This window comes from Clytia hemisphaerica, unplaced genomic scaffold (assembly GCF_902728285.1).
Source record: "Clytia hemisphaerica strain Z4C2 unplaced genomic scaffold, Clytia hemisphaerica genome assembly, whole genome shotgun sequence".
Taxonomy (NCBI): domain Eukaryota; kingdom Metazoa; phylum Cnidaria; class Hydrozoa; order Leptothecata; family Clytiidae; genus Clytia; species Clytia hemisphaerica.
In genome coordinates this window covers 111,912-397,288 of record NW_027103342.1, presented here as the reverse complement: position 1 = coordinate 397,288, position 285,377 = coordinate 111,912, and the positions used below count along the sequence as shown (strand labels likewise).

General features: G+C 35.1%; 19 protein-coding genes and 1 long non-coding RNA gene across 25 annotated transcripts; 12 read left to right on the top strand and 8 right to left on the bottom strand.

Moving 5' to 3' along the window:
• Positions 1-2,075: 2,075 nt before the first annotated feature.
• On the top strand, positions 2,076-12,309 carry LOC136818736 (crystallin J1A-like; the record flags this gene model as incomplete). The annotated part of the gene is given in 6 exon segments (XM_067074977.1): positions 2,076-2,170; positions 10,197-10,373; positions 10,559-10,663; positions 10,775-10,968; positions 11,085-11,268; positions 11,955-12,309. Coding segments are annotated over 6 exon segments (969 nt in total). The 3' UTR covers positions 12,191-12,309.
• A 2,477-nt stretch (positions 12,310-14,786) lies between these two features.
• LOC136818726 (uncharacterized) lies at positions 14,787-16,744 on the bottom strand. Its single transcript, XM_067074965.1, has one exon. The coding sequence runs from the start codon at positions 16,386-16,388 to the stop codon at positions 14,820-14,822; it is 1,569 nt and encodes a 522-aa protein (XP_066931066.1). The 5' UTR covers positions 16,389-16,744; the 3' UTR covers positions 14,787-14,819.
• Positions 16,745-22,929: 6,185 nt separating this feature from the next.
• On the bottom strand, positions 22,930-25,757 carry LOC136818719 (uncharacterized). The gene is made up of 3 exons (XR_010848354.1): positions 25,568-25,757; positions 23,355-23,507; positions 22,930-23,062 (listed from the first exon to the last, which is right to left on the bottom strand). It is a non-coding gene; the product is annotated as an uncharacterized lncRNA (long non-coding RNA).
• A 10,042-nt stretch (positions 25,758-35,799) lies between these two features.
• LOC136818704 (glycogen [starch] synthase, muscle-like) lies at positions 35,800-53,695 on the top strand. The gene is made up of 21 exons (XM_067074951.1): positions 35,800-35,910; positions 36,374-36,481; positions 45,499-45,572; positions 45,775-45,813; positions 46,047-46,199; positions 46,398-46,583; positions 47,532-47,546; positions 47,739-47,868; positions 48,077-48,116; positions 48,213-48,290; positions 50,068-50,118; positions 50,236-50,305; positions 50,484-50,590; positions 50,694-50,753; positions 51,106-51,184; positions 51,358-51,471; positions 51,582-51,708; positions 52,465-52,622; positions 52,789-52,890; positions 53,183-53,266; positions 53,380-53,695. The coding sequence occupies exons 1-21, from the start codon at positions 35,835-35,837 to the stop codon at positions 53,545-53,547; spliced, it is 2,019 nt and encodes a 672-aa protein (XP_066931052.1). The 5' UTR covers positions 35,800-35,834; the 3' UTR covers positions 53,548-53,695.
• A 496-nt stretch (positions 53,696-54,191) lies between these two features.
• On the top strand, positions 54,192-69,988 carry LOC136818688 (uncharacterized). The gene is made up of 27 exons (XM_067074950.1): positions 54,192-54,278; positions 54,441-54,500; positions 54,685-55,027; positions 55,482-55,642; positions 55,761-55,922; positions 56,165-56,306; positions 57,535-57,698; positions 58,120-58,413; positions 58,756-59,064; positions 62,524-62,715; positions 63,252-63,356; positions 63,594-63,893; positions 63,990-64,292; positions 64,515-64,610; positions 64,707-64,913; positions 65,033-65,139; positions 65,233-65,458; positions 65,595-65,778; positions 65,885-66,168; positions 66,285-66,454; positions 66,643-66,781; positions 67,240-67,685; positions 67,805-67,917; positions 68,076-68,302; positions 68,484-68,752; positions 68,985-69,147; positions 69,646-69,988. Exons 1-27 carry the CDS (start codon positions 54,266-54,268, stop codon positions 69,846-69,848), a joined length of 5,382 nt encoding a protein of 1,793 aa, XP_066931051.1. The 5' UTR covers positions 54,192-54,265; the 3' UTR covers positions 69,849-69,988.
• An 8,355-nt stretch (positions 69,989-78,343) lies between these two features.
• LOC136818672 (uncharacterized) lies at positions 78,344-92,864 on the top strand. The gene is made up of 4 exons (XM_067074949.1): positions 78,344-78,436; positions 87,271-90,510; positions 91,219-91,276; positions 92,672-92,864. Exons 1-3 carry the CDS (start codon positions 78,430-78,432, stop codon positions 91,221-91,223), a joined length of 3,252 nt encoding a protein of 1,083 aa, XP_066931050.1. The 5' UTR covers positions 78,344-78,429; the 3' UTR covers positions 91,224-91,276; positions 92,672-92,864.
• Positions 92,865-93,760: 896 nt separating this feature from the next.
• On the bottom strand, positions 93,761-94,506 carry LOC136818467 (tRNA (guanine(6)-N2)-methyltransferase THUMP3-like). The gene has a single exon (XM_067074804.1). The coding sequence runs from the start codon at positions 94,484-94,486 to the stop codon at positions 93,761-93,763; it is 726 nt and encodes a 241-aa protein (XP_066930905.1). The 5' UTR covers positions 94,487-94,506.
• A 13,057-nt stretch (positions 94,507-107,563) lies between these two features.
• LOC136818630 (spermatogenesis-associated protein 7 homolog) lies at positions 107,564-112,192 on the top strand. Its single transcript, XM_067074945.1, has 8 exons — positions 107,564-108,101; positions 108,619-108,708; positions 108,914-108,961; positions 109,189-109,280; positions 109,460-109,995; positions 110,436-110,513; positions 110,818-110,875; positions 111,326-112,192. The coding sequence occupies exons 1-8, from the start codon at positions 108,047-108,049 to the stop codon at positions 111,734-111,736; spliced, it is 1,368 nt and encodes a 455-aa protein (XP_066931046.1). The 5' UTR covers positions 107,564-108,046; the 3' UTR covers positions 111,737-112,192.
• A 160-nt stretch (positions 112,193-112,352) lies between these two features.
• LOC136818591 (COA8 family protein CBG23705, mitochondrial-like) lies at positions 112,353-115,738 on the top strand. The gene is made up of 5 exons (XM_067074925.1): positions 112,353-112,504; positions 112,766-112,960; positions 113,813-113,858; positions 114,261-114,342; positions 115,566-115,738. Exons 1-5 carry the CDS (start codon positions 112,412-112,414, stop codon positions 115,681-115,683), a joined length of 534 nt encoding a protein of 177 aa, XP_066931026.1. The 5' UTR covers positions 112,353-112,411; the 3' UTR covers positions 115,684-115,738.
• Positions 115,739-120,659: 4,921 nt separating this feature from the next.
• LOC136818582 (uncharacterized protein DDB_G0275275-like) lies at positions 120,660-150,467 on the bottom strand. Its single transcript, XM_067074914.1, has 7 exons — positions 150,009-150,467; positions 137,418-137,522; positions 136,738-137,061; positions 133,936-134,490; positions 124,928-125,014; positions 124,656-124,751; positions 120,660-121,956 (listed from the first exon to the last, which is right to left on the bottom strand). The coding sequence occupies exons 1-7, from the start codon at positions 150,433-150,435 to the stop codon at positions 121,760-121,762; spliced, it is 1,791 nt and encodes a 596-aa protein (XP_066931015.1). The 5' UTR covers positions 150,436-150,467; the 3' UTR covers positions 120,660-121,759.
• A 20,661-nt stretch (positions 150,468-171,128) lies between these two features.
• LOC136818601 (protein dispatched homolog 1-like) lies at positions 171,129-205,726 on the bottom strand. 3 transcript variants are annotated; one of them, XM_067074944.1, is made up of 10 exons: positions 205,708-205,726; positions 182,803-183,044; positions 179,475-180,671; positions 178,718-179,088; positions 178,230-178,457; positions 177,569-177,694; positions 174,801-175,113; positions 174,133-174,260; positions 173,669-173,752; positions 171,129-172,852 (listed from the first exon to the last, which is right to left on the bottom strand). In XM_067074944.1, exons 2-10 carry the CDS (start codon positions 182,906-182,908, stop codon positions 172,145-172,147), a joined length of 3,261 nt encoding a protein of 1,086 aa, XP_066931045.1. In that variant the 5' UTR covers positions 182,909-183,044; positions 205,708-205,726; the 3' UTR covers positions 171,129-172,144. The 3 variants fall into 3 exon arrangements, with proteins under 3 accessions (XP_066931045.1, XP_066931043.1, XP_066931036.1); XM_067074942.1 differs by lacking the exon at positions 205,708-205,726 and adding an exon at positions 184,860-184,921; XM_067074935.1 differs by lacking the exon at positions 205,708-205,726 and adding an exon at positions 183,664-183,777.
• LOC136818453 (angiopoietin-related protein 7-like) lies at positions 195,564-197,074 on the bottom strand. The gene has a single exon (XM_067074796.1). It carries the CDS (start codon positions 197,031-197,033, stop codon positions 196,068-196,070), a length of 966 nt encoding a protein of 321 aa, XP_066930897.1. The 5' UTR covers positions 197,034-197,074; the 3' UTR covers positions 195,564-196,067.
• LOC136818413 (fibrinogen C domain-containing protein 1-A-like) lies at positions 203,515-204,255 on the top strand. Its single transcript, XM_067074750.1, has one exon. The coding sequence runs from the start codon at positions 203,515-203,517 to the stop codon at positions 204,253-204,255; it is 741 nt and encodes a 246-aa protein (XP_066930851.1).
• A 4,445-nt stretch (positions 205,727-210,171) lies between the features above and the next one.
• LOC136818402 (anaphase-promoting complex subunit 1-like) lies at positions 210,172-270,304 on the bottom strand. Its single transcript, XM_067074741.1, has 37 exons — positions 269,601-270,304; positions 264,216-264,307; positions 263,656-263,762; positions 255,591-255,629; positions 255,031-255,116; positions 254,669-254,715; positions 249,759-249,881; positions 249,384-249,463; positions 248,393-248,431; positions 247,824-247,930; positions 247,224-247,301; positions 246,632-246,721; positions 246,343-246,451; positions 245,669-245,809; positions 245,306-245,355; positions 244,706-244,982; positions 244,457-244,543; positions 243,687-243,737; positions 243,161-243,243; positions 242,796-242,874; positions 242,319-242,393; positions 241,782-241,846; positions 241,331-241,421; positions 240,527-240,580; positions 239,850-239,909; positions 239,212-239,345; positions 238,541-238,627; positions 237,696-237,813; positions 237,392-237,469; positions 236,929-236,987; positions 236,582-236,660; positions 235,996-236,043; positions 213,066-213,149; positions 212,430-212,519; positions 212,047-212,166; positions 211,431-211,509; positions 210,172-210,396 (listed from the first exon to the last, which is right to left on the bottom strand). The coding sequence occupies exons 1-37, from the start codon at positions 270,302-270,304 to the stop codon at positions 210,335-210,337; spliced, it is 3,852 nt and encodes a 1,283-aa protein (XP_066930842.1). The 3' UTR covers positions 210,172-210,334.
• On the top strand, positions 216,293-220,300 carry LOC136818747 (uncharacterized). The gene is made up of 9 exons (XM_067074988.1): positions 216,293-216,555; positions 216,792-216,884; positions 217,274-217,449; positions 217,990-218,045; positions 218,270-218,420; positions 218,613-218,689; positions 218,860-219,125; positions 219,719-219,766; positions 220,097-220,300. The coding sequence occupies exons 1-9, from the start codon at positions 216,388-216,390 to the stop codon at positions 220,298-220,300; spliced, it is 1,239 nt and encodes a 412-aa protein (XP_066931089.1). The 5' UTR covers positions 216,293-216,387.
• On the top strand, positions 222,650-228,444 carry LOC136818431 (uncharacterized). 3 transcript variants are annotated; one of them, XM_067074781.1, is made up of 9 exons: positions 222,650-222,858; positions 224,868-224,960; positions 225,340-225,515; positions 225,861-225,916; positions 226,140-226,290; positions 226,593-226,669; positions 226,840-227,105; positions 227,705-227,752; positions 228,080-228,444. In XM_067074781.1, exons 1-9 carry the CDS (start codon positions 222,694-222,696, stop codon positions 228,302-228,304), a joined length of 1,257 nt encoding a protein of 418 aa, XP_066930882.1. In that variant the 5' UTR covers positions 222,650-222,693; the 3' UTR covers positions 228,305-228,444. The 3 variants fall into 3 exon arrangements, with proteins under 3 accessions (XP_066930882.1, XP_066930874.1, XP_066930889.1); XM_067074773.1 differs by lacking the exon at positions 222,650-222,858 and adding an exon at positions 224,370-224,630; XM_067074788.1 differs by lacking the exons at positions 222,650-222,858; positions 227,705-227,752 and adding an exon at positions 224,370-224,630 and having other exon boundaries at positions 228,080-228,443.
• LOC136818646 (testis-specific serine/threonine-protein kinase 5-like) lies at positions 229,923-235,543 on the top strand. Of its 2 annotated transcripts, none has more exons than XM_067074946.1 (9): positions 229,923-230,182; positions 232,190-232,282; positions 232,663-232,838; positions 233,187-233,242; positions 233,466-233,616; positions 233,802-233,878; positions 234,041-234,306; positions 234,948-234,995; positions 235,314-235,543. In XM_067074946.1, the coding sequence occupies exons 1-9, from the start codon at positions 230,018-230,020 to the stop codon at positions 235,536-235,538; spliced, it is 1,257 nt and encodes a 418-aa protein (XP_066931047.1). In that variant the 5' UTR covers positions 229,923-230,017; the 3' UTR covers positions 235,539-235,543. The 2 variants fall into 2 exon arrangements, with proteins under 2 accessions (XP_066931047.1, XP_066931048.1); XM_067074947.1 differs by lacking the exon at positions 229,923-230,182 and adding an exon at positions 231,830-231,952.
• Positions 259,782-263,301, top strand: LOC136818572 (uncharacterized). Its single transcript, XM_067074902.1, has 2 exons — positions 259,782-260,464; positions 261,398-263,301. The coding sequence occupies exons 1-2, from the start codon at positions 260,322-260,324 to the stop codon at positions 262,665-262,667; spliced, it is 1,413 nt and encodes a 470-aa protein (XP_066931003.1). The 5' UTR covers positions 259,782-260,321; the 3' UTR covers positions 262,668-263,301.
• A 3,315-nt stretch (positions 270,305-273,619) lies between the features above and the next one.
• LOC136818394 (anaphase-promoting complex subunit 1-like) lies at positions 273,620-275,748 on the bottom strand. The gene is made up of 6 exons (XM_067074732.1): positions 275,739-275,748; positions 275,310-275,491; positions 274,763-274,834; positions 274,469-274,560; positions 274,052-274,121; positions 273,620-273,691 (listed from the first exon to the last, which is right to left on the bottom strand). Exons 1-6 carry the CDS (start codon positions 275,746-275,748, stop codon positions 273,620-273,622), a joined length of 498 nt encoding a protein of 165 aa, XP_066930833.1.
• A 3,286-nt stretch (positions 275,749-279,034) lies between these two features.
• On the top strand, positions 279,035-280,629 carry LOC136818563 (adenosine receptor A3-like). Its single transcript, XM_067074891.1, has 2 exons — positions 279,035-279,269; positions 279,819-280,629. Exons 1-2 carry the CDS (start codon positions 279,097-279,099, stop codon positions 280,564-280,566), a joined length of 921 nt encoding a protein of 306 aa, XP_066930992.1. The 5' UTR covers positions 279,035-279,096; the 3' UTR covers positions 280,567-280,629.
• The last annotated feature ends 4,748 nt before the right edge of the window (positions 280,630-285,377 follow it).

The following is a 285,377-nucleotide window of genomic DNA, read 5'->3' as shown; positions in this document are numbered from 1 at the left end:
CCCCCCCTTAAAAAAAATCAGCCGACTAATGGAAGTTTCAATATTTTGACCAGTGATGCTTTCTAACTAGCTAATGTGACAAATTCAATTTCATTGGCTGAGCCATCTTCCTCAAAGTATTTTTTGACTAAAGTGTCATAACCTGGGGACAATATTTTTTACAACCATGTTTAACGGTTTTTTAGAAACTGATAAAAATCACATTGCTTCGGAATCATTGGAATAGCTCCAGAACTTTCGGGGAGAGAAAAATAGTGTTCTTTAGCTGCTCCGGAAAAACTCCAGAGTTTCCGGAGTGCCAGGAGGGCCCTGTCTGTATTGACATCGTCTGACTTTTTCCCTAATCGGAAAAATTTTTTGACAATTAATTTTCAGTGGTCAAAGCAGTTTTTTTCTGTGAGATGGAAATTTTTTTTGATAGAGATAATTCGGTATACAGTGACACCTGCAGGCCCCACCATGGTTGGGACCGAGGGTCAGAAAATTTTCAGATTTTTTAACCCCTAGATTGGCTAAAAAGGCACTAAATTTATTAATTGAAACAACTCAGAATGTTCTTAAAATGCCTATTATACAGCGAAAATATATATCTATCTAAAATAGGTTGAAAAATAAAAATATATGAACGTCATACTATGTATATACAGTCGAGGATTATGCCCTAAATAAGAGATATACTCTATTTAAGAGAAGGTCTCTTAAGTAGGAGATTTCTTTCTCTTAACTAGGAGACTTTTCTTTCTTCGTTAATTTTTGGCCTTCTCATCATTTTGCGCAAGTTTTGAACTTCATAGATCGACTCAGCACGTTTTTTTCTCCCTTCTAGCAAAATTTGGTTGAGTTCTGCTTTTGTTTAGTGGACCTAGGACGGTTAGGGTCTATCAATCTAAAGACCGATCTACATCATGAGAATTTTGTGAAAAGTAATAATATAGATCGAGCCATATTTAAGAAACGCGTTTAAGCGCGGTCAAAACGAGGGTCAAAAGAAAGTGGTCGCTCTTGTCTCTCCTAAATAAAGGGGGTTGAGAAAAAAAACGCGTTTGAAGGTCGAGGGGGTTGTTTCTTCAATTTTAAAAATCGTCAACACATGCAAATGAGGCTATTTATGGTTTTTTCGAAGTTTAAAAAAGAATGAAAAGGTATTTTTATTTGGTTTTTGGGTCCATCGGAATCACGGACGTGATCTTTCCCGATCTTATTTTCATATTGCGCAAAATAGTCTGCTCTGAAGTAATTTGTAAACGTACAGAATTCTCCTAGTTTAGGTAACGTTCTCTTAAATAAGAGACTGAAAATCTCCTAAATAAGGTAATCCTCTAACTTGGGTATTCTCTTATTTAGGGCATAATCCTCGACTGATATACAAGGTATATACAAAACATGCTTGAAATCCAATTTTTAAAACTTTGATGGAATTATTCTAGAGAACAAAATCACTATTTCTCGCTAAATAACCATTTCTGACTGAGATGGAAAAATTTGCCAAAAATTTCTGTGAGACGGAAATCCGTATGAGACGGAAGAACTTTGATCACTGATTTCCCAAAGCAGAAAAACTATTTCAGAAAAGGGATGTTCGGAAATGCAAGAGTACTCTTGCCTGCACAGCTGACAGCTAAGTTAAGACCATTTATTAATTGACAAATTTATCACACACTGAAAAGACAATTTCACAAAACAAGACACCACTGCTGGATACTAAGTTAATTGTGGCTTCAACAAGTATACATCAAGACAAGTAACCAACCAACAATGCCTTAGTATATACCAGTTGAAGTTGTGAATTGTTGAGGAAAACAAACGTGATAAAAATAAATTCTTTAAATGTAAAAGTTTACCTCTCCCTTTTGATAAATCCAACGTGCTCACGTTTATTTCGAAAGAATAAAAAAATGTGCGTGATATTATATAAACCGTGGTAGGAGTTTCCCGCCTTCTTGCTACACTCCTTCATTGAGCTTCCAAATAAGGATAAAAAGCTACGGTATCGATATCGTTGATGTAATCTTTCACCCGAAAACGAAAGCGAAAGTCCGTTCTGAAGTAGAGCTTACTGCTCACTGCACCCACTGCTGCACCTGACAGTCTAAAAATATGGCGCCTTCCCAACAACAAGCAAAACGCTCAGCTCAAACAATAATTGGTGCTTTGGTAGCCGACGCTGCAGGTATAAAAACTATTTCTTTTGCAAAACTATAACTCGAATAGTAATGTTTTTTTAAAGCTTCCGAAAAATGAAAAAACCACAGACAGTAGTGCCTATAGTGGGCCATTCCAGAATTTGTCTGTATAAACCAGCCAGGCCAGGGGGCGAACGACACAGGATTTCCGAGGACAAAAGTTTTCACCAAAGTTCGAAATTTCCAAGGCGAGAGAAGAAAATGTATAGATTTCCAAGGTAATTGAATTAAAAAAGGCAAAAAAGAGTGGAATTTCCGACACATTTTGCAAAAGTGCATGGATTTTTATCGGAATTTCCGATCACCACTGGCACTGGAAAAGAAAAATTATTTCCGAGGCTAGAAAAATTATGGATTTCATGTAACTTACACCCAAAGATCTTCGGTGTCTGTATTTTCACTTCCTGTGAAATCGAAAGAGAAATCGTGTATTTTTAATACGCAGTTCATTAAACTCAAATCAAATGACTGTGGAGGTTCGGTGAAATGGTGGTGGAATGTCCCATGTTGCGTAAGATAGTCCCAAGTTGGAGCAGTTGACGGTACATTGACAAATAATCCCTGAGAGAAGTTTTTATAGAAATCTGCCACAAAAACGAAAGTGGTCTCTTCAACTGATTACTTCCCAGCGCACCTTCGCAGCTGTTTATCAAATTTCCACCAATGAGGTTGCCACATTTCAAACGACCCTTCTTTTTGGCACCCGTGGCCTTTCAGTGCCTTGCACGACAGGCGGCTGTAAAATCCCACCCTTCATATATTTGTTTCAATCCGTGATCCGTGGCTTAGGTTTTTTCTCATCTTCAATTTACTGAAGAAAGCGGGAATTTGATACAAGAGTTAGATTGTCAACAAAGTGCCACAAAAAACTCATTGAAAAAAAGAAGAACTTAAAATCTTAAATATTTTCATTTTGAAGAATAGGTGCAAAAAAGTGAAACATAGAAAAGTTTCATTTTTCATTGCATTAAATAGAAATGGGGGATTTGGAAAATTTTCTATGTTTGTTTTTTTGCACAATTCCCTGTAACTATAGGCAAGCACCCGGTTGCTAAGATGTTAGCTTGAAATCAAAAGTGAAACCACTGAAATCAAAAGTAAAAGCGGTCCGTACTCGAAATCCTGTAATCTTGATATACAAGTTTATGTCTCCATAACCAGCCGATAATTTTAAAAACCACAAAACAAAAGAAAGTCCGAAAAGATTCATTCTGACATAAAAAATCTTGAAGTAACAGACGAAGTGATCTCAAGTAGAATATGCTATATTTCGTATTCTATCTAATACATCATTCAGGCAAAAAGTAAGTATATACAAAGAATAAAAGCTACTATTTATAAAAGTCATGGTAAAAAATCTTAAACAATGTTATCAAAAAAAGGCAATTAAAATGTAAAATTAGCTAAGTATAAATGATCCCAAGTGACTAATGATGAAAAGAAACTGATCTTGAGAGAAACTAAACAAAGAAAAGAGGGCTATGAAAACAAATATAACTCTCTCGAGGCTTTCAGGCCACTATTTAAAATTGGTGTAAAAAAAATATTTTTCACATGAAAATTTACTGTATTCTAATGCTAATATAATCTAGATAGGAAACAAATATTAAATTTGACTCTTTTTTGTTCGTATTTTCAAATTTCACAATAAAAAGAACTTTTTACAAATGATTTTCTTTAATGGGCATTGAATTGATATTGACATATTTAATGATGTCATAATCAATGCTGTGCATATTTTCATTGGCTAAATTTAAATACCACTAAAATATACAAGATAAGTAAACATAAATTTACCGCCCGCGAGCACGACTAAGCTTACCGCACCTCTCTTATTCATTATCTAAGAATTGAAGCAGAAAAATCAGACAGACAGATAAAAAAATTCACTCCATTAAGAATTAGTGAATAAGAATCAAAACCTAAAATAAAGGGTGTGGTGGTAAGCCTACACTAAAGAGAGGTCCACCACACCCAAGAAGAACAAAAATCACATTCACAATGACGATGGAGTGTTGATCGTGTTGGAGTGGTTTGCCATCGGAGATCAATTGTCAGCATTGGACCGATCCTTTCCACAACTGATGATGGTGGACCTTGAAGCTCCGGATGTGGACGTGTCGCGAACGGCCACATTGACACACACACGAAAAGCGTTAAAAAGGAACATTGTGCAAATTCAAAGGATTGCTAAAGGTTCTTCCAAAGAAAGGAGACCTTAGTATGCCCAGGAACTATCGTGGCATTATGCTACTTGAAACGTGTTATAAAATTGTAGCTATAATATTGCATGACAGGCTCCGCCCTGTTGCCGAATCCCTAGACAACGAAGCCCAATGTGGTTTTCGATCAGGGAGAGGATGTGCGGATGGAGTTTTTACCGTCAAAATGGCTACAAAGAAGAGAAAAGAGCACGGCCTTGAATCTTGGGTCCTATTTTTGGATCTAGTTAAGGCATTCGATCGTGTCCCTCGTGAACTGTTGTGGCAGGTCTTAGAAATTTTTGGCATACCTGCTAAATTGATTCGCCTTTTAAAATCGCTACATGTCGTGTCGAGGTGAAATTTGTTATTAATGATGTCACAAAGTCAATTGAAAGTATTATTGGAGTCAAACAGGGGGATATTTTGGGTCCTCTGTTGTTCATATTTTATCTTGCAGCCGTAATGATATCATGGCGTAATGCGTATGATAGACCGGTCTGTATTTTCCATACGAAGCTCGATGATGTATTAACTGGTCGTAGATACAACACAAAGAGAAATATCGAGGAATTCTCTTTACCAGATTCGGAATATGCTGATGACACAGCTGTTTTATTCACATTGCGTGAATCGACTGAAACGTACGTACCCCTCCTCTTCAATCATTTTAATAGATACGGTCTCGAAAACCATGCTGGCACCGACGAAAAACCCTCCAAATCAGAAATCCTTTTCGTTGCAGCACCAAAACGCATCTATGCAAATCCTTCTACATACGATGGCTGCAATCTGTCAAATATTGTTCTACCAGGTGGCGCACATTTACCAATAGTGGATCGCTTTTGTTATTTGGGCTCTTTTCTGACGAGAGATTGTAATGATAATGTTGATGTTGATGCCCGAATCAATTCGGCAAGTCGGGCATTTGGTAAATTGAGAAATTGTTTATTTTCGTCAACCAGTATTTCATACAAAGCTAAGAAATTTGTATACGAATGCATTATCTCGGCTATTCTCTTACACGGTGCTGAACACTGGTGTTTAACCGAAAATCTTTTCCGAAAATTACGTTTATTCCATGCTAGATGTGTACGTGCAATGTGTCGTGTGAACCGGCTCCACACCCGTGTGTATAGAATCAGAACGTCTGATCTGTTAAATCGTTTATCTCTGAAATCCGTTGATTCGTACGTGAATCGCCGTCAACTTCATTGGCTGGGTCATGTCGCTCGTATGGATCAACAGCGACTACCCAGAAAAATGCTAACTTCGTGGGTGCCATCGAAACGCCCTCGTGGAGCACCAAACTTCACATATGGAAGAGGAATTTATAAGTGCTTGAAAAAGGTTGGTTTGTCAAAAAATGACTGGTATCAAAAAGCTTTGAATCGTCTGGATTGGCGTAAAATTATTAATTCCAAGTAGCATATTTTTTTGATAGTTTTATCTAGTTACTTATTTGCATAATTTTTCCTTTTTTCGCTTTTTATTTTATCCACCTAGCGCTGTGATCTCTATCTTAGGATAGGGCCTATTCCCTGTGCCAAGGGAAGGTTTATCTCTCTATCTCTATCTCTGAAGCAGAAAAATATTACCGCGCGAGCTGATGGCAGACAAAGGTTGTTTGAAGATATTTTCAGTTATAATCCAAGGTAGAACAAACTAAACATAGAAAGGGTGTATTTTTTAGTGCTCTATACAATGATCGGTATTTTTTTTAGATTCTATGTTTAGATTTTTCTACCCAGCCCTGTTGCTATGTATGTGCGTCGTGTTGCTAAGACATTTGCTTGAAATCGAAAGTGAAACCAAAATAATTTAGCGCATACTGCCGTTTGCGTAATATTGATAAATTGAAAGAAAGTCCTGACTGACCCATAAAAAAATTTATATTTTTATCACATCATTTTTTGATATAGCAAACATAGTAAGTATAAGCAGGCTCTGCCTTTAAAATTGGCTGTAAAAAAATTCTGCAACAGTAGAAATTTCTCCAAGTTAGTCACACTAGGAAATCAAGGTTTCAGAAATAACAGCATCACATCAGTCATCTACAGGATGTATTTGAAACAACGAGGGTGAGAGTTACCCAAATTTGGCTACTTATTTGGGTATCTAAAAAATTTGCATACCAGAGTGGAGGGCTGAAAAATTGCTGTCATAGCCTGATTTTAAGCTGCCAAACCGTTACAGAAGGAAATAAACAGTCAAGATAAGCGCAAAAAACAACTGGATATTTACGCGTCAGGTTGCTATGACATAATTATAGAGGTTTAAAATTTGAACAAACATTGGTTTTGAAAAAAAATAGAAAAGGCACCTAAAGGGTTAGTTACAGCCTAATTGACCCCGATTCTTTAAATTAAGTCATATTTACCATGGTTTCTGCCCCCCCCCCCTTAAAATAAGGGGGGGTCAAAAAAATTGCCTTTTAAAAAAGGGGGGATTTTTGTCATTTTTTTTAAATAAGGGGGGATTCTTTATCAAGGGCTGGAAGAATCTATCAAAATAAGAAAAAAGGGGGGACTAAAATATTGGTTTATTGATTATAATTTTCTTTGTCTAATAATATCTTCTATCCCGTTTTCGTGCTCACAATCTCATACCCACTATTTTGCAGACCATGCTATATTGAAAGTTATGTACATTAGAATGACCTTTAACAGACCAAATCAAACCATAAAAACTATTATTCTCCTCAATTAGATAACGTTTTAAGCTGTTTTGAGGGTGTAAAAAGTGAAAAATTTTCTTTATCGCCCAACCATGGTGGGCGACATTTTTATCCTAATCTTGCCCCCCCCTCAAATGGCTCGCCGGTCCCCATGAATCTGCATACTCACTTCTCTCTCTCTCTATCTATTGTAAAAATTGTTTGCTGAAGGGTACAAAGATTTTCTTGAAATAGTTGGTCGACACAATGATCTTTGACATTTTCAGCTCTGTCACATCCAAAATCAATGTCATAAGCATGAAATCTTACTTGTGTTATACTGCCTAAATTCTCTACTTGGGAAGACCACTTACTCGACCTAACTTTAACTAGGACTACAATCAGAAAACATTCCCAGTTCAAATCTAATGATAAAGATAATTTACAAGGCCTAAGATATGAACAAAACACAACTGTTGTACCAGGTACTGCATCTTTTGTTTGGTTTTATTCATAAAAAGTTTTATTTGTATCATTTGATTATAGGATCCAGTTTATTTTCAATGATTTCTTTTTATTGAATTTTATTTAGTTAGATATCATTATGTATCTAATATAATGTTGATGGCATTGATATCAAACCAATCGTTGTACTTTGTTATTGTCAAAGTCTAAAAATAAAAATCTGAGGGGGGATTCCTCTTTTTTTTTCATTTTAAGGGGGGACATTCTAACAAGGGGTACCGGTAATTTTTGTTCGATTTAAGGGGGGAGTTTTCTTTAAGGGCAAAATTGCATTTTAAGGGGGGACTGAAAAAGTAGGCAGAAACCATGTTTACTCTTAAAGTTGTATTTTAGTACCCATGTACTCAAGTATTCCTTTTATTTAATTGCAAAAATTGATACTAAATAGTAGGATTTGACGTCAAATCACAGTAGAGCTGACAGTTAGTTGATCTTAAAAAGCGGCTGTATTTTTCTTTGTGTGTTTTAGTCAGAGAGTTGTTGTAATACATTTATTTGCTCAGAATTTCATACTCTTTCAGATGGTACCAATCATTTTCGTTATTTTGAAAATCAGTTATTTTCCAAACCTCTTATTTTCCCTTGCAGTTTTTCCTATGGCATCACTATTTTGGTCATAAAAGATTTTCCCGGGCCTATTTCGCGTCCTCCCTCTCAAAAATATCTTGTAATATACTGTTCTTTGGAATAGATTAAAAATGGCTAGATCGTAAAAAAGATGTCACAGGACCCCAGGCTTGGCCCCCAACTATAAACAATGCTGCTTAATGAATTGAACAAATTTTAAAGACATTTGACTGAAGATGATAATCAAAAATAGTGTGACATTGTAAAAAATGCTCTAAATCAACTCTTCATATTTTTTGAGTCAGCCATAGAGATTTCACAGGGTAATAAACCTCAACGTGGAGATATGATAAAAAAAATTTTGTTATTTGAGTCAAAATTGTGGCTGCAGTTCAAAAATTCTAGTTTTTTTTAAGTGTAAGCCATACGATATTGAAAAGTGATCTCTGAATGGGACCTTCTAGACTTGACCTTCAAGCCTTTCTGGCTGAATTTTCCAAATAGTGTTAAATGTACATACTTTTGCGTTGTTAAATGTACTTTTTTGTGGCTTTTTTGTCAGCCACATATTTTACTCACACTTCATGCTTTAATATATTTAAGTTGAGTAAGCCACAGGTAGATAAATTATTCAGCTCAACCATGGATGTATTTTGACATGTAAGCCACATGATGGCCTCATTCTATGAGCAAAATAGTGGATGACATAAAAAATGTCACAAAACAGGGGTTAATTTTTTATTAGCATCTGAATGCAAAAATAATTGAACTTGCCAAATTTTCTTTAAATGAGAAAAATTTTATGTTATTTTTTAATTTCAAAAATTCTGAAAAAATCACGAAAATTTTTGAAAAAAAATTCAAAAACTGATAAAAATCAATAACTAATTTTAGTAGCAATTTACTAAAAAAATGCTCAAATGTTAGTCTAGATGCCACCTATTTGGTACTTTAGTACCCCATGGTACTAAAAGGATTTTAAATTTTTTGGGGTATTGTATTTTTGTCTGTTTACTACATATAAAATACTACTGGGGGGTTGATTTGCAAAGTAACAGTCTGGAAATGGTGCACAGTACGATAAAAATAAGATATTGGCGTAAGTCAAAGCTTTTCAAGACAATAGGAGCACCGCCATTCTAACGCCCAACTTGATTGCTAGGTTTGAAGCACATCCATTTACATCCACCTCGTTTTCTGCCTCTCCCTCAGCAGCCATATAAAAACGTATAGTGTAAATACATGGCTCCGACTGGGGTAAATAGAATATAAAGCTTATTTTAGCAAATTTTTGGTGTCAGAAGATCAAATACTTTCAGTCTTAAATTTCAATTTTGGACCTGTTTAGGGGGGGGGCTACAGTGCCCCCAAAAAACACCCTGCTTAAGTAGTCTATCATTTAAAAAACTTAATCTGCTTCATATTGTTTGGATTAATTTTCAAAAATTATTGTAGAAAATAATCCTGTAAAAAACTTTAGCCTGTTTGTTGACCATGCATGTGACTGAATTTGAAAACCTGAACCCTACTTGTTATTAAGCAATCTTAACCAGGGCGTGATACGGGTGTGAATTGTAACTGTGCAATTTTGTGCTTGCGTCCTCGAAACTGATAGATACTCTTCGAATAAAGAACGCCACAAAAAATGTATATTATTGAAATGATTGATCCTCCTGAATATTTTCAATGTAAAGTTCAAACACAGAAGCGTTTTCATTTATTTCAATAAAATTTAAAACATATATTTAGACGTTTCGGTGTCATCCGACCACCATCATCAGTAAAAATTGAAAATAAATATATTGTGGTCGAGAATTGTTCCTGTGAGTGTGGGTAACATTAATGAACATTATTGATATAATCCCTATGTTTTGTTTTGATAAGAATAAATGCTATGTCTCCTTTTATTATCCCCTGATAAGATGTCAACATTGCACAACAAAAATGAATACTGTCACACAGCTGAGCAGTTGCACAAGGCCATGTCATTATATGAATGTTTTGGTCCATGACATCTGACTCAAAATTCAAATTGTACGTTATTAAAATTTCTTGCCTTTCTAGTCAATCCACTCCATTGGAATTACAACATTGAAAAGCTAGATGAACATTTAAAAGAAGCCAATGGAAGCCCCGAATTTTCCAAATGGAATGTTTCTTTTTACGAATGTGAGGTTGGAGCACTTTCATGTTATGGTGATCAAGCATTCACTATGCTCAAACATCTTGTCTCTAACAAAGGTTTGCAAATTGTTGCAAGTTCAATAAATGTATCATTTATAAATCACTTTTATCAGCCACTTTTTAGTTCTATTTTATTCATTTTTACTTTAAAAAATACTCTATTTCCATGATTGAAGCTTGATTAAAGGATGAATAGGATGTTTGATTTTTTATTCATTGTTACACCAATTATTACTCTATAGGTTTTGATGTCGAAGCTTACAGTAAGTTAATATGTGAAGATTTTGGTCCAAACTCTGCGTACAAAGATCCAAACCCAAGTAACAGAGAAGATTATCCTAAAAAAGGTATACTTTTTAATAAATTTCTTTTTCATCAAACTTTGTAAATTCGATAACATATTTTTCAAGACTTTATTTTCTGATACTTATTTTCTTTTATGCTTTTTGTTCCAACAGGGCCCTGGTTGAATTCTAGCGTTGGACAATCGTTACAAAATTTGAAAGATGGCAAGTATCAGGAAGGGGCAGATCAAAATGAATCGGATGCACATACCAAGATCATCCCTCTTGTTGCTATGTATGCTGGAAATCCTGACTTGAAGAAGTTTGTTGAGCAAGCTGTTCGAACGACATTGAATAATGACCGTGCTGTATGTCTTATTGTTCTCTTTTGACAATTTTGTCACCTTTACTTTTTTTTAATTGGAGTTGTTTCCTCTAATATGGTTCAATTCCTATGTTTTATATAATATTTTCATTCTGGTAGGTAAATGCTGCAGTTGCATACAGTGAGCTGTTGGAGAGTGTTATTCTGACAGGCCAGTTGGATATCAGTGCTTGGATTGGCAAGTTACCAGATAATCATATCAAAGAAGAAATGAATGCCGTGCTTCAAAAGAAAGATGATTCCAACCATAGGGATGTGGTCAAAGGATTTGGGATCGCTTGTTGTAAGTGTTCTTATCTCCCTGATTGATTTCTCAAAAAGATATGGTCAGTAGTCTACAGTTATTTAATGGTTTAAGTCCATTCTCATCAGGGTCACATCATAAGAAACCTGTTTCTTTAACTTTTACGCAAAGGCGGAGATTGTTAATGTTAATCTTTCCTTGGGTTTTTCTCTCAGGTTTGATTCCTTTTTTGTTATTCCTTATTGCTGACTGTCAAGTAGTGTGTACCAGCTTTATTTGGTTTGCTTGGATCACCTTACAGCCTTACTAAATTGAGTGAGGAAAACTTCATTGGGTGACCAACCATATGACTTGTTTTAGATAATTATTTGATACTAACTGGGATTCCAGAAAATGCTTAATAGTTCTGCGATATCAAGATATTAGGCCATGATTTAAGATTTCGATAGTTTTTATAAAATTGAGCTGTTATAATTTAGCATTCTGTTATCAATCTAGATAGTTCTTTTGTAGTGCCTGTTATCCAATGAGTTTACGTTACGTAGCAGGTTAGAATGAATGAAAAGCATAAATAGTCTAAAACAATAGATGTCAATCAGGAAGAGGTTAGAGTTGTATGGATGGTTACGCTCAAAGAAACAAGAACAAAGAAGATTTTCAAAATACAGTCGTCGATTAGATTAAATTGCTTTTAATTAGACGGACATTATCAATCCATTTTTAAGCTTTACCGGGAAACATGCAAGGTTCGATTCACTGTCTGCTTCAAGGAAAGGATTACGTGGAGAGTATTCGTATGACACTGGCAGCCGGAGGCGGTAATTGCGCCCGTTCAATGGCTGTTGCCGCTTTGTTATCTGCTCGAGATAATGTGGACGTTCCTGAAGCGTGGATAAAACGTACCAAGCGAGGCCAAGAAGTTCTTGATTTGGCAAAGTCTTTATCAGAACTAACAAAATAATTTTTTTTGAATATTTTTCATATTGTACAATCTATACATTTACAAAGCAGGATTTTGTATGTTTTTTTTAATTAGAAAATTTGACAGAAAAAAGAAACATGAACAAACTAAAAAATTCATGGAATTGATATCTAATCTTTGATAACCCAATTCTAGATATTTTCACCCATTTTCGTTGATTTTGGGAAATCCTTTAAAAAGTTTTGTAACCTTTTTGATCATACTAGTAAAACATGTAATCAGTTTCCCTAAAATTTCAATATTTTACCTTATTTTATTTTGATGATTGCATTTAACATCTTTTCAGGAAGAGGGTTTCTACTATTTTAAAACTACCGGGGGGGGGACTACCCTTGTCGACCGACGGGGGTGCTCCGCTGACGTTCGAAAAATGGACCCTACGTGGGACTCGAAATTTGCGAAAAAAGTGACCCTGAATGGGACTGAAATTCCAAAATTTTCTCAAATTTTCTACTTTTTCCCCAAATTTTCCAAAAATAGGCACCCTACGGGGGGACTGATTTTTCTATTTTGGTGTTTTTGCGACCCTACCTGGGACTCGTGGAGGTCAAAAAAGGTACCCTGACCAGCGGAGCATCCCCGTAACCCATCTTGCCCTAGTACCCCCCCCCCCCCCCCGGGAAACTACTACCCCCTTTTATTTTAAACCACATTTTATCCATAAATAGTTTAAAATCACCAGATAATTCGAGATGTTGTATATCTTAAGTGCTGGCATTACATTATTTTTTCTCATACCACTAGCTTGCAGGCCCAGAAAACCCGAGTTACAAAAACTCGAGTTACAAAAACCCGAGTTATAAAAACCCGAGTTACGACGAATGTAACGTCACAAGTCTCAAATTATGACGTCATAAGTCGGCTTTTTAACTCGAAAAAGTTTTTTATTGTTGTTTTGTAACTCGAAATATTTTTTTTTTAATTTTGTTTTCGAGTTACGTAACTCGAAAATAGATTTGAAATTTCATTTTTCGAGTTACGTAACTTGAAATTGTAGTACATTTTTTAAACTTTCGAGTTATCTTCAGGTCAAACCAAGTCGGCCAAAAATTCTAGAATTCATATTATTAATAAAATATTATACACCATTTCTTTCGAGGAGAATCAATAGATCCGATTAGAATAGAAACTTATTTTAAAACTTATTTTAAAAATGATAGAAACAGCGTCAAAAGATCTAATTTATAAAACAATAATTATAATAAAATAAAAGAACAGACATCATAAACATGATTTTGAACAATCAGAAGAATATTTTAAGCAATTATTTTAACGATTACAATTTATTATATTATTTTGTACATTGTGCAATCGAGAATCTTTTCAACGAAATATGTGTTGTGTTTTTTATAAAAACATCTAAAAATTCGAAGCCTTCGGGTCTTTAGCTTTTTTAGTCGAGCCTTAAAATTCTCTTAAAATGTTCCTATTTCACTATTAGCATTAGGTGAGTATTTTCTGCAATTTTCTAAGAAATTAGGTGTTTTTGAGTCCATAAGGCCTTAGAATGTCAAGAAATGTTCTTAACTTATTGTTATAATATTAGCCCTCGAAACCGTCCGTTCTCGTATGGTTTGTTCTTAAAAAATGTGTGAAAAACCTAAAGAAACTACAAGTTCTACCGAAGACTTTTTAGTTTGTAGCGAAAGGACAATGAATTTAAATTTAACAAATATAGGTTGTGGAATACAAAATGTATTTCGAGTAATCGAATCTTTTAGATTTTAAGTCTACTTCACCAAACAAAACCTTCAGAAATTCCCATCAAAATAGAAGATTGTTAAATGTCCCTTGCCTTTCATTTTTATTCCTTTCCTCTCTTCTTTTAGTTTTATAGATCAAAAACCCCATTCGTAAACTAAAAGATAAAAAGCGCTTTTCAGAATTTTTGGCCAACTTGGTTGCGCTTCAACATAACTCGAAATATATTTTTTTAATTTTGGTTTAGAGTTACGTAACTCGAAAAATGAAATTTAAAATTTATTTTCGAGTTTATACGTAACTCTAAAACAAAATTTTTAAAAAATATTTCGAGTTAAATAAACAACAGTAAAAAAATTTTTCGAGTTAAGAAGTTCCCTTATGATGTCATAATTTGAGACTTATGACGTCACATTCGTCGTAACTCGGGTTTTTGTAACTCGGGTTTTTGTAACTCGGGTTTTTGTAACTCGGGTTTTTGTAACTCGAGTTTTTGTAACTCGGGTTTTCCGGGCCTCACTAGCTTGGACTATGGGAAGATTTAGGGATTGGCACTCCAATTTCACTGACCAAAATTCTATCAAAGCTATCGTTTAAACACAATTTCCAATACAAACAAAAAGTATTTTTCTTACTTCAATGTTTTGAAGTGATTTGTATTTGAGACCACAAGAATGTTTGATCCTTTCGATTTGAAAGGTTGCGTCATCGAGTGTGTAGAGAATCCTCAGGACATTATAAATGTACCCTACTTTTCGTATGAACATAATATGCTATCTTGAGAATTACAACTATTCTTTTGGAATTCGGTGAGGTCACCCAGGTCTATGTTGAATCTCTGACAGCTAAATTGTTGTGATAGCAACAAATAGTGTTCTTATGTTATCTACATTATTTATATTATCAATTATAATATGATACCAAAAACTATGTGTATATGCACTAATAAAAACAATAGTATATTATATTTTATGCAAAAACCTCTAGACGAGGTGTTGTTATCTGTTGTCATTTTGTATGCAGTTCTTTTCGGCGTCGACGAAGCTCTTCTTGCGGAGGTTAATAATGAGTTCGTTCTTTTACTAGTCAGTTTTGGGGTATTCGTGAAAGGTTTTCTTGTCTTGTCAGAAATATTTTGTTGGCTAGACGTTGATATACCGACCGATGTTCCAGTCGGATTAGTTGTCTTAGATTCATCGGATGGAGAATATGACGGTGTATGAATCGCCGTCGTTAGTGTCTTAGAATGGTTTTTTGAGTTTGATAGAGATGTTGTCTGGTTAGTAGTCAAGTCTTTAAAGTGTGTATTTGGTGTGGTTATCATCGAAAGATTGGTGGTGGTTCCATTGACGAGGTGATAAATATCACCATCTGTTGTATTACCTATGAAAGGACGGCCTGTTTCCGTTATCGGTATATCTGTTTCGTTCAGAGCCTCTTTTTTATGATCTGTTTGCTTTGAATTTGTTGTCATAACTTCCTTTATATAACTAGTTGTTGTTGTGTTCATATTTTTCTTTGTTATATTATTCTCCAACGTCCGTGGGTTTGTTGGTTTCAAAGGGCTGTCTGTTGAGTGGTCAGTACTGTTACTGCTGTTCTCCGTCATATTATTCCCTGAATGGCCAGTAGTAGTCGATGCCAAAAAGCTTGTCTCAGTATTATGACTTGGTGTATGTGTAGTATTGGGATGAAGAGTATTGTTATTGACCTCCCCACTTTTTTTTGTTGTTGAAGAGTTGCTACTTTTCCATTTTTCAAACGTTCGATTGCTGTTCATGATTTCACACAACTCTGCATCTTTGCACTCTCGCCTACAATTTTCTCCTAAACAAGTGATCTGACAACTGCTGTTCATTTCACACGTTTGCTCACAAACTTTAGTGTGTGGACCACACGTCATTTGGCATTGACTTCCAACCGAGCACCTTTGTTTGCACTCCTTCGAATTACAATACATCATTTGACACCTTCCAATTACACAGACTTGGTCGCAAACTGTCGTATTCACACACTGCATTAGATCGGTCTGTACTGCCAGTTGTCGAGTATAATCGACATTAGATAGTATCTTATTACAGCGACCATTGCATACTTGCAACGCTTTGGAAATTTGTCCGTCTACTTTTAGAGCTGTCATGTTATCACAAATGCCGAGTGAACAAGATTGTTCAATGTTAGGTGCACGTGCTATCAAGCTTTGGATATGAACTGTTACCAATGGTTTTCCATTGTTGCTATTAGTTGGCGGGATGACAGACTGTCTGCAAACTTTGTGTGAGGAGCAGGTGAGTTCAGAACATTGTTCAGTAGTACAAGCTTGTTTGCATACGGGTTTGTTCAGACATTTACATCCTGTGGAACACTGCGATTGTTCACACCATTTGCGTGCTTCTTCATCACATCCTGTGTAGATGCAATTAATATGTTGCCAAAGCAAAGCCAAGAAAATCAATTTGTTCAATAACTTCTTCATTTTGCAGGCATTGACCTTCTCTTTGTTGCAAAATGTCCTTCTGGTTTTCTGGAACCAAGTGACTAATTAAAGTTGGTTGATCTTTCCTTTTGATGATAGTTTACCGCACCTCTCCCTGAATTAAACTTTTTTTACCGCTGGAAAAATAAATGTCTTGATCCGAACAATCTTCATAAACAAACAGTCTAACGAGCGACTAATGAGTGAGGGGCGGGAAAAGTCTTTCAACTGATCAAAACGAATCCCTTTCCTCTGCTTTGTTATAACCGAAACAGTCTTTTCCTCTTTCCTTTCTTGTCCTTCAAAGAGTTTTTTTTCTCACCAGGATTACGTACTTTGACGATGAAGCGAGCTAAAAATCTCTAAATCTGACTTAAAACAAATTTGTTGGTGTTTTTATTACTATTTTGCTCTCCCCCATTTTCTTCTCCAACGTTGTTGTTGTTGAAGCGGCGTTTTGTTTTGCATGACGTAATCCTATAAAAACACTACTGGTGGTTTTACATGGAAGATATTTTTTTTCATCACACTATATAAATGTCGATCCTCTTGACTATACTTCGCAATTCAGGGTTTGTTCATGCCCATCTCTTGGTCTTCATACTCCTAACAAAAATGATATTTCACTTTGTTCTTTTTAAGTATAGAGATACTAAACAGCTTTAACCTTCGAGCATCTTCCTATCTTTTTACTAGGGGAAGCATCTTGCAGCGGGGTGGGGGCTGGAGGCCTCCCTTGAAATGGCAAAAAAGGGCAATTTTGGGCTGGTCTGTAAAATACACGATACCAACAGTTGGCAAGAAAATCACCCTCTGCCCCAAAAATACATGTCACGTGGGGTTGCCTCACAAAATTTGAGTGAGAAAAAGTTGGAGATGGTTCTTTTATCGGTATTTTTAAAGAATGATGACGTCATCAAGGATGCGTCAAAGATGCCAATATTCATATTTGGTACACACTTGCAAAATTTCAAGTCAATTGGATAAATATTTCATAAGTTGCTCCCCCCCCAGCTGCTCGAAAGGTTAAGCGTAGCACACACTAAAACTGATAAAATGGTTAAAATGGTACCTCAAACAGGGTCTAGCGCCCTTTTTTTTCTGCCTTCTTTCAGGGAAAAAGTTTTTGCTCTTGCCTTACACAAATATTTTTAAACATCGAAGAAGGCCCTGGTGTCAAGTTGCAAAAATACTTTATTCTTTGATTCTTCAGCAGCAGCCTTTGACCAGCATCAACGTTTGGCTTTCTTCATCTTCCTTCTTTGGTCATCATGCTGACCTCATTCCCTCATTGAAATATGACCTCCAATCCTTTTCAGGTAGATTGTTTCCGGTGACGAGTTTTGCCAAAAAAGTAGACTGGAGTCGTTTATAATGCATGTAATACTAATAATAAACACAAATAATGACACGGGATTTAGTTTGTATAAACGACTGGAAGAATCCGGTGTTCCAGCCTTATAGATACCGGGCCTAGCTACGCAGAAACTTGCGTAGCGAAAAAACAATTTATCAAGCAACAACAAACTCTCAAAATAAAATCAACTCAAATGAAACATTTTTAACACACAAATCCACGCACATTTTATTTTCAAGAACTTTTTTTGAGCGGGAAAAAAATTTAATTGCGATATTGACACTTTTTTTTTGTTTGGAGTTAGTGCACAAAGGTTTCTAGACGACTAAAATTTACTTTTTTGCTTTATTTCTAATATATCTGAATTAGTCGTCTAGCTTGCTAGACTACCAAAAAAGTCAACATTCTTCTCTTCCGTGTTACTCTTAGGTTCCAAATAAACGGGGGGGTTCGAATAAACGGGGGGGTTGGAAAATTTTCTACATTTTAATAAACGGGGGGGACCTAATTGCCGGGGGGTTGGAAATTGTACTTTTGAAACCCAAAAATAAGGTAAAAATAGGCTATAATCAGGCTAATTAGAGCAAAATAAGGGGCCTTCACTTTGACAGCTGAATATATTCTTAGAGATTAATAAACGGGGGGGTCCTAATAAGGTCCGGGGGGGTTGGAAAATTTTCGAAAAATTAACAAGCGGGGGGGGGGCCGTTTATTTGGAACCTAAGAGTAACTGTGATCAGTAGAAAGATATATCTGCTTCAACCCGGTGGCGTTGAGGGAAGGTCAATGAAATTAACTAAATGGTGATATCAGTAATTTTCTTAGATTTCTTCTTCCTAAGAGGAGATTTGTTCTAAAGGAAAATTCCTTTCCGATATTTGCTTTTCAAATTCACATCAGCTTTTTTATTTGCGAATATTGCACTACCAAAAATCATAAACAGCTGCTTTGAATCTCAACAAATTGTTAAAATATTCTTTTTCTAGTCTTTTTCACTAAGAGTTGGCTATATTATATTGCTTGTTATGATTGTGTTTCTGTTGAACACATCATAACCAAAAATGATTGAGATTTTGTGGATGCATATTGATAAGGGATGATAACCAGTGATAAAGGGCTCAGACGACGGAAATCCTTTTCTTAGCTATTGAACAAGTTCTTCATTTTTATATAGTTCGATGTGCACGAGAAGAATCTGATTGGGCAACATGTTTTATGTGTACATTCGAAGGTGGTGTTATAGGAGCATAACTCAAGGGATCGGACCTTCATTCTCCGTCCAATGTAATACGCCGCTGTCATATACTAATCTTTCCATCGGAATTTTTTAGCCGTTCTCTTTTCTAAAAAACTATGCATCAGTGCAAAAAAGGAAGTATTTTAACGTCCATCAGCTAATGACCCTTCACCTTATGTCTTTTATAATTTCTCTTTATTAGATTCAATTAAAAAAATTACTATTGTCCAATGAAGGAGAGTTCCTTAGATGATAAGAGATCTTTTTAATTAATGGTTAACTTGTGCTAATTCTTGTGTTTTTGACAAAAGAAATAAATGGCATGACGTTGTGTAGAAAATTTAATAAAAATTGCTTGATGTGATTTTTTGTTTTGAGTAGACGATGTACTGTGATATGGAGAGAGATATAAAAAGTGCAGTGATCTAGTTGTTTTTGGTGCATAGAAATGATTACATCGCTCGGCCATCCCAAGTCTCTCACATTGTTTACTAAAGAGGACAAGGAGAGCAAAATGGAGGAGACTTTGGGTCCGCTGAAGCAATCCTCATGGGTTGTGACACCTTATTTCATGTTGTATTTCACCACATACATCATCAACTCTCTTGTTTGGCCACTCTTCGTTATGGAGCGTCTTTGCATACAAACATACACACCGCACAAAGTGAAATTCGATTTGTTTCACATGCAAAATACTACTCGCGGATCTTGCATCAATTTATATATGACTAACACTTTGAAAAATCAAACTCATATGGATTTTGTGTCGCAGGTCAACAAAGATACGTTGAATTACATGATCGTGGGGTCAATTGTTGGTGCCATCATCTCACTTCTTTCCTACTTTCTCATCTGGAAACCAGTGCTTAGGAAATGTAAACCCTTGGCTGTTCTTTTACCACCCATATGTATCTTGTGTCAATGCGTTTTGTTCTCTTATTCTCTGAGCATCGAAGACACCAAAACATTTAAATATGTTATTTTATCTGGAGTTGTGTTACCATGTTTACATAGTAATTTCCAGGGGATGTTTCTGTTGATGTTTGAACTGACCAAAGAGCGAGAAGCAGATGTCATTCAAGTTCGACAGCGGGAAATTACCACAGTGAAAATCGAAGGTTCATATGCAACTATTTTTCTCTCAATGGTGGTCAGCGGTATGATGATTGCTTTTTGTTTTGACATGGCTTATTCAGTGTTGTTCGTGCTGCAGTTCACCATGGGTTTGTTGACCACATTGTATGGTGCTATGTTGATCCCTTTCAAAGAGATTTCATGTAGCAAAGACACGAATGATGAGAAGGAATCGAACGAGAATGACGATGATGAAGATGAGCATCTTCTTGATTCGTCAGACGAAGAAGAAATCTTTCTTATGAGACGCTCGCAAGGAAAAACAGAGACCGGCCTTTTTTCGATCGAAAGTAATATTTTCAGTGAAGCACCTATGATTTTCTCGGAAACGTCTTATCGTAAAGAATTAATGATTATTGTGGAGATTTCAATTTTCACTATCGCACTAATCTCAGATTCAATGATCAGTGGGCCGTACCTTCTTCAGGCCCCCTTCAACCTTTCTGTATCCCAATACGGCTATTGTATAAGTGCCCAGGGTGTTGCCAAGATATTTGGTATACTGGTTGTGCAAACGGTGGCTTACTTCAAACCATGCAAACATGGTGGACTTATCGTTCTTGGCGGATTGAATATCATACTTTATTACACATTATTAGGCGTTGTTCAAGACAGTTTATCTTTATTTGGTGTTATGGTGATCAATATCTTTGGAGGAGCTGTCTTTCCTACAATCTCATCCTTCATGAAGATCAATTTCACCAAGACCTTAGGAACTGTACTCGAGATTGCCATCATTAGCAGTTTGATCGTCACTGTTGGTTTCCACGGTTTTGAATACTTTATTTATTCCATCACTAGGAATATTTTCCCTGGCACAGTTTTCCTTCTGACGGCCGGTCTTATCTTGTTGGGATTCATGATTGCAAGTGTCACTTATTTCACAACCACAGTCCGAAATCGCCGTAAAACCAAAGAAATCACCGATAAACTTCTGAACGATTATCAATAATGTTAATGTGGCTCTGTATTCTTCATCAAGATGTTTGCTGCCATTGATGAGCAGTGAGAATACAAAAGATATTTTACATTGATGGTTTTGAAACATCCAGCAACATGCCTATAGATGTTATTACGTGGGTTCTAATTCAACGCTAGGTAACCAACTAAAATAACCACACGACGTAATTATTTAGTAAGGGGGTCTTGTAACTATTTTTAATTGTATATTTTTAAATTTAATCTTCTTTTTGAGGTATTGCAAATTTATTCTTTTAAGATATTTTATACAGGAAATCTTCCCGTCGTGAAATATTTGATACCAACATCCTCCTTTCAAGCGTTTTTCTTTGGGTCCGAAATTCATTCATTTATTCCACATTATTAGGGACATTCAAAAATCAAAAAGTTCTTTCGTTTAGAATGAAACCCATCAAACAAGCAATCTTACTGACTGGCTCTGGCATTTTTACTGGCCACCTGCCTTTTACCCTCCCGCAGGCAACTTTTTGAATACCCCCTTATTCATCAGCAAATGGACAAAGAAACGACTTCAAAAAATAAAAGGAAAAGACTCGTTAGAGTAAATGTTTAAAATAATCATTTTTTGTCCAAGGTAGCCAAACACACTCTGATTTGTAAAGTCTGTCGTAGATATAATCTTCAGCGGAGCAAAAGAGGCTATAACTTTGATAGAAATCGAATTGAATCATATGCGCACTTTTTTATAAGAACAGGTAAATTTTGGCTCAAATTTTTACTTCGAAGTCTATCAAAAGCTATAGCCTTTTTTCTCTCCGCTACAGACTTTAGGTATACATATTATGTAAATGATGTTTGAAGTAATTATTCCATTTGAAAACCGAGGCCTGCAACGATTTTTGACATATCTTGACAAAAGTGGTGTATTTCAATTTTGAAGACCTTATTAACTAGGAAAAAAATACATCTTGAAAATAAATTGGATATCTTTAGCCAAAAAAGACTTGGATGTAAGTTTGATTTTGCCAAATCTTTCATTCGAATTTTTCGTACAACAAGAACATTTATAACTTTTGATACGTAACCGATCCTCTAACCTTTACTTCGACCATGGAGGTATAAAGAAACAGGAGAAGTATGCTATTGTAACCATGCTTGCCCTACGATTAAAAATATTACGAGGTATGCATGCTCATAATTTCATATATCGTGCATTTTTAATGAGCTCTTTTGTTGATAGGTAAAATCTTATTGGCTAACTTAAGTGTTGGAAATAAGATGGGACGAGATTCATTGTTTCTGACATTGGTGTAAGAAAATATTTGGATTAAAAAAGGGCCTGTAAACTTTGCAATCCTTCATCAAATGACAAGATTTTTCTATCAACATTTTCTTCAAGGTGAACTCTATTGCTTAATACTTTCCTCCAAAATTCTCCAGCGACTTTTTGTCTACAAATTGGGTCTGAAATTGTGTGTGCTTATAAAGAACTTTTCATTTTCTGGCTTGAGAAAATGTTTTCTGGCTTGAGAAAATATCTTTTCAAAACAAAATTTAATGGATGACAAAATTGAACGCAAACTTATTTCGTGGAGCTAAATTTTATTTTATTCTCGTATATTAGAAGGCTGGAAATCTTATATGCTGATAATAAGAATGTTCAGAGCAAACTTGAGTTCTACTAAAAAGTCGTATTTCATCGGGCGAGCCTAGAATTTCTTTTGATTTATTACATAAAAGAAATCAAAAGACTTTAACGACCAATTACCGACAAATTCATCTTCTGTCTTTCTTTATACCTCTATGCTTCGACATTCTAGAAGGACATTCAGGAAGAATTTCCCATTCCGGAATCAACTGCCCCTTTCATTAGTAACTGCACCACGAATCTATCAGTTTGAAAGTCAAATTTATAAAATATATGATTACAAAATTACTGCCTTTAAAACCATCCACTGAAGAAATTTTTAACTCTTTGGGTAAAACTTTCAGTCGGTGATGCTTCGTCAATGATCAATCTTGGTACTGAAATGAAATGAGATTAAGGTTAAGTTCTCTCTTGACCGAAAACAATTTCAAATAAATATAGGCTGTACAATTTAGTTTTGCTATCAAAGACTCCATGTTGGTTATTGTGACGTCATAGAGCAAGCAGATACCCAATCTTGATTTACATTTAACGAACTTGAAGGTTTTAGGGTTATTAGTTATTTAATTGGTTTTATATTGTATGTATGCAGCACAGAATATCCTATTCTTTACTTCAAGTTATGATAATCATTTCCAAACGTATTGTGTGAAGTATTGTAAAACTTACGGGGTGTACAATGTTTATTGAGGGGCGTTCTTGGGCCTTCTTTAAAGGTACATTTTGAGATGTCAGGATTGCATCTAGCCATGCCGTAATCATTGCATGAGTGGTTGATACCTTGATAACATCGCATGCACCCACAGCTGTCTTCATAATCGTCTAAAGAAAAGTGAAAATTAGTATTTCCCTTGGCATCTTAGAAACCTATCATCCTTCCCAGCATCGATGTTCTCAGACAACACCCCCTTCTCACAGACCCGGTAGAATTTTTTCAGCCAGTGGGGATAAAAATAACTGACTGAAATTCGATAGGGATTAATATTCCCATATTTTTTATGGCTAATGATTTCAATTCTTTTGTTTTCAAGTCAGAAATTTCAGTGAGGATGGGAAAAATAGCATAATGTTTTGCAGTGGGGATTGGTTTATTTGATTATTTTCAGTGAGGATAAAAATTAGAGGATGATTTTCCACTGGGGACGATATTTTGGCCAATTTTTCCAGTGGGAAGGGGTGCCAGTTACCGTGAAAAGCGAGGGGTAAATCACTTCGAAAAAAGCGTACGAAATGATTTTTGATTTTTTTGTGATTTTTTGATTTTTTCTGTGATTTTTTGATTTTTTCTGTGATTTTTTGATTTTTTTGTGATTTCTTTTTGATTTTTTGATTTTTTTCTGTGATTTTTTGATTTTTTTCTGTGATTTTTTTGTGATTTTTTTGTGATTTTTTGTGATTTTTTTGTGATTTTTTGTGATTTTTTTTGTGATTTTTTTTTTGTGATTTTTTTGTGATTTTTTTGATTTTTTGTTGATTTTTTTTGTTTTTTTCTGTGATTCTTTGATTTTTCTGTGATTTTTGATTTTTTCTGTGATTTTTTGATTTTTGTGATATTTTATTTATTCTCTTGATTTTTTTGTGATTTTTTTTTTTTTTGTGATTTTGTTTTATTTTGTTTTTTTGTTTTTTTGTGATTTCTTTTTGATTTTTTGATTTTTTTGTGATTTTTTTGTGATTTTTTGATTTTTTTGTGATTTGTTTGTGATTTTTGATTTTTTGCATGATTTTTTTGTGATTTTTCTAAGAAGTGTACGAGATTTTTTTCGAGTAATTTACCCCTCGGTGAAAAGCACAGACCAAAATCATATATTGACCTGTGCCGACCAATCGAGATTCTATTCAGCGCACAAGCAACGCAAAGAAAAGTAACCATGACGACCATCAAAGATCTTGGACAGTCGATATTTTTATTCCCGTCGTTGAAAACACAACTTAAGAATGTCATCAACGCTTTTTAAAAAGAGTCAGCTCTTCATCTTTGATTCTTTCTATAGTGATTAGATTGACGCATGTGCGATAAAATTTATATTATTGGTCTTGAGAGGTTGATTATATTCTTTGAAAACTCAACCTCTGATACTCAGGGTAGGTGCCAGTGGGTCTCACTCAGACCTGCCAACTTGAGATGTTCATTTTGCGTGAGATAAAAATTTCGAAGCAAAATCCGAAATCTTAGCCCGATTTTTCCGATTTTCCGATATCGGAAAGCGGAAATTTTTTTTTCAAATATCAAAAATGCGTGAGAAATCAAACTTTTGTTAGATTTTGATTCAGTCCTAAGGAGCCACTCCAATTACAATCTTTTCATTGCGCAACAATATCTGAATAAAGTGAAAATGTTTATCTTTAGAATGGCAAAGATAGGTTTGCCTTTTCCAACTTGCATGGGGTGTAAACCAATATTGCTTTTCATCTAAAGGTAAGTCACTTAAATCTGACTTCGAGTGGAATCATGAAACTATAAAACTAATTATTTTATTACACCCTTGTTAATCACTTTCGTTCAGTTCCATCGGTACAAGATCTTGTACCATTATTTTCCCATGGATACCTTTATTCTTAATGCACGTATTGTTCGAGTTCAAAATGAGCATTTAAAGAGGAGTTACACATTGTCAAAGTTAGGAGCAGGTGGGGATGAAGATCTTCAAAGAGTGTTGTTACGCGCGGATATGTAATTATTTTGCGCATTAATGAGAAACAGAGTATTTCTTTATCAATACTTAAAGTTTCATGCTCTTCACAATCATCAGTTGATATGAAATAATGACAATACGAAACGAAATGATCCAGAATAATCTACAGTAATTTCTGCACAAATATGTAATTAATTTCTGCGCAGATATGTAAAACACGAGTGTTCTATTTCACCGAATACTTACTGCATGTTGCTGAAGGGCATGATGAAGGACATCCAGAGCGCATCGCTTCAATGCTGGAAAGAAGCAACAGAACGACAAACAAAATTGATGATAAAGTAGTAATCGTGAAAGTAGATGCCATTTTATTCATTCAAAACTGCTTGAAAGTATTTCGTGGTTTGTTGAAGTGGAGATTTTTTCTCTTGGAGGATTTTTATACCCTCTTATTTTCACAGTGGGCTTTATAGTAATTTTAATTATTTTGATATATTAAAAATGGCTCTCTGTTTTACTTTTTTGTTAATTTCATTCTTATTATTGTGATATCCAACCTTTTTTTAATAATTACACAATGTACCCACACGCAAAGAAATATTCACCTGTACGCTCGAGAAACAGAAGAGAGAAAAAAGGCAACCCTAAGATTTTCATGAAGCAACTGGGTTAGCTCAAAATTTTCTTGAAATTTTGTTTAGTTAGTAGTAAAATAAACGCAAGATATTCCCATCAAATTTTCCACCTGTTCCATCCCGTGAGGGGCTTCCTTCGAAATACAAGCTGTGATCGTAATCGCAATGAGAATTCTTCGCACTGACTTTTATGAAAATTCTATTAAAGATAGCAAGATTTCGTTCATAACTATTTCATTTCAACATTTGAAAGAAGCACTCGCTCACTTTTGTTCTCCGACGAATGAGCTATGTTTGCTATATCACAATTTATAGTTCGTTACCTGTTTCGAACTTATTGCAATTCGTATAATGGGCTTTTCCAGAAAAAAATCGTGCACCCCCTGTTGAGGAGGTCCATTTCCATTCCAAGGGGGTAAGGTTTGAAATTTAATTCCATAAGGGTAGACGAAAATCCGTCAAAAATAAGTGGAATTCCTAGGGAGTAATGATTGTAAATTAGTAAAAATTCGGAATTCCAGAGGGGTATGATCCCTAAAATTGCCTCGAATTCCAAGGGGGTAGGTCACAAAAGGTTGGACATCCTCAACAGGGGGTGCACGGTTTTTTTCTGGAAAAGCCCATTGTTTTGTTGAATTCAACAAATTTTATACAATTGAATTATAACCTAAAAAGTGGGCAAATTACATAAAAATATTACCTAATTACCTTTAAACCTAGTTCTAGAACGCCTTTCTTTTTTGATTCAGGAGCAGAAACTTCTTTTGATTAGTTAGAACGAGCTACATATATTTATATTAGGTCTCAGTGGAGCTGAACAAAATTCATTTTCAAGAATTGAAATGAAGATGCGACTCGCGGTCAGTTTAGTCACAAACCTATTTCTAGTCTGAATCGGTGACCTCAATATACTACCGACTATTAAGCAGCCACTATGAGAAACTGCTGAAGGTTTTTTTCTACTGTTTTAAAAATTAATACATCAAGCCATTTAGAAAAATTAAACTTTGCTGATTTCAAATCTATGTTCACATTTTTCGTATCTTTCCTATCCTAGATAAAAAGTTACAGCACTGTGAAGTTGGTCATTTTTTCTGTTTGTGGTCATTTTTGGCCGCTTTAGACCTACTTCAAAGGGTTGTACTCGTAGGAATTGGATTTTGCTTCATGGTCAAGCAAAAAAAAAATTCAAAAGTGAGTCTTTCCAGCGAGATTTTAAGCCAAAAGGTCAAAATATTGACAAAAATCCACTTTTTTGACATTTTGACCAATATTTCAATCAAAAATCCAAAGCCCAGATGATTTTCCTGCAGTATTTCCAGAATACTATCACTGCAAGAAAATTCGGGCCCATGTCTATTGTCATTTTAGAGATTTTTTCAGTCCAAATTTGGATTTTGCCTGAAAAATGGCTCTTAGCAGAGATTTTATTTCCATAATGGGGGACATAGACGCATCCCAGACCCAAATGATTTTGATTTCCCTGGAGTATCTCCAGAGTACTATCACTGCAAAAAAAATTTCAATCAGCATTTAAACTCAGTTTGTAGAAGCTTGCCTTAAAAAATGCTATATTTTGATAAATCTGATTTTTTTTGCTAAAAAGCGATTTTTGAAGACGCCATTATGATTTTTTGAAAAAAATGAAAATCTTGAAATTCATTTCGCTTAAAGACTTTACTGAGGACTTCCATCTCTGAAAATTTCAGACGTGTGAATCAATTAGTTTAAAGTTTATGAACTTGCAAAATTGGCCTTAAAAAGCATTTTGCTACCCAAAATCGGCTTAAAACAGCTCGTTTAGGGCTCCAACGGGCACAATTTTCAATCCAATATGATTATTTTGTTGTTTCTTCATAAAATTCAGTACAGCAAGTGAAAAAAATAAGATTTGCAATAGTTTTGACATATTTACAGGTTTGAAAAGGCCAGAAAATGCCATTTTTTCCAATTTTTGCCTGTAGTGCGAATCAGTACCCCCAGGGGGGTTCGGCCAATTTGCATCACAATAGGTTAAATTTTCATAAAAAAACACTACATCTTGAATTTGAGCAAGTTTTGGAAGAGATATGAAGAATAAACCTCAAAAAAGCTGCCCCCCCCGGCAGTTTTTTGGGCTGGAATTCGTCGAAAATGCATAAAATTAAAATTTTTTTTTTTTAAATGTCTTCTATCATTATATGGAACAGAAAAAACACCAGGCGAAGAAGATCTGAAGATACCCCCCCCCAAAAAAAAGTTACTCTACCCCCTACCCCTATTATCAGTTAGGGTTCATTGGAACTTTGCATTTTTAGTGGGTTCGAATCCCACCGTTGGCGGTCCTTTGGAAAATAGACAGTTGAGAAACATAGAAAATAATTCACAAAGTAGTCCCAGAAAGTAAGAAAACTACGAACTAGAGACTGATAAGAACGAGATAAGTCCATATGTGTCTTTCGCTATTACGAAGAAGTCACGACCCATTTGCTCTAACCTGAGACATATAACTTTCAAGCGCCTTTAAAGGTTTACCGTTTACCTTATCTGGTACTCGATGTAGAAATTTTCTTCCGACACGCTAAAGCTCTGAAGGTCGGGAAAATTTTAACATCTGGAACCTTTGGGTTACCATTTTTCTTTTTTTCTGTAAGGTTTCTCAGGCAGCAGAGATTTTCATGCTAAATTCAGTCGGGTGCAACCGATAGTCAAGCAAAAAGTGTAAGGACAGCTAGACACGACTGTGATGCGGTACATCAAACGATGACTACTATAGGTCTCCTTCAGAGCTTTAGCGTGGGCGGCCGCCAATACGCCATCGGAATATCAGATAAGAAGATAAGTGCCAGATAACCGTTTACCGTGCGCGTAAGAAAATTATGAACATCTCTGTTATCAGGTTAATTTGCTCCAGGTCAGGAGAATCAGGTTTAGTGGTTTTGTGCAAGCATGAACGAAAGGAGCCTAACAACAGCACGAAAGAACATGCTTTTAATGCATTGTTCTTGGTTGTTGATGTTGTTGAAGGAGGGATATGGGTAGAAAATAACTTCTTGATGTCTGAATGATGCAAGTTCCATATTTTATGCTTTATTTAAACTTTAAAAAAGACACAATAAACAGGCAGTCAGGCACATCCTGGCAAATGAACGGGGTGAGCATTTGCATGGGGTATTCGTCACCCAGTGTAAATGAGATAGGACGTCTCAGGCTAAAAGCGTGAAAATGAATAAAAATGAACTTCAAACTGAAAAAGAGGAAAAAGGAAGAAAACTGGGAACTTTATTTTTTCATTAAAAGTTTCTTCAATCTTCAAAGACAAAATTGACCCATGGAAGAAAGATTTCATCTATGCAGTTCTTTGAAATGAAGCAAAATATTTCCAACACGGTTCAATTAAACTGGGTATTCGGCGCTATTACGTCACTTTCGTTTTCGACCCCGTTCATATGCCAATGGTCGCAAGTGAAAAATACCCTGTTCATTTGCCAGGATGTGCCTGAACTGACAGGGAAACTTTTATTAGCTGGCTTTATTTGCAGGAAAAGATGATGGTTAGATTGGGTAACTTCCATCAGTACAGTAGAAGCTAACATGCATAGAGTAGAGCTGCGAGCGCAGCTGCTTGTTGGTCCACTGATGCAAGTTACCCCGACTTCACAGTACGTTGGTGTCCAGGGTCATGGTTACACTCTTCAAAAAGCTCAAAAAAGGTGAGGGCTAAAGATGTTTCAAATATTTGGGGAGAGGGCTGATGTTGGATGTACTTGGGGGGAGCTGAAAACTCATCATTATGTGGGGGCTGAACATTCATCTTAATAAGTTTGGATTCAATTTCAGCTAGTTTGAAACACAGGTCATAGGTAGACAGGTCACAGGTCAACAGATCACAGGTCATTGACTAGTCAACTTTAATTATTGTAGAATATAAATTAAAATGTTTGAAAAACACATTTTATTGTCAAAAATATCATACTGAAGATATTTTATTATTATTTAAAAATTTTTTAAAGGTAAAAATCTATCCACATCAATAGACTAAAACGGGATTTGTAGTGTGGAGCCAATTTTATTTTCATTTCAGTGGTTTCATTTTCGATTTCAAGCCAACATCTAAGCGACAGGGTATTCACCCATAGTTACAGGGGTTTATGCAAAAAAACAAACATAGAAAATTTTCCAAATCAAAATCAAACTTTTCCATGTTTCACTTTTTTGCACCAATTCTTCAAAATGGAAATATATATAGTATTTAAGATTTCCAGTTCTTCTTTTATTTAATGATTTCTTATGGCACTTTGTTGAAAATCTGACTCTCACATCAAATTTCTGCTTTTCTACAAAGAATTTGTTGTCCACATGACTAAAGGTTCAATCTCAAAATACGTGTCTTGGAAAATTGGAAATCTTGCAATTCTGTTCTGCCTTGGAGATTGGCCTTTTTGTCATATAAAAACATTGACTTTTCCTCTACATGAAAAAAGGGCAATCTCAATGTCAAAGATGATCACCACAGTAAAATTTTGTAAGGTACTAATTTAGAGATTTAACCTTTCGTCATGTGAACGGCAATATTGAAGATGAGAAATGGTCTACACCTTAAGATCACAGATTGAAACAAATAAAAGCGGACTGCATGTGCTTACCATGTGCTTTTGCATTCTGTGTCGTGTATAACAAGGAGCTGTAATAGTTGTATTATGTATTATATGTTCCTGTATGCGGCCACAATCAAAAAAATCATAACATCACTCATTAAAAAGTGACGTTTGTGTACCTTTTCACACTTTTTTTAGCCTAGACGGTGTAGCAAACATAGTAAGTATAAGCACACTGTGCTTTCAATTGGCTGAAATTTTTTTTGCGTCGGAAAAACTTTTTCAAACTTTCAGAGATGATTGACCAAACTGTTACAATGAAAATTATCCAGCGCATTTTTTATCTTCTTACCTTCTTTATTTTCAATGAAGTTTACTGGAGGTAAGCACATAAGATGTTCTTATGATTAATGATATTCATTGAAACACGCTTTATTGTGCCCTGTGGTGGAGTGTATGATGTAACTCTGGGGCAACTAACTCGCCTTCTGTTGGAAGATCATATTGGGCGTTTTGGCGTTACCACCCTCGAAGTAGCGGGCGCCTTTGTCTTTTTGCAACTCTTTCCACCATTTTATATGGCCTTAACAATAGATCCAAAAGGGCGCCACAATCTTGGAAGATGATTTGTTTTGGTCTCCGGCTTTGGGAAGTATCAATATTTTTAGTTGTTTTCAATGGAAAATGGTAAGAAACTTAAGTTTACAAGTGTCATTTAGTTTTTACTGGCTTATAGAATGGCAGGATCCTGGATGGTTTCCCTAACTGTTTCACACATTTAATAAGAATTGTCTTTTGAATGTTGTTTGTATGTTACATATGTTATATACAAAGTACACTTGTTCAATAAAAAAATATTAGTCTCGACTTTAAACATAGCCCCTTGAGACTGAAATAGCTATTACACAATCGCTTTCCTACATCATTGGGTATAATAAAAGAATTAATGAAAATAGCGCCAAAAGGATTTTATTTTATAAATATTTGAATATTTTTATCCCCCTCATTGTTTTTCTGATAGAAATGACGTCACTATCTTTGTATCTCTAAAACAGCTCTCTCGGAGCACTTAATTTATATATATTCCGCATTGAGCATGACAATTTTTTTTGTTGTAAATTTTGTACACATCTCATATTTTGTGATGGCGTCTTTATTTTCATAATTTAAGTGTCACCACTTTATCAATTTTTTATTGTTGATGATTTGTCTTTTAAAATCCTCTAAATAAGATATTTTGTATACAATATTTCCATTGCATATTATATTTTAAGGAACGTGTTATGAGTTATACGCCAATTTAAAAAGTAGTCTTGTTTCCGGAAATGCGTGTGACGAAAATAAAACTCACCCGGCCGGCCTCAAAATTTTTTTTTACATTTTTAGATTTTTCTTACACTTTAATATATCTGTTCTAGGAGAAAAATACAAAGTAATGTAGACCTTAAATCACTGAGGTGTGTGATTTATCACACACGAAGGTTTTATGCTGATTACTGTTAAAAAATGATATAATTCTCATGTTCAATCTTAGCAAAGTTTTTTTTTTCATAATTGACATAACTTAATCTTTATAAAGGAATTATGCTGATTGGTGAGTGAAATGAAAAGAAACATCCATTACGTGAGACTTGTAACATAAGTGAGATAAAAGGTCAAAATATAGTAAAATGTTTAATTTTTGCTCTTCTTTCGCTACTTATTAAATGAAATAGCTTTTCTGAGTTTACTTTCTCATTTATAAAATATCTGAATAAACTCTCATGAAATAAACAAAAGCATATTAAAAAAACAAGCAACCAAGGATAACAAAAAAGAAAGAATGAATTAATGTTACCTCTCTTTTGAAAAAAATATTTTTCCTCAAATGCTAGGTAAAAAAAATATTTCACCCAGTTGATTTCTGGAAACAAGACCAATTTTTTTTGGCCATTACAAGTACGTTACAGTTTTCTGGCATGTAGTTTGTATGACCTGTGTCTGTAACCTGTTGAGCTGTAACCTGTTGACCTGTGAACTGTATTTCGAACTAGCTGTTTCAATTTACTCCAATTATAGCTCATGAAGCTGAAAAACTTTTGTCTGCAGCACACTAATTTAATATAAAATGAGCAAAATATTTTATCTTAACCTTCAAACTGCAACACAATTTATATTGAATGACCCTTTTTTGTGGAACAAACTTTTAAAAATCGTTTAGCGTGAAACTGACAGTAGTAGTTTCATGAATCTTTGGGGAGACTTTAAAACTCAGGGGAAACCTAATTTTTGCCTGGGACCTAAAGCTAAACCCAGGCTGACGCTATGACCTGAAATTTTAAACCAATGGTATATTGACAATTAAAGGTAGTGTGCAAAATTTCAGTTTGGTCACTTGCGTGGTTGATATTTTACAGACTGGTAATTTTACTTAAATGCTCACTTTAAGTTAAGCAAAATACCCATACCGTCATGTAAATAAATTCATTTTGAAAAACTTTCAAACAGTCCCACCATTAGGGTAGATCGTCAAATGGCAAAGTAAAAAAATTCAAAGTGTAATATTTTTTTGTGAAAATTTAATCTATTGTAAGACATTTTGCGCAATTTTTTACCTCCTAGGTCAAAAATCCAGCATTCCCTAGGGGGGTCTTTGATTCGCACTGAAACAAAAAATGAGTAAAAATGGCATTTTTTGCCCATTTTAAGACTATAAAAGGCCAGGAAAGGGTCAAAATGGTTTCTAAATAGTGTCTTGTACTAATATTCAACACAAAAAGACAAAATAACCCCAGCGAGATCGCTCAATGTTTCAATTTCAGGCTAAAAAGGCTGATTTTCTCCGATTCTGGGTAGCAAAATGCATGAAAGCAGCATTTTTGAGGACCCACAACTTTTAAAATTTTTAAGGTACACACTTGAAATTTTCAGCAATGAAACACTTCAGAGAAAGCTCCAGGAAAAATCAAACTTGAGTTTTCAAAAATTTCCTATAAATCCATAATGGCGCCCTAGAAATTGAGTTTTCATGCTAAATGCCAATATTTCAAGCTAAAACTTGGTTTTCTTGGGCTAAAATCTCTAAAATGATTTCAAATGATGTCCTGAAATCTTTTGATCTTGGAAGTATTCTGAAAATACTCATGGGAGAATCAAAATGGTTTGGGTCAGAAATTTGCCCAAGTCTGCCATTATAGTATTGCATTTCCCACTAAAACGCGATATTTAGAGTTAAAGTCTAATTTTCTCAGGCTAAAATCTCAAAAATGGTTTTAAATGGTGTCCTGAAATTTTTTGGTGTTGAAAGTATTCTGAAAATACTCTGGGAGAATCTAAATGGTTTGGGTCAGAAATTTGCCCTAGTCTGCCATTATGGCATTGCATTTCCAACTAAAACGCGATATTTAGAGTTTAAAGTTTAATTTTCTCAGGCTAAAATCTCAAAAATGGTTTCAAATGGTGTCCTGAAATTATTTGGTTTTGAAAGTATTCTGGAAATACTCTGGGAAAACCAAAATGGTTTGGGTCAGAAATTTGCCAAAGTCTGCCATTATGGAATTGTATTTCATTCTAAAACACAATGTTTTGAGTAAGCTTGAGTATTCTTCCTAAAGAAATAAAATTCATAATGGAAGACTTTGGCATATATATGTCCATTGTGAACCACTGTGATTTTCCTTGATTTTTCCAAGAATACTTTCAACACCAAAAGATTTCAGGACCCTATTTGAAACCATTTTTGAGATTTAAGCCTGAGAAAATTAGACTTTAACTCTAAATATCACGTTTTAGTAGGAAAAGCAATACCATATTGGCAGACTTAGGCAAATTTCAAACCCAAACCATTTTGGTTCTCCCAGAGTATATCCAGAAAACTTTCAAGACCAAAAAATTTCAGGACCCTATTTGAAACCATTTTTGAGATTTTAGCCTGAGAAAATCAGACTTTAACTCTAAATATCGCGTTTTAGTGGGAAATGCAATACCATAATGGCAGACTTGGGCAAATTTCTGACCCAAACCATTTTGTTTCTCCCTGAGTATTTTCAGAATACTTTCAACACCAAAAAATTTCAGGACACCATTTGAAACCATTTTTGAGATTTTAGCCTGAGAAAACCAAGTTTTAGCTTGAAATATTGGCATTTAGCATCAAAACTCAATTTCTAGGGCGCCATTATGGATTTATAGGAATTTTCCTGGAGCTTTCTCTGAAGTGTTTAATTTACTGAAAATTTCAAGTGTGTACCTTAAAAAGTTTAAAAGTCGCGGGTCCTCAAAAATGCTGCTTTCATGTATTTTGCTACCCAGAATCGGAGAAAATCAGCCTTTTTAGCTTGAAATTGAAACATTGAGCGATCTCACTGGGGTTATTTTGTCTTTTTATGTTGAATATTAGTACAAGACACCATTCAGAAACCATTTTGACCCTTTACTGGGCTTTCATAGTCTTAAAATGGGCAAAAAATGCCATTTTACTCATTTTTCGCTTTAGTGCGAATCAAAGACCCCCCTGGAGAATGCTGGATTTTTGACCTAGGAGGTAAAAAATTGGGCAAAATGTCTTACAATAAATTAAATTTTCACAAAAAAACATTACACTTTGAATTTTTTGACATCATGCTAAAAATGGTAGTTGACGATCTACCCTACCACCATACTCAAAATAGTATTCTTATTTTCATCCACATTATTCATGACAATGATATATCTAATTGATTTGTCTTAAACAACACAGCTGTTGCTAGGACAGGAAAGAAAATAACTCATCCTGTTTGTACTGACTGAGTGCAATCGAATATCATTAGAGTATTACTGTAATTTTTATATTCCATTGAGATTCCACTGCATAGCGAAATCTAATAAACAACAACCCCTAATAAATCTCAGAAATGGCATAATCTGCAGTTACAAGGGATTTCACTTATGTTCTTGTGAAATCTTTAATGTCTTTTTGATTTCAACTAGGCCATTTCATGAAACTTTAGAACTAAAACCAAGTGTGTAGATCAATGCCTTTATGCCTTATATCTTACCTACCATGCGCTTTGAAAGCTCCAAAAGAGTGTTTTATTTTACACACTGGATGGTTTTTAGCTTATTTATACAGGATCAAAATTTGACATTGTGGTGTCATTTAGTAGTAAAAATCTTCGGGACTACCAAAACAGAATGTCAACGCAAACTGTTAACTCTCCTGTTTGTATTTGTGTCAGAAACCATAATGTCCACACAAATTAGAAAGGCATATACATTGGTGCTAAGGGGGTTTGAAAAAATTATTTGTTCTTGATATTATTTTAGTTTTGTTAGTTAAAGAATATGGCACAGTCACATGAACCTGGATCATCTGATTTTGGATTTGTTTTTGAGGTAGCTTGGGAAGTTGTGAACAAAGGTAAAATCAAACAAACCCTTTCTGGGTACACAAAGTTGGACATGAATCTTGTTTTCACTTGAAACTTCAAAAGTTTCTCATGTGCCTTGATTAGTATGATAAACCTTACAAAGACAGCCAAAAACCTTGAAATTCTGTTAAAATTTGGTCCGAAAACTTTTTAAAAACACCATTTGAATTCTCTACCTGACTTTGGAAGCAACAAATTTATAAAAATTCAATATATATTTAGTGATATTATTTTTGAGTTAAAGAAATTATATACTGTAAAGGAACTTCATTAAAGTGGGTATTGAATTATCTGACAGTCTTGGACAGTCTAGAACAAAATAATTTCATTTACTACTTAAATTGCCATTTGTGGTCATGGTGAAAAGATTAGTTGTTTGATCTTAATTCAGGGGTTAGTCTTTCAGGAAACTGTTTCAATAATTTAATGGTAACATTGTTTTATTTCTTTTAGTTGGAGGTATTTACACAGTCATTCGAACAAAAGCTGGAGTTACAGCTGAAGAACTTGGTGGCGATTATTTTTTACTGGGTCCTTACAATCATTCACAATTTCAAACTGGTAAAAATATCACAATAGAATGATCTTAACAGAGTTTTTGATTTTTCTAAAACAATGCATTGTGGGATTGTTTCGGGAGTATTACAATAGAATTCCCTCAAGCAATTCCCAAGAGATTTCTATTGTAATACTCCCAAAACAATCCCACAATGCATCGCTTTTTTAGAAAAATAAAAAACTCCGATTAGGTCTATTCACAATATTTTAAATTAAAATCAGAATTTAATTTTCAGGTTCATTTTTATAAGATCAAATCGTTACATGTTTTTTCTTTTATAAGCATAACGTTTATAAGCATATGCAGGCTCAGTTTTTGGTGCCTAAACAATGGCAGGACAATGGCTCTATTGTTTAAGAACAATAGAATGCTAAGCATAATGCGAGCCTGATATAGGGACAGACACTTGCTTATAAAAAAAAAAACATGTACAATTAGAATAAAAGTACCACAACAAAAAGGTTTTTCTCTCGAAAATGAATTTTCTTGGGATCTAAAGTTGAACCTTTTTGTAATGATGGGTCATTTGGATCAGAAGGTTCACAAATATATACCTCAAAATTGAATCAGTCCAATTCAATCGATTCTCTCAATAAGAGAGAAGGTAAGAGAGTTTGGCTTCCAGGCTTCCACTTCTTCACATACTAACAATTGTCTTGTTTAAGATCAACACTTTCTTGTAGGCAGATTTTTAGACTGATGTTTCTGATATGATTTCAATTCATGTAATGGTGACATAATTGATTTAAAGCGCCAATCAAATATGAATAAAGTATTTCGTGTCAATTTATTCGTAAATATCTTGAAAAAAAGTGTTTTTATCCAACAATTTGAGTGTTTTCATTGTCGTTTTTTTTAATTCGAATTCTAAAACACACACAGAAAATTTCAAATTTACCAGGAAAACTTAACATTTTCTGTGTGTGTTTTATACCCAAACCAATTTGTGAAAAGAAAATACATGTTAACATCCCTCAACAGAAATGCCCTAGAATCCCAATCGTTAAAAAATTGAAACACAAAAAGTTTGATTTGGTTGATTTTTGTAAGTAATTTAATGCTCGTACACACTCCATAAGCTTCTAGCTCGCCCTTTGTGGCTTTGTTTACATTGCATAGATTATTTTCTCGTGAATAAAAAAAGATCAAAGAAAATTTGCAGCAGTATTTCCCAGAATGATTGTATTACGTCCATCAGTAAAATCAAAAAGTGATGCAAGCGGCTCTGGCCGGGTGGGGTGCACTCAAGGTAAATGAGCTACTGTATCAGCGGCCCCCAAAGCTTTCCAAAGTTCACTGTAAGGGTCGATATGAGCAAAGATGAGAACAATTGTTCTCTAAGGGTGTAAAATTTGGAAAATCTAACAGCATTTTGCCTGAACATGGTAATGAAAATGCACCTTAAAGGATCGATTTTTTGCCTACTCAAATTTGTTAAATTTTCTCTGCACTGTAAGGGTTGCTATTTGAAAGGCCTAATTTTGGGCTGCTTGTATGAGTCAAGTGCCCCCCCCCCCTGAGGGCTCTGGGAAAAATAGATATCAGTCAAGAAAAACTTGTAAAGATTTGTAATAAACTTGTTGTTGGTATTTGACAAAGGACATGATAACAATTAAGGCTAAATATTTAAGGGGTAATTTTTTGTCACATTGGGCTCTTCCAGAAAAAGTCCGTACATGGGGGGTGGAGGATATAATGTCCAGGGGGTTCATGACTCGCTTTGTCCATGGGACAGAAAACAATTGTCCAAGGGGTAGATATCATTTGTCCAGGGGGTAAATACCATTTGTCCAAGGGTATATTTTTTGCTGTCCATGGGTTGAATTAGACTAATTTGTCCTAGGGGTGTTGGGTGATATGTCCATGGGGAGAACATGAGGACATGGTTGTCCATGGGGAGACCTCTGGAGACCTTAGACCCGAGGACATGTTGCAGAGGACATGTTGTCCATGGGGGAGACCTGACTGTTGGAGAGAATGTCCATGGGTCGGTCGTGTCATTTGTCCAGGGGTTGGAGAAGGGTCCTTGTTTGTCCATGGGGGAGAAATCAGGATGTTTTGTCCATGGGTATTGATAATATTGATAACGTATTATTATTATTATTTTTACCTTATTACCTTAATGTCAGAAATTTTAGCGACCAGAAAAGTTCGCAAGTTAGACCAGATAATGATACCATAACTTTTTAAATATATTTTTGAGAGGCTTTTCCAGCTTTTCATTAAATTTTATTAAGTAAACAAGCTGCATGAATTCTTCAAGTATGTATTTTTTTATAATGAAATATATATTTTTTTTTCAAGCAAACGCCTCAATCAATCAACCAACCAATCAATCAATCAATCAATAATTAAGAATTAAATCAATCAATTATTCTTGATTATTTTTTAATGTTTAATCTTTAAGGCATTAAAGCCTTATAAGTGCATGACATGATCTTTATGTGGAGGCATTTAGTGGAAGCTATGACTAGTTATCGTTACTCTCGAGTGCCTAATAATTGGGTTAATTTGTTTTGTTGGTTGTTCCCTGGAACTTTTTAGGACCACCCGTTTATGATTTTTTAAAAAATGATTTTGGCTTTTTAGATCCGGAGACTTTCAAGGATGAAAAATGCTTGAAGCATGCTGATTTTGTGGAAATTCTGAAAATCCGTAAAATTTTGGCCAAAAATAGGAAAATTATGCTAAATTTCAGCTAATCGCTTTGTAGGCCTTATCAAAAAATATTACAGCCAAATTTCATGATGGGAATTGGAACTTTCTTACATCTTTCGTTTACTCTTTTTGTCAAGATAGGATTAATTTCAAAAACTAAAAGATGTTTGTTTTGCGTAAAATGTGACCTGCGAAATCTTTATCAGCCGCATTAGAACTTTCAATTTGCACCTATATAATAATATACACCCGGAGTAAAGTCGTCTTCACTAAAGCCTGAAAAAGATATAATTTCAGGCCGAATTATATCTTCGTATGGATTATACTTTAAAGAGTGGGGGGACTTTTGAGAGTGAACATTTTTTGTTGAAATCGTTGCAGAATTTAGAAAAGTGATGCATTTAAAAATCTCGCACAAATCTTCCCTCCAAACTATGAGGACACGAAATGTGGAGATATCGTCTCCACGTCATTAATGTTAATGCGTAAACTCGCTTTATAATTTGAATATAATATTATAACGTGCATAAGCATCATCTTTAAGTTCACTTAAATGTGAATCTATCTTTCCGCTGCGTAAACATCAAGTCTACCATGATATACCTTTTGCGTAAACGCCTCATTTCGTGCAGTGATCCTATTTCTAACAACATATGATAAAGTACAATAAAGGACGTTGAAAATTTTGATTGAGTAGTTAACAACGAAATTGAATTAAAATGTAATAGAAAATTTGAACCTAAACAGACCTGAACAAAAACTTTTCAAACGACTTTGACAGATTTCTTTGTACTCCATTATGCGTAAAATATATACTCGCGATATTAACTCCAATTAAAGTAAAAGACATCGATAGCGAAGTTAAAAGACATTTAAACTGAAATATTTCCAAAAAACGCTATCAGACCCTATCTGAAAAAAGGGGTTGAATATGTACCCAAAGGATACAGATGTAAAGACATAAAGTATGGTTGTATCGACCCATAGATCCACAGATCCAGAAATACAGATATAAAAAACATAGGTCCACAGATCCAGAGATTTAGAAATAAAGGACATATATAGAGGTAGTAATATCACCCTAAAGATCCAGAGATCCAGAGATTTAGAGATAAGGACATATAGAGGATGGTTATATCGCCCTATAGATCCACAGATCCAGAGATTCAGAGATAAAATATACATAGATGATAGTTACATCGCCCTATAGATCCACAGGTCCAGAGATTTAGAATTAAGGACATACATAGAGGATGGTTATATCGCCATATAGATCCACAGATCCAGAGATTCAGAGATAAAGGACATACATAGATAATAGTTATATCGCCCTATAGATCCACAGATCCAGAGATTCAGAGATAAAGGATATACATAGATGATGGTTATATCGCCCTATAGATCCACAGATCCGGAGATTCAGAGATAAAGGACATACATAGAGGATGGTTATATCGCCCTATAGATCCACAGATCCGGAGATTCAGAGATTAAAGGACATACATAGAGTATGGTTATATCGCCCTAAAGATCCACAGATCCAGAGTTTCAGAGATAAAGGACATACATAGATGATAGCTAAATCGCCCTATAGATCCACAGATCCAGAGATTTAGAGATAAGGACATATATAGAGGATAGTAATATCGCCCTATAGATCCACAGATCCAGAGATTCCGAGATAAAATATACATAGATGATAGTTACATCGCCCTATAGATCCACAGGTCCAGAGATTTAGAATTAAGGACATACATAGAGGATGGTTATATCGCCATATAGATCCACAGATCCAGAGATTCAGTGATAAAGGTCATACATAGATGATAGTTATATCGCCCTATAGACCCACAGATCCAGAGATTCAGAGATAAAGGATATACATAGATGATGGTTGAATCGCCCTATAGATCCACAGATCCGGAGATTCAGAGATAAAGGACATACATAGAGGATGGTTATGTCGCCCTAAAGATCCACAGATCCAGAGTTTCAGAGATAAAGGACATACATAGATGATAGCTAAATCGCCCTATAGATCCACAGATCCAGAGATTTAGAGATAAGGACATATATAGAGGATAGTAATATCGCCCTATAGATCCACAGATCCAGAGATTCCGAGATAAAGGATATACATAGATGATGGTTATATCGCCCTATAGATCCACAGATCCGGAGATTCCGAGATAAAGGATATATATAGAGGATAGATATATCGCCCTATAGATCCACAGATCCAGAGATTTAGAGATACAGGACATACATAATTGATAGTTATATCGCCCTATAGATCCACAGATCCAGAGATTCAGAGATAAAGGACATACATAGAGGATAGTAATATCGACCTGTAGATCCACATATCCAGAGATTTAGAGATAAAGGACATAGATAATTGATAGTTATATCGCCCTATAGATCCACAGATCCAGAGATTCAGAGATAAAGGACATACATAGAGGGTGGTTATATCGCCCTATAGATCCACAGATCCAGAGATTCAGAGATAAAGATATATAGGGATATAAGAGACATACAAGAAAATGAAACAAAGACAAGACATAGTTATAAAAACTGGCCACTTAATTATGGATATAAATCTCTCGATGTAGGTCTTGCACAATATAAAGTCAGGGTAGAATATATGTTTTTTTTCAAATCTTATGTGGATAACTAACATATGAGTATGATTATATAATTTTTAGATTATCTTTTAACATTTTATCTGTGTACATAATTGTTCTTTTGTCTAAATGAATTTCTTTTTAGTTTTCTCGATTGGTATTAAATTTTTAATAATAACCGAAGTTTTTGCATCAGTCTTTTGGTTGATGTTTTATTAATATTTTCTCTAGCTGAGAAAATATACAGACAACTCTAATTAGGATTGGGAATAAGCAAAATAAAATAGTAAATAATAATAAAATAAACAATAAAATAAGAAAAAAAATAACAACAATAAAGAAATGTTTTTTCACTCATTAAGAAGCAACCCTTTTTTTTCGAAATATAACCTCAATTTGTTATTGTAATAATGACGTCAGCTGTGATTCTTACACAGGCGATTTACCGTTCATTGGGAGAAAACTAAGACATGTTTTACAGTTCATTTTTTATAAAAATTCTTTTTATAGGAATCATGAGGCTCAAAATCTTAAGAATTAGTCAAGAATCACTCTCAGCCTCAAATAATTTTATAAGAGGATCTATTTTTCAAAGGTACTTACTGAGTGTCAATCAACTAACATGAACTTCACAATTTTTACATAATCCTTAATAACGATAAAAATATTATGTTGTAAGTAAAATCGATGAAAATGTTGGAAAAAATTCAAAAAATTGATCTTGAAAATTTAAGAATCATTTAAGAATATTCTTAGGCTCAAATCAGCGAAAAAATAATTCTTTACGTTTTTTATAAGAACAAACTATTTAAGCACATAAGGCTTCGATGGCAAAAACATTAAGAACATGCTAAGAACATTTTAAGGCTTTGCGGACTCTAAAATACCCAATGTCCAATGTCTAGGAAATTGCACAAAAATACTCACAAAATGGTGAAAATAAGAACATCTTTAGAACATTTTTAGGCTTAAAACGCAAAAAGTTAAGAACATCCGAAGGCTTCAAAAAATTTAAGAAAAGAGAAAAAAGAAAGAAAGAACTCGTGTTATTATTTTTTCTATAAGAATTTTAAAAGTTTCTTCATAAAGATGATAAATCCACTTGAAACAAACATATCATCTTTATAATAATAGCTGTACGTGTCTGAAGCCTTTCCTGCAGCCTTTTTTTGTTTTTGCAATCATTTATCATCGTCAAAAAGACTTTTCTGAAGTTTATATTGATCTGATTAGTGATTACCCATTTTGAAAGCTCAGTTTGTCTTTTTCTCATTCCTAGAAGAGAATTAATGAACCTAAGGAAATTCTCTTTTTTGGGAAATTCCCTTTTCATACCAAAGTAATTCTTAAGCGCTCTTGGAAGGTGAAAAATTACTCTACACAAAGTATTCTAACAGTTATGTTACTAAACGTGTACATTAGCAAAAAAACATACGAGAGCGGTATCTTCAGATATACGATTTTTATAGACGAACCAGTAAATCATGGCTCAGGCTGAGATGTTCTTAATTTTAAGAGTTTTTCAGGCTTAAATGTTCTTACGAGGTTAATGAAAATGGAAATCTGTACTTTCTTAGTAATTTCTGAAATCTGAGGCTCAGATTGTTCATAATTTTGTTCTTAGGTTTTAGCCAAACTTCAGTCTCGTATTTTTATAAAAAAGCGTGTAAGACAAGACACGAATGTCACTCTAAGTAGGCGCCAAAACAAAATGGGCTTTACTTTTGAAACTATAACTGTAAATGATTTGTTAGCATTTGAAGACTGAATTTTGTCTTCAGATGAGAGGTCACTCTTAACAAAAATTACTGTAGGGCTAATAAAATTCCTTTTGAAAGCAAATTTAACTCTATGTGTTCGTTCTGCTGCATGCGGTGGTAATTTAATGAAAGTTATGGCTAGTATAAATAAAAATCCTCAAAATCGTTCATCTTACTGAATTTGAAAATATATCTCTCATACAACCGAACCATAGATAAAAAATCTTCTTACCCCCCGGACATGATATTTTGACACCTACCCCCCCCGGACAAAAGCAAGCAATATCAGATACCCCGGACATAATATCCTCCACCCCTATTTTGAACACTTACCCTTGGTTGGGTACATTAGCTTCAGTTTCAGCCCCCCTCCGACCACCTGCTTCTTTAACCCCCCAGACATTTGCTTTCCGACCCCCTCCCCCCGGACATGAATTTTTTTATCCCCGGACATTAGATTCTGACCCCCCCGGACATGAGTTTCTGACCCCCCCCTGGACATGAGTTTCTAACCCCCCGGACAATAGTCTTTGACCCCCTGGACAACAGGAACTGAAGTCTGAAGTCCGAGAAGTCATATCAGTGTCTAAATATGTAACTTCGACTTTGACAGTGAAAACAGCACCTTCTGCTGCGTGGAGTCTTGAAACAGTGTGCCACTTTTTAGAAAATGAAGGTAGCAATGTTTTTTTAAAAATTTAGCCAGATGTCAATCAAACGAATCGAACGCCGAATCAATTGAACGCAATTGAACACAATCGAATAATTGCAATTCGATTATCGAACGCAATCTAATATTACCCTTGATTTACCGTTCAATTAATCGATTACGTTCGTTTGATTAAATTGTATTAGATTTTATTCGCTCTCGCACGGTACGTAAGCGCTCGGCCGCCCACAAAAAGCTTTAATGGAGTGATCCAATTTAATTTAATCGCAATGAAACTCATCGAACATATCGTAATCGAACAAAACCGAAGATCAATCGAATGTAATTGGTTCTGATAACCCATGATTCATTTCGACCGTGAAATGGCCTATCAATCGATCCAATCTAACCTTATTCAAACGCATCGAATATTACGCTGGAATCGCTGGAATCGGCCGTTTGATTGAGCTTCAATTACGTTCGACAATCGATTCGCAATTATTCGATCGCGTTCTATTACACGTTCGATTGTTTCGTTTGCGATTTTCGTCCGAAGTTGTTCGATTGACACCGTCTGGATTTAAGCTCTTGGCAAAATTTCCTAAAATACTTTCAAACATTATAAATCACAATGTCCATGGGGTAAAGATTACGTGTCCATGGGGTAAATATTGAGTGTCCACGGGGTAAAGATTACGTGTCCATGGGGTAAATATTGAGTGTCCACGGGGTAAAGATTACGTGTCCATGGGGTAAATATTGAGTGTCCATGGGGTAAAGATTGAATGTCCATGGGGTAAATATTGAGTGTCCATGGGGTAAATATTGAGTGTCCACGGGGTAAAGATTGAATGTCCATGGGGTAAATATTGAGTGTCCATGGGGTAAAGATTGAATGCCCAAGGGGTGACTGTCCAGGGGTTGAAACTAAAGAGTATCCAGGGCATTTATTTGTGTGGGTAGTGTTAATCAAGTGATAGTTTGAAGGACTCAATTATTTGAAGGAAAAAATAATTTATGTCTCTTTAAAGGCCAAGAGGGGTTGAGGATGTCTTGTCCATGGGGGGAGATACCGTTGTCCAGGGGGCAAAAATTTAGTATTTTCCATAGGGTAAACAGCATTGTCCAGGGGGCTAGATATAACATGTCCATGGGTAAAAATGCAAATGTCCATGGGGTAAATTTGCACTTTGCCCATGGGGTGAGCAAAAAAAACAATATATCCTCCACCCCCCATGTACGGATTTTTTCTGGAAGAGCCCATTCCAGCTTGTTTATTGTTAAATCTTTCACTGTTTCTTTGTATTACATTATAATGGTCATAGAGGTTGAAATCGTCGAGCCAGAATATGAAATCGTGAAGAATGTCATAAACTCAATGAGAAATGACGGTATCAAGGTTGGTTACATATCTGTTTTTTTAGTTTGATCAAACTCACTTGCTAGCTAGATGTCGGTCACACTTACCCATGTATGAATTTTTAGATCTGGCTGTGAGTGTGAAGCACACTGGTGTTTTCTTACCCAATGGTTGAAATCACAGCGTTCTCTATTATCATTGAAACCCTTATAGAATAAAGAATTTATCTGATCTTGTTTAGGTTGTTTATGGAAGGTGGCTCATAGATGGAAACCCAAAGGTTTGTATTTGTATTAGCTGATACAAGTTGCCACAGTTTCATGTGAATCATCTATTATTGTGTATTTTTATTGGAACAATTCATAACCTGCTTTATTCTACTCTCCTTTGTTTTCTTGGTATCTTTACGACAGTAAGTTTTAAATGCGTAGTATTTCCTCACTTGTACACGTTTATATTATTTATTGGTAGAAATATTAACGATTTAAAAAAGAAAATCAATTCTTGTTTTAGGTCATTCTATTTGATGTAGATTCTGGCAGAAACTTGTTGACTTCCTGGCGAGAAGAGTTGTGGAAATCTTGTAAAATTGGTATTCCTGATGGGGATAGTGAAACACTCAATACATTGATCTTTGGTGGATTGGTGGCATGGTTCCTTGGCAAAGTTAGTTTTACAATATAGAACTCATACAATAGCTTGAGTTTTTAAGCATGGTGATGCCTGCCCTTCTTTCTTTTTTTTCTGGTCATTCAATTCAAGAAGAAACAACTTTTGGAAAATTGTAACTTGTAGAAAATTGTAACTTGCACACTCCGTATAGCCTCATGAATATTTGTTTATGACAAATTTCTTTCACTTTAGTTTCGTCATGAATGTGATAAAGAGAAGTTGATTACTGCACATTTTCATGAGTGGATGGCTGGTTGTGGTTTGGTCTTTTGTAGAACACGCCATCATGACATCTCCACTATTTTCACCACTCATGCAACACTCCTTGGAAGACATTTGTGTGCTGGAAGCACCGACTTTTACAATAATCTTGATAAGGTATATGGTTTGATATATACTTAACCTTTTCGTGCCGGCAGACGTGTATACACGTCGAGCAGACGTTCCGGCAGACGTGTATAGTCGTTTTTTTACATAGCGATCTTCTAAGCTATAATTTCTCCCATTGGCTTCTTTGCTAGCCGTAGAAGTAAAGAGAAACGGAAAGTAGAGGTTCTAAGCTTTCTTTTGATATGGTGATGTAATGTCTTGAATGAAAAAATATTGCGCGCTGACAGCGTGAAAATTTAAGAAGTTGCCCGCTGGAAAGGTTAAAGGGATGACCTGGAGTTTTTATAAGATACTTCACTAATTGGTCATTTGAAATAATAGAGATGACGCGTTCTTTAGAAAAAGCAAGAAAATTCTTTGTCTCATGATTCAACCATCAACCGAATCATCGAAAACCTTGTAAAAACTCCAGCTCGACCCAGGTTAAAGGCCTGTTTCCATCGATCGCGCAAGCGTGCACCTAGCTAGTTAAAATTCTTAAAATAGATTTGGCCGCACACTCCGCGCGATCAATGTTTGATTTCCATCAACAAAGAGGTGGAATCGAACACAATATGTATGTTTACATTTTTTTTTACTCGGCAGTTTTTCTCTTTCTTGATTGGTTGAAAGATTATCGATTGAGATGTGCGCTCCTGTACACTCACAAAAGTTGAAAATTTCCAGCGGAGTAAAGAGCACAAAAGCGTACAAGAGCGTACGCATTTTGTGTACAAGAAAATTTAATTCGTGACGTCAATGTGCTATTTTAGGAAATTTTGGCCAAGCGTACACACTCGCGCGATCGATGGAGTCAGGCCTTTAGAGCATTTTTTTATAGAAAGTAGTGATCAAAACTGATCACCATTAATGTTTTCATTCTCGATAAAGGTTTTCAAACCTTCCATTATGTATCTTAAACCACTTTAAATAACTTAAATTTTCTTTTCGTTTTAGTTCAATATTGACAAGGTATTTTTTTTACGATTTTGAAATTCTTTTGCTTTCTTTTAGTTCGATTAAAAAATGTCTCTTGTAAAATCATGCTAAACACTTGATTTCACCTGAAAGTGGTCCTCAAAAGTGGTTTCAATTTTATAATAGATCACTGAAAAATGAAAATAAATATTAATATTGATCGTTATTGCCTTTCCAATTGACTAGGAGGCAGGTGACCGCAAGATTTACCATCGATACTGTTTAGAACGAGCAGCGACTTCTATAGCACACATCTTCACCACTGTATCACAAATTACTGCTGATGAAGCTGAACATCTGTTGGGAAGGAAACCTGGTAGAGATTAATCAATATTTCTATACTTTCAGTATTAGTCTACTTCTACCCAGACATTTCGGATACACAGTTAATTTTTTGACTGGAAGATTCACTCTAAAGATAACTATTTTGGACTTTTTCGAATGATTTTAAGGTTTTCGTAATGTATATCAACTATGATCTCTGCAGTTTGTAACCTCACTCGTGATTCGATATTTTACTTTAGATATTGTGACTCCCAATGGCCTGAATATTGTCAAATACACGTGAGTATGATTTATTATTTAATTCGTTTTTTTCATTTCAAATTATCTTCTCTGGACAAGATTGGCATTTTACGTTCTATTTATTTTTCATTTCAGAGCTCTTCACGAGTTTCAAAATCTCCACGCCAAGTCAAAGGAAAAGATTCACGATTTTGTACGAGGACACTTTTATGGGTAAATTAATTGCACATATCAATATCTCATAGCGTCATCCCCCCTGACACCCAAAAAATGCAAATGAAAACCGGGAGCTAAAATGCAGCCAAATATTTGGGGGGACCTGATATGTTTGGGGGGGGGCTGGAATTTCAATGGCAAAGCTGGAGGCTGACTATTTCTTCTATTGTTTTTCTTTATGGAACCATGTTTTTATTCAAAAATCCTCCATTTTACAGTCTATTGATTCTGTTTGTTTTCACTTGAAAAACAAAGGGCGGAAAAAGATGCCATTTGATGATTACTAGATATGGCAGTTTTTGGCCAAAAAAGAGAGAAAACACCCCAAAATTTTTGTGCTCGCTTCGGTCGCGTTAAAAGATTTCGAAAATGGCAAAAAAATAGAGATGTGATTTTCCTAAAAACGATATTAAATCAACAAACACAGGAAAAAATCCTAATCGATTCCCAAATTTGGGAATTTCAATTAACGTATCTGGAAATTTTCACATCATGTTTACTTTGTAATTTTTAGTTTGGGATTCTGAGACGTTCAAGATATTCCATTTCATGATTGGCATTTGAGTTTAAGTTAAATTAGGGGATGAGCTGGAGTTTTTATAAGATACTTCACTAATTGGTCATTTGAAGTGATATGACGCGTTCTTTAGAAAAAATAATAAAATTGTTTTATTACTGGTTAACGACCAACCAAATCAAATAAGAGCTTGTAAAAACTCCAGCTTGTCCCTAAATTAGACATGCCTTGGGAAAACCAAAATCAAAATGTGGAAAACTTATATAACAAACTTAAAGCTAAAACAACCAAATCTAGACTTTGTTATAAAATCAAAAACTTGGTGCTGGAAAACTCAAAATTAGATAAGTTTGGGATTCACAATTATTTTTTCATTATTTCACCTAGAAAGTTTAGATTGGGAAGTATCGATTTCACATTTGTGAAAATCAATTTCCCAAACTTGTACCACGCATGCGTAAGAAAAACCACAAGTAGAAATTGGGTCAAAACTGTTCAGATTGTATTCAAATCATAACTTTATAAGGGTGTATTCGATCAGTGTGTAACACAAAGGTGAGGCGCCCCGCAAGGGCGGCCTCGTTCGTTCGCAATGGACTTGCGTCGCAAGGGCTCAGTGGAATCGTCAGTCGCCGTGCGGCCGTTCAATCGGTACCACGTCGTTGTTCCGCTGTTATGACAAAGTGCCGGGATTCTCAAAGTAGCGCAGGCACATGACAGAACGAATGGGAGCTATCGAGCCAAAGCTCACGAATGATCGAATACATTTAAGAATTTAGCAAATACAAATCATATTTGGGTATTTGAGTTTCCCAATTGTGTTATACAGAATCACAAACTCAATCTTTGTGTTTAGCATTGTTAATAGCCATTTTCCGTAATGTGAAATAAACTTTAACAAGTTTGGGAAACCAAGTTACCCAACCCTATTCCTGATCTGGTTTTAAGCTTTGTGATATTGGAATTCACAACCTACGTACAAGCTTTGGGAAATACATCATTTTCCGGATCCGGAAATACGTATTTCCCAAACATTGGGATTTGAAGATTTTTTCCTGTGAAATATTTTATACTAGATATAGAACTGGGGGCTGCTAAAAAAACTTTTAATATTTGGGGGAGGGGAACTATTTTTTTGCCTGGGACCTAGACCTGGACTGGCCCTATGTTATCTCGTTTTCTTTATCATTTACATAATTCGCTTTTATTTTTTATATCAAATAGTATTTATCAGTCAAAATCATTTTTCTTTTTTAGAAATTTGGACTTTGATCTAGACAAGACGTTATATTTCTTCACGGCCGGCAGGTAATTTCACAAACTGAAAATCCATGTATTCAGCTCTTGTCTTTGTCAACCGAATCTAAACCTAAGATATTATCTTGATCTCTATTATTGTCATTTCGTCTTTTTCTTCCTTTTTAGATACGAGTTTCAGAACAAAGGTGCTGATGTGTACTTGGAGTCCTTAGCAAGACTCAACTACTTGCTTAAGGTTAGCTATTCATTTGTACGAGATGACTTACTTTCTACTTTTTTCATAATAGCCAGATACAATTTGACATTGTTATTCATTCCACTTTAAAAGGATGTATTGTCATATTGTAGATTTAGAATTTAGTTTCGCTTGAAAATGTTGAAGGTATTTTAACATGAATGAATTCTCTCTGCAGGCATCGAATAGTGACGTTACAGTGGTTGCATTCTTAATTTTCCCCGCAAAAACCAATAACTACAATGTAGAAGCTTTGCGTGGACAAGCTCATGTTAAACAATTGAGGTTTGAAATACTTTCGTTCTCTGTGACTTTTGTATTCATTTTACAAGTGCTTCTTCTCAAAACTTTTTTCTCTGACTAATTTTGTTATTTTCAATTTTTACAGAACCACAGTCAATGAACTTCACGACATCATCGGAAAACGAATTTTCGACTCTGCCATGAGGTAAAGATTTTTGATAATTTGTTGCAAGATACAAAATGAGATTGAAAAACGTTGCTCATGCACGCCTCCTTAACTTCATTTTGCAGTTGTATTTGCAGGGAATAACGATAACTCATATCGATTGTATATTAATACCTTTGACCTCACCTAAAACCTTTCATTTACGGTAAATACTTTTTATGCATTTTAAGTTTGAAAAGCGTCGGCTCCACCAACGGATGAGTTCCTTTTCCCAATTCTTTTTTTATTTAACAAATATCTTTTAAGATCGATTTGGTTGTTTTTAACATTTCGTTTTCGGTGATGCATTAGTCTTCATTAATGGATCTTTTTCATTGTCTGAATATTTCAGCGGTCGACTGCCAGATACTGAAGAATTATTGAAGCAAACTGATCTTACTGCCTTGAAGCGTTGTCTCCTTGCCACCCAGGTAAAAAAATAATTCCTTTGATTGTCGACATCTTAATATTTTTACTTGTGGGGTTTGATATCGGAGTAGAGCTTACGTACTCCAAAATGGACTTCTTAAAGATGGACAGTTTTCCTAATTCTGACGTTTGTATCATTTAGATGAGAATAATGATTTATAATGATTTCTACTAGAACGGCCGCATGGCGCCTGTAGTGACGCATAACATGATTGACGACCACCTGGACCCTATTCTGAACTGTGTTCGCAAAATGCAGCTTTTTAATTTGAAGACTGATCGAGTGAAGGTTCGTATTTTTTTTCTAAAAGGGTTCATCAATGGTATTCTTTTTTTACATTAACACCATCGTTTAGATATTCGTGGTTAAATTTATTACCTGAATTTTTGTCTCTATAGGTTATCTTCTATCCAGAATTCTTGTCGCGCACCAATCCTCTTTTCCCAATGGATTATGAAGAATTTGTCCGCGGATGTCACTTGGGAGTTTTCCCTTCCTATTATGAACCATGGGGCTATACGCCAGGTTTGTTGATCCAAAGCTCGTAATTCAAATCCTAGTGTTCTAGATTCTTTGGTAGAGTTTCTGACCCTTGATCGTCATGATCAGTTGAATCATTTTGGGTTTTTTAATCACTTCTATAAATGCTTTTACGTTTCTATTCCGTCACATTTCTAATATTATTGATTTTCTCGAGATTAGCTCATTCGATCTTTTTGATTTTTTTTGCTCGAAGATGCATAACTATAAACCCTCAAATGTGACGGAGCCAGGGGGGGGGTCGGTATTAAAATCTCAGACATAATGACGTTTACTACGGTGGTGGTGTGACGAAAAATCTAACTAAATTTAACTACCCAGGTGGAGTGCGATGGTTTGAGTCATTTTTCTGATAGTGTAGCAGAGTGTAGCGTTGCAGAGTGAAGTGTTTGTTGAAAGGAACAGTTTTTAAAGGTCTTATTTAATAACTCCGATAACTTCGATAAAAAACTGATGAATGTAAAGTGTAGAAAATAATCTTTCTAATATTTCTTCTTCTAGTCACTTAATCACTTGAAAAGTGAAATAAAAAAGTTCTTTTTTATCACTTCTGGTCACTCTTCCTTCCGTGATTTCTTAGCTTTTTATCATTTCTTTCGATTCTCGATATTTAGTATATCTAGTAGGTATGCTTTCATTATAATTTCCAAACTATTTTCTCAAAAATGGTTAATTTAACTATCAGTTAAGTCCATAAAGGTATCGCTTTTTGTATTAAATATCAATTGATTTTACTTACAGCGGAATGTACAGTGATGGGTGTACCAAATGTATCGACCAATCTTTCTGGTTTCGGACGTTTCATGGCTGAGCACATCGATTACCCTGAATTCTATGGAATTTACGTCATCGACCGTCGCTTCAAGAACGCGAAAGAATCGATCGAACAACTTTCTGATGTATGGTTGATTATTGTTTTTTAGTTTTCTCTAAAACTTGAGATTCGTGGCTCTTGTTTTAATCGTTTGTCAAAATGTTTAATTAAATACCCGTTTGTCAAATCTCAAAGAACCGAATGAAATTTCTTACCGAATGTTGATAAGGTTCCATCGATCTTTGTTTTAGCATATGAATGATTTTTGTAATCTTTCAAGACGACAAAGAATTATTCTCCGAAATCGAACTGAAAGACTGAGTGAATTACTGGACTGGAAAAACCTCGGAGTGGTGAGATATTTATGATAAAATATATTTTTTTTGTTTTGTAGAGGGTAAAAGAGAATTTCTAAAACTTTTGTTACAGGGTAAAATAATAATAACGTTTTATAATGTGTGTGAAAAAAAAGAAACAAAACGATCTAAAGAAAACCAACACAGTGCTTTTCGGTTACCTTGAAAAAAATCCCCCACGCATAAGTAAGGTTAGTTAATAACGAAACAGTAAAACAAACAATACTTGAGGAATACAAGAGAGCTTCTCAGGCTTTTTAATGACATTTTCTTCTTGTTTCACGTACAGTATTACAAAAGAGCTAGAGCAATGGCAATCAAACAGACACACCCTGAAAAGGCACCAAGATTGAGTTTGAGAACTAATCAATTGGTACGTTTTTTAATGAATTTCTGTATAGAAAAGACTTGGTACATCTGCCAGGGTAAATAATGAAAATAAATAATCAAATGCAAATTCATGTTTTTATTATGATGCATTTTCAGAATCTTCGCTTTCCACGACCGCCCTCCGCGCCTGGTTCACCGGCGCTTTCACGCCAAGTTTCCGATGATGAAGATGAAGAAGACCTTGAGTTTAGATGTGCTCCGGACCCTGAAGACGCCGTTGTCTTTCGTGCCAGGTCCGGTAGTGAAAGCAGTACCACGAATTAAAGAATTCTAGTTGTTTTTTATCACGAATGCAGCCTTAAAAAGGAGAATTTAATTTCTTTATGTTTTTTTTATATATAATTTTTCATTATGATACTTTTCTTGAAGTGTCAAATTGAATTCTGCATCTTCTTAGCTTCAGAGCAGAACAATATCTATAAGCGACTGGAATGGATTGAGATTTATGACATTATGATATATCTGAACTCCGAGTTTGAGACATTGTTGCCACTCAAAGTGATTTGATCTACGATATCCGTTTGTTTGTTTGGTTTGTTTCATTGTTGTATATTTTGCTTTTTCGTTACGTTTTGACAGCTGAATATTTTTTATAGAATTATTATTGTAACACTTTTTTACATACAGAATTATTAGAATTAGGAGTCTTTTTGAACTTTAGAAAAAATATGAGTATACAAATTAGTTAAAATCTGCACAAGTTTGATTGATATAAATGAATGATTGTTAGATCGAGTATTCAAGTTACTTTTTGCCTTTTCTATTTTTATCATGGGAGTATTGATTCTAAATATCTGTTATTGCTGTTTCCATGTTTGGTCATGAATAATTTGTAAATTTTGGTTAACCCGCTCTTCTTCTTGTGGCCGAGTTTCAATTGAGTAATTTCCCATTCAATTTAAGAGGAATACACTATCAATGGAGTATTAATGTAAATAAATTTATTTTTCTTTGCACGATATCGTGATTTGGTGCTGCTGAAATGCTGGGTCAAGGTATGACTAATTTGTAATCTTTCTTAAGGCCCCCTCAAAATAGCTCGATTCAATCTGCCTGGAAATTCATGATGTTCTTCGTACTTCTTCAGAGACATAAGCTATCAAGGTTGTAAAGATAAGACTTTAACCTTTGAACAAAATAAAACATTTCCTTTTTAGTGTTGTTGTTTGTTACCTACTCTCTGGTGGAAGTTAAAGGGACTGCTTTGACGTTTGTCGGTAAGTTACTTCGTCTATTCAGCTCTAAATAGGCTTTCGCCGTGTCTAATTTTCACTTCGGGGATTTCAAAAAGGAAACCGATGCAAAGGTAATGTATTTTGGGTGGCCGGAAGGTATTTTGAAGATTTAAAGAAAGCATAACATGAAATCTCATAGAAATCATATGATTTGATATCGTTTTAGATCCACATGAAGTTTCTTTCAAAGGAGCAATATATGAACTTTACAATGGTTTCAATGACAATGACTTCACCAAGCGGTCCAACCTTGGAATTTACCCATCAGCTCCATATGGAATGGTTGTTGCTTACGATACTTTCGAAACATACACTTCTTGGTGGTTCCACTATCTTTTGAGAGTCAGATCGACATTCAAGGCACCAGAAACAGGGAGATATACTTTCCACGTGGTTTGCAAGGCGCGATGCCAATTCGATATTTCTGATCGTGGATTCGATGTGGAGGACAAATATATTTTAGGCACCAAAACTGTTGGTGCGGATATCCCAACCAATAACTATAAATCGTAAGATTATGACAATCCTTTTCTTACATTTTGTGCGTACCTAAAATAAACTATAATTTTATCTATCATCTTTAATTTTGGTGATTGGATTTAATTGTCCTGTTCTGATCACAGATATCTGTAAAGCCCGAAGGGCTAGATTTGCGGCTTTTATCGAAAAGTGAAGCCTAGGTTTGGAAGGATTTTCTACCAAAGTCACGTGACTAAAATTTGCAATTTCACCGGTTTGAGAGATGTGAAATAGCGTTTGCCGCCTACTTTTTTTGATCTCGTGCTCCGAAAACAATTAAAATGCTAGATCCTATCCATCGGCACGAAATTTAAAAAGTCAAATTTTTGCTTCACTTTTTTTTGCTGGAGAAAGCTTAAAGTTGCCTATCTAGCCCTTTCGGGCTTCACAGATCTGTGGTTCTGATACTTTTTTATCGTAGATCATTTTCATTATTTTTCATAGCACCATGGGTAAATTAGAAGTTGATTTAGTGGAAAGCAGGCGTTACCATCTTACAGTGTATCAACGAGGTAGAAAGAACGTGAATGGTTGGGTTGGTGTTGGCGTCATCTATCCTAACGGTACCGAAGAATTACCGATGACGTCAATGTCCGTCAATCCAGGTATGTACATAAACAACATGGGAGTCTAACATAGTCTTTGCGTTAGAAAATCTTGCTTAGGTCAGCTACATCATAAGGCTCTTGTTTTTTACTACGTCTCATTCATTTTTGCTTCCAGCTCAATGGGAAAACTATCTCCTTCGACGGTTCAGGAAGAACTCACATCAAGTATCGATCGACACTCTCACCGGTGATGCTACTGGTGGTTTTTTCATACCAAGCCTGGTTAATGGAATAATCATGGATTGTACTCGTGATCAAAACAATATGGTGCAAAAACGTAAGTGGCAATTCTTCATATAAATGAAAAAAAATACAATCTAAATGCGAAAAAAATGTCTTCGTGAACAGTTACAATTTACCACTCTGTAATTTTTCCACATTCCCTTACTCATGTTTGATTCCTGTAAAGGAGGGCATGTTAGAGAAAAAGCTATGTATACACTTCATACCACATTTCTCCATAAAGTACTCCATAATGAGTTGATTCCATACATCAGATCATTGTTACTTTTGTTTTAGTGCGAGACAAACACAGCGAATCTTGGAATAGCTATATAACATCCTATTATTCGTTTTGGTACAACCAGCCAGCAAATGTGACCTACAAAACCACCGTGACTAACTTCTTCATCAATGTTTACGTTGGCAAGGAACTTGTCTCGTACGTCGTCAATTTTGTGTTTTTTTTCCTCCCCATTCTCTTTGAGCGTGCTCTACTGTTGTTATTGTTCAATCAAGTTAGATACCAATTTTGATTGACTTTAACAATAAAAGCTACTATTTACAATATATCTCAAAACTCAGATTAGATAAAATTTATTGAAAATTCATATTTAGGAAAATTTAGTCTCATTAGGAACGTTTAAAGTTTTTTTGCGAGAAACCCGATAATATCATCCAATGCTTGAAAATTCAGAACGATTAATAAAATAAAAATAAAGATTTTCCAAATTCGCCTATTTTTCCGAAATTAGTTTTTCACTACCGGGTGCACCAAAAAAAAGTATACAACTTTGTCGAGATATTATGAGCTTCAGGATTTAATTTTTTTGTTCATTCTTTTTTTGCATTAACTTGAATTTTGAGCTATCATACATTAGGTTTGAAAAAGTAATTCGAAAATTATTTCAAAGAAACTGACTTTTTTTTAATGTCGAAATTTCAAAAAATCATCAAAAACAGCGAGCAAACTTTTCTCTTGACACTTTTCTTCTTTACACATACAAATACCAAAAAATGCAATTGTGTTCATCAAAACTCGTTACGGAATTTAAAAATATGTTAAAACAAGCTATTCCCATGTGGAAAAATATTTTTGGTAAAGCTGAAATTTTTTTTTGGAAATCTCCAAGAGAGGTGTGGTGTGTTACGGGAGAAAATTTTTGAAAAAATAAATCACCATTCCTCAACTAGTTGCTCAAAGAACTTGGGTCTGCATTGAGTTTGCTGGTGTTGGAAATATTCATGGTGTTTAAATAAGATGGACAAACCGTTGGCAAAATATAAGATAGGAGAAAAAATAATCAAAAGACAATGAAATTGTGTTTTTGTCATTTTGTCTTATTTATAGCGTGGTTGCTGTTTTTAATGATTTTTTGAAATTTCGACATTGAAAAAAGTTAGTTTTTTGGAACTAACTTTCGAACTACTTTTTCAAATTTAATGTATAATAGCTCAAAATTCAAGTTAGAGCATCCTCTATACAATAAAAAAAGAATGAACAAAAAATATAAATCCTGAAGCTCACAATATCTCGACAAACCTGTATATTTTTTTTTGGTGCACCCGGTATATTAATTGTTAAACGGCCGATTACGTCATAATAAATGACGTCATCTAGATCTCTACTTATATACTTATTTACACCCATTCATGTTCTCAAATTTCAGTGAAGAGGGTGAAGAGTTTACGGTTGTGGATGCAGGTTGGAAGCACTTTCACATCTTCCTCTCTACTAACCATTTTCGTGCTTATGATACATTCAAAATACGACGTAAAGAAGGAAATGATTGGAAGTCCCTGAAAAAAGATCGCATGCGCTATCAACTAGCAAGTACGATAAAATGCAAATTTTTTTCGTTCTTAATAACTTGATGCTTCTTTTGTCCGACTTAGAAAAAAGTCGCCATTTTTCTCTTACCAAAGCCTCACCCTCTTGTATAGATGTATACCCTGGATATTTTAAACCCCCTCCATCGGTTTGTGCGAATGTGTGAATGGGCTTTTTTGTTTGCGTGAATGCATGAAAATTGAAAAATAAATTGCGTGAATTTCTAAACAAAACTGCGCGAATGCGTGAATCGAGGGTTCACTGGGGGCCTCTGTAAAGTATCATCAATATTATAAGCTTTAAGTACTTTTTCAACACCTTGTAGCCTGATCATTAGAAGGAATAATAAAAATGGTTCCGATAAACTTGTATAACTGTTATAGCCTCTACAGGTTGTTTTTTACTGACGTGGTTATTATTTTAGGAGAGCATTTTTATTCACCGACTGGTACAGCAATCAACGCGACTTCCGTAACCTTCACTGTCCGTAATCCACATGTACCGTCTTCTACAATCTTCGGAACATGGCAATCGTTCAAACTTATTGTATGGGGACCGAACCTTGCACCGGTGGAACATACTGGTACAGCTTCTGGAAATAAAGTGTTCTCTTTCCATGGTTTGAACATCTTCACTACTTATTATGGTCACGTGACTTTCTTTGGAACAGATCTTTCGGTCAGAAGTGAGGATGGAACTGCCCTTTCTGGAGAATACTGTAAGTTGATTAGAGCTCACTTTTCAAACATTGAATTGAAAGCATAAAAATAGTCTTCATAAAAGACTTTAGTTTCTTCTATTTAGATAGTTAGATAGCGCATACGTAAATTGATTTGTTTATAACTTAGACCTGCTTAGACCAATCATGAGAAGAGAATTCGGTAATGTTATCAAAGAAAGAAAAATCGCCTTTTACTTGCCTTTTATGTATAACAAGAAAATAAAAAGCTTAGACCAAACAGACATTGTCAGTTCGATTTGTATTAATGCATTATGGCTAAGACGGCTGTTGGGCTGTATAGAAACTATCCTAATCAATTCTCAACCCTTTGTTCTTCAGATCCTTTCGATCCACCCAGTCATTTGAATACAGCAGCTCTCACGTCAACTTCCATCAGAGTGAACGTTGGTCATATCCTTCAGAATCAAAATGGTTATATCGTCAGCTATTCTTTGTATTACGCCAAAGTCGACACTGACGGCAGTACCGTCATTGGGGATTGGACCTTGAAAACTTCTGCCACGCCCCAAATTGATGTTGTGGGATTGGAATTCTGGACGCATTATGCTTTCAAAGCTGGAGGAGCGACTGCTATTGGCGCAGGACCAAACACTACCACACTTCAAATTGAACGAACGCTTGAAGATCGTAAGATGAAATTAATCTTGATAGTTTTATTTCGAATGATTTTTTTTGTAAGGTACTTCTGTATTCATGTTGTTGAATGACCAAAGTTAATACACCTATTTCCTATTAGCAGATTCATGCAAAAGTCACGAAAAAACGTCGAGTAAACAAACTTTTGATTGGCGGAGGCATGCAAATATTACCTCATACTCTGGACATTTTGAAAAATATGGTTGTATATGCAATATTTCAGCCAATCAGAGACTTTCTCGACGTTTTTCGTGACTTTTTTACATGAATCCGTTAATAGGAAATACGTGTATTGAATTATTCTACAACAGATTTCTGTGTTTAAATGCAATCCCGGCCATGAACACAAAGTGACTTTCGCTTCCTCATTTTTAAAGTCTATTCGCTTTAAGTGAGTCATTTTTCAACGAATGCTTCGATTTTAACATATTAAATACACTGTTAACAAGATAAGTCAGAGCACTGTAAATTCTAAGAAAAATAATTACAAAACATTTAGAAAATGGAAATGAGTCATGATTTCGCATAAACTTCTTGCATCGAAAATCTCTAGAAGAAGTTTCATCGTCTCAAAGAACAAAAAGCTCATTTTTGTTCTTCATTTTCGAAAAGTTTCGAAACTGTTTATCTCAAAAAGTATAGGTAGTGCTCTGATTTATCTTTTAAATGGTATACGAAGCATTGGTTAAAAAAAAGAGTTGTTAACCAGTTACTTTTTCAAAGCGGGCTACACGGCTTTTTGCGCAATGCAATTGGTTCTTTTTGCATGACGACGGGCCTACACTGACTAGAGTTGCCCGTCGTTTGGAAAATTCATTGTGACGTCACTTTTTCAAAGGAAAATGAACAATGCGTTGACATCATTTCTCTCATTTTTGGACCTACTTTGGAGGTCCTATAAATTAACCGATGTCCGTCTGTTCGTTCGTCCGTCCGTCCGTCTGTTACCAGCTTTTCTCGAGATTGGCTCATTAGTTTTTTCTGATTTTTGGCACAATGATGCAAAATGGTAATGCCCAAAATGTGACGGAGCCCGATTTTCGAAAAAAATCATTTCCGGCCGAAAATGCCGGAAATATGCCGGAAAAACCGTTTTTTTGGTATTTTCTCGAGATTACATTATTAGTTTTTTCAGATTTTTTGCACAAAGATGCGTATTAGTAATGCCCAAAACATGGCAGAGTCCGATTTTTGAGAAAAATTCTTTTCCGGCCGAAAATGCCGGAAATCGCCGTTTTGAAGATTTTCATCGGGCTTTTTCCTTATAATTGGTTGTTTTTTTCACACAAAAACATTGTTAATAGCAATGCCCACCATCAAACATTTTCAATTTTCAATAGAATTGATTTTTGAAGCCGGAGCTATTTAAAAATCGCCTGAACAACCTATTTTTGCCGGAAAGACAGTATTTCTTGAATTTTTCGAGCCGTACTTTATATTTTTTATGAAATTTTGCACACTGATGCAATATGACAATACCTAAAATGTGACGGAGCCCAATTTTAGAAAAATATTTTTTCCGGCCGAAAATGCCGGAAATATGCCGGAAAAACCGGTTTTTTTACATTTTCTCGAATTTTCATCCTTAGTTTTTTCTGATTTTTTGTAGAGAGATGCGTATTCGCAATGCTCAAAACATGTCTGAGTTCGATTTTTGAGAATTTATTTTTGTCGGTTGAAAATGCCGGCAATTGCCGTTTTTGCAGATTTTCATTAGATTTTTTCCTTGTATTTCTATGTTTGTCACACAAAAACATTATTGATAACAATGTTTACCATCAAGCATAATTCAATTGTCAATAAAACTGATTTTTGCGACCAGAACTTTCTATTTGTTTTTTCCCTACAACCCTTCCCTCTCCCCCCACCATCAATCAATGATGAATTTCTTGCGTTATGCATTTTCGCTAAACGCTATGTTTTTTGACTGATTTTTTTCTCCTCGCATTGCTATCCAACTTTCATCATCAGGTAGGTCCATTCAGCATCTAGCTTGTTTATTTCTGACGTCAGAATTTATAATAATTTTTTACCGAAGCCAAAAAACCGTACGAGAAAGCGTTGAAAGAAAGCGGCTACAACGTCGAACTTTCGTATAAGCCAACCAATCCAAAGAACACGCAGCCAAAAAATCGCAAACGCCACATCACATGGTTCAACCCGCCATATAACAAGAACGTCGAGACGAAAATTGCCAGAAGATTTTTGCAGCTTATTGACAAACACTTCCCGAAACACCATAAATTCAACAAAATCTTCAATCGCAATACCGTTAAAGTAAGCTATAGCTGCACCAAAAACATCAAAAGCATCATCCAGAGCCACAACAAAAGCATCTTGAAACGCGACACTAACGGTAACGAGATCCCACCACAGTGCAACTGCAGGGTGAAAGCATCTTGCCCCCTTAACGGCTCATGTTTGGTGGAGCGTTCAGTTTATCAAGCAACGGTCACCTGCGATGACGAACCAGATTACGGTGAAAAGTTCTACATTGGGTTAGCCGAACCTAAGTTCAAGAAACGATACGCCAACCACAAGTCATCCTTCGCCAACGAAAAGTACGAAAAAGAAACTGAACTTTCCAAGGAGATTTGGAGGTTGAAACGAAAGAATCGTGCCCCAAAGATTACTTGGAAGACAGTCCGTAAATGTCCACCGTTCAATCGTGCTTCGCTGAAATGTTCACTCTGCCTTAGCGAAAAATTAGAAATTGCCACATTCGACCAACCCGAGAAACTGTTAAATTCAAGGAATGAACTGATCTCGAAATGTCGGCATGTGAATAAGTTCACCCTCAAACTCCACGACACCAAAGACTGAAATGACGTCAATTGCTTTGACGAAGACTTTACAGTGCACAGTATATTTTTGTAAACTTGAAACGAATTTTTTGTATAGAATTTTTGACTGAAGATCGTGACGAAAAGTTGCGTGAAACTTTAAGTATCAAACAATTCTTATCTCAACTTCAATTTATTGTGTAATAATTTTTTACAATGTATAGCAATGTGCCCTCCCGGTTATTACCATAGTGGCTTTATGGCAACTCCTGAACTTGGGCACAGGATGTATAATTTTTTATCTATTTTCGCTTGTTTTTTTCGCATTATTTTGCTATTTTTCCTGGATAAAGTGCCTAAAAATCAATCGAAGCTGAAGGAAACGGTTAACAAATACAATGATGACCGGTTTTTTCGGGCTGTACTGAAAATATTGCCCTCGGTTAACGCAACAACCTCGCAAGCTCGGTCGTTACTTGACCTCGGGCAATATTTCTCAGTACAGTCCTCACTAACCGGTCATTATTGTATCATTAGTGCAAACTTTAAGCGAAAGGACTAATAATTCATGCTTTCTAAAAACTACTTTTTTAATTTTTAACATATGAAATGCTTCCATTGCATGCATTTGGTCGGACTAACGTTTTCTCCTTTATTTTGTCTGTAGTACCGACAGGAGGACCTTTGAACATTATTGGGAAAAATTTGACAGAAACTTCCATTGAGATCATTTGGGATGAAATCGCTGAAGCAGATAGAAATGGTATCATCCTCGGATATAAAATTCACTACAAAAATCTTCGGACTAATGCCGTAAATGAAATTGAAGTTGGAACTCATCGCGTGGCAAATATTTCAGGTAATCAATTGTATCATTATCATAGTGTGCACCCCCCCCCCAGAATAGGGGGGGGGGGGTTTGAGGTTTCGGGTTGGAAATTTCCAGGTTGGTGGGATTTGGAAATTTTCAGGTTTTAGGTGGGAGAAACAAGGTAAGGTGGGGATTAATTTCTTTAGGTGGGATTTTTGGTGTTTTGATAAAAGTTAATAATAGTTTTTTCTTATTTCCAATTTAATTATAATTTTTTCTAAATTTCATATTCTACAAATAATTCTTTTACTATACCAAACTTTTCTCCTTTTTATTATTAAACGATAAGAATTTTTAGGTGGGACCTGGAACCCCCTTGCACACTATGTCATTCTTCTGTGCGTTTCTGTAGCTATAGAAGACCGTCATCTCGTTTGGCTAATATTTTGCTAAATCACCTGAAATTACAATTTCCAACCAACGTTGACGATATCGGGAAAATATCATATCAAATCACTCCTCTCGTGATCTTAGTTGAACAATCCAATAAAAAAATTGACACTGATTCGACTGTGATTTTCCAGGCTTGGATTGGTTTCAAGAGTATGAGGTGAAAATGTGTGGCAAAACAAGCGTTGGTTATGGAGTGTGGAGCAATCCTCTCATCACCATCTCCACTGACGAATGGAGTAAGTCACGTCAGTTAGATAAATGAACGAATCCGAAATGCACGTGTGATATACCGACAATCATTCTGCATCCTCTTCTCTATTCAAATGTCTGTTGGACCAAATCGACATTCTTCACCTTTTCAATCACGATTTGTGTGTCAATCAAAATTATTGGATTTTCTTGATTCATTCTTCTATATTTGAAATGGAGTAACATGTCATTTTACTACATTTCAATTTCAACTTATTTTTCAGTTCCGCAATTACCACCGTTGAATGTTCGAAGTGGTAATATCACTGGAACAACCATTCAATTACTTTTCGACAACATTGCTGATCCTTTTTCTAACTTCGGATATCCTATCGCTTCCAAAATCAACGTCACTGCAGTTTCAAACATATTTCAACAACAAGAAATCCAATATGGTGGACCGAACAGCGCAATTATAACAGGACTTAACGAATATACTAATTACAGTTTGAGTGTAGCTGTCGGAACACGACGTGGCTTTTTAGTTTTTGCACAGTCTATTTTGGTCAGAACAGACTTTGGACGTGAGTAGTTTTTGTTTTGATGCGTTGCTTCCTGTGTTTTTTCCTTCATTTTTCTAGAGCATGCCGTAATTGTTATTTCTTTTTTCATTTCTCCAGCACCCTCATTGCCACCTGATGACATCTTTGCACAAAAAATCAACTCCACCGCTTTGAGGTTTCGTTTTGAATTGATTCCACCTGATGATCGAAATGGTCTCATCACAAAATATCTGGTTAACATTCGCCAACTCAATGTTGACACCAGTTGGACCACGTATGAAGTCTTGGAAAACGGTGCGGTAAAAAGCCTGCATATTGGAGGGCTTGAGAAATGGCGCGATTATGAATTTACAGTTGCAGGATGTACAATCGTTTGTGGTGTTGAAAGTGCCATTGCAATTATCAGGACTGATCAAGATTGTAAGTGCTTCCAATGAGATTGTATTTCGCAATTTTATTGGTATTATTCTCAACCACGCCCCTCGATTCATTTAAGCTGATAGTAATAACAATGAACAATGCTAATGATGAACTTTTTTTTTGTTCCAAAAAACACAGCTGAAAATCTTCATCTTTGCCGGACTAGCTTCAAATAGACTTTGCAGTTTTGAATGATTAACAATGAATGTTTTTGTTTTCCAGTGCCCGAGGTGCCACCTGCAAACAGAACTGCTGGTCCAGAAACATCAACTTCCATCAAAGTTCAATGGGATGTTGTTCCTGAAGGCTTCAGGAGAGGTGGGTTTGATTTGCTCCTCTTTCTTTGTCCTTCTTAATAATCTAATTCATTAACTCTACTGACAACTCACAACCTCTCGACTTAATTTTTTGTAGGTATTATAACGGCATACCACGTGATGTACAAAGATGATACGATTGAACCACCTGATTGGAAAGAAACTAGTATCACAGCACCTACACAAGAAGTCGTTTTGTCAACTCTAAAGTTCTTCACAAGTTATTCATTCAAAATTGCAGCTGAAACGGTGAAAGGACGTGGAAACCATTCCATTGAATTCTCGACCAAAACGTTAGAAGATGGTATGTCTTTCAGATTTCTTGTGAATATTGTAATCTGAAAAATGTTACATCATATCGGTTAAAAATTCATGTTTGTAATACAAAAAACTGATACATTGACATCTTTATATTTTTTGTAGTTCCGGAGGTTTTCCCTTCCAACTTGACATGCATCAATGGAAGCTCTTCAACTATCGATTGCGGATGGGATCAAATGTTGCAAGTCCACGGTCAAGTTAATGGCATTGTAAGGACTCTCATTTTAACAATCAAAACATTGTCTAAACATTAACCGCCTAGTTTGAGTACATCACACTCTTGGTCTTTTTTGTTTTTTCAGATTGTGGGATATCGGATATATTACAATGTGTTGGATTGCTCTAAAGCAGAATTAGCAGATTGCAATGAGAACACAACGTTTGTTGATGAAGTGACCGTACCTGATCTCCTCCACACGATCAGCAATTTGAAGAATTATACTGAATATGAGATTCAAATTGAACTGTTCAATTCTCTGGCAACGGGACCAAAATCACCCAAAATCATAATTTCTACTGATGAAGACAGTAAGCTACTAGATCTCACTCACCATTTTTGATAAATGAAAAAATATAATTTTTTGTAAAGTTATCGATGATATCCAGAAGTTTTCTCAGATACTATGTTGCTTGTGCTCTATATTGATTGCCATTCACTTTTCAGTTCCTGAATCGCCTCCCACGAACGTTGAAGGGTTCACGATGTCGACGACAAGTGTTTCAATTTATTGGGATGACGTACCATGGGGAACTTCTCATGGAATTATCACGGGGTATGTTTGTTATTATCGCCGTATGAATGATGGTCCTCCTGCCGACGAATTGAGAATATTGATGCAAGAAAACCAGTAAGTTGAAATTTATATTTTAAATCTCGTACCTTTGTTGTAAACTCTTTTTGAAAGACTCCCATTTCATCAACCATTTTCTTATCAACTATCATCCCATTTTTAGAAAAAGGAAACGTCGTTCCATCGAATCTTTTGAAATGGATGACTATCTTACTAGAAATCAAAACATGTCATCCGAATCAACGCTGACATTGACAAGACAGAGACGCGCCTTACCTAGCGGAGGATATCTTTATCCTGAAGAAGCTCAATATGCGAACGCCAGTGAATCAGGAATGATCATTGAAGATTTAGTTTTGTATCAGTGGTATACGTTAAGGCTGGCTGCGATGACAAGTAAAGGACCTGGACCTACTTTCGATTTGAACGTCTCTTGTGCTCAAGCAGGTATAAACAAATTTTTGATCTCAAACAAACAACTAACAATAAAAACTTATGATTTATTTTAGCAATTTTGCTTTGCCCAAACCTTTTAAATTAAGTTAAGTTCTTTTCTTTTTTAGTTCCTGTTACTGGTCCAAACATAACAATTTATGATAAGTTCTCCTTCACTGAATTAACGTTGAATTGGTCGACTTTATCGTATGCAGATTCACAAGGGACAGTTTTGGATTATAACATCATTTATTATCCAGTCAGAAGGAATGGTATTGATCTAGCTCCAGTTGATCAGGTAAAGGTCTACTATTTCTTTTGACGGTGGCGAATTGTTGTTCTACGGATCAAACTCAATAATAAAAATGGTAGCAATAATGACAAATTTATAGAAACAAGATTATAATAACAAATATTATGGTCGGCCTTAATTGCAACGTCAGAAGGTAGGAATTTTAGTGATGTGAGTTATGTTCTTATTTTTAGGATGTGACAAGCCTTTGGTTCGAATTTCCAACACAAGGTGTCGAGCTTAACAATCTCGAACCTTTCGTTACTTACGCCTTCCAAAGTGCTGCACAGACATTCGCTGGACCCGGAACTTTCTCAAAGCCTTTTTATGCAGGTAATAGTTAAATCCGTCTTTTCCATCCTTATTTTACATACCTTTGTAAAGTTTCAGCTATTCAACACGCCTTATCACAGAAACTAAGGAGCAACTCTATTACTCGAACTCTTTATGGTTCAGTCTTTCAATATTAAATATGCTCGGAGTTACTTCAGGACAAGTACTTTCTAAGGACATTCAAATCACTCTAACTCGGACTTCTATTGCTCGAATCATTCTGTAATCCGAACTAATATATTAGTGCCCTCAGCTGTAAAGTTGTTCAAATTACTCTGTTATACGAATGCTTCTCTAATTCGAAGAACATTTTTTGGTCCCATATGTAACCATCCATATGTTGTCTTCAAAAGTACCCTCTGAGGTTGAGGTCGAGGTTGCCCTACTTTGTGATTTAGAGTTTTTCTGACCTAGACAATATTTTACGTACGTTTTATAATTGTCTGTAATTTTGCCAGAAACCTGCCGTTGCGAAAAAAACTTCAAAGCAGTCTATCGAAATCACATGCCGTACTTTGGAATAGAAAACGGGGAACAAATTGGATTACTGAAGAACCTTGTAACCGCAGCAACCAATCTCTGTTGTGGAAATTGTTCGAATGGGCATGGGGCCACAAATATCATCTGGGAAGGTCCCATGACGAGTGTCAGCGAGTTAAATGATGCCATTTTTGATGATACCGACTTTGTGTTGCCAATAGAAACGGATAAAATAAACACATACTACAAAAGTAGACCGTTTGTCGGGATTTTGGATAGCCCAGGAGTTTCCGTATTTTCGCTGAAAGTTGAATATTTGAATTTGACGAATAATATGATTTTGAATGGAGTGTTGATTTTGTGGTCTTTTGTTGCGATTGTTGCTTTAATAGTGATGGCTCTTGGATTGATCATGTGGATTGTGGTAAGTCGAAGTTTTTGAAAATGTTCTCGTTCTTTGAATTATGTATGATGAGATACTTATTAAATTACTCTCATTGAGCCTGCTTAAACCTGAAATCATTTCATTTTCTCTCTTCGTAGCAATGTCATCCACTTCAACTGAACCGAACGAATCAAGAAGCCTTCCCTGATACTTTTTCCCATGGCGCTGGCGCTGGACTTTGGTGGGCTTTCAATACAGTTCTCCGTATTGGGCAAGTCTTTAAATTACGCTTTTAAAGCCATTTCAAATAAGACGTTTACAAGAAGTTTCTAAACGCCCAATCACGTCACTCTTACCATACAATTTTGAGCTTCGTCAATTGCTAGGGAAATACCAAATGATTAAAAATTGATTTTTCTTCCTATCTAGATACGGGGACATCGTTGCAACTGGAAAACTCGGTCGCATTTTTTCTATTCCAATAATCGCTGTAGGAATTGCAATAAGTGCTACATTAATTGCCGGTGTTTCGTCCATCTTGTTGGCTTATTCTGTTCAAAAAACTGAAGGGAGCATCTTTTCAAAGAAAGTTGTAGCAATGAATGAATCTTATGATCAATTGGTCATCAAACGGATGGCTGGTATCATCTCACAAAGTAAGTTCGTCCTCATGTAGTCTGAATGGCAGACCCCCGGGTAGTAAGAGGCACGATAAGGAGCACCAATGCGTTAGTGGATGTCAGCAGCCTACCTCTTGTGTATTTACAGTTTGTAATCTCCTGCTCTCTTAAAATGTAATTTTGCTAACAATCATCCTTTGAAATTTTCCCTCAATAGCGGCTGGTGACACAGAGGAATTGATTGAAGTTTTACGTAGCAAACGTGTCGATAGAATGGCCGTTGATGCAATTTATGCTGCCTATCATTCCGAAAAGATGTCTGATCCTGACGTCATCTTCAGAGGTATCAAAGAATCAGGCGCTACTCAAGGCATTGTCTTCGGTGGCAGAGCTTTGAGATTGGAGAAATGTTTTAGGAAATATTTTCATGATAAAAAAGTGGAATTAATTGAACGAATAAAAGCTATCATCGATGCGGACAAACGGGTAAGACTCTTTTAATCTCAATAAAAGAATTCTCTTTATTAATAAGCCATGGCACATGGCAGTTTTTTTCGATCAGGAATAATTGGTTGAAATATTTTATCTATCTTATTACATTGAGAAATTGGAACAGCTTGAGTTATTCGTAGACTTTCATTGACTTTGGCTACCGAGAAAGCCGAGAAAGCCCGTGATCAGGTAAATAATTCTCATTTCACAATTTATCTCGCTTCAGAATTATGCGGACAGCGAATTGTTGGACAAACGAAATGCGATGATAAAATATGAATCGGATATTTGGATGTTTCTCATCAAAGTGTTGGGTGGAGCTTTCCTGGGTGCTTTTATCATTGGGTGTATTTATCATTGTCGTCATCATAGAACAAACAGAGTGATGGGTGAGTCTCCATCTCATGCTTGTAAGCTTTTAAGCCAGTCTACCTCTGACTAGGCCATTGAGATTAAAGCCCGAAGGGCTAGAGTAGAATCTCTAACCTTTCTCAGGTAAGAAAAAGTGAAGCCACTTATTTCCCATCAAGAACGCGCCTAGAAAGCATGCTAGAAAAAACTAGATCTTTTGCTTGTTTATTTTTCTTCACAAAGGGACAGGATCTATTTTGATAAGTTTGTTTCGTCCTCAAGTAAAGCCACACAAAGAATGAAGTCTGCCAGTATCTCAAATATCTATAATTTCAATTTCGGAAATTCCCGGTTTATAAGAGGAAATTTCTTACCTTCCGTTTCGATAAAATGTGTAATAGCTGTGCTTTTTTTGGCTTCTAATTCAGGCTTTTAAAGGCTGTTGTAATACTGTATATTAAAAGGAATGATTTTGACGTTTCGCTCGGATGAAAATGGACGAGTTGTTTCATCTGCTTACATATTTTATTTTTCAGCATATGTGATCACACACAAGACATGCGACCATTTCTACGAAAAAGAAGCTCGCCAAATGCTGAAAAAATTCGAAGAACATTTTGAAAAGAAGATTAATAAAATTGAAGTCAAGCACGCTTTTGAGCGTGAATACCTCATCAAAAATATGAGGAAATACGTCGAATGGCTAACTCCTGATCAAGTCAATAAGTATAAATTCTAAAACCATGTAATTTTAATTCTTAATATCTTGAAGTCTATTATTGCTCTCGAGCAAGGTCAGAAGTATTATTTTTTCATATCATAATTGTAAATTTTGTAAATATATTAAGAAAATATATCTGTAAATTTTCCTCAAATTATATATTCATTCTTCGATTACGTTTTGCTAAAGTATCGGTCTTAGTTTTCTTAAAACCTAAAAAAAGAATTGAAAGATATTTTGACGATGCTACTAGGCAGGTTTCAAACTATAGCAACGCCGTTTCCGGTGCCGTACTTTAGATTGTATTTTTCATTTTGGCTGTTTTTGAAAGTCATAGTGATTTCTGGACCCATTTAGAATTTCTATTTCAGTGAATGTTGAATGAACGATAATGAAAGGGTGAGGTTTGATTTGATTTTTCATTGCTTATTCATATTTATGACGAAAGTAAGTGAACTTTCTTGAGTATTCATCTATTTTAGAGATTGTATTGAAGTGAGGAGTTTGGGTAACACAACAAATACAATTCACCGTCAGTATTGTCATGCTTACCAGTTATAAACAATCAGGTTTTATTCGTATCAATTTATTGGACTAAATAAGGATGAAGAAAAAATTCTGAAATCGTTTTTTTTTTTCTTAAGTAATTTTATTTTGATATTTTTTACAGTGAAATCAATAGTCTCAACCTTCAGTTTTAGATGAGGTGTTTCGAGCTACTCCTGGCATACTTGTTAACATTCCAGTCTTACAAATGCCTCTATCTAACTGTTTAATGTCTTTTTTTAGCAGAGATGACTTTCGTGGTAATTGCTTGGTTTCTGCTTATTTCACATTCGTCGGCTACATTCACAGGTAATTTTTGGACCTACCTCTGTTTTGTTTTTAAATAAGAGTGATATCGCTTGCTTACTCATCAATTTTAATTCACATCGGATTGGCAGACGCTGTCCTGATACAAAATATGTGTCTGATATGAAACGGGAACACTTACATGTAAAAATAAAACCTTTAAACATTTAACCGATGTCCGTCCGTTCGTTCATCTGTGACCAGCTTTCCTCGGGAATTGGTTCATTAGTTTTCTCTGATTTTTTACACCGTGATGCCCAAAAAGTGACGATTTTCGAAAAAAATCTTCTCCGGCCGAAAATGCCAAAACCGGTTTTTTGGTATTTTCTCAAGATTTCATCATTAGTTTTTTCTGACTTTTTTAACAAAAATGCATATTAGCAAAGTCCAAAACATGGCCGAGTCTGATTTTTGAGAACGATTTTTTTCCGGCCGAAAATGCCGGAAATCGCTGTTTTGCAGATTTTCATTGGACTTTTTCCTAATATTTCTTTGTTTTTTGACAATGCCCACCATCACGCATGATTTAATTGTCAATAAAACATGACTCTTTTTTCTTTGTTCAATGAATGAAACCATTGATAATTATGAAAACAACAGTGCACAATGACTTCATTTTTTTCTTTCTTTGATTGGATGTGACGAAATTATGTAAATTTATGCAAATTTTGGTTACCCCAAATTTGAGGTAACTCTCGGACGAGAAATTCATACACGATACGCATCCCCTATAACAAAATAAATTCTGGGGATGCGCGCAGCCTAGGGTTACTTAGACTACACAATATATTGACCAACAATATTTGACAATATCGTTTTCGGACCGTAATTTACGAAGTAACTAACAGGTGCTCTATTATAAAAAGAAATTTTCTTCCTGTAAACAATCCCCCTATATTGTTGGAAAATTGCAAATCAAGCTGGCAATATATAGTGGACACCTTTTCAATATATTGCCGGCACTCAGCAATTTATCATCAATATATTGCCTGGCAATATATTGTGTAGTGTATGTAGCCCTTTACATTTTTCCGCTTTTCCAAATCGCTCAAAGAATGCAATTTATGGGTCCTCTATATATTAATAGCCATATAATTTGCTCATTCGAAGCAAAACTTCATTAATTCAAATACATATGAGCTGTGGTTTTTACAATGGATTATAGGGTATAAAGAGATGTAGGAAAATGATAGATTCATTACAAAAGCAGGCCGGAATATTTCAAATACATTTTGAAGCTAACATTGTTTTTTTTTCTGACGAGTTCAGCAACATAAGCTTATACCTGATTTTATTTTCTTGGAAAAATTTCTTTCCATTAAGCAAAAGACTTCCTAGTTTTTTACTTTTTTTGCTTGGCTGATTGAAGCGGCTAAAGCAGCTAAACTAGGTCTTCTCGAGATTTTATGTATATCTGTGAGAGAAGCTAGAAAACAAGCCTCGTTTTCTACACTTTGAACTCGACCAGGTCAGAACTAAAAAAAGCAAGGTAAATTCAATTTAAGATCATTTAAAATTTGCGCAGAAGATTAAAGACAAGCTTATTATTAAATAATTGTCATGCTCATTCAAGGTCAATAGTCATTAGAAATCAATTAGCATTACCTTGACGAGGAGTTAATGAACCTTTGGGTTTTTTGAACTTGTGGAAAGATGATAATTGTACTTTAAAAGACGTTATTGAAAATTTCGGTCGATACAGATGGACAAAAGACGTCAAAAGAGGTCGCAATTCTTTTTAAGGGCAGATGAAAATTTGGGATGGAAATTACACAAATCTTTAGCAAAGACTAGTATTGTGCGAATATTTCTACAATTACGTTTTTCACTCCCACTAATTTTTCACGATACAAGCTTGATAAAATATTCAAAAATATTGCATTGTTTGAATTCTTTCCAGAATGGTAACCATCGCACCACGCAAAATTAAGGCGATTTCCTGTAAAAAAATAGACCTTTTCCTAAATTACGTCACGAACATCACTTGCCTCGTTTTGAAATAATTGCCATGGTGATTAACTCCCAGCAGATTTTATTAAAACTACTTTCTATTCATAGAAAAATCCTTTAATGTATCGCGAAATATAATCACCATTTTTGAACACGAGGCAAGTGATGTTCGTGACGTTATTTTATGTAAGGTCTATTATACCACAAAAAGCTCCTAGATGAGAGAGCCGTAGTTACAGACGATCAAATTCTTATCAAGAGAACTTATTTTCGCGGTGCGGGGTACTAAATTGGCGCATTTTGAGCTACTAATTTTTGCGGTTTACACCCACTGTCTGCCGAAATTACTTCATATTCCTGGGGTTTTTGAATATGTTTAATAAAAATTGCATCGAATGTGTTTTAAAGTGAGAACACACGTCTTTTTTATAAGGAGCACGTTTATAAGGAACTTGAGGCTGAATATGGTATTAAGGAATTACTAAGGAACTGCTCAGGCTGAGAATAAAAAAATAAGTTGAGAAACACTAAAAGTTAAAATTGAACTTGCACACATTACGAAAACCTAAACAGAAAATGATAAATATTGATAAGATAACGTTCAATTGCTCGTTTTTTTTCTGTATTAACAAATAATCAAATCAGTCCAAGCTTTCCAGCTAAATATGTAAGGAACTCAAACTTTGAGGCTGAAATTCTCTGGAAAAATAAGGATTTACAGGCTCGGAGCCAAGTTACGGTAAAACAAGTGATACTTTTATGGACCTACCTGGTTATGCATTTAACACATATACAATTGATATATACGTGGACGTGACCATTAAAAAAATCATTCAGAACACAAATAGTGACGATCTATCAAAATTAGTCATTTGTTTCTTATAAAAAACCGTTTAGAAACAAAAATTTCATGCTCTTGAAATATTCTTTCATATTCAAGACTTCGTGAGCAAAAAACATCTAAATTTGGCTAAGAACATTGAGGCACGCTTATTAATAGTGATTCTTATAGATAAAGATGCGTTTTTTGAGCTGAAAAATTATTTTTTTACAATAATTAGCTTGAGCCATCTTTTACCTACCATAAAAATGCAAAAAATCAGAAAAAAACAATGATCCAATATTCCTAATAATCCAACAATAGTCCTAAAAACCTAAAAAATTTACCCAAAAAATCAAACTCCGTCACATTCAAGGGTTTATAGTTATGCATCTTTGTGCAAAAAAATCATAAAGAATGAAAGAGCCAATCTCGAGAAAAGCTAATACCTAAGTAATTGATAATGTGCTTATAAAAAAATATCGAATTTCGCCAGTTTTTTTATATAAAACAAGCCAAGCAACTAAAATTTCATGTCTAAACACACACATTCTTCAAAAGCAAGCCCTCATGAGCAAAAAAACATCTATCTCATAAAAAAATTGAGTAATTTGACTAAAAACATTGATGTATGCTTATTAATAGTGGTTCTTCTAGATAAACATGTGTTTGTTGAGCCAACAAAATTTTTTTGCAAAAGTCTGCTTGAGCCATCGGTATGATGATGGTACCCTACTTTCTTGCAAAAAATCAGAAAAAATTACCAGTGGATACCCCTTAAAAACCACATACCCCTTAAAACCTACAAAGTTGGGTCTTGGGTTCTCTTAACCACCAAACTTAATTTACTATTGTATAATTCACTTTTTTACAATCTTTAATATAGGTACTTTCATAAAATACCTAATTTCATGAATTTTAATTATCGCAAAGTGTCGGTAAATTCGAAGTCATTGAAATTTTTTTCAAAGATCCTTTCAAAAAATCAAGTTTTCCGGACCTAGAGATTACACAAATGAATTTAAGGTCATAACGCCGTGTCAATTCAAGACAGCCTTAAGTCCATTTTTTCCATTTTGAGATAATTGACTTTAAAGGTTGAGATGTGTTGGACTTAAGGCTACACATTTTATGTCAATGCTTCATAGAAAATAAAATTTGCACTAAAATTTAGGACTTAAGGCTGTTTATGGTTGATATATTATGGAACTTTCTAAATTCTTATTTTTTTTGAATTGCAAAATACACCTCTTTCCCATTAGAATTCTGTGGACTTAAGGCCGTTTTAGGAAAGCGTGCATGCTAAAATAGGGGGTTATGGTCTTAAGTCAATTTTCGAGAAAATGGACTTAAGTCTGTCTTGAATTGACACGGCGATAAGACCTATAATTTTTATGTTGGACGGTGAAAAAGAATGCGGCTATTATATTTTGATTTTTCCCTTGTTTTTGGAATGGATTTCTAGCAAGTATTTTATCAATTGAATCACGGTTCAGCACCTGAATTGCAATTTCACAGTTTCAATAAGTTGTGAGCAAGGGGTCAATGTTTGTAGGTTTTAAGGTGTAATAGTGTAGGTTTTAAGTTGTAATTTGATTTTAATGTACAGTTTTGAAAATATCTAGGTACCAATGATCTCATTATAGCATTACGTAGTAACGTTGCAGTGAATCACTGTTCAAAATTTGAGATCAAAAGGACTATTTTATAAAAAGTTATTCAAGAAAACCATTTTGTAGGTTTTAAGGGGTAAATAGCTAAAATTGCATTTTTTTACGAAGCAATAAAAGTTTTCTTAGCAGCTTTTACAAAAAACCAAAGAACCAAAATTCTAACGTAGCCTATACTCACCAGAAAAAGTTTCAGCCCTTACTGTTCTCTCTATCAGGATATAGGGGGTACCTTTTTTGTTGTAGGTTTTAAGGGGTATCCACTGGTAATGATCCAAAAACCCGTTTTTTAGCCGTTTTTTGGCCCAATTTTGTTTTCGAAAATCGGGCTTTGTCACATTCAAGGGTTTATAGTTACACATCTTTGTGCAAAAAATCAGAAAAAAACTAATGAGCCAATCTCGAGAAATGTTGGTAACGAACGGACGGACGGACAGACGGAGGAACGGACAGAGGTTAACAAAACGTGTAGCTTAACTAATTTTCGCGGAAACTAATATTCGCGGTCGAAAAGAAAAATCGAAAAATTGTATTTTGTGGGTTTTAATTTTCGTGGTTTTGCCCTTTTTTTGGACAATTTTCTTTCATTTTCCTAGGGATTTTTCAAACTTTCGATAAAATTGGAAAAAATTTTATTCTGCGGGTTCAAATTTTCGCGGTTTTGCCAAAAAAACCGCGAAAAAGGCTAAAATTAATTCCCAAGAAAATAAGGTAGGTTATGGAAAGAATTAATTGCATTATGATAAAACACCTATGTTACTGTACTTTTAACATGCACGAGAAAAGCATGCTCAAATCTATAATTTTACATAATATATTGTTTTATACAGTATTATTGCTCCGGCCTAGGAGCCTTTAATTCTCTCTTCCGACAATGGTTAAGACATTTTTTGTCTGTTTATCTAATCCGATGATCTATTCCGATTTAACAAAAGCGGATCACTGATTCCGATAATACTGTGATTTGATTGGCCGAAAAGTATTTAGAAAAAGATGGCTATCGAAAGTGGACTAGCTGACTGTGTAGCAAATACTGGCAAATCTCAGTGAAAAATTGATCATTTTCATCCTTATTCATGATGTTTTGGACATGATTTATGAGAAGTTTGATGGTGCGTTGTACGTTGTACTGTATACTGAATTCAAATACGAGTGTTTCTCATGATTTTATGCTGTAAAAATGATCTATTTTGGACTTTTGGACATTTTTCATGATGATATAATTTAATTGGTGGTTGTCCCTTTTGGATTTTCAAACTTGACAATGAAACTTTCAAACACACAGCCATTGATACACAGTATTTTTTGTGGTGTTATGTATCCATGGCTGAAAATGATCCTGTTTTGGACTTTGTTATTGTCGTATTCATCATCGGCTGGCGACCGTTCCTTTTGATTTTTCAAACCCGACACAGATTTTTTACAAACATATCACTATGAGAATTCAATAAAGGATACTGAAACACAGTTCCTGTGTAAATTTTAACAATATTGGAGAAATTTTCACAGTCAGACAGTGTTATGGCTGAAAATTATCATTTTTGGACTTTGTTGTAATTTCATCGCGGCTGGCGACCGTTCCTTTTGATTTTTCAAACCCGACACAGATTTTTTACAAACATATCACTATGAGAATTCAGTAAAGGATACTAAAACACAATTCCTGTGTAAATCTGAACAAGGTTGGAGAAATTTTCACACTATTATGGCTGAAAATGATCGTTTTTGGACTTTGTCGTATTTTCGTCGCGGCTGGCGACCGTTCCTTTTGATTTTTCAAACCCGACACATATTTTTTACAAACATATCACTATGAGAATTCAGTAAAGGATACTAAAACACAATTCCTGTGTAAATTTGAACAAGATTGGAGAAATTTTCACAGTATTATGGCTGAAAATGATCGCTTTTGGACTTTGTCGTAATTTTGTCGCGGCTGGCGACCGTTTAACTTTTGATTTTTCAAACCCGACACAGATTTTTTACAAACATATCACTATGAGAATTCAGTAAAGGATACTAAAACACAATTCCTGTGTAAATTTGAACAAGATCGGAGAAATTTTCACAGTGTTATAACTGAAAATGATATTTTTTGGACTTTGTCTTAATTTCATTGGCTGGGGCGACCGTTCCTTTTGAACATTTTTCAAACCCGAAACAGGTTTTTTCCAAATATAACACTATTTATTACATACACACTATTGTACCATTTTATTTGGTTTATCCTACTCTTCTCCAAGTATTATCCCAGCAGAAAAAAATAATGCTTAGCTAAAAACCCGTGGCTTAATAGATAAACTTTCGCAGGGATTAAATTTCGCTGATTTCACGGATTTGGGTGTCATCCGCGAAATTAAGTCACAATGGAAATTTGGAAAGGCCTCATCCGCGAAATATTTCTAAAGAAAACTCAAAATTTGTCAAACAAATACTTTTTGAATGTTTACTGGCATCAAAGAAGTGCTAATAATGTGTATTTCAACAACCAAAATGCACGATTTGACAGTTAAGTCACAAAATCGTGAAAATATTGCCACCCAATAATGCCACCCGCGAAATTAAGTCCCCGCAAAATTTTTAAATTTCGCGGGTAGGCCCAATCGCGAAATTAAATCCTCGCAAAGTTTATCCCATATACGAAATTTTATCCGGACAATCAAATCAACGGCGCATCATGGCTTTGCTATTGGCAAGTTTAGAAAAAATTAAATTTATTAGAACTTGGAAATATTGACTTCTAAATGTTTATCTCCTTTAGCTCCAATTTTGAACTTTTTAGTTGAGGATGAGTGGGCGGGGGATGGGCTTGGTTATTTAAGCAAGAAAGTGCATGTGTAATCACTTAAAAGAGCTAAACTTCCAGCTGGTTTATTTATTTGTTAAGATTATTTCTCATACTCGCTCTGCAATAGATTTTTTGCTTTGCTTTCTGATGTTCTGATTAGTAGTTTGTGGGCAACGTTCGAACACAACTAACTCAACAAGCTCATCTTTCACATCTTTTAATCTCTAAAGCCGGAGCTTCCAGCGCAGCTGGTTTATTATTACTCGTTTGTTTTACAAATTTTTCGTGACCTAAGTTGTCACGAAAAAGAAAATGTTTAAATACCGTTGCCAAAATCAGTCAGGCATAAATATTGAAAATAATTTTGAGCATTTTTATCTAAATATGGGCATTACGGATTACATTTTCAAGTGGCAGTTTTATATCAGCCTTTAGATAGATTCATTGTTGAAAATTCAATTTCATTGTCAGCAGATGAACCACCTTGATTACTGCAATCATTAGTGATTGACGCTAAAAATGACAGGTAAAAATTTTTTTTAGTTTTGTTTCATATCACGAAGATTGTTTTTACCTTCTGACACCTTTCCCTTAAAGAAAAACACCTCTCGGGTACCTGATAGCCGGGGGGTTGGAATAAGAATATCCTGGCTTGGAATAAGAATGTCCTGAGATAATTTGAGAGTTCTACATTGTGTTCCTGAAACAAAATACCTTTTTTGAACAGTTAGATACACGTCTTTAATAAGAACGAACTATATAAAAACCAAAATATTAAGAACAAGTTAAGAACATATTAAGACTTGCAGACTCTAAATTACCCGATTTCTTAGGAAATGGGCAAAGATACTCAGAAAATTAGGAAAATCAGAACATGTTAAAAACATTTTTAGACTTAAGGGCTCTGACCATAGTGAATTTTTAATATTTATTTTACAAAATATAAAGTTCTACTTGATGTAGCCCACAAAACTGTGGCATGTTATACATATTCTGTTAGGGCAATTATCCTGTCTGAAAATTTAAGAATCGCAATGAAAAAATTTGATGAAGAAGAAAATGAAGACTTTTGCGAGGAAGAGTATTTCAGCTTTGAAGAGCTTAGTTTCGGCGAAAAAAAAAATTTTGAAAAAATTTTTTGCGGTAGATGGTGTGTCTTTTATCGAACAAAAATATTGTTTTCGGAAAATTTTTCTGAAAGCTTATTTGCTTAAAAATCTTGAAAATAGTGCTTTTTGACCAATTTTCCATCCCAATTTTTCGAAGAAAAACAGCCATAAGTTTTGATGCATTAATTTAGAAAACTTTTCCGAAAAATTTAAAACAGTTCAATTTTTTACGGGCAGTTTGAAAAAACCTCGAAACAAAGAGGTTAATTACCCATTAAAACTTAGCATTTTTTATAAAAGAAGGCGATGCAACATATTATTAACGTCTTTTTTAAGTTCATAACGTCATTTTTACAAAAGAACCTAAAACATAACTTTTATGTTCAAATACTAAAATCAATTTTCCGACTATGTTCAGAGCCCTTAAAACTCAAAAAAAAAAAGAACATCCGAAAGCTTCAAAAATTTTGGATGTTCTTATAAAAAACGTGTACTATTGCAAATTAGGATAAAAGCGCAGGTGTTAAGTCTCAATAGGATAAAATATCTTGACTAGAATGAAATTCAACGTCTAGTTTAAATCCTAACTAAGTAGTCTATAGATTTTATCAAAAAATCAATTTGTTCTTCTATGTATCCTTACTGTTACGATTAAAAATGGCAAGCAAAACAAAAATTAGTGCACACTTAAAACAAACGGACTTTAAGTTTGAGTGAACGTGTTTCGAAAGTATTCATGCTCCTTGACACAATCAAGACGTCATATGGACACTCTCTAGCAAATGGACTTCCATTTTTAATCTTTTATGACAGGAATGCGCGTAAATATTCCTCTTTGTTAGTCAATTCTCACTATGCGCTAATAATAATATTTGGTTACAATTGATCTACTTTTTCAGCATGATTGATTTTGAGAGTAAAATCATTAGGGTCTGTGGGAAGAGGGTGTATATTGTTCAATACTCTCGGGTGCTTTTTCGTGTCAAATTTCCCGCCTGTACGCACCTTATTAGGACATGTACGTTTATTTATTCTGAAGAATTTTCCCGCCTGTACGTTTATTCCCTCCTGTACGTTTATTTATTTAGACCCAATATCGCCCAATTCATACTGCAAAAAATATGTTATTTTTTGTTCAAGTAAGACGTGTAAAAAGGCCTTTAATTACATTCGAACGTATTGTGGGAGATTTGAACTCTACTTTTAAAAAATTGGTAGATTTTTCCCTGTACGTTTATTTTAACCTGTACTTTTATCTATTTTAGCTCTGATTTCTCGCCTGTACGTTTATTAATTAAATTCCAATTTTATTTCCCCCATGTACGTTTATTTTGGTCTGTACGTTTATTAGGCACCCGAGAGTAAGTGTTCAATAGACAGCTCCAGGCTTTTAGGCCTTACGAAAATGTTACGCTGGAAACGAAGGAAAATATGACGAAGTTTTGAGGGTAATTTGGGAAAAATAGCCCGAGGTTTATTTTGACGTTTTTGGAAATTTTCCAAACAAAGTGAATTTTCCGGATGGGCGAGACCAATTTAATTTGTTGTTCTACGGGCAGATCGTTAGCAAAATATGGGTCGGTCGGTCGGTTAAATAAGAATAAATTTTTCATTTATGTAAAGTACCGAAAATGTTTTCCAAAAAATATCTGGATCAAAAATTCACTTTTTTTTTATCTTCGATGAAGATCGTAAAAAAATCTTAGTGTATGGAATGGTTTGATTTTCTAAATTTTTCAATTTCTTGAATTGATTTTCAGCTTTATTCGATTTGATTCTTACAAATAACTAGTGTGTAAAATATATTGTAGTGGAAATTCAATATTTTTTTTTTTAGCAAAAATAGTGTCGATCGGGCCCGTAGAACATCAAATTAAATTACAACTTCGGATTAATCGTACAAAACAGTGCCATCATAAAAGATTTATTATTCAAAAGTTAGATCTATTTATTATTCGCCATTCATTGTATCTTGTATAAGTCAAAACAAAAAATTCGAATTCGTGTTTAATGCATGTTTTTTTTCTGTAATACAGGCTCAGTTTTTGGTACCTAAACAATGGTTCTATTGTTTAAGAACAATAGAATGTTGAGCATAATGCGAGCCTGATATAGGAGCAGACACTTCCTTATAAAAAAACATGTATTTACACATTACAACTGATTACAATACACTATTACGCAAAAGTTGCGTGCCGATTTCAAATGCATGATACATTTGTAAAACAGTGAAAATTTATGCGGTGAAATTTAACGGCGTTACTTTTCCGGAAGCCCCAGTGGGGAAAGGAGGGGTAGAAAGTTTTCTTTCCCCGGATTTGAGTGGACAAATTTTAATTGGCCCAGCGCTAGCGATAGGGTCTTTCATTTGCAACTTTCCGTCCGTCCTTCCGCTGTCTGTCCGTCCGTTTTGGTAGAAACGGCGCTTAAAACCAGTATCACACTTTTTAATTTTGCCGTTTGGAGAGGGAAAAGGTTGCTAAAGTCGGATACTGGCTACAAAAGATATATTTTCTGATTCCGCGCTCTTTCAAAAACAATTTTCAAAACAAAACAAGATGGCGGTCGAAGCGAGGAGGTTGATTCATACTTTCTTGAACATTTTATTTGCTTTAGTGGTCAAGAGACTTTCAAACCAAAGATATTTTGTAATGGCTTTCTTTTATAAACCTTTTTCAACATTCTGCCATATCTTATAGTCTTTGCTCAAGTTTTCATAACGTTTTATGAGTGAAAATTCTACCTTAAATCACTTTTATTTTTAGTTTATTGTTTTCGAAAAGACTTTATTTTTAGGAAATAATGGCTTCTAATATAGAAATAATAATAAATAATAATAATAAATAAACTGAAATGCAGCTCATGTGTAAATTTGAATAAGATTGGAACTTTTTCCTTGATGCTACACAAGAAAACAGTCACTTCTGGATCTGTCGCTAACAACGGTCGGTCATTGGTGGGACGTGGTATGATTTTCAAACTCAACACATGATTATTAAAAGTAAGCTGATTCTGGAATTTGGTAATGGACACTAAAATGGACTTCATGTGTTAATTGGAACAAGATTGGTACTTTTTGCGTGAAAATGGTTATTTCTGGATCTGTCTCGTTTGACGATTGGTGCAGTGGCTTGATGTTTCAAATTCGACACAGAATTTCCAAGCTGATTATGGAATATGTTAGCGGAGACTAAAATGCAGCTCATGTACGTAAATTTGAACAAGATTGGGACTTTTTTCATGATTCTACACATTAAATAAAATGATCAATTCTGGATCTGTCGCATTAAACGGACGGTGGCTTGATTTTTCAAACTCGACTCACATACCGCCAACCGTCTCTAACTTGGGACGATAGGTCGAAACATGGGACTGTTGCATATCTGGTCTGTATTTTCACTTACTGTAAAATCGAAAGAGAAATCGTGTATTTTTAAATATGCCTTTCCTTAACTCAAATCAAATGACTTTGGAAGTTCGGTGAAATGGTGGCCGAATTGCCGTCCCATGTTTTTTCAGATAGTCCCAAGTTGGAGCAGTTGATGGTAATTATTTAAAGTATATAAACTGATTCTGGAATCTGTTGATGGACACTAAAATGCAGCTCATGGGTAAATTCAAACTAGATTGAACATTTCTCATGGTTGCAAGGCATAAACAGTGAAAATGGTCATTTCTGAATCTTCGCATTAACTGTTAACTCACATTAACCACATGAATTTTATTAGCTTGGATATGCAGACCATAAAAACTATTTCGCCGTCTAGTTCTTTAAAGATCATTTTTCTGGTCTATGTGAGTGCACCTACCGGGTGCCTCAGAAAAAACTTTTGACGTTTGGCGAGCCACTGAGGCCGAACAAAGTCTTGTTTAGACTCAAAACCACTTTTATTAGAAAGAGGACATGCTAACTTAAATTTTGCGGTATAACTTTTTAAGTTTGGTCAAGTAGTTGTCAAGTTATAAGCTTTTGAAGTCAAAATTCACTTTTCGAAAAGTGTAAAAACACGTAAAAAAAGGTGTATTAAATTTATGCAAATAATGAAAAAATAGCTCAGTATTTGACTTATTTAACGACTTTTACGACATAATTAATTGTTAAAATACTTTTAAAAGCAGTTTTCGTTTACAACATAGTCAATTTTTAGTAAATAGTCAGTTTTTAGAAATATTTGAAAAAAATTCTTATCGAAAACGCTTAAAAATGCTTAATATAATACCCTTTTAATAAGTCAATAGCAAGACATAGTCGAACGAACTTGACAGGAGTACTGTTAATTTTTATTTTTAAACATGTTTCAATATATTAATATCATCATCAGTAATTATTTAGTGTTCTAAAAATAAATAAAAATTAGGTTATTAAAAGTGCAAGTAAAATGATAAAATGAGACGAAGTATAAGGACAAAATCAAAATAATCAAACTATCAAATTAACTTTTCAACGTTTTCTGGATATTCAGGACACCTCTTAAACGTTCATTCCATAAGTACTCCCTTTCAGACAAAGAGTACTTTCCTCTAGAGTACATGTTTTCAAGGTACTGAACTGAGAAGTCAGTTTTCTCTTTACCAACACTACAAGTTTTTGAGTGTTCCAAAACTGCCGAGGTTCGTGATTTTTGGAAATGTTCCTTAAACCTTTGACCAAATTTTGTGGTAGTTTTACCAACATAGAGTGATAAGCACGAGCACGAATACAATAGATACCACAGTTTGAACACGATAAGAACTGTCAACAGGATAACTACGACCATTGGTTGGTGATTCAATATGACTATTTTCGTTACGAATATCGTTGGAGCAAACAACACAACGCCGAGAACAAGCTTGTGGAAAGTTACTTTTGATATGGTTTTGAAACAAGAGACTACCGATTGAAGAACCGTTACATTTTACAATATCAAGTTTAATTTGATGATGACTGAGGGTTTTGTTGATACGACTAGCAAAGCGTTCAACTGTTTTTTCATATGATGTACCTGAGAGAATGACCCATCTAACAGCATTAACTTCGGTTTCTGAACGTCCAGTAGGGGTAAGGTTTCTCTGGAGGGTATGAGCTTGTTGTAAGATGTTATCCACCATTTGCGGACAATATCCAGAATTGATACATCTTTCTCTCAATTTTTCAACGGCTTGAAGGAAATCACAGTCTCTAGAGCATAGGCGGCGGAGTCTGAGTAGCTGACTTTTTACAATACCTTTAAAGCAGTGGCTAGGGTGCGCTGATCCGAACTTAACAAAGGAGTTGGATGCTGTTTGTTTGCGAAATTCACGGGTATGGAACTGGCCGTTTTTGATGAAAATTTCAATGTCGAGTAGGTGGATAGATTCTGAAGATATTTCATGGGTAAGAAAAAGATCAAATTTGTTGAATTGTCTATTCAAGAGTTCAAAGAATTCACGAAAATCTTCTTTCCCAAGAAAAACTCCTCCACAGTCATCAATGAATCTTTTCCACAATTTCAAATTTTGATCAAACGTTGCTTTAAAGTCTGGGTTGGAATTCAGTAAGTCTCTCATGATATAGCTCAGAAAGATATTTGCCAGTGGACACAATGCTTACCACCGGTAGGGATACCTTTATTCAAAATGTAAAATTTATTGTCCCAAATGATTTGTTGATTTTCAAGGGTGTAAATGATCAAATCTAATAAGCTTGATTTAATTTCAAAGGACCAAGTCGTACATTTATCAAAACAGTCCATTAAGGCGATTCTCAGATATTCAAATTTTACTGAGGGGTACAATGCTTGGACGTCAATTCCAAACAAAATCAAATCTGTAAAATCCCATGACTCATTTCTAGCAACGTTGTTCAATTCATCAAAGTCAATCAAGATAGTGGTCGAGTCTTTTGTGTATTCAAATTTACCATACACTTTCGATAGAGGTGTGAGAAATGCCTCTAGCCAGCATTGGGCACGAGACATCTAACATGATGACATACCTACGACAAGACGGGCAGGAATTCTGAGGCTAACTTCATTCGGTTTGATGTTCCGCAATTCTTCGATATCTAACTTATGAGCTTTAAGTAGGGGGTAGATATATGGTGTAGGCTGTTGAACAAAACATTCATTGGAATCAATTGCACGAGTATCTTTTCTAGTACCGTCCTTGTTTTTCAAATTGCCCTTGGCACCCCCAGGAAGGATACCGGTTACTGCTGTTAATTCATTTCTCGTAATAAAATCAACTTTATAAAGTTCTGTCATTTTTTGGTCAACAAATCTTCTATTTTCTTCCCAGTTGGATGATTGGTTGGGGCATAATTCTGCTATTTTTGTTATGTTCGTTTCTTCAATTATCTTACGCTGCTCAAAATCAATGATGAGTATCAGATTTCCTTTATCAACCTTTCTGATATCAATAATCTTTTGTTTGACTAATAATTTCAGTTCTGAGAGTGCGTTGCGGAGCACTTTCGGTAGATTATCATTTCTTGCTTTCTTTTTTGAACGAGCAAGATTTATACATTTTTGATTCAGTTCATCAATTTCTTTATGAAGCTGCTTTGTGACACCGTTATGCAGGTCTCTCTCTCGAGGTTGTGAATACTTCAAATTACGTGGTATACGTTTATCCCTGGTAAAATTATCATGTGTATCATTTATTCTTGCTCATTCACCGTATTGGTATAGTTGTTGTTACTTTCATCCTGCGTTTCTGTCAATCTCTCGTCAAGGTCGCCTATTCGATCCATAGCACGAAAACCTTCTAAGATAAGGATTTCCTCCTCTTTGATGTTGTTAGTTGATGAAGGAATAAAACCTGATCCTAAGGATAACAAAACCTTTTGATGATACGTTATGTCTGTGCTCGAAAGGTTTATGACAGAATTCAGTCCATCATTCACAAAATACTTTTTAAATTTCCTCATTTTAAAACGTTCTCTTGATTTACGATTTCTTTCTTTCGTTCGATTCACGTTCTGGCTACGGTTAGGTTTCGGTAAATGTTTGTTTCTCAAAAACGATATTTTGCCCTTGAGTCTCGTAGATAAAGTTTTAAAAGTTTGATTGTTTAAGATTTCAAGTCTGGTGATGTTGCGTTCAGCTGAAAGTTCAGATATAGTAATGTCCATTTTACGACGTCTCAAGTTTTGGATAGCCAACAAGCTTCGATGATGAATCATACTTTCATCCGTAATTTCCTTTGGATATGGAGCACCAATAGACGGGCTAACCAGTTGGTAAGTTCCAAGAGTTGCAAGGTATTGGCTGATGGCTGATAGACGTGACACTTCCGATAAATTAGATGTTTCCATACTTTTGTTAATGTTTTGAAGCGACCAATAGGTGAATTCAGTACATGTATTTTGGGGTCAAAGCTTCTCCACGATAAACAGCCAAGTGACTATGGTTCCCAGCGAACTGGTGAATAATAATAAGTCAATAGCAAGACATAGTCGAACGAACTTGACAGGAGTAATGTTAATTTTTATTTTTAAACATGTTTCAATATATTAATATCATCATCAGTAATTATTTAGTGTATAATACCCTTTTATTACGTGTTTTTCACACTTTTCGAAAAGTGAATTTTAACTTCAAAAGCTTATAACTTGACAACTACTTGACCAAACTTAAAAAGTTATACCGCAAAATTTAAGTTAGACTATCCTCTTTCTAATAAAAATGGTTTTGAGTTCAAAAAAAGACTTTGCTTGGCCTCAGCGGCTCGCCAAACGTCCAAAGATTTTTCTGAGGCACCCGGTAATTCCTTAAAAAGTGCCCACTCACTAAGCAGAATATTCAGGGAATTTTTTCATATTTTTCTGTGGGCGCGCATAATTAATGGAAAAAGCTGACCTTGTGAAAAAAGATGAACAAATGAAAATGAAAACACAGGCTCATTTCTAAACAAAATGGCCGCTGGAAAGGAGCCTTTTTAAAATGTGGCTGATGTTTTGATGTAGTTTAGAGTAGTTTTGAAAGTTTTTTGTCTTTTTTTCTGTCTTCATTTTGATCCATGTCAACGGGGTCATACATTTGCTGTTTTGCACGCTTGTTTTCAACACGTTACTTTTCGCTGGGCCTTCACGCCCAACGGGCTTCTGGTGTTTTTAATTAAACATGTTGATATGAACTTACGCCACCTTAAAAAAACTGTTGACACATTCTTCTTTTGAAGGAGAAAAAATATGCACTTAGGATTTTGTCAATGAGAAAGAAATCACCTCATACTGAGTTTGAGTCATAAATACATTTCTGAAGGAAACAATCTTTTTCATTCGACATTTCAGGTGGGATAACCCGGACGATACTTTTGTGTTGCATCATTATCTTATGGTTCTGGCCAAGAATGGAGGTGACAGCTGTCAATAGCGTTTCAATCTCTTGTTACCTTTTTTGCCATGGTAACCCTCCTCATGAATGCAAATGTGACAAATCAATACTAACTCTCTCAGGCACCAACATATTCCGATCAAGTGGAACTCGACTGGTTACAAATTTCCCTGAATTTGAAGATGCCCAACAAATTCACGGATTGATAATAAATGCAGGTTACAATGCATTATGTGTAAAGAGTGACGATCATTCGGCTTGTCAAAAACCCTCCGATAAAAATAAACCATTTATTATTGACCCGACAACTAAATTCTTCAACTATTTTGATGATTTGAAGATCGTTGCTAATCGTGATGGTGTGTTTACAATGGCTTACGTTTCAAATGCATTTCTGGCGAAATTCCAGCTTAAAAGCTTCAAATATTACAATGCCAATGAGAAAGCAGATGCTGTAGAAATTGGTTCTATTTGCCCAACCCCAAGCCACTCGGACATTGACATCTTTATTCGATGTAGATCAAAACGACTCATTTTGAACATGCCAAAAGTTCCCGCAGAAAAAACAATGCAAGGACTCATTGAGGTCGATTATAAGGTACCCAATGGAAACATTGAATGGAAATACTACCATACCATGGGTTCAATACAAACTTGTACGCTATCGATTCAATTGGCGAAGAAATCTGATGACTTCTGGTCATTTGTCCCCACAGAAATGCTCCGGGAAAACAAAATTAAATCGTTTACGATCCAGATCGACTATTTGGACCAATCGTCAACTGAAAAGTTGGTATTTGATGAGGTCGTAGATTTTAAGGGCAAAGCCAACTTGGTATGGCTAGATAGAGCAGAATTTGAAACAATTGAAGGATTTCCTGATATCTTTCCTAGTGAAAAAAAGCAAAACTCGGATGAACATACGATCACTTTAAATTACGTCATTGTCAACTTGAGAGACGCCTTAAATGAAATGGTGTATGAAGCGGTGGAGAATGAGGGAGTCCGTCCAAAGTTCGTCATCAATACTCAAGTCCTTATTTGGAAAGATGTGTTGAAATATAAGATCCATGAACTGCAGATCAACTATCGAGTCTTAATGTACCAAAAAGGTTCCAAGTTATTTGTGGTGAATCCAAAGCCGACAGACACAAATTCTGGAGTGTCTTTCAATGTTTTGCCAATGGACCTGAAGAGCATGTACGAGATCATGTTAGCCATTGCAATGATGGGGAAACCATCTTTTTTCCATAATAGTGCACAAAGGAAAGCAAAGCGGATAATGCTGAAGAAATTCGTCAAAAGTCTCAAGGAGTTCGTACCTTCAGAGTTGGCTATTCAAAATTCAAACTACCAAACGTTTTTCAAGACGGATGCTTTCATGAAGAAAACTCAACTCTTTCAATTCCTGGAGCGTCAAGCACAGAAAACATCTTTAGTGCCAAGACTATCAAAGAGCATATACAAGGAAAAGACTATCTTCTTGCAACAACTTGGAGAAAACCTGGGACAAAAAGATAGATTCAAATACTTTAAGGAAGGTCAAAAATCGCTTATGATGATATCAAAAATGAAAACAACTACTCAACGTCTCATAGTTATAAAAGAATTGGAAGAGTTGCTCACTAATCATGCCAAACAGAAGGAATTGGTCGGCCAGTACCAAAGGAAAAGGAGGCAATACGAAAATGAAGTCAAATCAGAAGAATCAGAATTCAAGAAAGGGGTGAAGAGACGCGAGACCGAGGCTTATGTTGAAGCTGCGTTTACAATACTAGATATAGCTTTTAGTGCGTTTAGTGGAAAATTTGTAGACCCCGGAAAACTCCTAGAAACAATCAGTCGACTACACAAACTCGCAAACACGCTGAAAGCAATCAAGAGAACCATTACAAAGATTAAAGACATGGGGAAAATAACCAATGATCAATTCAAAAACCACTTTGCGGGTTGGCAAAAAACAAGTGAATTTGCAGGCGAATTTCTGAAAACGACTCAATCTGTAAAAGTTGCAAAAGATGGATTCAATCCAGGAGAAATGGATGCTTTGCTTGGCAAAGTATTGGAGGTTGACCCTTCAGATCTACTGGAATGGGATGTTGCAATCAAAGATGTCGAAACTATGATGGACTCAAGCCTAACAGCTGAAGTTTCTGAAACCAATAACTATAAGAAGGCTTTACTGAGAATGATGACTGCTGGAAGAGCAGAAACAGAGGCAATACTCATGAAATCCAAAATTGAAGCAAACATTGTATTGAAAATATTCGAGAAAAAAAATTATGAAAATGAAGAAGCCGAAATTGTTCATCTTTCTGCGAAAATGGATCGAGGAGTTACAAAAGATCTCTTTGATGACAATTATGAGTTGGCAATGCTTCAATACAGATTGGAGATGTTTTTCCACCTGATTGACTACTGCGATGCTTCTTTTTACTATAGTTTGACTCCATGCACAAGCTACACTAATTTCCAATACCATAGCAGCCTGGATGAGATCATTCATTTGACTAACAAGATGCTGGTTGAAGATGTTGACAATCTGAATGATTTGTACCCTCCACCTCAATCGTTCTTCGACAAGAAAATCGAATTCACCTGGTCACATCGACAATGCAGCAAATTCTACCAATTATTCAAGCAACAAAAAACACCTCTTACAGATTTTCAAAAAGGTCTTAGAAATGGTTGTCTAAAATCTAAAATTGCTGAGCTGATGGATGACGAAGAAGATCATTCATTCACTTTCAATGTTCCCTTGCATCACGAACAATTCAACATTTTCGATAGAGTTCGTATTGATGAGGTGAAAATCTTCATGCGTGGTGCTAAAACGAGATCCGGAATGCTGACAGTCAATATAGAGAGTTCTGGCCTTTACCAAGACGTGATGGATGGGCAGAATTTCACATTCTCTGGTGAAATATGGTCACGGACATTTCGTTATAACCTTTCATCAAACACCAATGACCAGTTCGAAATCAAAGGGGATATACATCAAAGTTATAAAGATGTTTTTAGTCGTCCAACTCCGTTTACCCATTGGATGGTTACTGTCCCAAAAATACACAACGAAGGCTTGGATCTTAAGGATGTTACGAAGATTGAAATCTTGTTTTCTGGACAACTGATGGTTTCACGTTCGCCCGCGAGAGAAGCACCCGAAATTCCTAATTTTGAAGAAATATTATCAAAAGGTAATGCAGAATTGTTTTTTGTTTTTAAACATGTGTATTGGTGTAAGCGCCCTTAGCGAGTTTATTGTTTTCAGCTTTTAACACATTTTTATAAGCAGCTCGAATTTTCGGGTCGGCCCGGCGTTCCTTAGCATTCTAGTTTTTTTTTTCTAAATTTTTGAGATCTTTTATTAAAGTCTGTCCAGATATAATTGGCAGTGGAAACAAGAATGCCTGTAACTTTTGATAGTCAAAATATCATTATGGAATTTTTTTGCTTGTTTTAGAGAAGCAAAAGCGCTATATTTGAATGTATTTTTGGTTGAAAAATTCGCGATTTTTAGTGGTTAAATTTGCGATTGCAAAAATTGAGCTTTTTTTCTACTTATGCTATAACGTTCATCTTTACATCAGTGGTAGTTCAACCTTAGGTTAAAAAGTTTGTTAAATTTCAAGGCAAACAGAAAAGTCCTTCGGAAAATATAGGACCCGAAATACCCCTTGGTAGCACTTTTCTGTGAAATATCAAATCTCCAACCTATTACTAAAAGTTACAGGCATTCTTGTTTCCACTGCCAATTATATCTGGACAGACTTTAGGTCAAGTGCTATAATAAAAGAAAAATTAGCCCACCAGAAATAAGTTTAATTAATTAGTACGGGACACTTATAAATACTTGCAAGAAAGTTCGTACTCCTTGTAATATAAAATTATTTTCATTTATTCAGGATGATGATGGACGTAAAAATGACACTGTATCTGCTGCTGCTGCAAAAGCTGAAAATTGTAAGTTCTCAATAAATCTTTTACGGTAATAACCACAGTTATTTTAGGAGAATGGATTTTCAGAAAATAGTATGCTTTAAAGGAGACTATATTAAAAGATTATAGCATTACCGTTTCGTGTCCTCTTACGACTGCAATTTGTATGCTAGCGCTTCGTGGTTATTTGATGTCAGTAAAACTTAAATAGCCGCACATTTGAAAAATATTTTTCAGGCCTTTAAATTTCGGGTTATTTTAAAAAGCATGGTACCCCAATTGGTGCACCAATTGTGGTACTTGTTGGAGTACCACTTTCTGTCCTTAATTTTGTTAAATGACACTTAATTTCATTATAATATGGTGCTACAATCTTTCATTGATGATTTAATAAAGTTAGATTTAAGATTGTCACAAAAATTTTGTCACAATTGCCGTTTTCCGACACGAAGTGAAAATCTACTGCTTTTTAATTAAATCAGCCGCCATCTTGCTTTTCTCCTTTCCTACTTCAAAAATTTACAGACCAGAATAAGTAAGACCAGAATAAATTCAGTAACCAAACCAAACAGTAACCAAACCAAACAGTATTCCAATCCAGTAACCAACATCGTATTATAGCTTAAAATCAGGAGAATTGTAAGGTACTGGCTAGTAACATCTTGTTAATATCTTTTCTTTTTACATGTCATAATGCTGACAAAAAATGACACTTTCTTGCAAAAATATTTTGAAAATATTGAAATATAATAATCGTAAGTCAAATTCCTCCAAAAAGATTTATTATACTGAAAGTGATGCTCATTGTACAAAAGGATACAAATTGACAGTCATTTTAGCCTTGGAAAATCTGTAGAGATGCTTTTAGAGCAAGAAAAGCAGTGACATTTTCTTTTATCATTTTTATCACTAAATTGACACTTTCTACCAAAAATTTTGATGACATCATAAAATACAATAGTTCTAAGGTTGCCTTGATTAAGAATTACATATATACTCAATATGGTGCAGGAAATATAATTGGATATGAATTGACATTAGGAAGAAGTCTTTGATTCTCTAAAACACGTGTTTTAAGGCAAACGAGCATGAACACATATTATATTATTTGTATTACATGTTATTATTACATGTATTAATTATATATATCACTCTAAATTTATTTTTAAAAGCGTATGTTATTCTTTTTCACACGATTTAATTCTGGTCAGTAAATTAAATGGGTACCCCAATGAGTACCCCAATTGTTGCACCAATTGGGGTACCATGCTTTTTAAAATAACCCTTAAATTTCTATTGGGAGTCGATTTCACGTATATAAACCAAATTTGTAAAATCCGAAAAAGTTAATTTTTGTCGAATTCAATATCATTTTTAAACTAACTGAAATAATGAACGATTTTTAATTTTCTGTTATAGGATTAGCGCTGATGATTTTGGAAAGACTTAAAAGTATAGATAAATTTCTCAATGATATTTCAATAGTTTCTTTATAAATAACCTTATTATCTACTTCATCATTATTATCAAACTATATTATCCAGCATTTATTAGATCTTGAAATAATTTATAAAATTATTTAACTATGAAACAAATTCTAATGTATCAATTTATTTCATTTCCTCGGTAAAGTTTTCCTCTACTACTGGTTTCGAAAGTAATTTATCTTCAACCATAAATTCCCTGACCAGGTCATTCGGACCCTCACTTTTTTGGGCGAGAAACTTTTTTTTTGGCGAATGGCAGGGTAAATTGTTCTTTTTTTGACTTGCTATGGGCTTTTTAACCCTTTGCGTGCCGTTACCTTGTTTTTGTACCCCAATCCATTTGCCGAGGGGTAATTTTTTTTAGTAACCTGATTTGCCGATGTCGTATATATACGACATGCAAATTTTAACTCGTGTTGCCGCATGTCGTATATATACGACAAGGATATTTTATTTCTATTTGCCAATGTTTGACATTTGTATTTGACATTTGTTTTATATATATTTTATGATAGACTAAAATAAACCTGAAATAAATCTTTTGAGCACTTATATACTTTCACTACTACTATGGATTTTTTTATGTCGGATATATACGACATTGGCAAATAAGAAAACCATTTTCCTAAAAGCTGATTTCTCGGCAATAGAACTCACTCTTTTTTAAAGGCCTCGGCAATTAGGTAAAAAAAATTGATGTCGGATATATCCGACATTGGCAAGTAGACTGAAAATTTGCATGTCGGATATATACGACATCGGCACGGAAAGGGTTAAACAAGAAATATAATCTTTTCAATATGACTTTTAAATGCAATGACTTGATGTTTTTACAGTATACAGAATGTGCAGATGAGTGATGTTTTCTTTTAATTTATTTTTCGAAACGACAGCAGAGCAGTCAAGTCTACTGATTTCTGTATCTCCAGGCCAATGTCTCTAGAAATTAAAACCAAACGTATGACTTATAGATTTTGCTTCAGACTACTAATTTGGAGCTTTAAACTTATAAAAAGGAGCACTAACCTGGTTTTGCTTGTGAAGACTTCAAGAGACAGTACGAGATGTTTGGCTTTAACGTTGTTGGTCCAAAATGGGTAATATTTCTCAGCGATTGTGATTCTTTTGTCAACTGTATACCGACAGAGATGAAGTTATCAACTATGTAAACAACAACCTCCAAATCGAAATTTTTCAAATCAACTTTCCAATGAAAATGATCATTTACTCCGCCACCAAGGTGACAGGCACTTTCCATAGATGAGAAGACATGGGTTCCAGTGCGAGTAGCCGTAGCCCTAAATCTCAGATTTTCTCTTTCAGTGAGTGGTGTTATAGTGTTGTAGTCTATATTGAGATCATTCTTTGACTCACCATCTGGTTGCTTTCTTTTCCTACTTACAGGGTCCAAACCGCCATTATTTTGTTTGAATAATCTAAAACGCTTCCAAGTTTCCAAAGCTTTAGTCCAATCAATTTCAGCTGGTAATTTTGTAAGTTCAGCAAATATCTCCTCTTTGGATTGGTCAGCTTTGAAAAAATCTTCTAAATCTGCAACCACAACCCAGTAATGGTGCACAGAACGCAATTCAGCAAGATCTTGAACTTTTTCAATTTCAATATTAAATGCAACTCTACCACGTACATCACGCTTAGCATCTAGGTTGAGCTTTTCCTTACATTCATTTAATGCTACAGATTCGAATCCAGGAATTGTTGAACACACTATCTTGACTGTTTCAGCCATGGTTTGCTATTTTTTGTTATCTTCCTAAATGTTAAAACAGTTTATTCAAAAGTTTTTTCCTCATAACAAAAAAAACACTTCATTGTAGTACAGTTAGGATAATCAGTTAAGAGCAAAAAAGGTGATAATTTTGGAAGGAAAATTGATATTACAGTAACAGTTTAAACTGAGAGGAGACAGGGTCTTCAGGGTCTGAAATTTTGATAGTCTCAATCCCAAAATAAGGCGAGTACACTATTGTTGGTAAACCCAGTAGGTTATTCTATATAGTAGATAAAAAACGGGCAGGTCTAAAACGCCTAATACTTACTACCTAATACTTACTACCTAATACTTACTACCTAATACTTAATATTTACTATATGGGCCAAATTGAAAAGTCGTCAACCAAAACACAAAATCAAAAATCTTACAAACAAAATAAGTAACTGTGATTTTTTATTTAAATAACCCTTAAATTTTCCAATTTCAACTTTTAAATCAACCGAGTCGCACTTTTAGACTCTGTAAGCAGGTGATTTTATCGAGACACAACTAGTGAGGTTTGTCACGGAAGGACAAGTGTTAAAATATAATGGACCTTCTTTTGAATAATAAAATGATTAATCAAAAATGAAATGTTGTTTTAAAACAAGTACATACCCTAGTTAGTTTAATAGGTTTATTCATTTTGAAATAAGTCGAACAACAAAAAAGTACTGCAAGCAGAAACTTTTTTTCAAATATCGAATTCCTTCCGTGACAATTTCAAGACAAAAAGTTTTTTCACCAGTTTTGTGCAAGTCCACTATTCTTGATATTATTGCAAGTTCTAACTATTGGTACCCCCTAACAAAAAATGAAATTACATTCCAAAGCAACCTCCTTCATATTCACTTACAAGGTCTGAAATTATTGTCCTTCCGTGACACTTTCACCTTGTCCTTCCGTGACGGATTAAAAATATCTTGTTATTTTTAGAAATCTTGGACTTCAATGGGTCTAATTTATTGCAGGAGAGTGTCCTACAAGGTTTAGAACCATTGGGAACCAGCTCAACCCTGTATGGAGCTCAGAATAAGCTTAACTAAGGCTCCAGTACAGCGCTGTAAGCTTACAGTGTAGGCCCAGGCGGCTCTGGAGGCCTAAAAACCTGTTTTCTAGCAAAACTACTGTTCCCAGCGGGTTCTAAACGCTCAAAATCGCTTCAGCACCATGGAAATATGCTAATTAGAGCCTTTGGAAGTAGCTCACTTGCTTTCAAGGTTGCGTTTTTACGTTTTTTGCTTAAAAAAGCCTTAAAAACGCTTAAATAGAGCTTTTTAAGCGTTTTTAAGCTATTTTAGTGAAAATTTGTCGGTTCTGCCCCCTTCGCTGGACTTCAATGGGTCTAGTCCATTGCAGGGGAGTGTCCTTCAAGGTTTATGACCATTGGGAACCAGCTCAGCCCTGTATGGAGCTCAGAATAAGCTTAAAACTAAGGCTCCAGTACAGCGCTGTAAGCTTACAGCGTAAAGCCCAGGCGGCTCTTGAGGCCTAAAAACCGGTTTTCTGGCAAAACTACTGTTCCTAGCTGGTTCTAAATCCTCTAAATCGCTTCAGCACCATGGAAATATGCTAATTAGAGCCTTTGGAAGTAGCTCACTGGCTTGCAAGGTCGCGTTTTTACGTTTTTTTGCTTAAAAAATATAATCTTTCCTGTAAAATTTCCTAATTATTATTACCATTATAATTGAACAATAAAAATACAGTTCCAAGGTTTTGAAATGAGCTGAATAGTAAAAATGGCTATGATTCATGATATGATGTGTCACTTCACTAGTTTCAGTCTTAACATTTCTTACGGCTATTGCTGATTTTGAAAAATAGGAATTTTTTCCTTCCGTGACGGTGTCCTTCCGTGACACTGACCTTTCTCAGTTGCAAAGGCCTGTAGCCATTGAAATTAATTTTTTTTACTCAGTTCTTTTTTCAATGACAAGCAGATAGACATAAGTTTCTTCTGGTGGTATTTTGGTTTTAAAATTCTCTTTAAATTCACAGGAATCTGAATCAGCATACTTTTGTCTTTTTTAATGTCTTCGCTGCGTTCCTTCCGTGACAGAACCTTCAAAGTTCAATTATTCAACGAGGAAAAGCTTTTATGAAATTTATTTTGCTTTGGAAGTAGTAGTACTATGAAGGCTTTAATTCAGGACTAATACTATTTTCATTCATTTTACCATTTTTCAAAAAAAGACCAAAAAAGGCTCTGATTTCCTTCCGTGACAGGAACGAGACTTTTCAATTTGGCCCATATATACCTCAAATTTGCTCGAAAATACCTTTAAAATAATCAGCATGCCAAATATGACCAAATGTGAAATTTTGGTGTTAAAAAAATTTCAAGTTTTTGTCTTACAGCGTTTTGAAGACATGAAAATATTTCCTCTCTTTTTTTCTCTTCACTTCATTTTCCCTCACTTTTTCTATGAAGTTTACAGACTACACACATTTTGTCGAGACACACTTTTTCGTAGGAGAAAATATTTCGTTTGCTCATTCATATTAGTTTTATTTATAAGAATCAGTTGAGATGTTAAAGATAAAGCCCTTGAAACCAATCTCAAAAAGTAGTATGACACTCCCTGGGGGGGGGATACTTAGGCAAATGGAGGGTACGGTATGTGCCGCCCTTAAGGGTACCTTTTTTGGACTTCCAAAGTCCCGCTAAGGGTCGGAAAAATCTGAAAATCAAATTTCAGTTCCACTAAGGGTCGGAAAAATAGGAAAATTTCAACTTTTTTCCCCTGAATGATCGAAATTTGGTCAAAATTGGTCAAATTTGTCCCGGTAAGGGTCACAAAATTCACAAAATTTTCCTTTGTTTTCTCCTTTTTAGTCCCGATAAGGGTCCAAAGTTCGAAAGTCGGGCGGCACCCCCGTCATCTCGCAACCCTAATACCCCCCCCGGATGACACTTTACTCGATATGATGCAGATAAATACAAAAGGATACAATTAAATGACCTATATATTTAATCTCAAATAACGTTTAAAAAATAACGTTTTAGCCATTTGTATCTTTATAAAGGAGACAGGGGTGTATAAGAATAACTGATTTTAGATATTTGCACATGTGTTCTATAATTAAAATCAAAGTCATAATAGAGAGAGCAGTAAAAGGAAGAAAAACTAGATAAAGATAATAACCTTTTGCTTTGTACTTATACGATGCGAAGAAAATATTTACTTTAATATTCAAATATTCTTTTAGATAACACATTCCACGAAACTAATTTTCTTAGAATATAAATTTCGAACAGGCAAAGAAGAGCCAGATCCTGAAAGTTCTGCTCTGTAAAGTATCCAAGCGGATTAGGTAGTCAGTATTAAGTATTAGGTAGTAAGTATTAAGTAGTAGGTATTAGGCGTTTTAGACCTGCCCGATAAAAAACAAATTACACAGAACATCTCAAAAGGGGACATTGTGAAAAAATTTCATCATAATTATATTATCACAACATGTTAAATTTTTTTAACACCTTTTTAAATGAGGCTAATACTGCAGAATTAAGACAAAAGAGGGAACTTTCAAAAATATAATTAGGGGGAGCTGCTGTTAGGTACTCAAGAGTATATCATAACTGGGAATTTGTTTGTCAATATAGCTATTTCTGTTATTTGGGCCATATTCCATTTCCAGGTGAAAACAATGAAAAAAAGACGACTTGAAGTCGAAAATTTCGCCTAAAGTTTAAACTGCATGGGATAAAACAAGAAGTAGAGATGGAAGCTAATCTGAAATCTACTTTACATCAAGCCTTGATGAAACAATTGTATATGAACAACGAGGCTCAAAATCGCTAAAAAGATAAGATCAATTTAAGAACAATGGTTGTTTAATTCTTAAGAACTAATAATTGAAGGGCATATCACCATATATCAAAATCGCTAAAAAGATAAGATCAATTTAAGAACAATGGTTGTTTAATTCTTAAGAACTAATAATTGAAGGGCATATTAAAGAGTATATGCTTAGAAGAAAAATACCTTATCAGGGAAAACTTCGTCAGGGAAAAAGGAAGAAATTTTGGCCAAGTGACGAATATTTTTCCCCAACGAAAATTTTCCCTGCCCTTAATGCGTTTACCAACTACCCAGCAAGTGACGAATATTCTTCCCCGACGAAATTTTTCCCGCTAAGGTAAATATGTTCATATTGCGCGCCATCCCTTGATTACTTTGTAAGAACTAATTACTGAAGGCTATATCACCTTCTATCGAGAGTTATTGATTTGATTCTTGTAAAGTATATGCTTATAAGAAAAATAAATATGCTCATATTGCCGCCATCTCTTGTTTACTTTGTAAGAACTAATTACCGAAGGCTATATCACCATCTATCAAGAGTTATTGATTTGATTCTTATAAAGTATATGCTTATAAGAAAATAAAGAAAAAATCCAAACTGTGAAGCTAAAGACACAGACAAAGATAGATGATGTAATCCAAAGAAAACCCGCGAAAATCGTCCGTGGTTATACAAGCGTGTAGTTTGTAAATTAAATTTAGTGAGTTCGTCCACCGTATCGAGCACTTTCGTTTTTTTTCGAGGACACCAACACGAAAGGCTATCGTAATATCGCTAGGCGAAATTAATAACTCCAGGAAAAATCCTATCCTCAAAAATTGACACAGCCTTATTGCATGGTAATTTTGGAGATTAGGGCTGCTAGGGGAAAAATGTTAACGTGTCAATGTGAACAAAACTTATTTATAGGTAATATCTAACAGTATAGACTTAAAACTCTTATATATCAAGATTACAGGATTTGGAGTGCGGGCCAATTTTACTTTCGTTGCTAGTGGTTTCATTTTCAAATACAGTACAAGCCAATATCTTAGCAACAGTTATAGGGGTTTGTGCAAAAAACTAAACATAGAAAATTTTCCAAATCCCCCATTTCAAAGCAATAAAAAATGAGTTTTTCCTTATATAACCTCATTTGAAAGGCCAGATTGATGAATAAGATCAAAATTAAGTGTTGATAGGACATCAGATGGAAGATTACCCTGGAGGTATTTTTGAATAAATAAGATATTCATTACTTTCACCTGATCAAAGATTTTGAGTAATTTAAGTTCAGCAAACAGGGGAGTGGCAGAAGTTCTTGGTTCACTAAAGGTCATGAGTCTTAGTGCAGTGTTTTGAAGAGTAAGAATTCTATGTGTGACAGTATTGTCACACAGTCCCCAGAGTTGACTAGCATAGCGAACATGAGAAGCAAAAATTGCATGATAAATGTTTAGAAGGATGTGAATTGGAACATAGTGACGAAGTTTGGATATTGCCCCATTTGCCCTTCTCAATGTAGCAGCAACGAAAGAAGTATGAACCTTCCAGTTTAGATGATTGTCAAGGTGAACACCCAAATACTTCACACTCTTACTTGGTGATAGAATTTTCCCGCAAAGCTTAATTCTTGGAATACAGTCCATCTGTCTCCAAGGGGAACGAAAAATAACAAACTCAGTTTTGCTAGCATTCAAAGAAATTTTGTTGGCATTAAGCCAGCTGACTAAAACTCTGAGATCAGCATTAACCCTCCCACAAAGACTCCATACAGTTTTTGAAAAATTTAGTAAATGAGTATCATCAGCAAAATGATATGTTTCAGAGGTTCTTATACAGCGGTGAAGATCGTTTATATACAACAAGAACAGCAGAGGACCCAAGACTGAACCCTGAGGAACTCCATGATTAATAGATTTTAAAAGGGAATTTGAGCCTGAAAGAGAAACATACTGGGAGCGGTTAGTGAGGTAAGATCGGAACCAGTCATTAACAATGCCTCTGACTCCGTAGTGATCAAGTTTTTCAAGTAAGATTTCGTGATCAACTGTGTCGAAAGCCTTTTGTAGATCGACAAATACACCACAGGCAAACCCACCATTGTCAAGATAGTTTCGGATACGTTCGACAATATTAATGAGTGTATGCTCAGTAGAGTGAGCCTTACGAAAACCAAATTGTCGAGAGTAGATTTGATTATGGTTTTCAAGAAAATCAGAAAGACGTGAGTACATCACTTTCTCAAAAATTTTTTCAATGTTAGATAAGAGTGAAATTGGCCTATAATTAGAAACTTCAAGGGGAGAACCTTTGTGTTTGAAGACAGGCACAACTTTGGATATTTTGAGAGTAGAGGGAAAAATACCACTGAGAAAGGAGTAGTTTATCAGCGCCGATATTGGCACAGAAATATCAAGTCTTAAGAGTTTAAGGATTTTTATAGGAATACTATGAGGACCACTTGCTTTATTTAATGAGAAAGAGCCAATCACCTTCGCAATTTCTTGATTAGTGGTTGGTGCTAAGAGGATGGAATGCAGATTTGGATCTTTCATGAAACTGCTGAAGTGATTGTAAGAAGGCGGCATTTTTTCACGAATAGAATCAGCTATAGTAGTGAAGAAATCATTGAAGGAATTGGCTACTTTCTCAGGATCTGATGTCAAAGAGTCACCTGTGATGATTGAAATGGGTGATTCTGAGTTAGCCCTTGTTGAGATTATATCGCGAACACCAGACCAGACTTTTCTAGAGTTTTTAGAATGGAAATCAAAATATCTGATGTAGTGGTTTTTTTTACTACGTCTAGTCAAAGTGACTATCATATTTCGATACCTACGATATAATTCATAGAGTCGATCTTTGGACTCCTTAGTTTTTAGATGCGTTTAACAACCTAGCGTAATGCATAGTTCGAACCCCCCCCCTTTCTTAAGGGGGGATGACACTTTCCAAAAACGTGAAGAAGGGGGGGGATCAGAAATGTTCATTAAAAATGGGGGATAGCAAGGAGGGGGGGATTGTTTAAGAAGGGGGGGCTTACATATATTGTAGATTATTTTCCAGCACTGTTATGAAATTTGGTCTACATGAAGGAAGTTCTTTATTTTCACTAAAAAGTGGTATTCTATTTGCCAGAATTAATTTTTCTTTACTGTTTCCCCTCCCTTTTTACCATAAAAAATTTCGCCCAAAACCCTTGGGGGATAGGCATTTTCAAAGGTTGGGGGCGATGTCAAGAAGGGGGGATCATTTAAGAAGGGGGGGGGGTCAGACCCCTTTCTGCACTATGTAATGAAATCGGGCGTTTGAATGGCGGTGCTCCTCTTAGTCTTGAAAAGCTTTGAGTTATGCCAATATCTTACTTTATATGCACTCCTTACGCCAATACGCAAAAAGTAATTTCTGACTCACGCCGAATATATTTGGCGTGTTGTTCACAATTCCAGCCTGGGATATCTAAAAGAGGGTAAGGCTACTAGTACTACATGTTTTTTTTTAATAAGCAAGTGTATGTATGTAGCTAGCCCTGGAATAATTTATTTTTTACTTGACCTCTACCAAACCTTTTTAAACAGATAAAAATGGCCAACTTGAAAAATATTTTAGGCTGACATATATGCTCATGTTATGCTTAGGAATTTTGCAAATCTGAGCCTTCATATGCTTTAAGCGTTATGCTTATAAAAAAAAACATGTACTAGCCTAGTTTCTAATCAGTGATATATATGATATATAGGAGTTTAATTCTATACTGTCTAATTTCCCACTTGTTTTACATGCATCCACTTAAATGTGGAGTAATCTGGAGTAATTAGTTATTCAATATACCATCGCGTTCTTCCAAACTACTATCAGCCCAAATAAAAAGTTTTTTTGGACAGTTACATCAAAATGCCTCGAAAATGTCAATATGAAAATTGCGTAATCAGAGAACGTATGTCTCGCTCATTATAAAAGGCCGAGACAAACTTTCAATAATTGGATTGTAACATCGAGTTAAGTCTCTTTTGTTAAGTCACCAGGGGGTAAATAAAACAGACCTTGATACATTTATCGTTCGTTTCAACTTGACCATTTGTTTAAAACTCAGCCTCCTAAATATTTGGGGTAGGTAAAATATGTACAAAGAAATTCATACTTTTCCAACCCGGCCAATCTTTAAAAAAGAAGCGAACAATAAAATGTAATTACCCTTTCCAAATAAACCTCTTCGGTGGCGAGCGTAGTCTACTCTGGCGTAATTGTAAAATTTATGTAATGGGAGTTTGACATAGTAATGTTAATGTTGTTTGGGGAATTATGAAGTTCTCTGGGATTTCGATTGCATTTATTCTTATTCAGGTTGATTTTTTATGACTTCTAATGGTACTTTTTCTAACGAGTTTGATTACTCTGTTCTCACACTTATGTCTTTTTTTTTCGCGTCCTTTTCCGTGATTACTTTTATTTATATTTTTAAAGACAGGTAAGAAGGCATATTGATGTAACTGTTGGAGCATGGAGGACCACCAACCAAGCAAAGCTTGCCTTATAACCTCTGCCATACTAATATGGATATTGTTCAAAAGATGACTGACAACCTGATGGAACAATACTGTCACACTCAAAAGATAATACTCGGTCAGTCAAAAGAAACATGGAAACTAATAAAGATAGGAAACATAATAGAAAAAAAGTGTACAATAATGCTGGCTGGTCACTGCTGCGGTGCTGGTGGAGGTTTTCTCACCGAAAGTGAAAGTGATCGCCACGAGAAAAAAAAGTTAACCTAATTGTTAATCTTGTTTTTACTAGATTACTTCGCGTCTTTTTAATGAAAAAATAGCTCGGAACTTTGTCACGCGCGTTGTTTCGTTACTTATGAGATATTCTTTTAGGTGGTTGAAATTCATAATGGCAGTCTTCAACAACAACAAAAATGTTTGATGCTGATTTTTCTCACTATAGACCTTTTTTCAAAGAGGCCACCCTGTTGAATAATTATGTAGTCCAGCAGAAAAACAATGATAAAACCATGCATAATTATTACAATATGCATGATACAGTAATTATTCATGGCTCTATCATTGTTTTTATGGCTGGACTACATAATTATTCAACAGGACGTCCTCTTTGAAAAAAGGTCTATTACATGTGATGTAATGTATGCACAACAAACACTATCATTGAATTGCAATAGACCTTTTGCTGGTTAGGATATCATGTTGAATAATTAAAACTCCAAGCAGAAGCAGGTTTTTCCAGACAATCTCAATCGAACGGAATCGATGATTGAACCAGTGCAGTCGAACCAAATCAAAACGGAATCGACGATAGAACCAGTCGAACCAAATCGAACGCAATCGACCGTTTGAAATTAGATTGTGGAATGCAATCGAATCTCAATCGAATATTACCGCAATTTTCAGATTCGATTGATATATATTTGATTGCATTCGATTGATGTTCGATTGGATTGTGTTCGATTGGTGGTGAAGGCTTCTTCGTAAAAGCGAAAGACATGTATCTATTTTTCGGATCCGGCATGCGGGAATAGTGTCAGGACCTGCAGGCGACCTGGTAGGGTTGGGTATTGTTACCCAATCTCACGGTACGTATCAGATTATCAGATTGGCTAGGAATTTGGTTATTATCAGTTAGGGTTAGGGTTGGAGCTCGAAACAAGCACTCTTTTGTGATTTTCTCTAAATATAGTCTGGTCTGCAGTTTGTACAATGTAAATAGCCGTCAGAAACATTCTCTCGGCATGAATCCGTGGCGCAGTGGATAAGGCATTGGGTTTCATATCATTGGAACTTTGCATTTAGTGGGTTCGAATCCCACCGGTGGCAATCTGTCGGTAAGTCATTCAGTAAGTTAGAAAACATAGAAAATAACTCACATAGAACCAGAAAGTCAGAAAAACTACGAACAAGAAACTGGAAAGTACGAAATAAGTCCAGATCTGTCTTTCGTCTTTACGAAGAAGCCACGACCTGTTCAATTGCGTTCGATTGAGATCGTCTGGACCTGGAGATCAATACAATCAATACAATCAATACAATAACTAACTAACTTCCTAGAGTACCCTCTGCCCAGTTGGCGATAGCCTGGAGATCCATGCTATGATTTCTTATTCTATAATACTGATGGCGAAATGTATAGCATTGTATGGGCTGACAGTTTAAATTTCCCATATCCTAATAACAGTTGAAAACACAGCCAATCAAATCTAACCTGATAACAGATGTTCATAATTTTCTTACGCGCACGGTAAACCTCTAAAGGCGCTTGAAAATTATACATCTGAGGAAAATAGTCCTCCCGCGGAAAATTCTACAACAAGAATCTTGTGTGTTGTGCGCCAGAAAAATAAAAACTGATACGGCGCCCTATTCATAAACACAATCGCGCAACTTTGTTGTCATTCCTAGTCCTTTTAGACGAACGCGGTCCTTACGATTTCAAGATTGCATATTTACTGTAGCGACTCCAGAAGTTATGCAATTTTCGTTGACGTCAAACCAAATGTTTCATTTTTCCGTGAACTTTGAACCCTTCGAACTTTTTTTCTATGTATGCTAAAGCGTTCCAGTTTTTACTAAATGAAAGCCCATGATCTTAGCTTTCCAGCGGTATATAACACTGTGGACACGGGCTAGACGCCAAATTGGTAAAATGCCAAACGTTTTGCAATATTTTGAAAATTGTTTGCCGACGGGAGAAAAAAAAATTGTAACTATCAATGAACAAATGTGTCTGGAAACGGAGGAAAATGTATTTGAAGGCTGAAACTTTGTATGTTTATCAGAAAAAGGGTGAGGAATTCAAAAACCACATTCGCTAATTTTAGTTCTATCATTTTCATGTAGTTTTTTTCACTTTTTTGCTTCTTTTGCATGGGAATGTCCCAAAAAAAGTTTTTATTTCTGCCGAAATGGATTTTCTTTTCATTTGGGTTTTCTCCTTTCAGAAAAACTTATTCTTTACTCATAAGTTTTTGTTCCTCCATTTCCAGAGGCCCCTTGAAAATGGGTCCTACCACCTTTTTCGACTCATTTCAACCTTTTCCAAGCTACTTTTCTTCAAAAACAAAAATAAAACAATGCAATGTCTTCTTTTTCAAAAAAATAGATATCTTTCGTTATTTTGATAAATATATATACCAAATTAAATATTTTACAAATATTTTTAGATATTAATATTCTAACACCATCAAAGAATTCTCCCTCCAAATTTCAGGTCTCTAGCTACACTAGAAAAAGAGATATGCAAAATTGAAGAAGCATGACTGGAAAATTTCTTTTTTTCTTTTTTGACACATTTTTCGAATTTTTCCAAGCTATATTATTGACATTTTTAGTCAAATTTTTTACACTAAAATTTGAATATCTTTACAACCACTTATCCTCTGGAGGCCTTTGACCCCTCATTTTCTTTCTTTTTCAAAGCTCTACAAGATAGGATAATTTTGAAGAAAAAAAAATAAAATTTGAAAAATCTTCTGGAGTTGCTAGCATACCGGGTGACCCACGAAAAAGTTCGGACGTTTCTCGGCGTCTTGAGGCCGAACAAATGTCCCAAAGTGCTTGGAGTTTTATTATTTAGAAAGTAGATATCCTAACTTAAAATCCGAGCCATTACTTTTTAAGTTTGACGCACAAGTTCCCTAGTTATGAGCTTTTAAACTCAAAATTCACTTTTCGGAAAGTGTAAAAAACAGGTAAAAAAGGGGTATCAAATTAGGTATTTTTAGACGTTTTTGATATACAGTTTTTGAGAAAATTCCTTGAAAGTGCCAATTTTGATAAAAACTAGTCTTGGTTTAAACAAAAACTACTTTAAAAGGTGTTTTTAATAATTATTAATGTCATAAAACTCGTTAAATAAGTCAATTTATAAGAGATTTTCTAATTGATTGCATTAATTTAATACCTTTTTTTTACGTGTTTTTTACACTTTCCGAAAAGTGAATTTTGAGTTTAAAAGGTCATAAGTAGAGAACTAGTTGGTCAAATTTAAAAAGTGATAGCTCAAATTTTAAGTTAGGATATCTACTTTTTAAATACCAAAATTCCGAGCACTTTGGGACATTTGTTCGGCCTCAAGACGCCGAGAAAGGTCCAAACTTTTTCGTGGGTCACCCGGTATTCGTCAGATTGTTTGTTTTCACACATCCCAGCACATCCCTTTAGAGCTTCAGCGTGGTGTGCAGAAAACATTCACAATCTGATCTCAGGTTAATCAAGTCCTGTTATTGTTTCACTGGTCACACTTTCTTAAAGAAAGCGCAAGTACCGAAATTTGGTCTTTATTTTAGTAAGTGACTGAGGACAGCGCTAAATGCGAATTTCCCACTGTAATTTTTTTGAGGCCAAAATCGGACTCTCAGCTCTGACCCGTGAAGTATTCATCAGATTTTAAAAAAATACGCAGACGGGTTCCTGTCTAAGTTGGCGACCGAAATTTTTTATTTAAATTTCTCACTTACTTTTTACTTTTTTGAAAATCCTTTTCGACCAACAGTTAGACGACTTTTAACATGCTCTTCGTGTTTGTTTTGATTTTTTATTTGAGGCGATCTTCTTAGAATAAATAAAAATTTTTTTCTCAGCATCTGGAATGTTTTGATCACAATGTAGATTCTTCTTTTTCTCACTTTCGATTTTGTCGGTCGCAGACTGGGCGTCTAATTTCAAAACTGATTGCATCAACTTTTTTATCAATATTTCAGACGAAGGAAACCCTATCGAGCTGATTTTTATAGAAATGCTTTCTAACATACTCATCGTTTTGGACAAGTATTTTTTGGAGTGACAGTTGAAGTGTTTTTTCTTACGAAGCTTTTTTGTCCAAAGGTAGCCATTTTTTATTTTTTTGGAAAAATCCGGCTTTTTCGTGTGCATCCATGCAAAGTTGGATCTCTCAGATTCTACTCGTTTTTTTCTAGAAATTTTTCTACACAGTATGGGAAATAGTTCAAGACAGATAACCACCAAAAGAATTTCTCCAGAGGTTTGTTTTTGTATGACTTTTCTGGGTTCAAAGACGTTCGCTTGCCAACTAGACCGGTCGCCAACTGGGCAGGGGACTCTAACTAACTAGGACAGGTATTTGTTCCGGGCGGTATAGGTATCTCAATGCTCCGCCTATGAGAAGTCATATTTTTTTACACATAGATCACCAGACGATCTCAATCGAACGGAATCGACAATCGAACCAGTCGAACAACAATCAAACCAATCGAATATTACCCGTTCAATTTGGTTTGACTGGTTTGATCGTCGATTCTGTTCGATTAAGATCGTCTGGGTTTTTGGCTAAATGGCTTGCACCTTTTCAGTCGGGTGTATAAGTGATTGTGTGGTAATATGCTAGGTTTGTGATGATTTTCTCAACTTTTTAGTTCATTTAGGTGTCTTTTTTATTTAGAATTACCTTAATCATACGCTAATGCTTTGTTGCAAATTATCCTTCTTCAGCTTAAATTTAGGATAGAAATACTTCAAACAACAGGTAAAGCAAGAGAGGAGAGTAGTTTCTTCTACTTGACCTGTACCAACACCTTTAATTGGTCATTAGGAACAAGGAAACAGTAAAATTTTGAAAGGAAATAGTGAATTTGTAGATTTAAGGATGTACTTTTTTTCTAGAAAAAGATTTTTTTCATGAAATCATGTATTTCCTGTTGTCCCTAAACTGAGTGGTACTTACTAAGATCATATTGAAAGCTATTCGACACTATGCAATGTTTTGACCTTTGCAATGAGAAAGACAAGATGCAGTTCGGTGAAAGGACATCTTACAAACAAAAGCACAGGTATATAATAAGATCTATTTCTTTGAAAAATGAGTCCACTCCATAAATATTCTAAACAATTTCAATTGACATTAAGGCCGAAAACAGTATTGAAGAATTTAAAAAAAGAGTAACAAAATTGAAAAGGGCAAAATATTAAAGTGCCAACACGTATATCTGTGCGTTCACCTTAGTTTACAGTAGTTTGATAATGAACTGAAGTTTGCCGTCAAACTGAGGGCAATGTAAAGATGTATGGCAAGTGCTTGATGATATTGTCCAAAATATTATTGTTGTTTTGATGTGTGAACAGGGGAGGAAATGATTCTTAAAATGAAAAGTACTAGATAGTCTCTTTAATTTCTAAATTTTCCCTACCCTGTTTCACAAGTGTGATATCATCCCTACCCTACTACATTTGCTAGTTTGATGTGCTAGTTTCATTCTTTCATTATGTAAGCTTCTTTTTAAACACTGTGGCCGACTTTCCGGTCTCAACCAATTTATTTTCAAAACCAATTACTTTATCTTTATCCAGCATTCTCACCAAATGGAGCAAAATTCGGTCAGCAGGCTTTGATTCACGACCATATGATGAATCATTACAGATTGATTGATAAAGCAAAATGTGAGTTTCATATTTTTTTTTCTCCTCACTCATAGATTTAATTGGTCAATTTTGTCATTTGACCCTTTGTTGATTTTATTATGTAGAACAAACTACATGAAACCAATTTAATTATTTTTGAGTGGTTCAATTTTTTGCTCAGGTTTTGCATTTGAGCATTACCTTTTGTCTATTAATTCAGATTTATTTCACTGTTTCTTTTTAGCTTCAATTGACAACAAACCCCCCAAATCAATTAACTTATTCATCAAAGGTAACAAAATGAATTTGGTTGTGTTACAGGCCCAATCGACCATGTCATTCCTGAAATCGAAAATAATAATATTTATCAATAACTCAATTTTATGAAAAACTTTTTTCTAACAATGAATGACCAATTCCCTCTCCCGATTTAATGAGCATTTTTTTGTAGGCCCCTTTGTTATTTGTTGTATTCATAATTCTTCTGTATTTTTACAATGGTTTTTTTTCTACTTACAGCTAAACAAAAGAAAGCTCAATCAAATAAAATTGTATACAGAACAGCTTTTCAAGAAGGCAAACACAATATCAGTACATCTCAAACTAACAAGGTATTAAGATTCAATTTTATGAATAGCTTTCCTATTCAGCTATTAGACGTAGCTTCTGTCATTTTATTTAATGAAAAATTTTATAATTGCCAACTTGTGTATTAGCCAATGGCTATGGTGAAATCTTAATAAATTTACTTAAGCTCAATGGCTAACTTTCACTTTAAATCGATCTTCAGAAAGCTGATCTTTCAAGCCCAAACAATCAATATCATGAAGCAGATGCAAGACAAATTGAAGAAAGCTTTCTACTTGGACAAAGAGAAGATGTTATTTCTCCTATAGAATCCTTTACAAACATTCGCTCAAGAACAGTACCATGTTATAAGAATGACCATGGTAATTTAATAAAAAGATCAAGTACCCCAAAATACAAAATTGAAATGTATGCTCCTGAAACAGGGCCACCATTACTGAAAGGTTCTATGTATAATAAACACATATCTCCAGAAAAGTCTTCACACGATTTGATAGGATATTCAAATGATTTAAAACATGAGAAATCAGCTATATCAAGACCCTTGGATCCTAAAATTGCTTGGAGTAACGGTACAGTTAGTTATAGAGAACCGAGATATACGAAATCAGTTCGTCTTGACATGTCTCTGATGTCGTTGAATGAACAACTTAACCACACTCAATCATTGAACAAATTTACCAATAAAGAAATACCAGAATACGAGGTGGACAGGCTACAAAAACAAGAAGAATTGATGTAAGTTTGTGATTTTTCAATATTATTATAATCTATTTTTATCACCATCTTACAAAGTTTTATTGAAAATTAGCTTTTTGCATAGTGGAATAAAAACCTTTGCGATGAAGAGACTAATGATTATATTGATGGGGATTTGATCAATCTGGGGAGTGATGCAGCCAATTAGATTCCATTGCTATCAATATTCACACTCATTTTAGCAGAAGCATAGCAGGTGTACGGATATGACAGTGTATTAGTGACAAAATAAGGATTTTAGCAATTTCTGCTTTTGTTGCTGACAATGCAGTGAAGGAGAATGTGTTTGTTTAATTCAGTGTTGATGACTCACCCCCTTTACCTGCATAGTCTTGCAGTAGTAATTATTACGTTATTTAAAAACTCTTTAATAAATTTGTGATATAATAGTAAATCTACTCAATTATTTTATATTTCAGTGCAGAGGAGCAGTTATACCTTCAATTCATCGAAGAAGTGACCACAGATATCATCACCAGGGGAATATTCAGTGATCGGTAACTATATTGAAGAATCTGAAAATGCATTTCAGTTTTTGTGATATTATTACTAAATTTCATGTTGTTGATTTTGTTGTTGATATCTTCTCTCGAATCATTCATTTTTTAAATTAAGCAATTTTTTTCCAACTCTCTGTAATTACCCTGCATATATATATTTTTGTACAAATTTTCTTTTTTCCTAATGTGATCTAAAACTTGATAAATCTTCCAGACCTAAAATCCCAGCATAGTAATTGAACTTTTAACTGTTTTGGGTGCGTGCAACATAATACAATGAGCTGTATATCTGTTTTCTCAGGGTGTTGAACCAAGTCTTCGATGCACATCTGGAAAAGCGGAGAGGTTATCTGAATGAGGTATTAGTTTATTTATTTCCCCTTGTTCTTTCAATTCTAATTCTGTTCAACGATAACTTAGAATAAAAAGGAGTTTTTGAGACTCCCTTCCTTCTCCCCTTGCAGGGTATTTTTCAAGCACTTTTTTATCACCGTTATTCGGTGGCAATAACCTCAATTTTAAAATTGACTTTCAAACTCAATTTTGTGTAGAAAAAAATGTGAAAATTAAATAATGCAAAGTAGAAAAATGATGGTATAAAAATTTGAAGGAAAATGAACTTTATGTGTTAATTAATAATGAATTTAACAAGTATCAAAGTTCTCTTCATAACCCAATCATGGTGGGTGAAATAATTCGGGAAATACTTTGAAAAATTTCTTAGAAAAGTATGCAATCCTGACTTCATCGGGCGTCATCTGTTTTATTAATTTGTCTAACTTCATATTCCAATGAATATATTTCCATAGGGTAGGATGCAAGCAATGATCGAAGAATTGAAAAGAGACTTGAATGTAGAAGATGAAGATTCAAGAAATTCTTTACATGACGTCATCAATTACAAAGGAAAAAGTAACAGAACCTCTAATGATAGACATAACAATGCTCTTACTAAGAATCAATATACCAAACGAAAAATTGAAGATTTGGTAGAAGAGTCTTTGTTTGATGAAAAGGACTTTTCAAGAGATGATCGTTCTGGTGTCGAAGATAACAATATACTTGACACTATTTCAAAAGATCAGCTTTCAGGTGCTCAGTTATCTAATTTATCTATTGTTTATGATGACTTTACTGCTGGTGACGAAATGTTCGGGAATGAATTTGATGGTGATCATGACGAAAACGAGGCTGGTGATGAGTATGACGAGGAATTCTAATTATTTTACGCTTAAATTTGAAAAAAGATGAGAAACCCACTTTTCTTCAGTACTCGATATTAATTTTACATTCTATATATAAGAGTATCGATAATGTGAAGCAGAAATCAAAATTTCGCTCCATATGAACAACCTTTCCATGTGTACAAGCAAAAATCTTTTTTACTTGCATTTTGGTTGAGGCAAAATGTTTATCAAATGTGTGGCGTGATAATTATTGTTCGGTGTATTATTTAACTAGTTGTGATGTTTTTTTAGCTTTGTAGAAAAATGTATATAGTATGCTTTTTATAGTGTATTTATTAATTTTTACTGCCATTTGTTGATACTTTAGGAGTACGAGATTTGAATGTTTATTTGTCAATATTAATTTATTTATTCACATCGATGTTTGAACTACGTTTTTTTGTAATTTTTTAGATGCACAAGCATAAAGATAAACATTTTTCAGTTGTTGTCTTATTTTTATTGTTTTTAAATTAGAGAACATTTTCAGGGCATTTTCCTTATCATGCCACATGGCTCAAATCAAATGAAACAGGAAGTCCTTTTCATTTTTTGATACAATTTATTCTGATAACAAGATTTGTTTAAAATTTTTATTTGTTTCTTTCAGTGAGACATGTAAAAACAAGAAAATTTACAAAAACAACGACTGATAAAAAGAAAAGAAAAATGAACAACACAATCAAAAGATGTCCAATTTGCTTACGACTAGTTACCAAGACAATGCGCTCGTTGAACACATCAACAACTGTATTACAAAAGGTACAATCATTTTCTTAGGTCTTACTTTCTATAATGTTATTTAGGCTCTTCCATAAAGTTTCCTTGGATTTTGGAGCAAGTTTGTTTCACGTTGTAAAGAGGATGCAAGTTTTGTCAAGGGGTAATAATATCCAAACTAGGTTTGGCTTGGGGTGAGGTAAAAAATGAAAGTGTTTCGAGATATACTAACTGTTTTAGCTTATGCCTTTTTGAAATTGTTCTATTGGTCTATTTCGTAGATTTAAAGATTCTCATTTTCAGGCTGCACTAAAGGAACACCCAGAACCTCATCAACACTATGATTACGTCAGCAAGCCAAATCCAGACTCCAACATTCGACAGGTGGTATATTCAAAAGCTGCAAATAGTGACGAAGAAATATTGAATACAAAACGTACCATGACTAATCATTGGAATGACGAATTCTGGAAAGTGCATAATCAAAATTTCTTTCAGGTATTCAATACAGGGTCCTTACAGAACTAACTTTTTATTTACAGTGTGTGTCTGAGTGGAGCAGTTTTTCTTTAAAATCATCTTTTAGAATAATTACAATTAGTCCGGAGGCTGGAGGAGGTCCACTTTGTCTGTCAGAGAGCACGTGTAAACTACAAAATTATTGCACAATGTCTGAATTTTGTGAATTTATTTGTTGACTGTCCGAAATTTTCTCGTACAATCATGGTCGAAATATATTGAGAATTAAGCTTATTTCCTCGTTTTTCGTAATTTGGAGTTCGGGCGAGAAAGTCGATTTTGGGCCATCTCTTAAATTTAATCGAATATTTCAATTTGGCTCGGTTTTATAGACTTCCAGGCTATATTATGAGCCTTATTGAACCATTATTGAACTCTTGGATCTTTTTGAGTCTTAAGTCTCATGTTAAAACTCAGAGTTAAAACTCTACCCTTCCAACCTACTTTAGAGCACTTATAAAGCACAAAACTTCCCGGTGAATTTCCCTTTTTCTCAAATATTACGACCATGATTGTAGCAATGTATTGCACAGACTATAATACAAATATAGCGGAAAATTTCGACGTCAATTGTCCCTATTTAACCCCGGGCTATATAATAAAACCTTTGTTCAACCAATGATAACCGTATGAATTCCGTCCCTAGAAGATGGCTTTATTCCTCTCAGATTTGAAGTTTTGAAGCACTAAATGAAGCCTATCGCTGTTATTGTAACTGCGCAATTTATGCTGATTTTCAGTCACTTTAGCGTGTCCCAATTAAGGATTCGTGAGACCATGAGAAAAACACGGCTCGTACTGTAACATGAGTATTTCTATTTCCTTTCATAGGCAAAGAAAGAATTTATCGAGACAGCAAATGCAGCCTCTGGAACAGGTATGAATCGAGATAGCCTTTGCTTAGTCTTAATCCGACGCGCGTACGGTGCAAAATTCGAATTTCTATGATACAGTGCATAGTAGATATTTTTATTCGCAGTGTGAAAAATGACATTAAGAAAAGTGCACTCTTTTCAAATTGTACGTCCCTTTTTTCTTAGGCTTCTTTTCTTCACAAAACTAGCAAGAGTATTCTTACTTCTTCTTATCTATATGTTTTTCTATCCTACCATGTGAAAGTCAAAGTTTGTTTCAATCTTTTTCAAACGTTCGAATAAAGAATTTAACTGCCGATCTTTCGTCGATCTTTTGACTTCTCTCACATCGAAACATCAGACCTAAAGGCAGAGATAAATGTTATGTTAAAATCAAACCAATTTCTTATTTTCGTTCAACATAGGACAAGAAGTGGCAGACAAATTGTCGATTTTCTATAAAGAATTTCTTGAAAAGAATCACGATGTTTACATGGAATATAACAGGTATAAAGATGAAGTACTTTAGGTGTACAAACTTTCGCGGGGACGAAAAATCGCGAAATTCACGACCTTTACTTTCGCGAATTTAACGGAAAAATATTTTTCGCGAGCATAAACTTTCGCAAATTAAGACAAAAAAATGAGAATTTTCACATGAAAAAATGGCTTAGAAGGACAAATACTTCTTGGATTGGCTTGAAACATTTATCCTTTGCATAATTATAATTAGTCTTTTAGCAGGCTAAAAAGTGCCATAAAAGTTACATTTTATTTAAAGTTTGAAGTTTTACAGATTTTCTATTTTGCCAAGAATTTTTCGCGAGCATAAACTTTCGCGAATGGCACTTCCTAGAATTTTTAAAGACATTTGCTTTCGCGAAAATCGCGAAAGTCTGTACGCCTAAAGCAACATTCCTATCGAGATGCATTGAAAGCTTCACTGGCCTCGTTTGTAAAATGTAGTAGCCAAAATACTTAAAAGATAATCGCGTTTGTAAACGCTTACTTTTTTGATGAAGTCGATAACTTACCTACCTTTACGTGATTGTTCTGTTTGCAAACGAGGTTAACAAATCTCGAAAAGATGAAACCACATACCTATTCTTAATTATAGTGTACATGTTTTTTTTATAAGCAAGTATATGCCCCTTGGTCAGGCTCGTGTATGCTTAAGTTCTCAAAGCATCCAGGCATAGTTTATGCTTATTATATGCTTAAGAATCATGCTATGATTCACCCCGAGCCAAGTTTTTAATGAAATTTCAGAAATTTTGTAAAATTTTGTTCAGATTTTGGGAGCAGTGGAATGTTAGCTAGCTGTGGAATGTCTTATTTTTTACTTGAACTCTATCAAACCTTTTTAAACAGATAAAAATGACCACTTGAAAAATATTTTAGGCTGACATACTGTATATGCTCATGTTATGCTTAGGAATTCTGCAAATCTGAGCCTTCATATGCTTATAAGCGTTATGCTTATAAAAAAAACAACATGTAGTGTCAAAAGAAAGGTCTGAATCAGAATAGCACAAAATCGACTTGACTTTATCTTTTGATACTTGGACAACTTAAGATGTGAGAAATTTGTTTATTAGAAAGAAGTATTCGCCTTTCAGAGAAAATTTTTGGGATGGTCTTTTAGATTTTGACTACCTCCGCCATTTTGAAATGTCCACTGTTAAAGGAGGTTACTGACTTTAAAATAACCTTCTACTTTGTATTTCTAGAGAATGGTATCGTCGCAACTTCAGTCTCCTCTGGTTAAACGTTTGTTCATCCTTACGTAAACCCTTTTCACGGCAGCCGAAAAGTGATGACGTCACAAACAAAAAAGATATTTTGTAAAAATAATACTTTCAGAAAACGTGTGAATTGTGAAATATATTTTCTATTAATTAAATTTTGTGTATATCAATTATCTTTCTTTATCTTTTACCTGTATAACTGTTCAAAACCGAGCTTAGGCTACGTGTCGTGTTTAATATTCCCGTCCGAGAGTTATGACCGCCTTTGTGTTTTGAAGTTTAGAAACTTGATTACATAGCTTGTTTAGTAAATTATATATGAGAAATTCTTAAGCTTCATTAAATTTGAATTGCTAGAGGTTAATACACTCTTTTTTATAAGCATAACGTTTATAAGCATACTTGAGCTCAAATTCATCAACAAAAAGCATAATTGCCACCGAGCGGAGCGGAGCGGAGCATAGGTGGCGTAATAGTTTCGCGATGAGTGAGAGGCGAGTGAAAATTTTTGTTTGTTTTTTTTTGTCACTTTTTTTCTCCGTATGTTTAGTATTCCGTAGTTTATCCGGGCAATACTTTTGGGGCGCAAATTATGGCGTGGGTGTTTGGCTGCGGGCGTACTACGGCCAATATTCTAAAGCTGGACTCACTCACAAAGATAAAAAACAGCGCTTTTCTTAATAATTAAAATACACTAGTGTAAGAAGTGTAACCAAGCCTTTGTAAACATTCATCGTGAGAACTTTTTTATTGGCTGCTTGATTTTGATTGCACATGCTTTTGAAACTTGCTGCTGCTGTATACTGCTGTATAAACTTTTATCATGTTTTTTGGTCTTTTGTAGAGTATTTAAAGAGGTTTATTATTCGTTTACTACTAAGTATTTTATGTTTGTGTAGTTAGTGAATGCACCAATAAATTGATAATGCTCAGTAAGTAGTACAAAAAGAGTTAATTTTCCACAACAACAACACTAACAGCAAACTGCAACACATAGCCCTTTTCTTCACTAAAACTACAAATAGCACAGGTATGATCTTCTTTTTTCCTTTTTTCACCAGATAGTTATGTGTTAAATGTTAACCAGTTGTGACAAACAGTCAGTTTTAGCAAGTATTTCCACTTATTTCCTAGCCTAGAAGTCATGTCAATTGAAATTCAGCAATCATTTTTTGTAATCGAACTGTCGAACTATCCAACAAAATCAAACGGTAGCTGTTCGATTACCGCGCCTGATTTGGTAAGAAAATTTGTTGATTACTTTGATTATATAAGTGTGATGCCAATTTTTTATCTGATGAAGTTTGATTGGTTTTCAATGTGTTTAGTTTTAGAAAAAGTTCCAGCTTTTCCCTCTCCCTCCCGATGCCAGCCCAGGCGATGTCAACCGAACCCTATCAAACCGATTTTTGTTATCGAACCATCAAATTTCATCGAATGAAATCGAACGATTAGGTGTTTGATTACAGAACCTGATCGAACAGTAATCGAACTTTACCGGAAAATCTTCAGTTTGATTAAGTTATATCGCAGTTCGATAAAGTTCAATCAATGTTCTTTTGGCTCAAATGGTTCCAGTTATTGCTAGCGCAACAGCTCTAGCCTAAGCGGTCCCTTACAATCATTGGATTAGCAGAAAAGAGTTGTTCATGTGCTCTGAGAATGATTTGTGAACGAAAACCGTAAATCAAACACATCAAACATCAATCAAACTAATTGAGCCTTACCGGAATTTCTTGGTTCGATGACTGTTTGATTTGGTTCGGTAATCAAACAATTCGATTGACATCGCCTGGCCGATGGGATGATAAATATTTGCCTGCTCTTTATGCTTTTTAGTCCCGGGGGGGGGGGCAGCTGGGCAAAAGGACCGACGGGTATGTGCGGGTCCTAAGGGTACCTTTTCCAATATGTTTAAAATGCACTGTAAGGGTCGGAAAAACTAGAGATGCACTGTAAGGGTAGAAACTTCAGAAAATTCTTGAAAATCTAGATATTTTGACCAAAAATGCTTGAATTTGGACCATTTTTTGCACGAAAGGGATCGGAAATTTGGGGGAAAATGCACTCTAAGGGTATGATTTTCACTGCATTGCACTGTAAGGGTGCAATTTTAAAAGCCAATTTTTGGCCCGCACATACCGTCAATCCGCAAACCCAGTGCCCCCCCCCCCGGGTTTTTAGTGTGTGCTAATAAGTTGTCGGAAATGGGCAACAAGGTAATAAATCAAGCTTCAATATCGAACTTCACCGATCTTGATACACCTTTTGCTAATCAGGATTTTCATTTTGAATCATTAAAAACTAAGCAGTTATATAGGAGTCATTGTAGTGATTTGTACTTATGTAGATTTATTGCATATAGAAAAACCGCTTAGCCCATCATTTTTATTTGGATGGATTGTTTATATTGTCATTTTTAAAACTAACCCATCATTGTTATTTATTTAGATAGATTCTTTTGTTATTTTTAGAAACAAAAAAGAAGATCTTCACATTATTTCTTCATGTAACCAAACGTATGCTTATATTTTATTCCCCATGCATGCCGAATTATTGTCTTATAATTGCCACTCTTAGTTAATCTCCTATTACCTTTGCTATTAGAGAACTTTTTTTTTCATCATAAAATCGACTTCCCTAAAATAAAAATAAGGTTCTACCGTCTAGAAATAAAAGGATAAAAATAAGTAAATAAATAAATAAATAAATAAATAATAGTAATAATATTTATTTTATTTGAAAGGGTGGCAGTTAGTGTAAGCTATATCTAGTGCTAAGCATACCTCCAAGCTGAAATGCAAAAATACTTTTTCAGGATTATTTTTCAAGCTGTACGAGCTTTCTTAGTACAAAGATTTTCAGCTGCGGCTAAAAGATAAATTTCATTCTTTGAGCCAAATCAATGTTCCGACTTAAAAGACTTACAATAAATGAATTATTGAGGGTTACCCTAAATTTACAAGATACGCATCCCCTATATCAAAATCATTTCCGTGGATAACAGCGGTAAGATGCCATAATGTACCAGGAATTTAGCTGTTCCTTACGGTCTAATTCTATCACAGGCCTCCCAATTGTCATAAATTACTAAATTTTTACAAATTTTCACCAATTTGGTAAAAATGTCATAAATTGTCATAAATTTCATAAATTTCTTACAAACTTTCCCATCAATCACTCCAGTTTAATTAAGTCATTCTTTAGAAAAGATCAACTTTTTATCGATCTTCAGCCAGCTCTAACCATGATTATAGAATTTTTACATAGATTTCACAACACTTTAACCCATATCTTCTGGAATGCGGCTGAGGCTGAGCCAATATCATGAAAGATTCATTTTGAATTTACTTTTAGGTGCCAAATAAACAGGGGGGTTTCAGGAGGGGTTGGAAATTTTTTTCAAATTGAATAAACGGGGGGACCTAATTACCGGGGGGTTGGAAAATGGACCTAAGAAAAATCCCTAAGAAGGGTCAAAATAGACTAGATCTAGGCTTTTTAGAGTAAAACAAGGAACTTTCCTTTTGGTAGCTGGGAGGGGGGGGTCCTAATAAGGTCCGGGGGGTTTTTTCTTTTTTTTTTATTTCTTTAGTTTTCCCTGTTTGATTACGAAAATTGGTTCGATAATGTTCGGTTGACATCGTCTGGTCTGAACCCAAGTTTTGCATTTTATGCTATTTTTATGTTATTGTTCATTTAGTTATTTTGATTAAACAGATAATGAATACACAGTGATTACAGTGTCACAATTGCCAGAGGGCCTTGATTTACATAATTTCTACTGCTTTTACTGGACTTGAATTCATAGGGCTTAAAACCTGTTAAACAATAATTTGAAAGAGGGCAAGAATTTTTGTCATAAAAATGTCCTAACTTTTGTTGAAATGTCATAAATTGTCATAAATTTTACACCCAAGAATGTCATAAAATGTCCTAAAAAAGCATTAAAAACTGTCATAAATTCATAAAGAAATTAGCTAAATCAAGAGTGGGAGACCTATGCTATCATATAATGTGAACAGTACGAGTGGGTCTCATCAAAATAATCGTTGTTGTATGGGTGTCATATATTGAATTTGATTTTTGTTTGACCCCGGCAGAGATCTTATCATTTTTATTTGGAGAAAACAAACAGAGGAAAATAAATATTTTTTGTACTCTTAGGTGCCAAATAAACGCGGGGGGGGGGGGTGTTGGAAAATTTTGGAGGTTTTAATACTTTAATCGTAGAAATTTTAGCGAGACTAATTCTAGCGTTTTAGCGAGTTTTCCCTATTTTCGCTAAAATAAATCTCGCTAAAACGCACTGAATTGACAGATCGCTAAAAGTTATCCGCGCAAAATTTTTCGAAAAGCTGATTCGCTAAAATAAATCCAGTATGTTTTTTCTTTCATTTTTTATCATTTTCATAATTTTTTCAAAAACTAGTAATGGGGGCGTAAATTTCCAAGTTTTTCTGTTCTTAGTCAAGAATTGTGTTACGAAGACATGTGACTATATTGATTTTTGTATTTATAAACAATATTTTTTTCTTCAAAATCATTGCCCTCGCTAAAATCAATCCACGCGAAATTTTTGTCAGATGAGTATTCGCTAAAATTTATCCACACGAAATTTTTTGAAATCGTGATTCGCTAAAATAAATCTAAAAAAAATCAAGATTTTCCTGACTCGCTTTTATACGCTAAAATTAACCTCGCTAAAATTTCTACGATTAAAGTAAGCGAGGGGACCTAATTGCCGGGGGGGTTGGAAATTGTATTTCTGAAAATACAGGCTAAAATCAGGCTATTTAGACCAAAATAGGGGGCATCTCTTTGACAGCTGGGGGGGGGGGTCCTAATAAAGGCCCGGGGGGGGGGGTGGAAAATTTTCGAAAAATTAATAAGCGGAGGGGCCCGTTTATTTGGCACCTAAGAGTACATTGAATGAATTTTCATTTTGCACAACTTAAGATAACGATACCGTCAACTTATCGGTTTAACTTTGGTTGATCAAATGATCGTCATCTTGATGTAAATGAGGTTCAATTTATATCACTAATCCTCAAAATATAGATAGATTTGGAGAAATTAGAACTTTTCATTCGGCTGTTCAAAGATGGATTAGCGATACAATTACGAAGGTTATTTCTACAAAGTGACTTTATGCGTTATAATGATACAAAACTATTTACAAATATTAACAGAAAGTATGTCAATTCATGACGTAATGTTTTATACGGAAGTACACAAAAAACCAATTGCCACTAATTTTGAATTTTTTTAAACAATAAAAGCTAATGGCAAACGCCCGGGCTATTTTGGGTGCTTCCGTATAAAACATTACGTCATGAATACCATGAAGAGACCACAGCCGGCCAGCGATTGCGGGACATATGACGTCTTTATCACTTGAAGGAGGGACGAGTGCCCCGTTGTATATGTGTAACTAAAAATTTCATCTTTTGATGATAAATGATACAAAAATATACAAAAACTAGTGTATGTGGTTGTTATATTTGCGCCCGTCAAGGGCGCATTAATGAGTAGCAGCTAAGGAAAATCTCAGAAAATCGTCCTCTAAAAACTTGGCTCGATGGTTCGATTTTATTAATCTTACGTTTCTCGGATAGATCCTTCTATACGGCACAGGTGTGTCTTTTATTTTTAATTCGTTTTATAAGAAAACTTCATCATCTAAGAATATCATGAATTCTCTATAAAAGTATAATCAATTTAAAAACATCATCTCAGCTAAATTGGCCTCAATTCTATAAGTCATAATCATCGTACTCTTAGGTGCCAAATAAACGGGGGGGGGGGGGTTCGAATAAACGGGGGGGTTGGAAAACTTTCGAGATCTTAATAAACGGGGGAGACCTAATTGCCGGGGGGGTTGGAAATTTTACTTCTGAAAACCCAAACTAAGGTAAATATAGGCTAAAATCAGGCTATTTAGAGCAAAATAAGGGTCCTTCTTTTTGACAGCTGAAAATATTCTTTAAAATTAATAAACGGGGGGGGGGTCCTAATAAGGTCCGGGGTGGTTGGAAAATTTTCGAAAATTAACAAGCGGGGGGTCCCGTTTATTTGGCACCTAAGAGTAAACGTCAATATTTTGATCCTTTTAACTTTTCAAGCATCGCATCCAAAGTTAAAAAACTACATTAAACAAGGGGACAAATAATATCCTACACTTTCCCCTGGTTCTGTAATGTCCGGTATTTGTCCTTCAGTGAAACATTCGCCCGACATGGATTGAAATGATAATTTTTCAAAATTTTCGCCCAGCAACCAAAACCATATTTCTTGACACCCTCCAAGAGGTTTTCTTCTTCCTTTTTTGTGAAACAGACTCTGCCTTTACGTTTAGTATTGATGGAAGTATCTAAGAAATGAAAAATATATAATTAATGTAAAATTATAAGAAATTCAATGCCTCTTAAAGGCCCCCCCCCAGCGGTTTGCGTGATTGCGTGAATGGGCATTTTCGGTTGCGTGAATGCGTGAAAATTGAAAAAAAAATGCGTGAAGCGTGAATTGAAAAAACTTGCGTGAACGTGAAAATGCACTTTTTGATTGCGTGAAAGCGTGAATCTGGGCTATCTTGTGCGTGAATACGTGAATTTTCCCTTTTTTCCACCGACTATATGCAGTTTTCCCGATTATCCAATGTTTCCCCGATTTTTCCCGAAAAATTTTCCGATTTCTGAAAAGTCGGGTTATTGCGTGAAACTTGAGAAAAATTTGCGTGAATGCGTGAATTTCGAAAAAAAATTGCGTGAATGCGTGAATTGAGGGTCCACTGGGGGGCCTCCTTAAAGGATTTATTTTTTAAAAAGTTGTGACAGATAAGTGTGATATCGTTTGCCTACTCGTTAATTTTGATTTACAAGCTTTTTGATATTGAATAGGCACGGATATGGAGCAAGATTGGTCAGAAAAAGAAAAACTATTTTTTGTTTATTCAGCACATAACAATAGGGAGACGCTGTCCTGATGTGAAATAATTCTTTGAAAACTTAACCTCTGATACTCAGGGTAGTGGAACAGCGTTATATAACCAAACGAAAGATGATCAGCACCAAGCCATCGCAGGAATATCTTTCTGGGTGATGTTCGATTGGCCTGAGATTGGTATCGAAGCTTATGAGAGTTATTTAACCAAAATTGCAAGAGGCCCCCCAAGAGGAATAGGACTCGAGACTGTACACTGCAAAGCCGTTAAAGGACGTGGTAAGTTTACATTTTTTTTACTTTTAAATAACCTTCCCTTCCCTGATTTGATAAAAAACTTTTTGCATTTTCAAGATGGTCGATTTCTTTTTTGAGGGAGGGGGATTGGACCGAGCAAGTGGTTGATTTGATTTTAGTAAAAATTGACTTTTAAACTGATTTTGAAAAAAAAAATTGATATTTAATTTTTTTTCGGAGAAGGGGATTGGGCCGAGCACGTGGTGGACTTGTTTTAGATTTTAGTAGAAATAGAATTCAGAAAGATTTTTTCAAAAGTTTGAGCTTTATTTCATAAGGTCGACATTTAAAATGTTTCTTTTTTTCAAGGAAGGGGCATTGGGGCGAGCACGTGGTAAATGACTTTTTTATCTTAAAAATTGAACCTTGATAGATATTTTGAAAATATTTTTAAGAAAGGGATTGGGTCGAGCACGTGGATTATTCAATTTTTTTCTCCTTTTTTTGAGATTTGATTTTAAGTGTCAATCTTTTTAAAAGAAAATTAATTTTGAGTCTGAAAAAAAAAAACTTATACATCTCAACCTTGGCTTTTACGGTCGTTTTCAGTATTTCTAGGGTTTGTTCTATTTACAGTCGCTTTCAATTTCTTATCCTCCTTGTCACAGGCTTATCACTCGTTATCACTGCTTATCCGCCTTGTCACAGGTTTTTGAAATGACTGAATGAAAGGATTTTTCGGACGTTTTTCTTATTTTTTACGGACACTTCGAGATTTCTTATCCTCCTTGTCACAAGCTTATCACTCGTTATCACTGCTTATCCGCCTTGTCACAGGTTTTTGAAATGAAGTGATTTTTCGGACGTTTTTTTATTTTTTACGGACACTTTGAGATTTCTTATCCTCCTTGTCACAAGCTTATCACTCGTTGTCACTGCTTATCCACCTTGTCACAGGTTTTTGAAATGAAGGGATTTTTCGGACGTTTTTTTATTTTTTATAGACACTTTGAGATTTCTTATCCTCCTTGTCACAAGCTTATCACTCGTTATCACTGCTTATCCGCCTTGTCACAGGTTTTTGAAATGAAAGGATTTTTCGGACGTTTTTTTATTTTTTACGGACACTTTGAGATTTCTTATCCTCCTTGTCACAAGCTTATCACTCGTTATCACTGCTTATCCACCTTGTCACAGGTTTTTGAAATGAAGTGAATTTTCGGACGTTTTTACATTTTTTTACGTACACTACACTACACTATTCTTCCCTGTATTTTTCAATGTTATTTTATGGCCTATAATTCTCTTTCAGGTGTTCGTTCTATCAATGACAGTTTCGTGGCATCACTGTTCATTGTGTTAAAGGACCACAACAATGAAACGCTATTACACCACTTTGCCAAGTCTCAAATGAAGTTTGTGAAAGCTGAAGCTGAACGAGAAGGAATTAATCTGGAGACAGTCGTGATGGGGGAAGGTGTTCGCTACTCATCAAACATCTGACATCATTGTGGCTCACGAAGTCGATGGATTCGCGTTTTGAAACCATTAAAAAGATGATTATATCCTTTAAGTAAATTGCTAATGGGCTCCTCTGAGAATCAATCACCAAAGGAATACTTTGAAAAGGAGGTAAGCGTTGCTTGTGACATAATTTATGAAAAAGGTCTTTTGAATCAATTTCAAACTATGAGAGTAGATGATAATATAGTGGTGTCAAAAATCTCATGTTTAATAGACGCTTTAATATCAAACTTTAGTTTAGGCCATTGCCATTTCAGACAGAATTTGTTATTCCTAACTTTCACAAAAAATATGACTCAACAATCTTAATGAAATGGTAGTACAAGACTCATTATTAATCTTTCTAGGTTTGAAGGAATTATAATTCACCTGTTAGATTCTTTTTTGGAGTCGCACTTCTTGGTTCATTTGCTGAAACATTCTTTTCTTTGGAAGGGCTCTCATTCTCAACTTGCATCGAAATCTCTGAAAGAGTAAATTTAACAGATTTAAATTCTGACTGTAATTTTTTAATCGTTACTAACAAACTCATAGTTAGAAGTTCAAAGACAGCAAAAGAAAGTGGTGTTGGACTTTTGATTAGAGTAATTTTTCATAGTCGCCTTTACTGATAAAGCACTTGTCTAGTTAAACTTACTTACCTTCAAAACTTTTCTTTGTTCTTGTTACATCCTTACCAGTTTTTTGTTTTACCACTACTGGTGAGGTGGTGAAGGATTCTTCAGTATCTAAAAAAGAGGAATCCATCCTTTACTTTACTTCACTACCAATGAAGATGAATAAATTTATCAATCAATAAGCCATGTTAACATATACCTACTTTATAATGTAACTTTGTCATACGAAAAGTTTCGTATTTTACAGAAAATATATGTGTTTTTAAAATTGATACAGTATATGAATAAATTTGTTTTGTTTTGACGAATTTCCTTTATTCGTAACAACACCCCTGTCTCAGTAACCCGGTAGAGTTTAAAAGCTCACCGGGGTGGCTAAGAAAATAACAGGATTTCACCGGGGCAGATTTTTGACTGAATAATGTCGCCGGGTTGGAAAATTTGAGGTAAATTTTCACCGGGTACAGTTTTTTTTATATAAAGACCAGTAAAATCTTTTGATGCTATGACTACTATTTTTATTTTAAGCCTGAAATTGTTCTAATGCTTTTTATACTCCCTGCTTGTAATACTAAACCTCAATTTGGCTAAGATCGCCCCGGTCAAAAAGGGGGTCAAAAATGCTTATCGCCCTGTACCGAAAAATTGAACCTGGATGTTTATTGGTGTTATTTTTTATCAACCTATTTCAATGCTTCCAGTGAGTCTACATTCTAAATACAAGGTCAATCTGAAGAGTAGTTCAGATTCAATGCCCATAATATATGAAAATTTCGAGATTGACAAAGGGTACAAACTATTGGTCACTACAAACCCTGCAAAAAACCCATTTTTGCAAATCTTTGGTCTCAAATTTGAAGGGTTTGCAGCGTTTGAAGGAGATTCAAACACAGTACCTATTGAGCTACTTTGTTTGCAGATATCACAGGAGTTGCAGCTGAATTTCAACCTTTTCTCAGCAAAAAGAAATGTGCAAATCTTTGGGACATTCAAACCCTACAAACGCTACAGAAATTTTTACAAAATCTGCCATATTTGTTTTTATTCTTTAGTTTAATTTACTAATATTAAAAACCGCTATTTGTTAGCAATGTCAAAAAAGGATGACTGACCAAGGATAAACCATGTGACTTCCATTCTCTTTATTATCACAGCGGGCGGACTCACCTTTCAGAGCAATTTTTAGTTATCCTTGAGTCGGTGTTCGTTACAGCGGAGAAAAGAAATTATGAAGGCAATCAATAAATTTCAATCTACAAACCCTGCAGGTTTGCAAATCTTTGGACAAAGTTGCAGGAGTTGAATATCTTGTAGATGTTGTAGCAAATGAAGGTGACCAATAGTTTGTACGATTTTATCTTCTTTAACATGTTTCTCCTTGGCCGATGTAACTTTTATCAACTTGTCCATACAGTCGTTCGCTTTTCTTGCAACATCTTGTGACTTTCGTTGTTAATAGTGCACCTTGGCAACATTTGATGTGTGTTTCTGGTCGAGGCTGACAATACGTTGTTCTTCTAGGGTCACGTTCTCAGCGCTAGCGGTTTCGATGATGCCTATAACGCGTTGGTGTTATATACTTTCCAATCGCTTGATACACCATTCTTCCAAATATATCTCCCAAGTTTTTAAGCTGGTTTCCGTTTTTACAGACCAGTAAGAAATCACATTTTGAATTCAATCGTGGTCTAACATGATCTACGTAATTTTTCAATTTCGAAAGTACGTCATCAGTAAAAACAAGTGAATCAAAACCGTATTGTTCTTCAGTTTTTAATTGTGTTTGATCAATCATTCCTGTTTTCATAGCAGTAAGAACCACTTTCACAGTAAGAAATTGAAATGTCATTGGCCTGCTGCCTTTAACATTTAAAAACAACAAAGAAACTACGAAAGATGACGCGAAAGAAAGATCGCGGGCAATGTGAGCATTGATCTTTGATAAATTTACAACTTGGTTATACCTGTCCTCGTGAAAAGGTATCACTTTTTGTAAATCTGCAAGTGACGCCCAGCAATTGATACTCTCCAAATGCTCGATTGAAAGTAAAGTGTTCCACTCGACCCGCATCTTCTTTCTCAAACATTGTTTGGCACGAGAGAGAAAAACTTCGCTGGTCAGAAATATCGCTATTTTGTCTGCGCGTAATACCCCTGCATCCCAAATAGTCTAGGCAATGACTCAATGACTGTCAGTGATGCTGGAACTTCGATTTTTGAGGATTACGATTTTACCAGTTTTTTAGCGATTTTTGCCTTGCTAACCCAAATCTCACAACCTCTTTACCTTAAGGAAAATCGAAATTAGAGTTTTTCAGCGTTCCGAAAAAAACGCAGAGCAGAAAGTTTTTCATCTTCACAGGATCGATTCTCAATAACAAAATACATCTTTTGGTCTTTGGGTTTGTCTCTGACGTTTTTCCTTCAAAGAATATCGATCACTTTCCTTTTGCCCTTGAGCACGCGAGAAAAAAATGATTAGCTCGCGTTTTTGCGCGGGCGAATAAAGATGAGGCGGCAATCTTACACTGAGGGTGCTACTTAGTTTCCGCCCTATTTTGCACCCTCGATAGAATGGTCCAAACACGGGGGTATTACAAATGATAATGTCGTTCTGTAAGTGTTTATTTCCTGAGAGATACAAATAGTATATTGAATATTATTAACTTATTCATTTAAGTATTTTTGAGCGCAAATTTAAATATATGGTTAAATAAAAAACAAACGATAACAGTTCTGTTTATTCCTCAAACCCCCGGAAAAAGTTTTTTTGCCGACTTAGCTTTTTTACAAATCTCGGAAAAGATCTCCTATGGGAATTCCGATACCTAACCCGATTGGTTAATTTCAGAACGGCTTCAAGAAAGTCATAATGGCAGATAATTTTAAAAGTTTCTGAGGAAAATGTGTGTAATTTATTGATGTTGATGGCTTGTTGATTCTTTGAAGAAAAAAGATAACAGGTATAGCTTTTTCTAATCCTGGAATATCGAGGTTCCAGCTACACTGACTGTAGATAAGATATCATCCCGGGTTTGCCAAGTTTGCATTCATTCTCCAGATATCTCAAAAATCTCTCTATATATTCCGTAGATCCAACACAATATTCCATTAAAGTCAAAGTCAATTCAAAATTTTCTTCCAAATTTTCCAAACAAAATTTACAGAACTTCATTATTTTTCGGCAAATTTGAAGCGCTTGATTTGCATCTTTGCCACCCCCTCTAGCACTGCATATCCAAAATATAAAGTCCTTAGCCAGTTGACATTTGTCCGAGAATGATGAAATGTTCCAAGTTTTATTTCTGATTACTGCTCTTTTTGAAAAATAGATTTTATCTGTGAAAACTTCATCAATATTAGGTTTACTTTCAAAATAAAAGTACCATCCGTGTTTCCTTACAACGTGTTTTCTGCAACCTCTTTGACTGTGGTAGCTATCACTGTCACAATTGGAAACAGGACAAACAAACAAGCCAGCTGCATTTGGAGTCAGCTTGAGCCGTTTAGCCTTGGGACTTGCTCCTTCAACGCCTTCCCAATCTTTCTTGCTGAAAGTTCTCTTCATCGCGTACACACGTCATTTCTCCATATTTTCCAAATAAGCATTTAAAAAGTGAACTTGCCTTTTTGTGAGATCGCATCGATCCTCTCTTAGGCTGCGTTTAGACCAGCCTGGCATTTGTAATTGCTTGCAGTATTCTTTTGAATTCTATTGTTCCGGGCAATTGTTCGGTTTGTCAAATGCCTAATGATGCCAGCGTGTTGGCATTTCGTTGGCATTTGAAATGCCATTTTGAGCAAAGGAATCCCCTTTTCTGGCATTTCAAATCAAACAAAGGAACCAAAACAAAGAGAAAAAATGACATTTTTCATTTTTTAAAGTATTTGCACGTTTTTTATTCAGTTCTTTCTATAGATTGTAAAATTTGCAAGATTTGCCATAGCCTAGCCCTACGGCAAAAAGTTTCAGTCTTAATGACTGCAGTTTTTGAGAAATTCAATGCTTTTAATTGTTTGATCTGTCAAAGTTGAACTTGAGGGAATCACCTTTTCAGTAATGACTCTAAAAAGACGATTCCTTAAATGCCATGACAGAAAATACAATGGAAAAGCTATTAAAATCGAATCCCTCATGAGCAAATGCCAGTTGGTCTAAACGCAGCCTTAAATGAACTAATTATCTAGATAATTTCACGTAATTTCAGAAAAAAGGAATTATCTTACTATTTTAATGAAGTTCCTTTTATCCTTTTAATTTCATTCTGTGAAATACCGTATTCTTTGATTAAAATGATTTTTTAATTTAAATATATAATTAGTTTTTTTAAAAAATAGTTGAAATGACTATTAAAATGAGATCAGAAAGTTCCCAATTGGTTTGGTTCTCTTTACTCTCATTGAATCGTTGTAGAATAGGAACTATCTGTGCATATAGCACCAGCAAGGGAATACTTGTAAATGAACAAAAAGTTCCTTTCAAAACAAATTATGTAACTAATTTGTTCCCTTGATAAAAAAGGATTCTTACAAATTGAAATAGAAACGATGAACTATGAGTTCCCTTGGGAATTGACTTTCGGAATATGGAGATCTTAAACTGTAAACATTTTTTCTTAATGTAATAAAAACGTGTTTTGAACCAATAGTTCATTTTTTTCAATTCCCTTTTGGGATTGTAAAAAAAATGATCTGTTAATAAACTGTAAAACGGACCAATCAGAGCCTTACAACACTGCTTCATGGCAAGGAACAAAAAATCTTTTATGTAGATAAATAGTGATTCTTATAGATAAAGATTCGTTTTTCAGCCAAAGAAATAATAAGTGTTTACAGAAAACTCAAACCATCGCGCTCTAAAGTGACATTAGTGAGGTTAAGTAAATCGGCAAAATCACGACGACGAACGAAATTTTAACAGGCTAGTGAGTTTCAGCCAATCAAATTTCGTATTTTCACTAGCCTATTACATTTTTCGTCCGTCGTCGTGATTATCCTGGTATGCTTAACCTCAGTAATTTCTTTGTTTAGAAAAAATAATAACTAGCAAGTAGCTGTGGCCATGAACATATAAACGACTGGACATCCATCTCCTTTGTCTTTTTGTAGAAAAGGCTGCTAGCTTAGTTGCCGCCTCGTTAAAAGCATAAAATGAAACAATAGATTTTGATGATATACCACTTGGGAATACCTTGCTAAAAACGTCAAAACTTCGACAAAAGTCTCTGTTGTTCTATTCTTCTCAAGTGGTTTATCTATATCATAACAAAGATAACAGAGGCAAAATCATCGTCAGCTTGTCAAAACTCCGACTAATATTTCTAAATTTTGACTTAAGGTATGTGTTCACCTTCCTTGACACATTCCCTTTAATTGATCATATCTTTAGAACAACAAATTTTTATACATCAAAAGTATATATTTTCTGAAAGCCAATAATATTCCCTTTCTAATGGTAAAAGTTTCAGCTGAATTTAAAAAACTGGGCAGGATATAATTAAAATCTTAAGAATTTTAACCTTACCTACTTCAAAGAAGTTAAAGTCACCCATAGCTTTTGAAATTTGAAAAAATAATTTCGATACTATGTTCCCAATAGATCGAACCAAAAAAATGTCTTAGGATTTTTTTTTGGATCGACTTTAACTCGAGAAAACTTAAAAATTGTTAAAATTGGAAAAAAATCATTCATTTCTCGAGTTTTTTCCACTTAACCTGAAATTGTGAGCTTTAACTCCGATTAGAAAAAAAGTCCTAAGACATTTTTTTAGTTCAATTCTTTGCCGAAAATATAAAAAAAATTAAGTTCATAGCTAAATGCTATGGGTGACTTTAACCTCGTTAAAACTAGTATGGTGTGGTAAAAATTTCGTTTTTTTCTACATCAATTTGAAATTTTTAACGAGATGATTGCTGTTAATTTGAGTAATCAGTGAAATGTGTCAAAAATATTACTATTCAATAGAGGTGAGAATAAACATCAGCTGAATTCTCTCTTTTGTCTTTGTTGTTTCCGAAAGAGACAATTATTTGAGTAAATAATCCATCATAAGACGAACTTTGTTTTGAAATTTAAATGGTTATAACTCTGGATCTAAAAAAGATTTTAAGATCGCGATTTTACCAAAATGAAATCCAGTAACTTTTCTTCCACTTTGACTGAAAAAAATTTTTTTGACAAAAAATCGGAAAAAAGGTGTACACATACCTTAAAAGTGTCTAATAATCTTAGAGAGTGTCACATTTTAATTTCGATTTTCTTATGAAACATGCGCTCAACTTTGGCAAGCTATTTTTTTCAAGTCATAAAAAAAATTATTTGAGTGACAAAAGTGATTCAAAAGTATACACGCAGTTGAAATTCTGCATTTTAGAGTTTTAAATGTTGATAAAATATATTGCAAACTTGTGAAAAATATCGAAAATAATTTTTTTGTACATTAGGAGTAATGTTCAAGCTCTATCAATTCTTTTACCTAAATAATTCAAAGAATTAAAATTATGACGGAATATTGTCGGATTTTTCATACCAAACTTTGAAATACAGGCGGCAACGAAGCTCGCTTCAAAGAGACAATAAAAGATAGACGTCCGGTCGTTTATATGTTCATGCTGTGGCTAAGAATGCCCCGCAGCGCTTCTTTTTTCGAAATATCCCTAAGTAAGCAATATAACGCATGTATAGATTTTAAATTCGTCTTATCGATAAAATTTAAGTCGGAGGAGGAAAGCTTGGTTTCAACTTTACTTTTGAGATGACATGCGATAGACTGTCGCTCACATCTCAAAAAGAGAAGTTATCGCTCACATGTTATCACAGTGAAAACGCCAAAAATTCTGAAATTGATTTGATTCTTATAAAGTAGACACTTATAATAAAAATAAATATGCTCATCTTTTTCACCATACTTTTTTTACTTTGTAAGAATTAATTACAGAAAGGCATATTGCCCTCAATCAAACAAAGGTTATTGATTTGATTCTTATAAAGTAGATGCTTATAATAAAAATAAATATGCTCATCTTTTTCGCCATCCTTTGTTTACTTTCTAATAACTAATTACCGAAAGATATATTGCCTTCAATCAAGAGTTATTGATTTGATTCTTATAAAGTAGATGCTTATAATAAAAATAAGTATGCTAATTTTTTTCGCCATCCTTTGTTTACTTTGTAAGAACTAATTACCGAAAGGCATATTGCCTTCAATCAAGAGATATTGATTTGATTCTTATAAAGTAGATGCTTAAAATAAAAATAAATATGCTCAATTTTTTCGCCATCCTTTGTTTACTTTCTAAGAACTAATTACCGAAAAGTATATTGCCTTCAATCTTATAAAGTACCAAGTAGCAACAAAAGAGATATAATATTAGGTGCGCGCAAACATATTTTAAACGCGGCGGCCCGCTCAGAATCGGAAGAAACAACATGAATCTGAACATGAATATTTTTCTGGCGAGCAAGTCCGCTACGTGAAGCAACAAAACCCCTGCGGGGCAATAAAATAATAATTTGGCTAAGAACATTGATCTATACTTATAAATAGTGATTCTTATAGATAAAGATTCGTTTATCAGCCAAAAAAATAATAAGTGTTTACAGAAAACTCAAATCATCGCGCTCTAAGGTGACATTTTCTTTGTTTAGAAAAAATAATAACAAAATAATAATTTGGCTGAGAACATTGATCTATGCTTATAATTAGTGATTCTTATAGATAAAGATTCGTTTTTCAGCCAAAAAAATAATAAGTGTTTCTAGAAAACTCAAATCATTTACCCTCCACCGTGACATTTTTAGGCCGTGGCCAGTGGATTGTTATTGTTTCAAAAATAAAGAAAAAAATTCAAAATGTCTGTGACCAACTTTTTCACATGTTTCTTACTCAATTTGAGGGTGCTGATTCCAAATCTGAATGTTACCAAGCTTGAAAATCCGCAGTTTTTGCGTAATTTGCGATTTTTTGCGGTTTTATGCAAAATTGTAAGCCCTGAAAATTTGTGATTTTTGGGGGGTCTTCAAAATCAAAAAAAACCTATATCACGTGATAGAGCTCTTCAAACTGAGCAAAAAAAATGTATTATATCAAAGTCTCAACTTTTTTAGATCAAAAGTTATAGACGATTTTATGGTCAAAAATTGATTTAAAGAATTTCCCCACAATCTGCATAATTTATGCAAAATTATAGCACTTTTTTACCACAAAAACGCCCATAACTTTTGATTTAGAAAAGTTGAGACTTTGATATAATACATTTTTTTGCTCAGTTTGAAGAGCTCTATCACGTGATATAGGTTTTTTTTGATTTTGAAGACTATGATTGTACCCTACTTTCATGCTAAAAATCAGAAAAAATTAATGATCCAATTTTTCACAAAGTCCAAAAAACCCGTTTTTAAGCCGTTTTTTGGTCCAAATTTACCCAAAAAAATTTTTTTCTCGAAAATCAGGCTCCGTCACATTCGTGCACCTTTGTGCCAAAAATCTGAAAAAACTAATGAGCCAATCTCGAGAAAAGCTGGTAACGAACGCATTAACTAACTAACATGGGTTGGGTTTTTAAATTTGCGAAAGATTTACACTGCAACGACTTCTCCCCCAAAACGCTAATAGATTACCTATATCCATATACTCTTACGGCTATGTGAAGCCCGTGATAGACGGAGATGGCTCTTAATGCTGGGCTAGCGTTACAAAAAATTTTCATAAACTCAATTAGTATAGTAAGAAGATATAACTGTCTCTCAAACCAACTGATGACCAAAGTATCAATTGACGTCAAATGTGCTAGGTAAAGTTCAGGATTGCAGATGTAGAACAATCAACTCGGTATTCATGATGTGCGCCACTGGAGAGTCTTCTAAGAACTTTTAAAATTTTCCACCCAATACGTCATTTAAACAATAGAAAAAGTGACGTGTTGGGTGGAAAATTCTTAAAGTTTTCAGAAGACTCTCCAGTGGTGCATATCATGAATACATCAATTTTAGTTCATATGAGATTGATCAGGAATTGTTTTTGAACTTACATTTATTCAGTGTTGAAGTTGATGTCCTTTTGTTGGTGGAGACATTTTGAGTGGTTTCCAAATTATCCGTTTGCCCAGAAATATCATAAGCCTTTTGTAGTTCTTCATTATTTGAAATCTTTCTACTGGATGGTTCATTGCTTTGTGGTAAAGTAACTGCCTTATTATTTTGTTGATTGCTCTTTGATTTACTATTGGTATTGACGGGGAAAGTTTTGTTGCTTTTATCGATAGTATTATTAGTTTGTGACTCGCTCATTGCTGTGACGTTGAAAACATTTTCTATATTACCCGTCAGGTTAAGCGTTGCCGATAGTTGATTACAGAAAGATGATAATGATAGACTTTTGTTCGATTTTAATCTGGATCTGGTCAGCCTGGTGGAGGTGTTTCGAGTATTGTTCAACTGATTTTCTGAGGAGATGGTTTGGTTGGTTTCTGGTTGTTTTTGAGTAGACTTCGTTGTTGATTTTGAGATATTTAAATCAGCAGTTGATGTAGTTGACTGGTTTTTAGTGTGCTTTACAGTTTTGGTCGGATTTAAAATGGTTTTATCTGAAAGAGAGAAAAAAATACTAGACCAGCGTCCGAGATTCAAAAAAGGCCTTTAAAATGGTTTTCGTAGGGCACCCCTTAGATCAGGGCAAATTATTGATATTATGCTCCTAATAGGGTGTAGAATTGACAAAAAAAATTTGCCCTTCGAATTTCCTGCAGTTTTCGAGTGAATCGATTTTTAGTTAATCGATAGAACTTATCAAGGGTCCCCCCTTTACTAACGGTTTTTTCGAAGTCTGAAAATCAAATATCTGAGAATACCAACGGATTCAGCGTGAAAAGTAGATAAAGAAAATGGGCTTATTTGTTAAGTTTCGACCACCTGGTGCCGAGAAATGGCATTTTTAAGGCGAAAAATCGACGTTTTTGGCGTTTTCCGATGACGTCAGCATTTTCCTATGAGCATTTTCAGAAAAAATCATTCCCACAGCTGGATAGCCCTGAATTAGTAGTATCCAAAAATGGTATGGTTTGTCAACTTTCAATGTATAGTTCTCGAGATAATTCATTTTTAAGGTGGATAAATATGCTGAAAAACTGCTGACTCAGCAAAAAATATCGATAATTTTCAATATTTAAACTAAAATATCTCGAGATCTAGACATCGAAAGTTAACAAACCATACCATTTTTGGATACTACTAATTCAGGGCTATCCAGTTGTGGGAATGATTTTTTCTGAAAATGCTCATAGGAAAATGCTGACGTCATCGGAAAACGCCAAAAACGTCGATTTTTCGCCTTAAAAATGCCATTTCTCGGCACCAGGTGGTCGAAACTTAACAAATAACCCCATTTTCTTTATCTACTTTTCACACTGAATCCGTTGGTATTCTCAGATATTTGATTTTCAGACTTCAAAAAAACCGTTAGTAAAGGGGGGACCCTTGATATGTTCTATCGATTAACTAAAAATCGATTCACTCGAAAACTGCAGGAGATTCGAAGGGCAAATTTTTTTTGTCAATTCTACACCCTATTAGGAGCATAATATCAAAAATTTGCCCTGATCTAAGGAGTGCCCTACGAAGTGACACAATCCACTGCCTCGGCCGCCGGTCTATACGCATAATTTAGTTTTAAAAGGCTTTCTTAATCAATCAAAGATTTAAAAAATCACTGTAAATCCAATAGATGATTATCGAATTCAACTAAAAATGTCAGGTCATCATCAGTCTCAAACGTTTAAAGTTCCCAAAGAAAACTTTCATTATTTAATTTCAGGCAATCAATGTAAAACCTCGAAAAAAAACTTGTAAAGACAGAATAGAAGCTGCTAGAAATTTTTGATCAAACAAGCAACATCAGTCCAAGTTCAAAAAACCCCATTTTTAGGCACTTTTTGGCCCAAATTCTTTCGAAAATCGGGCTCCGTCGCTTTTTGGGAATCACCATTTTGCATTACTGTGCAAAAAATCAGAAATAACTATGAGCCAATCCCGAGAAAAGCTGCTAACAGAGAACGGACGAACGGACGAACGAACGAAAAATTAAAAGGACCTCCGGGGTAGGTCCATAAAACAATTGAAATACCTGTTTTTTCTAAATAGATTTACTTGGTAAGGCTAAGAATGGTTATTAGATAGAACTAAATAATTTTAAAAACGACTTAAACAAACCTTTTTTGGTTAATGGTTCAGAAGGAACAAAATCTTGTTTGCAGATACTTTCTTCATTAAAGGTGATTTTCTTCCTATTGTTTCTCTTGACAATACTTTGATTGTTTTTCTTTGTAATACTTTCATTCTTTTTATTGTTAAAGGTAGTGTTGTTGGTCTTTGCAGAAGCTACAATATTAAGTAGAATATTCACATCAATTAAAGCGTGCTGAAAATCCTAAAACTAGGTGCGTATGAATTTTTGTGTCAATGAAGTCTAATATTTATTAATTAAAGTAATTTGACAGGTTAATTTCAAAATCTCAGTAGCAATTTCTTTTGGTTTTAAAATTAATTTATACACCGTGTCAGCCACTCTTTCAATGACTGCTAATATTATATAGCCTTTTATATACCTAGCCTGTTAAATCCATCTATGTTTCGTCGACATGTAAATACCAAAAAGTGCGCAGATTCTGCTTCTAGAGAACATACCATGATATCAAAGTGAGCCAAAGCAGGCAGTATAAATTATAGTGTAAGACAGTTATAACGAGACGACTCCTAGGCTGCTCAATATAGAATCTAGCATCCTCTGCAAGGAGAAGCTAGTCATCATCATTATATCAAAATCTTGATATGCAAACCTTTTGATATGGGAGATGGATGTTTTTCAACACCAGCATCATACTGGTCAACATCCATTGTTTGGTTGATGGATTTATTGATCATGCGGCAATAAGCTGCCAGCGGAATATCAGTTGTTTTGTTTGACCGCGATCGAGTTCTCATTGAACGATTTGATACAACTTCTTCCAGTATATTGGGTCCCTTGTTGTTATTTTTTAGCCTATACCGTTTTTTCTTGACCACCTTTGCACTACCAGCTTGAGTTTCCATGCTTTGTTTAGACGAGTTTCGACTGAGATTAAAGGATTTCTGATTTTGCGGTGTGGTGAACTTTTGGATTTCTGAAAAAGATGTAGAAAAACATTAATCGAATTCTTGAATTGACATACTTCAGATGAATGTTTTTAATGATTTATGTACGTTCAAATGGTCATTCTTCACATAAATTTTATTTTAAACAATATTTCGACCTCTCACTTTTCATAAAACATAAGACATACATAAAATACATAAAATATAATACATAAAACATTAATCGAAGTGATCAATGAATTACAATATAATATGAAGGAAATACAGTGTTTATTTGCAATATGAAAACAATCATATTGTTAATAAAACAGGACATAACTTTTATAAATTCCTGAATTATGACAATAGCTTAAACTGCAATAATAGATAGTGAAACATCTCAAACCTTTTGAAGTACTATTTCCAACAGACATGCAGATTGCCATTTGGGGTTTTCCAGATTCTATGATGGGTTTCTCTGCAGGTGGAATTGAATACAGTGTTTCTGTAGCTAAAAAAATTTAGAACAAGTGATACTTTTATGGACCTACCAGGTTATGCATTTAACACATATATAATTTATATCTACGTGAGCGTGACCATTAAACAATCATTCAGAACACAAATAGTGACGATCTATTAAAATTAGTCATTTGTTTCTTATAAAAAAACGTTTAGAAACCAAAATTTCATACTCTTGAAATATTCTTTTATATCTAAGACTTTGTGAGCAAAAAAAACATCTATCTCATCAAAAAATTGAGTAAATTAGCTAAGAACATTGATGTATGCTTATTAATAGTGATTCTTATAGATAAACATGCGTTTTTTGAGCCAACAAAACTTTTTTGAAAAAATCTGCTTGAGCCATCTTTTACCTATGATGGTACCCTACTTTCATGCAAAAAATCCAATTTTTCACAAAGTCCAAAAAACCTGTTTTTTAGCTGTTTTTTGGCCCAAATTTGACCCAAATTTTTTTTTTCGAAAGTCGGGCTCCGTCACATTCGAGGATTTATAGTTATGCATCTTTGTGCAAAAAATCATAAAGAATGAAAGAGCCAATCTCGAGGAAAGCTAATACCTAAGTAATTGATAATGTGCTTATAAATAAATATCAAATTTGGCCAGTTTTTCTATAAAAACACGCCAATAAACCAAAATTTCATGTCTAAACACACACATTCTTCTAAAGTAAACCCTCATGAGCAAAAAAACATCTATCTCATAAAAAAATTGAGTAGTTTAACTAAGAACATTGATGTATGCTTATTCAAGCATATTATAATATCAAGCAAGAACACAAAAAATCAAGAACATTCAAATTGCTTAAAATTTTGAAGTTTGTGCCATTATAGTACAAATAACAAAAAAATATGTGAGGTTCCGTTAGGAATGTTAGTGAAAGGTAGAAAGTTCCAGAAACGTTATGCTTCAATCATGACGTTGAGAAAGCCCTGGGAAAAGTGTTTTAGATTGAGTACCTGGCATTTTACCAGCATTTTACTAAGAAGTCGGGTGTTTTAGAGTCCGTAAAGCCTTGATGTTCTTAACTTGTTCTTAATACTTTGGCCATCGAAGCCTTATGTTCTTATATAGTTTATTCTTTTTACGAAAAAACGTATATACCTAATAACCTGTAAAAGTGAATATGCCAAGTGAAGTTGAATGTTTTCTTTTTTCATCATGGTTTTCCTGATCTCAAAAAATATATTGGTTCTTCTTACAAGAAAGTTTTATATATTTTATGTACATGCTTTTTTTGGATAAGAATACCCTCTATAAGAATATCGGGGCGAAAATTGGCCGAGTCGTAAGAATACCCTCTAGGGTGAGTTTCACATATTTTGATAAGAATGCAGTTATTTTGTATTTAGTGAACAGAAAAAACAGGGTATTTTGCTAGACTTAATTTAATACTTTGAGGCAGAAATTTTCATTTTTCAAATAATTTTAGCTCCCAATGAACACTCAAAAGTCTCAAACTCTCAAATTGATAATTCTCGTGCGTTTCACGTGCAAGCTGGCGGGACGGGGGGAGGGATGCCGCCCGACTTTCGACCCTTGGACCCTTACCGGGACTAAAAAGGAGAAAACAAAGGAAAATTCTGTGAATTTTACGACCCCTAATGGGGCAAATTTCACCAAATTTGATCTTTCCAGCAGGGGTAAAAAGTTGAAATTTTCCTATTTCTCTGACCCTTAGTGGGACTGAAATTTGATTTTCTAATTTTTCCGACCTTCGGCCGGACTTTGGAAATCCAAAAAAGGTACCCTTAAGGGTGGCACATACCGTACCCTCCATTTGCCTAAGTACCCCGGATATGCTAGCAAAAGAAATGTTGCCGCGCACTGGAAAGATTGAAGTTTTCTTGAAGTTTTCTAAGTGCCCTCTCTATAATAATTATAGCTTGTCGGTTACATTTTTTATGGGATTTTTATAAATTCTGTCACATCAATGAATTTCAACAGAATATTGGCCAATATTGCTTGAACATTTATTTACCAGTTATAGCGTGGGCGGCCGCAAATACGCCATCAAATATCATAATATAAATTTGGCGCCAAAATCTAACTAAAACAATAAAATAGAGACTGTGGCGGGCCAGTCGGACCAACTTGTAAAATTCTTCCAAGCCTTGCCCATACAAACATATCAACGTTGGGCCCGACACTAACCGGAAAGAAGATGGTTCAACCTCACTGCTGCTGTGTGACATATAATGCTGTTTGGATTCAAGCTTTGATCTTTTTTTCTTAACTCATAAGTTTTAAAAGAGTTTTAAATCTCCTTTTTTTTAAGTATGATCTGTATTTTGTATTTCTATATATTTCTGGTCATGGGAAACTTTTGAATGTACTCTTGTAAAGAATTGAGCTCCGTAAAGCATGTCACTTATTCTAAGGTTTGATTTTTATAATTGTAGATACACCTTTCCCGTAATTCAAACTTCTCAGAAATGGCCTGGGAAAATGTGCGCTCCACCGTTGTGTATAAAATTGTTTGGGAGGTAAAGGAACGCGTTTTTGGCTGCGAGGGGTTAGGGAAAGTGGGTTTTCAGCTTCTAACTTTTGATAGCGATCTTTTTTTGGCAAAAGATTTTCAGGGTGGTATAATATCATGAATAGGTTGAACATTCTAAAATTTGAGGGGATTTTGTTAAACAGAACTTAAGAAAAGCTCAAAAAACCAACTTTCCCTAAGGAAGCGCAGGCAAAAACGGGTTCGTTTACCTCCAGAGACCAAACGTTGGAGGGCATCAAAATAATGTGCGCGCATTAGTTTTACAAATTACGGGAAAGGTGTATTGATACCCCCTAATATGAATAATTTTTAGATTAGATATTTATCTTTTTTATACACAAACTACAGTTCTCTGCTTTTTAGCCAATATTTTGATAGTTGTAGAAAGAATATATTTTGTATTATTTTATATTATGAAAATTATAAAATTTAGAACTTTGCACCTGTCAAAAGACTACTTAAGGCGTACAAACTCACATCATTTACTTTCGCGAATTTAACGGAAAAATATTTTTCGCGAGCATAAACTTTTGCGAATCAAGACGTAAAATAAAGAATTTTCACATGAAAAATGGCATAGAGGAACAATTACTTCTTGGGATTGGCTCGAAACATTTGTCCTTTGACCTATTAGTCTTTTAGCAGGATAAATATTGCCATGAAAGTTACATTTTATTCAAAGCATATGTTCAAAGTTTGAAGTTTTACAGATTTTTTATTTTGTCAAGAATTTTTTGCGAGCATAAACTTTCGCGAATGGCCCTTCCTAGAATTTTTAAAGACATTTACTTTCGCAAAAAGGGCCAAAATTCGCAAAAATCGCGAAAGTTTCTGTTTGCGAAAGTTTGTAGGCCTAAAGTACTCATTAACCCATCACCTTATTTTACGCCCACGATAGAATGGTCCAAATACAGGGGTGTTACAAATGATAGCAATCTTATTTTGTAAATGTTTATTTTCTGAGAGATACAAATATTAAATTGAATATCATTAACTTATTTATTTAAGTATTTTGGAGTGCAAATTTGAATATATGGCTAAAGAAGAAGCAAATGATGGCAGTCCTGTTTTTTCCTTAAACTCCCGGTAAAAGTTTTTTTGCCGACTTAGCTATTTTACAAATCTCGGAAAAGAACTCACATAGGAATTCCGATACCTAACCCGATTGGTTAATTTCAGAACAGCTTCAAGAAAGTCATAATGGCAGATAATTTGTAAAGTTTCTTATGACGAATTGTGTGGAATTTGTTGATGTTAATTGTTGATTCTGTAAAGGAATATCAAAGTTCCAGCTTCACTGCTTTAACAATCGTTTCCTAAACCTCAGTTTATCAACTCGCTTTCTACGTAACTTTAAGTAACTCCGAGACTTAAGATTTTGCGGGAACTTAATATTGCAGATGACTCTATTGTAAGATAATATTTTCAAGATTTTGTGCTTTTACTACCTAACTATGCATCTTTTGATAGCGGTAAACATGCTTAGAGTGTTCTTTTATCATATCTTGGATATGACATTCAAATTTCCTTTGGGACTTGGAAATCTGCGAAATTTAAACTCTGCAAAAATTAATGCTATTAAAGATATTATATTTTTATCAGAAAACAAACATTCATCCTCTTGGAATTTCATTAAAGATTTGACTTTCAGCGGCTCCTGTGGCTTGAGTCTTGCTCAAATGCCTTAATTGTATATATCAATCGACACAGGATTTCACTTTGAAAAGAAAAACAATAAAAAAGATATAAAAATACTAAGTTTTTAAATATTTCCCTACTATAGGGGAATATTTATTAAAACGGCCTTTTTCCGTTTCTTCTTCCATTTTCGATGTTAATGTTTTCTTTATTCGTGCTGCACATTATGACTAGGCTCTTTAGTCACGTGACTAAAAATCGTCGCGAAGATTTAGCGGGGAAAAAAATAGTATCCTTCTATCAAAATATGGCAGCCAGGGGTTTGTTTTTACCAGCTTTTCATAAAACAAATGATTGTGTGTAAAGCTCAGAGGACTGCTTGAGTTTCTCTCATGTGTGCTGAATTTATTGTCTTTCCCATAAGGAGAAGAAGAAGGGTGGAGAAAGAAGCTGAAACACACGGAAATCCAAACCATTCCTATCTTGACTTGAGAAGAAGGTGAGCATAAATTTCTTTCTGATTGATTTCCATCATGTATATATTGTCTAGATATTAATGGTCAAATTAAAACTTGGAAAAGCTTGTACTCTTCTCAGTGCCCCATTTTTAGCCTTGATGCCAGATACTAAAAAGAAAATATATCATAATAGATGCTTTTACTCCCTGTTTACCTTTTTGTATGCTCCCCTCCCTTGTATCTTTTGTGCGCTCTCTGGGATCCTTTGGTACGTTTTCCTTTTTGTACATTACCCATGGTCCTTTTTGAATGCTTTCAGGGTACCTTTTGTACGCTCTCCGTTGGTCCTTTTTGTGTGTTCCTGGGTACCTTTTTGTACGCTCCCTGTGTATCTTATGGTACGTTCCAGTGTATCTTATTGTGCAGTTCCCCGTATAAATTATTGTACGTACCCCATGTACCTTATTGTACGTTCCCCAGTACCTTATTGTATGTTCCCCGTGTATATACCTTATTGTACGTTCCCTGTAGGTTCCCTGTGTACCTTATTCCGCTTATTGTACTATTGAACTAACGCCGAAGTTCTTCGGCGTACAACTGAAACCTTTTTGGCGCATTGGCGTAAGGGCACTTACAAAGATTGTTTGATTTTCAGTTGGCGTAAAGTAATAATTTCAATTGTGAAATCGACAAACATAAAATGCCTGAGTTTCTTGCTAGCAGGGAGCTTTCTAGCTTGATAAATGAACCTACGTGCTTCAAAAACGCAGAAAATCCGAAATGCATTGATCTGATGCTAACGAATTACCAAAGAAGTTTTCAGGGCTCTTCCTCTGTATCTAATAGCCTATCGGACTTTCACAACATCACAATAAGCGTCTTAAAAACCACTTTTGAAAAGTGTCCACCTAAAGCCATTAAATATAGATGCTACAAAAATCTTAACGAAGATCTTTTCAAAAATTATTTAACACAAGTACTAGAGTCGAATCGCAACTTTGAACATAAAATGAAAAGTGTAGTAAATCTTCTAAACGCTGAAGCACCGATAAAAACTAAAATACTAAGAGGTAATGATAAACCTTTCATGACAAAATCACTACGAAAGGCCATGATGCATCGATCTCGACTTAATAACATTAAACGAAAAGACCCCTCTAACATCAACAAATATAATTACAACCAACAGCGAAACCGATGCTTATTAAATATTTCCTTTCCAGAAGGAAATATTTGTTAAAACGGTAATTTTTCTCCTTCTCCTCCTCCTTCTCCTTCTTCAAGTCTAACGCCGGTTTTGGTCAATTTCGTGAGTTTGTACATGAGTCTCATTTTTAAATCAAGCTCCGGCGGTAAAAACAGTATGATGTTCTTTTTTCGAGGCGGAAGACGTCATTTTTTCAAGACACGTCGTAGGAAATATGCGTACGGTGGTCTATTCTCCTTGCCGATCGGAAAACGTCGCCCGGTTCGAAAGCGTATTGTTGATCGGACATTACTGCTTTTTAACAGTCATAAAAGATGGAGGCAAATAATAGACAACAAATGTTGCTCTTTCGCTATTTTTCTTTGGTTTTTATGCTTTCATGAGTTGAATTGGATCATGTTTTTTGTACGATCGTCTGGATTTGATGTTTTGTTTACATACTCTTGGTGTGAGAGATACAATCTCTTATCTTGATGGTCTTGGAAAAACAGGACATTTTGTCAACTTTCATGTTTCACAACAAGCTAACTTCAATTTTGCCTGTATATTTACCTAAAGTGATATTGTGGATAAATCTGACCATGTTATACCTGAAAAAAATACCTGCGACATCAAAAAAGTTTGAACTCACTTTTATGGTATGCACCACCCAATGCGCAACGGTCAGATGGCGATATGGTTGGTGCCCCTTGGTGTTTTTATCTACAACAATGAATTAACTGGTTAGTGACAGTTGGTGAAAACTCTTTTTGTGGGGAAAATTCTGTTGCGGTTCACAGAACTGTAATTTCAAACTTTTTAAGCTGATATAACCGGAACACCTTGGCCAATATGAAGAATGTTAACTCTTAAAATTTTGATTGTATTGAATATGGAATTAAACAATTGGAATCATTGTCTTGAACTTGGTACTTGGAGATTGTCTTCCCCATGCATTTATAATGTGGAAAAATTTGGTTGTGGAGATTTCTTCCACGTGCGTTTTAAACGTGGAAGCTTTTGTTGTGAATTTGGAGATTTTCTTCCCCGTGCATTTAAAATGTGGAAAACTTTGGTTGTGAATTTGTAAAAGGCAAAAGGTTGAAACTTTTGTTATAAATTTGGAGATTTCTTACATGTGCATTTAAACAATGGAAAACTTTTGTTATGAATTTTATTTTCTTCAATACGCGTTGAAAACGTGGAAAACTTTATAAATTTGGAGATTTCTAACACATACATTTAAAAGATGGAAAACATTTGCTATGAATATATATTTTCTTCAATGTGTGTTTAAAACTTGACATTGTCTTCCACATATGCATTTAAAAAATGAAGAAAACTTTGTTCTCAATTGACAATTTTTTCAAGTGATTTCCTGGCCTGGCATGACAACTTTCTTCCTATTTGTCATTCTTTCATTTCAGATATCCCCTTTTTGGCTAAATATTTCTGGCAATAAGCGCTTAAAATAAAATGATATAATTATGCACTATCCCAAGGCCTTTTGATGTGTTCAATAACACAACACTCTACTCAGCAGGTGCGACGCCGGGTGACGGCTAGTACTCTCGTGTACCTAATAGCCGGGGGGTTTGGAATAAGCGGGGGGGGGGGTTTGGAAAAAATCTCAAAACTCTATTAAGCGGGGGGGTTGGAATAAAAATGTCCTGGGTGGAAAATTTTTGAAAAGGAGGCTAATACAGCTGAATTAGGACAAAAGAGGGAACTTTTAAAACATTTTTCCAAAAATTAATAAGCGGGGGGTTTGGAATAAGAATGTCCTGGGTGGAAAATTTTGAAAAATTAATTAGCGGGGGGGGACGGCTATTAGGTACCCGAGAGTATAATACAAAAATCCAACTAAAGTCCACCTACTCTCGGGTACCTAATAGCCGGGGGGATTGGAATAAGCGGGGAGGTTGGAAAAATCTCAAAACTTAATAAGCGGGGGGGGGGGGGAGGGGGTTGGAATAAAAATGTCCTGGGTGGCAAATTTTTTAAAAGGAGGCTAATAGACCTTTTTTCAAAGAGGCCACCCTGTTGAATAATTATCTAGTCCAGCAGAAAAACAATGATAAAACCATGCATAATGTATACAATATACATGATACAGTAATTATGCATGGCTCTATCATTGTTTTTATGGCTGGAATACAAAATTATTCAACAGGACGTCCTCTTTGAAAAAAGGTCTATACAGCAGAATTGGGACAAAAAAGGCAACTTTCAAAAACATTTTCCCAAAAATTAATAAGCGGGGGGGGTTGGAATAAGAATGTCCTGGGTGGAAAATCTTCGAAAAATAAATTAGCGGGGGAGGGGGCGGCCATTAGGTACCAGAGAGTAACAAAAATTAAAGGTTGTCTAGCCAATTTGGTTACTGCATTGCTATTCTCAGTCGAGTTCAGCTTGGATTTACTCCGTAATCCGTAGGTTTGAACCTTCGTCATCTTAGGAATAATCCTGCAAATACTAGCCATTACATAAACGAATTTTGAAATTCTTGGGGACTTGTGTTGCTTGATGTTATCTGAGATAAAGCACTTCGAAATCTTTTGAGGACATCAATAATTATTTTATCATTTGTAAAGGAAATATTTATCCGCATCTTTGCGGCTCTTGTTATCTCCTGAGAAACACTAAAAGAAGATCTTATGAATCTCTGGATGAAAAGCAAATCACTGACAATAAAAGATTTTGGAAAACTGTGCGCCCTTTTTTCTCTAATAAAGGACCAATAAGTGAGAAAATAACCTTAGTCGAAAATGATGAGCTGATTAAAGATGATAAAGAAATTGGAAAAATGTTTAATGAGTTCTTCATAAATATCACTGAAAAATTAGATCTCAATCAACCACCAACAGAACCAGTGCCTCTAAATGAACTTTCTGATAATATTCTTCAAAATGAAATAATGCTTTTTAGAAACCACCCTAGTATACTCAAAATAAAAGAAAAGGTATCAAACAATGAAAACTCCTTCAAGTTTAGAAACACCACCAAAGACGAAGTAGAGAAGATAATTAGTAACCTTAAGACAAATAAGTCTCAAGCGGAAAATGATATACCAGCGAAAATAATTAAAAAATACTCTCACTTATTTGCAAGCTGCTTCTCTATAAGCATAAATGACTCCTTCAGCTCAGGTATTTTTCCCAACATTTCCAAGTTCGCGACAGTCACCCCAGTCTACAAGAAAAATTCTAAAAACGATAAAAGTAACTATAGACCAATAAGTATACTGCCGGTAATATCCAAAATTTACGAAAGAGTATATCACAATCAAATATCAGAATACTTAGAGCACTACTTTGATGAACAACAATGTGGTTTCAGGAAAGGATATTCCACTCAAACCTCTCTTCTCCCAATGGAAGAGCTCTGGAAGCTAGCCAATGACAAAAAAGATGTTTTTGGGGCACTGCTCATCGACCTTTCTAAGGCCTTTGACTGCATGTGCCACAAATTACTTGTAGCAAAGATCAGTGCATATGGGTTCGATGACCTTTCCACTGGGTTAGTCAAGAGTTATCTAGAAAATAGGCAACAAAGGACAAAAGTAGGCAACGAACTGAGTAACTGGATCAAGATCAAGGATGGTGTTCCCCAGGGATCAATCCTTGGCCCTCTGTTTTTCAATATTTATATCTGTGACCTCTTTTTCATCATTGAGGATACTAAGGTTGCGAATTATGCGGACGATACGACACCCTATGTTAGTGCTCCTATCTGGACTGAAGTAAGTGGTAAACTAAGCTCTGTAGCAGAAAAAATCTTCACATGGCTTTCGATTAATCAAATGGTTGGTAATGCTGACAAATGTCAGCTAATAGTTAACATCATTGACGACTCGCTCTATCTAAATATTAGAGAAGAAACTGTTTTCAATACCAAAACGTCAAAGATTCTTGGAGTAACCTTCGATAATCTTTTGACGTTTGAATCGCATATAGAAAATCTTTGCAAGAAAGCTAGTTTGAAAATAACCGCCTTAGCCAGAATGACCACATATCTCACTTTGAAAAAAAAGAAACGCTTGATGAATGCTTTCATTAAATGCCACTTCAATTACTGTCCTCTCATATGGATGTTTCATAGCAGAGCTTTAGAGGATAAAATCAACAATCTACATAAAAGATGCTTGAGAATCGTTTACTCAGACTACAACTCATCATTCGATGATCTGTTGAAACTTGACAACGGTTCCACCTTCCATCAACGAGCAATTCAATCCTTATCCACAGAGCTATTTAAATCAAAACTCAATGAATCAGAAAGTAAAATATTTCTCAAAAACCAATGTAAGATCAAAACGAGAAAAAGGAATTCCTTTCGTAGTAGAGTAGTTGAAAGTGAAATGAATGGGAAATCGTCTTTAGCTTTCCTGGGACCTAAAATCTGGGCTACCCTTCCCGATGACTGTAAAAAACTTAAAAACCTAGATGAATTTAAAAAAGAAATCAAGCAATGGAGGCCCACTACTTGTCCTTGCCGAAACTGTCGCACTTTTATCCATGGCGTTGGTTTCATTGATTGAATTTAAATTAATTTGTAAATAATAGTTGATCTTGAGTATCAACCTTTTAGATAGATTTGTAATTAATAGTTGATATTGATTAGCCTCGAGCTAAGTACACATTGTACTACTTTGCATCAACTTTAAAGAAAAGAAACATAAACATAAACATAAACATAAACATAATTCCAGCTCGGCGTGAATGACTCCATAATCCATCGATTTTTAGCTTCCATTTGGCTAAATTTGCTTTCGCAAATACCATACTGGCTTGTACCTTATTATACGTTCCCCGTGAACCTTATTTTATGTTCTCTTCTACCTTATTGTATGTTCCCAGTGTACCTTATTGTATGTTCCCAGTGTAGGTTCCCAGTGTACCTTATTGTATGTTCCCCGTGAACCTTATTGTATGTTCCCCGTGAACCTTATTGTACGTTCCCAGTGTACCTTATTGTACGTTCCCAGTGTACCTTATTGTACGTTCCTCGTGTACCTTATCGTACGTTCCCCTTGTACCTTATTGTACGTTCCGCTTGTACCTTATAGACCTTTTTTCAAAGAGGACGTCCTGTTGAATAATTATGTACTCCAGCCATAAAAACAATGATAGAGCCATGCATAATTACTGTATCATGCATATTGTAATAATTATGCATGGTTTTATCATTGTTTTTCTGCTGGACTACATAATTATTCAACAGGGTGGGCTCTTTGAAAAAAGGTCTATTGTACGTTCCCCTTGTACCTTATTGTACGTTCCCTGTGAACCTTATTTATGTTCCCCGTGAACCTTATTGTATGTTTCCCGTCAACCTTATTGTATGTTCCCAGTGTACCTTATTGTACGTACCCTGTGGTTCTTTTTGTACGTTCTCGTAAACTTCTTTAATGGCTCAGTATATATGCATGGCAAACATAGCTCAAACCATCAAGCAGAGTCACACTTTTAAAGTCTTTTTTTTTAGAGAGATTTCAGCGAATGACCACACATTTGGCATTGATTACTGTAAAGAGATTATTTCCCATTATGAAATTTTGAATTTTTCTTTCTTTTCACATTCAGGTACCAGGATTACAAATTCAACAACGTTTGACGACCTCTAAAGCTAACAATACAATGTAACTTGCTGGCAATGATGTAATGATAATGTTGCACATAATGAGAATATGAACAAAGATTAACATTCTTGCAATAATTGAACCAAGGAACTCTATTGTTCCAAGATGTGATTTAATGATCAATGATACAAATGTCATGGAGTTGAGTTTATCAAGACACAAATTTCACAAAAAAAGTATGCTGGAAAGTGTTGTAAATATTTAGCAATACTGTAAACTAAATGTGACAATTTCAAGGTTGACAATTTGGTATATTATCACATGAATACTAATGTAACAGATGTTGTGCACTGGAAATCTAAATCTGTAAAGAAGGAGATCCATTTTTAAGTAACTTTTTATTTGTGGATGGTATAATATGGTGCTTTAAAATATTGATGACAAGGAAGTTTTTCATATGAAACTAATGTGTACAACATATTTCGATATCTCCCAAATTCATATTGCCATATTTCCATATTAGTCCCTTAGTAGACAGTCTCAAGATATTTTGGCACTTTCTTACTCAGATGAGTCTTAGAATAATATCAACTTGTAAATCTAAGATTTTATTTCCTTAATGAAGGTAAAAACCAATATTAGTTGAATAAAATACATTTATTTTTGTGTTAAAATGGTTATCATTTGCATGCAATTTTTTAACAAGTTTTTAGACTTATATCATCTGTGGACATGTCTATGAAATAACGACAAATTTTAGCAGGAATATGGTTGTATTTTGTTTTGCATCGGATATTGCTTAATATAAAGGCTTTAATAAATTTAAGTTACTAAGTTGGGGCTTTAGGATAATCTGTGGGGTTCGACTGCGACTACAATCTATGCTCTGAGCTATTGGAGGAAATATTTAACCACATCTTTGTGGCTCTTGTTTTATTGTTCATTAATGATGTAAAACTTATCATTTAGAGTGACGTACTATGATACTATGATCAAAACCTCAGTAAGAAGGATCAAAATATTAAAAAAAAAGAAAACAGAAGGGATCAAGCTATCAAAGCCATAAAAGAAATCAACGAATTTTCAGACAGAGAAAAAAAGCAATATACCTTCTTCCCAATGAACTTCTTCTTTGATATTCTCTAGAAGTGGTGGCTCCTTATTGTCAATAAATTCATCTTCAATTGGTTCCTTTTTAATGACCACTTCATTGTTTTTGTCTGCCGATAAGAATGGATTTGCCACATCATTCACTGATTGACATATTTGTTCATTTATTGAAGAGTCTTGCATTCCCAAACTTGTATCATGGTTTTCTTCTGGCTTTAAAGCTATATCAACGTCAGGTTTCAAATCTAAAGAACTTTTATCCTCCTCATTCTCATCTTTCCTAAAATCATAAAGACTCAAGGGAGGTTCCTTAATTTTGATTTCTTCATTAGAAATATTCAATGTTTCTTCAGCAAATGTTGTGTCTTCATTTTTGATATGACCCTCGAAAACATCATCAAAATTCAACTCAAATTGAAAATCCATTTTTGCATTTATTCTTTAATTAATTTATTCTCTAAAACAAAATGATAAAACAATTAGAAGTAGCACAGATCAATAAGATACAGATAAACATGCCCTCCACAATTGATGAAGGACTACAAAAAGTCAGCTTTTGGGTATGAGGTCAGTGAAGTGAAGTCATAAAACTGTTAAAAACTTTTGCTTTCCAACAATAATGACATACTTTAAAAGTTTCCATAATGGCGGACATACCCTTATCCTAAACCCAAAGGATTTTGATTTCCCTGGAGTATTTCCAGAAGGCTATCACTGCAAAAAGATTTTAAGTTCATGTTTATTGCCATTTTTAAGATTTTTCCAATCAAAAATGGGATTTTTGCTTGAAATATTGCGTTTTAGCAGGAATTTCAATTCCAAAATGGTGGATATACCCAAATCCCAAACCCAGATTATTTTGATTAAATCCTGCAGTATTTCCAGAATACTATCACTGCAAGAAAATTCGGGCCCATGTCTATTGTCATTTTAGAGATTTTTTCAGTTCAAATTTGGGTTTATGCCTGAAAAATGGCTCTTAGCAGGGATTTTATTTCCATAATGGCGGACATAGACGCATCCCAGACCCAAATGATTTTGATTTCCCTGGAGTATCTCCAGAATACTATCACTGCATAAAAAATTTCAGTCAGCATTTAAACTCAGTTTGTAAAAGCTTGCCTTAAAAAATGCTATTTTTTGATAAATATGATTTTTTTTTGCTAAAAAGCAATTTTTGAAGACGCCATTATGAATTTTTGAAAAAAGTGAAAAACTTGAAATTCATTTTGCTTAAAGACTTTATTGAAGACTTCCATCTCTGAAAATTTCAGACATGCGATTTAATCAGTTTAAAGTTTATGAACTTGCAAAATTGGCCTTAAAAAGCATTTTGCTACCCAAAATTGGCTTAAAACGGCTCGTTTAGGGCTCCAATGGGCACAATCTTCAACCCAGCAAATGAAAAAAATAAGATTTGCAATAGTTTCGACATATTTACAGGCCTGAAAAGGCCCGAAAATGCCATTTTTTCCAATTTTTGCCTGTAGTGCGAATCAGTACCCCCAGGGGGGTTCGGCCAATTTTGGGCTTCTTACCTTATAAAAATTGAGCAGAATGCCTCACAATAGGTTAAATTTTCATAAAAAAACACTACATCTTGAATTTTTTGACTTTGCCCCAAAAATGACTGTTGACGCCCTACCCTAACTTTAGAAATGCGAGAACGTGAGCTAATATTTTTTTCTTGCGCGCTCAAGGGGAAAACAAAAGTGATCGATAATCTTTGAAGCGAGAGAATAAACTGAGGTTTAGAGACGTTTGTTAACTGACGATGAAAAGAGTGAGTGGATAAACTGAGGTTTGGAGATGTTTCTTAAAGTGACGAAAAAAGTGAGTGGATAAACAAAAGTTTAGAGATGTTCGTTAAAGTAACAAAAAAGCGCATGGATAAACTGAGGTTTAGAGACCAGGGCAGGGTGTAGAAGTCTTGTCCCCCACATGGTCTGCTGTGGCGCTGTGCGTACGTTTTTTAAAGGGAAAGGACAAGTTCTGCGAAGATAGCCTGGATATCCAAGCTCAAAATTTTAGAAAAAACAAAATTTACTTCAACATACAAAGTTCTAAAATTATAGAGCTTGGTCTCCCTGCTAGAGAATGAAAGTGAAAACCTATGTTTCCAAAACTTTCCTAGCCAACCCAGGGCAGCAAAACAGAACTTAAATAAAAGCAGCCTTACAAGATCTAAAACCATTAAAAACATCCAAAGATTACACCAGAGTCCATATCGTGACCGCAACCATCACCCATCAGACCATGTTTTCTTGGAAAATGAACTTGCCTCTGTTTTCTTCTTTTTCATGTTTTCATGTAACAGAAGACTCTATCTTCACTAGCAAGTGGAGGACTATCCTATTTAGTCAGCCCCGGTGACTCTTCAAATCGGTTCGACGGTGATCCGGTGATCCCGCCACAGTACAGACAGTAAACAGTACGCATCAAGACGAACCGTCTGTTCCATGTGTAAAGTGTGGAAAACTGTTCCATACTGCTAGAGGTACTCTTCAACATCAAAGACAATGCAAAATAGTCGCAGATCGAGTCCAGTTACCACCAGAACCAGAACCAGAACCGCAACCTCAAAACAACATCGAGCGAATCCCAGAGAGATTTTACTGGGGAGATATCAAAGGAACTGACTTTGAGAGACTGATAAACAATAGTTATGAAAAGATAGTTTATTGGCGAAAAAATCTTTTCAAATTACCGAGTGGACGTACAGGCAAATATTTCATCCGAGAAGTGACAAGGCTACTCAATGCATGGACCGAAGATAGTCCTCTCGGAGTTGTATCGATGAAAGCTGTCCATATAATGCCAGCTTTGCTTCTTCAGAAACCAAGCAAAACCTCCAAAGCTCACGATCACGTCGAAGCATTAGAGAGGAGACTGCTCCAATGGCGAAGAGGAGATATCGAAGCCCTTGTCAAAGAGGCCGAGACGCTTCAATCGAGATTGCCAAAGCCGGTCGAAAAGAAAACTATTGAAGCTCTATCGAAGCAATTTAAGATAAAAATGGAAAAGGGCGATGTTAACGGGGCAATCAAACTACTCACCAACAACATGAGTGGAGGCGTGCTACCACTGGACGATCAAACGATCAATCTCCTTCGACAAAAACATCCTGAAGGTCGCGATACCAATGAAAACAACCTGCTCAATGGTCCAATTCAGCATATAGATCCGATTGTTTTTGAGTGTATTGATGACCCTTACGGAACTTCCACGCGTTTTAAATGCATCGAATTCTTCATTGAAATTTGAGTTTAATTGCAATTTAAATGTAGTGAAACCTGGACCTGGACAAAAATGTTAAACGAATTTAAATCGCATTGCTAGAGTAAAAACTTTGTAAATAAAATGCATCATGGAATAGCATACAGTAATATGCATTTTAATTGCATTGAAATAACATTTGAAAAAATAGGATATATAATTCATTAGGATTTCATTTAAAATGCATTTACTTTTTTGAACAATTTTATAATTTTTTGATACTTCACAATTACAAATACATTTTTAACATGAAAAAGAGAATTGAGGAAAATTATAAATACATTTTTAATAATGAACGGCGTCAAAATTAAAATGCACTTTAAATAGCGGACAAGATTTCAAATGAATTGAAAATCCAAATTTAAAATGCCTTTTCAATATCCGAAATTTTTCTTATAGGAAAGATTTTTCATAAGAATTGAGAATTTGTAATGCACTATTTTTCTTTTCTTTGTAAGAATACCACTACCAGTATTCGGGTCCTTATAGGGATTTTATCGGGGCATTTTCTGATTATTTTCCGAGGTTTATCGATGCTTGTAAGGGGTATACATGGTTGAGCTGTATTCGATGGGTTATTGGCTAATATTCACTCAGATTAACTGCATTTTGAGATACAGGATACAAGTCTAATCGTTTGAGTTGCAAATGGAATTTTTTATTTAGTAGAATAAACAGAAGTTAAAGGAAAAATTTACAACGAAAATTCTAATAAAAGATTAAAAATTAAAAAATTGAAAAATAAGATGGCGTCTTCGTCTTTTGTTTGGTATCGTGATTTTAATCATCCTTCAATTGTGTGCCAGTATTCCGTCGGTATATTATGGTTTTACCTGAAAGTTAGAAAGAAAATAAATATTAATAGATAAATTTTGGAAATAACATTGGAGTTGTTAAATTTAAGCCAAGAAGAGAACATCATTTCTAAACTGTGACTGACACAACTGACAACTTGGCTTGTCAAAATAAAAGTTTTAAACATCAATTTTCTCAAATCTTGTGTGTTCTAATTGCTTGTAATTTAATCAAACTAAACCGCCAATACACAAAACAATTTAGCTAACTAATTTGCTACAATTATCAATGGAGCAGAGCAATTTACCCAAATTATTCGAAAAAAATAAATGTATTTTAAACGTATCTAAGAATTTTGAACGTAAAAAGATTGTCACAAATTGTTACAATTTTGGTTAAGTTTCTTCTGCATTGAAGAATAAATCAAACATCAAAAACGATATTTTCTTTTAGATAAAAACAAAATTTCTGTCCTTATTATTGTGAACTAACTCAACTTACAAATCCATGGAAATACTGTGCTAGTCTCGTTTTTACAAGTAAGACGGAAAATTAGACCCTAGATTTTCATTTTTTTTGTCAGACAAAAAACTTATGATTAGAATCAGAAAATAAGTTGCGCCATTATTGTGAAATACTATGATATGTGATAATAATAACATCAAAAACTTTTTTTCATAATTTGCGGAAGAATTCATCCTACTTCAGGATCATGCGCTACTTGCAACTAAAAGCTAACATATTCTGTTATCTTGCGCGTAGAGTTTCAGCAAAATGACTGCTACGCGCTCGCTTTTCCAGGTTTTTTCGAATATTTAAAGTATTTGTTGTTAGACAAATATTCACTTTTTGTTCGATAAAAAACTTTTCGAAAGTTTATATCTGGTTCAGAGAAAAAAAGTTTCGTTATTAATCGTGAGAGCGGCTGGGTCACTAAAATTTCAAAATTTTAAATGATTTCCCGACCCGCCCTGCATTGTGCACAAAAAGCTTTTTTAAACTCGTAACTCGTGCACTGGTCGTGCTCTCAAAAAGACAGAGCTTCTGAAAAGCACTTATCTATTTTCTGACATTATTTAATTTTGAAACCTACCACAATGAACTATAATTTTTAACTCATGAAAAATAGCATATTCAATGACATATAACACTTTATATTATTTTCAGATCCATTTCCTGACACCCCTGTCTCAGTTACCCTGTTAAAGTTATTTAGCCAGTGAAGATAAAATGAGCTATGCCAATGGGAGTGGAAAACCGCTTGTTTTTAAATGAGTGGGGATTTCAAATTCTAATGTTTACAGCTCAAAAATCCAGTGAGGATGGCCTCAGTGTTTCAGTTTTTTTTGCCCCGCGGAAATCCAGTGAGGATGGCCTCAGTGTTTCAGTGTTTTTTGCCCCGCGGCAATGAGAGCTCTTGTAGCTTTTCAATGGGGATGAAATTTCAGGGTATTTTTATCACCTGGACCATTTTTTGGCGGCTTTTTCCAGTGAGGAGGGGTCCCACCGAGTCTGTTTCTAGGGGCTGTTTCCTCTAGCTTGTGAACAGCTGCGAGAGAGTTAATCAAGGAGGAGATTTAACAAAGCATGATAAACATGGATTAAAGATTTAAAATTGATGGCGAAATACTGTACTGTCATCAGCGTGTCTTATTTTTGACGATTACGATCTTCATTGTAAGGGTGCGATTTCGCGATAGCCGCATTCTTTTGTGGTAAATATGGTTTTAAGATTACAAAAACGCTGGGTCTTTCACTTCACCACGGAAAAGGTTAGCTTGAAATAGAATGTTACACTGAAAGAAAGAACATGGGATTTCAATTAAGTTTCAAGAATTTTGGTAACATTTTATTTGAAAGCTTGCGAAAAATCTCCATTCTGCAATGAATTCAAATAGGTGAAAATGTAGTCTAGCAAGCTAGACGACTAATTCAGACATTATTAGAAATAAAGCAAAAAAGTAAATTTTAGTCGTCTAGAAACCTTTGTGCACTAACTCCAAACAAAAAAAAAGTGTCAATATCGCAATTAAAATTTTTTCCCGCTCAAAAAAAATTCTTGAAAATAAAATGTATGTGGATTTGTGTGTTAAAAATGTTTCATTTGAGTTGATTTTATTTTGAGAGTTTGTTGTTGCTTAATAAATTGTTTTCTCGCTACGCAAGTTTCTGTGTAGCTAGGCCCGGTATCTATAAGGCTGGAACACCGGATTCTTCCAGTCGTTTATACAAACTAAATCCCGTATCATTATTTGTGTTTATTATTAGTATTACATCCATTATAAACGACTCCAGTCTAGTGAAAATGGAAATTTTTGGTAATTCCTGTACCATTAATCATTATATCTCTTTTCTGAATATCGAATAGACTGGCTATAGTTTTACTTAAAATATATTAGGTTGCATTTAGTCTCGTGACTATTTACTCTGGTATTAATCTTTACTAATTTATCTTTTTATTTATTTTTTGGTTTTAAATAATTAGAAAAAAATGAATTTCAGCAATAAAAATTAAAACAGCATGGAATGGAAAGTGCATTTTATTTGTAAAACTATTTGAACTGCATTTTATTTTATCAAATTCGTGACCATATCGAAAAATTTAGTTTCAATACGTTTAAATATCGAATGGAAAGTGCATTTTATTTGTAAAACTATTTGAACTGCATTTTACTTTATCGAATTCATGACCATATCGAAAAATTTAGTTTCAATGCGTTTTAAAAAATCGAATGGAAAGTGCATTTTATTTGTTAAAATATTTGAACTGCATTTTTTTTGTCAATTCATCAGCATATCGAAAAATTTAGTTTAAATGCGTTTAAAAAATCGAATAAAAAATGCATTTTATTAGTGAGAGCATTTGAATTGCATTTTATTTTAGTGAATCCGTGGTTCACATTAATAATATAATTTTACTACGTTTAAAAAAGTTAATGGAAAATGAATTTAATTGAAACAACATTTGAATTGTATTTTCTTTGCTCAATTTCAACGTAATCTTTTATTATACATTTATATGTAATTTAAAAGTCTAGATTTTAAATACATTTTGATATCCAATGAATTAGAAATTCATCAAAGTTTTGAACCTAGAATTTTATTCTATTTTAATGCATTATATATTCGTTTTCAAGGGAATACGAGCATTTAGTTTCCGTAAGGGGAAGAGATGGTATCGAAAGCAGCCTTATCGACACAAGGTGGATCGGGACCATCGGGTATGGACGCAGATGGATGGCGTAAACCACTTACATCGAAAGTTTACGGCGATTGTGGAAAGGATCTTCGAAAATCGATCGCAAAGCTAACGCGAAAACTTTGCACCCAAGAAACTAACGATGAATCATTACAGGGTTTCTTAGCTGCACGACTAGTCCCGCTCGATAAACAACCAGGAGTACGACCAATCGGCGTAGGAGAGGTTTTGAGGCGCATCAGTGGGAAGCTCGTAATGGCACAGTCGTTAAAGAGGACGTTATCGTCGGTGGCAGTAGAGTACAGATGTGTTCCGGCCAGAAAGGTGGCAGTGAAGCAGCAATCCACGCGATGCGATCTGTATTTGAAAACGAAGCAGCCGAAGCAGTAATACTAGATGCTGCTAACGCTTTTAATAACATTAACCGGAAAGCTCTACTTCACAACGTCCAGGTGCTATGTCCAATATTTGCTCGCTATGTAAATAACTGCTATCGCTCTCCAGCTAGACTTTTCGTTATCGGTGGTGTCGAGCTTAAGTCAAATGAAGGAACCACTCAAGGAGATCCGATCGGTATGGCAGTGTACGCAATTGGAATAACACCTCTTTTGAATATAATGCTATCAATAATTGCAGATATCCCCGATACAATGGCAGCATTCGCCGACGATATAACTTCTGTTGGAAAGCTTCTCTCGTTAAAACGCTGGTGGTCACGAATTACAACCGTTGGTCCTCACTTCGGCTACTTTCCACAGCCGACTAAATCGTGGCTTATCGTTAAAGAAGAATACCTAGACGAGGCGGAAGAAATTTTCCGGGAAACGAACATCCAGATCTCGAAAGACGGTGAAAGGCATCTCGGTGCAGTTATTGGTAGTATAAACTTCAAAGACCGTTACTGTAAGGAAATTGTTGATAAATGGTGCAAGGAACTTACTCTTCTTTCAGAAATAGCGGTAACTCAACCACAATCAGCATACACGTGTTACACCAGCAGTTACCAGGATCGTTTTTCGTATTTTTTAAGAACAATTCCAGAAATGGAAAACTTCTTAACACCCATCGAAATAATCGTCAGACACCAACTCATTCCAGCCATTACAGGGGGTAAAATTGTAAATGACTTAGAAAGAGACTTGTTATCATTACCACCTACACTGGGAGGCCTCGGTCTCAAAAACGTATGCGATATCGCACCCATCGAACACAAAAACTCGAGACAATTCACCAAACATCTACAAAACCAAATCTTGAACCTCCAACCACCAAATGACAATGAAACAAAAACTAAAGCAGCGATCAAAACTGAGAAAACCCGAAGAAATCAAGACAAACAAGATCGTATCAGGGCGGAAATGACTGATGATCAAAAACGAATCCACGAAGCCAATTGGTATACCGGAGCATCGAACTGGTTGACCAACCTTCCAATCAGAGATCAAGGCTATGATCTTAACAAGGAACAGTTTCACGATGCACTGCGAATTCGTTATGACTGGAGTATCCCTCGTCTACCAAGTGAATGTGTCTGTGTAATCGTTTTGATATCAGCCATGCTCTGTCCTGCAAGAAAGGAGGCTAAGTTACTCTTAGACATAACGAGGTACGAGATATCACTGCTAAACTTTTGGATGAGGTATGCGTCAACGTACGAAACGAGCCGAGACTAATCACCCTTGACGGCGAAGGACTGACGCACAAAACCGCGAATACGTCCGAAGGAGCACGACTTGACGTTAGCGCAACTGGGTTCTGGACACCTGGCCAAAGAGCATTTTTTGATATTAGGGTCTTTTACCTAAGTGCTCGAAGGTACAGGGGTTTGGAGCTCAGCAAGTGCTTCCAAAGAAACGAAAACGAGAAAAAGAGACATTACAATGAACGTGTGAACAGTGTCGAAAATGGTACCTTCACCCCATTAGTATTTTCTACAAACGGAGGTATGGGACGTGAGTGCCAAACATTCTACAAAAGATTGGCCGTGATGCTTGCTGAAAAACGTGGTGTACGTCTCCATGAATCAATTTCGTTTATTCGATCAAAAATATCATTCAGCTAGTTGAGATCGTCTTTGTTATGTATTCGTGGATCCCGTTCCATTTGGAGTAGAGAACTGAATACAAATGATATTGAACTGACTAACTCTCGTTCAAGAGTTAGCAATAATTAATGTTTCTTAATTAATTTTTTTTTTTTTTATAAATTTTATTGAGTTTTTATGAAATTTTCAAGTTTCTGTTTCTTTACAGCCCGGCGCAACTACTTAGTTGTGCTATTACATTCTTTTTCAATCGGTATCATTTTTCCGTTAGACCCTAGGTTAGACTCATTGTCACTTGCTGCTAGCTACAGTCTAGTGCCACTAGCGGTTATTGTTTTCAATTATTTATTTAATTTATTTATAAAACCAAATTTACTCTAATTTTTTGCCCCTATTGTAAGTATATATGAAATATAAAAAGAAGCCTTATATATTTTCTCTTTGAAAACTTGACCTCTGATACTCAGGGTACCCAAAAGTGCGATCGTACTTTTTTGCGTCATATCCAATAGTTAATAAAAGATGCATGCTTTTGCATTGTAAATAAAGAGAGCTAATTGTTAGAGAAAGCATATATGGAGAAAGTGAGTATATCAAAGAATTTTTGAATATTTCCCCGCTATAAGGGGAAATATTAGTTAAAAAGGCATTTCTCCGATCCTTGGCTACTTACGCCCTTTTTGCGCCCTTAAAGGGGCAATCCGCCACCACATTGCGAAGTTTGTTTTTGTTTTCATTTGCCTTAGTTATTCAGACAAAATCGCACGGATTTACCTTGATGTTACGCGCATGTTTTTGAGTAATCAAGACACGAATAATTCAGATCAAAATACAAGATGGACGAAAATTCACTCTTGGCTTTTTAAAAGTTATAACTCTTTTCTGACGAACAAAAAACATACAATTTTCATCTAATTGGCGACCAATAATTACATGAAATGTGAGGCTAACACTTCAACTGTAATCATCAGTAATTTCAAGAGTTTTTCATCATTGATTACAAAGATATCCATGGATTACCTCTTCCGAATACCAAACAGCCAAACCAACCAACTTAAAGATTTCAGAGACATTTGCTTGACATGAAGAAAACGCTACATCCCCATAACTTTGGACATTAAATGGTTGGCAAAATGGTATTAACATTCTATTTAGATGTGAAACTGGTTCAAGTTGAAGAATTGATGAGAAAAATGGGCAGTACGAGAAATATTTTTGCTTTGAAATACAAACTACTCTTTTATGGACGACAATATCTCTGGAACAAGTTATATGAGATTTGTTTACCGAGTGACCCCAAAACAAAGTCTTTAATGCAGGGTTCAGACAGACCCTGGAAAACCTGGAAAACCTGGAAATATGATAAATTTTCGGGAAACTCAGGGAAAAAAACTTTTTTTTTCCAGTCTGCTCAGGGAAACTCAGGGAATTTTATTTTTTGAAGAATGAATGGAAAAAACAGATTTAAAAGTTTTTTTAGTTTTAAAGTGTTTCTTCATATGCAGTATTTGTAGCTTTAATTTTTACCTTAGGTTTACCATTTGATTTGTGTGCCTTTTGTTTAAAGATACATCTCTTTTGACTCTGCTTAGTTTTTATGGTTTGCTTGATACTCAGGGAAAAAATAGGGGAAAAATAGCTAAAATGAGGAATTTCTCAGGGAAAAAACCTTTGAAAATTGATTAAAATTCAGGGAAACTCAGGGAATTTTATTTTCGAAGGTCTGTCTGAACCCTGTAATGCTTGGTTCTTACATTCATGAGGTCAGAGGTTTTGTGGATATTCTACTTTAATCGGATTAATTTTCGCGAGATTAAATTTCGCGAGTTCGCGAATTTTTGTCATTTTCGCGAAATTAAAACTCGCGAACACGCTTGAGATTCCTGATTCGCGAAATTAAATCCACCACAAAACTTTTAAAATTGTATTTTTGGCGGAGAAACTAGTTCCAAGTCTCCATTTATGGCAAAAAATGGCTATTTTCAGCTGTTTTCTGGCTTATTCGCAAAATTAAATTCACGCGAAATATTTCAAAACTCTGACTCGCGAAATTAAATCCAGAAAATTTTGCGATTTTTTTAGCTCGCGAAATTTAATCTCGCGAAATTTAATCCGGTTAAAGTAAACTTTTGAAACTTTGTGTGATTGTTTTGGTTGTTTTCCTGACTAAAGACACTTTTGAATGTGTGATTGTTTTCCCTGACTAGAGATACTGTGAGCGTGTATTTAATAAACATATTGCATCTTGGCTTGGAGATATTTTTGAATGTTTTAACGGCGACGTCATGTCTTGTTTGGATTGTTGAAGTGTTATCTTTTAGTATAGTGCTCCAATGTTTCGTACACGGCAAAAATATAAACCTTGTCTGCTTGAGCAGATTGATTTACATTCTCGACAAAGAAGTCGATAGAAAAACTATAGTCCGATATTTCAGGTTGACATATATTCTTGACAAAGAGGTCGATAGAATAAAGCATCTCCTCTTTTGTGGATTAGATTGGTGTCAAGAAATTCATATATCAACAAACTTCCACATAAATATAAACATGAAGGTAATCCAAGGTAATTTCAACCAAGCACACGAAATGTGTGAAATGTTCGTTTTTAATCTTAGATTTCTGGCCCCCTCCCCCTGTTCGTTCGCTTTTTGGATGGCCCCCCCCCCCTCAGCGACGAACGTACTTTTTGAATGGCCCCTTAAAGAATTCATTGCCAGAAAAAATGACAAAACGGTCACAATGGGCCATTCCAGAAAAAAAGCATTACCCCCTAATGGATGACATCAATTTTTGAAATAAATTTTGGCACGGAATTCCAGGCAAACTTTAAAGAGAAAGTATCGAAATTCCATGAATTTTACATAATTTTGCATTAAAGTATTGGAACTCCATGATTTTTTTAGGTTATAGTAACGGAATTCCACGGATTTGATGGAAGATGATAAAAATTGACCGTCAGTCGAACATGGTTTTTTTTGCTATCTACGATTTTGTATTTCCGGGGGTTTTGTTGTTTCGAATTGATTAACTAACAGTTAGGTAGGGTCAGGGTTGCTAGTAACGGCTTGTCACTGTGCCGGGTGCATACTCGGCGCCTTGGGCCCCGCAGGGTTGCTAGTAACGGCTCGAATTTCAGTCAGGTTAAAAAAGGGGCAATTTTACCCATATTATAATAACATTACCCCCGTCTTTTTAGTCATTCTATAAGTATTTACAAATTTTGTGTTATGCTGTGCGAGTGTGGCTCAGCGGATAGCGCGCTGGGTTTCTGATCAGAGACTCTTTCATTTGGTGGGTTCGAATCCCGGTCGGGTTGATATTTGGAGAAAGTTTGAAAGATCAAATTCATAGAAAAGTTAGTAGAAATCAGAAAACAAGTCTCAGAAAGTCAGAAAATAGAAAAGGAGATAGAGAGATAGGAAGTAGAAAAACAGAAGAGTGATGTTCGATTGACGGTCAATTTCTATCACCTTCCGGATTTGATAGGTATTTTGAAAATTTGTTACGAAAATTCCGGACTTTCTTGAAAGCAATTTGCTACGGAAATTCCATGTCGTCCATTGGGGGGTAGCGAATAAAATTGGAATGGCCCAATGCAATTCCTTGACCTTTGCCTTTATGATTCCAATAAAAACTGCTGATTTGGCCTATCCCATTTGTGCTGGTTTCCTTGATTTTTAACAAACTTAGCTTTACTGTTCTTTTGTTATACACTTTTTAATATACATTATATACATATATATATTAATATACATTTTGTGCTTAATCTGAGGTTTACATTCAGTGTAATTTTTAAAACACATGACTACAATATGCAACGTTCCTCACTTTGACATTTTCTTGTTATGAACCCTCATTACGCTCTTTTTTATAAGAACCATGAAATTTGAGTTAAGCCCAGGCTTGTTCTTATTTCTTCTATTGTCTAGAATAATAGACCTATTGTTTCAGTCTAAGCCTGATTGTTCTTATAAAAAAGAGTGTATGCTGTTAACCCTTTCAGTACCGAGCCCTTTTTTCTTTTTTTTTAGCCTACAATTTTTTATAAGCGTGTCGTAATGCCCGAAGTTTTTATCATCTTATCCTGGGTCTAGCTGGAGTTTTTACAAGTTCTTTGATGACTCTGTTGATCGTTAAATGTTGAGACAAACGATTTTATTACTTTTTCTAAAGAACGCGTTATCCCTATTGTTTGAAAATAACCAATCAGTTAAGCATGTTGTAAAAACTCCAAAGCATCTCCTTATCTTGGAGATGAGCTTACTTTTTTAAATACAGTAGAGTGTCAATAACTCGAACCTCTATTACTCGAACGTCTCCTTAACTCGAACAAATTCGTTGGCAGCATGAAAATCTCCTAATAAACTCTTATAAAAAAACCTCCATATATCTAATGTTCCCCTTTTTTGGCTCCATAACTCGAATTTTGTTTTCCTTTCCTGAACTTGAAAAATATAAGCAATCTGATTGGCTAAGAGACAAACCATATTTCTTTTTTGAAAATTTTGATTTTTGGGCCTGGGGTCGAGTTTTCATTTTTTTCAAAATCTTAAACTGCTACAATCAGACCTTTAAATAATAAATAATTCGAAAGTTACTGAAGTCGAGCCCAGTGCGGTGCGCAAGCCTGGACTGCCTCAAGTTGAAACGTTTTTTTTCTCGATCAGACAGTCCATCTGCAAGTGTAAGAGGAAATATTTAGTCGCATTTGTGCGAATCTTGTTTTTCCTTCGAATAATGTTAAAAGTTATATACTACTTGTAGAATATTTCTTCTATCTGGGTCTTTTATTATTCTCATGGAAAGAGTATAAAAACAACGGAATAAATCTTTTTCACCGACTTCTGCTTTGGATACGGATTCCACTATGCACTGCTCTGTTTTCTTCTGAACGTTTCAAGCAAATAGATACGTTCTTTCAAGCTGCTTAGATTTTAACAAAGCCAGATTTCTTATCTGTACTTCCTATTAATCATTCTAAGCCTTCTAAGCATTTTGGGCTGACTTTCCAGCGGGTGAAGGCTTCTTCGTAAAAGCGAAAGACATGTACCTATTTTTCGGATCCGGCATGCGGGAATAGTGTCAGGACCTGCAGGCGACCTGGTAGGGTTGGGTATGGGTGTGGTTTGGGTGTGGTTACGTATCAAATTGGCTTGGAATTTGGTTATTTTAAGTTAGGGTTAGGGTTGGAGCTCGAAAAAAGCACTCTTTTGTGATTTTCTCTTAATACAGTCTGGTCTGTAGTTTGTACAATATAAATAGCCGTCAGAAACGCTCTTTGGGCATGAATCCGTGGCGCAGTGGATAAGGCATTGGCCCGACCACATTTTTTCAAAGCAAAAAGAAAATTTACTGATTCAGCTAAATTTTGTGTAAAAACCTTGAAAAAGACCTGTTTTAGCCAGTCTAGAAGGGCTAATTTTCAAAAATTTCTCCCGTCCGCGCCAACCATGGTGGCACCTCCTTAGACACTAAACCATGGCCCTACCACTTTCAAAGGAGGCCCGGAATTCCAGAGTTATTTTTTCCGAGTTAAAAAAACCGAGTTAAAAAAAACCGAGTTATCCCGAGTTATGACGTCATTTTTGGAACTTAGTGACGTCATTTTTCATTTCATAACTCGGTTTATTTTGCCTTCTTTAACTTTCCGAGTTATTTTCCATTTTTTAACTCGGGAATTTTTGCTTCCTTTAACATTCCGAGTTATTTTCCATTTTTTAACTCGGGAATTTTTGCTTCCTTTAACTTTCCGAGTTATTTTTCATTTTTTAACTCGGGAATTTTTTCTTCCTTTAGCTTTCCGAGTTATTTTTGAATTTTTAACTCGGGAATTTTTGCTTCCTTTAGCTTTCCGAGTTATTTTCCATTTTTTTGGCTTGTAAAAGCAGCCAAAAGTTCCAATAAGGGTCGAAACCACTTTGAAAAAGTAGCGTATTTGACCCCCGGAATGTTTTTTACCCACAAGTTTAATTAGAGCCTTATGAACAAAAAGATTCGAATTCATAATTCGAATGTTTTGCAAAGGTCACACGCGCGCGGGAAACTTTCGAATCTTTTTCTGTAAGTTGATTTGGTGAGTGTGTGCACTCTGGAGAGTTTTATTTATTTATTTTTTAACATCTCTCATAAAAATCTACGAATAGTCTGTGAAATGATTGATTCAAGAAACGTTTTTGATTCATTCAAAATTTTTACAGCGAAGTGGGAAGGACTCAGTGAATTTTTCTGAGAATCTTGTCATGTCACTTACAGTATTCTTTAATGAAATAAGGGAGGAAATATAAATTTTGAAATAGCTTTATCTCATCACTTACCTGCTGTATTTGTTTATCTAGCAGGTTTTAACTTCAGTTCTTGCTTTTCAATTATTCACTTGTTTGTTGATTATTCATTTTACTAAGCAGGTTAAGGTTTTTCTAGTTGGTAATGGATGGTTATGTCTTTGATTTAGGTATTTGGTATGGGATCAATAGATTAAAACTGGTGTTTTTTTATGAAGAAAAATAACTCGGAAAGCTAAAGGAAGCAAAATTTCTCGAGTTGAAAAATCAAAAATAACTCGGAAAGTTAAAGGAAGCAAAAATTCCCGAGTTAAAAAATAGAAAATAACTCGGAAAGTTAAAGGAAGCAAAAATTCCCGAGTTAAAAAATAGAAAATAACTCGGAAAGTTAAAGGAAGCAAAAATTCCCGAGTTAAAAAATGGAAAATAACTCGGAAAGTTAAAGGAAGCAAAATAAACCGAGTTATGAAATGAAAAATGACGTCACTAAATTCCAAAAATGACGTCATAACTCGAGATAACTCGGGTTTTTTTAACTCGGTTTTGTTAACTCGGAAAAAATAACTCGGGAATTCCGGGCCTCCTTTCAAAGTGGAGCCGCAGCCCCCTGAACAAACTGTCATTGTAGTCATTTATCTATGACGTATATTAAAAAAATTATCTACTATACTAAACTCAACACGAAACCAACAATACACCGTTTAAGAGTTTCGCTATCTCCACGGTGTTCCACCGTAAAGGCGTTTGGTAAAAGATGCGCACTTTAAGTACTGTGGAACAGCTGTGGAAGGTTAAAAGAATGTAAACATTGTCAATTTTTTTCTTTCCTTCAAAGAGAATGATTTAGATATTTGATTTGAACATGATATCAATGATAGATAATCTTATAGATCTCTCCTGAAAATTTAACGGAAATTCATCTAGAGGAAAAGAAGTTATGATTTTAAAAGGAGTTCTTTACCTACACTCCCTTCATACAGTGGATGATCCAATTGGAGCCCACAAACGCATGCGTTCTTTTAAACCGTAAGTAATTAAATAACGTATAGAACTAAGGGGAATGAATCGCGAGGTGTGTGTCGTTTTTTCTTGTTTTTTATTCGTTTCTCCTTTTTTCTTCGTTCTTTCATAGTGTTTTTATGGTGGTCTCCTTTTGGCACTTACACTCCCTGGAACCCCCCCCCCATGGCCTGAGGGGCGGGCTAAATGGTCGAGCAGCAATTGGTACCTGATTTTAGCCTGTGGCTAGGGTGGACTGACCATGTCAATTGACCTGGGGGCTAGATTCTATGTTTGGTGATTTTTTTCTGAACTTGTTTTTCTTTCATCATAAACTTCACTATGCAGGGTTGCTACGTCTGCCTGAAATGTCTGGAATTAAGTTAAAGTCTGGAAAGTCTAGAACAAGTCTGGAATTGGCATACTTGTCCAAAAAAGTCTGGAATTGACATTCATGTCTGGAAAAAATATGGAATTTGAAGGAAATAGTCCTGAATAAAGTCAAGTAAACTTTCAGGAAATGGGAAACTTTCATCCTGGCATTTGAAATTCCCAAAAATTTCTGCTCGCTTTGCTCGCAACCAAAATTTTAAATCATGTTTATTCTGAGATTTGTCATTCTGTCGTATTCATCAATCTGGTCATTCAAATGACCGTTGAGGAAAAACTAAAAATCTTCCTAATAGATAAAACGCCTGGAAAATATTGCGTATTTTGCTAAAATTTTTGGAATTTTTTTGCCATTTTCATGCAACAAATCTGGAAAAATATGGCTTTTGAGACTAAAAGTCTGGAATTTCCAACTTGGTAAGCCTGTAGCAACCCTGCTATGGAATGTCTTCTGTCTAAAAAAGTGTGTTTCTGAGAAAACTGTGTGTGCAATAAGCTAAACTAGCCGTTGTATTTGTTTGATTGTTTGAAAAGGATTTTCGAAAAAAATTGTCATTGGCTTAGGCAGTCTAAACTTAAACTCCTATATCGGGATTAGAGACAAAGCTATACCAACCTCTTCTCTCTCTTCATCAACATTAGGTTTACTTTCAAAATAAAAGTACCATCCGTGTTTAGTTACAACATGTTTTCTTTGACTGTGGTAGCTATCACTGTCACAAAATTGGAAACAGGACAAACAAACAAGCCAGCTGCATTTGGAGTCAGTTTGAGCCGTTTAGCCTTGGGACTTGCTCCTTCATAGCCTGAATATCCAGCCCGTAAACTTTTTTCTTGATTTTGATATTTCTTATGTTTACGGTCTGGTTTACCTAGATCGTCTGCATTCACATCTGAGGATGATTATGCGGATATTCTGATTGGTTGGTCCAAGCGAATCAGAAATCTGAATAGTGGCGCGCGTATAAAAAATTATACGAGCCGACTTGAAGTGTTCGCCTTATCTGGTAACCAGATGTGGAAATTTTTTCCGACACGCTAAAGCTCTGAAGGTCGGGAAAATTTAAAGTTTGGCCCGCTCCTTCAGAGCTTTAGCGTGGGCGGCCGCCAAACCGCCATCGGAATATCAGATAAGTGTTCGCCTGTATTTGGATGGACCGCGCGGGCGATCAGCAAGGCGCGTACGCTGCTTTGCAAATCGCCCTGATTTTTCTTTTTCGAAGCAAATAACAATAGCAGACCTAATTATCTCCCTTGGGTGTTTGACCACGCATCCAAATAAAAATAACAATAATGGTAGGGAAGAAGTGGGAAGATCAAAATATGGGGATTTTTAGATGTTCTGGTTGTTTTCTTTTCAATTACTTGCTTAGATATTCTTGTTTTAATCTTCTTAATGACTTGGTTGCATCGTGTAAAGAACTAAAGGTATATCTTTATTCTGCTTCAATTCTTCTTTTCTGTTTGCCGATTTTATATTGATGTTTTGGGTTGTATTTTGAAAAAAATTGTTCTCCAAAATTCACTTTGCATTTTTTGTCTAACAGACTTTCCACCACACTGTCTATATTTTATGGTCAAGGCTGCCATTCTAAATTGATTTATCACTGCTGGGGTACCATCTTGCAATTATGCATATCATTATGTGCATATATTTATTTGCAGCCATGGGATTCATGCAGGATGGGATTCATGCAGGAAAATCTGTCAACAGGGGTTCACCTGATTTCTAGGTGAACCAAGCTCTATAATTTTAGAACTTTGTCTGGCTGAGGTAAAACTTATTTTTTCTAAAATTTTGAGCTTGGATATCCAGGCTAGCTCCTTCAACGCCTTCCCAATCTTTCTTGCTGAAAGTTCTCTTCATCGCGTACACACGTCATTTCTCCATATTTTCCAAATAAGCATTTAAAAAGTGAACTTGCCTTTTTGAGAGATCGCATCGATCCTCTATCAAATGAACTAATTATCTAGATTAATTTCACGTAATTTCAGAAAAAAAGAATTATCTCACTATTTTAACCCTATTCGAACTAGGGGGGGGAGGCTCTTTCTGTTCGGTGGTCAAACTATTGGTAATAGCTCCTGAAATAATAGAGCTATTGCCTTGAAATTTTCTGTAAACTCCTAACTTTTATTCAGCTTCAAAAAAAAAAAAAATTGACACCTAAAAATTTTCACAGTTTGAGTAAGATGATATTTCTGACAGTAAGGTGTCACAGAAATTGACACTTTTCCAATACAAATTTATTCTTAATGTCAAATATATTGTTTAAACCGTAATTTATTGAATATTTAGGATAAAATAAGCATTTTAAACTCAGACAACTTTTTTCCAAAGCTTTTGTTAGAATACAATAGCTATTTATAAGAACAAAGGAAATTTTCGGTTTTTGCTCACTTTGGGCATGATGAGTGACGTCATCAAAAATTTCTTTTGTCAAAAGTTACCTTACGTGACAAAGATCTTAGTTCCCCCTAGTTCTGAACCGCCCCTAAAAGCCTAGGTTGAATAGGGTTAATGAAGTTTTTATCCTTTTAATTCCATTCTGTGAAATACCGTATTCTTTGATTAAAATGTTTTTTTTAATTTAAATATACAATTAGTTCTTTTAAAAAATAGTTGAAATGACTATTAAAATGAGATCAGAGAGTTCCCAATTGGTTTGGTCCTCTTTACTCTCATTGAATCGTTGTAGAATAGGAACTATCTGTGCATATAGCACCAGCAAGGGAATACTTGTAAATGAACAAAAAGTTCCTTTCAAAACAAATTATGTAACTAATTTGTTCCCTTGATAAAAAAGGAATCTTACAAATTGAAATAGAAACGATGAACTATGAGTTCCCTTAGGAATTGACTTTCGGAATATGGAGATCTTAAACTGTAAACATTTTTTCTTAATGTAATAAAGACGTGTTTTGAGCCAATAGTTCATTTTTTTCGAAAGCAGCCGGCGAGGCGACCTTTTTTTCCGATGTGTTCTGAGAGTATGTTTCATCTAGAAATTTCGATCTGTTCTGATAAGATCTTGAAAATTAATCAGCTAGAAATAATGATATGTTCTGACGAGACAGGGGTATAATCAAGTCATCAAATGTGTTCTTGTTGTCTAGGTAACCCTAGAAAGCTTCAGAACACATCTTTTAAGGAAACAGGGGGTATAATCAAGAGAAAATTGATGTGATATTGTTGCCTAGTAACCCTAGAAAGTTTCAGAATACATCTTCCGTGGAAAAAAAACAAATATCTTACAAGTTTGTCTTGGCAAAATGTTTTTCCTAGATTTTAGAACACATCCAACCATAAAGTAGTAATAAGTTTAGGGAGACACATAGTGCGATTAAGGTTTCCTAGAAATCAGAACACATAATCTGTATAAGAAAATTGAAGGTCATAACATGTGGTCTCCTAGAAGATAAGAACACATATTTCTAAAAAATCTTTCCGCCGGCTGCTTCTGTTTTTTCAATTCCCTTTTGGGATTGTAAAAGATGATTTGTTAATAAACTGTAAAACGGACCAATCAGAGCCTTACAACACTGGCTTCATGGCAAGGAACAAAAAATCTTTTATGTAGATAACCATGATGAAAAAAAAAACATTCAACTTCACTTGGCATATTCACTTTTACAGGTTATTAGGTATATACGTTTTTCATAAAAAGAATAAACTATTATAAGAACATCAGGCTTCGATGGCCAAAGTATTAAGAACAAGTTAAGAACATCAAGGCTTTGCGGACTCTAAAACACCCGACTTCTTAGTAAAATGCTGGTAAAATGCCCACAAGATAAGAATATGTTAAGAATATTTTTAGGCTTAAAACTAAAGAAGTTAAGAACATCCTGAGGCTTCAAAAGTTTTGGGTGTTCATACAAAAGAACGTGTAGGTGCATTTACCGGTATAGACCTTTTCGTAAATTACGTCACGAACATCACTTGCTTCGTATTTAAACAATTACCATGGTGATTATGTCCCTTGAGACATTAAACGATTTTTTTATAAATAGAAAGTAGTTTGAATAAAATCCTCTGTGAGTTAATCACCATGGCAATAGTTTCAAAACGAGGCAAGTGATGTTCGTGACGTAATTTATGAAAAGGTCTATTTTCCAACAACATAAGACGTTATCAACATCGGAGATCCAAAGGAGCAAATATTTCTTTATTGATATTCTCATGAAGAGACAAAACGAAGTTTGTGTTTGATGATATTAATATAATTTCATAAATTCCATATTTACAAGTGCTTAGACTATCTACAGCCTAAAATTAACTCTGAGCATAAAATAACCAGGATAGGGAAATCTTTAAACGGAGCTGACTAAAATTTATAAAGTAAAATAAAGATAATCGAATTTCCATTTAAGTCTCACAATGATAATTGGAACTACAATCCTGGTCGAAATATATTGAGACTTTAGTTTATTTTAACGTTTTTCAGAATTTAAAGTTCGGGCAAGAATTGCTATTTTAGCACTTCCACTTTCTTTCATTGAATATTTCGATTTTAGAAGGGTTTGGTGGCTTCTAGGCTATATTTTACGCCTCATTCGAGCAAATTTGAGCTTTTAAATCCTGAGATCCTAAGGTCTTAAGTCTTAAGTCTCATGTTAAAACTCTACTTTCCAACTGTAGTTTAAGGCTCTTAATAGTCATTTGTGGTGTTTAAAATGTCACCGGGTACTCCCTTTTGTCTCAAATATTTTGTCCATGATTGTACACTTTATCGATTATATTGAAATCATCTCTAAATCAAAATTCTTTTATTCCATTGCATAAAACTCGTTTTAAAATAACCTTCTAACAATTTTTACCGGTTCTCAGGCTAGGCCTGCTTCTTTTCCAAGCCGAAAATATAAATTTTCGAACCGGTATACATTATTTCGGTTTGACTTTTAAACACTTCTTTCAGTGTGACGGACTTGGTATGAGTTTGTTGAAATATCCTGGTGTAATTTATGGGAAATAACTTCGAAATGCAAAAACTTCTAAAAAGTATATAAACTAAAAATGCAACAGAATAAATATTCAACTCTAAAAAATGAATGCCTTCAAAAATGGCAAGGTCAGGGTGGTGATCCTTTTTTAACCTAAAATATAGAAAAAATTTGTAGTCTGTAGAGATGTCACACAAAAATTGTATTCTAACTCTTAATGATTCTTTTATTCTGTTCTTTCGTCGTATCATTTTCATTTTTTTGGTCCATTTTAAGTTCGTCTTCCAAACTAGAAAATCCAGTCTCTTTTAAGGGTGTGGTTGTTAAACTTTCAGTATTATTGATCAACTCAGCACGACTGTTACGACTTTGTGTCGTGTCACGTGAATTTTTCTTCTTGAAGTAATCTACGATGGATAAAACATTCCCTTTGTCTCCTTGTGGTCCGATCAAACCAATAACAATGGTAAAAACCACAAGCGCGTACACGATTGAAAACCCAATAGTGCAAAATATAAAAATACCAAATTGAAAGAAAAACAAGATTTTAGAGCCTAACATAAATGCAGATGCTCCAAGGGTGGTTGACGCCCCTGCTAGAACAGAAACGCCTACGTGTCCCAACATATGTTTGACTCTACGTTTCCGATCACTGAATTCACACCGGACGTATCCATCAGCCAAATGTACGGCATAATCCACCGACAACCCGACGACCAGCGTCAGGTTAATAGATTCCATGACACCGAGGTTCCATCCGACCAAAGGAATCAAGCCAACAACACATATTGTAATGAGAGCAATAGTTAGCGTTGCAAGTAGCCCGATAATCCAATTACAAGTGGTGAAAACCAGAACCGGGAAAGCTAATGTTAATCCGATTAAAATTCCAATCCTTGCACCTTTCAAGAGCTCCTGCAACATAAAAAAATTATAAAAATCATTGAAGTGCTATACATTTATAAATCTTTAAGTCCTATAAGGAAATATAAAAGGTAGTCTACACAATAGACAGCTCCAGGCTTTTAGGCCTTACTCGGACAGGTATGAAGTTTTAATTTATAAGAAGAAAGTAACATTCCCAAATTGAAATCTTCACTAAACTTTTGATTAGCCCACTGTGAAAGAAGACTTAAAACTTTATGAATCCTCATTGGTTATCCATATCCATATCCATTTATATACACTCGTATTATATACATTGTATCCCAGCGTCTAGATTGTACTTATTTCAACTGATATAAAATTTATCCAGTTTAAGTATAGACTAGAGTCTACTTCTGGCTAAACTTTGCTTTTTGATAATTTTTTATAACGCTGAGTCCAGTGAAGTAGACTAGGAGCATTTGGCGAGGTCATCATTTTGGAAAAAAATATTTGAAATCCAAATAATAAAAAAGCTACTCGAAGTTGAAAAATATAATTAAGCTTGAGAAACAAACATCAATAACATATTTTGAATCCCTTATTTTCAAATAAAAACATTGCTTCCTACTGTTTTCACCTTCCAAAAACAACGAAAATCGGGCGTACAGTCCGCCTAGGCAAAAGCATATTACCATATACTACCGGGCCACTTAATCGCGCCATTCAGTCTATAAAAAAGCTTTAAGTGGACCCCGGGCTAGTTTAAGTAATACCAAAAAGCGATCACTGCACCATTCAGGTCTGGTTACTCCTAGCTCTTGGTCTCTTTAACCATAGATGGAATAAATAACTACAAAATATTACCCCTTGGACTCTTAACCAATGCCATTCATTCCACTCAGGGGTGCATTGAAAAGGTTTGTTACACGACGTTGGCATCCGCTTCACCTGCCGTGAAAATGATTGAGAATAGATTTGAATGAATAGTAGGCTTAGTAATTGAATAGTAATCCTCAAAATTTATTGTAGTGATCGGATATTTTTTATTATTATCAAACAAAAATTTACAAGTCGTAGGAGCACAGCGATCATGGATTATATGTTTCTAGAGTCGTATTTCTTCGGGTGATTTTCCCATGCCTGCTTTAGCTTTTCTTTGAAGTCTTTTATTGAATTAGCAGCTATCCCTTATCTTTGCAATTATTGATATATGAAAACAGGGTCCTTATGGGTTGAAAAAGGTATGGCTCACAAGGCTCTTAATATCTTTCTTAAAAGATCTCTACCAATAGAAAATCGCAAATATTCAGAAATTTTATTGTACCGACCTCCTCTTCCATATATTCTTCCCACTTCTTTGAAGCTTCTAGACCTTCGGTATACTTCAATGTGGGTCCAGTTAATGTTGTGTTTACTACTACAGCTACGTAACGAAGAATGTTGCCATAGCGACCACCTAGAAAAAGACAATAAAAGTAACCCTTGACAAACAAAAAAATATCTGGATAGCCAGAAGTAGCGTGGTAGCAGGTGAGGCAGCTCCCCTCCCCCAGCGGCTGATTTTTTTGGGGGCGCCGAAAGACAATGGTCGGAAAAAGGCGCCTCTGATTACTAATTTTGGCGCCTGTTTTCTTTTTTACACCTTAAAATTAGCAGTTTTCAGCCAAAAAGAGAAGAAAATACCCAAATTGTTCACCATTTTTACAGGGATATTTTACTTCTAAAAAGGGGCGCCAAAATCCCAATTTTAGAAATTGCCTCGTCAGCTCGGGTCGACTCAGCAAGCTACTGGTAGCCAGGTAACCATTTTTGATCATTTAATTCGTGCTAAGAAGTTAATAGTTGCGCAGTCTAAATTTATGAACCTTGTACATCGTTTTGAAAATCTTGGAGACTATATTGTTATATATTCTCGTGCGCCAAATGGCAACATACTATTTATAAAATATTAACAATATTAAAAAATATTCTATAATTTTTTGGATCAAGTTATTACCTTGTGCTCGTGCCACAATTGAATCTCGTTGTTCGTTCGTGACACTCGGGTCCAGACTTCCACCCATGTAAGACGAATATTTGAAATAGTCGAATTTGTTTTCAGGCCGCCCTCCGCCTGATAACCAAAAGCCGAGCGCCACCTCAAAGAAGCGCTTGTAGCGAGGTGAAAGAAGCGAGGTGTTGTAAATCTCAGGTAAGGTTTTCATTAAGAGTCTGGTTTTCTGTTCATCCATAGGTATTCCAAATGATATGTTTTCGGCTAACGGCAATTTGTATTTTAACTGCTGACGTAATTTCTCCAAATAGTCAGACTGTGAAAATAGAGGAAAGTAAATTTAGTTGGCTATGAGCTGAGGGCTGATTTTGAGATTTGGACGGATACTAAATTTACCAAATAGTATCTGAAATGTAAATTTCATTGTGAGCAAGGTCGAATCAGTTGATGAAGCGAAATACAGGCCCGAATTGCCAAAATTACGTCAGCGAGGGTTCTGTCCTTTAGAAATTGAATTTTAGAAGTCTAAAAAGGGATGTATATGTTATCATTAGATAAAGTTCGTCGAGCTCATATCTTACAGTGGCGGCCTGGCAGGGGGTGCAGGGTGTGCAGTACACCACCCAGAAAGATTTGAGAGGGGCGCCAAAAGAGCTTTTCAAGGGGGCGCCAAAATTTTGTTAATGTTTAATTGGGCGAATTGGCGCCCTTTGACAAGTTTATAACGCCTTCTATAAGTGCAATGTTGATTTTTTCGCCTGCGGCGCTTCGTTTTATTTTACGCCCTTGCATCCTTTCTCTTGACTTTTTTAAAAACTACTCTCAAAATTGAATCGCGAAATGTCAAAGCAAAAGAAGTGTTGTGAATCCACTAGGGGTTAAGGGCTCTGACCATAGTGAATTTTTCATAATTGCCGTGTTTAAAATGTGTTTTCTGACTGATGTAACCAACAAAACTATGGCATATTATACATTTTCTGTTAGACAAACTATTCCTAAATCTGAAAATTCAAAAAATGCATTGAAATCTTCTTTGTCTCGAAATCTTCAAAATACTTTAATCGTAGAAATTTTAGCGAAACTAATTTTAGCGTATATTAGCGAGTCAGGAAAATCTAGATTTTTTTTGGATTTACTTTAGCGAATCACGATTTCAAAAAATTTCGCGTGGATAAATTTTAGCGAATACTCGTATTACATTATTGACTGAGTTCGTTTTCTAGCATTTCTCTGCACTGAAACCCTTCGTATTGATAAAAATGTATTAAGTCAATATAACCAGAAATTTCGCGTGGATAAATTTTAGCGATCTGTCGATTCGGCGTGTTTTAGCGAGATTTATTTTAGCGAAAGTAGGGAAAACTCGCTAGAACGCTAAAATTAGTCTCGCTAAAATTTCTACGATTAAAGTAGTGGTTTTTCATCAATTTTTCATCTGGATTTTGCTTAAAAAAACAGTCGTAACTTTTGACACATCTTTTTAAAAAAATTTCCGCAAAATTTAAAATAGTTCAATTCTTTGCGGAAAGTTTGAAAAAAGTTCGAAACAAAAAGGTTAATTACCCATTAAAACTAAGCACTTTTTCTAAAGGAGGGTGATGCAACATATTATTAACATCTTTTTAAATTTCATAACGTCATTTTTGCAATTAAATTCTTAATTACGCATAAGGGATTCGATTAAAAAGCAATTTATAAAGGCAATTCTTTGTTAAAAGTGTTAAGGAACCTGAAATATAACTTTTATGTTCAAATACCAAAATCAATTTTTGGACTATGGTCAGAGCCCTTAAAGAGGATGCTCACCTTCAAAATGAGAGATCGAAACTTGATGATTGACTTTCTCCTTTTTAGAAGATCTTTTAAGCTGTTTGACGTTTCTTACATCAAAATTTTTTGCCTGCGGCGCCTAAATTAAAAAGCACCCTTATTCCTGCCAACTTTCACATTTTGGGGGCCTTTTTTAGCCATATTTCTTTAATGGAGAGTAAAGTAAGACCAGCGGTGCAAAAGTTTTAACATTATCAGGTAATTTTTCTGATAAAGTTTTAGAAAACAAAAATATAGACCAAATCGACTTGCTAGGTATAAAATTTCCATTTCAAGTATCAACAGCTCATGTTTTTTATTTGAAGAGCTTTATTTTTGGTGCTAAATATAGGATAAATTGAGGCATTTTTAGACATTTTAAAAGTTGAAAATATAAAATTTTTTCCTTGTTTAGAAAACTATGACATTTAAAATTATAACAAGAAAATAGATATCAAGTTATCATTACCACCACCTTCGTATAAATAAAAGTTTTTTAACTCAAAGATTCTGGGCGTTACTTTCAACCAGTCACTGCTCTTACAGTTTAATATTTCCACTTAATGATGGAGGGCGCAAGTAAGGACAAAAGTACCAGGGGCGATCTAGAGATACTTAAAAACTAAAATCTGTTCAAAAACATCATGGTATCATGGAGGTATAAAGAAACAGGAGAAGTATGCTATTGTAACCAAGCTCACCCTACAATTAAAAAACTTACGATGTATGCATGCTCATAATATCGTGCATTTTTACTAAGCTCTTATATCCTTAGGTGAAAAGCTGATAGTAAGAATGTTCAGAGCAATCTTGAGTTCTACAAAAAAGTCGTATTTTGTCGGACAAGTATTATTTTGATATATTTCACAAAAGAAATCAAAAAACTTTAATGACCAATCACCGACAAATTCAACAGCAGCTTTTCTTTATACCTCCATGATGATATCAAATATTCTTCTTACCTGAAAATATTTATCCATTTCATCAATAAAACAAGAAACTTCAAGTTGACCTGTGGCCACACTTCTTCTGATATGTAATTCCTCGGCTTTCTCCTTCGGTAATGATTTTAATCGGCGACAAAAATCCTGACAGTAAGTAAAAATCAAATAAAATGGTTTAGATTAGCTAATGGAGGTTCTCAAAATTTTCTAGTATAGATTCGACCAACGGTGCTTAGCGTCAAAGAAGCGGCATGTGGACGTTATCAACTCCGACACAGTGTTAAATCAACGCCATTTACATGCAGGATCTCAACTATAGTTGTATAATCATACGTCCTATCATCTCTATCGTTTAACCGTCTTTAAACAAATCTAATAGTTAACCTTAAATGTTGAGCATGTCTGCCATAAAAAAGCCTTACTAGAGGAACACTCTCGCCACTCCTTTAAATGCATTTTTGATTATTAAGAAAATTTCTTGAAATTCGCCAAAACAATTTGATCAATCATGGCCATTTTCTCGCCTCCTCATTTACCACTATGTCAGTTTTTTGTTCTGATTGAAGAAATTTGCCGGTACCGAGATGTGGTCTACTCAGAAAATATAACATAGTTTACTTCAACTGCTGTGGCTATAGCGCGACTAGTGTTTTAAGTATAAGATGTTGTTGGTACTTACCAAAACGGCTACTTGACAACCAGGTTTATTGAGATCGAAATTGTCATCAAAAACTGTACGTCCTTTACATTTGTAATCTGTGAAATGGCAACTAGTGCGATCTTGAAGTTTCAAACCCCAAACAGTATAAATGCGAATGACATTATTTCCTTCTCCAGTTTCTTCAAAAGCTCTTAATTTCAATTGACGAATGTCATACCAATTTGTTCCTTTTGGCCAAACTTGAATCTAGGAAAGAAGAGAATCGTAGATTGTAAAACTTCAATAAAATTCTTTAGCACGGCTTTATCATTTTAATAAATTCAAAGAAAGCAAAGTGCGGATTATGGATTATAATAAAAAATTGTAGCACATAGCCTTCCAAACGCCAAGAAAGCCAAGAAAGCTGCCTCCGAAGGGAGAGATGAACAATGTATCAACTCTTTAAAGGGCGAGGAGACTGGGGCCCAATTTACCAGGAAGGAGGGTTGATAAGAAATATGGTGCACCTGTTTCTCATCAGGTCCGAGATGCATCGCGTAAACAAAAAAGGTGATTGTCAAAGATGCAAACAAAAACATGACAATCCATTTCACTTTAGAATGTAAGACAACTCGGTTCGCATAAGTTGTTTCAAACCAATGAACAATCGCTTTAAACATTTTAGTCATATCGTCTTGCGGTGCGTCGTCATGTTGTATCTCAGATACGTGACCACCAGCGTTGTTTTGATCCATGGCTAATAGTTTCCGGTCTGTAGATTTATCTTTTGACGAGCAACATCGGAATGGGCGATAGTCTTTCCAGAAATAATGATAAGTAACCACGACACTTGGGAAGTAGATACACACGGACATATAATTGACGATAACCAAGATACCTGAATAAAAAAGACATATAATTAATATTCGGTTAAAAAGTGTTCAGTCAACTCTCTTTAATTTGAACTTCTATAATTCATCTCTCTCTCTCTCGCGAACTAAATTATTCTGGTGGGAAGTACAAAATACTCTTTACCTTTCGAATATTTCTATAATTCGAAAAAAGTTCTTGGTCCCTTGAAGATCGAATTAGAGAGAGTCAACTATAGCATGTTCTTACAAGAAAAGATGACATTCAAGCCTACGTTTACAAACTCCCATTTTTTGACTCCCCCCTCCCCCGTTAAAGTTGAACACAACAATATCAGAAGTCCGTAGAAAGAAGCAAGAAAGATAGCTCGAAGCATATCATACTAAAAAGGCTAATGCAGAAAAGCTAACTTACCAGAGAAAACACCAAAGGAGGATACTCCAAGCAAAGGTGAAGCAGCACTTGCCAAGAAAGCGGCAGCTGTTGTTAATGACGTCACAAACATGGCGCCTGCAGCTATGCGGAATGTCTCAGTTAAATGTTCAGTCAGGGTACTGAAATTACGCGCCTCCATCAATTTCCACGTGTTAAAGAAAACAAATACGTCATCAGCTCCAATACCGAGAATCATGAAAACCGATAAAACATGGAAAATCCCGATGAATCGAAAATCTAATACGATTCGGTATACCAAATTAGCGCCGAAGAAATTTGTGATGATCCCGAATACAGCCCAGCCTGTAATCCACAATGAGCCTGTTTGAAACCATACAAAACTAAAAATAAAAATGAGGCTTCCACCTGCCAAGAGTAGATCCCAGACTACCTGAGATTCAACGGCGTTGAAAAACAAATCCATGTTCATATAATATATGTTCATATCCCCGATTCCCGATTCATACTTTTCGGACAACATTTTCCCGAAAGCTTCAACGACGTTAATTTTAAGTGTTTTCATTTGTTCACCTTTCTGATCTTCACCGTGTTTGTAGCCTTTTAAAGGGAGCCCATTAAAAACGATTGACCGTAAATGCTGGGAAAAAACTCGATCAGGTTTGATGATAGACTGTGTATCTAAAGTGTAAGAAATCAACGGTCGTAGATGACTGATGTTCATGGCAAGATTCAAGATCATTGTAATGCGTTCGAATTCCGGATCATGGAAGGGTTGTCCGTATGTTCCGTCGAATAACCGTATTATGGACATGGGTAATGAGCAATTGCTTTTAGCATCTTGTTGGCGACGACTGTTGTTATCGATATGACAAATTCGTTCATAGGAAGGAGCTTGAATTAATTTGTGTTCTAAATCTCGAACCGCTTTTAGATTAGTGGGCGTCAAAATGTTACCGCCCTTGTATTTTGATTGGTAGATGAGCTCTAAGGGTGACGCCTTAATTGTACGCTCAGGTTGCGGGATAGCCGTTGTCGGAAGTAGATTAACTCTAGGATCTTCAGTGACAAAGTTGAAAGCATCGGAACGGAGTTTCGTGGCATCTTTTTCAAGATTGAGAGGTACTTGTGTGAAATCGTACGGGAAGATGTTGTAGTTCATCAAATATAAAGCACCAGTTGCCAATAAAAAACTGACTTGAATGCCAAGTGATATCGCTGTAAAAGAGAAACGAAATAATTTCGGATTTCTTGAAATGCTCTCCCGTGACGTAATCATTTCATGACAATATGTGGTAAATCATGATATAATTTAACTTTCGAATAGCATGAATATAAAGAAACTCATTTAAATCAAAAACAGTAGGCTTTTATTTAGGAGATATACTGTTTGAAAACTGTTTAACATTTTGTGCAAACTAAAAAAGAAGAAGATTGGGTATGATGGATAACGGTCGACCCTGGTCCACTCTTCATTTGCCCCAATTGTGGGAATATTGTTCATTTGAAATGCGTGACTGATTCAGGTCATCAGAATATTACTTTTATAAATAAATCAAAAGAATACAACCCGAGTTTCAATATTTTAAAATATTGATAAGGTTTATAGATAGAGATTTTATAGAAAATGGAGAATGAAGACTTTTGTAAACTACGCTTTGCGGTCAGTAGAATTCAACTTTTGGGTCATGAGAATTTCACACGGTGTTATGTGTGCAAATGGAAAATTATGGGGAAACATGTTGAATGACTCATTGAAATTTTCCATCAAAACTTTTACGTGATCCGGATGTTTTTCAAAGATTAAATTTTCATTTGAATTTCCTTCAATTTGGTTAAAATATCAAAATGAAAATACAGCGTTTTCTCAGTGACGTTTTTGACAAAATAATCTGCAGCTAAGAAGAAAAAGCTGTAACTTGAAATTAAAATTAGAGAGCAGTTTGCGAATTAGAGAGCAGTTTTGTACTTGTTGAAAAGATATTCAGGAGTTGAAAATATAACAAATTAAAGAAATAAAAAAATCGGAAAATGAAGATTAAAAATATGAAATTTCTAACTTCACAGCTTTTGAAAAATCACCCATAAAATCTGCCCGTTTGTTCTGACCGTACAATAGTATGTAGGCGACTTTTAGAAAATAATATTTCTCGGAGGTTATTTTTTTCCAATATTTATCTTAGAAAATATTTAAGTGTTCTCGAGTCGAGTGGGGCTTTTTGTTGAAATTTTAAACAGATAAGGGGGTGGGTGTAAGGGAAAACAACGTTATCGAAAAACCGATTGAAAAAAAAGAAGAAAGTATTGAGAAAGGCGAGATAAAGATAAAAGAATTAAAATATTTTTCTTTCCCGAACATAAAAAAAATCATTTTTATAAATGAAAAATTAAAACCACGAGTGAATAAATTTTGGGAATGAAAAGTTTGTAGAGAGAAGACACAGGGAATTCATGTCATAAATTCCTCCTTCATTTTTTGACGTTGATCTGTACAAAAATAGAAAAGGTTTTTTCAAAATTAAAACTCTAAAGAGGGAAAACAAGTAAATTGGGGGAGGAATACTCAATGAAAAGTCAACCTATTGGAAACTACTTAAAAAATTGAGCAAGTGTTTTCACAGCATGGAATATCTACTATTTTCAAAAACACTTCGTCAATTGTTTCCAGTCTCCTGTTGCTACAAGTCATTATTTTTTCATTAGAATTCTACTCTTATTATTCAAGGTTCAAATGAAGTTTTTTGAGAACTGTCAAAATCAATGAGCATTATACAAAGTGTGGAGGTAGTTTCGAAATCTTTTTTATGAAAGTGGGACCCTAATGGTAGCACTACTCTGCTACCACACTAGCCATTACACCTATCATTATTTGCACTTTCAAAATCACTCCCATCAATCTTGCTTCAAAGAAGAATTTACATAAGCAATATACAATGAACTACAAGATAAATCTGGTAAACCTCTCCTCGAATATAAGAATAAACTAATCTTAACCCCAAGGTTCAAACGATACTTAAATCAACCAAATTTGAATCTCTCCCCTCCTTATATTTAAAATAGCATTTATTTAGGCGAGAGAATCATCGACTAAGAATTTCAGTTTGCAAGACGACTTATGAAGCTGTAGGGTGTTTAGTGCGTCTTTTACCTCTAAAGGAAGATATCCCGGGAAATATATAATTTTGAATTTAAATTACAAGATTTGACACATTCTCAGTACCACATATTTGCCTTTATTCCTGTCTCACTAAAACATACACACTACAGCTAAAAGAATTCCACTGCCGATTCAGTGAGACAGAGGTGTTTGAAAAAAAACAAAAGCATGTCTGGAAAGTAGGAAACTTACCAAAAGCCAACTTAGGTTTCTTGACATAAAATTCACAGAGGCGTTCTGTGTATCCTTTCTTCTTCTCTGGCTCAACAATATTTGCTTTCAATGATCCGTCATGCATATTTGTAGCAGTTGCCAATTCGTTGTAAAGATATTGTTGTTCTTTGATGTTAGTTCATTAGTATGTAAAACCAGGTCTTCGTTTTGAAAACTTCTCTCCAGCCCTCCTCTCGAATCTTCTTCCCCTCTTCTTCAAGCTATAGAACGAAAAAAAAAACATAACAACAATATTATCAAGATATTATTAAAACATGTTTTCGTTGTGTTATATATATAATATTAGAATTATAAACGAAGCAAAGAAGATTTTTCTTCCTAAAGTTATTTGAAGAAAAATTATTTGAAGAAAGATGACTTTTTAACATATCAAATAAGTAAATTCTGTCAAGGTCTTTTTATTCTAGTTTTCGTAGTTTTCCCCATTTTTTGAAAAAGAGGAAGGCCCCTTCCCTGTATAACGTTTAGAACATATTTTAATCTAATAGAAAGTAGGAAACAATGCCAGCTTTTCTTCTTCTTCTTCTTTTAATCTTCTTTTTTGTTTAAAACGAAAAACCTCTAATCCTTCTTAGCTGAAAAGCCTTGAATAATATTCCGTAGAAAAATATATATTTTTTTCAAGTTTTAATGCATTATCTTTAACAGAAGTGAGGAATTTAAATCCCTAACTCCTATCCCCTCCTACCTTCCCTCAATCTTTCCCCCGCTCTTCTTATCACCTCAACTCAACTCGGAATCTTAGCTAGTACACTCCACACAATTTGACAAAAAAGTAGTTCAACAAACTTTTGAGCATCTGCTAAATAAGAAACCTACATTTTTTATCCAACTTCTTCAAAAATATAGACAGTTAAAAAAAACACAACATAAAATTTTCTTCCGACGACTGTTCTCTTCTCTTTAAATTCAAATAAAGTTTATATCTCACACAAGAGGGGTTTTTCAAGGTAGGGTAGATGATATGGTATAGAAATACTTTGAATATTTTTTGTATGAGTTTTAAAATATTTATAAATAAAGAATTCATTCTTCTTTAAGTTTGGATGTGAAAAAGTCATTCATAATAGAAAATCACTCAAAAAAAATTTGAACAAATTTTCAGTACAGAAAAAAGACAACCTACTGTACTTGTCAATAAGTTGACGAAAAACTTTCTCCTCCTTAGAAACGTCCATAGCTTTTTTCCCCTTAAATTCTTTCTATGTTTTTAGCCTATTTCTATAGATTTTTTGAAAAAAGTTCGAATTTTCGAATCTTTTTGCTTTAAATACTCATCTTGAGCATTATTTTTGTTTTGTTTTATTGAAAGCCTCACAAAAAGTTTTCTATGCAAATCCTTATAAAATGAATTTGTGTAATCGAGACAAATTCTGTCGGCATATTATACCGTTGCAAAAGAATTCCTTCAAAATTTAATATTTGAAGCATTCGAAAGTGTTAAGATTTATCATACAGTAGACTCTCGCTTATTCGAACTTCTATTATTCAAATCTTTCTATAATTCGAATATATTACCAGTCTTCACCGTCAAGGAAGAAACTTTCTAAAAATACTTTCTACAATTCGAACCTCTCTGTAATCCGAACAATTGAAATTCCCGGATCGAGTTCGAATTAGCGATAGTCAACTGTATCTGATTTCAAAATTCATTTTCTTCAAGAATATTGTTCGAGCTCGATTGCCACACAGGCCTCACTTTTAAATGGGGTACTGATACGTTACGTTTGAAGTTTGGGAGAAGAGAAACTTGTTTTTTCTTTTACACCTCAAAAGAAATACTCGAGTTACAAACCACTTAGCTTTTCTCTATGGATAGGAAATTTTCCTTTATATCCCAGTTTTTATAGGAAGAGAAAAATAAAAATAAAAATATAGGCTCAATGTTCAGGTGTCGCAACTAGTAGTAACATTCGAGAAAATAAAAATACACCCCTGTGTCACAGACCCATGGACCCTAGCTCTATTGGAAAATCTTATCAAAATTTCGTATCCAGTGGAGGAAAATACCCTACATTTTAAGCCCCACTGGGAAATTAACTTTGATTTCATCCCCATCCGAAATTCAATGTAAAAAATTGCACTCCAAAACCATCCTCACTGGATATTTTTGACTTGCCAGCTTAAAAAAAGGGGGAGAAAATAAATATAGTTGTAGACAAAACAAAGGTTTTTTAAGAAATTATAGTTGGAAAACGTAAGTTACGGAACTTTGGACAGAATTTAAAATTTAATGGCCGCGTTGAATCAAAACCTGCCAAAAAGGAATGAGAAAAGAACAAGATAAATTTGAAAGAGAAAGCATCTCACTGACATATAATACACATCAATTATTGACAACTTTCAAAACTCCAGGTAGAGAAGAATAAAGTTCTTCTAAAAAGACGCTAATAATAATATCTTCAAAGAGAAATTTGCAGCGTATTATGCAGCGTGTCCAAAAAAGCAACATGCTGAATGGACTTACCTGATATAGGTAGTAGGAAACATGCTGAATGAAAATGAAAATGTTTTGAAAGTTGTCAATAATTGATGTGTAATATATGTCAGTGAGATAACAGCAAAGCATAAAGATGTGTAAGCTTGAAAACATGATGCAACTTGTTTCACGTTGGCTTTCCGATTTTTTTAAGTTAAGGAGCCCCAAGGAGTTTTGGGCATAAACAAAAACAATCCTTTCTTTCCTGTAAAGATAACTCTATCTCACTAAAGATAAAATTGAATGAAGCAACTTCAACAAATCCGAAATTTGGCCCAAATTTGATTTAAATTTTTTAAGGATAAACATTTTGCATAGCTGTATAAAAATCAGAAAAAACTAATGAAGCAATTTCACATTAAGTCTAGAAAACCCCATTTTAAGGCACTTTTGGTCCAAATTTGCCCAAAAAATGTATTTTTTCGAAAATCGGTCTCCATCAGAGCTTAAACATTACAATTTTACATCGTTGTCCAAAAGATCAGTAAAAAATTGCAAAGGCAATCGCGAGAAATGTTCATCTCCCCTAAAAATGATAAAAGGGAATTTCCACTTATAGGGAAATCTGATTTTTACGGTCAAAATAAATTTTCCGAAAAAAAACGGCTTCAACCACTTTTTAGAAACCCGTGCATATCCTGTATCTTTATGCACAAAATCAGAAATGGATGATATGTTATGAGATCACACAGCCCAGGTTAATCTTTTTCCCACAGTGGGGATAAAAATTTCTATCCAAATCCCAAAAGGGATAAAAGTTCTATTTTTCCAAACTCAAAAAATCTTTTGGAGTTTTGGAGTGAAATTTTTATATTGAATTTCGAATAGGGATAAAATCAAAGTCAATTAACCAATGGGGCTGAAAATGTAGGGTATTCTTTTCCAGTGGGTACGAAACTTTGATCCAGTGGCTTGAGGCCCTATCGGGTCTGTGACACAGGGGTGTTATTTAAATAAAATCTGTATCCCCCCCCACTTTTTCCCCGATAAGATATTTAGCCAATACATTTCAAATAATAAATGGCTTATCAAATCATATGAGTCTCATTACCGTTGTATATTTCAATTGAAACAGGTTAGTGAAATGAAATGAGTGAAGAAATGGGTGCGATTAAAGTTTTAAAACATTCCATTCGCTAGCCTAGAAAAATCATTGGTGTCAAATTTCGTCTAAACCATATCTGATCCCACAAAATCTTTGAGCTTCTATAATGCCAATGTTTTTCTGTGTATTTGAGTATATAGGCCTTCTTGCAGTATATCTTTGCTGCAGTATCTATTCGATGAAAATGACTTTTTTCTTGTTGAGCTTTTAGAAAAATCACCAATTTGTTTCCCACTAGGGTGGGTGGGTGTTGTAGGAAGAATGAAGGACATTATTGTAACTTTAGACTTTTGAGCATGCAGAAAACTAACAATATTTGACAGGCCTAAGTCGCAGGTCTCCGCTCAAAAAGAGACTCAAATTTCTAGTTAGTAGTTACTTTAAAAAAAACCTTGCGGTCGCGTCCCACGAAAGTTTGCGAATCATAAAAGTTGCTACTCTACTTAGACTATTTATTCGAAGGTTAAACACTCAGCTCTAAACTTTATTCTCGAAACTGACGTCAATTTCGAAGATTAGGTAATAAATAATCGATGATAAACAACTTTCCTTTCAGGTGGAGCCATCTACATTGGGAAGCTATTCTTGGGGACACTCATTGTGCGTACGTAGACTCGCTTCGGCAGCAAAAAAAATCGTTCAAGAAATTTTCCTTGGAAGCTAATTTCGTAAATAGTTATTTGTCTTAGACTAATGCAAATGTTTTATGGTAATACGGGAAGAATATCACTGCATAAAACTAATACTATGTACTAGTTATCGCATGATTTCGAGTGCAATACGAGAAATATTTTACGAGTTCCGAGATTTTTCCGTAATATTTTTCCGAGCCTTTAGGCGAGGAAAAATATCGGTAAAATCTCGGAACGAGTAAAATATCGAGTATTGCACGAGAAGTCATGTGATAACTAATTTATTGCCGACTCAAAAAAATTGCTTCTTCTGCTTCTGTGTAGTTTCGAATGTTTTTATTCGAAAATCTAATTCGAACGTTAGATTCGAACAAAAACATTCGATAACTTCCCGCTGAAAATATTCACACAAAAACAAAACTTTTCCGGCTAGTTCGAAACGCAGGTCACAGGTCACAGGTCAACAGGTCACAGGTCACAGGTCAACAAAGTGCAGACCGAAAAAAAAAAAAGATCATAACATATACATAACATAACATCAAATTACAAAAAAGTAATACATGCTATTTAGATATTATTAAATGACAATTGAATAGAATAACAACCTATTTTGACATAGTGACACTTACTTACAAAAATAATAACAAAATCATAAAATATGATGCCTAACAAGACAAAAGCACGAAAAATATTTATCATACAGAATGTGATGTTGATAGTGTGAATGGATATAAAACGGCACCAATCAGAAGCTTGTGAGGTCCCTAAGAGAGTGGTTTTAGAAGGATGAAACTAATTAATCATTCAATTGTTATTTTAATGACTTAATGACAATTTCGGACAAAAATATTGACAGAATTACAAAATATCATGTCTTACAAGAGAAAAACACCAAAAATATTTAGCATACCGAATGTGATGATAACAATATGGCTGGATATAAAATTACACCAATCAGAAGCTCGTGAGTTCTCTTAGAAGGTAGTTTTAGAGCGATGTGTTTTATTATATGTAACCATCATATAACATTACAAACATTATAATATGTAATATACCTGTTATACGTATAATATGGTTTCAAATATTTTCTGGTCTGCTTTATACACGGCGCAAACTGCGAAAGATCGATAAAAGCACACGGTTAAATTTTGAAATGTTTGAAATGGTTTTATATGGATGAAATTGCTTGAGAATTATGTTTTTAATAATTCTTTGTGTTTTTCAAACATTTTCCTCTGCAATGACATTGATTAGAGTCAACCTGTCATCACTGACCTGTGACCTGTTGACCTGTGACCTGTGACCTGTGACCTGCGTTTCGAACTAGCCGAAACTTTTCGATCATTTTCGATCCAGAAGTTTTGTTTTGAAAAGTTGCAGATTTTTCAGAGATGTATTTGAAAGTTTCTAGATCTGTCTAGATTGATAATTCAAAATGCAGATGATGTACAGTATGGTTTCGATGAAGAAGAAACCCTCCATCATTGGATTAATCAGATTGATAACATTCAGTCTTTTTCTATTTTTTTGTCTCGATGACATATGGCCATGGAAAAGAATAGCAGAGGAAATGAGTCCCACGATGGAAATGTATGCTTGTAAAAATGGTTAAAGAACAACATTTTTTCAACAGCAAAACAATTTGGATACTTTCTTGATTATCGTCAAGGTCTAAATGCCGGGGGGGGGGGCACTCAAGGTAAATGACCTACCAGACGTTCGGCCCTTAAGGGTAGGTTTTTCATAGTTCAGCCAGTGCACTGTAAGGGTAGGAAATTACAAAACTGCACTGAACTGCACTGTAAGGGTAGGAAATTGTGATAAAAGGCCAATTTTTTGGTAAAATTGGCACAAAATTGGTCAATTTTGGAGGAAAAATTCCACATTTTCTTGGAAAATTGCAAAGATTTTCGCCCTTACGGGCGAGAAATTTTGAAAAAGTGCACTGTAAGGGTATGATTTTTCATGGAAATTCACTGCACTGTAAGGGTCCGATTTTAGAAGCCAAATTTTGGGCCGAACGTATGGTCGTTTTCAGATCGGGTGCCCCCCCCGGGTCTAAATGTTTCGAATTTCAGAAGGAAGATGTAATGATTGTTGAGTTGAAAAGTCAAGGACGTACGTTGTTGTCGAGAAAGAGAATTAGGAGAGAACTTTTATAAAAATCACTCGTCATTTGGTTTAATACAAGACATTACACTTCCCTTGTTATGTTATGAGAATTTTTATTGGCAAACATTCAAGAATCTCAAGTTATTTTGTATGCATTGATAAAAAACTGTTTGGTTACCACACGGACAAATTTGCCAAAAGTTGAAAATATTTGGGTGGTGTCAAGTAGTTTTATAATTACTTAGTTCATCAGATTTGATTTTAGTGTCTTTTATGGAAGAACTCGAAAGTAAAAGTTAATCTGAACATATTTTTGTTGCGTTTTTCCCTTTGATTCCCAAGTCAGTTTCTCCGAAGGTCAGTTCTTTTCGGCTGTTTTGTTTTGATTTTTCTCCCGCCGCTTACCCAGTCCCCCAAAAGTCAACCCGGTCATATTTCCAGACTAAAGAAATATAAAATATCGCAAATATCTCGATGCTCTCGACCAATCAAAACGCTGATACTTTTTTGGGTCGGCAATAACAAACACTATTTTATCACTAAAATGATTCCAAATTCCTCTCACAAGGTATGGGTTAACTCCGGAGGAGGTGAACTCGCTTGGCATTTGAATCGAAAATCAAAAATTTCACCACGTCGTTTTGGTGCATTCATGGTGAATTAATAACTGTAATATTTCTTTAATTCACGGCGAAAATTAGATAACATCTTTTCACCGATAAATTGTCAAATTTAATATTTTCATATTTTGTTGAATATGGCGCGATGCTTGTTATCATCAATGATTTATCATAGCCCGGAGGGCTAGATCCGCGGCCTTTATTGAAAAGCGTAGCAAGTTTTGGTAACAAGCAATTTCACTGGTTTGAGAGTGCGAAATAACGTTTGCCGCCTACCCTTTTTGATCTTGCGCTCCGAAAACAATTAAAATGCTAGATGCCAGCGGCACGGAATTTCAAAAGTCAAATTTTTGCTTCACTTATTTTTGCTGCAGAAAGCTTGCCTATCTCGTAGCCCTTCGGGCTTTACAGATCTGCGGTTATCATATCTTACCTAAAATCTTATCTCCTAAAAATGGTTTCCACATTACACATCACACAAAAACGACTGATCAACGGAGTCTTCAACAAGTATGATAAAAAAAGTTAAAAAAAGGAGAAAAGCAGAAGAAAGTTAAGTAAAGAAATTCGTTGGGTAGAAGCAAGCAGAGCTAGAAATAGAAAATTAGAAAATTGTATATGAGTCGTTGGTTGTTGCTTATAAAACTTTTACATGAACTGTATAAATGTAGCAATGGTGACAGACCAAAATATAAAACTATGTATTTTTGATAAAAATGGGCAAACAGAAATCACTGGTGGATTTAAAAAACAAGAGCAAATACGTCGGAAACATAAGTAAGTAAGTTTGTGACCGCAGTCGGAGGCGACCCGAAGGCTCCCCTTTCGCTTTCTACCCGAAGGTAGGGGAGTAGGTAGGGATTTTTGGAAATCTTTGTTGTGACCCGGCTGGGGGTTGAGCCTGCAACCTTGCGCACCATAGCCGGATGCTCTACCACTGCACTACGTTCACATTCAAAGGAGTGAAATACTCGTTAAAAGACAATGAAATTACCATTATAAATCTTTTCCTCTGATAAGTTCGACGTGGTCTAAAACCGCCTATGGAAATAACGCCAAAAGCAAAGTTAGAAATGCTTATAATAAAAGTACGAGCAAAAAAAACGTCCGACTTCGTCTATAAGAGCTGGGCTAAGCTTAAGCAACGCGATTAAGGGTCTAAGAGGGCTCACAACTACTGAAATTGAAATTTATTTCAAAAACCTGTTAAAGCAAAATGTCAACGTCTGTTCATTTTGTGATCATGATCAATGTTATTTAAACGAATTTTAAAAGAAGTAAAATTACAACCCTGACTCAAGAAGAGACCGATTACAATGCTTGTCCCCTGCGTATTATCAGCTTTTTGATGCTTACCCGATACTAGACAATATCCTGGCATTGGCTGGTTTTCGAACGTAAAAGATTACGTAATTCGAAAACAAAATGTCAGATTTCATTCGTTCTTCTTTTTTGAAGCCGTTGCATGTGCAGTCTGAGAGGGGGGACTCGCATCAGCCAACACCAGGGTGTTCTCTGGCGCCAATCAGTGACGTAAATAAAGCCTGGGATACACGGGGACGAGGTTGCGGTTTGCCAATACATCGAAATACCTCTAAATAGAGAAAAGCTCACTTGCGAAATATTGAGGAGGTAAAACTGCAGCGATAAATGTTAATCTAAGTTTTAACTGACATACGCATAAAATTTGAGTAGATACAAGACATCATCGATCCGAAGGAGACTGTGTATCACTAAAATGAATAAAAATACCTGTTTCGCAATTTTTCATATATTTCAAAGACCTACTTGACCTACCCTAGATACGCCTCTGAAGTCTACAATTCAAATTTTCTGTATATTGTTATTAAGATTGAACGCGCTGGTATCAAGGAGGAAACATTTCAATCTCATACTTTATTAGCAAATTGACCGGTTAGAATCACCGTCTTAAATGGAAAAACTCAGTACCGTTACTGACTTTATACTTTAATGTGGTTAATCCTCGCGAAAATTAATCATTCACAATTTGTCCAGGTTCGTCTCCTAAAATCTCAAAAACCCTTAGGAAATTGAAAGAAAATAGTGAAAAAAGGAAATAATCTAGCGAAAATAAGCTAAACTTATTTTGCGAAAAAATTGCTTCGCGAAAATAAATTCCAGCAAAAATTAATCCCCTTAAGGTAGACAAAGTCGAAGGGAATTCACTTTTACATTGGATAATTCAAATGACTGAAATCCTCCGTTCCCCATCGAATTTTCAATGTACATTAACTTGAATTAAGAACACCTTCCCCTACTTATTCAACTCAGAAAAATTATTCTCGTTTATCAGAACTTCCAGATTTTCTCATCTATTCTACACAAAGTGGCAAATGTGTTGATCTGACCTGTTTTTTTGTCAGTCTTCTAATTTGAATCCATGTAAAGGCTTCGACGGTGCTAATGCTTATGTTTATATTCTACATTTCATTCTAAACCCTCACTGTAATACCCATCTGAGATTTGGCGGTAGGGTCCAAGGTTTGAAGCCTCAAATCATTTATGATACATATGCAATATCTGTCATTGTTAACCGGTTACTTTTTCGAAGCGGGCTACATGGCTTTTTGCGCAATGCAATTGGTTCTTTTCGCATGACGACGGGCCTACATTGTCCAGAGTTGCCCGTCGTCAGGAAAATTCATTGTGACGTCACTTTTTCAAAGGAAAATGAACAATGCGTTGACATCATTTCTCTCATTTTTTATTTCTGACGTCAGAAATTATAGCAATTTTCTATCTCTTTTCGCTTGTTTTTTCTGCTTTATTTCGCTATTTTTCCTGGATAAAGCGCTAAAAATCAATCAAAGTTGAAGGAAACGGTTAACAAATACAATAATGACCGGTTCTTTTCGGGGTGTACTGAAAATATTGCCCTCGGTCAACGCAACAACCTCGCAAGCTCGGTCGTTACTTGACCTCGGGCAATATTTCTCAGTACAGCCCTCACTAACCGGTCATTATTGTATTATTGTAGAAAAAGAAAAGTATTGATATAAAAATAACTCTAATACAATAATGACCGGTTAGTGAGGGCTGTACTGAGAAATATTGCCCGAGGTCAAGTAACGACCGAGCTTGCGTCATTATTGTATTTGTTAACCGTTTCCTTCAACTTTGATTGATTTTTAGCGCTTTATCCAGGAAAAATAGCGAAATAAAGCAGAAAAAACAAGCAAAAAGAGATAAAAAATTGCTATAATTTCTGACGTCAGAAATAAAAAATGAGAGAAATGATGTCAACGCATTGTTCATTTTCCTTTGAAAAAGTGACGTCACAATGAATTTTCCTAACGACGGGCAACTCTGGACAATGTAGGCCCGTCGTCATGTGAAAAGAACCAATTGCATTGCGCAAAAAGCCATGTAGCCCGCTTCGAAAAAGTAACCGGTTAACAAAAACTGATAACAACGAAAAAAGTAAAGAATATTTTTGTTAATTATGTATAATTTTACGATTTTTTTGGGTATTTTTAGTTTTTTAATTTTTTAAATTATAAACCATTCCGAAACAGAGGGAAATTTAGCAAAAAGTTAAAGGGAATTTAAATAGTGGTATGTGAAAGAAAAACCTAATCCAAATGAAGATGACTGAAGAAAAGTAATATCTGACAAACACACTTCACAATCATTAATACAAGCTCATCAGAATACATACAAAATGGAGACAAACACAAAACAAATAGAAAAATATATCAAAAAACATGCATACACACAACACAACACAAACCCCAAGTCCCAGACTTGTGACTGGCATAGTGATTTTCCAAGTGTTCAAGGGCCCACACTCAGTCGCCTTCAGAAAACATAACAGAAAAGGGAACCGACCAGCAGCTTTCAAACAAATAACAGACAACAAAAAGACACACTGTAACAACTTAATACACTACAGGTGGAACAAACATTTGTAACAAACAACATCTCACACAAAAATAGAAAAAATCACACAAAAACTGAAAAAAAATAGAATCGTAAGTTGGACGAACCCAGTCCGGCGTGCCGCGACGGGAGGACCGCACGGTGAAAAGAAAAGTAGGAAATGAATAACTCCGATGCTTATGCTAATTCTTTAGACATGAAAAAAAAAAAAAAAAAAAACACACAAAACACAAAAACCAATTTCACAATTTGAAAATATGTAAAAATTCTTTGACGGTTTTCCCATACTTCATAAAACAGTCCGGAAACCTGGAAAAACATTTGACAACTTGCTTCTTCAAGAAAGCATTTGAAGCTCCCTGGTTTCGCATTCGAATGAAAAGCTCAGCGACTCTAGGAGTCAGATCTTCAAACATGAGTGTGCTACGTGCTATCCGTAAAATTTTTGAAAAGATGGATCCATAAAAAATGCACGATGGGATGTTACTGTCGGCATGTGGCATCCTTACAATGAAGAAGGGAAAGGCATCTCTCTTATCAAAAAGTTTATATCTAAAAATATTGTTTTCAACGGTGATATCTAAATCTAAAAACGATGCAAACCATGGTGCTCAACTTTGAGATCTAATTCTTTAGGGTAAATCTGTTTGTAGCAATTATGAAACTCATCTCTGTCATTTAAGGCACACAAATTATCAATAAATCTACCTACAGAGTGGAAGTTATAGGCACTAGGCCAACTAGCAGAAATGAGACCTTTGACATACTCAGATTCAAAATGGTACCAAAACAGATTTGCCCAAAAAGGAGCAGGATCTATTCCCATGGGAATTCCAATGCACTGTTTAAGAATTGAATTGCCAACTTTGAAGCAGCAATTTTTTATCAGAAAGGACACACACTCAGACAGAGAAGTACTAGTAAAGAACCTATCATCCTTCCCTTTTGTAGTCCAGTATGCTGAAGTATTTGAAAAACCAAGTTTATTTCTACAACCTAAATCAAACACAAAGTTAATAATTTTGGTTAAAATTTCAATGAGAAGATCGTGTGGAAGGGTTGTGTACAGTGTTGCAAAATCGAATGTTGAAATACGTTTAGCTTTTTTCTTGGCATTGATTCTGTTAAGATGTCCAATAACAGGCGAAGAATTTTGTACAACCCAGAACTTATTGAAACTAGAAAAGAAACGAGATTTATGATTGAATTGCTCAACATGTTTGAAGACCATGGAGACAGCATGAGACAGTGGTTTGGTACTACATGATTTGGAAGCAATGATGAAGCGGCAACCAATAGGATTCTTATGCATTTTAGGAATCCAATACATAATGGGGAGAGTTTTCATTTTGTCAGATAGTGATATGTAATCCAAATGTTTTACACAAGTTTTCGCTATTTTCTAAAATGGAGTTCAAATGAAGATTAGAAGGCTGATAGGTGTTATTTCCGGACATTTCTAGAAACATAAAACTTTTTACAAATCAAAACAAAGTTCTTACATGCTTTATCGATTGTCACAATGAAAAATCTTTTCTGTAAGGTATATACATAAATTAAATATACATAATTACGTAAATATACATAATTAACAAAAATATTCTTTATTTTTTTCGTTTTTATCATTTTGAGTTATTTTTATATCAATACTTTTCTTTTTCTACAATGACAGATATTACATATCTTCACTATATATATATATCATGGTAAGGTCAGTCTAAAATTTCAGAAAACATCTACTTTCGGTTTCTATAAATATCACTAAATCCAAATCAAAATTTAAAATATGTCGAAAAAAATCATGCAAAAACACAAACTCAATATAGAAGATGGTTGTAGCGTTTCTGGGACTTTCATCAGAGCAGCAAGGATAAGGTCTGATATACATTGCGATATTGTATTCGTCGAAAAAGTATTAGTGAGTGGAATATTTTAAATACAAAAAAAGAAAAATAAATCAAAAAATTAAAAAAGTTAAATTGGAAATAAAAAATTTAGAAGAAAAATTAACTTATAGTTGCATTCCTCCATAGCCCCTTGGGATTGTTTTAAAAGGGGCGCCTAAAAGATCTTTTAAATAGATTTCTAGCAATTAATACACAAGTCTGCTCTGCACCTTGTCATGCCTTGATTAATGTGGGGTGGTGAGGCAAAAATTTTGTATTATGTTGTTGAAACTTTGTCTAATTTTAATCTGACAAATTTACTAGTGTAAAGAAAAAGTAGGTCGGGCGCTTTTGGTGTTTTTACACCCGCATTGAGTAGTAGTACTATTTAATTACAAAAGATTTTAGTTGGGCCACCAGGGTTTATATAAAGTTCAGTGGTGAAGCAAAAGAACACCTTCTTAGTGATCATATGATATCCCTTTATGTTCATATTTTTTTCTTTATCATAATTTGAAAGTTCTTTGTACAAGTTCTACCAGCAGTAGTATAAAGCCCCATACATCTCATAGAATTTGTATCAAGGTAAATGCTCGTTGGTTGAAAACCACCACATGCTCGCCACCAAAATCCCCCTTTTTTAACGTTCCCGCAATTTTTGTTGTTATTTGTATCTCTATCACGGTCTATTGTCGTAAATTGTGTTCCGTCCAAGTGTGTTAACAGGTCTGTTTGTCCTCCTTTGAAGCCACCTATACTTAAACGATAAGAATCTGCTTCATCTGCAACATGGAAATGTTCGTACCAACCATAATACATCGGATCAGCTGGTGGAGAATCAACAGCTCTTAATTCTGTAGTGAAATACATTTGATATTGTCCAGAATCTGTGATTTGATGAATAAGTTCATTTCCAAGATAAAAATCACTAGTCATTTCACCGATACCGTTTTTATATTGATTCCATCCAACATTCCAATTATGTTGACCAGTCATTCGGTAAAGTATCACAATCCAACCACCACCTTCAATTTCCATATCACATCTGATATCTCTTTGACCTTTACCGAGAAAATTAATATAGTAAACACCAGAGTCTTTGTAGCCTGAGTTGTATAGATCCTGGCAGTCTTGGATGTCGGCAGTTGTGAATAACTTCGTATCAGCTGTTGTTATTTGAATATCAGTCAAATTTGTTGAGATGCTATCATAGAAATGACATCGAATCGGCATTGCATTGGAAGTTCTGTTGATGAGAAAGGATAAGCATTTTGTCATATGATGACATTTTGAGAAACAATGTTGCTCAAATTTGACATCAACTGTCGAGTAAGGTGTTTTGTTTGGTATTTTGTTTCGTCCAACAATTTCGAATCTCTTTGAAGCAATGATCATGATTTGGGTTTCAAACCAAAACAAAATTAAAGAAATCCTTATTAAATTTTTCACGTTCATTGTTATACTTCTAGGTTTTTGACCCAGCTAACCGTTTGATATTTTTCTATTTGTCAAATCACTTTATTTTTTTGTAGCAAATAATATTACTTAAACTTTTGATTGATAGGATATTTATAGAACATCATTTTTGACCCAACTGAATCGGTTGAATAGGAAGAAAAAATATTTCAATGCATGAATGGCATGAATGATTTGAGATTATATGAAAAGTTGTTTATTATTCGGAAATAGCGCTCCGTAACACATACGTCATAATTATTACTTTCCGCTTTTTTTGGTATTTGTACGAGTTGCAATCCCACAATTCAATGCGGTTCAATTAAAAATACGTCCAAGTTGTTATATATCTATTGTCAAATGATGTAATTAACGTGCGAAAGAGATTAACGCAAAGGTTGATGGGATTGGAACTCGTACAAACACATCAAGAGTAATGATTATGTCAAAAATATAATCTTTAGATTCAGCGCGGTGCGATATTTTCCCGACCTGATCTATTCAATCTTACAATGTGTGGCTTCTTGTGTGATTATCATTTCTATGGGTACCGAAAGAAAACACTTTTAAATAATGTCGTAAGTTTAAGAAACTTAAAGGTTTTATTTTTACATAAGTGTTCCCGTTTCATATCAGACACATATTTCATATCAGGACAGTGTCTTCCTATTGTTATGTTGTGCTGATATAAGCAAAAAGGTTATCGCCCCGCCTGAGTGACTTAGAAATAGACATATATCACCTTCATTGTATATATTCTTTATATCGTTTTAGTCAAACACTCACTAACGTAAATATTACTAAAGTAGAAAAACCTCCTGGTTATTATTTATGTTTGACTTATAATCAACTGACTTGGAGGAATATCTCAACACAACCTTGTCCGAGAGGCAAGCTCGGCTCGACGATCGGGTCACCAATATACCCAACCAGCTGGCTTCCAACAACACACTGGCTATACACAAGTCTTGCATCTCTGCACTCACTTTTCATTAACTGGCAACTCTGCTACACACTCCAACTAGAACTAGCAACTCTGCTACGTCACATCAACTGGCAACTCTGCTACGTCACATCAACTGGCAACTCTGCTATATCGCATCAACTGGCAACTCTGCTGTTACAACTTTGTGGTTGCATCTACTTGGTCCAGCACAACCGGCTATAACTGCCACCCAAAGCTTCTCCATATCGGGTTAGCCCCGAACTATACAGGTATAACGTTTATTACCATATTTGTTTGTGCAACACCGAGACGTTTCGTTTTCACTCTGGTGTCTGGACCAACATTAGACGCTCACCTGTCAAGAAGAACACATTCACAAATCGGGTTAGCCCCGAACTACACAGGTCAGAGAGTTTTTATCTTACACAATCTGACACCTTGAGTCATGGTTGTGGTCCAATGCCCTTTTCCTGAATGTGACTATGCGACAATAGACACTGAGCCTGATCTTGCAAGCACACTTCTCAAGATTCACGCATCTGGTGTCCACACGCCCCAACAAGGACTCGCTGTTCGAGAAACTGCACGTGTTGAGAAAGTGAAACGTCCTACGATAACAACTGGCGGTTCCAGTGAAGATTGGTCTTACTTCACAGTTCGATGGCAAGACTACGTCACAGCCACCAAGATCACTGGCCCAGAATTGGTCATACAATTACTCGAATGCTGCGATGACGAACTCCGAAAGGATCTCACTCGCCTTTCTGGGGGAACACTCACAACAAAGACACAAGCGGAAGTACTTGCAGCAATCAAAAGCTTAGCTGTCTGCGAAGAAAACACCATGGTTGCAAGAGTGACACTCAATGAGATGAAGCAGGACCGTGACGAACCAATAAGGTCCTTTGCTGCACGTATCAAAGGACAAGCTGGCATATGCAAATACATCCTCACTTGCCAATGCGAGCGTGAAATCAACTACAGTGACCATATACTGCGTGATGTAGTTGTTCAAGGACTATATGACAATGATATCCAACTTGATCTTCTCAGTGACCAAAATCAAGACATGTCACTTGAGGAAGTCCTTCAATTTGTTGAAAAGAAAGAAGCTGGTCGACGCTCCGCCAACAAACTGCATGACTCCCAAGCAGCTGGAATCAGCCAATACAAAAGAAACCAGCGAGAGCAGGTCAAAGAAGGGTCCTGTAACTACTGCGGCAAGAAGGGTCACGGAAAGAACTCATCATCAACCATCAGAAAGATGAAGTGTCCAGCCTTCAACAAAACATGTGATTACTGCCAGAAGAGCCATCACTTGGCAGTGGTTTGTAGACAGAAGAACAAGGCAACCACTGAAGTATCAGCATTGGAATCTTTCCTTTGTTCTACAACCTCCAACACAAACAATGCTCTTTCATCATCCACTGCTCTCGACCACCACTTATACACTGACAGATGGATCAAGAGAGATTCCCAGCCACAGCCATGCATCAAGCTCTCTGTCTCAGTGGCAGCTGAAGATTACTCAAGACTTGGGTACCATCTAGATGAAAAAAAGCACACATCATCAACATTTGAAGCAATGGCTGACACAGGATGCCAGAGTTGTGTCATTAGCATCAAACACCTGCAAAGACTTGGCCTTGGAGAAGAAGACTTGATACCAGCAACAATGAAAATCAAGGCGGCCAACAACAATTCTATGCCAATCCTTGGAGCTGCCATCCTCCTCATCAAGGGACTTTCAGCCAACGGTGACACCAAAGAGACAACAGAGCTGAAATTGGTGTCAAGACAGCAAAACGACTGATCACTGACAACACTGGCCCCAACGGTAGTTTGGACACAGATAAACTACAGAGAGCACTACTACAATATCGCAACTGCCCAGATCCATCAACTGGTCTCTCACCTGCGTTGTGCATCTTCGGAAAACCTGTGAAAGATTTCATCCCAATACACCTTATCGGAAATTCCACAAAAACAATTGCGCTAAAATGGATCCGTTGAAATTGGGAGGTAAACATAAATGGTAGCCCGAGTAGCGACGGTATGGTTAGCAATCCATGGAGTACGCTCGCGTAGTACGGCCCAGCTTCAACACTACATTTCCGTCACGTAAATATACTACATGAATTCTCTGCCTGTATAAAAGTTCCCGCGTAAAACAAGAACTCATTTGCTTATATCTGGCTTGTTTATGTTCCTAAAAATACACTGAATTTGAAAAAAAAACACACAAAACAAAGCTTTCAAGATGCTGCCAGCAGCTATTAGAAGAGAAAGAAAAAACAAAAAACCTCGGTGGTTCTTCAGTTGATTTGGAGGCTCTTTTGGCATCAACATTTTGGGTGTTTTGTAAGGCTTTCTGCCTGAAAACCGCAATATCGAGCTTTGTTTACCTCCCAAAAAGTGTTGCGTAGCAACAACGCGAGGAGGTGGAATTTCCGATAAGGTGTATTCAACCTGGACGCTACAGACCCCACCCCACATGGGTGGACACTTTGAACAAACGAGAAGACGCCTTACGTCATCGCCATATGATTGCTTCTGAACGATGGTCCGAACACACCAAACAACTCCCGCCACTTATAATTGGTGACCATGTTAGGGTCCAGAACCAACGTGGACCCCACCCACACAAATGGGACAAAACAGGCAAAGTGTTTGAAGTTCATCAATTTGACAAATACACAGTTCGAATGGACGGCTCTGGTCTGCCAACAAATCTCAATCGACGGTTCTTACGCAAATTCGTCCCAGCTGTCCAGAAGACTGCACACCGCCATCCAATTCATGACTTCAAATACATCCGACCAGCAAAACTTGATGGCCCAATGGAAAAACCTCGATCCACTCCAGGGGACACCCCATCGACACCCAATGTCAATCCTCCGAGGGATTCCATCGTTCATGACTTGCCCGTACAAACTCCGCCTCCGACTCCGACGTCCGGCAACCCTGGAGACGTTGGTTCAGCCAGAGAACTGTCTTCACCCACAACAGCACAGAAGTTACCTCTGGCCCTGCTGGATCATAATAACAAGGGACTGAAAGAATGATCCAGCCCTGTTTCATTTTTTTTTTCTTTTTCGATGGATCATAACAGAAAGGACTGATAAGATGATCCTATATTTTATCTTTATGTTGGACATTTTGAACCTAGGGGGGGAGATAGACATATATCACCTTCATTGTATATATTCTTTATATCGTTTTAGTCAAACACTCACTAACGTAAATATTACTAAAGTAGAAAAACCTCCTGGTTATTATTTAAGAAACACCCTTTTTGACCTCTTCCGCCCTAGCAAATCGGGATCATATTATTACCGAGTTCAACTTCTCTACAAATTCACGTGTAATGACCTTCAATGACTGCTTATATTTCTGTCCGCCTTTCATTTAGAGATAATATGAAGCCGAGAGACATAGCTAGAAATGGCCGAAAGGTAGCTTATCTCTTTCACAGTTTTTATTGAGAGAAGCTCAGTTTACAGAGCTGATATTGGCTGAAGCGATCCAGTTAACTTTTGAGTTTGATCTGAAATTTTGTGAAAGTCAAAGTGACTTTCACGTCTTAACTGATCTTATAGCTTTACTTCTTGTGGGTCGATTGCTAAGAATTGACCGTCAGGGTATTAGCATCAGCACCAGTTGTCACTGCTTTAAGTTGAACTAATAATGGTTATTTTTTAGCAAAAATGAAGCATTTTTCAAAGTCTTTTAAAACTTTGTTTTTACCTGCTTTTTGGTTGTTGTTGTGAGCGAAAATGAATATCTTTGAAATGATTTGACACCATTTAATTACTTCCTATTCAATTCAAAACATAGAAAATAATTTTAGGGATATATAAGTCATATAAGGCCTATAAACTCAAAACGGGGAAACGGACATTGCTCCACATCAGTATCTATTTTTTTTACCACAAACGGCTAATTAGCGTAAAAAGCTACTGAAAACGTGAGACAGGATATTCGTTGAGTAAAAAATTTCTCTTAATTTGCAAAGTACGAGTGCGATACAACAAAAGTGGAATATTGTATAGAATAACTCAGATAGCGATGAAATGAAAAATGATAAACGCGAACTAAATGCAAGGAAAATAGACTTTCCAAGAACCAGACTTGTAACCACTCGGCTTCAAATTTTTGACCTACTTGGCAAAATTCCTAAATACGCCACTGAGCAAACACTATCACTCTTATTTAAAAAAAAAACCTTTAAGTCAGCATGTTTGAAAAAACACGGTTGGACTCGATTGAAAACGTTATACAGTTGACGCTCTCTAATTCGATCTTCAAGGGGAATTGGATTTTCATCGAATAAGGGAACATATCAAATAATGGAGCGTCGTTTACGAAAGTTTCTTGTTGACGGGGACTTTAAATTTCATCGAATAAAGGAGCCAATCGAATAGTATAACGTCGAATTAGAGAGCGTCAACTGTATTTTGTAAGAATAATTTCATAAGAATCATCAAATGTCACAAAATAATCGAATAATCGAAACCGTTTTTTTTAAGTTGCGTGTGCGACTTATATATTTGCCACGGGGAATAAAGGAACGTTCCACTTATTTTGCGAATGTTGACATCTGTCCACAACAACCCCTTCTGGAAAAAATAGAAAATTATTTTGCAGTGAGGATTGGTTTATTTGATTATTTTAAGTGGGGACAAAAATTGGAAGACAAGTCTCCACTGGGGACGATATTTTAGCCAATTTTTTCAGTGGGTCTGTGAAAAAGGGGTGTTCGACTAAGCACAGCGTGGATCATCATTAAAGCCTTTGTGTGTTCTTGATTTTTTTTAGTTTTTGTCCATTTTCCTAAGAAATAGGCTTTGTAAAATTCTCACTTTTTACATTACTTTTTTCTTATAAATAATTTTCTAATTTTTCTTCATTTTGGCACGCGCCATAAGCGCTCGCTTCGATGTACCTAATTTTTTCATAGTTTAAGTAGTTTATAAGATAAGGTGCCCATCAGGAAATTTATTGAAGATATTGTTTGGAGTTTACGTTCCAAGTAGGGCTTGATCGCGTGAGGCTTGGATGCTTTTCGGGGGGCTTTTCAGAGGGAAATGAACAGCAAATTAGTGTCCATTGCTGAATTCAAATCATTGAAATCATGTTTACAATATTAAACAAGAATAGATAATACTCGTTAATCTATTTATCAACTGATTTGATTCAGAAATCTAATAATAACCTTTTGATAAAAAATAAGCCGAACAATTTTTTTATTTTCAAACGAAGAGGAAATAGCTTGCAGTCTGACAGGAACGTTTGCAATGAAATAGTCGAACAATGAACCTGAAAAATTTAACAACAATTTCTTTAATTTTGTTTTGGTTTGAAACCCAAATCATAATCATTGCTTCAAAGAGATTCGAAATTGTTGGACGAAACAAAATACCAAACAAAACACCTTACTCGACAGTTGATGTCAAATTTGAGCAACATTGTTTCTCAAAATGTCATCATGTGATAACTTGCTTCTCTTTTCTCGTCCAGAGAACAAGCAACGCAATGCCAATTCGTTGTCATTTTTATAACAGCACAACCACTGGTTTGACTGACAGCCAAGCAACAGAAGATAACACAATATTATACACAGCTCAGATTCAGGATTGTCTGGATCTATACAACTCAGGCCACAAGAGCTCTGGTGTTTACTCCATAAATCTTCTTGGTAAAGGTCAAAGAGATATCAGATGTGATATGGAAATTGAAGGTGGTGGTTGGACTGTGATACTTTACCGAACGACTAGTCAACATAATTGGAATGTTGGATGGAATCAATATAAAAACGGTATCGGTGAAATTACTGGTGATTTTTATCTTGGAAATGAACTTGTTCATCAAATCACAGATTCTGGTCAATATGAACTGTATTTCAGAACACAAATAGAAGTTGCTAATTCACCTGCAAACGCAGATAACACATATTTTGGCTGGCACGGAAATTTTCATGTTGCAAATGAAGCAGATTACTATCGCCTGACAGTAGGTGACATCAAACCAGGGTCACAGCCCCAAATCAATGATTTGAACGGGATGCAATTCACAACAAAAGACGTGAAAAGAGATAATCACCACCACAATTGTGCAAGCTTCAAATTATCTGCATTTTGGTGGGATGGTTGTGGTAGAATACAACCATTTGGTCCTTATTTACATTCAGATTCTCAAAAATGTATGGGGATTAATGTTAGTGGTGTAGGAAGGTTATGCACTTTGAACTTTCAAATGCTGGTACGACGAAAATAAAGAGACATAACAGGAATCATTTGTGAATAAAAACTATTGATTACTGACTTGCACCGCAATGACTGTGTTAGGATCCCGAGCACTTACAGACAGGGTGTTAGGGAAGGATTGGTGATAGACTCTCTTCTTTCAGTGAGAAACTAATGGTGTAATGTGTCAATTGATTGAGCCATTCCATCACCCATTTCTTATTCATTTTTTGACTTTTTAGTGTTATTTCAGAGAAATTAATTTTAAACAATTATTTCGGGAAATGCATCCTTGCAATGTATTCTAACATTACGTCAGTTTTACGAAAGCTGATTGGTTGCACGATTGGTGTCGTATTGAGTAGTACATAATTTATAACTTTTGAAGTCATTACAATGGTGAATATCATGAACATGAAGATGAAACATTTGATAAGAATGAAGATTCATTTAACACGGTATATAATTCATTATTTATATTGAATTAAAGTAAAAATTTAAACTTTGTTGATGTTTATCGCAAGTGGTCGTTAACTAGGTGGACATTATTGGTGTAAATTTGTATATAATGAACAATATATGTTAAATTAATAAAATATTTAAAAAATAACGACTATTCATTAATATTAAATTTTTTCATATTCAAAATACTTTACTTTGAATGATAACAAATTCCTGAATTCTTTAAGGGAGGAGGAAGGGTTACGTAAATTAGGTTCTGAAAAATATTTATGACCTAAAGAATGACGCTAGAGGCTAAACAGTGACGAAGAAAAAGTGTGTAAAAATCAAATATTTTTTAAGTTTTCTCTTAAAATAACCATAATGCATAGAAAAGTAAGAGTCTATTTCTTAGGACCCCTGAGAACAATTTCCAGAGTCTAGATTTTGTTTCTTTTTAAGCCTTGAATATCCATTTTTCGACGGTACAACTTTCTGTGTCTTACTTTGTACATACAAACGAGAATTTTTTTCTCAATCAAGTAATATCGAGGAAGTTTCGACATCGCAGTCACGTCGATGACGACCCAAAGTCTCGTTTTCTCTTGACTGTCTACCCGGAGTTAAGGACCTTTTATGGGATCTGCAGTTACCCTGACTCTTCCTTTTAATTGCTTAGTATCAAACAGAGAGACATCAAGTAACCATTATAGATCTGTGGTATGGACCGAACTCGGGGGGGGGGGTTGCATGTGCGGCCCAAAATTCGGGCTTCGAGATCGGACTCTTACATTGCAGAGAAAATTTAGAAAATTGTACAGCCTTGAAGTGTAATTCTTCTCATCTATGATTATTTTGACCCTTACAGTGCACTCAGGAAGCTTGGAAAAATTACCCTAAAGGACCCCACGTACGGAAAGTCATTTACCTCGGGTACCCCCCTCCACGGGGAGCGACTAAAGGTAGAACCGACAACTTTGGCCACCGTAGTCGGTTAGGGTGGCGAGCCAGAGATACAAAGAAACAATAAAATAAAACAAACCTTTAGATGACGTAGCGCTCGAAGACAGAATCTGAAATGAAGAAGAAAGGTTGATCGAAAATACAACGTATTTTAAGAAACACACTAGACTTAAAATTGCTTTTCAAAAACAATAGATTCTAGAAACACCTCTTTTGAGCATGCTACAATAACATAGTACTTTGATCGTGTACAAACCGTGACATAACAAATCAACAATCTATCTTTAGGATTAAAGGTTTTGTTTTGAGTAACATCTTTTTGCTTACTCATCACTTCTAATTCACAAGCTTTTTCACAATGGATTGACACGGATGTGGAGCAAGATTGGTCAGAGAAAATATGACAATAGGCAGACACTGTCCTGATATGAAATATGTGTCTGATATGAAACGGGAACGCTTATGTGAAAAAAACCTTTAGTACTTCACTTGGGATGCAAGGAAGCCAAAGTATGCCTGAAAGAAAGAAAGGCAGCCATAGTTAGTTTAACGTGGTAAAGACATGGGACGAAGAACGTGAGGAATGCATTTTTATGAGACTTATGAGAATGATTTTGAAAACAAGAAAACTTACAATTGGTATAAGTGAGTGTAGCCAGCGAGGCGAACACGAAAGAGCATAATACCAGTGGTAGAAAATTCTTATCTATTATCCCGGGGGGGGCACTCAAGGTAAATGACCTACCAGACGTTCGGCCCTTAAGGGTAGGTTTTTCATAGTTCAGCTAGTGCACTGTAAGGGTAGGAAATTACAAAACTGCACTGAACTGCACTGTAAGGGTAGGAAATTGCGATAAAAGGCCAATTTTTTGGTAAAATTGGCACAAAATTGATCAATTTTGGAGGAAAAATTCCACATTTTCTTGGAAAATTGCAAAAATTTTCGCCCTTACGGGCGAGAAATTTTGAAAAAGTGCACTGTAAGGGTATGTATGATTTTCATGGAAATTCACTGCACTGTAAGGGTCCAATTTTAGAAGCCAAATTTTGGGCCGAACGTATGGTCGTTTTCAGATAGAGTGCCCCCCCGGGATTATATCTAGGGGATTGGTCAGGATTATACACTCGAGGGAGGGAGAAGGTTTAGGATAATAAATATTAAAACGTTTTTTTTTTGGCATTTGTATTTAAAATGTCGAATCTCTATGTTAGTCAAAATTAACGGAGCAATTTTTTGGGGAGAAAATTTCTCAGGGGCAAATCTGGGAGGGGAAGGGGTCAATTTTCAAGGGGCATTTTTCTGGGAGGCAAGTTGAAATAGATTAAAGAGAAAACAGAAAATCCAACTTGAGTTTTCAAAATATATTTCCTTGGTTATTGTACAAATAAAGTTAAATTAAAATACAGTCCAAAGAAAAGATTTACAAATTACCAAAAAAAAGGCGGAAACCGGAAGAAATAACTACAAAATCTTTCAAAAGTTACAAATTCCTTGGAAATTGAAACATTTTATATAAAATCTATCAGACTGTTCAGACTTACTGCTCTTGTTTTCACCACCGCTGAGCAGCTTTTTATCACTAACTATGATAAAAACAATAGTTATGACAGAAAGAATCCGAATCAAGACCGTCGGATACAAAAGCGACACATATCTTGTGAGGGGAGAATTAGGTTTGATCGACCAACGATGTAAAAATAATAGATAACCAACTACCTCTAGAAGGCATTTCTCCCAAGAGAACAACCATTGTTTTCCTATTGAAATGAGCACTCTATTACTTTGTACATACAAACGAGAATTTTTTTCTCAATCAAGTAATATCGAGGAAGTTTCGACATCGCAGTCACGTCGATGACGACCCAAAGTCTCGTTTTCTCTTGACTGTCTACCCGGAGTTAAGGACCTTTTATGGGATCTGCAGTTACCCTGACTCTTCCTTTTATTGCTTAGTATCAAACAGAGAGACATCAAGTAACCATTATAGATCTGTGGTATGGACCGAACTCGGGGGGGGGGGGGTTGCATGTGCGGCCCAAAATTCGGGCTTCGAGATCGGACTCTTACATTGCAGAGAAAATTAGAAAATTGTACAGCCTTGAAGTGTAATTCTTCTCATCTATGATTATTTTGACCCTTACAGTGCACTCAGGAAGCTTGGAAAAATTACCCTTAAGGACCCCACGTACGGAAAGTCATTTACCTCGGGTACCCCCTCCACGGGGAGCGACTAAAGGTAGAACCGAAAACTTTGGCCACCGTAGTCGGTTAGGGTGGCGAGCCAGAGATACAAAGAAACAATAAAATAAAACAAACCTTTAGATGACGTAGCGCTTGAAGACAGAATCTGAAAATGAAGAAAGGTTGATCGAAAATACAACGTATTTTAAGAAACACACTAGACTTAAAATTGCTTTTCAAAAACAATAGATTCTAGAAACACCTCTTTTGAGCATGCTACAATAACATAGTACTTTGATCGTGTACAAACCGTGACATAACAAATCAACAATCTATCTTTAGGATTAAAGGTTTTTTTTTGAGTAACATCTTTTTGCTTACTCATCACTTCTAATTCACAAGCTTTTTCACAATGGATTGACACGGATGTGGAGCAAGATTGGTCAGAAAATATGACAATAGGCAGACACTGTCCTGATATGAAATATGTGTCTGATATGAAACGGGAACGCTTATGTGAAAAAAACCTTTAGTACTTCACTTGGGATGCAAGGAAGCCAAGTATGCCTGAAAGAAAGAAAGGCAGCCATAGTTAGTTTAACGTGGTAAAGACATGGGACGAAGAACGTGAGGAATGCATTTTTATGAGACTTATGAGAATGATTTTGAAAACAAGAAAACTTACAATTGGTATAAGTGAGTGTAGCCAGCGAGGCGAACACGAAAGAGCATAATACCAGTGGTAGAAAATTCTTATCTATTATATCTAGGGGATTGGTCAGGATTATACACTCGAGGGAGAAGGTTTAGGATAATAAATATTAAAACGTTTATTTTTTTGGCATTTGTATTTAAAATGTCGAATCTCTATGTTAGTCAAAATTAACGGAGCAATTTTTTGGGAGAAAATTTCTCAGGGGCAAATCTGGGAGGGGGAGGGGTCAATTTTCAAGGGGCATTTTTCTGGGAGGCAAGTTGAAATAGATTAAAGAGAAAACAGAAAATCCAACTTGAGTTTTCAAAATATATTTCCTTGGTTATTGTACAAATAAAGTTAAATTAAAATACAGTCCAAAGAAAAGATTTACAAATTACCGGTAAAAAGCCGGAAACCGGAAGAAATAACTACAAAATCTTTCAAAAGTTACAAATTCCTTGGAAATTGAAACATTTTATATAAAATCTATCAGACTGTTCAGACTTACTGCTCTTGTTTTTCACCGCTGAGCAGCTTTTTATCACTAACTATGATAAAAAACAATAGTTATGACAGAAAGAATCCGAATCAAGACCGTCGGATACAAAAGCGACACATATCTTGTGAGGGGAGAATTAGGTTTGATCGACCAACGATGTAAAAATAATAGATAACCAACTACCTCTAGAAGGCACTTCTCCCAAGAGAACAACCATTGTTTTCCTATTGAAATGAGCACTCTATTAAAAAGCTCTGTGTGCAGTGCGTGTTATGCTTTTAGCTAGATTTTGACACACTTTTCGACATCCACTGAATTGATAGAAATTTGAATTGTTATTTACTGCAAATTTTGGAATTTTTTTCAAAAGATAAAGGTACCAATCTTTAGACAAATTGACTACGGATCGGCCTGATACCACTTAATCTTCACCTGGATAAATAAACGCTCATAAAATGCTGTTATCTGAAAAATATATGTGTGATTTGAAATGCGATATCTCACGTATGAAAAGTGCATGAAGGTTGCATGATACAAAATAAACAGATGAATGTTTAAGAACAATAATATCTAATTAAAAAATTCCTTCTGTGAGGCTGCCTATAGGAAAATACACTTTTTCTAACCCAAATTTTGGAAAAATATACACCACGTGATCGATTCTGTCCAATAGAAGGTTGCAAATGAAGCAAGCTTTTATTTAATTGCACTTTTTACGATGCAAAATGTCATTAATATTTTTACAACCGTAACACGGATGTTTTTTGAGAATCAAGGCAAGTTGGTTATCTATTATTTTTACATCGTTGGATCGACATTTTAACTAATGAAATGATTCCAATATATTTTGATAATAGCTTTCAAAAAGTATAAAAAAAGAAATTTAAGCTGTAACGTATATAACCGGGATATTTGGCCATTCCATTTTCTATCCATACTAGGGTGTGGATGAACATTATAAATTAATATTTTATTTCTACTATTTACTAGAAGAATTTCCAAGGGGTCTAAGGTCTAAATGAATGTCATTTCGTTTTTCCTAGGGGGTCAAAAGTTAATCAATCAATTTCCAGGGGTGAAGTCTGATTTCAGTTTATGCAATCACTTTATTAAGGTATGAAAAGAATTTTACCACTATCCAGGGGGGTGGGCGTATATAGACATTTCCATGATTTTTGAAAAAATTTCTTCGACCCCCCCCACCCCTGTATGGGTATTTAATGGAATAGCCTATTCATTTTCCTTAAAGCTTTTTCTTAATATCTGCAAAGAGCAGTAGAAGAAGTAGAATTGTTTAGGAAAAGGATTTGTATATTTGAAAAAGCTAGTTACATAGAATTGGACAGTTCTTTGATGATTTCAAAATTTAATGGTCGCGTTGAACCAAAACCTGCCAAAGAAGGAAAGAGAAAACGAGAAAATGATGAATTTGAAAGAGAAAGCACCCCACTGACTAATAATACATGCTTTTTTATAAGAATGGTGTTTTTCCATTTCATCCTGGATATTCTTAACTTCTGGCAATTTACAGGTAAAATTCTTAAAATTGGCATTCTTTGGTTCAATTGATGATGGTATTCTTAGCATATTCTTAATTTTTTGGTCAATTAAATCATTAATATTTTTAAAAGGTATATTCTTATAAAAAAAGGCGTGTACCCATCAATTATTGACAAGTAATCTATTCGAATTCACCCAATTTCAGGTAAGATATGGAAATGCAGAGCGCCTCTAATGCTGACGATGCAGAAATATCAAAAGAATTTATCAAAATTTGTCCTCGTTTTTTTTCTTTTCTTTAAAAAAAATGATGTGTGAGCAAAAGGTTAAATGAAAGGTCTTTGCTTATCTGGCACCCAGATGCAGAAACTTCACCCGACACGCTAAAGCTCTGAAGGTCGGGAAAGTTTTCAATATCTGGAAGGTTTATGTTACGGAATTTTGCAAGAGCGCCTCAAGGATTTTGCAGCGGGAGGTCTGGTAACTCACCCTAGTTTTTGGAGACTGACGGGTCCAACCGAAATATCTTTAGCTTTACGAACAAGGTTAGTTGGACCCGACTGGGGATGCGGCACATCAAGGGCCGACTAAAATTCCTCTCCGATGGGAAATTGACCCACTACTTTAGAGCTTTAGCATGGGCAGCCGCCAATCCACCATATTGGGCCATTCATATATCAGATAATGTATTTGCTTCCCTTTCAAAGATGAATAATTTAGAAAATTGGAGCTTAGTGCTCAACTTTTACTTCTTATCTAGAATCTAGAATCTGAGAGAGGTCTTTTTTTGGTTACCAATAGCAACTGAAGGCTTAACCTTAGTTTAACTCGTCTGAAAGTTACCGAGATTGATTTCCATTTGACAATCAGTTACCATCAAGATTCGAGATCAGAAGTAAAAGTTTGAGAACTAAAGAAACTTACCAAGATTTTCAATCTTTTGGAATTGGTTTTCACATCGGATTCGACATTGCATCATATACAAACCACTGATCAACGGAGTCTTCAAGAAATCATGAAATAAAAAGTTGAAAAATATTAAGAACACAGCATGCCAAAGATTAAAAATACGAAAATAGAAACTTGGATCTTCACTCTCCAGTTTCAAAATGAAATAAGCGATGCCAGTAAAAGGTTCATTCAACTCTGGTATGGTTTCTGACCATTTCAAACAATTTGGAAGTTATAATAGTTTTAGTGAACTCGCCGGTGCAAGCCTTAATTTTACATCACCAATTTAGCTTGTAGATTCTTAGATAGACAATTCCAGCTCAAGAGCCAACATATTATTTTGAATTTTTTTAAATTTCGAAGAAGTTTCCTCCAAGAATTGTCAGTATCTCCCCTTTTAAAGCAATTCCTTGACCAACGAGAACCCTGCATCTAGTTTGGGGCACAAAAAGGTCGCCGACGACGAAATACCTACACATTTTTCTCAAATCACCGTCAAACCCGACAACAAAAATTAATTCGGAGAAAAGGCTAATACCACCACACCGTCAATCCCCATGAATAAAAGTGAAGAGAAACAATAGTATACCTTTGAAACATAGTTCATCTTCAATAGTTTGTGATGAGTATTGTTATAGTAAGAGAAAAGCAGACGGAGTTGTTGGAAATCATACACCGATAGTCTATTGTTTTCAATATCTCGTATGATCTGTAAGAAAAATAGTTTTAAGATAATTGAATCATCAAACGGCCAATCTTTGGTTCATTAAAGGGGTAACCCAAATGGTTTAAAAAATCTTTGGTATGCAACTTTGTTTTCATCGTTCTGAGCAAAAATATCAAAGTTTTTTGTCCAACTAGTTTTTAAAATCGAGTTACGTTCAAGTCTCAAGTTTTAGAATACAGAAGAAAAAACTTTTGTCTTATTATTAACTTCCAATGTAAGATCTTTAAATAATTTTCATCCCAAACCTTTTCGATGGCCAGATATCGATTTAACACATCCAGCTTTTCTTGTCTGACACATTCGTAGAGTATATTGGAAAAGAGCTCAGCATATTTCTGTAGAAACAAAAAGACAATATTGACAAGCCATTATAAATATGCAGAAATACTTTATTACTTATACTTTTAGCTTGGGTACGACAGTAATTGATAATGAATGGCTTCAGATTGAAGGAGATATTAAGTTATTACACGGAATATCCTGCTCGAGTCGAATGCTTCAATTTTCATTGAATCAATGGGACGTTACAAATTTTTTTTGACAAAAGATTTGACAAGTTTAACTGGTATGTTCACCTCTTGGGAGAGGTTGTAAATTAAGAATTACAAGTGTTACCTAATTTTACATATCTGAAGGTTAGAGAGGGATCTCATGCTTTTCCCAGGCAAGAGAAGATGATTAATGTCACGTGTTTCGGATAAGGAATTTCTTTACTTTTGTTTTCGTTTGGAACTTTTTCAAAAATCTGGTTACTTAAATCATATAGCAATTGAATGAAAAAGGCGGCCCACAACTTATGTAAAGAAAGAAGCTTCAAATCATATGTAGGAGATGGTCTTCTAGCCTTCAGTTCGGATATTAGTGTCCATTACTAATGTTACCTTATCGCCATCTTTAGAATGACAAAACATTTCTTCAAACAAAACAACATTGGTGGCCGATGAAAATGCTTTTACGCATTCGAGCTGAAGAAAGAAAAAAGTAATTTTTAGCATTGTAATTTCGAACAAGCTACACCTGAAGATTGATATAATAAGAAAACTGGGAAAAATGGCAACAATAGAAAGAAAACACTGACTAAAAAAAAAACAAGTTCATAGCATTTCTTATCATGATACATCCTTTAAATAATAGTTTGAGAGGTTGATTTTGATATTAATAAGCATTTACACTTAACCCTTTAATAGCTGCTGGTCTGTAAAATACCAGATTACTGGATCAAAACGATAAAGCTTTCAATGGAATTATCATTATTTATCACCGTCTCAAGTCTCAACAGCACTCTCCAAGCAAGTGATACAAATCAGGAAATGTCAACTAATATAGGACATTAAATAAAACATTGTAGCGTAATTTCCCTGTAGACGGTGAAGGGGAATTTCCTTGCAACCCATCTTTGTGCAAATTTTAAGAAAAAACTATGCAGCGATTTCGTACTTAGTCCTAAAAAACCTATTTTTAGGTCCAAATTTGCCCAAAAAGTTTTTTCCTCGAAAATCGGGCTCACATTTTGGGTATCACCATAGTGCAAAAAAAAAACTAATAAGCAAATCGCAAGGAAAGCTGGTATCAGAAAGAGGGACAGACTAACAGAAATGGGGGTAATTTATTTGACCTATTGTATAATTTCCCAAAAATTTAACCCCGGCTGATTTCAAATATTCATTCCAATTTTTCATCTTTTGGATCAAAAGTTATAACCTTGCAATAGTTTTATTTTATCAATTTTATCGCCCGTTTGGAACTTTTTTGTCAAAAGATGATTGATTTTAGAAAATTGACGTCACTTTTTAGAAAATTATTGACGTCAAATAAAGAAAGTGATATAAAAAGACCATTTTCTGCGGAAAGAAAATTATCATTTCGACCCACCTTTGAGAATAGAAGCTCGAAGGATTATTCTCATTATTTTGAGAGAATAGAATTGTTAGTGAAATTTGTTAATTATATTGATATATTGAAATTATCATGATGACTATTGAAGCACAAGAGTGTTTACATTATGGATTTATTCTGGGGCGGAGTCTTGGTGAGGGAGGCTTCGGACAAGTGAAACAGGCGTCGTACGCTAGATTCGATTGCCCGAATGACTCTCTTGCCAATAGGCTCCGTTCCTTGGGACACGGTGACCAAGTAAGTTATTTTGTTTATTCTTCTTTAACCCTATTCAACCAGGCTTTTAGGGGCGGTTCAGAACTAGGGGTGGGGGCTTTTCCTGTACCACCCCTTAACTTTTGATCTAGTGGGTCTTTTTGGATGAAATTTGGCACACAAGATCCTTGTGACGTAAGGTAACTTTTGACAAATTTTTTTTTTGATGACGTCACTCATCATGCCCAAAGTGAGCAAAAACCGAAAATTTCCTTTGTTCTTATAAATAGCTATTGTATTCTAACAAAGGCTTTAGAAAAAAGTTGCCTGAGTTTAAAATTCTTATTTTATCCTAAATATTCAATAAATTACGGTTTAAACAATATATTTGACATTGAAAATAAATTTGTATTGGAAAAGTGTCAATTTTTGTGACACCTTACTGTCAGAAATGTCATCATGTTCAAGGTGTGAAAATATTTAGGTGTCAAATTTTTTTCATTTTAAAGCTAAATAAAAGTTAGGAATTTACAGAAAATTTCACAGCAAAAGCTCTATTTTTTTAGGAGCTATTACCAATAGTTTGACCTCCGAACAGAAAGAGCCCCCCCCCCTAGGCCCAATAGGGTTAACCATATGCTTTATAAAAAAAACAAAAAAGCTTGTCAGGTGCGACATCTCGACGGCGGAAAATATCTAAATAGGTGTTTTAGGATGTAGTCTGAAACAATATAATTTGCACAATGGTGGTATGCAGACATTCAATAAGTTAAGTTTCGGGGGCAAAATAAAAAGACGGATATGAAAACATCGTTTAAATTTCAAGAATAAATGATTTCATTAATAAAAAAGACTTTATCGGCGGGATAGGGAAAATTTTAATTGAAGGATTTCTCAAATGAAATTTTAGGTACATTAATTAAAACGAATCCAGATAATTTATAATTTCAATAAATAAATGAAATGAGCAAATGATACAGTTAAGTACCCAGAAAATTGAACCTCAACCAAATGACTCATGACTGATTCGAAAAGAGTAACATCCCTCAATTTTACTTTCACAATTTGGGCCCAGATTCCCCACAATCGGGAAAGATACCGTTTGCAAACGTTTATATGCCTGCGTTATTTACACGTATATATTGAATGAATACTGATAAAAGTATATCTCTCATTTACTGTTGGGAGGGGTGGTAATTAGGCTAACAAAGGGTTTATGCAAGCCTTTGCGGTTTAGTACCAGTCTCTCTAAAGGGATTCATAGACTATACACAACAGATGGGCGAACAATATTCGTAAATATGGTTTACAGACCGTAATGTTCGAAAACAACAGTAACTTTATTATAAAACTGAGTTTTCTTTCTGTAGACAATTCCCCTATATTTGGCTATTCACGCTTATTTTTGATTGTATACTGCCATTATGGACCAATAGAGGCGGTATAATCAGGCATAGACTTTCTCCAATCGTGGCTAAAAGGTTCAGGGAATGTCCCTATGGTTGGAATCCCCAAAGAAATTTTCAGGACTGGGTCTTTTAAGGTCCGGTAAATGACTCGTCGCTACGAGTTAGTTAATTTAGCGGTCTCTTCGAGGCGTCTATTTCAACAGTTGGACCGATCCCAGAGACCAACTGACAGGTTGACATCCTTACAAAAGAAACTTTTTGATATATTCGCTACTAATAAACACAAACGAGCAAGGAATGGTCTAACGAGCAGTTAGAGAGTCTGCGTACTAAAAATTGCTCGGGAGTCACATACTATAAATCGAATTGGTAATTTATTGTGGCAACCATTGCGTAGCCTTAAAGGGCTACAAAAATAGTCAAATTTAGAAAATAACAAATAATTATAAATACAAGAATCAGAGAAATTTTTTGTAACGAAGAAATTTTTGTGAAAAAGTGTCTCTAAGAAATTGACATCACTAAAAACATTATTTGACGTCAAATAAAAAAATTGCAGATAACTGTTTACAAAAACTTTTATGTTTCATTCTTCGAACCCACCTTCTTGCTTAGACTTGAAGGATTTGTCTCTGCTCATTTTGAGAAGATAGTTGAATATAATTGTGAAAAAAAAGTATATTGAAACGTTTGAATCTTCACTATGGTAGCTCTTACTATAGTCGAAGATTGTCTATTGAATGGATTTGTTCTAGGACGGAGCCTAGGCGAGGGAGGCTTTGGAATGGTTAAACAAGCAAAATACGCTAAGTTTGATCTCCCGAACGATCCTCTCGCGAAAAGGCTCCGATCCTTAGGACACAGCGACCAAGTAAGTTGACCTGGTTTATTCCTGCTTGTTTTCTGTTTAAATGCATTCTTGACTGAATTAATTTTCAAAAATCTAATCAAGTGTTTATTTTGTCGAGGGGCTCTCTGGCTAATTATTTTACAAAAAGAAATCACACTCTTTCCCTAAAATTGCTAACCTCCTTCAGATCAAGTGATAACGGTATCAAATCAAAATAGCTGAAAATATAATACTTTTTCTCTCTTTTTCAATTGCAGGTCGCCATTAAGATCATGCCGAAAAGCATCGGAATGATTACAATTAAAACCGAACTGAATTGCATGATCAGCCTTTCAGGTTCCTCCAACGTTGTAAGTATTTCTTATTTCGAGAAAAAAATGTTTAGTGAATGTACGCATTCATGTTCATACAGGTTCATACTTTTTATGAGACCGAAAAATTGACCAAGCGGCTATTGCCTCTCCTTACTCTTTTAACTAAAAGTAAAAAACTGAGTAACAATTACTGGACCCCTGACTTCAAATGGCTTTTCTTGGCCAATGAAAAGCATTCTAAATTCCGTAGATATTGGTGAGTCTTCAGAAAAGAAAGAATTCACTTTGCGACCTTTTTTTGTGTCACCCGATACAACACGTGTAGCGCCAAAAAAATGCCGCAATCCCGAAAAATGCCTACAGTATAATAATATAACATTATTGTTTTGAAAAATTATGAAGGAATTTAAAACATCTTATTATAGGTTCAACTCCTGAAATTTTTCCAAGGAAAAGAGAACGTGTATTTTGTAATGGAGTTTTGCAACGGTGGAGACCTGGCACATCACATGTTTAACAACAAGAATGTGAACACAACAAAATTTTTTAAAGATATTGTTCTTGGTGTGCAGCAATGCCACCAAAAGAACGTTGCTCATCGGTAAGATATCTTTGTTTGAATCAATTATAATATTTTGCTCGACAAAATGAGTACTATGTATATACAAGTGGAAAGGTTACACAGTTCAGTCGAGCCTATGTAAAGTTCTTGAAATCAAATTTGATGATAAAAATTAGATAAAAACTTGATGGAAATAAACCTTTACTTAAATTACGTTACGAACATCACTTGCCTCGTTTTGAAATAATTGCTATGGTGATTAACTCGACCATTAAAACTACTTTCTACTCATAAAAAAGTCATTTAATGTCTGAAGAGACATAATCATCATGGTAATTATTTGAATACGAGGCAAGTGATGTCCGTGACGTAACCTTATGAAAAGGTCTATGAAAACATTTTGAAAAAGTCCTTCCAAAGGCATTGAAACGTCAAAGACGTCCAATATACTTTCCATAAACATACTCGTCATCCCACAAATCTGTTAGGAAAGCTCTAGAGAGAGTATAGAGTATACTTTATACAACCAGTGACATTTTCTATTTATTAAAAGATTTTTCGTTATTCTTGTTTTTTCAGCGATCTGAAACTGCAAAATGTTTTGATCGATCAAAATGGCATTGCCAAGATTGCTGGTAAGTTTTACACCAAGATTTGTTACCAAAAGAATGAACGTTTGTCAAAACATCGATGGCAGAAATGGAAAGATTTGAGGGTCTATAGGCATGCCTGAGTTTGAATTTTCTGTCAAGTTATATTATGAAGTTAAAACAATAATACGACACTCGTTTAAATATCCGATTTTGCAATTTCGATATAATTGCTTTATCTTTAAAACCTAATTTCCGTTCAATATTAGATTTTGGTCTTGGATTTATCCCTTCCGAACCAGGACAGTTATGCGATGAATACTGTGGTACACCAGGCTACACAGCCCCAGAAGTTGACCGAGGCTATCAGCTTTTAAGTTACGATCCGTATTGTGGCTTTAAAGCTGATGTTTACAGTCTGTAAGTTGATTTTCTTCTCGATTATGTTTACAACTTCTAAGCTGGAACGAAAACATCAAAAACATCGTCCAACAAACGTGGCCTTTGACAATCACTAAATTTCAAATTTACTAATAATAAAAATTTACCAATCTTCAGGTTGCATTTTAGATTCAAGGCATATATCACCTAATTGTTTCTTATTCCTTTTAGTGGAGTCATCTTGTACAGGCTATTGACTGGAAAATATCCACATAAAACATGGTTTAAAGATTCTACTTTCTCTGCAGGTAATATTCTTTCTTCTTGAGTTTGTTCTAGTTGAATTCTTATCATTGTTATGTTATGTTAGGTTGATCCTGCACCATTTCCAACAAATCAAACACAGTCAAAAACCCTTAAAGCAAAAGACGATTCTTTTTTGTCTCTCAATAAAACAATTCTATTTTCTACAATTTAGAATGCCGAAACTTCTTGCTTTCTATGTTGAAATATGACCCACAACATCGTCTATCGATCAACGAAATTGCCAACCACGCTTGGTTTGCATCTCAAGACGAAGAGACTAACAAAGAAAATCAAGAGGCTGAAAAACTTCAAATGATCAACAAACTTGTTGAAAAGATTGACGGTCTAAACGCAAACAAAAAACAACTTGACGAAGCGTTAGTTCAGGCCAAAAACAAAAACAAGGTTTTGAAGCAGAAACTCGGCATTGTACACAAGGTACACGAAGTTGAGTTCATTAAAGCTTAATTTTTTGTAATGTCAGCCATGGACACTTGTCGTTTACATACGATTTAAAATCTATTTCCTTTTAATCTTTTTCAGTCGGGACATCTACATGGAAAAGGCAACTATTGCCTTAACGGGAAAAATTTCGGGAAGGGAAATTGGAAAACTTCCCGAAATAGCTAAACTTTCCAAATCGGAAAGTTAACCAATTACCCGATCGGGAAAGTGGCCTCTGAGCACTGCAGAAATTCCTGTGGAAAGTTTAAAACTTGTCCCTCTTGTAAAGGACGAAAAATAAAGAATATTCACCAAGTAGTTAAGAAATCCACCGGGTAATCGCTTCTTAATTATACTTTCCACAATCCCAATTAAAAGCTTCCCTATTCGGAAACTTTTTCTCGATCGAGAAACAAAAATCTGCTTTGTTTACAAAAATTCTATTTCCCGTTCGGGGACGGTGAAAAGTTCATGACCAAAACGGGAAACAGAAACTGACTGTTTTTTTAGGCATAAAAAGTTGGCGCGGTCTTAAAGCCAAGGAGAAAAAGCAAAATATTAATTACTTGTTTTGGTCTTAATTTCAGGATAAGATCCTTCAACACAACGAAAAATCTATCTCGAAACCAAGCATGGTAAGTGTTATTTTCATAAATAATGCACATTATAAAATACCTTTGTCTTGCTGACCCAGTAAGAATCTTTTTGAAAGTGAAGAAAAAAAAAGGTTACTATGAATGAGAAATCGTTTTTAACGAGTGGACATTTGAAGTTCTAATTTGACTTAATTTCGTATATCCCAGGTGGGACAAGAGTCAGTATATCGCCCTGGTTGATTCTTTTATATTTTCAACAAGATATTCTAAAAGAAGTATGTAACCAGATCTAACAGATCAATAAACAAAATCGATTGCTGACTAGCCTTCGCAACGATGAAGAATATATTTTTCAATTTTTTTCTGCAGGTTCCAAACAACAACAAAAATAAAGATGAAAAACTCATGATGATTGACAATTTGATTGTCAAAATCAATAACCTTAAGAACGCCATCAAAGGCAACAAGCAAATGTTGGTTAAACTACAAAATGAAAACAACAAACTGGCGGAAGACAACAAAAAAATCACCGTTGCTACCGGCTCACGTTTCCCAAACGGACATCATTTCTAACCCCAAGAACTCTGGGAATGAATCGAGCAAAAACAGTTAGTTTTGTAAATAGTATATAAATAAAATCACGGTGTTAAACTAAAATCAAAATGAAATACCAACAAAAACTCTTCAAAACTCAAAAAATAATCTGTCCTGGTTCAATTTACCCCATTATGTTTTCTTTCTAAGCTAGACTTCGCGTATCCCCAAAATTGATTTTGATATAGGGGATACGTATGGTGTATGAAATTCCTGTCTGAGAGTTACCCTAGATTAAGTTGCACGAATTTTATAATTTCGTCGCATCCAATCAAAGAAAGAAAAAGCAGCCTAGTGTTAAACGAGCATGACCATTGAGTTTCAAGCCCGAAAACTTTAAACTGTCTCAGTCAAGAGAAATTGAAGCCAGTTATTTCCCATCCAAAACGCGCATAAATCGCGTTTTTGAAATGAAGCGATAAATTTTAGTTTCAATCCGGCGTTTGTGTAAAACCTACGCGCGGGCATTCCGGATGAGAAATAAGTGGTTTCATTTCCGATCCAGGAATCTTGCCTCTAGCCGTTCGGACTTGAAACTCAATGAACATGACTATGCACCTATGACGTAAGAATAGAGCTTATGAAAATAAATAAAATATATTAAAGGCTTGGGGACACGATAAGTTCTTTTCCGCGTTGGTGCAATGCAACATGCTCTATCTCACCAACACAAGAAAAGAGTGTGTGTCCCATGGTTTCTTTTTTTGTTTAATGGAACGACAAGTGAGGAAAATACCCAAAAGACACGGGACAAAAGTCAGATTTCACTTTTATTGGTAGAAAGAAAAATGGTGTGGAGACACGAGGAAGATAAACAGCAATTTTTGGACCTTACTTTTTTTTTTCTTCAGTATATTTTCATATTAAATCAATTACACAACATCTGTACTTGTTTATATGTTTAAATTTGAGGTCAATACTCTTCATTATGAAAGTCGCAAAATTTGATAAATTTTACAGACCAGCAGATTTGCCCCCATTGACGCACTCGAGACCTTTATAAACTTCATGAAAATACCAATACAGCAGGTCACGGGATCGAAAAGTGATAACAGTTTTATTGGAATTTCTATGCACGGAAAAGATGTAGTCCTAAAAATCCTATTTATAAGGCCCAAATTTGCCCAAAAATTTTTTTTCTCGAAAGTCGGGCTCCATCACATTTTGGGTATCACCATGAACATATAAACGACTGGACATCCATCACTTTTGTCTTTTTGTAGAAAAGGCTGCTAGCTTCGTTGCCGCCTCGTTAAAAACATAAAATTAAACAATAGATTTTGATGATATACCACTTGGGAATACCTTGCTAACAACGTCAAAACTTCGACAAAAGTCTCTGTTGTTCTACTCTTCTCAAGTCGTTTATCTATATCATAACAAAGATAACAGAGGCAAAATCATCGTCAGCTTGTTAAAACTCCGACTAATATTTCTAAATTTTGACTTAAAAGTGTCTAATAATTTTAGAGAGTGTCACATTCTAATTTCGATTTTCTTATGAAACAGGCTCTCAACTTTGGCAAGCTATTTTTTTCAAGTCATAAAAAAAATTATTTGAGTGACAAAAGGGATTCAAAAGTATACACGCAGTTGAAATTCTGCATTTTAGAGTTGAAAATGTTGATAAAATATTGCAAACTTGTGAAAAAATTCGAAAATAACTTTTTTGTGCATTAGGAGTAATGTTCAAGCTCTATCAATCCTTTTACCTAAGTATTTCAAAGAAATAAAATTATGACGGACATATTGTCGGATTTTTCATACCAATTTTGAAATACAAGCGGCAACGAAGCTCGCTTCAAAGAAACAATAAAAGATAGACGTCCAGTCGTTTATATGTTCATGGTATCACCATAGTGAAAAAAAAATACTGTAATGAGCCAATCGCAAGGAAAGCAGGTAACAGACGGACGGATGGACAGATCGACATGGGTTAATTGATTGGACCTCCAAATAGGTCCAAAAAAGTAAAGATTTTTTCTATTTGATCAAAACAATTCATTGTATCACTTTCTGAAACTTTAACATTCACTGATTTCAAATACTTATTCTGATTTTTCATCTTTTGGATCAGAAGTTATAACCTTGCAATAGATTCATTTGACCATTTTTATCAATTTATCGCCCGTTTGGGACCTTTTTCTCGAAAGATAAGTATCATTGATTTTGGAAAATTGACGTCACTTATTGGAATTATTGACGTCAAATAAAAAAAGTGATTAGATATAAAAAGACTATTTTCTGCAGAAAAAAAAATTATCATTTCGACCCACCTTTGAGAATAGACGCTCGAAGGATTATTCTCATTATTCTGTGAGAATAGTATTGTTAGTGAAATTTGTTAATTATATTGATATATTGAAATTATCATGATGGCTATTGAAGCACAAGAGTGCTTACATCATGGATTTGTTCTGGGACGGAGCCTGGGTGAGGGAGGCTTCGGACAAGTGAAACAGGCGTCGTACGCTAGATTCGATTGCCCGAATGACTTTCTTGCCAATAGGCTCCGTTCCTTGGGACACAGCGACCAAGTAAGTTATTTTGTTTCTTCTTTTTCAACTATTAAGGCTTTATAAAAATTCGTTTAATGACAGCTGTGACATCTCCAAGGTAGGGTATATTTAAATGTGTGTTTTAGGATGTAGTCTGTAACAATCTGATTACCACAATGGTGGTATGCAGACATTCAATGAGTTAAGACCGCTTTCGGGGGCAAAAAAATGATAGATATGAAAAAATTGCTTCAATTGCAAGAATAAATGGTTTGATTTAAAGACTTTTGCCGGCGGAATAGGGGAAATTTTCATCGAAGAATTTTTCAAAATGACAAAGAAATTTTAGGTACATTAATTAAAACGAATCCAAATAATTTTTAAATTCGATCAATGAGAAGAGCAAATGATACAGTTAAATCCCCATAAATCAGGTCTCAACCAAATGATTTATGACTGATTCGAAAAGAGTAACTTCTCTCAATTTTACTTTCACAAACAAGGCCCAGATTCCCCAAAATCGGAAAAGATTCCGTTTGCGAATGTTTATATACCTGCATTATTTACACGTATACATTGAATGAATACCCATGAAAGTATGTCTCTCATTTACTGTTGGGAGGGGGTGGTAATTAGGCTAACAAAGGGTTTATACGAACCTCTGCGGTTTAGTACTAGTCTCTCTAAAGGGATTCATAGACTACACAACTTATGGACAATATTCGAAAAAATGGTTTTCGGACAGTAATGTTCGAAAACAACAGTAACTTTATTATAAAATGAGTTTTTTCTCTGTAGAAAATTCCCCTATTCGGCCATTCTAGAGGAAGGGGTACGTTACATCACACTCATTTTTGATTGTATGTACCGCCATTAGACCCATAGCGCCCATAGAGGCGGTTTAATCGGACATAGACTTTCTCCAATCGTGGCTGACAGTTTCAGGGAATGACCCTATTGTTGAAAACCCCAAAACAATTTTAGGACTGGTCTTTAGAGGGTCTTTTAAGGTCTGGTAAATTATTTGTAAAAATTTACCAAAAGGTCGCTACGATTTCAGTTAATTTAGCGGACTTTTTGAGGAGTCTATTTCAACAATTAGACCAGTCCCAGACCAGCCTCAATGGACAGGTTGACATCCTTACAAAAGAAATTTTTTGATGTATTCGCTATTAACATTAACGAACGAGGAATGGTCTAACGAACAGTTAGAGCGTCTGCGAGCGGCCAAGACCGCTTTTCTCGGTCCCGATTTTCAAGTACTAAAAATTGCTCTGGAGTCACGTACTGTAAATTGAACTGGCAATTTATTGCGGTAACCATTGCGTAGCCTTAAAGGGCTACAAAAATATATTCAGAAAATATTCAGAAAATAACAAAAAATTATATAAAAGAATCAGAGAAATTTTTGTAACGAAGAAATTTTTGTGAAAAAGTCTCTCTAGAAATTGACGTCACTAAAGACATTATTTGACGTCAAATAAAAAAAAATTGATTGTAGATAACTAATTTCAAAAAACTTTCTTTTCATTCTTCGAAACCACCTTCTTGTATAGACTTGAAGGATTTGTATCTGCTCATTTTGAGAAGATAGTTGAATATAATTGTAAAAAAAAGTATATTGAAACGTTTGAATCTTCACTATGGTAGCTCTTACTATAGTCGAAGATTGTCTATTGAATGGATTTGTTCTAGGACGGAGCCTAGGTGAGGGAGGCTTTGGAATGGTTAAACAAGCAAAATACGCTAAGTTTGATCTTCCGAACGATCCTCTCGCCAAAAGGCTCCGATCCTTAGGACACAGCGACCAAGTAAGTTGACCTGGTTTATTCCTGCTTGTTTTCTGTTTAAAGTTATTCTTGACTGAATTAGTTTTCAAAAATCTAATCAAGTGTTTATTTTGTCGAGGGGCTCTCTGCCTAATTATTTTACAAAAAGAAATCACACTCTTTCCCTAAAATTGCTAACCTCCTTCAGATCAAGGGATTTCGATATCAAATCAAAATAGCTGAAAATATAATAATTTCCTCTCTCTTTTTCAATTGCAGGTCGCCATTAAGATCATGCCGAAAAGCATCGGAATGGTTACAATTAAAACCGAACTGAATTGCATGATCAGCCTTTCAGGTTCCTCCAACGTTGTAAGTATTTCTTCTTTCGAGAAAAAAATGTTTAGTGAATGTACGTACGCATTCATGTTCATACTTTTATGAGACCGAAAAATTGAACAAGCGGCTATTGCCTCTCCTTACTCTTTTAACTAAAAGTGAAAAACTGAGCGAAAATTACCTGGCCCCTGACTTTAAATGAATTTCCTTGGCCAATGAAAAGCAATTCTAAATTCCGTAGATATTGGTGAGTCTTTAGAAAAGAAAGAATTCACTTTGCGACCTTTTTTGTCTCACCAGATACAACACGTGTAGCACCATAAAAATGCCGTAATCCCGAAAAATGCCAATATAATAATATAAAATTATTGTTTGGATAAATTATGAAGGAATTTAAAACATCTTATTACAGGTTCAACTCCTGAAGTTCTTCCAAGGAAAAGAGAACGTGTATTTTGTAATGGAGTTTTGCAGCGTTGGAGACCTCGCACATCACATGTTTAACAACAAGAATGTGAACACAACAAAATTTTTTAAAGAGATTGTTCTTGGTGTGCAGCAATGCCACCAAAAGAACGTTGCTCATCGGTAAGATATCTTTGTTTGAATCAATTATAAGACGTATAACACTTTCTCGGCAAAATGAGTACCAGGTATACACAAGTGGAAAGGTGACACAGTTCAGTCCAACCTCTGTAAGGTTCTAGAAAGATAGAAATTGGATAAAAATATGTTGGAAATTAGAAAAAAATAAACCATTTTAAACAGTCTTCCTAAGGTATTAAAACGTCAAAGAAGTCCCAGATATTTTCCATAAACATACTTGTCACCCCACAAATCTGTTAGGGAAGCTCAATAGAGAGTATACTTTTAACCAATAAATAAAGTGATTTCTTTTTACTAAAAGATTTTTCGTTATTCTTGTTTTTTCAGCGATCTGAAACTGCAAAATGTTTTGATCGATCAAAACGGCATTGCCAAGATTGCTGGTAAGTTTTACACCAAGATTTGTTACCAAAAGAATGAACGTTTGTAGCATGTCAAAACATTGTTGACAGAAATGGCAAGATTCGAGGGTCTTTAGACATGCCTGAGTTTGAATTTTCCGTCAAGTTATATTATGAAGTTAAAACAACAATACGACACTGTTTAAATATTCAACTTTGTAATTTGTTGTTTTATCTTTAAAACCTAATTTCCGTTCAACTTTAGATTTTGGTCTTGGATTTATCCCTTCCGAACCAGGACAGTTATGCGATGAATACTGTGGTACACCAGGCTACACAGCCCCAGAAGTTGACCGAGGCTATCAGCTTTTAAGTTACGATCCGTATTGTGGCTTTAAAGCTGATGTTTACAGTCTGTAAGTTGATTTTCTTCTCGATTATGTTTACAATTTAAAATATGTGAATTTGATAATCGATGTCAAATGAAAAAAGAATTGCTTACCTATCTGAGTATCTAAACATTTAGGCTATGTATGCTTCATCCCTCTAGTTATTTGAACTTCTAAGCTGGAACGAAAACATCAAAAACATCGTCCAACTAACGTGGCCTTTGATAATCACTGAATTTCAAATTTACCAAAAATAAAAATTTACCAATCTCCAGGTTGCATTTTAGATTCAAGGCATGTATCACCTAATTGTTTCTTATTCCTTTTAGTGGAGTCATCTTGTACAGGCTATTGACGGGAAAATATCCACATAAAACATGGTTTAAAGATTCTACTTTCTCTGCAGGTAATATTCTTTCTTCTTGAGTTTGTTCTAGTTGAATTCTTATCATTGTTATGTTATGTTAGGTTGATCCTACACCATTTCCAACAAATCAAACACTGCCAAAAACATTAAAGCAAAAGACGATTCTGTTTTGTCTCTCAATAAAACAATTCCATTTTCTACAATTTTAGAGTGCCGAAACTTCTTGCTTTCTATGTTGAAACATGAACCACAACATCGTCCATCGATCAACGAAATTGCCAACCACCCTTGGTTTGCATCTCAAGACGAAGAGACTAAGAAAGAAAATCAAGAGGCTGAAAAACTTCAAATGATCCACAAACTTGTTAAAACATTGGAAGGTCTAAACGCAAACAAAAAACAACTTGACGAAGCGTTGGTCCAAGCCAAAAACAAAAACAAGGTTTTGAAGCAGAAACTCGGCATTGTACACAAGGTACACGAAATTGATTTCATTAAAGCTTAATTTTTTTGTAATGTCAGCCATGGACACTTGTCGTTTACATACGATTTAAAATCTATTTCCTTTTAATCTTTTTCAGTCGGGACCACTACATGGAAAAGGCAACTATTGTCTTAACGGGAAATATTTTGGGAAGGGAAGGTGGAAAACTTCCCGAAATGGCTAGACTTTCAGAATCGGGAAGTTAACCAGTTTCTTGATCGGGAAAGTGGCCTCTGAGCACTGCAGAAATGCCTGTAGAAAGTTTACTGTCCCTCTTGTAAAGGAGGAAAAATAAATAATATTCACCAGGTAGTTAAGAAATCCACAGGGTAATCGCTTATTAATTATACTTCCCACAATCCCAATTAAAAGCTTCCCTATTCGAAAACTTTTTCTCGATCGAGAAACAAAAATCTGCTTTGTTTACAAAATTCTATTTCCCGTTCGGGGACGGTGAAAAGTTCATGACCAAAACGGGAAACAGAAAGTGAATGTTTTTTGTTTTTTTTTGAGGCATAAAAAGTTGGTGCGCTCTTAAAGCCAAGGAGAAAAACCTAAATATTAATTACTTGCTTTGGTCTTAATTTCAGGATAAGATCCTTCAAAACAACGAAAAATCTATCTTGAAACCAAGCATGGTAAGTATTATCTTCATAAATAATGCACACTATAAAATACCTTTGTCTTGCTGACCCAGTCAGAATCTTTTTGAAAGTGAAGAAAAAAAGGTTACTATGAATGAGAAATCGTTTTTAACGAGTGGGCATTTGAAGTTCTAATTTGACTTAATTTCGTATATCCCAGGTGGGACAAGAGTCAGTATATCGCCCTGGTTGATCTTTTATATTTTCAACAAGATATTCTAAAAGAAGTATGTAACCAGATCTAACAGATCAATAAACAAAATCGATTGCTGACTAGCATTCGCAACGATGAAGAATATATTTTTCAATTTTTTTCTGCAGGTTCCAAACAACAACAAAAATAAAGATGAAAAACTCATGATGATTGACAATTTGATTGTCAAAATCAATAACCTTAAGAACGCCATCAAAGGCAACAAGCAAATGTTGGTTAAACTACAAAATGAAAACAACAAACTGGCGGAAGACAACAAAAAAATCACCGTTGCTACCGGCTCACGTTTCCCAAACGGACATCATTTCCAACCCCAAGAACTCTGGGAATGAATCGAGCAAAAACATCTTTGTTAGTTTTGTAAATAGTATATAAATAAAATCACGGTGTTAAACTAAAATTAAAATGAAATACCAACAAAAACTCTTCAAAACTCAAAAAATAATAGTGTCCTGGTTCAATTTACCCCATTATGTTTTCTTTCTAAGCTAGACTTCGCGTATCCCCAAATTTGATTTTGATATAGGGGATACGTATGGTGTATGAAATTCCCGTCTGAGAGTTACCCCAGATTAAGTTGCACGAATTTACATAATTTCGTCGCATCCAATCAAAGAAAGAAAAAGCAGCCTAGTGTTAAACGAGCATGACCATTGAGTTTCAAGCCCGAAAACTTTAAACTGTCTCAGGCAAGAGAAATTGAAGCCAGTTATTTCCCATCCAAAACGCGCATAAATCGCGATTTTGAAATGAAGCGATAAATTTTAGTTTCAATCCGGCGTTTGCGTAAAACCTACGCGCGGGCATTTCGGATGAGAAATAAGTGGTTTCATTTCCGATCCAGGAATCTTGCCTCTAGCCGTTCGGACTTGAAACTCAATGAACATGACTATGCACCTATGACGTAAGAATAGAGCTTATGAAAATAAATAAAATATATTAAAGGCTTGGGGACACGATAAGTTCTTTTCCGCGTTGGTGCAATGCAACATGCTCTATCTCACCAACACAAGAAAAGAGTGTGTGTCCCATGGTTTCTTTTTTTGTTTAATGGAACGACAAGTGAGGAAAATACCCAAAAGACACGCTGATTTTGTCCCTGGGACAAAAGTCAGATTTCACTTTTATTGGTAGAAAGAAAAATGGTGTGGGGACACGAGGAAGATAAACAGCAATTTTTGGACCTTACTTTTTTTTTTCTTCAGTATATTTTCATATTAAATCAATTACACAACATCTGTACTTGTTTATATGTTTAAATTTGAGGTCAATACTCTTCATTATGAAAGTCGCAAAATTTGATAAATTTTACAGACCAGCAGATTTGCCCCCATTGACGCACTCGGGACCTTTATAAACTTCATGAAAATACCAATACAGCAGGTTACGGGATCGAAAAGTGATAACAGTTTTATTGGAATTTCTATGCACGGAAAAGATATGGTCCTAAAAATCCTATTTATAAGGCCCAAATTTGCCCAAAAATTTTTTTTCTCGAAAGTCGGGCTCCATCACATTTTGGGTATCACCATAGTGAAAAAAAAATACTGTAATGAGCCGATCGCAAGGAAAGCAGGTAACAGACGGACGGATGGACAGATCGACATGGGTTAATTGATTGGACCTCCAAATAGGTCCAAAAAAGTAAAGATTTTTTCTATTTGATCAAAACATTTCATTGTATCACTTTCTGAAACTTTAACATTCACTGATTTCAAATACTTATTCTGATTTTTCATCTTTTGGATCAGAAGTTATAACCTTGCAATAGATTCATTTGACCATTTTTATCAATTTATCGCCCGTTTGGGACCTTTTTCTCGAAAGATAAGTATCATTGATTTTGGAAAATTGACGTCACTTATTGGAATTATTGACGTCAAATAAAAAAAGTGATTAGATATAAAAAGACTATTTTCTGCAGAAAAAAAAAAATCATTTCGACCCACCTTTGAGAATAGACGCTCGAAGGATTATTCTCATTATTTTGTGAGAATAGTATTGTTAGTGAAATTTGTTAATTATATTGATATATTGAAATTATCATGATGGCTATTGAAGCACAAGAGTGCTTACATCATGGATTTGTTCTGGGACGGAGCCTGGGTGAGGGAGGCTTCGGACAAGTGAAACAGGCGTCGTACGCTAGATTCGATTGCCCGAATGACTTTCTTGCCAATAGGCTCCGTTCCTTGGGACACAGCGACCAAGTAAGTTATTTTGTTTCTTCTTTTTCAACTATTAAGGCTTTATAAAAATTCGTTTAATGACAGCTGTGACATCTCCAAGGTAGGGTATATTTAAATGTGTGTTTTAGGATGTAGTCTGTAACAATCTGATTACCACAATGGTGGTATGCAGACATTCAATGAGTTAAGACCGCTTTCGGGGGCAAAAAAATGATAGATATGAAAAAATTGCTTCAATTGCAAGAATAAATGGTTTGATTTAAAGACTTTTGCCGGCGGAATAGGGGAAATTTTCATCGAAGAATTTTTCAAAATGACAAAGAAATTTTAGGTACATTAATTAAAACGAATCCAAATAATTTTTAAATTCGATCAATGAGAAGAGCAAATGATACAGTTAAGTCCCCATAAATCAGGCCTCAACCAAATGATTCATGACTGATTCGAAAAGAGTAACTTGTCTCAATTTTACTTTCACAAACAAGGCCCAGATTCCCCAAAATCGGAAAAGATTCCGTTTGCGAATGTTTATATACCTGCATTATTTACACGTATACATTGAATGAATACCCATGAAAGTATGTCTCTCATTTACTGTTGGGAGGGGGTGGTAATTAGGCTAACAAAGGGTTTATACGAACCTCTGCGGTTTAGTACTAGTCTCTCTAAAGGGATTCATAGACTACGCAACTTATGGACAATATTAGAAAAAATGGTTTTCGGACAGTAATGTTCGAAAACACCAGTAACTTTATTATAAAATGAGTTTTTTCTCTGTAGAAAATTCCCCTATTCGGCCATTCTAGAGGAAGGGGTACGTTACATCACACTCATTTTTGATTGTATACCGCCATTAGACCCATAGCGCCCATAGAGGCGGTTTAATCGGACATAGACTTTCTCCAATCGTGGCTGACAGTTTCAGGGAATGACCCTATTGTTGAAAACCCCAAAACAATTTTAGGACTGGTCTTTAGAGGGTCTTTTAAGGTCTGGTAAATTATTTGTAAAAATTTACCAAAAGGTCGCTACGATTTCAGTTAATTTAGCGGACTTTTTGAGGAGTCTATTTCAACAATTGGACCAGTCCAAGACCAGCCTCAATGGACAGGTTGACATCCTTACAAAAGAAATTTTTTGATGTATTCGCTATTAACATTAACGAACGAGGAATGGTCTAACGAACAGTTAGAGCGTCTGCGAGCGGCCAAGACCGCTTTTCTCGGTCCCGATTTTCAAGTACTAAAAATTGCTCTGGAGTCACATACTGTAAATTGAACTGGCAATTTATTGCGGCAACCATTGCGTAGCCTTAAAGGGCTACAAAAATATATTCAGAAAATATTCAGAAAATAACAAAAAATTATATAAAAGAATCAGAGAAATTTTTGTAACGAAGAAATTTTTGTGAAAAAGTCTCTCTAGAAATTGACGACACTAAAGACATTATTTGACGTCAAATAAAAAAAAATTGATTGTAGATAACTAATTTCAAAAAACTTTCTTTTCATTCTTCGAAACCACCTTCTTGTATAGACTTGAAGGATTTGTATCTGCTCATTTTGAGAAGATAGCTGAATTTAATTGTAAAAAAAAGTATATTGAAACGTTTGAATATTCACTATGGTAGCTCTTACTGTAGTCGAAGATTGTCTATTGAATGGATTTGTTCTAGGACGGAGCCTAGGCGAGGGAGGCTTTGGAATGGTTAAACAAGCAAAATATGCTAAGTTTGATCTTCCGAACGATCCTCTCGCCAAAAGGCTCCGATCCTTAGGACACAGCGACCAAGTAAGTTGACCTGGTTTATTCCTGCTTGTTTTCTGTTTAAATGCATTCTTGACTGAATTAGTTTTCAAAAATCTAATCAAGTGTTTATTTTGTCGAGGGGCTCTCTGCCTAATTATTTTACAAAAAGAAATCACACTCTTTCCCTAAAATTGCTAACCTCCTTCAGATCAAGGGATTCCGATATCAAATCAAAATAGCTGAAAATATAATAATTTCCTCTCTCTTTTTCAATTGCAGGTCGCCATTAAGATCATGCCGAAAAGCATCGGAATGGTTACAATTAAAACCGAACTGAATTGCATGATCAGCCTTTCAGGTTCCTCCAACGTTGTAAGTATTTCTTCTTTCGAGAAAAAAATGTTTAGTGAATGTACGTACGCATTCATGTTCATACTTTTTATGAGACCGAAAAATTGAACAAGCGGCTATTGCCTCTCCTTACTCTTTTAACTAAAAGTGAAAAACTGAGCGACAATTACCTGGCCCCTGACTTTAAATGAATTTCCTTGGCCAATGAAAAGCAATTCTAAATTCCGTAGATATTGGTGAGTCTTTAGAAAAGAAAGAATTCACTTTGCGACCTTTTTTGTCTCACCAGATACAACACGTGTAGCACCATAAAAATGCCGTAATCCCGAAAAATGCCAATATAATAATATAAAATTATTGTTTGGATAAATTATGAAGGAATTTAAAACATCTTATTACAGGTTCAACTCCTGAAGTTCTTCCAAGGAAAAGAGAACGTGTATTTTGTAATGGAGTTTTGCAGCGTTGGAGACCTGGCGCATCACATGTTTAACAACAAGAATGTGAACACAACAAAATTTTTTAAAGAGATTGTTCTTGGTGTGCAGCAATGCCACCAAAAGAACGTTGCTCATCGGTAAGATATCTTTGTTTGAATCAATTATAAGACGTATAACACTTTCTCGGCAAAATGAGTACCAGGTATACACAAGTGGAAAGGTGACACAGTTCAGTCCAACCTCTGTAAGGTTCTAGAAAGATAGAAATTGGATAAAAACATGTTGGAAATTAGAAAAAAATAAAACATTTTAAACAGTCTTCCTAAGGTATTAAAACGTCAAAGAAGTCCCAGATATTTTCCATAAACATACTTGTCACCCCACAAATCTGTTAGGGAAGCTCAATAGAGGGTATACTTTTAACAACCAATAAATAAAGTGATTTCTTTTTACTAAAAGATTTTTCATTATTCTTGTTTTTTCAGCGATCTGAAACTGCAAAATGTTTTGATCGATCAAAACGGCATTGCCAAGATTGCTGGTAAGTTTTACACCAAGATTTGTTACCAAAAGAATGAACGTTTGTAGTTTGTCAAAACATCGATGTAAGAAATGGCAAGATTTGAGGGTCTTTAGACATGCCTGAGTTTGAATTTTCCGTCAAGTTATATTATGAAGTCAAAACAACAATACGACACTGTTTAAATATTCAACTTTGTAATTTGTTGTTTTATCTTTAAAACCTAATTTCCGTTCAACTTTAGATTTTGGTCTTGGATTTATCCCTTCCGAACCAGGACAGTTATGCGATGAATACTGTGGTACACCAGGCTACACAGCCCCAGAAGTTGACCGTGGCTATCAGCTTTTAAGTTACGATCCGTATTGTGGCTTTAAAGCTGATATTTACAGTCTGTAAGTTGATTTTCTTCTCGATTATGTTTACAACTTCTAAGGTGGAACGAAAACATTAACAACATCATCCAACAAACGTGGCCTTTGGCAATAAATAAATTTACCAATAATGAAAATTTACCAATCTCCAGGTTGCATTTTAGATTAAAGGCATATATCACCTAATTGTTTCTTATTCCTTTTAGTGAAGTCATCTTGTACAGGCTATTGACTGGAAAATATCCACATAAAACATGGTTTAAAGATTCTACTTTCTCTGCAGGTAAAATTCTTTCTTTTTCACTTTGCCCTAGTTGAATTCTTATCATTGTTACGTTATGTTAGGTTGATCCTTCACCATTTCCAACAAATCAGACAAAATCCTTAAAGCAAAAGACGATTCTTTTTTGTCTCAATAAAACAATTCCATTTTCTACAATTTTAGAGTGCCGAAACTTCTTGCTTTCTATGTTGAAATATGAACCACAACATCGTCCATCGATCAACGAAATTGCCAACCACCCTTGGTTTGCATCTCAAGACGAAGAGGCTAACAAAGAAAGTCAAGAGAACGAAAAACTTCAAATGATCAACAAACTTGTTGAAAAGATTGACGGTCTAAACGCAAACAAAAAACAACTTGACGAAGCGTTAGTCCAAGCCAAAAACAAAAACAAGATTTTGAAACAGCAACTCGGCATTGTACACAAGGTATATGAAGCTTGATATTTTGCAATGTCAGCCATATAGACACTTTTCGTTTACATACTTTTTGAAATCTGTTTCCTTTTAACCTTTTTGTTTGGCTCTACAGGAATTGGCCACCCTAGTAGTCAAATCAAGGACAAAACTAATTTCACTATGGACAACCAGGGTGTACTTGATTATCCCTTAAATTTTAAGAGTAATGAAAAAAAAAATTAGGTATAAACTATGGACAATCTGGAGCAGCCCAATCTTGTAAAATCTAAGCTAAGTAGAATCAAGGATAGAGTTTTCTTAATCAAGTGCAATTCCAGTACATTCCAGTTTATCCCTGATATCCAGGGATTTTTGCTCCCAAGGTGTACCTTGTTTTGTTCTTGATTTGTCAAAAGGGGCCATCCATATAGTACGTACGCAGTGAAGGGGGGAGAGGAGGGTTTAGCAAAAGCGTATATCTATTGTTTAAATGACATCATTTCTATTGTTCTCTGCGTACAAGGGGGAGGGGGTATCAAATTTTTGGAAAATCTTTGCGTACGTACTATATGGACGGCCCCAAGGAACCAAGGATTGTCCTTGATTTTAATACCAGGGCAAGGAAGAGACAAAACCAAAATATTAATTGCTTGCTTTGGTCTTAATTTCAGGATAAGATCCTTCAACACAACGAAAAATCTTTCTTGAAACCAAGCATGGTAAGTGTTATCTTCAGAAATAATGTACACTATTAAATACCTTTGTCTTGCTGACCCAGTCAGAATTTTTACGAAAGTGAAGAAAAAAAGAAAAAGGTTAATATGAATAAGAAATCGTTTTTAATGAGTGGGCATTTGAAGTTCTAATTTGTCGTAACTCGCATATCCCAGGTGGGATATCATGGTTTAATCATTCATATTTTCTACAAGATATTGTAAAAGAAGCATCTAACCAGATCTGACATATGAATAAACAAAACCGATTGCTGACTAGACTTTGCAATGATGAAGAATATGTTTTTCAATTTTGTTCTCTAGGTTCCAAACAACAACAAAAATAAAGATGAAAAACTCATGATGATTGAAAATTTGATTGTCAAGATCAATAACCTCAAGAATACCATCAAGGGTAACAAGCAAATGTTGGTTAAACTACAAAACGAAAACAACAAACTCGCACAAGACAACGAAAGAATCACCGTTGCTACCGGTGCACGTTTTCCAAACGGGCACCATTTCCAACCCCAAGAATTCTGGGAATGAATCAATCAAAATATTTTTGTTAGTTTTGTAAATAGTATATATAAATAAAATCATGGTGTTAAACTAAAATCAAAATGAAATACCAAAAAAAACTCAAAACTCAAAAAATAATGTGTCCTGGCTACCTCATTAAGTGTTAAAATGTGTGCAGCCTAGCACACATCCCAAGAATTGATTTTGATAAAGAGGATGCGTATTATGTATGAAATTCTCGTCTGACAGTTACCCCAAATTAAGTTGTACGAATTTACATAATTTCGTCGCCGGAAATTTCGCACCCAGAAAAGTTTGCAAATACAAACTCTTTCATTTCTTCCTTTAGGGATTACAAGCAATTTTCAGTTACTGCTAAACTGTTATTTTTCTAACGTAAAACGCAGTATCATTTTGATGTCACTTTTATGACCCAGCAATTAAATTATTGATGAAAGTGAAAGTGAAAAACGAAAATAAATACCTTTTCAGATTGATTTGTGAATGTCCTTCCCAATAAATTTCGAAAACCCTGAAATTTCATTCAAAAAAGGTCTTCTCACTCATAATATATGGAGTATAATTAAAAATAGAGGGAGATAACATCTCTGCAAGCATGCCTGATATACAGTACAATCTCGGGTTTAGGGAGTGTTTGCGAAGTGACCCTTTGTGAGGGGTAATCTTTTGGTGACTTCAAACTTTTTGTAACCTTTAGAGACTTGAGGTGTGAAAAAGGTACTGTTATGCTTGCTCGTAATTCTTTGAATTTATGACGTAATCTTTTATACGGAAACACACGAAAAACACCGGGCGTTTGCCACCAGTTTTATTGTTTAAATTCAAAACTACTGACAATTGCCCGGTGTTTTTCGGGTGTTTCCGTATAAAAGATTACGTCATGAATATCAAGAATTAATACCCACCCTCAGGAAGAACAATGACTTTAAGATATCAAATGTGCACTACGCTACATTTGAATTTTGATACAGTCCAGTAACATAAAAAAAATTCAAAATAAAAGGATAATAAGTCCCCCTCAAGGACTAAATATCAGAAATGTATTTCACCTTCGGATCCTCAGCGTAAGATAGATATCCTGCTTTCTTTTTGACAAATATGTTTTGTATTTGATCCAGCCATAATTGACTGAAAGAAATCAAGCATAGAATCGTAAAGTTCAACCATAAAAGACATTCAGGGGATTCAGTAGCGTAGGGTAAATTAACAATTTTCTTTGGATGCAATATAGAAGAATGCAATATGAAAATCTCCAAATTGTATCTCAAAACTTCTTCCTGTGTAGATAGTCAAGAATTAGGCAGAATATAGAAAATACTGGTCTATTGGACCTGAGTAAAAGGTAACATGCGCAAGATTGAGGATGACGGAAAACTGATTCAAATTATATTTTTACTTGTTTTTCTTCGGTACTGTCAGAGCGATGGATAAATATCGAGGACCCAGGGTTGTTATCTGCAATAATGAAAATTAAAGAGGGTTAACGAAACTAAATTTAAAAATATACTTTTTTTGCTTTATAAGCATACAGGAAATTGGGGCGGAGGCTCATTATGCTTAGCATAATTTCATTTTCGGCCCCAAATTATGCTTGGTAATATGCTTACGAAAGTTTTTTCATTTTATTTTTTGTTTTCAAATCTATAAAAATATCATGTAAGGTAAGACGATGAATTTTCCCAGCTTTGAGTCATGCCTATTTATTGTAAACTTGAGCCTCGGTATGCTTATAAAAGAAGAAGTGTGTAAACAACATCCTAATGGGAAAAAAACTTACCGATAAGGTGGAATTGAAGGTTAGGGTAAATATTAACAAAATATCATCAACAGTTGGGTCAGAATGTTTGTTCAGTTCTCACCTTTTTGATATATTTTGATTCAGGGATGAAACATGGAGATAACATCTTCACTCTCGATTCAGGATAATTCAAAGTCTCCTAAATAAAAGTTAATATCAAATTTCGTGAGAGGTTATGCAGAAAAACAAAAGGTGGTGTGAGTGCAGGAGTTAAGGGGGATGTTTTTTTAACCAAAGGGCTGTTGGAAAGATCCGGGAATCAAATCAAATGCTCAAAAAGAACACCTCCACCCGGACAGTAAGAGTCTACCAGTCGGATAACATGAAGGGTATATAGAAGAAAAAAATACAATGACAAATCATACTTTTAAAGTAACTTCAATAGGTGTGTAGCAGATGTTCTTGTTATCCACATCCCGTGTTACAAAGAGACGCGGTTCACAGGCTAACACGTATAAATGACGTAGCGCTTGTAGATGGAATCTAAAATCAAAGAGAGGTAGTCAAAATCTTCAGCGAAAGAGTTGAGCAAAAATAACTCCTTTATAGCAACTTTTATTACAGTGGTCAAAACAAACCTTTTCTTAGCAGATGGAACATGATACATGTATTTATATATCATATAGTTTTTCCAGATTCTAAAGGCCTTTTTGGAATTTTTATACTTAACTAAGACGAAAACTGAACACCGATTACGTTTACGTAAGTTACACTATTCTGTCTGTAGAAAGACATGTCACTTTTTAGCCATGGTATCGAAACACACCAACAAGAATGACGTTGAATACTTGAATAATGAAAAAATATAATGAAAATGCCAATATAAACAGTGTTGCAACGCATGCAACTACCTTTGTGAAATCTGGACGGAAAGTTCAAAATTATAGAAATTTTTTAACAAATTTCGTTCTTTCAAAGCTTACAATTGGGACGGAAACCTAAGTGAAAATCTTAACAAAACAGATTTCCGTACGGAAAAGTTCTGTAAAAACCAGACTATGTAGACGGTTTTGCAAGAAGGCTATTGAAGACCATTATGGGTGTTCTACTGAAAACTTAAGTCTGTTCGTTTTAAGTGTGCACTCTTCTTTCTACTAAGTGGGAACCACTCTCAGGCGAATAAGTATAATTACGCTGACATGGTTTTCATATTGTAGCAAAAAAGGAGTACACACTTAAAGGGAATGGACTTAAAAATGTGCCACCAAACCTGTTATCTTTAGAACTAATTGGCCATTTTGGATAAACAGCACATAGTAATGAAGCAATCGCAATATCATCTGTTTTTAGGGTATATCTGTAAACAAAAAAATTGATTTTAATATTCTTGTATAGCTAGGGAAACGTTTGATTTTCAGTTCGCAGGGAATGCTGAAAGAGACGGCTTATACAGAACATCCCCTTCTCGCAGACCCGGTAGGATTCTTTCAGCCAGTGGGGGATAAGAATAGCGGACTGAAACTCAATGGGGATTGATATTCCGAAATATTTCATGGCTGGGGATGTCAATTCTTTTGTCTTTAAGTCAGATAATTCAGTAGGGATGGGAAAAATAGCATAATTTTTTGAAGTGAGGATTGGTTATTTGATTATTTTCAGTGGGGACAAAAATTAGAGTATAATTAATTTGAGAGTATAATTTTCCGATCTTTTGGACAATTTTTCCAGTGGGAAGGGGTCCCAGTGGGTCTGTGAGAAGGGGGTGTTATAGAAGTACTTTGAAACCAAAAGAAAATCTTAAGAAGATTTTTAGAAAGAGCAGAGGATTATTAATGTTTCGGGTGGAAAAAGTTTAGAAAATTAATTATCAGCGGAGAAACGATTGACAAGAGAGACCCAAAGAAAAAACTTGAATTTTGAACATTTTCACATCACTCTTACCTTCCACCGCCAAGGAAAAGAAAACCGATCGCCATATGAATAGCCATATGGTTGCCATAGGATACGTCGTTTGTTCGCTTACGTAACTGACGCGCCATCTTTAATATAGTAATATTACCCGAACCTGCCATCAACTATTGAAAGGAAAAATTGAATGGAAGATTTCATAAATTGATACGTTTGCGTCAAAATACCGTTAAGAACATTTTAAGAACATTTTAAGGCTTTGCGGACTCTAGAACACCGAGTTTCATAGCTAGGAAAATGGACTAAAATGCTCAAAAAAACGGTAAAAATAAAAAAAATGTTAAGAACATTTTTAGGTTTAAAATTCAAAAAGTTAAGAACATCCCAAGACTTTTGGATGTTCTTATAAATAAAACGTCTAACTCTTTTTATGCAGAAACTTTTTTTTGCTTTTCATAACCTTTTCGGAATCTACATACAATTCTGCGTCGATCGGAAGGCATTTGAAGCAAAAAGTCAAACTTTCTATAAAATTTCAAAAGGTCGAAATTTCGATTTCTGAAAAAAGTTCGGCAGCGAACGTGTTAAGTTCTTAATTCTTGGGCATCTAGCACTCCAAATTTATTTGAACTTGTACAGCTGTAAATTTAAATAGAATCAAATTTCCTTACGATCGACAAAGATACTAAAACTGTATTTAAGCATTGCTCAAGTATGACTTTTCCACCAACCTAAAAAAAGAAAATTTAAGTACTTAAACAAGGAAAAAGAAACTAGCTGCAGTCTATCATCCAAACACGTCTCTCTGGCGCAAAATAAAGGACAATTTCAAACCCCCCCAGGGATTTACCAAAGCAAAGTATCGAGATTTTCACCCAAATCAGACCACTTTGGAGTCACCAGTCACATACACGGACATTCTGAGATTCTCAGTAAGCAACTGAAGTTGAGAAAAAGTAACACAGTTGAGTCTCACTATAAATTCGAATTCGAACGGGGAATCTTATTTTGTTTGAATTACAGAGAGATTCAAATTAAAGAAAGTATTTTTAAGAAGGTTCAACCTCGACGAGAATTCGGAATTAGTTCGCATTATAGAAAGATTTGAATAATAGAAGTTCGAATAAGCGAGAGTCTACTGTATTGGTCAAAATTGCAATAAAATTTAAGTATACGTTACTTATTATACCAGTAAACTCTTTTATAAAAAAATAAAAACCACTAAATGTTTGCCTGTAACTTTTTTCATCTTATTCTTATTTCTAGGTTAAAGCTGAGGTATCTCAGGTTTAAATACCCTAATTTTACTAAATTTGATCCTTAATTAATGTACAAAGAGTGTACTTACTTCTTCTGAATAAGATGATTCGCGCAACTTTCGAATTATCTTCAACCAAGGTAACTGGTAATGAAAAAAAATAATCAACAAACCATTAACAAAGAGATGCTCGGTAAACTGCCAAAGGTAAAATAATAACAAAGTAGTTAAAATATTATTCACTGCTATAGGCCCTACAATTAATCTATGAAACAAATGTTGTTGCATGGATCTGATCACTAACCATTTCGACCCCACAGGAAATCACCTGCAGACTAAACAAACAAATGATATTGATATACATGTTAAGCATATACTAACAGCCAATTTGATTGACTTCAAAATTTGCCATACTTACCAACTTTGCCAAATCCACAACTTCAATGTCAAAAGATTTGCCAAATTTTTGTCAATCGAATGCAAAATAATTGGCAATCAGGGAAAAATAGCAATATTTTGAAGTAATATTTACAGCCGTAAGCATTACCTGAGGCTACGAAAAATGTTTTTTCTGATTTTGGCTGTTATTGGCCGGACGAATTTACGGATTTTTTTCGGAATTTTCCTAAAATTTTGCTTGAGATATAAGCATCCTTATAAGCCTTGTTAAGCCCTCAATCTAAGCATTTCCGCGTCTGCTTTTGAATATTTGTATGCTTATAAAAAACATGTAGTTCATGAAATTGTTTCGTCACAAAGGTTGGTCATTATAAATTGACAAGGGTAGTTTTTTCAAAGATCGAACCCTTTGTGACACCTTTCCAAAAACGGAAAGAGGGGGCTGTAAATCTCTAGAGTGATGAAAAAGGTTTAGTTATAGTTTCTATATCTTACCATCATGTTAAATGCATGAGCATTACAACTGGCTGCGAACTTCAGAGACAGTGCCAAGAAGGATCCACTGATTGCGCAAATTCTGTAATACCTATGAAGTAATTCAGTTTTGGTCTTTATATGTTTCTTTATTTAAGTTGTATAATTTTCGCCATTATATGGTAGGGGGGCAATCGTTAGTATCCGTAGCCTCTTTCGTGGGATGCAGCCGCATTTGATGGGTTAGAAGCTAGAAAGGATTTTGAGACTTTGCCAAAAAGAGTGTCTTTGGAAAATCAGGCTCTAGATTTTAAACAATACATTTTACAGCAGTGTGCAAAAAATCAGAAAAAATACCACTTCAATCGAGAGAAATGAAGCATTTTCACAAAGTCAAAAAAAAACACTTTTTAGGAGGCACTTTTTGGCCCAAATTTGTTCAAAAATCTTTTATTTCGGAGGACAGACTTACAACTCTTGTGTCCAGCCAATCATTAGAAATGATTTACTTTGCAAAGATTCCAGTAATTCAGCGTACTAGGAATGAATAAAGAAACGATTATTGTAAACAGTGATGATTAATTAACACAGAAATTACACACAAATCGAGCAGAAGTCGTGAAAAAAAACTGGAACGCAACTATATAATCCATTTATATTCTCCACAACTCTAAATCCAAACAAGAACCATTGATCGTTCGAGCTACAAACATCAAATGAAACTCAAGAAAAGAGTACGTACAGTTGACTGGAAACCTTCTTCGAATTATAGAGAAATTCGGATTACGGAGAGTATTTTATGCAATTTTCTAGATGAGGGGACCGATGTTTTAGTTCGAATTACAGAAAAATTCGAATAGTTGGGATTCGATTTAGAGAGGGTTGACTGTAGTTACAATCGAGTCTACGCAGCTTGAACGCATTAGTAAGGAGAGGATAGTAATTGTCCCCAGGTAGTCTTTAGAGTTTGTAGTACGCAAACTCACAAAATGGATACGTAATATCTCACCCCTGGTACAATTTCTTCCATCCAATCTAAGGTGGGTACGAGTGTATCCCACATGATCAAGTTGAACGATAGCATCTACAATAAAGTAAAATAAATATCAAAAGAAGTAATGGTTCTTTTGCAGCTTCTATTGAGCTCTTCTTGGTTGAAAAGACAACAGCAAGTTTTTTTTTTCAAAAGGTTATTGGGGATAGGGCATCTGTTATTTGAAATGCGCTTAGTGTCTTTCTTCAATTCAGGAGCCGTGGTTAGGTCCTATATCCGCCAGACAAACAAAACTCCCTGGGAGTGTTCATTGAAATCGTAAAACTAATCTCGATTCAGCTATAGCACTCTTGATTGGAGAGGGGTTTGATAAGCGCATAACAGAAGTTAGTCATAGCTTTAGACTAGCCTAAAACAGAAGCCGACTGTCGGATGGACCTCAAATGTGGGGAAGACATAATTTTTGAAAAAAGCAAAAGACTTCACTCTTACCCTATAAAGCACGTGGTCCGGTTTCAATGAATCCATTGTAGCTTCCGATACAATCACCTTAACAGAGTTGGCTACCATGCTAAAAAAATACATAGAATTACAGTGTAGAAAGTAGAAGTAATTATTTATTATCAACCTGTGGCGTATTTATAACCAATTAAAGTTTGTAATGGGTGAAGCGGGTATTACACTCACAATTTTTTCTACCGAAATTATAGTCGACCTAATTCTATGCAAAGATTGGCTAAATCTGTGAACAATAAAATAAGGTACATTAGACCTTTTTCATGGATTGGCTTGTAATCGTGCTGTAATCGAACTTAAATAAAATCGGAGGAAGCAGAGTATAACACAACAACGCTTACAGATTATTTGTCTTGAGGTACAATAAAGCCAATGCCATAATAGCAGCCGGAGCAGTGACATCAGTATTTACTGTATCTCCCTCCTAAAAGAATTAATTAAGCATCGCGGTAATGAATGGCTGTTTATTCAATAACCTGGATGGCGATATTAAGTGACCCTGTGTAATATGAGATGACAGATCCATCTTCTTTTGGTTATGCGTTGGACATTGCGTTGGCAGAACATTTCAAAATGAAAGTAACTCCTAGTTTACTTCAGAATGCAAAGTTTAGTCATCAGTAGACTGGGCTGGACATGTTGGTTTGCCGTCAGCCGACAAACTTGCCGAACTAAAAACTTTTATTGCTATTTCGACGAAAAGAATTTTTTTTCTTCAAAAATTACAAAATATAGACAAAAATTCCATGAATGACCAAAATAAAAAAATTTTCCAACCCGACCGACCCACCTTCAACATCTAGGGTCTGGTGACGGAAAACCAAGAAGTCCAGCCCAATATAATTTCATATTGCAACAGAGACTTACGAATATTTGAAAGCTCCCTTGATTTTGAGATGAATCGTTATAACCAGGTATCTAGATTACAAAAAGGTCATTAGATACTTGAGTATCGTAAATTTGTAAAATCGCTCGACCTGGTGTATATTCTTGGAAAGCTCTCAAAAAATTAAGATTAGTGATATATTGCGAGTATAGGTGATTTCAGTACCTAGCTCGAGATATTCAGCTTCCAAAAGCGCAAAAACTGGACAAAACAGCTGTTTCTGGCTGAAAAACACTGAATAGCACTATTTTTAAGGATTAATATCTCGAGTTAGGTACTGAAATCACCTATACTCGCAATATATCACTTATCTTAATTTTTTGAGAGCTTTCCAAAAATATACACCAGGTCTCCGTATTCTCAAGCTAAAATTTTCATTAATTTTTCACCCTATGATTTTTGCCCGAGACCGTCGTATTTGTCCGAAAATCACTCTAAAGTGTCCGAAAAAAAATTGGCACCCAAGTTATTTTGATTCCCCTACCCCTTAGCTTTCCAAAAATGTATAACAAGTGCTTTGACTAAAAAAATCGATCGACCTCAAAAAAACGAACAAATTTCCCCCTACTAAGTAAGAAAAGTCTGCTAACAGTTTCAAGATTTCAAGATTCCGAAAATACCGATGTATGAAAAATGTGAGCTTTGGATTTTGTGAGCTTTTAGCTTCTTTGGATCGAGTCCATATAAATCAAGCAAAATTGGATAGGAGCGTATATATGGACTATAACTTCAATGGAAGTTTTCTTATTACCAGTTCATTTTTCTTTCCACGGTTGATGTAATTATACAGCAAGTTGAAAACATCCCAATCCAAGATTTTCATGTTGTCTGTCCCTTGCTATTGGAAAAATAAATAAGAGATGAAAACATATACACGCGTCATAGCGCGCGCCAAAAGGACAGCATTCAAGGCAAATTGACTTTAGGTGACGGCAAGTCGTATTTCGCTTTAGTTTTGAAAGCGTTTTTTGTTTTCGACGCTTACAAAATGAATACTTACACCTATCATGATCATACCAAGGGCCAAACCAGCTGACAATGCATGACTTTCACGATCATTAGAGGACTCGATCTCTACACCAGGTGGTTTTCCGATCTCACGTAGAAGAATTTTCACCAAGTGAAGATCTCCCGTACCGAAGAAGAGGAGACCTAGCGATAGAGCGGAAGCCGTCTGACTGATCCGTGGGATGTTAAGCTCCAATGCTGTAGGCGGGAGTAGAGAGTCCAAATGCAAACATAGCAGTTTATATGCGTCCGTATTTTTCGTACCAATCCTAAAACAAATCAATGCATGTCAAGCAAGGGTGGAATTTTAGATTTTTTTTTGATTTTTTAACCTGCTTTCTTCTTGATTGTTTTGGTTTTTTCGGTACGTGAATTAGTCCCTTTGCTTGGTATCGTTCATGTGAAGTATTTTTTATGCTTATGCTAGATTGTCCTGACGTAAACAAAAGTCATTATTTTAGGGGGGTTAAAGACCTTTGAATGAGACCAATAAAACAATCTTTTTGGGTCATCAGAAAAATGAAACCTTATGCTAAAAGAAATGTTTACCATAATCAAGTTTAAGCCAAGTATTTCGAATAAAGAGACTTACTTCGTTGCAGCTGTTCCGATGAGTAGAGCAACAGTTGTCAACGCATGCCCCTAAAATGGTTGATAGATGAAGTTAATGACCTAAGTGTGAACTGAATATTAAAATGCTCAATAAATCTGTTCCGAGATGTTCGAAAAACACAAATCTTTAAGGTGTTATTTCTTTGAAACTTTTAGTACAGAATGATATCTGAACAACCGAAAGAGCGCTTAAACTTTAAAATGAAAAGTCTGGTAAGCTAATTTTCAATGGGAATACAACTCTTTGTTCGTTATAAAGGCCCTGAAATTTAGTATAAAACATTCTCTTATTGTCTAAGCTTGCTAATAATTAACAATAATATAAGTATACACTTAAAGATACCTTTATAAGATAGTCATGGAGGTGAAGTTTGGGAAGTGACGACAAATGGCCCATCAATCCGAGTGCGAAAAGAAATCCTGAGTGACTCGCATTCAACTCGGAATATTTCAATTTATTAAGTAAAATCCAGGTCGAATCAACCTAAAAAAACCATAAGTTTAAAGAAATATTTACTTCCTATAAATCAACAGGAGAGCAGCTAAAATTTTTCGTGAAAGAGTGCTGATATACCTAGGTAGGGGTTTTTCCTTTTTCGTCTGGAAAAATAATAACCTTATACATTAGAGTCCACTAAAAGATGCCAATTGTGTTTATCTTCAATCCAGTAAAGAATTAATAATGGAGGTATGTTCTTTGGCCGGTGATTGAAATACAATAGAGTCTCTATAACTCGAAAGCTCACAGGTAACAAAAGTTTATCCAAGTTAACAGAATTTCGAGTCATGGAGACTAACTTAAAAGGCATTGTTATCTGAAGGGGCCAGCAAACTTGTTCGACTTAAAGGGAAACTCGAGTAATAGAGGTTCGACTTATGGAGATTCCACTGTATTTACGACGTCGAATTGGAAAACTTTGCCACTAAGATTAAAGGTTGTTGGTTTGAAGTAAAGTAGATTTCCGCTGAACTTGCCACAGCCATTGGCGATGTAAATGTTATGTAACCACTTGATACCTTGCAGTTTTCTCGAGCAATCTTCAAACCAGCAGCAACGCCATTGTGGAAGTTGGGCCATAATAGAAGCGCGTTCAGATCTGACTGTGGTATTTGAACAGTTTTATTGCTAATGAAACAAATTTGGAGAGAAAAATAAATATAATGCTGTTTTTTTTTCTGACTCATGCTTTTGTTAAAAACAGACTGAAATAAAAATTCGAGCAATGTAACATCGGTCAATTTATGATTTTTGATCTGGGCTGTTGGAGGATGCCCCCTCCCATGCTCAGAAAAAGTATTCAAGTACCTTGTAGATGATCTGCCACTGAGGTCAAGAGTTGGAATAATGACTGCTTTCGATGATTTTGGTTCTGCTGTACCTAAAGTTAACATCCCTCTGAAAAAGAAGTTGAAAAAATTAATTATCAACGAGACTATATAACTCAGAATAAGACGGAGATAATACTCAATAGTAAAATTTATTCAATATCTAAATGCTGAGAAAAAAAAACAACAATAAAGGTTCTCAGATACTGCATATTACGAAATCTTTTGCATCATAGCTGTTAAGAGTGAATAATTAAAATGATACAAGAATCTCAGATGAAGCGAATAAGTAAGTTTGCGACCGTAGTCGCGGGCAACCCTAATGCTCCATTTTCGTATAGCTGTCTACCCGAAGGTAGGGGAGGGCGCCACTCCTTTCCCTGGATTTCTCCACTTACCCTTGATCCGTCTCATTAGTTGCTGAGCATCAAGCAGAGATCTTTGGTATGACCCGGCTGGGGATCGAACCCACAACCTTGCACACCGTAGCTGGATGCTCTACCTTCATGCTATGGTCGCTTGAATACACATAGATGTAGCATTTAAATACGTAAAGTGATTGAAAAACAAACCTTGCAACTGAAAGCGACATTGTTCTTTTACTGAGTATCAACAATTTCGATTCTTCTTCTTTGGCAAATGCATGATCACTGAAAATAACAGTAAAAAATCGAGTGATCGCATCTGAAACAAAAATACGCGCAACCGAGCGCCAGCAGAACGCCTTCCTTATTATTATTTTTGTAAATGAAAAGGTATACCATTTAAACTCTCGAAAGCTTCATTTCTGAGCTAAATCAATGTCATATAGGGCTAATTCAAAGCATATTATAATAGTCAAAATAGAAATTTCTTCCGTCGGCGCAAACCATTGTTACACCTCCAAAAGTTATTCTTAATCTTCCACTCTCACTTCAAGCTATAAATATATTTTTCAATGTTTTTTGTCTTCCAAATTTTCCAGGGGGTATCCACTTTATCAAAAGATTTCCAAATGTATCAATATTAATTAGAACAGCCCATTATGCTCTCCTATTTTTTCTTTTGATTTCCCCTTCTTTTGAAATAGATAATAAAATCAGTATAACACGGCAGCATCTAGAAGGAGAAGGCTTTCATCCAATCGTAAAATGATAAGAAATGGTGGGTTATTATATGCTAGGGTATCTTACTTCATGTCTGGTTTTTGTTCCACGCTAACAGTAACAGGAACCGATGAATTTAGGAGACGTTTCACTTCGTGTACTCGCAAGTCGTCTTTGAACCGTATCTCGAACATCTTTAAAAAATAAAGTTCTTTATTTTATTTTAATGTAATTCCAGACAAGCGTTAAATATTATACTCTGGTGTCTTATCAAGTACACCAAAACCAGTCCCACCTATAACCCCCTGAAACTAAAAGGATTCGTTGTCTCTTTAGTTTGAGAGAATCAAGGAAACTATGCTTTATAGCATGGTGTTTCAGGGTGTTTCCCTTAACTTTTGTCAGTGAAAAAGTATCCGCAAACGTCGATAAAGCACACTAAAGAAGACGTTAGAAAGGAAGACTCGAGATTACTTGACAAGTCTAACATCTTGAAAACATTTTAAAAACCTTATTAGTAGGGGAAAGTGAAGAAACTATTTCAAAAGGTTTTCCGAAATTCAATTAGCAGGGGGGGGCGACGGGATTGGAAATTTTTCAAAAGAATTCTAGGTGAGGGGCGCTTATTAAGTAGCTGACAGTATGAGAGGCTTTACCTGTTCATCAATTAACATGCCATCTTTATCATCTTCGTCCTGTTCAAAAGATGAAAATAATGAAATTGGTATGAATATATCGAATTTTCCTATTCTTGCAATAACGAAGGGTTAAAATCATTCAAATCTATTTTTTTTCTTGATTTAAAATCTTGATTGATTTCTGCAAAAACGATACGAGATCGATTTTCGTTATTTTACTCCTCGACTTCACCAGGGGTCTTATTCTATTAATTTGACTAATTTCTAGACTAGTTGCATTCAAATTTTTGAAATCATACCGGCAAAATCCTGTTTCTTGAGCCGGAAGATATAAAAAACTCGCAGACTCCATAAGAGAGTTCTTCTCTCGACTCGGACTCAACCAATAATTCAGCGGAGAATTAGCAGAGTACTAGTATAAACCATTTCACAGTCGCAAAGCGTAATGGGTAATCAGGACCACTGCGCGCTAATGACAATTTGCTATTGATCCAAAGTTTTGAACGATTTTGAAAATTATTGCGTCTAGCCAACAGAAAGCCGTAATGGAGGCGCAATCAGCCCTGATTACCTATGATCCATTTCGACTGTGAAATGGCCAATTGTGATGGCAAGTGTCCCTTCCTCCAAGCGGCAGAATTTTTAAAAGATGTCACTAGAGTACATACTAAAGAGGCATGTACAGGCGGTGTATATAATCTTCAAGCTGTTACGACCGAATAATGCTGTGAGTATAGTGTTGTGGCCATTGTATACTTTTTGTTTCTCTGTGTCCATTCTTATGGAAGAGATCTTCTTGATTAACACCATGGTTGTTTAGTACCATCTAGTGTTCAAGCGTTCGGCGAAAGTGTCCGCCTATCAGCATCAAGAATAGGAGCTGTTTTAGGTTTTCTAACAGCAGCATATTCGTTTCATTATCTTCAGTATGTCTGCGTTGGGTACCTAATCATCTCTGGGATAGTTATCTTTTTGCTGTTTTGGAGCATCATTGCAAAAAATTACTTACGTGAGACGGTTTTAGTTTGGAAGACAAGTTGGTGTTCTCCTTCAATTCCAATTGTTTCAAAGACACAATATCTTCCCGACCTGAAAAGGAGAGGGTAGTTGATATATTAGAAAAATATTAGAACAAAATATACTAGGTCCCCTCAGCTGAAAAATAGTATAAAGTACTCTCTACAATTCGAAGAAAATTTTTGGTCCCTCGAAGATCGAATTAGAGGGAAAGTCACCTGGTGTAAAAAATGTTTTTCTTCAACGAGAAGACCCCAAACGAAATAAAATTGTCACTTCTCGACTTAAGAAAAAAACACTCCCGGACAATGCTAGGTCACCCAACCCGTTTGAAAAATATGAACCTAAACCAAAGACTTTTTTTTACCAAGGAACATGGCAGTTTCTAGCGACATTGCAATTTGATTCGTGCTTCTAGTGTGATGAAAGATCTCTTTGATTGGAATTTGATAGCCTATGGGTAGCTTGTCCAAGTCATCTGCAGTGAAACCTACAAGATGTGAAAAATAAGTGAAATACAGCTTATGTCTATGGGTTTTATTTTTCCCTTTTAGATATTCGTTTTCAACCTCGGTTTTTCAGGGTTTCCCGCAGGCGCAGTTGATCTGGAAATGGGCGACCGTGATTCCTGTTGGCGAAAGCAGTCGGGGGCGACCCGAAGGCTCCTCTTTCAATAGCTATCTACCCGGAGGTAGGGGAGGATGCCACTCTTTCTTCCTGGATTTCTCCACTTATCCTTGATCCTTCTCTTAATTGCTGAGCATCAAGCAGAGAGGCATCAAGTACCATTTTGAGAATCTTTGATATGACCCGGCTGGGGGTTGAAACCACAACCTTGCGAACCGTAGCCAGATGCTCTACCACTGCACTACGGTCGCCATGGCTCCTGATTCGTTCCTTAGAGCTTAAAGTTGACGGCCGCCAACTCCTCGCCATTAAAACTCCTCGCCATCAAAACACCTGCCTATCCCCCTTTTAACGACAAACACAAAAGGGCAATCGAGAAATAATAATCTATTCATGCAGTGAAGCAAAACTCAAAATGTATGAAACGTAACTGTCTAATACGAGACCATGGTGAAAATTAGAAAAATAATGAAAAATATAATTTCTGCTCCCATTAACAAATTAGGAAAGAACCCTTTTTCCATTTCCAATAGCCCCTTCTCTATCAAAGAACCTTCACCACTCTCTCATGAGCTTTTTGTCAACATTTTGAAACAGATCAGAAACATCAGAAACAGATCTTCCATTGATGAATTTCGTTGGAAAGACGAACTCGTTTGTGTCAGTCATTTTTATCGCGTGAGCACTGTACTGTTCCTCACGCTTTAAGGACTAGATATTGTCTAAATATTGTCCAAATTTTACCAATTTTAAGTGCTCTTTATTTTGTCTAAAAATTAAGAACGCATTTAAGAACATTTTAGGCTGAAAATTGCTAAAAAATAAGCACATCCAAGCTCAGCCAAATTTTAGGTGTTCTAATAAAAAAAAACGTAGTGTAGATGATCCAAATGAATATTAAGGAATATTAGAGCTGGGATAAAAATAACAACAAACGCATTTCAACCGGTCCAAAATCATTACAAGGCTTGTTTTAAAGATATCTGCTTAATATCATAGAAAGATCCTTTAGTCTGGTCTGTGACCACCGGTCTCTGCTTGGTCAATGCAAACGTAAGGGAATTCAAAGGTTGCTGCTGGAAAATCATATTCCCAGGGAAAAGAAAATTTGTTTTTGAACTATTAGTTGAAGCTGGTACAGGGGTGGTTGTGGCAGTAATTTTTTTCTAATTAAGCATTTTCTCCTTTGAAAGTGATGAAAAAATATAAAATAATATTCAAAGTAAAACAATAACACCAGGGGGCACCAGGTTCCATGGAAACACTATGACAGAAACTACAACAGATGTCTTATTTTTGAAAAAATAATTATCAGATGAGATAGAGTTTTTATAATATTCTTTAATAATTGGTCAGTTGAAGTAATAAAAAAGACGCGTTCTTCAGAAAAAGTAACAAAATTGTTTTATTGCTGGTTAACGACCAACCAAATCAAACATAAGCTTGAAAAAACTCAAACTCGTCCCAAAAGTACTACAGACTTGTAAAAGATGGTGTCTGATATCTTATTTGTTATAACTAAATAAATAGAAGATTTCTTTATAATTTTCTTCACATTTTCTTTCTGTCGATAGTAAACCAGAAAGGGAAGATGGAGTTTCTAACTATTGGAGCAAGAACCTGTTAAGCAAATTAGGGCGTATATGTACAGTATATAAATGCTGTCACTGATCCTTCGTATCTTTTCTCTTGAAACAACTTTTCGATTAAGAAATTCAGTCGTCGCTGTTCAAATGATAACAATCTTTGCTCAGTATTTTAGCATTTATCTGTTATTATTTAGACAGATGAAAAGTCAAAGGGTGTGATATTAAGATGAAATACGGATATATTTGATCCTGGTATGGGTCCTCTTTTTTTCGATCTACCTATCTTTCATTATAGAACACGAGGCAAACTGGGAAGAAGATAATTTGAAAACTGGAGTGATATAACATTTTTATGGGGGAGACCAAACAAAATTCTAAAATCGATTTTAGTGTGAAAACAATTTTATTGATGAAATTCCTTCAATCATGATTTTTGCCATATAGGAGACAAAATATTGTAAGAAAAAAAAAGAAAGAAGTGTTTTATCTGGTTTTATGATTGATCGAATTTTATTCGTTTTGGTAAAATCATTCTTTATTTGTATTGCTTGTATTTTGAGGGGTAACTAAATTGTTCTTTCCATCTAGTATACAAAGGACTAAAAATCTTGTAATGTAATAACTAACTAACAATTTGTCTTTCTTTAGGTAGAAAAACTTTTGAAGGGTATTGAGAAAATGGAATCTCAAAACTGCGCGATCACTCAAAATAGATCAGAAACATTGACATGTGATGCCGAATACTTCACACCTTTCGTATTTAACGACACAACAAAATTGTTATTCAAGATTCGTTCGTTGGCAATGTTACCCGTCTGTATCGTGGCAGCCATTTTGAATTTGCTCGTCTTCATATCCATATTCAAACAGCGTAGAATGAGGAGACAATTACTAAACAAATATTTGTTAACACTTACAGCGGTTGATTTCGGATCCGCCTTAACTGCACTCCCCTTATACATTCATTACAATTTATCGCTATCTGTTGGACACTTTTGCTGCCATATTGGCAACATTCTAATGATGTTGGCATGCGCTTTTATAATGATGTCAATAACAACAATCTCAATGATTAACTTTCAACTTTATTTGGCCATCATCAAACCTTTTTTATACAGCTCACTTTTCAATCAGAAGTACGCGTTCCCTACACTTCTAGCGTTCAATCCATTCTGGGGTGTCTCCACCATAACCACTATCTATTTATTACCAAGTTGGTGGAACTCGTTCCGGCTGGTGTCAAGTGGTTTTGCCTTCATCTCTTACATCATTATATTAATTCTACATTACTTCATTTGTAAGGAGAGTCGTAACATCCGAGAACGCTCAAAATGTAATGCGACCTTAACGTGTAATAGGATAACACAAAAGACATTACGTTTGACAACATTGGTCCTTATTACGTTCGGATTGTGTTATCTGCCATTCTCTATAACATCTTTTTATAGTATGGTAGTTCCTATTACTCCATCATTTAACACGTATTACGATACATGGGCTGAACATTGTGGTTTGACAAATTGTTTGACAAATCCTATATTGTATTGCATGAGGTTAAGCAGCGTGAGAAGAAGTATTGCGAAGATGTTCTGTAGAAGGGAGTATGGTAACGAGAATTCAATAACCATGAACACGACTGTCAAAGTATTGCCAGTTCCTACTTGCGATTCAGTGATTTAATTTAATTATTCTTTAATTTAATTGATAAATAAAACAGTTGAAGTTAAGGGGTGACAAAAAACCCCTTTAAATAAGGGAGTATTTTTTACAAAAATTTAAAGCGAGGGGAGGTTTCTATTATTAAGGGTCTTTTTTTGAAACTTTCAAGCCCTCAAGAAGGATTTGTTTATTATTTTCCAAAATCGCCCATGTCTTTAACCATGAAAAGCATAAATAACTTTAAATCTATAGCCTCACTAGATTTAAATTTCTTTAATTGAAAGCTTCCCGGGCTGGAAAAAATTACGCAGGACGAACCCATTTAAGGGGGATTTTTCGAGTTTGAATATCGGCATTCCAAGAAATAAGCAATGCCTATTATAAATAATTCATGCTAAAATGGTGATTACCTTTTCAAGGAATCAAATTTTTTTTCAAAACGGTTATGCATATCGGTACATAAAAAATTCTCAACTGTCATTGCTAGTTTTGATGGCCCGTTTTTTGGAATTTCCGATTGTTTGAGAGTCAGTGAATTTGAGACGACAAATTTTAACTTTTGTATATATCCCATATATGTAAATACTCGTATGAACCAATAAATTTTTTTGAGATAACCTTTGAATTACGAATGGAATTTACCAAGAGATATTATTACTAATCAGACTGTCGAAAATAATCATTCAGAGGAACTATGATGAAACAATGCACTTTTTTTGGAATGTCATATTTAATGCATAACTTTTGATAGCAAGAACATTTTTGAGAAAAGGTATTTGGAAATTAATAAATATCCAAATACCAAGTTAAACAAATCTCGGCGCATGCGCATGCGTCTAAAAGGTTATCGCTGAATATGCCGAGTCTTAATTCAAGATTAAAATTAAAGGCTTTTGTGACTATTTGTTGATTTATAACCCTTTCCACTTAGGAGGATGGAAACCCGAAAATCCCAATCGCCAATACCTAGGCCAAGATACACTTTAAGTTATTTTATAGACTGGATGGCGCAAATAAGTGGCCCGGTAGTATATGGCAGGTCAATATTTTAAAGATTAAATTTAAAGATTTTTGTTGTTTGTGCGAAGTAAAAAATGGGATGAAACAATTTTTTTATTTCAAATCTTTTATTCGTTCCATTCTCAATTATATTTTCAAATCCAAATAGTTTTTTTGTTGTAAAACGTTGTTGTCATATTCTCCTAGTCTACTTCACTGGACGTACTCAACATCACCAAAAATTATCAAAAAATAAAATTCAGTCAGAAGTAGACTCTGTCTAGCCAATACCCAGCAAGATTTTTGGTTTAAGTGTCTCCCTAACGGGGGAACCATCCACAAAAACCTACTGTACCTGATGTTTAAGCATCAGAATAACGAATGTAAAAATAAAGAAAAATACCTTCTTTTAGCATGATATTAATAATGGTGTCAACTAATGATTCTTTGCTGAAATAGATAAAAGAAAAGTAATGCAATGAAACTGATGGCATAGTCTTTCATTTTGTAGATTTTGATGATGATATATCAAGTACTCACTGTGTGTGTTGCACAACACAACAATTTCAACGTTTCAATTTCAAAAATTTTTACGTTGAAACTAGACCGAATCTTTTTACGCAAAGAGCTGCGTATGTTAAACAAACTTTTATTGAAAAGCAACCCTTCATAAAGATTGGCGAAGATAAATCGATGATGAAAGAAATACAATAAAAAATTCATTTAAAATCTAATTTTAACCAATCAAACATATATAAATCATACCCAGCCAATTTCAATTGTGCTAGCATCTCTTCGGGGTCTGATGAGCTTGATGTACTTTGAGTGTATTTTGAAATCGTTGCAAATATCTTAAAAATGAAAAAAAAAAAAAATGATTTTGACCAGAAACTTCAAAATTGAAAGTGACAACCATTATGATGGTAAAACAAATTAGAGTCGCTCTTTGACGTAAGGCGTGTCACTTTTGAGTCTTAAGAGTGTTAGGGTGTAAAAAATGTAGGGTTGTGCTAGTTTTCCAAACCATCGAGTGGTTGAAAGAATTAATGTTTTTAGCAAATATGGCAGTATCTTTCTACCTTTTTACACAGCGAAAATGAAAATCCAATTCCCCTTGAAGATCGAATTAGAGAGCGTCAACTGTAGGACGCTCTCTAATTTGATGTTCAAGGGCAATTAGATTTTCATTGAATAAGGAAGCTTATCAGATAAGGGAGCGTCGTTTATGAGAGTTTCTTGTTGACGGGGACTTCAAATTTCATCGAATAAGGGAGCCTATCGAATAGTAGAACGTCGAATTAGAGAGCGCCAGCTGTATAACAAACCTTCATTAACACTGTCGAATATTTCATCCTGTGTGAATGCTGAAAAATAAGGAAGAGAAACATTCAAAATCAATTAATTAACTGGAGCTGTTTAAATGCGTTCTACAGTAAAACAGGTCAGCAAATATTCTTTTTAATGATATAGGATGAAGACGCGCCTCTATGCTGACAAAGCAAAATATTCACAAAAAGATGTGCTCGCGCGGCGCGGTAGGTGGAAAAAAGTTGTTCTTTCTTTTGTTAAAAAATGTTGTGTAAGCAAATGGTAGGGGATACGTCAATTCGTGTCCTTTAACAACGCCGGGGTACCATCCCTAGCTGGACAGGTCAAAGTAGGGTTATCCATTTTGCTGGTTATTTAAATCATACAATAGCCGACGCAAAATCAGACGGAAGATTTCCTTTCATTTTAAGATATCTCATACTGTCGTCGACTAGATAGTGTGAATTGGTTGATCATGGACTGTACATTTAGATTTACAAATAGCCCACTTATCTTAAAAATGGATTCTATTGAAATTGTGCACAATGGAAAAAGAATTGGAACTTGTAAAATACAACTGTAGTAACGGCATACAAAGCAAAATCTTAAAAAAGTTCTAGAGCTAGAGTGTGTTTCGAAGTCATAAAATTATGTCATTTTAACATTTTTATTGTCATATTTGTCCATATATCCATTAAACACTTGGTAATCGATGTCAAGCCTCCAGTGACTTTCAATGAAGTTTGCATGATTGAAGTACAACTATCAGGAAAAGATTTGCTCGCTGTTGCATGCATTTATCGAAGCCCAACTAGATCTACGTCCTCCAACGAAAACAACAACAACCTAAACTTATTGATCAAGTCCATTGCATTAAACAAGAAATATTCGCACAAATGTTTGTTAGGTGATTTCAACTTTCCAACAATCAATTGGGAAAACTGGACCACCCCGCATCTGGAGGATAGCAAAGAAGAGAAATTCTTAAATGCTTTGAGAGACGCATATCTCCATCAACATGTTAATGAACCAACTCGATGTAGAGGAACTGATGACCCATCCCTCATCGACTTGATCTTAACAGGCGAAGAAAACCAAATTAGGAATCTCGACTACCTAAGACCACTAGGAAAAAGTGACCATAGTTCGTTGGCTTTCAATTTCGTTTGCTACGCATACTCCAAACCTACGCAAACAAGGTTCATCTATGCTTCGGCCAATTTCAAATTAATGAAAAATGACCCGACGTTGAGGGGATGGAAAGAAGGTTTCAAAAATTCATCCGTGAATAAATCAGTGGAAGATCTTTGGGAATCGTTCAAGAAAGTTGTCATTGATCTCAGAAATCGATTTGTCCCTTTGAAAGAAGTTGGAAACGATTTTTGGAGGAAAAAAGGTAAAGTTCCAATTGATAAGAATCTTCAAGATGAAATCAAGTTAAAGAAAACGCTCCATAGAAGGTGGTTAAGATCTGCACCTCTCGACAGAGATCGTCATCGTGCCAATTACACTATTGTAAGAAACAGAGTTAATCGTTTGATGTCAAAGGCCCACAGGACTTATGAAAAAAGCATTTGTGATAAATCCAAGGAAAAGCCAAAGATATTTTGGTCTCATGTAAGATCTAAACTTAAGTCATCAAGCGGAGTCTCACCACTACTTGAAAACCCTGATGACAAATCATCGATTAAACACGACGATCTCGACAAGGCTAACATCCTACAAAAACAGTTTTGCAGCGTCTTTACCAATGAGCCCCCAGGAACGATTCCCGACTTTCCTACACGAACGGAGATTCAAGTTGAGAACATCATCATAACAGAAGATATGATGAGAAAACAGATAAAATTGCTGGACGTGAGTAAATCCTTCGGTCCGGATGATGTACACCCGAAAATGTTAGTTGAACTGATCGACCATCTAGCCGAACCCCTGTCTATCATCATGAATAAGACCTTGTCTGAGGGAACAATACCAAAAGATTGGAAGATGGCACATGTGACTCCAATTTATAAAAACAAGGGTGCCCAAAACCTTGCGATAAATTACAGACCTGTTAGTTTGACTTCAGTAGTCTGTAAGTTAATGGAATCATTTATAAGAAAGCACATTATGAAGCATCTAACTGACGAAAAGCTTCTAACCAACAAGCAATACGGTTTCATTAGTCGCCGCTCCACCGTCACACAACTCCTAAATTATTTGGACAAGTGCTGTGAAAGTATAGCTAACGGAAGTGTTGTTGACACTATATATTTCGATTTTGCGAAAGCTTTTGATACTGTTCCCTATCGCCGTCTACTTAAAAAGCTGAAAGGATATGGAGTATCTGGAAACATCTTGAGATGGGTAGAGTCTTTTCTGACTGACAGAAAACAATTGGTTAAGGTTAACAAAACTCGATCTAAGACGGACGATGTTATCAGTGGTATTCCCCAAGGAAGTGTTTTGGGACCACTTCTCTTCGTTATCTACATCAACGACCTTCCTGACAATGTGCTGTCTTCGATTCTCCTATTTGCTGACGACACGAAGATTTTCAGAGAAGTCAACTCGATTGAGGACTCATTGGCTATCCAACAAGACATACACAAACTTGAAAAGTGGTCAAATGATTGGCTATTAAGATTTCACCCAGATAAGTGCCACGTTCTCACTCTCGGTAAATATTGGAATATTGTCCACGCGCACCCTTATTCACTTAGAGGTGAACAACTTGAACATGTTTTCGTTGAAAAAGATCTCGGTGTTCTGATAGACTCTGACTTATCCTTTGAAGAACACATATCAAAACAAGTGAAAAAAGCTAATTCCATTCTAGGAGTCATCAGAAGAGGTTTCGAAGACCTTAGCCTTAAAACTTTCTTCACTCTGTACACAACCTTTGTCCGGCCTCATCTCGAGTATGCCCAATCTGTATGGTCACCAAAACTACGTAAGGACATCAACTTAATTGAGGGCGTTCAACGACGTGCCACTAGGATGGTCAGAAGGTTAAGTAATCTACCATACGAGCAGCGCCTACGAAAACTTGACTTGCCTTCTCTCGAATTCAGAAGACACTTCGGAGACATGGTTCAGATCTACAAACACTTGCACTTCTACGATAAGGACACCACAGTTGGAAAGTTTATTCGCAGGGTGCGTCCATCTCGAACTCACGATTACGAACTGATACCAAACTTTGCAGACGATGGATTTAGAGGTGTCCAGACCAAGTCATTTTACTATCGATGTGTGACAGCATGGAACCAGCTACCAAAAGAGACTGTTAACGCTACTAGCATCAAAGCGTTCAAAGAAGAACTAACCAAGGCATGGATGGAACATCCATTGCGCTACGAATCAAGATCTTTGTAATTGTAGACGATAGATCGGTTTAGAGGCCCTCGTGTGCCTGGACTGTAAATCTTCATAAAAAAAAAAAAAAAAAAAAAAAAAAACAGGAGAAGGAAATAACGTTATAATTTTTCAAGTCAAAGTAGGGTTATCCATTTTGCTGGTTATTTAAATCATACAATAGCCGACGCAAAATCAGACGGAAGATTTCCTTTCATTTTAAGATATCTCATACTGTCGTCGACTAGATAGTGTGAATTGGTTGATCATGGACTGTACATTTAGATTTACAAATAGCCCACTTATCTTAAAAATGGATTTTACAGAAGTTTTGCACTGTGCAAAGAATTGGAACTTGTAAAATACAACTGTAGCAGCTATATACCAAGCAAAACATGAGCGGTAGAGCTAGAGTGAGTTTCGAAATCATATTATTGTAATTATAACAGGAGAAGTAGCCTATACTAGACGTCACCCGCGTTTTTTTAAGCAATTAACGTCTATTCCACTTTGCAGCTTTTTCGAATGTTTGGAGCCTGGGTAATAACGTTATAATTTTTCATTATTCGAAGTTCTAGCATGATCAACAAACGTCGAGTGTTTTATAGGTATAGGTAGGCGAAATTCCATAAAGGTTAAACTGTTTTAAATTTATTGGCAAGCAGGTTACTGAGCACATTTTAATGATCGTATTTTAAAGCATTTTCTACTGCTTGAAGTCTTGTGATTTACGTTGTGAAAGCTATTAATGAAGTTGACCACAATTTTTGGTAATTAGAAACATCTTTAAATGATATCCGATGGCCATGATGAGTATGAGAACAATAGATATTAAAATCTACTTAAAGAATTCGATTGGACAATTGGACAAATTGTCATTCTTGTGTTAATGCTATGACACGAATTTGAAAGGAATGTTTGATGACAAATAGTTGGCTTTTAAAATAAGAAAATTGCAACGGAGTAAAACAGGAAAAACTTCTTCGAGTCAACATCCTCACGATTGGCGACAAAACGTCTTTTCAGTAGTGGACGAATTCATCTGAAACAAGAATCATTTGGAATCGCTGTACAGTGATTGTAGCGTGGAGAAAAGAGGAGCCTTTCAAAAATAGCTTTAATGACTTACGGATAAAGCTTCTGGCTTACTTTTAAACGTGGTTGGTTAAAAATAAAAAAATAATTGAACTTGTGATGGTTTCTTCAAATACTTCACGCATTCATTAGCAGCTTACACTATTCACATGGAAGGATTTTGAAACTGTTCGATCAGACGTATTAACAGTTAAAAAATAACTCTTCAAGAAAAGCCGAAAACAAAAGGCATTTGGTAGAAATAGATTTTGAGTGATCAGAGCTGCAGAGAGAACTTCAACAACAACTTTTCACTTGGTTCAATAAACTTCAAGATGACGACATCACCGTCAGCTTTACAACAAGTTATTGATGAAAAGGAAGATGAAATCAATGTTATGAGAATCGTCGTTGCTGTATTGGCTGTTGTCGTTTTGTTCCTATTGATCATTTTGGCATACTGCACGTGCACTAAAAGGTCAGTAAGCTAGGGTTATGATTGGTTTTTAAAAATCAATTCTGACTTTGAAGTTGAGAGGGAATTTAATTAGACTTCAAATAAATTTTTTTTGCATACATTAGTAGAGTCTCCACAACTTGAACCTCTCTTACTTGAACGTCTTCTTAAATCGAACGAATTCAATGGCACCTTGAAAAATTCCTAATAAACTCTTAAAATTTAAAGTATAAAGCAACTAAATCGCACTGTTTTTGTATTTCACCAGCCCAGCAAGACTACGTACTTAATATACTGTTCTAGGTTCATTTAGCAAATAAGGGAGAAACTTTGAAAAAACTTGAAAACCTCCATTACTCCAATGACTTCACAACTCGAGACTCTGTACATTTTCAGGATTTGGATAGTCAGGGTGGCCTTGATTGCTCTTACGAATAATAAAACTGTTCAAAAATCCATTTTTCTCATGAAGGTACTTCAAGCTGAAGTTTGGCTTCTGAAGTAAAAGTCTTAATGAAAATTTTTACTCCAATTTTCTCCAATGCAAATCTTCGGAAAAAAAACGGGAATCTCGTAACTAAAAAAAACCTAATATAGTGCTAAAGCGTATTGTCGTTGAAGTTGAACCAAACGAAATGTAGCGGAAAATACAAAATTGTAAAATTTGACCAATTAATTGAGTGATTTTTCTTTCATTAATCAAACCCAACCCCTTAAATAGACTAATTTGTATCAGCTTGTTGAGCTACAATGGTATTCTATAATGAACGTACATGGAAACAAAGTTGTTGTAAGATCCTACCTATCCAGAAAGTTACTGAAATAGTTTAGCAAAAGGTTTGAAGCATGAAATTTCCATTTGACCCAACTAATTTTTATGCTTATGCACAAAAATACAAATTGTAAATCTAATTCTTCAATGGATAAGAAAAGCTTATTTTTTTCGTTTTTCAGGAAAAAGCACTCGAGACCAAAGGACGTTGAGATGAACAAAACACAAGATGATGACACTGCAAAGGCCAACGGTGACCAGAAAAACAACCATCCTTTTCAAGATAAAAACTACAGTGAAATTGACGAGAGCGACAATCATAACCACAAGCAAGATATCCCTTCAGTAAAGGTTACACAGGACATACAGGCCCTCTCACAGCCCGATGACCAAGATTCTCTTTATGAAGCAATGACCGAGGCTACGACTCCAAAAATCTCGTCCACGAAACGACATAACCAGACATCTGAACGGTATCACGAACCCGATGAAATTGACATTGAAGCTATGCGTCGGTTATCAAGATCGAATAGTATGTCTTTGATTAATAGCCGTTCAAGACCAACCACCCCTACAATCGAAGGTGCGATCAACAGGGTAGAATACTATGAAGCAATGGGCGATTTTGCTCAGAACCAAAAGCCAGTCACCAAGTCACTATCCATGCCTCCAGCTCGACGACAAGTCAGTGAGCCGTACAAAGAACCGATTTATTCTGAAGTAAACACGTATGATAGATCACTATCTGTACCAGCGGCTAAACACCAGAGATCGTGCAGTCTAGACGGTCGACAATCTATACCGAAAGATCTGTTAGAGAAGAAGAGAATGAGCTTACCACCGCCCGCCAAACCGCCCCGTCGAAGCAGTCTCAAAAGCAACATTAGCAGTGAGAGTGGAGGAGGAATCATATACTCACAAACATATGAATCAACAAACAGCCTGAGGAGTCTTGACAGCTGTGACGGTGACTACATCATACCTTCTTCTCGACCAAGTAAAAAAAGAGCCCCACCCAAACCTTTGCGAACGAGCACCGAGAATTTGTATTGCGTACCGAAGAAATTCGATCGGTCGCAGTCGCAAAAACACTTCCGAACTGATGATAAATCACAATTGATATTGAACATGGAGAAACAACCAACCCGATCACGATCCGAAAAACCGATTCGGGCGACCAAAAGCTCTCCACCAATTGTTGTACAAGATTACGAGAATTTCGGGTTCGACAAAGAATTTGACAACGGTGAACATACGCATAATAATAATTCGACAAGGAAAAATGGTAATCATAATATTACTGAGAAAATGGATAATCAGTACGTCATACAGACCAGCTATGAGGGTTTAGATTATTATGGAGATAACGAAGTGTATACCAGAATGGATGGTGATGTTGAAGTGCAAAATACGAACAGAGAAAGTTCAGTTTATGAGATTGTTTACAGATGATTTTGTTTTTGACAAACGAATGAACGACGGGATGTGAATTAAGAAAATGGTGATTATCAATATTATGTTGCGAAGAGGGCCGGGCAAAGAAAATTATCAACACGGAAAATGAATAGTTTCCAATTTTTAAAAATTTCACTCGAATAACTCTTGAATCATCATATGACATAATTGGAGTAAAATGATGTTTGGAAAATGAGAATGATAAGGATGATACATACATACAGCCGCATGAAACCATTTTTAGTAGTCCATGTACTATAGGAGCTTTTTGGAGTGAAATTTTCTAATTCTAGATAAATACATTTGATTGCAATGATGATATACATTAAAAGACTATTACTCAGTATTCTAATGATTAATGTGATCATTAAAATTTTGGACAACGTTGCAAAAAATAGAACAAATTGATTTGTGTTTCTATAGGAGAAAGTTAATGACTACAACCACAGTTTTCGATTGAAAGAAACTTTTATATGATTTCCAAATAAGAGAGGTTCAAAAGGAATATTTGTTTTGTAATTATATTTCGAGTTAATTGTAACCAATCAGTTGCCTTGGGCTAATTGTTAAGATATTGTAAATAGCAATATTAATGAAATACGGTAATAAAAAGCCACTGTTTCGAATCGATTTCCACGAATTGATGCAAACTTGAACTAAGAAGAGGGCGATAAAATTATTAATTGATCTAGCCTTGATCTGGGGTGGGGGTTCTTGACCCAGGAAGGGAGGTAATAACCTTGGTGACCGACGGGGACATGCCACGTCAGACACAAATTCGACGAAATACGGACCCTGATCGAAAATATTTGAACCGTATTACGCAAAAATTTCAGTCTTTTACAAAAACATGACCATGGCCAAGTTTTAGAATGACCAAAAAGTACCCCCCCCCCTGTGTGAAGTCATTAATGATGTTACTGAAATGTATTTAATTTCCATCACGTGACGCTATATATACAGCTTTTAGGAAGAGAGTACATACCTTGGGTGGTGGTTCGTCCATGTTATTATTATTGAAAATATCCAAGGCGTGGTTGATAAGACTGAAACCTTTAATCTGCTGACACTTCTCTGATATACTACTGAATTCTAAAACACGAGAAAAGAAAACGAGAGTAAAATTCTGCCATTTCATCTACTTTAACCATTTTAAAAAATAAGATAAGGGGATGATGAAAAATTCAGCAACGACATTTTAATTATTCCCAAAGGAATGGACGAGTCAGTTTTTGTTCAAAAACGAGATGACAATCCAGTACATTTCTCACTGTGAGGACAATTCAAGCCGACACGTTTTTTTTAATAAGAGATTTTCGAAGCCTTCGGATGTTCTAAACTAAAAATGTTCTTTGTTATTTTTAGAATGTTTGTTTGTTATTTCCAGAATCTTTTGAGTATTTTTGTCCAATTTCCTAAGACAATAGGTGATTTAAAGTAAGCAAAGCCTTTAATAAAGTCTCTTAACTTGTTTTTATCATTTTGATCATTGAAGCCTTATGTTCTTTTATAGTTTGTTCTTATAGAAAAAACTACAAAGTTTACCTTCTTTTAAATTGTAAACTGTATCAGCTTTGGACTTGATGCAAGGGAAATCTGTTTCGTAAATCTTCACGTGTGATGATAAGGAAAAAACCCTGCGCAAAAGAAAAGAAATGAAAAAAGAACAGTTGGTTGGGTGGACTACCTTTAGGCAAGGTAATGTAACTACCGGGTGACCCATAGTCCATATAGACCAATGGTGGATTTAAGACAATAGAGCATAACTAAGTCGGAAACATGCAAAGTGCAGTGTGCATAGTGCAACTCTCGTTAACCCTTTAAGGGCTCTGACCATAGTGAATTTTTCATAATTACCGTGTTTAAAATGTGTTTTCTGACTGATGTAACCAGCAAAACTATGGCATGTTATACATTTTCTGTTAGACAAACTATTCCTGAATCTGAAAATTCAAAAATTGCATTGAAAAAATTTGATGAAGAAGAAAATGAAGACTTTTGCAAGGAAGAGAGAGTATTTCAACTTTGAAGAGCTTAGTTTCGGCGAAGAAAAAACATTTTGAAAAATTTTTCGCAGTAGATGGTGTATCTTTTACCGAACAATAAAAATTTTTGCGGAAAATTTTTGTAAATGCTTCTTTGTCTCGAAATCTTCAAAATAGTGGTTTTTCATCAATTTTTCATCTGGATTTTGCTTAAAAAAACATCCATAACTTTTGATACATCTTTTTAGAAAAATTTTCCGCAAAATTTAAAATAGTTCGATTCTTTGCGGCCAGTTTGAAAAAAGTTCGAAACAAAAAGGTTAATTACCCATTCAAACTTAGCACTTTTTATAAAAGAAGGTGATGCAACATATTATTAACGTCTTTTTAACGTTCATAACGTCATTTTTGCAATTAAGTTCTTAATTACTCTTAAGGGGTTTGATTAAAAAGCAATTTATAAAGGCAATTATTCTTTGTTAAAAGTGTTAAAGAATCTAAAACATAACTTTTATGTTCATAGATACTAAAATCAATTTTCTGACTATGGTCAGAGCCCTTAACTGCCATTCGTATTTTTTAAGGGTCGACCTATTTGCCACGGAAAAAAAGAAGGTTCGACCTATTTGCCAAATGTCGGCATATGCCGACAATAGCGACCACAGAGCTGACCATCACATTTAGCTTTATTTTCTGAAAAATATCAGAAATATAAGTGATATGTGTTTACTTTTCAGTTGAAATATGTATAATTATGAAAAACATCTATGAAATATATATTTTAATTATTCAACTGCGCTATTTATTGAAATCTAGTTCAAAATCAAACTTTCAATAAACTCAATAAAACCCCTGGCAAATAGGTCGAGATCGACAGCAGCACTGAAAGGGTTAAAAAACAATGAAGTAACAATTACAAATATGAATTCTTGAGAAACCCTTAAAATTTCGAAGTGTTTTAAAAAAAATACGCCAAAAATATTAGCATTTAAAGACATGTAAAGTTTTTTTTGGGACACCAAGTATCTTCATCTCTTCATCGACAGGGTCTAAAACCGCCTATGCTAAACGACTAACTTGATACGACAAAAATAATGGAAAGGAAAAATTGTAAACTGTATTTTATACAAACTGCTATTATCGCGCAACAATTATCGTATTATCATATAACAGCCATATCACTGTATTATAAGGGTTATAAATGAAAAATTAAAAGGGCTTGATAGCTGTGTCTGCATAATAGCGAGTTTATGTATCTGCGTTTTTTCAACGACGGATACGGTAGGCGTCTAATTTGTGTACATTCTGATTGACCGAGGACGACGGTAAATTGCATTTAAAAGTGATAGTATTTGTTTTAGTTAGAATTTTTAACTGCCAGAAATATTCTTGAATGTTTGTTATCCGTAAATTTTAAGATGAAATTTAAATTCAAACAAAACGATTTAATAAAGTCAACAAGGTTGAATTATGGATGAAAAGAGCAACATCCCAATGATGAAAATCTGTAGTCAGCCAATCAACTATTATTTCAACTGTTTCAATAAAACACAATCGATTTCGGTGTATACCAAAAAAACACTGCCATCTCTTACAAATAGTGTCACTCAATTGTTTTTTTTGCAAAAACTTCGTCTGTGAGAGATGAAATCATAACAACCCTTGGTACCGGAATACGAAAAATAGATACTCAGCGGACAATTGGCGCAATCAAAAAGGTATACAGCTGTCAAGCTATGATTCAACGCTTTACTCTATTCGATACGCATTCCATTATTCGATAATATTGATAGTTACCGTGAACGGAAAACCTCTCATAAACGACGCTCTACTTTTCGATACGTTCTTTTATTCGATTAAAATCCAATTTCCCTTGAACATCGTAACAGAAAGTCAACTGTACTCATCACACGTTTCTTGATTTCGTTTTGCCACATAAACAACCACAACAAAGAAAACGTTTATAAAATGTCCTGATCTTTTTGTCCATTAGCATGTAGACCAAAGCATTTGTACCAGAACAAGGAAAGACTAGCATATGCATAACAATAGTTATACTAAACGAAGAGCTAGAGAGCGAGTCAGAATTCACGCTTAGCGAAACTCCAAGTACAACATAGTAAAAGGCCAAGGGTAATATACACACTGAGTATATCAAAGTAATAGCATTCACGATAGAGACGGCTTTTTTGTTACGTTTACATCTCCGGATTTCGATCTCATTTTCAATTGTAAAATTTCTGGATTGATCGATTTAGATTCTTCTAGACCAAACATTGAGAAGCGTTACTAAGGTCACCACCAATATCATTAAGAATCCGGTAAAAAGCCAATTAATTATGTATAGTGTCCGAGAAGTGAAGGTTGGTACATAGGTAAAAAAAGCGAATAAAGTTATCAGAATCATGAGTAAATTCCATGCAACCAAGATCATACAGATAGTTTTGTTAGATACCGAATAGAATGGTTTTCGTATGGCGAGATTCCGTAGGAAAGAAATAAGAACAAAGGTTCCAAGACCTAAACCAAATGTATATATTATGAAAGCCATACCGAAACTCGCTGTCGTACAGTTCCTGGCTGATGTTAAGTCAAGGATAACAAAATAAGGTGTAAAAAATCCCGTTACAGCATCAGTTACGGAAAGAAAAATGTAAAGTTTTTGAGAGATTGTCAATTTCTTGTTTGTTTTTCTTAATCCAACAATCAAAGCGATGTTCTCAAGAGTTGAGAATAAGAGAATAAAAGCGCAAACGATGAGGCGGATGTAGAGCGTTCTCCAATCAATTCCTTCTTGGTCATCTTGTTGTCTTTGCTGTTGAATGATGGTACTGAGTGAATGAGTTTGATGCAAGATACACTTCATTTCGAAGATGATATTTTTTCTCCAATAATTCTGTCATGGAAGACAAGACAAGAACTGTAAGATTTTATTAACCCCTTTCTTCAAAGAAAACTAAGCAATTGTTGAACAACATGCCCGAATGACCCTTACATGCTATTATGATGGAGTTTCCTGTCGCAAAAAATATTTTTAAGAATTCTTTCCCCTTGAAAGGCCGAAATGATATAGTGAAAATTTAAAAACACACTTTTTTCAATCACAATGACCGAGATTTTCATGACGATCTTACCCGTAGACCAACATATTATATCTTACTCGCCTTAGATGAGAAAGTTACTCTTTTAAATTAATCCTTTGGGAGAAAATGAGAAAACGGGACGAGATGGAGTTTTTACAAGCTCTTATTTGATTTGGTTGGTCGTTAACCAGTACTGAAAGAATTTTACTACTTTTTCTAAAGAACGCGTCATTTTTATTACTTCAAATGACCAAATATTAAATTAACTTATAAAACTCCATCTCATCTGGGGAAAACACAAACAATTTCATTTCTCGAAAAACTTTGACCCAACTTTAACAACGTCTAATGAAAAAAAATCATTGTTTCTCAAAAAAAATAAATATGCTCCTTCTAAATTAAAATTTTGCACATGCAGACTCCCTCTCAGACAACACCAAGCAAATGAAATTACAAAAGTCCCAAAAACAAATTAATTCAATTTGTTAGTCTACAGACTTCCTAACCATCTAAACCTTTGCCAAAAAACAACAGCAAAAAATAATAAATTCGCTGTTTTTTTAGGTTATTCAGGGGTTTTGCTTTATTTTTGATAGGTTGGCAAACGGAGAATTAACCCCGGTGAATTTAGATATTAGAACGGCGAATTCTTCGTAGGCCTATAGTGTATTGATTAGCGTGAATATGTGCTTGAGGCGGCGAACCGAATTTCTATACCAGCGAACTGTAATTTTTCGCGTTATTCGCCGTTCGCCGGGCCTAAAAGTACAAGCAACAACACAAGTACTGCATCAGTCCTTTATACAGGAAACAAAATAGCCTATCGAGAAAGAAGTCTCTTGTAGGGAAGTTTATTTTCTGCTCTTGGGAATAATTCGTTTAATACCAAGATACGTATAAACAAGCAGGTCTGCAATTCAAATAGCGATAAAAATTCAATGAGAAATACTGAATTGATATTCTGCAAGGGACTCTCGAGTCAATTGAAATTTCAAATGCTCGACTTTCTCAAAGGTTGTGTTTTAACTAGGGCCCACACTTTAACTAGGGCCCACACTACAGGGGGTCTTGGGCACTCCTCGCTATTTTGCAAGAGAACCTTCAAAACACAATTTCTAGGCAAAATTGGAAAACATATTAAACGACGAAAGTAACTATAGATATAGGTCTCTCATTCTAGTATTATAGCTCCTTTTATTCGAAATACTCTCTATAATTCGAATTTCCAGATATTTCTTTATCCGATCATCGGATGATGCCCCTCCTGATGAAATCACTGGAAATTGTGGTAAAAAGCCCTGTTTGGAGTTTGACTCTCAGCAAAGTTACTATAATTACTGTGCTAGAAACAAAATAATCAACCCATAATAAACCCATAATATTCTCAAGGGTCTCAGCCCCTCAGGAAAACAGTAGATTACGTTATATCTTCCTTCGTTTCGAGCTTACAACTCCTACTAGGCCTAAAAACCTGGAGCTGTTTATTCTGTAGACTAAAAAACAGTAGAAAACAAGAAAAGATTTAATTTATTTTTGTAATTTTCTTTCTTTGGATGGAAAACTAAAAGATTTTACAAAAGCTATTGACGACGGGATAGATGTTTTTTTCCGTCCGCTCTTTTGATGTTCTCAGAGCTTCAATGATCTTGAAGACGGGCTAGGTGTTGTTTCCATCTTTTACTTCACAGGTTGTACCGGGTTTCAGCTTGACCGATAGCAGGGATCTAGATGGTGTTCATCCTGACCTGACATCAATTTTTCCGCAAACTCAAATCAAGCGTTCGTTCGATTCAGCTTCAAGGTGTGCTTCAATGCCGGAGATTATGTTGCTCTCGAACAAAGCCCTGATGCTTTTCACTAACTCCTGGCTTTGGCTGGGGCGATGAAAGCTGGAGAAAACACGAGTTTGAAATTTTCCGTGTTGGTGCATCTCCAATGCTTCGAGCTTGAGGAGAATTTTACTCTCGCGTTCTTGGAATCGAGATTTGAAGTCGTCGTACATTTTGATTGTGTTTTGTTGTTGGAACACGGTCACCTTTAATCCTTGGATCAACTTGGTGGTTTTGGCTGATTTTATTTCAGCGGCTATTTGAGTTTTCTTGAGGCTTTGGACCTGTTGTGAGAGCTCCTTGTTGATGAATGACTTTTGCTTAATGAAGTCAGCTTGTTGGTCAACACGAGATTCCAACAATTGAATCTTCTGATCAGCTTTGTCTAATTCGTTCAACATTTCGGCGCTCAATGCCTTCACATTGTTGACGCGTTCTTCTTGTTTTTGACATTCTTGTGTCACTTCGACAATCTTTCGTTTACTTTCTTCCTGCTTCTGTTCCAAGTTACTCGCTTTTTGAGCTTGTTTTTGAAGTTTTTCCTCCAAAACTTCTGTGTGGTTGTGACTTTCTGCAAACTTCTGTGTCATTTCGGCAAGTTGTTTGCGCAAATCTTCAATGGTTGTTTGTTGGTCTTCATTGACCAATTTAAATTTTTTGTTTTGATCTACTTCATGTAGATACATCAAACGATATTCCTCAGAGGAATTGATACGATAATCTGCAAAATTTCTCATTGTTAATCAATATTTCGACGAAAATATAGATAAAATTCACAAATTCACTTCTGCCGCACTTGACAAAAGTTTAAAAAGCGAATGGATAGTAAAATATTATTTGACGTCAGTTTTATCAAAAATTTATTTCGTGACGTCAATTTTTCACGTGAAGTTGCATTAGCATGAACTAGCCGGTTCCTGCCGTCGCGAACGTCCGGTAAAGTAATGCTTATACTATTGAAATAAATTGCTAAGGTTTTTTTGAGGAAAATATTAATTGGGAGAGGGAGAAACATAAGATGTAAAGCACTTTTCCTTCAAAATGCCTCTAAAGGCAAAAGGTCACAAAAATCACAAAATTTATTCCAACACCACTAAATATCATAAAAGTCTCTTCATTTCAATGGGCCGAATTTGATAATCCTGAAACACGTACCCATCATCCTGCAAACTTCCCCCGGAAATTTACCATACGGGCACGGATAGTCATCTCTCTAAGACCCACTGAATGTGTATCGTTAGGCCATTGAAGAGAAATTAAAATTGGCAGAGTTTCCGCTTAAACGATATGTGCTTTAGAATTCTATACTATTGAGCTACGCCGTTATTCTAAAACGCCTAGCATTGTGCTGTTTTCTTCCAAAAAAGCCACGCCCATAATACTCTAGGGGCTGAGTTAGGTCCCGTATGCGCATCGGCGTATAGTCATTTTTTCTTTTGATCATGAAAGTATAGTCCTTGAAGAGTCAGAAAACGTGTGTGGCGTTATTTGGATCAGGCACAAATTTCCATAATGGCGGATTTTAGATTTTCAACCCTTTTTAGCCCTCTTGCTTAAAAAAAAAATTTTCTTTGACTTTAAACATAGACATATTATATACCAATCGATCACAAATTTTATGCTGATTAAGAAAAAGGTCAGAATCATTGTCTGAAAATTTCGTTATCTTGAGATATGAAGCACTTTCGATTTTGATTTTTTGAAATGACTACTTTTGGTTCCAGATTTGCGTGGCTGTAACATTTGATTGGCTTACTTGATTTACTTGAAATTTTCGGAGGGTCTTGCCTGCCGTTCAAATAATAAAATTCAGAAAAATTTATTTTTCTACATGAATTTCGAAATCCATAATGGCGGATTCAAAACTTTCTTTCGTCACATTGGCTCTTAGGCTCTGCTAGCCTAAGAAAAATATTTTTTGAGCTTAAAACCCTGCATATTATATACCAATCGATCAGAAATATTATGCTGATTAAGAAAAAGGTCAGAACCATGGTCTGAAAATTTCGTTATCAAGAGATACGAAGTACTTACGAAAAATATTTTTCTTAGCCTAGCAGAGCCTAAGAGTCCATGTGACGAAAGAAAATTTTGAATCCGCCATTATGGATTTTGAAATTCATGTAGGAAAAAAACTTTTCCTGAATTTTATTATTTGAACGGTGGGCAAGACCCTCCGAAAATTTCAAGTAAATTAAGTAAGCCAATCAAATGTTACAGCCACGCAAATCTGGAACCAAAAGTAGTCATTTCAAAAAATCGAAATCGAAAGTGCTTCATATCTCCAGATAACGAAATTTTCAGACCATGATTCTGACCTTTTTCTCAATCAGCATAAAATTTGTGATCGATTGGTATATAATATGGCTATGTTTAAAGTCAAAGAAAAAAATTTTTTCAAGCAAGAGGGCTAAAAAGGGTTGAAAATCTAAAATCCGCCATTATGGAAATTTGAGCCTGATCCAAATAACGCCACACACGTTTTCTGACTCTTCAAGGACTATACTTTCATGATCAAAAGAAAAAATGACTATACGCCGATGCGCATACGGGACCTAACTCAGCCCCTAGAGTATAAGCCCAAAAATACTTTTTTTGTCGTCAAAATACCGTTTAAATGCTGTTTTCTGCTATTTTCTTCTAGTGTAAACAGAGTTTTAACATCAATAAGGAAGGGCTTTTGTCCGAAAGTAAGGTTTGTTTTTCCACTCAAATCAAGGATAAAGAGTAAAGAGTTCACACATCTTTTTCTCAAAGACCCGCTAGGGATTTTTCAGTCAATAGTAAAAATAACGGACTGAAAATTATTGCTGGGGATATTAATTCCATTGTTTTCAAGTGAGAAAAATCAGTGTGGATAGAAAAAATAGCATAATATTTTGTATTGAGGATTTGTTAATTTGATTACTGTATTACTTTTAATAAACGCCTCTTTCTTTTAAAATGCCCTTCGAGAAAACATCCCTCCTTTGAGGAAAAATCATTAAAGAATCTCCCCTAGAATAAACGCCCCTCCTAAAAAACAAAAAAATTTAATAAATATTCGGGTCGTTTATTCGAAGTAATACGGTATTTTCAGCAGGGGACATTTGAGTATAATTTTCCACCGGGCCAATTTTTCCAGTAGGAGGGAATACCAACAGGTCTATGAAAAGGTTGTATAAGATTGTATCAAAACTATGTGCATAACCTGCCTAACCTTTTCCAAACCACAGCTTTGCTATCAGTTTGCGCTATAAGCGTGACAGACAAAGAAATTCTTTTAATATAGTAAGATGATTATTGCACAGGCTTTCCAAGAAAACACAACGGTGATTAAAATGTTTCTAAAAACCAAAAACCACAAGTCGCTTGACGTCATTAGGTTGAAAGCTTCTTTACTTTAATAATCTCAAATTGAGTTGTGGGCTTGTAAAGTGATTTTGTTCAGAAACCACGGTTAATTTTCACGAAACGTGATAATCGAATGTTTTCGGTAGCCGTGTTGAAATAATCACAGAGAGATCCAATAGGCTTTCCAGAAAAAAACTGTTTACCCCCTGTTGAGGAGATCTATTTCAGTTCCAAGGGGGGGGTAAGGTTTGATATGTGGCGGAATTCCATAGGGAGACACATAAATCTGTCAAAAATAACTGGAATTCCATGGGGGTAGCATTTTAAATCCTACTAAAATTCAGAATTCCAGAGGGGTTTAAACATGAAATTGCCAGCTATAGAGGGACGAACCTCCTCAACAAGGGGTATACTTTTTTTCTGGAAAACCCAGTAAAAAAATAGCACTGCATCATGACGTTATCTGCTAACCGCTCAAAAAGGTGGATAAAATCATTGAGCAAGATATTTCAAAAGCAAACTCACACTGGACGTATTATACAAGGCAATCTTGTCGGGCAACTTTTGGGAATTTCAAAGCAAAGTCAGGCAAAACACCACCTCAATGCAACGACTTCCGATTAATTTTTAAAAATCAATTCTAAAAATAATGTTTTTTTATACTTCCGACAAAATTGCGTGAAAACCACCATTTAGCTTTAATATATGAGAGTGGGTACTTACTCAGAAAGATAATGTAGAAACTTTGCAAATTCCTTCAAGTTAGTGTTCAATGTGTTTAGCTTCAGTTCCTAAAATAATAAAAAATGCGTAACTTCAATCAACGGGTTTCGATCAGAATAAAGAACATGAAGGGAACAATGGCTGAATGGCTCAGGCGTCAAAGAAAACAAGGGGTTCGCGGTACGAATTCTCGCTCTTTCCAATGTTCCGTTAATAGTTCATAGAAAGTCAAGCCTGCTGGCCTTGAAAACAATCGAAAGACAGTCTAAAAGTTCAAGATTGATAGAGCTATATCCACGTAAAATACTGACTCTATCGAACAAATAGGGAATCATGGGAGTCATAAGAGAACTTCTCTAGAAATCACGAGTGATGAATAAGCAAGAGCGTTAAATGAAAATGAAACGTTGAAAGTTTTTTGAGCGTACCTCATACAAGTTGTGCCATAGTGAAAATGCTGCACAAATGTGGTTGAATAGTGGTGCATTTTTCTGTAAACTAAAATATTGGAAAAATTTCGATCTAATTATCTTCCACATTTAAATTACACAATCCTTTAACACAATCGCAAATGAAAAAGGAAATCAAACACTTCGTAAAAGGGGAGGAGGTGCAGAATTTTTTCAAAATATAATAAACGGGGGTGGCTAATTGCCGTGAGGTGGTGTACAACTAAAAACCCCATAATATGGTAATTCCATATCAAAACCAGGCTCACAAATAATTAAACAGGGGTCCTAAGAAGGAAAAGGGGCTTATATGGGCTTACGTTTATTCTAGACTTTAGAGTACAAAGGATCCAGCCTCGAATAATTTCAAATGAAGAGGCTTCTTAGAGTTTGTACCTGATATCAGAAATGTATTTCTTTTCCATACTTTTACTCTCGTCGTCATCAACAAATTTGTTTGGCTTACACGACAACAAGTATTGCCAGTCCTTGTTATAGGAGGGAAGAAAGAAGAGAATTAAACAAAATTCATTCTACAAGAAGTATTGCTATGTGAAAAGCGTGACATAACCACCGAGGCCAAGATGGGTTTTTCATTCTCTATGGAATCAGAATTGACGAACGATAAGTTGACAGAATTGAACTTTAGAGCATAATTCAAGTGGTTTCATGAGAAGGAGTTCAACTTACTTCGTAACCGGTATAAGAATCACTTTTCTTCGCTTTCTTTGGTTCTGGTGGAGCAGGACTTGAAACATTCTCCTGAAAATCGTATCAATTTATCATTAAAATTAGATGTGCGGCATAGCTCAGAGATATGCACTGCCGGATTTAGACAATAGAACAAGTACGTCGGAAACATGCGAAGACAATGCAACGCAAGACAATGATTACAATTATAAATCTCTTCATCTGATAAGTTCGACATGGTCTAAAATCGCCCATGGATATGGGGTCATCCGTAAGGTACATACGCAAAAAGATTCCAAATATTCAACTACCCAACGCCCCTTGTACAGAGTGGACAACAGAAATGATATCATTCAAGCAATAGACGTAGGCTTTTTCTAACCTCCCCTCTACAGCCTAGGATAACATCTAGTGCTAAATTTCAGTTAAACTGTATTGGTATTTACGAATTACGAAACCCCTGCACCTAATACACCTTCTTCAAATGACTACACCCCTTTAGGGAATTGACAGTTTCAAAGCAAAACATTGAAAATTCAAGACTAACTTTAATGCTTTTAATAGAAGATTCAGGGAAACCAAGCAGTTTGATGGACACTTGGATGAAAACTTCCCATTCTGATTGATATGTTGTGTTCTCGTGGTGAAGTTTACAATAATATTTAGCAGCCACAAGATTGAATTCATCGCTGGATAAGATGTCTTTCAGTGACTGAATGCAGGAAAGAACTACGAAACAAAATGGATGATAATGATTAATTACCCTCAAAGCAAGAATTCTTAAACCAGACCGACCACTTTAATCGAACCAATCAAACCAGCTTTTTAATCGAGCTTAATCGAACAGTTGAAGTTCGATTTAATTTGATTTAATCGGTGAGTTCGACAAAAATCAATTGAACTAATCAAATATTTCTGAACGACTAATAATGATCAATTAAGTTTATTCAACGACTTGGTTTAACCCTATACTAACTGTTTACCATCGTTTTGTATAAGATTCCCATTTCCGCGCTAAGATTATTTTGCCACTTTTCTAGCGGAAAAAGACCAAAACTTCGGGTAATTAAAAAATAAACTTCGGAGTTAGTTAGGCAGTTTCGTCGGTAAACACAAGATTTTCCGTTCCATTAGAAACAAATCCTTTTCAATCTCATGTTAGTTATCCAGGGGAAAATAGCGAAAAGATTCCGTTAGAATGACAAGAATCTCAGTGCAGAAATTGGAATCTCATACAAAACGACGGTATGAGGGAAATACCGTAAAATACTGACCAATGTCAAAAAGTGTTGTCTCGAGCTTGCGTTCTTTGATTTGCACAATTAGTACAATTGTTTATACCAACTATGGCCCTCTCACTCGAGTAATAACGACCAATATTAATTGAACTTAAAAGCGGTTCGCTGAAGTTAACGCAACATAATTAGGAATAATTTATTCGAGTTCAATCGAAAATATTTAGCTGGTCAAACTTTTCAATATCTGAAAGAGCTAGACGGTAAAATGGCTATTTTTCTTAGTGCACATGTGTATAAAATTTTTAAAATGATTTTCAGCAAATTTAGCCTTACCTCGAATAAACACACCCTCGGATAAACAACCCTCCTAAAATCTTAAAAATTTAATTACCAGGTGTGCCACAAATAAGTTACCCTCTTTGATTTGATATTATTGGCAGTAGCAGAAAGATTTTTCAAAGATTGTTTCGGAATCATTCAGAGAAAAGTCCAACTTAAAATTGGGGGGGGGGGGGTGAAGCAGTTAGTACAAGACATCATGCCTACTAACTGCTTTCCCGGAAGAAGTTAGTAACACCACCACCTTGGTACACTTAGTACAGTTAGTACTAACTGAAATTAGCCTTGAAAAAGGCTTTTGACCTTCATAAATTCAATAAAATCAAATAAAATAAAATTTAATATCTTAAAAATGATTCAATTTTCCATAGCTTTCAATAGGAAAAAACAACATTTTAGAAAATCAAATTTCTATTGCAACCAGCAAATTGTTTTTAAGATTAAAAAAAAAAAAATTCGAAAATTTGAAAAAAAAATCTACTTCCCCAAAATCTTTTTTGGTAAAATATTGTCTTTTTTTTAAATTTTCTCACAAAATCCTATTTTTTACACAGTTAGTACCAAAATTTGGCAAATTTTTAGCAGGGGACCACCCTTTTTTGCAGTTAGTACATCTGAGTACTAAGTGATTTTATCCAATTCATATGGCACACCACCACGGTACTAACCGGCATGATGTCTTGTAGTTACTGCTTCACCCCCCCCCCCCTGATCATAGGTAAAATATGGCTCAAGCAGATTTTTTCAAAAAAAAAATTTTGGCCCAAAAAAGGCATGTTTATCTATAAGAATCACTACTATTAAGCATACATCAATGTTCTTAGTTAAATTACTCAATATTTTTTATGAGATATATGTTTTTTTTGCTCATGAGGGCTTACTTTTGAAGAATGTGTGTGTTTAGACATGAAATTTTGGTTTCTTGGCGTGTTTTTATAGAAAAACTGGCCAAATTCGCTATTTCCTTATAAGCACATTATCAATTACTTAGGTATTAGCTTTTCTCGAGATTGGCTCTTTGATTCTTTATGATTTTTTGCACAAAGATGCATAACTATAAACCCCCGAATGTGACGGAGACCGACTTTCGAAAAAAAAATTTTTTCGGCAAATTTGGGCTAAAAAACGGGTTTTTTGGTCTTTGTGAAAAATTGGATTGTTAACTTTTTCTGATTTTTTGCCTGAAAGTAGGGTGCGATCATAGGTAAAATATGGCTCAAGCAGATTTTTCAAAAAAATTTTGTTGGCTCAAAAAACGCATGTCTATCTATAAGAATCACTAATAATAAGCATACATCAATGTTCTTAGCCAAATTATTCAAGTTTTTGATGAGATAGATTTTTTTTTGCTCACAAAGTCTTGAATATGAAAGAATATTTCAAGAGCATGAAATTTTGGTTTCTAAACGTTTTTTATAAGAAACAAACGACTAATTTTGATAGATCGTCACTATTTGTGTTCTGAATGATTGTTTAATGGCCACGCTAACGTAGATATCAATTATATATGTGTTAAATGCATAAACAGGTAGGTCCATAAAAGTATCACTTGTTTAATTTTACTTCATTGGTTCAAAAGTTATGTTCAAAAACCTAAAATTTCAATTAAAAAAAATGTCAAAAAAAGGCTAAAAACAAGGGTATAAATTTATGAGAGAAAGAACTTCTTTTAGCAAAACATTAAAGTACAAAATCTTGCTCCTTGTAACACTCTTTATGTTTTCTTTATCTCTGTTGTTTTTGTTGACGTTCTGTTTTCCCCTTGGGCATAAACAAGAAGCAGAATGCTTCAACCCCCACAAAAGTGTCAACATCTTTCCAAGAGTTTCCGAAAGTTTTCTGTGTGTGCATCATCGTTGAGAAAGGTGGAGAAGGGTGAAAGTTTTGAGAAAAATGCCTTGTTTGAACTGTTGCAGCTCATTTTAATTCACCCTGTATTTACAGGGATGCTTAACCTTGTAAATAAGTGCTTTTTACATAATGGAAATATTCCTGATGCATAAAATCGTTTCGTGTCTCTTTTCATTACAATCAATTTAATACCCTTTTTTGCCTCTTTTGACATTTTTTTTTTTAATTGACATTTTTTTTTTAAAATTGACATTTTAAGGTTTTTGAACACAACTTTTGAACCAATGAAGTAAAATTTAAAAGTAATACACCAAATTTTAAGTTAGGCTTTCCTATGAATGATTCTTAAACAATCTTTGAAAAATATCTTTTCTACTGCGCCTACAATATCAAATCAAAGAGGGTAACTTATTTGTGGCACACCCGGTATAATTATAGGAGAAAGAGGAATAATAAAAAAAAACCTCTTTAATCTTTTTCCAAAAATTATTTTGGTATAAAACAGGTACCCTACCTCGAGACCAAAATAAAAAATATTAGAAAATTCAATATATTGTATCAAAAATGAACAAAAAAACAGTAAGTGAAATGATATCGAAAATATCGCGTGAAAGCGGATATAAAAGCAGAAAAAATAAATCAAAATACATTAGGTTTATATCTATCTCTTCTGGGAAAATGTCTTGTCTTGTCTTGTCTCGTAAGGTCTTGCAGAAGAGCTCTAGTTTAGAGAGCCGCTTTTCTACTATACTTATTCTATTAGAGTCGGCAGAAAGTTGGTAGTTAAAGTCTTTTTTTTGCATTGGCATCAAAAGAGTGCAAGTATTGACTTCCGAGAGCCTACTTTCCTGTCTACTCCACAGTGGCATAAAAGTCTTAACTAAAGCTTACTTCAATTTCAGGAAAATGTGCCAAGGCTTGTTTTACACGTCATACCAAACATCAAGAGATGTGGCTTCAACTTTCTATGCTCTTTCAGCCATTGCTGCAGCATTTGGGAACACTTTCTGCTTGGTGGTGTTGTGGCAACCCTCCTTTAGATCCAAATCATACAAAATATTGTCTTCTCTAGCACTTAGGTAAGTTAAGCATAATCAATAATTTCACATATTATTTCACACTTAAGTTTAAATAAGGCATGGTCAAAAAAGTGCAAATATGGTGTTATCTAAAAATAAGTAGGGGAATTTCAATTTCCATTTTAACAGTTAATAGTATTTTCTAGGGGAATTCAATTCCTGTATAGGAAGGTTTAGATAACGAAATTTTTCAAGACCGCGTCAAAAGATTTCACCATTGCAGTGGGTTTGCAATGGTAAACCAGTCCTCGTTTTTGGGGATTGGCGGGTCCAACCAAAATATTTTTAGCTTTACGAGCAAGGGTAGTTGAACCCGACTAGGGATGCAGCATATCAAAGACCGACTATCATTCCTCTCCAAGTGAAAATTGGCTGGCTCCTTAGAGCTTTAGCGTGGGCAGCCGCCAATTCGCCTTCGGAATATCAGATAAGGTGGTGGGTGTCTTTGTCTTGTTCTATTTTTATTTTATTTTTGACGTTTTTAATTCTTACACGAATAGAATTTATCGGTGACAAGGATCATTTTATTGTTACTTTATCTGTTTCTAGTGATTGCTGCACAGGGTATGTAGCGCTTCCATTGGCGTGTTGGATGATTCAAAATGGTTACCAAGTGAACGAGACAACGTGCATCATTGAAGATATTTATTCCTTGACAGCAATCTGGATGGTTAGCGTTTCGTCGTGTTCCATTGTGTTTATTGCGTACGATCGATTTCTACTCATCACCAAGTTTGCTAATTACCACAACATTTTAACCAACCGCAAAGTGACCCTCATCATTTCATCTTATTGGATCATCATCTTTTTTCTTGCCTTTGGAACCAACTACAATGTTTATCTTTACGTATGGTACAATTTTGCAGCCATTACTTTACCGATCATTTTCCTGTTTTGTAGTTATTTTTACATTTGGAAAGCGGTTAAGCAGAGTCGGCGAAGAGTTGAAACCAACACCGTCAGTGATCGACGTCAAACACAACGTCAAATCAAACTTGCCCACAAAGTCTTCATCATCATCATTGGATATCTCATCGCTCTGCTCCCTTCTCTCACTTTTGTCATCCTGATTCAAATCAACAATTCAAATCCTGGCTTTTTATCACTTGATTTCATTACCAATACCTTTCTTGTTGTCGCGTATATCGGTTTATCAAATAGTTGTGTCAATCCACTTGTTTATGTATGGGGCGACCCTGAATTTCGAAGGGCGTGCAGACAACTGTTACGGAGGCGGTCAGCAAAGGTTGAAAACAGGCCTACTGACATAGACTCTACTGGAGTAGCAAATCCTTGATTGCTCATTGTATTTATTTGTAAACACGAGAGTCTATTACGATCAGACATATTTCCCTTGTGGCGCAACATTGCATTGAATTCGCTTTTATTGACGTCACTTTTCTCTTCACTTTTTTCTTCGATAACTTAACATTTTCACCACAATTCTGAGTTCAATACCAGAAATTTTGGCGTTATTAACGGCCCTAATTGGCGTAACCCCATAATTAGGCTGTGGCGTAATAAGGGCCGGCGTAAAAGGGGTCAGCGTTAAATTAGGGCCGGCGTAAAAAGGGCCGATAAGGTAGTCTAAAGAATTAGCTACAACTTTGACATAAAACATATGTCGCTTAAATTTGACACGTATGTTCCTTTTGGGTCCAAGAACCGCCATCACAAGATACGCCTTATTTCCTAGTCAAAAGCTGCTAAGAGAGATTTACATTTTCAAACCAGACTGCTGGTAGGCAGAAGATGGGCCTTGAAACGCACTAACTGTAGATAGATGGTTTTTGATTTTTACTGAATCTTATTTTGCAATAAATATATTGTCAATTGCATGGTTTCGGAAAAGCTTATTTCCAAGCACGGTTTTCCAGTGGGTGAAAAATTTAAAATTAAAAGATATTTTCTTCCTGGCGCGGTACGGAAACAATATTTCACCCTTGTTAAATAATTCACATATTCAAACAGATTCAAAAATAATATTCAAATTATTTTCCTGTGAATTTGCATATGTTGTTTTCAGTTAGAACAATATACGTATTCTCGCAATACATTTTGTTGCATTTTAATATCCAAGATCCACCTGCATTTACAGACGATAGGAGGAGCGTTTTTCAATCAAATTATAATATTTAAGATTTAACTGGGAACGAAAACCACACGGTTTCGTTAGCTTAAAATAATGGGGACCCTGACTATATAACACCCCACCCCTTAAATAATAACAATTTTGAACTGCATGGTGTTAATAGATAAGGAAATAGAATGTAACATAAAAGAAAAATCCTTATAATTCAAGATACGGTAGACTCTCGCTTATTCGAACTTCTATTATATCAAATCTTTCTATAATTCAAACTTATTGCCAGTCTTCACCGTCAAGGAAGAAACTTTCTTAAAATACTTTCTACAATTCGAACCTCTCTGTATTTCGAACAAATATCATTCCCCGTTCGAATTCGAACTAGTGATAGTCAACTGCACCTTTTAAAACCAGCGGTCTTGTTTAATCCATCAAGTGCTATCACTGGCGTCATATGAGATCGCTAAATTTGTCGGTCCTGTACCGGTAGGGTTGAACCTAGGAGCGCCACAAAACATACCACCCTGTTTTTCTTTTACCCTGTCAAAATAAAACACTTTCTGATTTTTGCACAATGATGCAAAATGGTAATGCCCAAAATGTGACGGAGCCTGATTTTCGAGAAAAAAATATTTTCCGGCCGAAAATGCGGGAAAAACTGTTGTTTTTTTTGTATTTTCTCGAGATTTCGTAATTAGTTTTTTCTGACTATTTGCAAAAAGATCCGAATTAGCAATGTTCAAAACATGGTCGAGTCCGATTTTTGAGAAACCTTTTTTTCTGGCTGAAAATGCCGGAAGTATTCAGTTTCTTATTCTACTTCCTTTTTCTATGTTCATTCTATATTTATTATTAGGTAAGTCCAATAATACAGTGTGCTTGTTATCTAAAAAATTATATGACTTTGGAACCACTTTCACGACTCTAATGGTGAATCCGATGTTAATTAACCAAATAATTACTTGATCAAATAGGATTTTTTAATTTATATATTCCATTGCCATTTTTAAGAACAATATTTAGAAATGTTTCTTAAGGATTTCCAATCAAATATAATACCATATAAAAAGGTAAAATATTAATAAATCATAGGCCATTCTCTTTCATTTTCATTATATTTTCTGTTTGTTGGAAATATCTCCAAGGAAACAAAGGAATAAAAACATTCGATACATTGTGTTCGAAATTTAGAACACCATTATTTAATACGATATAAATTAATGTACTTTGTATATGTAGTCACATGATAACGAGTTCAATTCGAGAATAATTGCACGAGTGATTTTTTTGTTAATAATTTTCCGAGTCCGAAAGGACGAGGAAAATTCGAAACAAAAAAATCACGAGTGCAATTTTCGAATTGTACGAGTTATTATGTAATTACGAGCTAATCGCACAATTTGCTTCACTACTTCTTCCCGTCAGGAAAGTAAATTAAACTGAAAGTTTTAAATTTTTCTCTTCTCTTTATGTTTTTCTTTTATTGTTGTTTGTAGATTTTCTTTCTCACAAAAATCATTTCGAATGCAATTAAAACGTTCGATGAAAAAAAATATAAGGCGGCATTGAAGAGTGTGATTAACGATTAATTGCTCTCTAAAGGATGTAGTTAACGATTAATTGCTCTCTTTGAAGGCGCGCCAAATAAGAACAAGCAACATGCTGAATGGACCTACCTTGATCAATATCAGATAAAAGTAGGTATTCTACATATTTTACTATTGGTATTGAGCAAACACAATAAGTTTTAGAACAATGCAAAAACGTCTGATTTATTTTTTTTTATCATTGTGTAACTTGGTCGTCTTTTTTTGAAAATTTTATGACAAAAAATTAGAAAAATTACTTCAGCCACATTTTAAGGTACCTAGCACTCTATCTTTCTGACAAAAATCAGGAAAAACTAATGAAGCAATTTTGCACCAAGTCCAAAAAACCTTATTTTTAGGTAGTTTTTGGCCCAAATTTACCCCAAATTTTTTTTTCAAAATCGGGCTCCGTCACTTATAGGCATTGCTATTTTGTATCATTGTGCAAAAAATGAAAAAAAAAATAAAATAAAAAGCCGATCCCGAGAAAAGCTGCTAACAGGAAAATGGTAAAACAGAATTTCCCCCAAAAAGAAAATTCGTATTTTACGACGAAAAAAAAAAATTTTCCGAGAAAATTACTTAAGCCAAATTTTAGGGTACCCTGCACTCCATCTTTCTGCCAAAAATCAGGAAAACTAATTGAAGCAATTTTGCACCAAAGCCCAAAAAAGACCTTATTTTTAGGTTAGGTAGTTTTGGCCCAAATTTGCGAAAATCCGTATTTGACGACGAAAAAAAATTTCCCGAAAAAAATTACTTCACCCACATTTTAGGATGCCTTGCACTCTATCTTTCTGCCAATAATCAGGAAAAACTAATGAAGCAATTTTGCACAAAGTCCAAAAACCTATTTTTTTAGGTAGTTTGGCCAAATTTGCCCCCCAAATTTTTTTCAAAAATCGGGCTCCGTCACTTTTCAGGCATTGCTATTTTGTATCATGTGCAAAAATAAAAAAAAATAATGAGCCATCCCGAGAAAGCTGCTAAAGAAAATGGTTAAAAGGAATTTCCCAAAAAGCGAAATCCGTATTGACGACGAAAAAAAATTTTTCCGAGAAAAATTACTTCAGCCACATTTTAGGGTACCTTGGCACTCTATCTTTTCTCAAAAATCAGGAAAAACTAATGAAGCAATTTTGCACAAATCCAAAAACCTTATTTTAGTTTTTGGCCAAAATTTGCCCCCCAAAAATTTTTTTCAAAAACCGGGCTCCGTCACTTTTCAGGCATTGCCATTTTGTATCATTGTGCAAAAAATTAAAAAAAACTAATGAGCCAATCCCGAGAAAAGCTTGTAACAGACGAACGGACAACGGTCAAATTAAAGGACCTCCCGGTAGGTCCAAAAAATAGCCCATCGTGCGATTAAGGCACTAATCATCTTGAAGCACTCAATATTCAGCTATTCCAAGCTCAACTTTGTTTTTAAATTGTTCCTATTCTTTTATGTTTTCGAGCCTTGTTGCTTTATATGAAACTAGCCGGTACCCGGCGTCGCACGCCGGTTTAGCTGTTTGCTGAACGCATTTAAAGTCCTTTGAGATGTTGGGAAGGTGGCTTAAACACGATGAAATAAAAGCTAAAGGGAAAAATTCTCTTCAATCAAAGTTTGACTCTATCCCTCCCGGGTGACGTATCTTTTTAACCATATTTTGAAAAGGATTTTTGTGGCAAAAATGATCAGAAAACAGAAAGGGCGTCATTCCCAAATTTCACCATCCGGCGACCAGCGACGTCCGAGACGGCTCTGCAATTAGATTTTTTTTCTCGCTTCCCTCGCGTTATATTTGCCGTAGTTCTTGATGTTTAGGAAAACTTTGATGTCAAGATAAGCGGAGTGAAACAATAGAATGGCACGCGATCGTCGAATAAAGGCAGGCCGGGGGGGGGGTACTTAGCAAGGAAGGGTTATGGGTATCGGTATTTCGGCCTTAAGGGTGCTTTTTTGAACCACGGCGTTTAGATCGGAAAATCAAACTTCAGTCCCACTAAGAATTGGAAATAGGAAAATTCAACTTTTTGCCCCAGAAAGATAGACATTTGGTCAAATTAGTTCCAAAAAGTGAATTAAAATTCACACAATTCCCTTGTTTTCTTCTCTCTTTATTCGCTAAGGGTCCAAGGGGCCCCGGAGGCAGCAGGATACAGACAAAAAAGCTGCTAGATAGCGCAATTTTATTTGTTTATAAAAACTTCGTCATATCTTCAATATTTTTCATTCAAACAATGACTTAGATTACAGCAATATGATCGACATACATGTTTTAAAGGTCCCTTTTACGAAGTAAGAATTCTAGTTTTTACCACCTTTTGAATGTATTTTTAATGTTGCTGTTGTTCTAACAAACTTGTCTTGTGATTCTTGTGTTTTATTTTAAATTTGTTCTTTTCTTTCATAGATTTCTTTTGTTTTGAAAAGAATTCGAATAT

Excerpts from the sequence above, each read along its gene's own strand:
- LOC136818563 (XM_067074891.1), top strand. The coding sequence starts at position 279,097 with ATGTGCCAAGGCTTGTTTTACACGTCATACCAAACATCAAGAGATGTG. Across the intron at positions 279,270-279,818 it reads TTGTCTTCTCTAGCACTTAG|TGATTGCTGCACAGGGTATG; the intron begins GTAAGTTAAGCA and ends ATCTGTTTCTAG.
- LOC136818582 (XM_067074914.1), bottom strand. The coding sequence starts at position 150,435 with ATGGATTTTCAATTTGAGTTGAATTTTGATGATGTTTTCGAGGGTCAT. Across the intron at positions 124,752-124,927 it reads AACAAAGAAAAGTTTTGAAG|AGATTTCGATGCAAGTTGAG; the intron begins GTAAGTAAGTTT and ends TTACTCTTTCAG. Across the intron at positions 121,957-124,655 it reads TCCAAAAAAGAATCTAACAG|ATACTTCCATCAATACTAAA; the intron begins GTGAATTATAAT and ends TTCATTTCTTAG.
- LOC136818630 (XM_067074945.1), top strand. The coding sequence starts at position 108,047 with ATGAGAAAGACAAGATGCAGTTCGGTGAAAGGACATCTTACAAACAAA. Across the intron at positions 108,102-108,618 it reads TCTTACAAACAAAAGCACAG|CATTCTCACCAAATGGAGCA; the intron begins GTATATAATAAG and ends ATCTTTATCCAG. Across the intron at positions 109,996-110,435 it reads CAAAAACAAGAAGAATTGAT|TGCAGAGGAGCAGTTATACC; the intron begins GTAAGTTTGTGA and ends TTTATATTTCAG.
- LOC136818646 (XM_067074946.1), top strand. The coding sequence starts at position 230,018 with ATGATGGCTATTGAAGCACAAGAGTGCTTACATCATGGATTTGTTCTG. Across the intron at positions 230,183-232,189 it reads CCTTGGGACACAGCGACCAA|GTCGCCATTAAGATCATGCC; the intron begins GTAAGTTATTTT and ends TTTCAATTGCAG. Across the intron at positions 233,617-233,801 it reads AAAGCTGATATTTACAGTCT|TGAAGTCATCTTGTACAGGC; the intron begins GTAAGTTGATTT and ends TATTCCTTTTAG.
- LOC136818591 (XM_067074925.1), top strand. The coding sequence starts at position 112,412 with ATGAACAACACAATCAAAAGATGTCCAATTTGCTTACGACTAGTTACC. Across the intron at positions 113,859-114,260 it reads AAATGCAGCCTCTGGAACAG|GACAAGAAGTGGCAGACAAA; the intron begins GTATGAATCGAG and ends CGTTCAACATAG. Across the intron at positions 114,343-115,565 it reads GTTTACATGGAATATAACAG|AGAATGGTATCGTCGCAACT; the intron begins GTATAAAGATGA and ends TTGTATTTCTAG.
- LOC136818467 (XM_067074804.1), bottom strand. The coding sequence starts at position 94,486 with ATGGCTGAAACAGTCAAGATAGTGTGTTCAACAATTCCTGGATTCGAA.
- LOC136818747 (XM_067074988.1), top strand. The coding sequence starts at position 216,388 with ATGGTAGCTCTTACTATAGTCGAAGATTGTCTATTGAATGGATTTGTT. Across the intron at positions 218,046-218,269 it reads TGGCATTGCCAAGATTGCTG|ATTTTGGTCTTGGATTTATC; the intron begins GTAAGTTTTACA and ends GTTCAATATTAG. Across the intron at positions 218,690-218,859 it reads AGATTCTACTTTCTCTGCAG|AATGCCGAAACTTCTTGCTT; the intron begins GTAATATTCTTT and ends TCTACAATTTAG.
- LOC136818688 (XM_067074950.1), top strand. Across the intron at positions 57,699-58,119 it reads CATGCGCTATCAACTAGCAA|GAGAGCATTTTTATTCACCG; the intron begins GTACGATAAAAT and ends TTATTATTTTAG. Across the intron at positions 65,140-65,232 it reads ACGGTCAAGTTAATGGCATT|ATTGTGGGATATCGGATATA; the intron begins GTAAGGACTCTC and ends TTGTTTTTTCAG.
- LOC136818704 (XM_067074951.1), top strand. The coding sequence starts at position 35,835 with ATGGCACAGTCACATGAACCTGGATCATCTGATTTTGGATTTGTTTTT. Across the intron at positions 35,911-36,373 it reads TTGGGAAGTTGTGAACAAAG|TTGGAGGTATTTACACAGTC; the intron begins GTAAAATCAAAC and ends TATTTCTTTTAG. Across the intron at positions 45,814-46,046 it reads TCATAGATGGAAACCCAAAG|GTCATTCTATTTGATGTAGA; the intron begins GTTTGTATTTGT and ends TTCTTGTTTTAG.
- LOC136818431 (XM_067074773.1), top strand. The coding sequence starts at position 224,463 with ATGGTAGCTCTTACTATAGTCGAAGATTGTCTATTGAATGGATTTGTT. Across the intron at positions 225,516-225,860 it reads CAAAAGAACGTTGCTCATCG|CGATCTGAAACTGCAAAATG; the intron begins GTAAGATATCTT and ends TTGTTTTTTCAG. Across the intron at positions 225,917-226,139 it reads CGGCATTGCCAAGATTGCTG|ATTTTGGTCTTGGATTTATC; the intron begins GTAAGTTTTACA and ends GTTCAACTTTAG.
- LOC136818453 (XM_067074796.1), bottom strand. The coding sequence starts at position 197,033 with ATGAACGTGAAAAATTTAATAAGGATTTCTTTAATTTTGTTTTGGTTT.
- LOC136818572 (XM_067074902.1), top strand. The coding sequence starts at position 260,322 with ATGACGACATCACCGTCAGCTTTACAACAAGTTATTGATGAAAAGGAA. Across the intron at positions 260,465-261,397 it reads TACTGCACGTGCACTAAAAG|GAAAAAGCACTCGAGACCAA; the intron begins GTCAGTAAGCTA and ends TTCGTTTTTCAG.
- LOC136818402 (XM_067074741.1), bottom strand. The coding sequence starts at position 270,304 with ATGAGAAATTTTGCAGATTATCGTATCAATTCCTCTGAGGAATATCGT. Across the intron at positions 243,244-243,686 it reads AAGGGAGCTTTCAAATATTC|GAGGGAGATACAGTAAATAC; the intron begins GTAAGTCTCTGT and ends TAATTCTTTTAG. Across the intron at positions 236,988-237,391 it reads AATCAAAATATATCAAAAAG|ATAACAACCCTGGGTCCTCG; the intron begins GTGAGAACTGAA and ends TCATTATTGCAG.
- LOC136818726 (XM_067074965.1), bottom strand. The coding sequence starts at position 16,388 with ATGAAGAAGTTATTGAACAAATTGATTTTCTTGGCTTTGCTTTGGCAA.
- LOC136818601 (XM_067074944.1), bottom strand. The coding sequence starts at position 182,908 with ATGCATGACGGATCATTGAAAGCAAATATTGTTGAGCCAGAGAAGAAG. Across the intron at positions 177,695-178,229 it reads GTTGTCAAGTAGCCGTTTTG|GATTTTTGTCGCCGATTAAA; the intron begins GTAAGTACCAAC and ends ACTTACTGTCAG. Across the intron at positions 173,753-174,132 it reads AAGAATATATGGAAGAGGAG|GTGAAGCGGATGCCAACGTC; the intron begins GTCGGTACAATA and ends TTTTCACGGCAG.
- LOC136818394 (XM_067074732.1), bottom strand. Across the intron at positions 274,835-275,309 it reads CTTCTATTAAAAGCATTAAA|GAGAATGTTTCAAGTCCTGC; the intron begins GTTAGTCTTGAA and ends TACGATTTTCAG. Across the intron at positions 273,692-274,051 it reads TATGGCACAACTTGTATGAG|GAACTGAAGCTAAACACATT; the intron begins GTACGCTCAAAA and ends TTATTATTTTAG.
- LOC136818413 (XM_067074750.1), top strand. The coding sequence starts at position 203,515 with ATGCCAATTCGTTGTCATTTTTATAACAGCACAACCACTGGTTTGACT.